The following is a 256,430-nucleotide window of genomic DNA, read 5'->3' on the forward strand; positions in this document are numbered from 1 at the left end:
AAGAAGATAGCCTATAGAAACAGTAGAAGAGGGCAACTCAAACTAGCTTGGGATCTCACTTTTTTTTTTCCTTCTTTTTTTTCCCTCCAGAGACAACAGTTGCGTCTAGGATCTGTTCATCTCCACCGTTGCTGAACTTCATCCTATGCTTACCTCTGGTTCTGATCCTTCTCCTGGCCCTTGCTGGCTTCTGCTGGTGCTTCATCTCCAGGAAAAGAAAAAAGGGCACCAAAAGAGGAAATGAGCTGATGGAACTGCAAGGGGCTGGGGGGATCAAGCAAACTTAGCTGGCCCGTAATGGGAGGTGTAATTTGAAGAAGAGGAACTGGATGTCTGAGAGGACCAAGTACTTGAAGAGGGGTGGCTTGTTGTTTTGCTTTTGCAGTGAATGCTTGAAAATGTGTGTTTACTTTCAGTGAAACAAAACAGCTCTGAATTATTGAGCAAATGAGGTTTTCAAAAAGGATGTTCCTCTCTCTTAGATTTGGAACCCACCAATATGTTCACTGCTGCGGCTGCTTGTGGTGTTTGAGGTGCTTGTGGTATGCATGCCCACCGCTGCTGTGTGGAAGTGGTATTCTCTTCAGATGTAAGGGGAAAAATCAGCAGGTTTTGCCCTGGAATACAAAAGTATCAAACTGCTGCTCATTTTAAGGCAATTTAACAAAATCTGTGCAGTGCACAGCTAAAAATCCTTGGCAGCACTGGAAATGGAGTGCTGGCATCTCTTTTAAGGCACTGCACTTGCCTTTCCCATCCCTTGCTGGAGGAGAACTCAGACACTGTTGTCCTCTGGTTCTGGGAGATCCTGTGCCTATAGAGCATCTCCAAAAGGAAATGGGTTTTTATCACAAAACCTACTGTAGGAGGTTGAGAACTGAGCAAGGCTGGCCATAGAATCACAGAATCATTTGAGCTGGAAGGGACCCTTAAAGGCAGTCTAGTCCAGCTCTCAATGAACAGGGACACCTATAACTAGGTCAGGTTGCTCAGAGTTCCATCCAGGGTGAGGGGTCAGGGCTGAAGAAAGTCCATAGACTACTTGGGAGGCTCTTGCTTCTCTGTTCAGCCACTTCAATCTTTTCCTGCAGGTGGTATTTTTTTTCTCAACCTCTTACAACTTCTCTGCTGTTTGTCTGAGTCATATCTTGATAATGTTTCACCAGTATCATGCTCTTTCTCAGTATTTTCCTTCAGATTGTTTCCATAGCTTGCTCATAAGAGTATCTTGGGAACGTATTTCAGAGGCCTTGCTAAAGTCAGGAACGTGTGCTGCCTGCTGCTTACCCTTATAGAGAGCAATAATGTCTCCCCTGAGCCTTCTCTTCTCCTTCATACTGAACAATTGGGTTCCCTCAGCCACTCCTCATAAGACTTGTGCTCCAGGCCCCTCACAACTCCGTTGCCTTTCTCTGGACACGCTCCATGTCTTTCTTATAGTGAGGGGCCCAGAACCAAACAAATGATCTGTCCTTGTTTAAACAACAACAAAAAACATTTCTGTTTTTTGAATTCTTCTAGGTGCCCCTGAGTGGGGTTTTTTTGCCTTCTCATGCCTCAGAGGACCGCAGTTAGGAAGATGTGGGTTTCGTTTTCTGCTTTGTATTTTCTTGTTGCTCAGTGTCTCACACCACCCCAGGTGTTACTGCAGCAAGCCACAACCATGCGGTTTGACAGCCTGTTCTTTACATGTCTTAGTGTGAACCTGATCAAGATGAGCCTTCTGCTGAAAAATCTACCTTGTTTGGATCGTTATCGCTGGAATGGTGTCATAGAGGAACCCCCGTGTTGCTGCTGTGGCTGAATGTGGGTTGGTCTGTGTAAGCTGTGTGAGTCCTTGGGGTGGCTGTGCTGGACTTGGTGTCTGCTGAGTCCGTGCTGCCCCTGGCTTGGCCACCACATTGTTCTATGGAAGTGACTGCTGGCATCTAACCGCTGTGTAAGGAGCTGCAAACTCAGCTGTAACGTGAGATTGTGCATCTGGTGGAGTGAGGGAAGAAGGTGGGCAGGGAGGGGGAGATTTCTCCAGCCATAGGACACTCCTTTCTTTTTCTGCACCCCCCCCCTTTTTTTTTTTTTTCTCTCAGCCAGAGGCCAAAGTAGTAGTTTTCCATTCATGCAGGTTGAGAGGTTTTAACGTAGCTTTGAGAAATGTGCCTGGAGCCCCGGTGAAAGGGTCTGCAAGAAGAATGCATGTGTGTGTTTGCGGTGGTGGGTTTTTCTTTTTTTTTTTTTTTCCTTCTGGTTTTGCTGGGTTGCTGCCAAGCCTTTTGGCTATATTTTTTAAGACGTATATTTTTCCACAAGTGGCCTTAGAGTTGTAACTTATCCCAGTTAAAGCTGCAGAACGATCCTGTTTTCAGAGAGAACATTTCATTTGGCTGAGGCAAATGGAGGAGAGGGAGAGAAAGGAGCATGGGGTGGGTCAGGAGTACGGTAGTGTGTGGTAGAAAAGTCTGTGGTCCTTCAGGTCTTGTATGTATCTTGACAGGGCGACAAGGCAGCAAAGAGCTGGGCCCAAGAGGAATGAATTAGCTGTGAAACACTTGTGAGGGGTTACAGAAACACAGAGCTGCACTGTACTGGAAGCTTTGAGGGGACTGAAGTTGCTCTCCGTGTGCCATCAGAAATCAATCCCAGGCTGCTTCAGCACTGTTCTCCAACAGGGTTAGGAAGGTCTCGTGCAGCTCTGCTGCTTGGCAGACCTTCCTCTGCAGAAGATGGATGGTGTGAGGGGTTAGGTGGGAACACGTGCACTGCGTTGCCTTCCTGGAATTCTTTTCTGGCTCTGCCTTTGGGGAGGAAGGAGCGAGGCCAATGCTTGATGACCACACAGGGAGTTTGTGCCACTGCATACTGCACAAAGGGTTGCCCGACTGACTCTCTTCTGAAGATTGGTCTCCTGAGGGCCTTTTGCTGCAAGACTGTGAGGAGGGAGGCTGTGGTGAGGTGGGTGCTGTGCAAGTGGCAAATGGCTTGCAGGCAAGGAGATGCTTTGCATCCTCTTGCAGGTTATGGCTCAGAATTTCCTGTAGTGCTCCAGTCTCTGTTAGAAGAGAACAATGGGGCAATGTGCTGCCCTGGTGTTTCCAGGGCAAGGCTGTTGAGGAAGTTTTCCCAACTTTCCAGAAGTACTTCCAGGCAAACAACTTCCAATTCTTTTGGGACGCCCGCTCTGAAGCAGTGTGCCTTCATTCCTTCCTGTTAACTCTGAGTTGCTTTAGAAATTTGACATTGTTTTCTTCCTGTGATAAAGTATTTTAAAATTGGAAATAAAAGATGCTTTAGCCTCACTTTATGCCATTCTGCATTCAAACTGCTCTTTGCAGCCCCTGCCTGTTTCACACATCTTTCAGCCCTGGCCTTTGGCATCCAGCGCAGAGCAGAATCACTCCTGGGGCTCTAAACCTTCCTTAACTGCTGAGAAATCACTGTGCCGCATCTGCCTGCTGCCAGCGTTCAGCCCTTTGCCTCTGCTTCCCCGCCTCCTCCTTCTCTTCTTCCAGCAGATAGTGGGATGACAGTCCTGTTGCACAGGGTAGGAAAAGGCAATCATTGCTCTCCAGCAATGCTTTCTAAGGCAGAAGTGCAAAGAGTGGGGCTTGAGTAGGATGTGGGAGAGGCAGTGCAGCAGCCAGGAGGAACTGGCCTCATGCCTCTTCAGGCAAAAAGGGGCTGCTTGTGGTGCTGTGGGGTGAGTGATATTGATGTCCCCCACCTGTTTTTTAAGAATATGTACATAGTTTAAAACAAACGCAAGACTATTTCCCCAGCAGGTTGTATTGAGAAATGCAAACAGGAAAGCAGAGTCTAGATTACTTCTGCAACCCAGACAGGAAACAATACTGCAAGCAGCAATTTTGAGCATATTTTTTGGAGGTTTCTTGCTTTTCATTACATCTTTTCCTGTAGGTTTCTAAATGTTGCTGTGTGCTTATAAATGATGCTGAGCCTGGATTGTTGGTAAAGGGAGAGGAGGAGCTGCTCCTCACCATCCCTGGAGCCAGTACTCTCGTGGCTGCCCCAGACCCTTCCTTGGAGAACACTGTGACGATGAAGCACTGTGGGGTGGCTGTGAAGCAGGAGGTGAGCTGGTGTTCAGCCTCATGCCTGCTGTCCCTCCTCATTGTAGGGCTGGGAGAGCACTCATTGCTTGGACTTACAACCAAGTGTGAAAATTCACAGGTCAGGGGGTGGAAATAAGGCTGCTATTAGTGTTATTTTAAGCACGAGGGAATGAATTGGTGAGTGCTGGGAGCAATATGGAAAAGCAAGAGAGGCAGTGCCTCCTTGCAGCCCCTTCATGGGGTGGTGATGCTGAGGAGAGGATCACTGCCCGATTTGAAAGAGAATAGGGCCATGACCAATCGCTGTGAAATGTGGCAATAATGCCTTGCGCAGTGGCCGTGGGATAAAAGGCAGGGACAGCCTGAACTGTAAAGATGTTTCATTTCCCTGGTAATGAGGGAGACACACTGTGGCAATGGAACGAGAGAGAGAGAGAGGCCGTGAGATGCTAATTTCTGCTCCTGCTGCTGCTGCCGCTTTGATCTGAAGCAAATGCCCGTTTTAAATTGCAAACGGATGCAAGTCAGATATCATCCAGCCACTGGCTTACAGGCTTAATGAAGTGGGACGTACGCCTTGGCCTGATAATGCTCCAAGAGGCAGGCGACTCAGAGAGGAATTACTGAGGGTCTGAGGAGATGGGAGGAAGGCTGGGGATGTCATGGGGGAAATCACCACCAGGGGCACAAAGCCTCCTGCTTGGTGTTCTTGGCAAGTTGTGGCTGAGCCCATCATCCTCTGTGCCAACAGAAAAGATATGAATGTGCTGCCCTGCTGTTATGTGTCCTACGTTTAAAGGCATCTTGAACAGGCTACTGAGGTTATGGTGCTCTTTGGTCTCAGAGTGGACATCAATTTGATGCTCACCAGGTAAGCACCAAACTTATGACAGAGTAACTAGCTCATTTTGTGCCATCATTTGGGCACGTAATCTGACTTTAGAAAGACAATGTTGAGACTCTGTTGATAAGGCTGCTCTGGGGCAGACCCAGAGGCCCTGGGGAACAAGTTCACCATGTGATCTGGGAGCATGGTAGCTCGCACTGGACAACTCCATCTTGAGTCTCGTGCAAAGATCTATATGTTTTGAAGAATTAATGTTGAAAGGGATAGAATCATAAAATTATTAAAGTTAGAAAAGACTGCTCAGATCACCCAGTCCAACCACCAACCCACCCCCACCATGCCCACTATCCATGTCCCTCAGTGCCACGTCCACACGGTTCTTGAACATCTCCAGGGACAGTGACTCCACCACCTCCCTGGACAGCCTGTGCCAGTGCACTGCCACTCTTTCTGAGAATAAATGTTTCCTGATATCCAACCTGGTGTAACATGAGGCCATTCCCTCTCGTCCATTCCCTCTCATCCTATCACTGGTTAGATATTTATTACACTCTTCATTAAGGCAAGGCAGTTGGGTCCTACTGTCAAGTCAGAGTTTGTTGTGTACCTGGAGTACCTCCCTGCACAAGAGCAATGGGATACAGAAGAAGCTAACTGGAGGTAGATAGTCTCATCACCCAGGCACTTTTATATTCTTATTCTACATTTTCTACATTTACGTTGCAGCTTTGCAAATTACTGCAGAAGATGGAAAAAGAAGCATGTGCCTCCTCACACCCTCTCTTCCTCTCCTACTACCTCACAACGCTTTTGTTTCTGAAAATTTTTTCAGATGACTTCCCCTTTGGTACAGTAAATCACTTTAATCTGAAGAATGCTAGGCAAGATGAAGTTTTTAGATTATGCTTTATTTTTCTATGACATTTTTTCATTTACGGACATCACGCCATCACAATGCATAGTTAAGAATTTTCTCTGCTTGACAAACGAGGGAACTTTGGTGCAGCAGTTTGCTATGAAACAGTGAGGAGAGAAAAAATAAATCAGAAATCTCCTTTAGAGAAGGAGACAGGAAGAAAAGCTGACTCCAATACTGAGAATTAAAGGGAAAAATCTCTGCTGGACCCAAAATAAGTCTCCATAGAAACAGCTTTTTCTGAAAATGAATTACTGCAGTATGAAATGAAGATTGTGAATCTAGTTCTGCAAAAATATTTAAGCGTGTTCTTTGCTTATCCCTATTCAGCTTGGGATGCAAGCATGTGATTTCCATGGGTGCTTATGTGCTTTATTTGATGGAGGTAGGAATACAAACAAGCATTGTTGAATGGAGATCTGGGCTTTCTTGTGCTTCCTTGTGACTGACCAATTTACAACTTGTTTTTTAATGCCAACACATGTTGCTTGGCTGCTAAAATTACAGACAGCAGCACATAGACCACAGTGCCTCATTTTTGGAGTTCAGCACAAGGTTCCAGTAGATTCTTCTCATTAACAGGGAATGGAGTCAACAGAGTGTTTACATTGCTGGGTACTTTACTGTTCTGTTAATTAACTCTTGTTGCATTTGCATGCAGATTTAAATTTATATGGGATATTTATTCTGTAAATTAACAACATGGTGATTATCTGATAATTAACTTGAGAGTCAATGGCATGAGAGGTTGAGATTTATTCCTAATCTATCTTTTGTGCACCTCTATTTATGGTTTAAGGACATTTTTAAGACAGGATAGGTTCTTAATATCTTGCATGCTAATTTACTTTTATTGTGAATGTGTGCTAGCAAACAATTGTTTTTAGTTTAATCTATTTGAGACTGCTTTGTGCATCTTTTTTTTTCCTTCTGTTGTGACTTTATGTTCAGCCAAATTAATAGGATAAATAAGGTCTGACTCAAAGCTTTATTCTTGTTTACTATACTTGGTGTAGGTGAAGTTTTTGCATAGCTAAGCTGTGGCTGCTCATCTTCATGGAAACTTTCCATCTTCTTACTGCTTTTTGTTTCTCACCAACTTCTGACTTATTTATTTGGAGAGGTATCCATTTGTAGATGCCCCATATAAGCATTTCCCAGTATCACTATAGAGCCCTGCATAGTGAATTTAAGGTCACTAGTGATGGCGCTTTGGGACTGCCTTCAGAAGAATGAGTAATCGAAATATGCCTAGATTGCGTCCCTTTCTCTGATCATCTCTGCCAATCCCAGCCAAAACAAGCTCTCAAGTCATTTCAACGACCCATCTTAACATAATGTTCAGCATAGAAACTGTTGACCTACTGTTGAGCAAAATGAATGGTCTCCCTCCTATGTGACCCTTCAGTCCTTCAAAGCTGTCCCTGCATTGAGCTTTACATGCACCAAGCTGGAGGTGGTCACTATATCAAGGCTCCTGCTGGAGCCCACGTTTTCAGCAGGGGCATAATTTCCAGCTGAAACTGTCCCTTGGCCCTGTTGGACTTCAGTTTTCTCCTAGAGGTTCAGCTGTTTCTTGGTACTTCCTGAAATCTACTCTCATTTCGCGGTCTTTTTCCCCTCCTCCATGCTGTGGGACAGATATTTTTTATTTGCCCACACCTGCTATTCTGTCATCATCTGGACTGCACGCCAGAGCTGGCAGCAGTTATAGCTCATTTTGCAGTGGTTCTCAACTCCAAGCCTTTCAGGGGCTGTGAAAAAGATGCTGTCAAAGTGAGTCATGTCCCTCCACAAGCCCAGCCAGGAGAAATGCAGGTGTCTCATGGACATTCTTTCCTCTCAGATGCTTTCAGATCCTGAGGAGGCCCGTGACCTGTGCAGAGTACAAAGTGATGGATAGATTTGCATAAAAAGAGCAATGGTTTTTGTCCTTTTGCTGCCTCCTCAGATCCCAAGGATCTCCATTTCCACGTCGCACTGACAGATGATCAAAGAAGTGCTGTCTGAATACAGGGTGTTCAGTGAGGGCCTAGTCCTCTCTGGCTGGAGCCTATGAGGGCAGGTCCTTCTCCCCCAGGCCCCAGGGGGTCGGGCTGACTCCCTGGAGGTTGAAGCAGAGAGGAGAGTTGTGCTTCCACGTGCCATTGGCGATGGCTTACCAGTGCAGAAGTCAGCTCTGCTTGGCCTCTGTTGGGCTTGCCTAGGTCCCCCCAGAAGTGCCTTGTGTCCATGAATCCTACCATGGTGCCAGGCACATCCTCATCCCCATGTACGGCTCCATTGGGCCATGCACATGGCCCACTGCTGCTGACTCCTCAGTTGGGCACGTTTCCCTTCTCAGCCTGCAAAGCCTGCTGTTGGTGTGCCAAACTGAAGTCATGGAAATAAATAGAAATTTATTTTTAACCCAGTGTGAGATCTCTCATTCTTAGCTTCTTAGCTTTTTTTTTTTTTTCCTTTTTTTTTTTTTTTCCTCTTTTTTCCCCTCATAATTGGTTCTGTTTTTACTAACGATTTGGAATTTAGTATCTATTCCTGCCTGAGAGTGTTACTTTGATAACTGGTATTAGAGAAGGAGATTAAGGCTGTTGTTAGCAGTGGAGGCTGCAGGACATATGGGTAATGCAGACCTGCTAGCGACAAAGTTGTTTTGAGGCAGTGGGACAGATTGCCCGGCTTAGCAGCAATGAAATGGTGATGAGGTAAGTAGTGCTGGGAAAATCCTATTAGGGAAGGAGAACAGCGCACTGGAACCAAGTGATCATAAGGTGCATGGTGCCAAATGTGTTGTTTCTCTAAGAAATCAAATTCACGTTAGTTGCCCAGTGGGGACTCATCTCTCTCCAAACTGCATTTGCTTTGTGAGCAGGCTCACAGGCCGCTCTGAACATCCCAGCATTTAGTAATAGATGAAGACCAAAAGATGATGATTCTAGCCCTTCCAGATAGTCAGTTCTGATTTAAGTCAGATGTTTCGGCCTCCATCCCATCGACAGACATGGAGCAGGATGAAGGACAGAGAGATCTAGAACAGCATCCTGGATCTGATCCCTGTTGCTGCGATGGAGGTTAAAGCAGACGTTCTTTGCTGAGCAGGAGGGCAGAGATTTCCTTAATGCATACAGGGCAGCAGAAATGCATATGTACTTAAAAGTTTGGCTAACTACCACTAGCTCTCAAAGGCTTCAATCTATTTTCCCCTATAGGGAGTGTTCTGCAGCACTGTTCCTAAAGCATTTCCAGGGCTCTGTTTGGCCAGCAGGTGTTTTTCTGTGGGTTTGGTTTTGTGTTTTCTTTTTGCCTGTTGCTCTACAATAACTAGATTAGCCACGATTTATTTCAGACAGGACTGCAGCTGGTGATTTGTGTGCTGTTGTGGGTGTAGGAGCTGTATGATCTTATGATGAAAGGTGATTGCTGTGCAGCATGAGAAGACAGCTTAGGATAAATGACATGGAGGAGTCTGGGTCCATCAGTGGGCTGCAGGCCTGCCAGTTGATGGGGGATGCAGGTGGGATGATCTGCACTTCTAAACATAGCCTCTCCCTGCACCCTCATGATTAAGGGCAGCACTGTGGCAGACACGTTTCTATTTTTATTCTGTTTTTATTTTTTTTTCAGGACAAGATGGGGGACAAACAAAGGAACCAATCCTCTTGCAGAAGAAAGGAAGCACTGAGGAACTGGCCAGCAGAGGCAGCACTTCTGCCACCAAGGGCAAGGGCTGCTTGGGTATCACAGAATCACCAAGGTTAGAAAAGACCACTAAGATCATGTAGTCCAACCCTTGACCCAGCATGGGATGGCGTTGTCATGATTCTCCTGGTAAGAGGAAGGGGACTCTAGGAGGGACAGCTGGAGCCAGCACACCTGGGTAACATAGGGACTGTCCCAGAAGGGACCCTAGGAGGAATATCTGCTGTGTCTCCTACTACTGCAGGGAAATGCAGCAAAGACCAAGCACGAACTGCAAAGACCTGGAGGAAGGCTGGAGTCTGGAGTTGGGTCAGGTCTCCTTGAGTATCCCCTGTGCAGCCAAAACCAGGTGAGCCCCAGGGAGAAAGGATAGTGTCTGCAGGACTGGTGTATAGTCAAAGGGTGCAGAGCCATCCACCCTTGGAATCCAGGAACAAGATGCTGTTTGTATGCTGAGGATGGACAAAGCCATCGTGACACTGGTCAGGAAGTTTCATGCAAGAGGAACCTTGAGATACACAACTTCCCTCATCCCCTTCATGCACCAGCTTCTCTTTTCTCATGGGAAGTGCTGGGGCCAGGGGAGACCATGTGAACTGATTCTCCTGCCCTATGAGTGTTTTGCCAGCTGCAAAAGCTGCATGTATGCATGCTCCACATGAGGCTCTGTCCAGCTGAGGGTTTGGAGTGTTTTCCTGATTCTCATGTAGATACTGATTACACCTATTTCTGTAGAATGCCACTTTTCAAAATCCCCATCCTCCACCTGTTTGAGTTGCAGAACTGAACCTCAGCATCCTGAGTCTTCGTACGAAGCCATTGCTCCCCTGCCTGTCTATTTCTTAGCTCCCCATGCATCACAGCAGGGAGTCAAACAAGAGCCTTCCCTTTCTTGCTGCAACTCAGCACTTCTTCAGCCACAGTAAAACTGCAAGCTCTTTGCTCTTCTTGGCAAAAGCTTTGAGTTCCTATGGCCCCAGCACTGCTTGTGGCCTGCTTATCAGTAAGGAACCACCCAAGGCATCAAGGGCACTTGTGGAGCTGCTGGCTCCTACGCTTTTCCATATAACCTTCAACCTCTCACCCACAGACATGTGCTGCTGGGGGCTGCTGCTCCCAGGGCTGAGCACTGGCAGCCTCGTACGCTGCAAGGCGAAGCACGGCACAGCTAACCACTTCCATGTGGGGCAGCCACAGCCACCCAGCTGCTCTTGCTGGTGACGTGACTTCCTGACGCTGCTCAGTGCTGTTGTTGTTTCCCCAGCCTGTTGCCAGGTGCTGCAGCAACACATCACTGCATTTAGTCACGTTTTGGAAGCATTTTGGGGTGCTGGCGGCCTGTGGTTTGCTGTGCCATAAGCACCACTATCATGAGAGACCTTGAGGACTCCTTGCACTGGGAGTGGGACTTGGGGCCAAAAAGGCTGCCAGAGCATGTCTTATTTCCCAGCAGACCTTGGCTGAACTCAGTCAGGCCAGGGATTTTCACCCCATTGTCTTGTGTTGGATCTGAATAATTGTGCCATGAAGAGGACACCAAGAAGGAGGGCCTCCAGCCCTTCACTTGGCGTGCACTACAGCAGCCAACCTTCTGCAGCTAACAGCACACCTTATTTCCCAGCAGACCTCATCTGGCTCTAGTTTTCAGCCACTGACTCTTCTTTTACCTTTGTCCACTGATATGTTGAAGAGTCTTCTGAAGGTTCTTGCTTGAAGCATCTGGACAATGTCCTCAGACACAGGGTCTGTTTTTTGAGTGGTCCATTGAGGAGCCAGGAGTTGGAATTGATGATCCCTGTGAGTCTCTTCCAGCTTGAGATATTCAGTGAGGTTTGTTGGGGCAATATAGGCTCAGTTCTCCATGCCCTTCTCTGAACATGATTTTTTACAATCCTGGAAGATCAAAATCGGCTTAAACAGGCAAAAGCCTAGAGGTATAAAAACATTAATTTCTCAAGTAACCCATGCTGAGAGGTCTGCTTAAATATTTGAGAATGGTTTGAATCACCTGTACGTAACAAGGAACGATTAAGGAAACTAAAGATATTTTTGAATATTTCCTTCACGTTCATTTTCACTACAAAGTGGCTCTGGAGGTGCCTGCTCAGATCTTCCTCCTGTCTTGACAAAGATAAGATAGCGTCAGAGATTGAGGAGTTGGAAGAACACTTACAGATCATGTAACTGTCGGTAAGCTGCCACGTCAACACGGCATTCAGTCAAGGGGTCACAGGGATGGAAGTGCTGCCTCTCCAAAAGAACTAGTCCTCTCTCCTTCAAAAAAAGAAAAGGAGAAAGGAGGGGAGGGGAAGGGGAAACAAAGCAAGAAGAGAGAGAAAAAAAATTAGTATTTGTTAAAGATGGTGTGTGTTGTGCTTGCAATTTTAAAGGCTCTTGGAATGACCTGGAGAATTACAGGCCTGTTTGACACACATGTAAATGAATGCCATACCTACCAAAGTAGGAGAATCAGCTGTGACACTTACTGCTGCTAAGGCTGCTCGAAGGTGCAACCTGCAGAGATTCTGCAAAAGGAAACCATGTTTGCTGAACTCTTGCAAGTCTTTGAACAGACCAGTGAATTAGCTGAAGGACAAGACCTGTCTGACACCATTTATTTAGCTTTTGGAAGGCTTTTTGCAAAGGCATGTTCATGAGAGGACTGTTTCTACAGCTGGCAGTGTGGGAAGCAGCTTATTGCTCTGCCTTGTGCCTGCTGGGAGGTTGGGTGAGGTGCTGGGCGGTGGTGGCACAGGGGATGAGCACCCATGAGGAGACCTCATGGGAGAAGACAGAGGAGGAGAGAGGATCCCTTGGTGACAGCTGTTCAGCCACTAACTTCCAGGAGGACTGAACTCTTGCTGAGCCACCAAAGCACATCTGATCAATAACTCAGCGTCCCAACTTGCACATTAGCAGAGTCAATTATCAGCTCTGCTCTCTGCTTCCTTGATTATTATTTCAGTATGTAGCAGCTGCTTCACAAACGTTATGGTCCATCACACTCTGAAGGGACTGAGTTAAATGCAGATTATTGACCGGTGAGGCCATAAGAAGGTACTGTAAAATATACAGTCGTGTTCTCCCATAAATCCCCAGCGAGAGTGCTTTTCAAACAAATTTCTCTTGCGGTGGGAGTGCTTTCTGTCATCATCAAGGCCCTGAAAAATGCTTTTTCCACCTGATTTGCGCCACCTCCTCTGCAACATCATTGTCTCTTTTGGCACTGCATCTTCACATAAACGTGCAGTCCTCCCTCTCTCAAGGTATTTGTCAGGACTCCCAGGCTTCAGTAGGGATGCTTGACTTACGGCTTGTTCTGTACACGGGCAGGGTGATCTATATTTAATCTCTGTTCTGGCCCCAGGCTTTCTGCTGGCCCTGAGTTTCTCAAGTTCCTGTTGCTTCAGGTTCCCTAATTCTGGCTGACTGTGGGCTTTTTGTTGAGGCAGCCCATGTTATGTAGGGCATGACTGGACACCATTGTGAGCACTTTGAACATCCAGAGAAGACTTCTTTCCTTCCTCTGCCTGCCTGACGTATGGCTGGCTGTCACCCCTGTAGAAGGTGATGCTTTTACATGCTGGGGGCAAGCACATCTATGATGGGTTTACAGAGACACTTCAGAGGGTATTTTTGCTGTCTGGTGCTTCCTCAGCTTGCTTCCCATCTCAAATCTTTCTACCAGCAATCCAAGTATACACTGAGCCTAAGCGGATATAGTGGTGTTATCTGCAACCTCCTGAAGCCTACTCTGCGTCTCTCTGGCTGGGGAGAGAAAAAACACGTGGACAGGACTGGGACAAGGGAGGCATCAAACATTTGAGTCAGAACTCTTGGATTTATCATGGATCCTTTTGCAGGTCTCCCCAGCAAATCCACTGGAAGGTTTGCTGGCATTGTTTGGGTGGGGGTGGCATCTTCCACTGCATTTTTTCATAGATAAGGCTAGCCAAAGTGAGAGAAACGTCTCATGACTCTTATCAGCTCTCACTGAGGTTACCCCTGGGTGGCTGACATTTTGTCCTAGAAGTCTGTGGGGCTGTTGGTGGGAGGACCCATTGCACGTGGCCAGGAGGATGACACAGTCATGCTGCGTGCTCGTGTCTCAACCCAGGAGCTTTTGAGGAGTGTGCAGGAAAGGGTCAACTTGAAGCAACCTTTGTCCCTTTGAAGGCCTGAGCTATGTATAAAAGCCAGTGAGCTACCCTTTTTTTTTTTCTTGCTTGCCACCATTGTAGAAGTCTAGCCACCTTCGAGATTCATAACTGAAACTGCAACTCATCTGGAGATCCAGGTAGTATCTCCAGCACTTGTTATATATGCACTGGTGCTCAGCCTTCACTTTTCCTAGAAATGTCAGGCTATGCACAGTGGCAGTTCCGTGGTCTGATATCTACACAAGCTGCAAGCAACACAAGCCACACTATACCAACATAAGCTGTTCATGTGATGCTTCCGTCCTGCAGCTGCTTTCAGAATGGCTTGCTTTCTCTTAGAGCCTTGTTCATCTTTACATCTCCCTACAGTCACGCACTTCTCGTGGGACAACCTATGGCTTATGTCCCCCAGTTAAAGCTGATGAGTGTATCCCAGTTCAACACCACTTTATATGCTGGCCTTTGGGTTTGGTTCCAGAATGTGTCTCACTACTCTCCTCGTACATGCCCTTGCCTTCTGCCTGGGACAACAACCTGAACGTCAAGGCAGTGCGCAGTTAGATGTGATTACGCTGGCTCTTTGAGGGATATGGGCTATGCTCCCACAGCCCAAACGGTGTCCTTTGATGTCTGAGGGATGTGAGAAGCCTTCAGCTCTTGGAGAGGAGGAGGCTGACACAGAATACAAACAAGGTTTGCTCAAACGTGGAGTTGTTTGCCCAGCCCTGCAGTGCAGCAGCAGTGCGATGCTCACTGCAACTCCTACGTGTGCTGGAGAAAAGCTGCCAGGGGAAGCACATCTTCATGCAGCTTGTCCTCAGCACCCTGCCCTCACTGTTCCAGGGGTGAGAGAGGCTGCTGCCCTATAGCTGGTAGTGCAAAGGGAGCACTGCCCCTGCCCATTGGTGCAGAGGAGATCTTCTTGCTAGCTTAGCTGTCATCTGCTTTGAAACTTTCCCTCCTGTGGTGCTCCTCTGCTGAAATTCGACATGGAAATGATCCTGATTTATTCTGGAATAATAGGATGAAATGGTGCAAAGGAAAATTTCAGAGTGAGGAGTGAGATAAACAGTCAGTCAGGAGAGAAAGAAGAGGGGGACCTCCATTGCTCTGCTCCCTGTGGGAACAGACATCACGCTGGAAAGTTTGGTGCTGGGAGTGATGTGCTGCTGGATGGAATAGGATGAGAGAGAATGGCCTATGTTACACTAGGGGAGGTTCAGTTTGAAGATCAGGAACAAATGTCTTCCCAGAAGAGCAATGAGGCATTGGCACAGGCTGCCCAAGGAGGTGGTGCAGTCACTGTCCCTGGAGGTGCTCAAGAACTGTGTGGACGTGACATGGTTAGTGGGCATGGTGGAGATGGGTCAGTGATCTGATGGGTGATCTTAAAGGTCTTTTCCTTCCTTAAATGATCCTATGACTACAAAAAGGGTGGCGGTGCTGGCTGCGGCTCCCGGAGGGTTTCCAGCCTTCTGGCACCATCTGCTGGGGCTGCAGGGATACAGCTGCGGGGAGCAGCCCCGCTTCCCCAATATTCCCTTCCTCGGGGGTCGTGGTCGCTCCTGCCCGAAGCCTTCCAGCAGGCACTGGAGAGCATCCTGGCCTCGCTCGGGGCTCCGGTAGAGAAGGGAGAGAGAGAGAGAGACGGAGAACGGCAGAGCTCTGCCTCCAGCAAGGCAGTCTGCACAAATGGACTGGCTTATAAATGAATTTATAAGTGGAAATTGGCCTATAATGAGCGAGTTACTGAGCAAAAAGGACTGCACACTGCAACCCACTTAGGAATCTGAGAGCTCAGTGCATGACGCAAAGCCGGAGGGGAAATGCTGTGTCCCACAAGTGGAGGCATCTGTGCTGTGCTCCAGCTGTGCTCAGCCCTGCTATGCTGCACACCCCTCTGTCCTTTGTGGGCCATGGGCTCCTGCCTCCGACAGCACTCCCCTCCTCTGCTGAAACTGCCACAGCAGTGGGCTCTTGAAAGTGCCACTAAACGCCATCATTAAAAAGAGTTTTATTTCAAGGCAGCTTTTGCTAGTAACAGTTCTGGAGTTCATTCTCTGGAGAAATATAGGGCAATTTTGAGGTTTTTCTTGCTAAAAATAAAGCAGTCTCCCAAGCCCACTGCTGTGTTTGGGCTGTGCATTACAGGCTTCTGTCGACAGCTTGCTTAATGAGTGGGGATGTGAGGGAAGAGAGCTTCTCAAGGAGGAGGCCGCTTGCTTCCCAAGGCTGGAACTGTAAACAAGACGTAAGCGGTGACTGGAATATAGTGTGTTCCTCTCAGTGCTCCAGACACACAGAACTGATTTCACCCTTTCAGTTCCTGGAAACAAAGAAAGTAGCCTATGGATAGCTGTCTGGAAAAGCACACATGCCACTGATTTCACCTCTGCCCACACCTTAGATGTGCCCACCCCTGGGGTGAGGGATGGAGCCCAATCAGGCTCCCCTAGGAGATCTGTGTTTCTCTGGTGTTCCTTTGCTGCCCCATTCCACAACAAACCTACCCTTCCTCTGTGGGAAAGCCCTGATTCTCCATCAGGAAAGGTCATGGAGCAGTTCGTCTTGAGTGTAATCACTCAGCACACATTGGACAAAGAGGGAATCCAGCCTAGCCAGGATGATGATCTGGATGAGGGAATTGAGTGTATGTTTAGTAAGTCTGCAAATGAGACCAAGTTGTGTTGATCAAATCCTTGCAGAGGGACTGACAGACCGGACTGATGGTCTGAGGCCAACTGTATGAGCTTTAACAAAAGCAAGTGCAGGGTCCTGTGCTTTGGTCACAACAACCCCGTGCGAGACTACGGCCTTGGGGCAGAGTGGCCGGAAAGCTGTGTGGAGGAAAAGGATCTGAGTGTGTTGGCTAATTCTCAGCTGAACATGAGCCAGCAGTGTACCCAGATGGCCAAAAAGGCCAATAGCATCCTGGGTTATATCAGAATTTGTGTAGCCAGCAGGAGCAGGGAGGTGATTGTCTCCCTGTACCCAGCTCTGAAGAGGCCCACACCTCAAGTACTGTGTTCAGTTTTGGGTCCCTCACTACAAGAAAGATATCATAGAATCATAGAATCCTTAGAGTTGGAAGGGACCTTTGAAGGCCATCTAGTCCAAATCCCCTGCAATGAACAGGGAAATCACAGCTAGATCAGGTTGTCCAGGGCCTTATCTAGCCTCACCTTGAAAAAATCAGCTCCCTTGACCTGCTGGTCGTGCATCTTTTGTTGTAGCTCAGGATACGGTTGGCTTTGTGGGCTGTAGGGGCACATTCCTGGCTCATGTCCAGCTTCCCATCCATTATTTTCCTCAGGTCTGTTTTGTCAGGGCTGCACACAATCCTTTCATCCCCCAGCTTGTATTGGTAATTGGTAATGGGAGGCATTAGTAAAGTGCAAGACCTTGCACTTGAATTTGTTGAAGCTAATGAGGTTCACCTGGGTCAACTTCTCGAGCCTGTCTAGGTCCCTCTGGCTGCCATTCCACCCCTCTGGTGTGTCAACCACACCCCACAGCTTGTTGTCATCACTGAACTTGCTAAGAGTGCACTCAACCCCACTGTTGATGTCACTGATGAAGGTATTAAAGAGTATCAGCCCTAGCACCAATCTCTGGGGGACACCACTCATCACCAATCTCCATCCAGACATTGAGCCATTGACCACCACTCTCTGGACTCAATCCTGCAGCCAGTTCTTTGTCCATCGAATAGTCCAGCCATCAAATCCATATCTTTCCAAATTGGAGAGAAGAATGTTGCGGGGTACCATGTCAAAGGCCTTACTGAAGTCTAGATAGCTGGCATGAGTGGCTCTTCCCTTGTCCTTTGGATGCAGCGACCTATCAAGGCCCTGGAACATGTTCAGAGAAGGGCAATGAAGCTGTGAGGAGTCTGGAACACAAGTCTTATGAGGAGTGGCTGAGGGATTTGAGATTGTATGATCTGGAGAAGGGGAAGTTTGCGGGAGACCTTATTGCTTTCTACAACTGTCTGAAAGGAGTTTGTGGTGAGGTGGGGGTCAGCCTCTTCACCTGTGAAACTAACAATAGAATGAGAGAGAATGGCCTCAAATTGTGTCGAGGAGGTTCAGGTTGTGTAAAGAAGAGTGGTGAAGGCAGTGGCACAGGCTGCCCAGGGGGGTGGTGGAGTCACTGTTCCTGGAAGTGTTCAAGAACTATGCAGATGTGGCACTGAGGGACACAGTGGGCATAGTGGGGATAAGCTGGTGGCTGGATTGGGCAATCTTAGAGGTTTTTTTTCCCAACCTTTATGATTCTATGCTATGCTCTTCTGGAAATACTTTGCACGCCTGCCCCTTGCCAGCCTGGCATACCATGTCTTATGGCTTGCTTCCCTTGCATGTGAGCAGCTACTCTCTGCTGGGTACTGCCTTAGGGCATCTGGTACTTCTCTTTCTGTGCTGGGAGAGTATTCAAGTGTTTCCTCTGTATGCTGTCATACACAGCTATGAAATATGCTCTTGCACAACTAGCCTGAGTGCTTCCAGAGACTGCTAATTGAGAGAGAAAAACAGGCTCTATATAAAGGCAACCAGCCTCAGTGAGCAGCTAGCATTGCTCAGAGCTGGAAGGCTCACAAACCTCCCTCCATAATAGGAAAGAAGAACTGTGGGCAAGGGGAAGAGATAGTGGGAGAGAAGTAGGAGCCAAGAGGCACTGCTGCAGCGTCTTTGCAAGTGAATCTGCAAGCAGCCCACGCAGCCCTAGAGTGCAGAGCATGAGCATTCCCAGCTCCTGGCTCCCTGCTCGTGGGGCAGCAGGAAACCTCCTGGGGTGTCTGGGCCTATTTGCCTGGGAGGGGGCTGAGGAAGGAGATCCGCTCTCTGGAGTTGCTTTTCAACGAGTTCTCCTATCAGCAACGGTTCTTGGGCTCATTACAGGATAAAAGGGGACCTGGAGCACGTTGGTGTGCATTGACCCAAAAATACAGATGAAAGAAAGAGTGTTTGCTATCAGCCAGCAATCCAACAGATACATCTTTGCAGACACCAATCTCCTGTGGATGGATGCGAGCAACCCCATTTCTCTGGCTATTAACTCTCTTGGGAGTACCCAAGCTAACACTGAGGCACGGTTTTTCTTTTTCCTGGAGGTGCCGCACATCTGTGTTGTCTGCTGAGGTCAATTACAGCTGTAGGAGAGCAGAGGCTGATGAAAGATGAGTGCCTTGCTGTTGCCTTTTCCCCTGAGGCAGCGATTCCCTCATTTCTGTGTTACAGCCAGGCATGTGCTCAGGAGCTGCGTGAAGGGTTCCTACCAGCCCCCACCTCTCCCTGGGGCGAGGTGCTACCTGGGGTGCACCATCCCCCTCCCTTAGCCCCAGCATTGCCTTATCCAACCGGGCTACCTCTGCACTGTGCCCCCAGGGAGCTGTGACAACCCCTGCGCCGTGCTGAGCCCTGCCAGGGCAGGGGAAGGCTGTCCTGCAGTGATGCTCGCCCATGGGGACCGGCATTGAGACGCGGTGCTTTGGGACCTATTACCACACCCCACCAAACAGCCTTTGGTTGGTGATCGTTTTCACTCGCCGCAGCTTTGTGTTTGGAGAATTAATTGCTTTAATAAGGAGCTTAATTGGAAGAGCAAAAGTAGGATAAACAGCAGAAACACTGGATGCAGAGAGGTAGATACCTCCTGATCAGCCGGGGGAGGAGGGGAAACAAAGCAAACACATCTTGATTTTTCAGGACAACTGCACTCGCTTGCGAATGCACGTCAGGTTTGACAAATGGTTTTAGCACAAATAACGGAGGGTGGCTTTTTTGTTTCTTTGTTAGTTTTTTTAAAATATTTTTTTCCTCCGGTTTACATGTTTTATTCCTTCTAGTTTCTAAACAAAACCTTTCCCTCTTTCATTTTGAAATCAGATTTAGAAAAAAGCGTCGAGCGAATCTTAAAGATGCTGCCCTCGGGGTTCCTTCTCCGCCCGCTGCCGCTCTCCGGGCCCGGAAGCGCTGCGCCGAGCGCGGCCACCGGGAGAGGGCGGTGAGGCACCGGCGTGGCCGGGCGCTCCGATCCCGGCCGGCCGCTCCGGGTCCCGGCCGGCCCCGCTGCCTCCCGCCGGGCCGGGCGCCCATCAGCCCCCCCGGTTCGGTCAGTGCGCTCCTCAGTGTGGCCCCGTACGGCTCTCCGCTCCCTGGGATGGATGGCAGCGTTTGTGGAGATGTATATACTATTGAAGGTGAAGCCGGGGTCAGTACGTGTCTTGGAGGAGAATTTCCGTCGAAGCATGAAATGCGCTTCGTGTTGATTTATGGAATCTTTGTCTTTTCTCTGAGAGAGAGGTTGGGTTTTAAAGTGAGCATGCAGAAACAGGGTGTGAGGCTTTGCATCTGGGAAAGATAATGGCTGGGGTTCCAGCACTGCTTTGTCCTGTGTCCCCCGAGGAACTGTGGTGGTTCCCAGGCTGTGCTCTCCCCTTTGGTAAGAGGTGATAGTGATTCCACCACAGCGCTGGGTGCTGGAAACAAAGGGTGAAGCAGGCAGACTTATCGCAGTGCTGTTGTAAGTGCCAGGGAAAGGACATCAAGGTGGGAAAATTGAACTAGACTTGTCCTTAGAACCATAGAATCACAGAATGTCTTGCTTTGGAGGGGACCTTAAAGCCTACCCAGCCCCAACCCCCTGCCGTGGGCAGGGCTGCTCCCCATCAGCTCAGGCTGCCCAGCGCCCATCCAACCTGGCCTTGGGTGCCTCCAGAGATGGGGCACCACAGCTTCTCTGGGCAGCTGTGTCAGTGCCTCCAAGCGAAGTATTGTCTAACCTAAACCTCCCCTCTTTTAGTCTGTAACTGGTTTGTAGATGCATTTTGACCCATGTCAATGGGCACATGCCCATGGTGATGTGACAGCTCCTCTCTTTGAGGGGAAGCACCTATATGTGTGTTTCCCTGCTGAAAACTCACTGCTCCTGTTTCCGGCCTATGCTTTGCACTTACGAGGTTCAAGTTGCCTAGGGGATTGAATGGGGGAAATGTGAGCAAGAGCAGAACCATGAGGAAGGAGTCAAACACCAAGGCAGCTGTATTTCTTGCAGGGAAAATGGATGGAGACTGTGGAAAGCAATCACTGTTAGGAGCAAGAGAGTTATGGCTTCCAATCAGCAAACAAGGGAAGAGCACATTTCAGAGCAGAAGCTTGTGTTCGCTTCCTGTTAGCCGTAATAACAACTATATCCCGGAGTAATCTTGGAGTTCATTTAGAGCAAGATACAATTATTGCGCTGTGTGCAACAAGCACCCTGCATTTGCTGTGCACTGCTGAGCCTGCAGCCAGCTCCCTCCCGGCGGTGCTCTCCTGCAGACGCCTGCTAACTGCTCTGCTCTTGCACGCCATTGCTCACTGCATGCTAACACACATCTGTATCCCCCCCCCAAAATCTTTGCTGCTAAATGTCAGGAAAATTCTGTCTGTTAGCAGCCTGGCAGTTCCCACTGTGGAACCAGGATACTCCAGGCTCGGGGAGAAGGATACTAAGAGAGGGAGCTGCTCCCTGCTCCCTGGTTTGCAACTGGGACCACTGGACTCTTGCATGCACGTTCCAAGGAACCATGCACATGCCAAGGAGACATGGAAAGCATGCAGCTATGGAAATGCTCCCATCTTCTCCCACAGTCCCAGTGTTGGGTTCTGTGAAGCGCAGCAGAAGGCATTGAGAGCAATAAGGCTGACACACCCCTAGCTTAAATTTGGACAAGCTTTTTAATACCCTCCAGAAGAGATTACTGGAATGACCTACTTGTTTACATGTGGTGAAGCCATTAAATGAGCAGAGGGCTTTGCTCATTAGAGGAAGAGGGATACAGGGTGGTGCCAGCCCCACTGGCACCAGTGCTGCAAGCAGTGCCTCCAAGGAGCTGGGCTTCTGCCCATGGGTGGAAATTCCCCACCCTGTTCATAGTACTCATCATGATAGAATCATAGAATCATTGAATTGAAAGAAACCCTTAATGGCCATCCAGTCTAACTCCCTTGCAATGAATAGGGATGCCTACAGCTCGATCAGGCTGCTCAGAGCCCTGTTCAGCTTGACCATCATAGGCAGGATGCTTTGTGCTGCGGGGCAGGGGTGGCTAACCCAGGCTTCCAAAGGCACTGGTGGTTTGCAAAGAGCTGGAGCTCCTCAGCAAAGCTAGTGCTATCCTGCACAATGGGCTTAAAATATACAGGGTGCTCCAGTTGCAGGATACTGGAATTTGGGATGCCTGAATGCCTGCCTGTTTCATGGGTCCTTGGGATAGAGCAGCATACAGTCTGGTGCAAAGGGTTCCTTTGTATCTTGAGAGAAGAGTTTGTCCCATTGTTGGAATGGTAACTACTGAAGGAGTCAGAATGCGTCTTGTAACTTCACTAAGAGTATAACTTAGGTTTTCTATGTGGTGATTGATATCTCTCATTTCACAGCATTCCAGGCTGGAAGGTCCTGGTAAAGAGGTTCCTTCAACTTGTCGTAGGAAAGGTACTCCTACCCTCTGATCATCTTTATTGCCCTCCTCTCAACTCACTCCAATAGCTCTATCTCTTTCTTATGCTGGGGATCCCAGACCTGGACACAGAACTCCAGATGGGGCCTCACAAGGGTAGAGCAGGGGAGACAATCACCTCCCTCTCCCTTCTGGCCACCCCTCTTTTGTTGCAGCCCAGGGTACAGTCTGGGCTGCAAGCACACACAGCTGGTTCGTGTCAGCTTTTTGGCTATCAGGACTCTTCAGTCCTTCTCAGCAGGGCTGCTCTCAATGAGTTCTTCTCCCAGTCTGTACATTATCTGAGATTGCCCTAGCCCAGGTGTAACACGTTTCTCTTGGCCTTGTTGAACATCATTATGTTCATATGGGCCCAATTTTCAAGCCTGTCAAGGTCTCTCTGGTTGACATCCCTTCCTTCTATGGCGTCAACTGCACAACTCAGCTTGGTGTCGTCAGCAAACTTGTTGAGAGTGCACTTGATCCCACTGTCTATGTCACTGATAAAGGAGCTGAAGAGCACCTGTCCCAAGAGGAACACCACTTGTCACCAGCCTCCACGTGGACGTGCAGCCATTGACCACTGTACTGTCCTCATTTGGGGCAGCCTCACCAGAAATTCCTCTGTGCCTGGTGTCCACCAAAGGAAGGACTCCAGGCTGTCCCATCACTGTCACCACTGGCAGCAGGCAGTGCAGGTCACAGCACAGCGCTGCAGCCACAAGTCCTTGGGCCAGAAACAAGGAGAAGAAGTGTGTTGTTATAAATCGACAGCCCTGCCTTAATAGCTGCAGGCTATAGGTGTGTAGATTAAATTTCAGCCCTATATTTCACCGGAGTCAGATGGTGGCATGTCAAGGCACTGTAGGCGTGCAGCCCTTGGACAGCGTGCGGCAGGTCGAATGGGCTAACAGAGCAATGAAATAAAGTGCAATAAAATGTAGGCTGAAGAACAGAAGAATTTCCTCACGGTGAGATCTAGGCTGTAAAACAGCATCTTGGGGAACGGATGGAAGCTTCTCCGTGATTGGGTTATTTAAAAAAAAAATGATTTGACGAATGTTAGATGGTGTATATTAGCCTAGTGGTGTGAAAATAGTGGCAATTTTGTCAGAAAAATGATGACAGAGGAAGCATGCTGCTCCATTTTCAGCAACTTCACCCTGAGCGCTGTTTCATTTGCTCTGAAGGGTGAGGAGTGGAAGGGGAGCAGGGCTGTCTCTGGGACCCTGGCAAAAGGGAGAAGGGTGTAAAATGAGGAGCTGGTAATAAATATTCAGCTTGTTTAGAACTGCAAATGCCAGGGAAGGGAGAGCAGTAAACCAAAGGGGTTGCAATCAGCTCCTGGCTAGCAGTCAGGAACTCAGAGCTGAGCTGGGTCAGAAGGAATGGAGGGGTAAGCCAGACCAGATGCAGGGCTGAGAAGGCAAAAACTCGAGAGGAAGCTGCTTAAGAGAGGCTCTTCTTAATGAGAGACAAGTACACTAGAAAATATTGCCTGCTAACAGTATTCATAAGCTGCTCCCAAGATGTTTTGATTAAACTGCTGTTGTCTTTCTAGTGTACTAATGGTTTTTAATCTCTCTTGATGCCTTGGGGCAAAGGGGTCTACTGATTCACAGCAGCTTGGTGAGCTGAAACTGGTCCCCAGTGAATGCATCTCTCTTGCCACAGTCAGGGCTTTTAATTTTTAAAAATGTGAGTTTTTAGCGCAGGGAGATCCCTTCGCACACGAATAGGGGGTAAGCACTGTGCCACTGCGTGCTGAATGCTGAGGGAGCTCCTCTGGGACAGACACCCACTTCTTCCCCATCTGGAGGGAACTCTGCCATGCAGTGCTGTCGTGTGACTGTTCTACTGCTGGATGGAGTGAAGACTTGGGCTCCTGTTGCTTTTCCACTGGGTTGCTGGACCCTGGGGCTGAATGGTGCTGAGAATGCAACCCCTTAAAGCCATGCTCTGGGGCAACACTACATCTGAAGCACGCCAATGCATGAACCAGTAGGTGCTGTCTTCCCAGCCACGGGTGCCCAGCACACAACATAGGCTCTCCTCCGATGTCCTGGTGGGTCTGGGCACCAGGGAGCATCCCTGATAAGAGCAGACAGTTCCTTAGTCCTCTGGGTATAGTGGCTGCTTGTTGCTCGCGGAGAATGAAAACATATTAAAGTCAGAAACCGCTGCACCAGTCATTTTCCAATTCCCCGCTCAGAAAACTGGCTTCCCTGGAAAATAGGTCACTTACATAAAAAGCACCTTATTATCACACCAGAGCAGTGAAGGAAAGAGATGGCTCAAGAGACACTTTCATTTCGAGCCCCCGTTCCTGGGTACTTAGATATTTCTGGAAAATTGACCCTTTGGGCTGCAATTTCTCATGCTCATTTCCAGCCCATAAGGTGAATTTCAGGACCTCGTTTTCTCCACCGAGTTAGATGAGGCTAGGAAAGAAAATGTGTTGTTTCTTAACCCTTGGAGGATGGGGACCACGGGGACTGAGGTGAGCCATATCCCTGGGTGAAGGCTCCCATAGACAAGCAACTTTGTGTTCCCCACCTCTTCCAGTCCTCCTCAGAATGTGCTTTATTCCTCTAACTCATATTTGCTTATCTCTCCCCTGCATGGGAAATAGTGAAGGGAAATGGAGAGGAAGGATCAGGAGGGCTTATGATGAGCCGGGGGCACTTGAGATGTGGAAGGGGGTAATGGGACCATTGGAACATGTCACAGTTCCAATGTTGTGAGGACAGAAGAAGGTATCCATATTTTTTGTAAAGGAAACGGAACTAAGAGGAGGGTGGATGGAGTGAAAGAAGAGACTCATTGAGTTGAGCCTTTTCGAGAGGAAAAGGGAAGATCTGTGATGAATAATGCTGATTTGATTCAGCAAGAACAGTGACATTAGCAAAATGCTCAGTTCTCTTCTGAAAGAAAGCAGTTCTGGTTCTGGAGGACAGGACCACCTCCTTGGTCCTGGGCTGGGTGCTGTGTTCTTTAACTGTCTTCCCTTGTCCTTGGAGGCATCCCCCATCCTTGGAAGCATCCAAGGCCAGGCTGGATGGGGTCCTCAGCAGCAGCAGATGGAACTAATTGGGCTTTAAGGTCCCTTCCAACACAAACCGTTCTGTGATTCTATTATTTCAGCCCTGGCCAGCAGGTGGAAAAGGGAGCCCAGAGAAGAAGAGGATGAAGAGAGGAAAAGAGAAGAAGTGTCACGGCAGAGACTGGGAAGGAGAGGATGAAATAAGATGGGCAGATGGGATGGGAGGACTGAGGAAAACTGTATGGCAAGGAGCCTGTGGAGAGGCTGGGGAGGACAGATGGAGTAGGGACAACCAAAGAGGCTGAGTTTGTGTCAGAGCAGGTCTCCTCCTGCACTCTTACCAGTGTGGCTGCCCCATCCTAAGGAGGAGCACACTGCTCAGCACAGCTCTTACACCTTGGGATATCTCTGCCACTGTGGGAGGTGGGCAGAAGGGTCTGGCACCTCAGCCTGGAGGAGAGGCTTCCAAAAAATATCAGCAATTAGCTTCGCAGCAGCGGCAGCCAGCAAGCAGTAGTAATTTACATAGCAGGAGCTGGGAGACAGATAGCTTTTTAAACCAGATCTGTCATTCCCAGCTCTCTCCCCGTCTCTGACGCTTTGATGTTCCTCTTTGAAGAACTCTCCTCGCTCGCTATTCCTCGCTCCCTTGGTGCCGCTCCAGCTCTCCAAATGCCTTTCTCTGTCTTTCTGCCTGTGCATCACTGCTGTCGTGCTGGTATGCCCGCGTCTCAGCAGGAAGGGATCAGAGCATGCGGCAGCTGACACCCTGACATCAGCACTGGAGGGGCTGCTGTGAGGGAAAGAGGCCGCTGGCAGCACTGGGACATCTACTGCTCCATCACAGAGAGTGGTGTGAAACAACATGGCCACAGCGCCAGGCTGCTATCCGACACTGGGCTGGCACCTGAGGGGGAGCTGGGATCTTGACGTTTCTTGAAAAATCCCTTCACAATCTGGTGTGAAGGCGTTTAAGGGATAAAAGCTGAAAGAGGTCATAGTAGCTCTTTGGTTTCACCAAGCACTTCTATTGGTAAAGGGGTAAGGTGCCTCAGCTCAAATCTTCTCATAGAGGCAAGAGATGTGTTGCATGTGAATGGTATAACAGCACGTTGTAGCCCAGTGGTGTGCTGCTTCATCACGTTTCAGGGAGACTTGGAGAGCAAACAGCCATCACACAGACCAATGTCTTGCTGCTGGATATCTCACCTGCAAGATACTTTGGATTGATGCTGTGCTTTTGAATTTAAACTTATTTCAGTTTACCTGCAGAAGTTCTGGTTCTGCTTACTCCTTCCGTCTGAAGTCCGCAGGGCATGTGAGAATGCACTTGAATTTGGGCCAAGAGATGTGAACCAGCTGGCTCCACTGCCAGGACCGAGCAAGAACTGCTGTTCCCGTGCCTAAATGTCTCTGCTTGGCTGAGCCCAAGCCAAGGGAGTCTGGGCACTGGGCTTCCAGGAGAGCTGGAGGACAGTGCTGAACCATCCCAAATACTCACCATAGAGACTTAGCTACTTCTCAAGTCCCACCATGGTCTGGGGAGGTCAGGCAGGAAAACAGCACTACTCATCAGCAGGCTTTGAGCTCTTTGAGATACCTTTTCTTATTCTCATTAGGGGCTGCTGCAAGAAGAGGGCTGGCTGTTGTTGGAATGCATGGCTGTCATCACTGGCACACAAACCTGTCATGCTCAGAGGCTGCTTTAATCAAAAAACGTGTCAGGTTTCAGATTAGGGACCCTCTATCTGTTGCCAGCACTGTAAATTAACTCCAGCCTGGTACCCAGTGGTACCTGCCCTCTAGCTGTACAGGTATCCACATGGCAGAGCAGCCAGGAGCAGGGCAAGTGATCCGTTTTATCTCACACAAGCTGGTAGCCCTGGAGGCTTGATTTTCTCTACTGCAGGTAAGGGGAATGATGAGGATAGAGTCTGGCCTCGAGATTTCACCCAGGAGAACAAAGGCAAGCTGCAACACGGCTAATGCAGCAGCTCGCATTTGTACCGTGGTGCCCCTGGGCCCTACCACATCACCTGGGTGCAGGGTTATGTTAGCAGCAGAGCTTCAGGGGAAGCTGAGAGCCCCCTCCTGTCGTGTGCCCAATGCTGTGTGCGCCCACAGGCACCTGAGTGGAAGTGAGGGATGCAAGATGGCTCTCTGTAACCAGGTTGGTGGCAGAAAAAGATCATCCTTTCTCTTGTGAGAATGAATGAATGAACAGGCTATGAGCACTGCCAAGTGAATCTACAGTCTTTAGGAAAAGGAGCAGTTGGACACTGTCACCTCCCTTTAATCTCCACTTGATTATTTTCTCCTCGGCCATCGCAGGCTGTGTGACCAGCAGTAAGCACACCCTACTCTACTGTTTCTGTTAATGATGTAAAGCTGTATTAAGCCTGAGCTGCCTAGATCATCTTGTTCAAAGCATCCCTCAAATGCCACAAAACAAATTTCTTTGCTACAAGCTGTTAGTCAGTGGGCTCATGCCTGCTTTGTCTTGCCATTTTTTTTCCTGAAAAGCATTTTTGTGAGCTGAACACTGCAGCGGTGTTTGTGTCGCAGGAATACAAAATGCCTGAGACACACACTGACCTTCACTATACTGAGTGTTTTCACAAAGCTCACCAAGCCTTCAGAGGTCATCCTATGCATTCGGGAAGGACAGAGGGCCAGGACCCCACCGGCAGAAATCAATGCACGCTGCCTGCGGAGCACCGTGTTCCTCAGCTGGGAATTCAGTGAATGGTTTTTGATAGAGGGCTGTGCAATCAGAAGCACAGAGAGAAGGCAAGCAAGGAGTATCTCTTCCCTAACTCCTACCCTACAAGAATAAGGGGGATCAGCTGCAGCTAGCCTGGCCAAGGCAAACTCTTCCCAGATGAGGACAGTAAGGGGGAACAAGGCATTAGCCTCCTGGGATCTTGCTCTCCTCCTGAACAGGGTGCTGAGAAATCCAGGCACCCAGTGGACCCAAAAGCAGCAGCCTGAAGTTGAGTCCAAGACAGGCTCTGCGCATTGTCACCCTGTCATGAACTATCCAGAAGTGAAGCTCCTTCTGGGGCAACAGACAGGTGAGAAAGCAGAGGTGTTGTCTCCTCCAGAGCAAGTCTGACCACCATATGGTGCTGACAATTACTGTCACCATAATTAATTCCTTCCTGACAGATGTCCTTATGGCCTACAGGAGCGAGGCTGTCTTCCTAGCAGCTGCAAGGAAGCGGGGTAAGAAATAAGTGGCAAGGGAGTTTCCTTCTGTTCTGCAGGCGAGATGAGCTGCATGAGAAAGAAGCAAAAGAGGCTCTCCAGCCCCTGGCCACGCAGGCTTTGGGAGGGGAAAGGGCTCCTTTTCCCCATGGTGACACCTCCAGATTACACCAGGATTGCTGAACCTGACGCTTCGTGTGCAGCAATTTGCACATTGCAATGAGGAAATTAAGCCAAAGCAGTGCACCTACCTCATGCAAACGTGACCTCTGTGCCCAGCAGCCATTTGACACTCTCCATTAAACAACTCTACCTGCAATTAAAATCATCCAAAGCAAGACTTTGAACTACTGGGCCTTAGGATTACAGCTCCAGAGGGACCAGTAAACGCAAGACACGCATGTTTCTCCCCTTCTGCTTTCTTCTGTGTCTCTCCTCCTCCAAAGAGTTCTGAATGAGTCTGAAGGAAGGAACAAGAGCCTGGAGTTGGGTATAGAATGACAGAATCATAGGTGCTGTAAATATATTCTACATGGTCGTCCTCAGGCAGTAATGGCTTCTCCTCATACTGGGGCTAGCTCTTGTTCTCTCTGCTTTTGCTGGTAGGTGCACCTATCTGGTACAGCTCCAGCACCTTCTGACACACAGGAGATGTCAAGGGATGCTACTGGGCTCGAAGTACATCCAAAGTGATACTGCTCATGTTCCTGTATGTTGCTCACAGCAAACCCTTGCCTTGGCTGAACTACAGTCATACAGGACTTTTTAAGGAATGATAGATGGGACAGATTGCTGATGCTTCTTAAAAATGGCCAGTTTTACATACAGGTCCAGCTTTCTGCCTTTTATGGATAGCATTTCACTTTTATGAATTGAATTAGGGATTTTATTTTGCCTTCCCTTCACGTAATTCCTGTTTATTATACAACCTCTCCTTATTGATGCAGTATCTTTAACAATAAATGATGCATGAGCAATCTGAACAGTTACTGGAAAATGTCCCTGGGTGAGTTCTCGGGAGGACTGCTTGCCTCACTAATGGAGGAAAACTCTAACTACTTCCTAAATCAATTAACCCAAAAGGCTAGGAGACATGTCCCAGCTGCTCCCATACGTGCCCATTCACATACGGGAGGCTCTTATCTATAGGTAAAAGCATGGTACCCACAGACACACTCATTGCTACTGGTGTGGTCCCAGACAGGTAGATGGCAGCTGGGTGACATTTCTCACTCAGCCACTGACACCCATGCCAGGTTGGGACAGAGGTGCTGGACTGCAGAGGAGCACAATTAGCATGCCATGAGGGAATCCAACATGAGTACAGCACAATGCCACTGAGGTGGCAAAATGAAGCCATGACAGTAATGTGCTCATTCAGAAGGGAAGAGGCAAGCAGGGATTTCTGATGAGCTGGACAGTGCGATTTCTTCCAGGAGAGTGTCAACGCTGCCTCTAAGGCTGGAAAACCCAGAGGCGGGAAGAGAGGCAGCAAAGTGTTGGTGGCACTGGAAATTCTCCATTAAGGAGGAGAAACACTGATTGGAAAGAAAGAGAAAAAAAAGAACGGAGCATGTTTGAGACTGTGGTAGAGGGGGTGCTTGGCAGATATTTGTTCCATATAGCATGCCATGTTCATGGGGAGGAACAGTGGTGAGCTGGGTATGCAGACAAGCTGGGGATGGCAGTGTACATGGAGCAGAGGAAGAGATATGAAAGGTCTGTACAGCAGGAGGAAGTGAGAATAGGAAATACAGGACTTCGGGTCTTGTGGCATGAAAGCCGAAAAGAATGAGGACCAGGTCAGGGTGAAGAGCGAGAATTGTCAGAGGGCAGCCGCAGGCATCAGGAGGACAAGAAAAACACTTCCTCATAACTTGGCAGCTCTGTTTCTGCACCATGAAGAAAGAAAGGTGGGCTGTAACCTGTGTGTAACCTCCAGAAGGGTATGTGTGCAGGAGGCATACCTCTGAGCTACAAGCTTGCCCATGGTGGGGCCCAGGGGGCTTTCTGGAAGGGAGGTGTAGGCATCGACCTTGGCAGAGCCCCAGCACAGCCAGTGTTTGAGCTTCAAAGGGCAGGGAGAACTGGGATCTCAGCAGGCACATCCATAGCACATCCCAAGCTCTTCAGCTCCGACACTCACCAGCAAATCCTCATGCGTGCGCACAGCAGAGAACAACACCATCAGAACTCAGTGCGCTGTGCCCTGTGGCCAAGGCAAGGACATTCAGCCCAACTCCAGCAGTGCTGGGAAGCTGCCTTCATTGTGTCCTGTGCCAGGAGGAATGCCCTCAGCCCCACCACAGCAGTGAGCTGAGAGAGTGCTGCAAAGCAGGCTGAGAGAACCGGTGAGCCCTATTTGCAGGGCTGCGCCGCTGACTCTTGGCAGACATGAAAGGGAGCTGAATCACTGTATTATAATTTCAAGCTCCATTAAAGAAACATGGGGATGGGGACAGCAGAGGGAAGGAAAGGGCAGGGAGGGATGAAGAGAAAATTGAACAGAGCAGAGTAGCACTTGAAGGGGAAAGAAATGTTGCTCATAGGCTCTGAAGGGGGAATTGCAAACAGAGATGAGATTAAAGGGGAACCCATGAGACCGTCTCTTTAAATACAGCAAGATTCACTTATTCCTTGCTGAGCCAGGCTTGCTGAATGCTGGAGGCACGCGCTCCACTGAGATTTGCCAGCCCATCAAGCAGTGGAAACCCATCTCTCCCCACACGCCAACAAGCTACCCTCTTCCACCCATGTTGCCAAGGAGGTCCTATTGCTAATAAATTTACTGCAGAATGAGTCTTAGAATGCAGAATGAGTCTTAGCTTTTTCTTGGCAAGACAACAGCACTAAAAATTATAAAGATTCTTTATCCAAGGGCATCATCCTGGGTGTCATGTGTTGGGGTGTAGCCCATAGATGGAGGGCAGAGCTACAGATAGAAGAAGAAAGGAAAGAGTCTGAGAACACCATCCATGGAGGAAATTAGCTGCTCTCTGAGCCAGTGAATGGAGATCACGGGACTTGTAACAAGGTGCCTGACCCCACGAGCTGGACCCTGATCACTTTGCTCTGCTGCAGAGCAGAGGGGGACCTGCTGGATATTGGCCTGACTGTGGCCTGGAACCCTGTGGCCTGGAACAGTCTGGAAAGTCTTCACCTGGTTCAGCCCTGTATCTCTCATAGCTATGACTTCTGTAGATTTTTAGTGCCTCATGAGGGTTGGCCAGGCCCAGCATTTGGGGAGAGGCAGACATTGTTCCATGCACTCCAGAGTTGTTCTATAGAAGCTACAGGCTCCTTTCCTCTGTTCTATGCCTAGCTGAGGTCTGGTCCACCATGAGGAGTAGTGGTGCTGCTGACTAAACAAAGGCTGTAGCGGTGTACAGGTGAAGTAATGACAACCTGAATAAGAACTGGTCAGCAGAGACTCTCTTGTTGATATTTGAAGCACAGTAGTGCTTAGCCTGATGCCCTGGTCAAATTTAATGTATGCAATGACATTAAAGTTACACCAGATCCCCTCACCCCTTCAATTACAATTTCAACTCATCTCCACATCCCACACCTTGAATTTTTATGACCATGCCTGATTGAAAGAGACTGAATTCCTTGGGACAGTGACCAGTTTCCATTTGCTCTGAAACACTAGTGGGGCTGAATAAATAGCAAAAAGTAGTCGTGATAGAACAGGGCAATCATTACTGCATTTCTTAAGCTGTTGCCTGGCACTACTAAATGCCATTAGATATCTGCCACATTATGCCTTAGGAACTCCTGGGTTTTGCCATGTTTGCTTTGTGGAAATGAGAACAATTGCAGACCTCCTGGCTTGGGTTTTGTCCGAACAACTTTCCGGCAGCAGCCAAGGCAAACTGTGCTTTCTGCAGGCTGTTCTGCTTCCCAGTGGTCATGCTGAGAGCGAGGAGGGCTGGCAATAGCCCATGGGCTGACCTGCAGAGGAGCAGCAACCCAAGACTGTGCCCACTGCCCCTCTGCTGCATCAGGTGAGCGCAACCCTTCTTTGGAGCTGCAGGTCCTAGCAGTTTTCACATGGTGTTTCCTAGGTTTCTGGACTGCTTTTTGATCCTAGGGGTTCTGAGGGATTGACAGGACCCTCTGTTGATCAGAAACAAAAGCATTCCTGCTCAGCCACAAATTCTTTCTGAAGGCTGGTAAATACAAGGAGGTGCCACGTTCAGAAGGTGGAATGCAAAGGCAGCAGGAGAGATTGAGACTCATGGGCTAGAGACTCCTTTGTATGCACAGCAGCACCCTTCCGAGAGAGGCTAAACATACACCTTGTACCCAGCCACACTTCTCCAGTTGAATATTCCTGGGCCTGAGACCATAGCATGCTAATTCAAACAGAGTCTGCAGAGCACAATGGCAGTGCAAATAAGAATAAATAACAGTAATATTAAAGCACCACCAGCTATCGCCAGCTCCCTAGTGATCCCTCGTCAGCCATTGCAGTTTCCATGCTGGGAGAACCCCGTGGTGCTGCGGTGAAGTCTGGCGCCAGCAGGCAGCCTGGCACAGGAGCCCTGGGTGCAGTGACCCACGGCTGCAGCCTGCTGTTGGAGCTTGAGGCGAGCTCAGCCCTCTTTTGCCTGTTCAGCCAAGCAGCAGAGCACCGCAGAAGGGAGCAGATGGGTGTAGGCAATTATTAATAACTAGGCTTCTCAGTGTTGCTTGCCGTTTATTACAGCCCCACTTAAAAGAACATGCAAATGGGCATACTGGGACCCACTAACCCAGTATCTTGTGCTAGCTGCACTGTACTGCCAGTGACTAATAGCCTGTTCAGAAAGGCGCATGTGAAGAGGGCATCAGCAGACTGTTGCATCCTCAGGCTGTACTGTTAAGTATGATGGCTGGCAGCCTCAGCATAGCACAAGCCTATGGTTTATGGAGTACTTTGTGGTCCACAAGAAGAGGGGTGGCCAGCAGGGACAGGGAGGTGATTGTCCCTCTCTACTCTGCTCTTGTGAGGCCCCATCTGGAGTACTGTGTCCAGGTCTGGAGCCCCCAGTACAAAAAAGACAGGGAGCTGTTGGAGAGGGTCCAGAGGAGAGCCACAAAGATGATCAGGGGACTGGAGCACCTCCCCTAGGAAGACAGGCTGAGGGAGCTGGGCTTGTTCAGCCTGGAGAAAAGAAGGCTGCAGGGTGACCTCATTGCAGCCTTTCAGTACCTAAAGGGAGTCTACAAACAGGAGGAGAGTCAACTCTTTGAAAGGGTAGATAACAGCAGGACAAGGGGAAATGGTTTTAAGCTGAGGGAGGGAAGATTTAGGTTCGATGTCAAGGAGAAGTTCTTTACTATGAGAGTGGTGAGGTGCTGGAACACCCAGCACCAGCACTCAGCATGCCCAGAGAGGCTGTGGATGCCCCATCCCTGGAGGTGTTCAAGGCCAGATTGAATGGGGCCCTGGGCAGCCTGGTCTAGTATTAAATGTGGAGGTTAGTGGCCCTGCACGAGGCAGGGGGGTTGGAAATTCATGATCCTTGATGTCTCTTCCAACCCTGGCCATTTTGCGATTCTGTGATTCTGTGGTCCTCAGGTGTGCTATAGCAGGGATTTAAAGAAGGAGGTAGTTTTTCAGGAAGTCTTCTCCAGTGTGAAGGACAACAAGGCTGACAACACCAATGAAAGTGTCTGAAAACAAAACACAAGAGCCAGTGGAGGCGGGATTTGGCAGATGAAAGAGATGAGGAGTGGGAGCAGAGGAGATGTGGACTCCCTCTTATCTCAGATTCCTGGAGGGAGAAGTTTTTGCAGACTTCATGTATTCATCATTCTACTCTGGAAAAGAACTGAGTGTTTTGGGGAGTGGGTAGGAGAGTATTAGAAAATCAAGAGGCACATACTTCCAACCATCTACCAACAGCCAAAAAACCACACTGAGGTCTCCCAGAAAGGAGAAGCAGGCTACGGCTGTACTTCATTGTGCATAATGAAACAGGACTCCATAAATCTTGATCTGAAATCAGAATGATGTGTGAAACTCATTTAAATAAGTGGCAAAGGAGGCATCACAAACATGGGCCTGAACATGGTGGTAGAGCAGGGGCGAGTTAAGTCTGAGTGTCCAGGAAGGCAGGGGATGTATGGGAGCTGCGATGGCCTTGCTGGGCTCTGGCTGACATCCATCACCTGGTGCCATCAAAGTGGCTTCTCTAGGTCATGTGGAGCTGCTTGGCTGTGGCCCCTCTTTAGTGGCCCTCTCTTGCTTACAGACCTGCCCCTGAGTACCATCAGCAACTGTGTAAATGGAGAAAAGAGACAAATTAAAAACAAACTATATATATAGCGCTGCTATATATAGCAGACATATATAGACAAGACATATGGGAACAAAGTCCCCTCTGTGTGTACCCAGTTATCAAGTGTAGTGGTGGTGATGGGAAGGGCTAAGCCTATTAGAGGCAACAGAGCAAACGCTTTTAAGTCTCCTCTTTGACTGTTTCCTCCCTGAGGGCAGTTCCATCTAGCACAGATCAAGGCATGGCTGGGCGCCTTTTGGTAAAGGTTAGAGATGAGTATCAGCCATTCGGATGGGTAAGAGTGGTTGCTTTGGGCTGCCTGGGTGTGTGCAGCAGAAACCTTGGGCTGCTTCGATTCCTGTTTCCTAACACTGCTATCCCATTTTTCCCAGAGGCTCAAGTCCCTGCACTTATTAGGTCAGCCTTACAAGGAATGTAGCTACTCAAAATACACGCTTTGTAACATCAATCCTAGGGGTTCTGTTCTCTCATTTGCCATGGCCAAGCAACTCACACTCCAACAAAGAGTCTCTCAGATCTATGCACCATCTCCAGTTCTATCCAAGCATTACTGGTCCCACTGGCTCAGTGAGATTGGAGGAGACCTCATGGGTTCAGGCATAGCTCTATGGCATCTGTGAGAGGAGAGGAGAGGAGAGGAGAGGAGAGGAGAGGAGAGAAGAGGAGAGGAGAGGAGAGGAGAGGAGAGGAGAGGAGAGGAGAGGAGAGGAGAGGAGAGGAGAGGAGAGGAGAGGAGAGGAGAGGAGAGGAGAGGAGAGGAGAGGAGAGGAGAGGAGAGGAGAGGAGAGGAGAGGAGAGGAGAGGAGAGGAGAGGAGGAGGAGAGCTCCTGTCACTTGCTGAAGTTAAAATGCCTGGAAGGACAACTTAGCTTTAGCTACTCTTTATTCTTTTTTAGTGTTTTTCTTTCTTTTCCTTCACCACACTTCAAATAATTTGATGCTGAATATTTAAGACTGTTGTGTTGTCTTCGGTTCACCCCATCTGACCTCCTGCTCTTCAGGATGGCACCAGATGATGAGGATGATGATAATATTCTGCTGTTTTTCAGCTTTGCTGTCTGAAGCTCCACGAGCCCTTCGGCAGCAGCTGCTTGTTAAGGCCTGCAAGCCACCCAAAGTAGGTTAATTTATTCCTCCCGCTCTGCGTATAGCAAGAAGCAGTGACTGGCTGGAGCAAGCTGGATGGGGAAGCAGCCCTATGGGCTTGGGGCTGTCTCCCTTGGGCAGCACACGGCAGATGCTGAGGGCAGAAGGATGGAGATTCATATTTCACCCTAGACATAGGAAAAGAGGCAATGTGGGTTAGGGTTAGCAAAAAGTAGCAACAAAGCTGCTTCTTGCTCAGGTGTGGAGCAATGTGTTTCTGCTCAGCTGCCAGCACCATGGCCAAACACACTTGCCACGGGGCCATGAAGGGTTGTATACTTGTTTTTCTTCTCAGTTACATTACATAATGTGAAGTAGGAAATGTTTGTACAGTAGCCGTATTGGTCCTTGGGGCAAAGAGGGAGAGGAAGGAGGCAGTGGGTAATTTGAGGCTCTTTATTAGACCAATAAATCATTTGTAATATACCAGCTTGCAGGTCGCTCCCTTATTGCCTGTGTCAGCCACAGTGGCAAGACAAGACAATGGAGCACATGGATTTCCCCTAAATTAGAGGGCCGCCAGCTGCTAAGGCTGGAGGCAGGACTGGGGGCTCACCATCCACTGGGGAAGAGGACGGGACTCCTTCTCCTCATGGACTGCAATAGCCTGACCAAGTCCCCCGGGGTGAAGGTGACACAGCAGAAGCTGTCATCTTTGTAGATTGTGCGTTTGGGCAAAGCCTGGTCTGTGTTTGTCAGGGAAATGTCCCTTTGGTCTTCTGGCTGCTTTGGGTGCCTTGAGGAGGCAAGAAGGATTGTGCAGTCATGTAGTAACAGGTGATTTTAAGGCAATTTTTGGGGTGGAAATTCTTTGCCACATTTCACGGTTGTGTCTGCTTTGACTTGAAATCATCAGGTTCTCCAAAATAGCCTACTTGTGTTTCCAAGTGCTTCACAGCACATCACCTGGCCTAATGTTTTGACAAACAATACCTATACGGATCCCCCTCCTCCTCCTCTCCCTCCCCCCAGCAAAGAAACAGCTTTTGATGGCTTATCTTGGGAGCTATGCAAACACAGCAGAGGAGATAAACTCTCCTTCCAGGTGAGTTCACACAGGAGTGGGCTCCCAGGGCATCTGAACAAACACACTCCTGCGTTAAGCAAGCAAATGCTCTTGGAAAGCTGGTGAGGGAGTGCTGAATTGGGCGAGCACGTAATGCTGCCAGTGTGCTTGGATTTGAAACAACCAGAAAAAAGCCAACAGAAAAAAGCTGAGCAACTTCAAAAGAACCTAATGGGGAGAGATAAATGTAAAAATGGTTAAAAATACCATTCCCTGTTATGAAATACGCATTTGAGGTGGGAGGAAATTGCACAGCACGCCTGCTTCTGTGGGATCTGATTCAGCTGTAAACCTGTTAGTATGTTCTTTGCATTCTCATGGATTGTTTGATGGAAGCAGCAGCTAAAAGCAAATCGCAGGGTGAGAGGGTGAGACTTGCTCACAAGAATTAGCAGTGTCAGGAGAGAAATATCACACACCTACCTGATTGAATTATGCATTATGCTGCAAAGTCCCCGATGTCAATACACAAAATGCTATTCCCATTGTTTTGCCTGTGATGAATGATAGCAAAAAAATTCAAATCACATCCTCACAGCAATTGTCCTAGTGTAATAACTAAGTCTCTCCTATCCACGTGGGTACGCTCGTGCTGGCAAAATATATGCAGGATGCCAGGTGTTCTAGGAATAAGCTACAAAGGAATACGGGAAACATTTATTATGTTCAGCAATACAAAACATTGTCTGATAGTACATACTCACACACATATTTCTCATGAACACTAAGAGTAATAAGTTGGATGTTACTCCAGAGCTTGGATCTTGAGAGAAACAGGAAAGAAGCCCATACCTGAGAATGAAAGTGATTTGAGAGACAAATTTCCAGAGAGACTTCTCTTCCCAAACAAGATAAGAGAACAGGAAGCAAAGCCAAAAAAATGTCATCCTCAGTACAAAGGAACATCAGTTGTGTACACTCTCTGTGTGACAGAACCAAGAGGATTGTGAAATCACATGTAAAAAAAAAAAGGTTATTATTGTAAGGAATACAAGATTATGAAAATTCCCTGCTATTAGACTTTGCTAGTCTGCATGCAGGATAGCAGATAACAAAGCTAGCAAATAGAATCTGCTAGCAACATAGTCGCCTTCGCCCTGTAACCAGAGTACATCAATCAGTTGTTAACTGCATTCTCAGTCTGAACTGCAGTGAGTATTCAGATATGTGATCAGCCCTGGTTGCCTGTAGGATAGATTACATGTAGGTGAGTGCATGAGTTGCACAGATCTGTCTTGCTCCCATTAATGCCTTATCTGTGTGAAAAAACAACTTTATTCTTTGGTTTGGTGACCAAATAAAACATTTGGACTGAAGAAAAGTGGACTTGATCTGAGATTTAAAAGAATGTTTTGTTTGCATTCTTTGGATGTCTCCTTCTCTCCCTCAGAACAGATCTTCATCATGAAACAACAACACTTCAAGATGTTTGGGAAACAACTAAACAAATCAGAAGATGTTTTACCAGTGGCTTGCTGAACTGGAATAATTGCTGCAAAAGTACTTTTTTTTTTCCCCTCTCCTACAGGCAGAATAGATGGTCTATCTAAGACATGTAGCTTGGCCTGTGTTATGAGCTGCTTAAGGGATTGTGCTACTGAAAACAAAACATAGATTCGATTAGGGACTGAGAAGTCAGAGCTGGCTCAAAGCATCTCACAAGGAAGGCAAAAGTGAGTTGTGCTGTCCTAGAGATGGAGACAGCACTGGGGCATCCCTTAGAAGGACAAGAGAGGAGATGGAGTGGGAGAATGCTCCACAGACAGGGGTTGTGGCTGCTACTGCAGACTGAGAAGTCAGAAACCCAGGAAAGCAGAAGGAAAGGGGCTGTGCTGCTACTGGAAAAAATCCCATGTTTCCATTCATTTCCCCTCCCCGTGCCCCATCCCTGCAGCCTGTGTGCTGCCCATTTTATCACCATGAACACTGCGGCAGCCTAGTATCCTTGCTCAAGGCACATGAGCTCTTCCACTGCTCCCAGACAGAGCTGCCTCTTTTCATTTGGCTGTTTCACTGTCTGCCAGGTGCCCTGAAGACGTGGAAGATATCAGGATAACCCAAGTCTGGGGATATCCTGAGGTCATGTTGTACAGTAGGGCTTACAAATGGACAGTGAAGAGTTGAGGGCACTTGCCACATCCCCTTTCTGTGGAGCATTCTCCCACTTCATCTCCTCTCTTATCCTTCTCAGAGATGCTCCAGTTCTGTCTCCATCTCCAGGGTGCACAACTCAGTGTTGCCTGCCCTGCAAGATGCTTTTAGCCAATGAAGCCCTAAACACTATTGTTCCAGGGCAAAGCAACTTTGGTGGTCATGCTGGCTTCTTCCAAAAACACCAGTGTTGCAGAAGTGCCGCCACAGCCTTCTCAACTCATTTTTCGGTCCTTGAGTTGGACTCTACCCTCACCTTCTGCAAGGCAGTTTTTGAGTCTGTAGACAGCTTGATCTTATTGTAAGGATTTGTGTGAGGAGCCCTGTGGCTTTAATAGGGCTGCAAAATGACTGACTGCATTTATCCAGTCTATTTCAGGATCTGATTTATGCTGTTGAAAGCTGAGATGTTACATGGACATCCACCTGTCAGAGCCCAGGCTTTTCTCAGTGTCTGGATTGACCTTCCCACACCTTGCAGACACAGTTTTAAATAAAAAAAGTCTCCACTGGGAAAAACTCAGAAAACAGCTCCAAGCACAGGCAAACCTACAGGTCTAACCTGGCAGTCTGTCTGCCTTGCGCAGACGTAGGAAGGTACAATCTCTTTCTATTTCCCCAGATGTGACATTTGTGACTTTGATTCCAACCCTCTCCACCATGGGCAGGGCTGCCACCCACCAGCTCAGGCTGCCCAGGGCCCCATCCAATCCAGGCTTGAACACCTCCAGGGATGGGACAGCCACAGCTTCTCTAGGCAGCTGTGCCAGCACCTCTCTGCTCTGACTGAAAAATTTCCTTCTAATGTCTAACCTAGATCTCCTTCCTTTTTGTTTAAAGCCATTCTGTCTTGTCCTATCCTGATCAGACAGTGTAAAAAGTCGGTCTCCATCTTGTTTGTAAGCAAGGTTATCAAGTACCGGAAGGCTTCAATAAAGGTCTTCCTGAAGCCTTCTCATCTCCAGAAGGAAGAAGCCCACTTCTCTCAGCCTTATTTTGTCAAAGAGGTGCTCCAATTTCTGGAGTTTTCACACTAACAGAAGATATCTGGCATTTGCCCATGTGCAGGCTCCTAAATAATGCTGCAGACAGAATACATCAATACCATGGGGCAAATAAATAGCCCACAGGCCTGGGTCTAGCCTTATTTTTCACTCTGTCCCTTTGCTACAAGTGAGTTTGTTGTCCCTAATGATAGTGATACCACTCCAGAAATATGGGTAATGTAGGTGAGGCAGGGCACAGTAAAGAATTCGGAAAGAACTGGACAGGCCAGAACTGTGGACAAATCTGGGATACTTTGATCCAGGTGATCAGTGGAACAGCCTCAGGGGCCATCATGCAAAAAACAGCACAGGGCACAGATGCACATAGAGAGTCTTTGCCAGCAATCTCCTTGTGGAAAGGCTAAAACCACAAAATACTTCCCTGCAACTGTGATCTTGCAGCAAGGATTTGCTCTACACAACTTCCCTTTTGCAATGTGCTTTTTTTGTCTTCACAAAAGGATTCCTTGGCAAGAGGCAGCTGCCAGCTGGCCAGATCTGGCCAAGGGGCTAACGAAAGTGTTCAGCTCTACACAGTAGAATTGTCTATTCAAAGAAAAGTCACAGTTCTGACTTTAGTTTTTCATCAGGGATTATTATTCTAGGATCATTGCCAATATAATTTTCCTAGCTAAAAAGGAAATAAAATCCTATCATGCTCAAGTCATACACTTGAAAAGCATCACTTGTCCTGGCTGGTACTGCTGTTCGCTCCCCTCCCTTCATTCTTTTTGGTCCATGCCATTGCTGTCTTCTCAGCATTGCTTTCCTGCTCTTGTCCCAGAAGTGAACAGAAATGGTGACTTAACCATTTCATTGAGTGTTTTGATTTTATTTTATTTTTTAAAGGAAAAGACATTTTAACTCCCAATATCTTTAACACCACCCTTTCCACCCCTCCTCTTTCCTTTCTTAAACCACCTCTAAACCTTAGGTATGGATCTGGCTGACAGGATTCTTTTAATTATCCTCCCTCTGAATGCTCATCTCTTCCACATTGCTTTCAAGGAACACCACCACAAAGATGCTGTGTACACAAGCAGCATGTCCAAATTGAAGCCAGCAATGAAAACAAAATGTCAAAAAATCCACCATTAAAGAAATTAATAACAAATACACCAGGCGCATCTCGTACGCCCCATTAGTCGGTAGTGTTCAGATACCATGGTGATGAGCATCCTTTAAATATTTCCACAGCAGCAAAACTGCCTTAAAGAAACCACACAGCAGCTGATGTGCACCTAAACAGAGCACTGCATGGAAGCGCTTCTCACCCTGCCCAGGTCCTCTGGCTGACACCTGAGCCCCAGTCACAGGGAGGAAGCCAGCACCATCTGTTTTTCTTTTCCCTACCACAAGCAACGAGAGCGATGCTGCCCTGGCATTGTTCCCATAATTTTACAATCTGACCCAAACACGTTCCTGAACACAATGGTAGTCTGCACTTGGCTGTTCAGGGGTCTCTCAAAACCATGGAGCCAGGTGAACACTCTACCCTTTGGCAGCACATTCTTAGCACCACGCACCCTTTGCACATTGCAGCCATTGCAGAGCTGTTTGGAGATGTGGCTCACAAGGAGCCCAACGTATGCTTGTTTATCCTCCCAGAGGCGAGTGTTTGTGGAGCAGAACAGCACCTGATCTGGTTGTTACGTACTTGGGAGCTCACAGGTCCTCCGGAGCACAAACAAGCCAAGCAAGATAGAGGAAGGAAGGGAAAAAACAACACATTCAGATGTTTAGGCTGTGGCAGCCAACTTCTGCCCACGCAGGAGAGTTTTGTTTGTCCTGCCCTTGATGTAACCACCACCAGAAGTTTGCTTTCACAAACCCTTCTTGTCTTGAAAGCTACAACTCACACACCAGAAACTCATCTGAGAAGAAATGCCTAACCCTGTTATTAACCTGTGGGCAGCATCACCTGGAGGGTGATTCTTCACACACCTGCTGCTATTCAGAAATAGATTGAAAACTTCATATTGCAAAATAATTTTCAAAGAACAGCAGCTCCAATGAAAAATGGAGCATAAAAATACAGAGAAATGATCCCGTGGAAAAAAAAAGCTGACCTAGCCTTGATGCTGAGAGCCCAGCTCAAAGTTGCTTTTGGTGCTGGTGCAAAGGAGCCAGAAATTACTTGGAGCTGCCTCCTTACAGATTTTCCAAGTAGAAAGGAAAATAACAACAATAAGTTATTTCTTGCATTTTCCTTAGTGCATCCCTTGTACCAGGAATTGGAAAGGAGTGTGATTTCTACTTGACTGGCTCTGTATCCCTCCTCAGGCAGCTGTAGAGAAGGGAAGAGGCAGAGAGGAGGGTACGTATGCCTTGGTAGTTATGCTAGTTTTTGGTACAGGGATAGAGTTAGTTGCAAGGGAGCATTTGGGGATCAAACTTTCCTGAAGAAAGCATGGTGCTAGCTGGCTCTAGGATGGGTGGAGATGAAGAAAGCTACGGTCCTGACCAAGGGACTGCTGCCCTGTTGCTACAGGCAAGTCTTCTCCAGCTCCTCCTGTCTACCCTACAACACCTTGCATATTTTCTAGTCTGAATTTGAAGGAATAGTTCTGGGTGTGTCCCAAGTTTATTTTGTTTTCTTTAATTATGCTTTCTGTTACTTCTGTTACTGTTTCTAGTCAGAAAGACTAGAGCAGTGAAAAGACAATACAGGAGTTGAATGGAATGGCAAAAGGACAAACAGGAAAAGAATGCTCCTGTCTCCAAGGATCTGAGCTCACAGGGAAAAACTCCACAAGGGAGGGATCTCCAACCAAACATCCTTCCTCAGTGGCAGTCAGCCCTTAAATGGGGTCTAAGAGAGGTGCCTTCACCTGTGCTCCAAGGGCTGAGCCGGTCCTTTCTCCATGTGATCAATCAGTGGTTCAGGCCGTGACCAACAGTTCCCATACACTTTCTAAATGTTATCTTGAGGTCCTAGGTGAGTGGTGACTAAGTGCACAAGCAGTATAGAAGCACAGTGCTACACCTCACGTGTTGGGAAATGATGGCAGGTAACTTTTCTATTTACATAGAGGCTAATCAGCTCTCAGTGGAATTTCTTTTTTGTTTTCTTGGCCTATCTCAAGGGAAGCACAACACCAGGTGACAAAACGTGTATTTTTGCTTTCAGAAACTATTATGCTTCACAACTGTCACCCAGACCTTGAGCTTTTTGGTTGCCAGGGAAACCTTGCCGGAGATAACCTGAGCACAGCTGCAATCCAGGTCCCTTCTCTTCTGAAGCCCAGCTGGCACCTCCAGAAATGCCAATGCTTGATTGTAAGTATCTCATCTCAGGAAAGGGGAACCTTGGACAATAAGGCTATTTGCAGACCAAAAGACGTTTCCTTCTGAAGCAAGACTATCTGGGAGGTATTTCTCTTTGAGGCAGAAGAGAATAGCATATCCACTGTTATCCTGGACCTCTCCAACATCTCTTCTGTTGTGTGCATCTCATTGGTCAGCTATGCCATCAATAGTGAGGGATGAGCATTTGCCTGGTGAGTGGACACTAACTACCAGTGGGGCACAGGGGAGGAGGGAAGAGGATGATGTCCAGAGCCCCATGGAGATGGCAAGAAAGCAGCTGGAGATCTGCCTGGTCTTGACTGTGACCAGCAATTGCCAATACACTATCTTGCTGGTCAAGGACAAAGAGCAGAGTTGATGCTGCTGCTGTAGGATATAGCAGGATCACGAAGCCTGAGCACACACTCTCCTTATGCTCAGCCCCAGGTCAGTTGGCCAGTTCCTGGCTCTGCTCTCTCCACAGTGGGGAAGGCAAAGACTCCCAGAGCCCTAAGCTGCCCATTCTGCTGGGTTGGACTGGGGCTCTGCAGGGGGTGTTCATTTTTTTGTCTGGCTCCTCCTGTGGTACCATGCGCTCTGTCAGCTACTCCAGTTCAGCTTTGGCCCTAAACTGATCTTAGTACTGCATGGGTTTTCCACTTCTTCCTTTTTGTTTTTCAGTATTACCTGGCCCACTAAATACTTTGCTACACAGAAGGGTTTGGGTATTAGGCTTTCTGAGGTCTTTTGTTTCAAGTTGACTGATATAGTTGACACGGCAGAAGGAAAGAATGCCATCCAGAGAGACGTGGACAGGCTTGAAAAGTGGGCCCAAAAGTTCAACAAAGCCAAGTACAAGGTGTTGCTCTTGGGTCAGGACAATGCCAGGTTTGGGAGAAGAACTCACTGAGAGCAGCCCTGCTGAGAAGGACTTGGGGGTCCTGATGGATGAGAAGCTAGACATGAGGCAGCAGTGTGTGCTTGCAGCCCAGATGTTCAACTGTACCCTGGGCTCTGCCAAAAGAGGGGTGGCCAGCAGGGAGAGGGAGGGGATTGTCCCCCTCTGCTCAGCCCTTGTGAGGCCCCATCTGGTGTACCACATCCAGGCCTCCAGGAGTACTCCATACAGTAAGGGTTCACAGCTGTTGGAGAGGGTCCAGAGGAGACCACAAAGATTATGAGTTCTGGAGTACCCTTCCTATGAAGACAAGCTGAGGGAGCTGGACTTCTTCTGTCTAGAGAAGAGAAGGCTCCAGGAAGAAACTCACTGTGACTTCAAGTATTTAAAGGGAAATTACAAACAGGAGGGAAATCAACTGTTTACATGGGTAGGTAGTGGTAGATCACTGGGAAATGGTTTTAAACTGAATCTTTAGATTAGATGTCAGAGGAGTTTTTCCCCAAGACGGTAGTAAGGTGTTGGCACAGGCTGTTCAGAGAAGTTGTGGATGCCCCATTCCTGGAGATGTTCAAGGCAAGGTTAGTTGGGGCCCTGGGCAGGCTGATCTAGTGCTTGATTTAGCAGTCAGCAAACCTGCCCACAGTAGAGGCTTGGAACTAGATGATCTTTAAGGTTTCTTCCAACCCATGCCATTCTATTAAGAGTACCAAAAAACCCTTGCTTGTATCTCCAGCCCCTGAATATGACTGGTAGTGATTCCAGTGAGGTCTGAGCACACAGAACTGGGCAGGTCATGGGACACAGGCTGTGGGCTGTGGCCTCGTGTGCAGCAGTGGTTGTCTGGATGGGGAAGAATGGGTGTGTTGCACATGGCCCCCAGGAAGCCAGATGTGTGTGTGATTTCCCATCTCTGGTGTGACAGGATGGTGCTTTAAGGATGTGAGCTGCTCCTCTTTTCCCTGATGCTAAAACAACAGGCTGACAAGCTGCTGTCAGGGAAATGCTGCCTAACTCCCTTTTCCCAATAATTTCCCTGGTAAAACTGCAGTGCAGTGGAATCAAATAGAGACAGAAACCAAGGGGGAATAGATATGTTTTTGCTTTTTTTTTCTTTTCCTTTCTTCCAAATATGCCTCTGTATTGGGAGCCATGTGCATACCAGTAAATCTCACCAGTTCAAAGAAATGTTTTTAGCATTCTCATTCAACCTTTACTCCTTTCCTCTCTGCTTAAGAAACAACAAAGCCTTGAAGATGCTCCCAGCTTGCATAGTATTAAAAAGACATCTTGGCTGAAGTGGAAAACAGCGTCTCATGTTTTCCTTTGGGTTACATGTGAAGAAAACCACTTTGCTGCTCTTTTATGTGGGGCTGTAAGAAGTCCTTTCTGCTGAGGAGAGGTGAGCTGTAGGTGGAGGACAGGAAGAAGGAGGGAGAAGAGGGACAGGATTATTATACCCTCTCTGCTTTTCCTCTAAAATTCATGTTTGCCATCCTAACTTCTGACAGACTTCAACAAGCATCCCAATTTTAGAGTTTTTAGAGGGGCATTTCCCCTCTTCTCAGTCTTTAATCTGACTGTGCACAGGCACAAATCTATTTCATAGTTATTGTCTTTAATATTAATTTCTCCCTTTCCTGAGCCTTGGTAATGCCTGTGCCCTTGCATTGTTCGTAATCCCAGAGCGCTCAATCATGTGTTTGGAAGTAAATCCTATCCTACCTTCTTCCTCTGGCCTCGTGCATCCTGCAGCAGATGGGGAACTGCTCTGCTGTCCCCAAGCACTGTCTGCTGACCTGTCAGCCTAGTGTTGGCAGGGGTACAGTGGTTGCACTCTACAAATCCAGTGTGAAAGAAGGGCTAAGCTAAACCACTTCTCAGGGAGAGCCTGAAAGGAGTCTGAAGGCAGTTCCTTACTGGTCTGCAAAGTAGGTTTTAATCAGAGACCCCCAGTTTGGACTGTCTAGGACAACCCAAAATTTTGCCAGATTAAAAAGGGGCCATCCTTTCTCCAATGGGATTGGAGAATTTGGTGTATGGAAAAACAAAGTCAGGCAAGTGTGCTGATGGCAGATGTTGGGCTGCCTGGAACAGTCTATGGCTCTCGTTTAGCAGACCTGACCAGTGTTGTTGAAGACGGTCCCTCTATTCACAGAGGGGACATTGTGGTGTCTCTCCCAAAAGTGCATACAGGCATGGAAAGTGATCACGCCCAGCAGGGCAGGGGAGGAATTACTAGCATCTCCCAGTTCTGTAGTCATGACAGGCTGTCTAGCCCTTGGTTAAAATGCAAAGCAGAGCATCTTGCTATTAGGATGGACACAAATTGCTTTAAGACAAATCTTCAGGATTTTGTTTTGCTTTCCAAAATGTAACAGCTGCTCAGGCTAAGTTTACTCAAGAGCTGGAAATCCTGCAAGGGTTTTGCCCACGAGTTCTGGTGTGGGTCATTAGGATTAATCTAAGCACTTCCCTTGCCTGCTCCTCCAAAGGGCTAAGGTCCATTTCACTCAGAGATGAATTTTGCCCCTGAATACAGGTCTGTGTGGCTTTATTTTGTTTCGAGTTTTTTTTGGACTGCTCATCCTCAAGAAAAGATTTGATGTCCTGTAGTAGAAGGGCACCTGGCTTTCTGCACACAGGAAGCAAAGGCAAGGTGACTTAAAATACATGAAATGCTTCATTTTGTTTTTTGAAATAGGCACAGAAAGTATGCTATCTCTCAGTCCTCAGGAATTGCCTTGCACAGTGGAAGAATTGATTGCATAAATGCCAGCTGTAACTCTCTTATTTTTGGTAACAAGGCATTACTAAAGGCAGATTAATTCAGGGCCACGCTCCAATGAAACCAGTGTCCTTTTGCCAGGGACTGGCTGAGGAATCTTCTTCCACCTAGGTTTTGTGTTCAGTTGTATCGGGAGCACAGCAATTGTTCAGAATGCAGCACAAAGTCACAAAAGGTGTGCACATGTAGGTTAATTGTCAAGGGACACAGCCTTCAAGCACAGTCAGACTGTTTTCAGATGTAATCGTGACACCTAAGAGGATGATCTTTGAGAGATCAGAGGGAGGAAATTATTCTCTTGCTTTGCACATCTGAGTGCAGTTTGGCTACAGTCAAATTAGCTGTTTCAGCCCGCACTGTCAGTTTGCTCTCATCTCTCTTTCCTCTTGTTGTATTATTAATAATAATAATACAAAGCTGAAGACATTGGTAAAGACAGATCTGCATGGGGCAGGGCTGAAGCCAACGTCTGTCTACAAGTCATTGACGGTGGTGCCCAAGTGTCCCTCACGGGGGCATGGCCGGCTCTGGGGACAGCACGGAGCTCTGCCACACTGCCTGCAGCCGTGTGAAAGGCAGGGCTGCTAGATCCCAGCTTGTTCTTCCACTTCGTGCTCCCTGCCTGCCTCCCTCTTTGCCCTTACACAGCTGCACTTAGTAATGAGGCTGGCAGCATCAGAAAGACACCAGAAGTAGCTCAGCTGCCTCCGTTGGTTCACAGGGAGAATGACTTTGTAGCTGCTCTCAGTCAGTCCATTAATTGCACATAATAAGGTATTTAGTGACAGAAGGATGGTTGATGAGCCTTAGCTGAAATAACAAGGGCCTGCCAAGAACTGCACTGCCTTTGTCAGGGAGGAGAGATGAAGGTCCTAGCACTGGTGCTCAGAGCTATGTGCAGTGGGAACCTGCTGGTCCCTGACTTGCATGGCACTTGGTCGGCCCTGCAGAGAGCAAGAAACATCCCTTCAACCCCTTGAAGCTTAGAGTTGGGGCATCAGCAGGCTGGAAAGCCTAGGCTGCTGTCTGTGCAGCCAACTGAATGGCTGGCACATCCCTTACCTGCCAGGAGATCTGTGCGAGTTGGCAGGCAGCGCTTCTTTGTCTGCATGAGCACCTGGGAATGCTAACATTTCTCCAGGCTAGCTTACTGTTCTCCTTAGCAGTGGTTATTTTTTAATGTTTCAGTCCTGAGCAGTGCTACTTCTTCTGGAGGGCCCGGATATCTCACAGAGGGATATAAATATTACCCCTGCGTGGAAGAAGGGAGGCAAGGCACAAGTGGCTGGCATATGAGCACAGAAAAGCTGCTGCTGGAGCTCAGGTCCTCCAGCCTCAGACTTATTCCATCATGCAAGGTAACAATTCTCAACCTACAGTTCCTACTTGCTCTTGTCTTGTGCCCACTCCTGTATCCCCTGGAGGGTGCTGGTTCAGGGAGGACACGGCAGTGAAGGAAATGGGCAAGGGCTATGGATATGCAGTAGGAGTGATGTCCTGAGCAGCATCCTTCCTGCTGCTTGTCATTTCACTCTGCTTGTCTGAGCCCAGTAGCAGGAGCTGGGAAGCTCTCTCACTCTTTCTCCCTAGAGGCTCCAGCCTTTTTCTACTCACCTATTCTGGACAGCCTTGCTGTTTTAGGATTTTTGAGGTTTTGCTGTAAACTCTTCAAAACCTGGAGTCCTGAGGTGAACACCACTTACAAGAGGAAGAAACTCTGTAGTTGAACCCTGTGAGCATTTCTTTCCTGCAGGGAAACAAGTCTACAAACCACCAGCAGCTGAAATGCTGAGCAGACCCTAGTGAATCTCTGCTGGGTTGCACTGAAAAGTGCAACTTCAACTGGCAAATAATTTTGGTTTCTCTCAAAACAAAAGGAAGTGAGAGGAAATGTTGAATGTTGGTGGCTGGATTTTTGGGAGGAATTGAAAGAGGAGCCAGCAAAATGGCTCATCGGAGTGATAAAGTCAGATGAAGTTTGCCTTTGCTGCAGAGTGCAACAGGACTGAACTGGCTCCAGGCAGGTGTGTGACCATGAGCCAGAGGAGGGATGCTGGAGGCACTGTCAGTGACTAGGGTAAAAATCTCGGTCTGTTTGACACAGAGATATGGACCAGGTTTTCCTGTCTGTGTGCTCACCTAGCTGTGGGCACCTCTGGGTAGAGATATCTGTTGTGGAGGCTTTGGTTTGGGCAGCACCAATCCTACTGGGTGCCTGGGCATTTACTTTCGCAAAAGAGGGATGATACATAAGCATGAATCACAGCCATCAGGGTGAAAAAGAAGAAAAACAGCATTCTGCCTTTAAAACAACTCATAAAGGAGTCTGCCATTCCTCCCCACCAGTGACCCAGGTTGCTGAGCAAATAGCTGCCCACAGGTATGCACTGCACCCTCCTGGCTTTCCCCCACCACTGCCCCTCCTATGTGCCATGCGCAGGATATGCTGGATATGAACACTGCTCCCTGAAGCTTCACCCAGTATCTTTGCCCATGGTATGCTCGGATAGGGTGCTCTCATCTGCTGCTCTGCACTGCTGTGAAACTGGAGTTTAAAGGTAAGTCCAGCTAGAACAGCTCCTAATACCTGTGTCTGGAGCACAGAGCTTCCAGCTGTAAGGCTGCTCCCCACCTGACAGGTCCATTATGGAGAGAACAGTGATGACCTAAGAAGTGGCTCTTACATCACAGTGAATGCTGGACCTCTATTGCTTACTGCTCTGGACCCAGCCAGGCTGCTGGAAATGTCGTTACAGAAAGAGAAGGCAGCAGCAAAGAGATGACAGCTACGGTTTCAGCCAGGGGTCACGAAGATGTGCATAAGCTTCTGGCTTCTGGTGACTGTCTGGCCCTGATGGCACCAAGCCTCTCTTCTGGGTGGGCCTTGAGGTGCCCCTGTTAAAGTGGGAGCCAGACCCTGATAACCAGAGCCTTCCTTGGATTGCTTGTAGCATTGCCAGATTCAGCAAGAATCTGCAGCTGAGAATTTCCATGCCAAATGTCTGCCCAAGGCTAGGAGGTTTTTTTCGTCCCTTTAAACAGAAGCTTCAGCTAAAATAGTTCATTTGTTCATAGGATCATAGAATGGCCTGGGTTGAAAAGGACCACAGTGATCACCTAGTTTCAACTCCCCTGCTATGTGCAGGTTTGCCAACCACTAGACCAGTCTGCCCAGAGCCACAGAATCACAAAATGGCCACGGTTGGAAGGGACCTCGAGGATCATGAATTTCCAACCCCCCTACCACATGGAGGGCCACCAACCTCCCCATTTAACGCTAGACCAGGCTGCCCAGGGCCCCATCCAGTCTGGCTTTGAACACCTCCAGGGATGGGGCATCCACAACCTCTCTGGGCAGCCTGTTCCAGAACCTCACCACTCTCATTGTAAACAACTTCCCCTTGACATCCAACCTAAATCTTCCCTCCCTCAACTTAAAACTATTTCTCCTTGTCCTGCCATTATCTACCCTTTCAAAGAGTTGATTCCCCTCCTGTTTGTAGGAGCCTTGAATGCCTTCAGGGATGGGGCATCCACAACCTCCTTGGGCAACCTGTTCAGTGTGTCACTACCCTCTTTGCGAAAAACTTCCTCCTAATATCTAACCTAAACCTCCCCCATCTCAGTTTAATACCATTCCCCCTTGTCCTATCACTATCCACCCTCGTAAACAGCCATTCCCCCTCCTGTTTATAAGCTCCCTTCAAATATTAGAAGGCCACAATGAGGTCTCCCCAGAGCCTTCTCCAAGCTAAACGAGCCCAGTTTCCTCAACCTTTCCTCATAGGAGAGGTGCTCCAGTCCTCTGATCATCTTAGTGGCCCTCCTCTGGACCCACTTCAAGAGTTCCATGTCCTTCCTGTACTGGTGGCCCCAGACCTGGACGCAGTACTCCAGATGGGGCCTCACAAGAGCTGAGTAGAGGGGGACAGTCACCTCCCTCTCCCTGCTGGCCACCCCTTTTTTAATGCAACCCAGAACACAGTTGGCCTTCCAGCCTGCAAGCTCACACTGCTGGTTCACGTCCAGCTTCTCGTTCACTGAGATACCCAAATCCTTCTCCACAGGGCTGCTCTGAAAGGGTTCTTTGCCCAGTCTGTATAAACACCTGGGATTGCCCTAGCCCAAGTGCAACACCTTGCACTTGGCCTCGTTGAACCTCGTTAGGTTCTCATGGGCCCACTTCTCCAACCTGTCCAGGTCTCTCTGGATGACTTCCCTTCCCTCCAGTGTATCAAATGCAATGCTGATTTGTTCTTCGGAGAAAGACTAAGGGAAAACATGTTAACAAAAACTATTGCTATGTTTGAGAACCACAGGCATCTCCATCCCCAGTGGGGACCCGCTGCCTGCCCTGCATCTATTTCCAACACAGAATGATGGGGCAATGCCCAGCCAGCCATCTCTGCTGCTCTTCTTTTGTTTTGGATGCTGCAGTCTCCTTAGGAAGTGGATGGAGTTGTTTGAGTGTATCAAGTACTAAATAACAAACCTCACTATCTGCTTCAGTCGCAGCCCCATTTCCTCTCTGCTTTATTTTACATGGCTGCAATGAAAATCAGATCATTAGTATCTGATGTAAACCCCCATGCTGTAAACATGAACTTGAGAGAACAGTCCCTTAAGAGATTATTGACCCTTTCTTCAGGGAGACTGCTGGTCAGAGTGCAAAAGACAAGAGATACTTGGTTTCTGGATATTAAGGTTAAAATGATACTATATGTGGGCTTATCAGTGAGACCCATCCAGTCCAGGCACTATATTGTGGGAAACCAGCAGGGAAAAGGTCTGCTTAACAAACTCGAGTCTTTCTTTCCTCTCCAATATCCTCTACTTAGTACTAAGAATTCTAACTATTTGTTCCTGGCTGTCAGACCCTCACTTCTGGGCTGTCGTCTGTTGTTTGTTTTTGGTTGCCAGGTTCCTAAAAGTGACCTATTCCCTCTTGTGTGTTATGGTATTCTACTGTATAGGCAATGCTCTCCCCTCTGTCTCCAAAAAAATTGCATCTGCACACCCCTGTATGTCTGTGTTAGGGCTGTTTACCAAATCCTTTCTATCCAGTTACCCCCATGTGCACTAATTCTCAGCTTTGTTGGCCTAACTGTTAATTCTCCACTAGAAAATGCTTCTGTGAAGTCCAGATTGATGAGATGTACTGTCTTGCCTCTGTCTAAAAAAGCACTTCACTAGGCAATTACATGGGCACACAGCATGACTTCCCTGCTGGAAAGCACAACTCGTGTCTGAATTTTACTTATCTTTCTCCTCTTTACAGGCTTTCCCTTAACATGAGGTATGCAATGTTTTAGTGCTTCCATGCTGCCTGGGTGCTTATTACAGACTGTTTTCTAGCCATCTAGTGCTACACCTCCTCCTCCTCTCCTTCTTGTGTGGTCCCTGAGGACACCCTGCTGCCAGCCCCTGTCTCCTTCTGACAGCTCTCTGGGTGTTGGTGTGCAGCCTGCCTTCAAGTCCCTTCACCCAGCTGAGCTCAGCAGCCTTTCAGACCCACCTGGGAGCTGAAAGGTCCCTTACAAATCCTTGTTCCTATCACCCTTTCTTCTCGTGTGCATCATCCTCACTGTGAACTCAAGACAGCATTTCCTTCCTTAGAGTAGAGAAGTCATCTCTGAGTTCTTCTTGATAAACAAAAACACGGAGTGCTTTGCGGTCTGCCATAGCAATGTGGGTTTTTTCCCCCTTGAGCACTGACATCATCTGGCTCCCCTTTACACCCTGATCTTTCAGCAGGCTTTGCAGGGTGTTGCCACAGCTGTAGAGGCAGTGAGCTGGGAGGGATTTGTCTTGCTCACTTGCATCAAAGGTGTATATGACACTCTTACTCATTATTCCCAGAGCATATGTCCCAGAATTGCATTATTGCTCCCTCGCCGCAGCTTTCTGCTGTTAGTTCATATTGAATAGCCAGTTTGTCACAATCTCCAAAATTCCTCCCAGAGGCTCTGCTTTCCAGATATGGCACCCTAGGAGGTCTGCCTGGCATTCCTTATTCCAGGAATAACTTTCTGCAGTAAAATGACGTTTGTTTAAACAGGCTTTGCTCGCTAAGCAGTAGAGTGCTTTGCGTGGTTGCCCTGTGCTCCTCGTTATTCATCACTTTGAATCTTTTTGTCATTTATGCACTGCACAAGCCCTGAGATTTGCATTTGCTTCTCTGTAATGAAAACGCTGGGGCCTGCTCCCTAAAGAGCCCTGCTAGAAATACTGCCATTTGAAGATGATTCACCACTGGCAAATACTTGTTGAGAACTGTCAGCCTGTGCTTAATCTGGTTAACGTGCAGTTTATTGATATTATGTAGTGCTAATTTTTTAATCAGTATTGTACAGTCTGATGTCAAGTACCTTACAACAGTCCTCCCTGAAGCTGGCTTAGAGTCAACCTTAGAGTCAGGAGGTAGGTGTGACACCTGCCGTGGAGATGTATCATCCTACTGCAGAGATCCAACAAAACTAACAGAGCCAGTTGTTAAATATACTCCTGTCCTATGATGTGCTACCATTTGAGACCCACTATGGAACTCTCAGGAACTTCGTTTCTGTCTTGCTGAGCCCACTGCAGCCTCATTCAGTGTGTACAGAAGATGGCAGGCAATGTTCTGGGGGCTGTCCCTTCCTCTCTGCAGCACATTGGCCTCGTCACAATGATTCACTCGGTGTAAGTCAGCTGGTAATCACACCCAATGATAAATAGTGAGAGACAGGAGTTCGGCACAAATAAATGAGCCTCAACTAACCTCATTTACTTCTTTTGACAGAATAACAAGCTTAGAGGATAAATTCTCCCCTGCCAGAATTTGTTTCTCTGCTGCCAGACACCTCAGCAATTAGCACAGCCCTATCCTTTCCCTGTGAACTTTCAGGATGCTTCCTGCAGAGGCAGGTTCAGACCACCCTCTCTGAGTTTTGACTTTTTCTGTGAGCTGGTGTAATCACTCCATACACTTTCACTGTGTTCTCTGTTAGAACAAGGTGTGGATGCTGACCCGGGGGGCCACACTCAGGAGGGGAGAGAGCTGCCTGAACTTCACCGCAGACAGGCTGCAGCACAGGAAGAGGCCAGGCATATGTGCTCCTCCCAGAGTGGCAATTAGCTTTTGTCTCCTTACGGCCCCTTGGTGTTGCCTGTCCAAGGATGCTCTATCCCGCATCTCTGGCCATAGCTTTTAGTTCCTCATTCCTGCAGTGGTTCATCCAGGGAAGCAGGTCCCTATAACCCTCTCTAGGGGCAGTGTCACCAGGCAAGCTTAGAACCAAAATAGCTGAGCTCAGATCTCACCAGCTTACCAGTGGTGTAATTCTGTAGTTGTGGCCAGCCAGATGGTCAGAGCTGTAGCCAAGGTGGGTTTTGGCAGGGCAGGATGAGGCAGCTGTGTGTTGTACAGACACAGGTCTGTGTTTCTGCTCCTGGAGCTGCTGCAGAGAACAAGCATGGGAAAGTCCTTTGTGGCCAGCTAAAATGGCAAAATGCTGTCCCAGCAAGGGAAGCATCTTGGGTTTCAGTGGGAAGTCCAGGAGGGATCTGAGGTGGTGCAGGGCCTGAACAGCATAGAGTTTGTATCTGTCCCAAACCCTACAGCAGACCTGGTGCCTGCTGAGCCATCGGGCACTGCTAAAAGGAGGCTTCTACTTCTGAAGCCTTGCATGATATGTGAAGCACTACTCCTGGGAGCCCTGCAGCCCTGTGAGTAAGCTAGTAAGACAATGTTGTTGCTTGAGATCTTCACCCCACTCTCAGAATAGCCTCTTTTCACAGAACCTTTGTTCAAACCTGCATCTTCTGTCTTCTCTTAAGTGAAAACACCATGTAAGAAGGTTTATTTCAATAATTTAAGTGCTTTTCTTCACACATTGTCGTTGTGTAGCATTCTCCCTGAACACAGTTGTGCGCAGCATTAAATTATGCCCTTTCTCAATTTCTTCCAGTTGGACAAAAGGATTTGAAAGTTGAAAACAGCATTTATGAGAAAGCAAAGCTCTGCCAGCATTAGGTTTTAGTACCAGGTTGGATTTACCCATTGTCTGTTCTGAGGCTTTATTAGGGGGCAGGACTGAAACTTCCTGCACTGCAAAGGCTTTCTGGGGCTCCTGGGGAAGCAGTAGTCCCTGTGTGCAAAGAAAATAGCTTGTCATTTTGATATGAGCTGACCGACTGCCTGCCTTGCGCTGTCTGCTTTTCTTTTTCCAGAAGTGCTGAACATGTACAATTCTCACTGACTCCTTTGTGAGCAAGCTGTGGTTTTGACGGGTTACTTGCACAGTTTGGGGGATTTTTATCACATTTAATGTCATCTGAAAAATGGCAGAATAAAATATAGTTCAGCCTTGGCTCTGCCTGTGTATTGGCATTTTTACCATGATACCAGTGTGCTAGATGAATGGTGTCACAGTGTCTTTCCTTGGAAGAAAGAACTCATTGGGTGTAACTCTGATGAAAAACTAGATCGATCTGCCCCTTTAGTTTGTGTTTGCTCTGAAGTTTTTGACTTGTCCTGAATACAGGATTCAGAACAAAGCTTGACAGACTGAAAACCTGTGTGGACTGTGAATAGGCTTGTGTGAGCCCTGCCGAGTGATAAGGCAGCTCCCCCTGGCTCTAAGAACTGAACTTTCCTCCCCAGCGATATTCGGATGTGATGGGAAGGTGCTGCTTCTGTGAAGATGCTCAGTCCTGCAGCTCCTTGTTCAGTGGAGGATCTCAGAAAGCTGTGTTTTTCTTTTCCCTGGTGGGATGGGAGGCGAGGCAACTCAACAACTTGCTCAAGAAAATATTGCCATTCATCACGTCACTTATCAAATGTTTAAGTAAAAGATGTCAGGTCCACTGCTGGATAGCAGGTATCAGGATTTCCCATATCTCAGCTTGCATTCTGGCTCTACAAACAAACTGGTTTCCCAAAGCTTCTTCTTGCTGTGTATTTGCCTCAGGCTTAGATGGGTCACCAGGGCTTTGGATTGCAAAAATCAGATCGGATGCTCCTATCTTTGTTTTCAATAACAGAGACAAACTTTGCCCTTTGCTATGCCTGCAGGGCAGCAAGTAATGAATGTTTATGGCAATATTGGTTAGCTCTGATAGCAACCTGCCTGACCTTGCTGGAGAGAATCCCTTCTGCCCTTGCCTGACAGAAGTAAGTCTCCATCTCCATGGCTGCAAGTCACCTGCTTTCAAGGCCTTCTGCAGCAGAGGTGGTGCAGAGGTGAAACACTTCCCTGCTTCCTGCATCAAGGCAGGGAAACACAGCTCTGGAAGGCTTGTTAGCTGCTCACATGGTGTTAGGAGAATATGTCTGGCAGCCTACAGATCATCAGCCATGCAAAACTACCTTAAGTCAGGTAAATTTCCCCATACAGTTGAAAAGATGTTAGGCTCTATGCCACTGTAACTGTGCTGCTAGCCAAGCTGCCTGCTTACAGATGTGCTCCTAGTTGCTGCCTGTCTTGTTGCTTCATGTGTTGCTCACTTTAATGCTGCCTATCTCCTGGCTTCTGCCATAGAATCATAGAATGGCCTGGGTTGGAAGGGACTTAAAGCCCACCCAGTTCAAATCCGTCTGCCGTGGGCAGGGTTGCCAACAACTAGATCACACTGCTTCACTAATTGTTACAGAAACACAGACTCACAGAATCACAAAATGGCCCATGTTGGAAGGGACCTCAAGGATCATGAATCTCCAACTCCCCTACCACATGCAGAGCCACCAACCTCCCCATTTAACGCTAGACCAGGCTGCCCAGGGCCCCATCCAGTCTGGCTTTGAACACCTCCAGGGATGGGGCATCCACAACCTCTCTGGGCAGCCTGTTCCAGCACCTCACCACTCTCATTGTAAACAACTTCCCCTTGACATCCAACCTAAATCTCCCCTCCCTCAACTTAAAACCATTTCCCCTTGTCCTGCAGTTATCTAACCTTTCAAAGAGTTGATTCACCTCCTGTTTGTAGGCTCCTTTTAGGTATTGAAATTCTCTTCTCATCCCTTCAAGCAGGGATCTCAAGGCTTCTGGGCACAGGTCCTCATCCTTGGGTCTGAGGGTCTGGGGAGAGCCCAGCTTCTACCTCTATATCCACACCTAGGGCTTATTCTGCAGGGGGAACAGGCAAAGCCATAGCTGATTGGCATGAGAAAGAGCATAGCATTTGCTGGGAGGAGAGGAATCTACTGTTCATCTCCTGTTAATCTCTCAAAGTAGAGCTGCCAACCCGTTCCTTTTGCTACCTCTTCACATCTACCATTTTCTGCACTGAATGATGTGTTTGTGTTCACAGCATGGTTCCTTCAAAGAACCTCCATGTCTTCAGAGGCTCTCTGGATGGAGAGGGAATAGTGCCTGAAGCTGAGTTTCTTGTTTTGAGCTACTCAAGGTCTCCCGTCAGCAGAAATGATAGTGATGGTTTCACAGGCTCTGAGTGTTCATTTTCCACTAGATCCCAAGATTTAGTTGTAGCATTCCTTTAATGTGCACTGCTTTCCCTGGACAGGGATAAAGTCACATTGCACCTGCAGACATGGCAAGATCTGTGGCAACAGGCAGCAGAGCTGGTGACCTCTCCTATGGAGTCCCAAATACTGGGCTATTGCAAAAGTTAATCAGATAATCCGAGCTGACATACGAACAAAATATTACCCTCCAAAAATCCTTTCCTTGTCATTTCCCTGCACATCTCAGTGCGGCACTGCCTGTGTGCAGCAGCCTCTGTAGCTGAGTACACTTCTGGTGTGTTTTGTCCTCCTCTGTTCTTCACATGTAGCCCTCCCTTATTGAATCTGATTGACTCTGAGGCCATTGATTATAAATAAGATCTTGGGGGCAGGTCTGACAGGCTTGCACTGTTTTTCCGCAGCAGGCTTTGAGTTCTGGTTGGGAGCAATTGAGCATTACTGTTATATTAAATGATGGTCAGCGATAGGAATGCAGTGACCACTTAATATCCCAAATTGCTGCTTGTAAGTGGGCAGGGTTTGGCTTTTGGCCAGATCTCTGTTCTCCTGCAAGATGATTCATTACCTTGCTCTGGCAAATGTATTTTCATCTGTTAGTTTAAATCTGAGTACTAGTACTCTGTGTGTTTCTCACAGCTGAGGAATTTCCTGCCCTTTATCCGCCTGTTTTCTTCCAATCTAGGCTAAAATCAATACACTTAAATAAATAAAACCACTGGGCTTGTGAGTTCCTCCTGCTGTGTCAGCGACAGAAGTTAAGCTGAGTGACCAAAGATTAGTTAAGCCATTTTCTTCTCCTTTAAGTAAATTTACTGTCACTGAGGCATGCCAGGCTTGCCTGGGAGATGGCATTTCTCTGCCTGACCACAGCAGAGAGTTTGCCATTCCTCTGGAGGGAAGGGTCCCTGTCCACTCTATTTGCACCCCCTAGCCTTACGGGTTTGGTTTGGGCATGTCTGGGACCACTGCTCTGCAATGACTTTGCCAGTGGTACAAGCAGGGTTGGGAAGGGTGGCCAAGAGATGGACAGTCTGCATCTTGTTAGACTTCTCCCATCCCTATGACCTCTGCCTCCCCCAGCTTGAGGCATTTAGTGTCCTTCATGAAATCACTCTGGGAGAAAGGAGTTGCTACAGTTTTTCTGGGAGTAGGAAAACCTGAGTTTCTGCTTTCCAGTTACTTGTAAAAGTGAAGAATTTCTGTGCCAACTTTCCCTTCCCTTAACAGGATGCCACAGCTCAGCTGAAACTAAGCTTGTCAGCAGAATATCGCTGTCATAGAGTTCAAGAAGATGGAGGCCATGGGGTGCAGTCCTGTCCTTAAAACAGGGCCTAGAAGTCCTTAGGCACTACTTTTGCTTCTATTCTTCCCAATAGGCATGCTTCTTGGGTCTGCTCCTTTTGAGAGGGTTATACTGTGTATGACGGAGTCTCCTTCCACAGTTGCTGTCCATGCTGCAGAGCAGGAGGAGGGCAGGAGCATCTCCTGATAGGATTCATGCACAGTCACTTCTTCTGGGACAGAGGAAGAGGTGCGAGTGGTGTGCCCTTAAGGTTTTTTCCTTTCTCCCATGTGCCAGGAGATACCTCCTTCTATGTTGCACTTCGCTCTAGAAGGAAAAAATGAGAGGGATTTGCTCCTTAGTTTTGTAAGGGACAAACTGTTTCATGACAACATATTCCCTTTTTCCTTTCCTTGTTCTGCTTGCAGGTCTGGCTGCACGTTGTTCAGCAGGATCAAGTAGGATGCATTACAAGCCAATAGTGCAGTACCAGCAGCAGCATGAAAGTGCAATGTCTTGTCTCCTACCTTGCCAACAATGGCAGGGTTCTAGTGTTGGAAGCAGTGTGGTGTGCAGTGTTAGGCTCTTGGTACAGATGTGAGATGGATGCCTCGTGGCAGCTGTGATCCTGCAACATCACACTGGGAGGTGGCCATGATCTCTAGAGCTGCTGTGCCTCTGGGCTGGGCTGGGATGTCCTCAGGTACCCACAGTGGTGATGGCCTTGACATCATCCAGGGATCCCCACAGTTTTTGGCGGGCCTGCCCCAGGACCTCTTCTGAAGGTGATTAAGGATATCACAAGCTGTGCCCCAAGCTGAGGATGCAACCGAGTGGAAAGGAAACCGGCTCTGTTTACACACAGATACCTGTGCAGCCAGCAGCGTTAGCGAGAGAAAACAGAAAAGGACATGACAGTTACAGTGGGTTTTCATTAAATATTAAATGGAGTGAAGTTTTTCCAGTGTGTGCCTGGGCTGCTTTCAATTGTCTATCTGACGGCAACAAGGAGAAGTCAAGTGGGTGAACCCAGGCCTGGAGGACAGGGCTCCCTGCTCAAGAGCTGTAGCCATAGGGATCATTTCATACTGTGCTGCTCACAGCTCCAGCATACCCTGTGCAGAGCAGAGGCTGCAGGACAGCAAGGTGAGGGCGGGAGCTGCTATCTCCATCAGCAGTGGCAGGCTGCACAGCAGCGTGCTCCTGGTCCTCTCCTGTCATACCGCTGCCCCCCACCACCCAGCCCCGTGTCTCCTTGTGCGGGAGCTTAGAGGGGCAGTAAGAGGAGTCTTCAAATGCAGCTTGGGTTAATAAGTTAAAATACAGAGCCTTAATCCCCACTGCTAAATCAGAATGTAATTCAGCTTATAACCGCGGCCCAATCCATGTGAATTACAATCACTTTAAATACAGCCAGGGCCAACCGGGGTTTAGCATTCTCCTGAGGGATCCTAAAAGTGGAAAGTGGGGCGAATGCTATGCGGGTACCCTGCCATCTCAGGGAGCTGCAGCAGCATGGGTAGGGTGTTCTAGGCACCCTGGGAAGGACGCCCCTCGGTGACAGCCTGGGCAAAGGGATGTGTGACACAAGCTTATCTGCCCAGGAGGGGGGGCAGAGGCTGCCAGCAAGCCCACAATGCTTCTATCTTTAATTTAGGATGTTTATCTCAAGAGATTCTTCAAGCTTTAAAACAAACGTAAGGAGATCTGTGTTTGGCGGCATCTGGCCTCTGAAAGCAGGCATGCATGGCTGGTAGTGAGGGCTCCTGCTCTGTGTCTTTCCTTTCCGTTTAACCTACTTGGAAATGAACCTTGCTCTTCCTGTCTGCCCCAAGGAGCCAGTAGGGTTTTGTCCCAGCTTCAACCAAAGGTGGGCACCTCAGGTGGTCCAATGGTGCTCAGGACGATCTCTTACTGCACTGTTACAATATTCATTCTTGGCTTTTGCAGCTTTGTTGCTGAGCCCCTGAGGAGAAGGAACAACAGCTCGTTGTTTTCTTGTGCCGCCCCAGCCTGGGAAAGCAGGGCTCTGGGAGCCTGCATAGAGCAGCCAAGGTCTGCAGCCACCACTGAGCCACAGGCCTTCCCTTCCCTTGGGCAATGTGTGCAAGCATGTCGATTCAAAGGTTCTGCAGAAATTTAGGGTCTTGATGGATGCTTTTCCAAGCACTGAGCTGGAAAGTCCCTGTGGGATCAAAGCTTTACTTTTGTGGGCTGCCAGGCACGGATATGAAGTTCAAAGAGTCTGCGCTACTAGACTGGTAGGGAGAAGTTAGAAAACAAGACCTTCTTCCCGGAATTGTGACTATATTTGGACCTTTTCAGGGAGTTTCTGTCATTTTTTCATGTCACTCTTTTTAGTGGTTTCCTTATATTTCATCTTCCTATAGTAAATGGCTAGTGTTGTGTGCATACTGAGCCAAAAAGAGAAATCATGGTAATTTTTCAAAGCCTGGCATCTAAAGTGCCTGGTGTATGGGGCTGGAGAGCTCATGAGATTTTTGTGGGTGTTAGGAGGTAATGGAAATGATCTGGGTTCTTGGGTGCTTTCCCAACCTCTGCTAGCCAGTTTTCTATGTTTAGATATGGTTTACTTGGCAGCACTGGCAGAGTTTAGATGATGGCAGAGGGTTTTCAGGCAGTGGCAGAGCACAACAAGCATATCATATCCTGGATACAACAGCAGAAGCTGCAGAAGCATAAAGATATGACGGGCACATGAACACCAGAGAGAGAAGTGGTGGACATCTGGATAGTGGAGACACGTAGCAGTGGGAGAAGGACCAAAGCACAGCAGCACAGAGCAGGGCTGCATTGTCCACACTTTGGAAAGCTTGGGAGTGGGAGATGTCCTCAGCCACCTACCTGACTGTACCTGTTAGCACAGACGCACCTAGGGAAACAAGGATCCAAGATAAGCTTCCTCCCAGGCACTGAGATTTTGGAATCTTGGACCAACCACGCTTGCTGGAGCAACTCTAACCATAGGGTAGAAGAAGCCCAACTTCCCAGCTCCCCGGACAAGCTGAGTGCATGGCCTGGGACTGCACTGCCCTCAGCTCTTGCAGAAACCAGATGATGATCTCTTTCCAGGCAGCTGGACTGGCGTGGCCTCACAGCTGTTTTATAACACCCTCCCTGCATCCTCTGAAATTCCCACGTGCGTCACAACCCTGTCCCCTCTCAGCAACAGAACAGGCGTTAACCAGACCTATACCTACACCCAGCTAAAGTCATTACAATATTTGGAATTTTTATGTGGATTTACAAGCACATATTTGGTTTCCCTAGTGGTCACAGGGAGTGCTGTCAACAGTGCTCCTCCCTTCTTCTGCTGGTCTGACTGCTCCAGTGTGCCACGCAAGCAATAGTGTCTACATGACAGAGATGCTTATGCAGATGGTGCTGCCTTAATTCCCAGTGTGAGGGGTGTCACACTATGTGCCATTATGGCTGCTCATTCCTTGCACACCACAAGCCTGCAAGAAAGGTCTCACCTCTTTGAGGCTGAGCCAGCAAACTTGCTTTGAAACAGGGCTGGGTGCAGGACCTCATACTGCATGAAGAAGCCGAGCCACCTTTGAAACTACACATTTCTTGGCTTTGTCTCACAATGTTCCTGTTCTTGCACTGGTCCTACAAGCAGGCACCTGTCTGTGGCAGGCAGGACAGCAGGTAGGACACAACCCAGACGGTAGCTGATCTGTGCAGCCATCTGCCATGCTGCTGTCTGCAGGGACCAGTGATAGCTTAGGGCGGAGGGATGCCACTTCTGTGCTGGTTCCATGGCATGCACTGGGTAATTTGGACTGAGCATGCACGCATCCCACAGCATGAGCCAGCTGCTCTGCAGGGGTCCATGATAATTAGGTGTGTTTTGTTTGTTTGTTTGTTTTAATAGGTTGCTTTGCTACATTGCTTGCTCTAAAGTCTCTCCTTCCTTGCAGGTTTCCTCTCTGGGAAAATGTTGAAGGGCAGTCTTCACCAGGAGGCTGCCCAACCCGACCACTCGCAAGGCTTGCAGGTGGGCATCGGGCAGACTAGTGTTAGAGAGCACATGGTACAGCATCCCTGCTGTAATATGGGGAATTATCCCTTATCCTGTGTGCTGCAGTACACAAGTGGGTAATGACAAAATAAGGCTTTCAAGTGATTCTATCAGGGAATTGCAACATCTGTTCCATCCTTCATGCAGGCTGCAATATGGGGAGGACTGAGCAATTCCATGTGAATTGCTGGCCCCAGCTGCAGTTTCTCATGTGCTGGTGGAACTACCAAAGCCACCATGAAGGTTCCAGGGAGGACATCCTTAGAAGGATTAGGTCAGAGCCAGCAGGACCACTGCTTTCTTTCCAACAGTGTCTCAGTTTCAGCAGGAACTGAATTGTTTTCTTCAGTGTCTGGTATGATGCTTTGTTATGGTTCTAGGAGAAAAACAATGTTGTTAACACACCAGTGTTTATAGCTGCTGCTAAGCAGCATTGTACAGAGCCAAGGCCATTTGCAGTGAAGAGCCCTAGGAGCTGGGAGGGAACAGAATTAGGATAGCTGGCTTAAACTGGCCAAAGGGATATTCCATACCATATGATATCATATGGAAGGAGTTTTACAAAGGAGTGGGAGTTCATCTCACTCTCCTCCGTTGCTGGGCATCGGTTGGTGGGGTAGTGGGCAATTGCTTGTACATCGCTTATTATTTACATTGATATATACAGATAGATAGAGTTTATAACTACTATCCTTTTCCTTTTCTATATCTTAGTAAATAGTTTTATCTCAACCCACGAGTTCTACCCTTTTTTCCTGATTCTCTCCCCCATTCCACTAGAAGTGCCTGCAGCGAAGGACTGTGTGGAGCTCAGCCACCTGCTGGGTTAAACCATAACAAGTGGAGAGACTGGAGCAAAGCACAGAGCCAAGGCAGGCTGAATTCCTCAGGACCAGAGTGCTCTCATCATCCAACGCACTGCTCCCCGCTGATGCCAAGACATAGGTAGCTCCAGGGCTGGCACAGAGCTGGCTTTGCTCTCTTCTGCTCAGGATGAACCTCTCCTAGCTCAGTCACTTCTTAGCACTGAGATACCTTTTGAGAATAACAAATAACCAAAATGCTTTGTCAGCATGGAAGCCCATCATGTCAGTGGAGGCTGTGTTTGAACTACAGAAGCAGTGCCGTTTTTGCTGAGGAACTCCCCCAGAGACAAGCAGCTCCTGCATTATTAACAACGGTGCTGATGAATCCCCGCTAATGAGACGTGCTCTCTCAGCCAGCCAGCAAAGTGGCCATGGCCCCACTGCTCACAGCCCACATTGCAGAGTTGTGTTTGAGAGCAAGAGACAACTGCTCTGGGGAGCAATTGGCAATGCTCTGCTGTATGACTTGGCTGCTTTCCCTAACATTTGATAACGTCCTGCCAGGCTTGAGCTAGGTAGGCATGGAAATCCCGCTTTTGTTCTCTGCTGGCTGTGAAAAGGGAAATAAAGGGCTGCCTTCCCAATGACACAGACTTGTGACTAAAGAAAAGACCTGTTCCTTGGCAGGTACTCTGCTCTGCTCCAGAGAGCAATATGGGCTGCGCCCTCTAGTCTGCTTCTTAATGGCTCGACAGATTTCACTGTTAGGAAAATCTTTGTCCAATTTCTTTAACTCAATTTCATCTCGCTCCATTTATCAATTCTGCTTTTGGTTTCTGGATGCAATTACTTTCCCACTGTGGCCATTATACCTCCTGGAATACTTGTAGAATAGGATCTTATGCACTCTTAGCTGACATTTGGCTGGGAAAGACATCTTAAACTCTTTCAGTTTTTGCTAAGTCAAATCTCCTCTGAGCTTTCCTAGCAGGATAATGCTTTTCTGACAACATAGTGCATAGAATGGGACTTAGCAGCCTCTGTGGATGCAGAAAGACTGCTCTTCTTCCAGTGCATCATATGATGTCTCTGTGGTCCAACACATCATCACCCATTGTGCTAATGCATTTTCAAGAAGCATAATTTTCCCAGTTGTTCTACGAAGCTAATTTGCTCTGCGTTGCAGACACTGATGCTTTGCAGATGTCACAGATGATGTCAGCCTTCTGATGCTGTTGCTGTATGCAGAATGATTCTGTTAACCTCAGATTTGCTCATGCTCCAGCTTTCTGACTGTCATGGGGTTTCCCTGGTATGAACAGCACTGACCTCCAGGGTTCTCCTGTGCAAGCAGAGGACAAAGCAAACCCTGCGGGAGCTGAGAGAGCAGGTTATCACTACTTAGGAATAATTGGAGTAGCTTTTTTTAAAGCAGGACTTCTTGCAGATCTTATGAGTAATCTGCATAGTAAGCATACAGTTGGGACAGTGAAGTGAGAGGGCACAAAAATTCCTGATAACTTATCCCTGGAAAAAATGACTGACAAAATGAAAAGGCTGAAGTTACCTTTCCTGTACTTTCCATTTTTAGCTATATGACAAGAGAAATTTAGGATGGTAAGACTGCTGATGCAATCAGAGCCCAAAGGCTGAATTTTGCAGATGTCTCTCTGAGCTCACATAAAAGACCAAGAAGCCCTGACAAGCCATTGGAGCAGATCCTGGAGATGCCTGCAGCACTGGGGATCAAACCCTGTGGTGCTTAGGACTGAAACAGTGGGAGATGAGAGGTTTTGCTTTGGCATCAAGGAAGGCAGAGATGAATCTTCAGAAAGGATTACACAAGAAAAGTAATAGCTGAGTGGGATATCTTCCACCTTAGAGGCAAAAGTCTTATCTGCATGTGAAGTGGTGCAGCCTCAGGTAAAATGTTCTAAGTGTAGGACTCGAATAGATCAGAAGTGTAATAACTTAATGCAGAGATTGAGTTATTAGTGCTGAGAGTGCAAGAACGCTCGATCCCATCATGCTGAGCACCTCCTGCCTGTGTAGGTCTCCAGAGCACCCCAAGTTAGGCAGAGATGAGGTCCTGTGCGCTGTGGGCACAGCAACTCATGTATGATGTGCTGAGGAGATAGGAAGTATCTGGGTATGGGCAGTGAGGGTGGGAGAGTGTTGCCCCCTGAGCCAAGAGCAAATCTCCTTGCTTGCAGACGTCATGCCTGCAACACCAGCCTGCACTTCCAGCTAAGAATCCTCTGCAGAACAGAAATAGCCTCACTAACTGGTGGCAACAGGTTACACTACCTAAATTTTGCAAAGCCTACTGATTATGCATTAATCATCCTGAAAAAGAAATAGGTTAAAGTAGGATGAGACCTACTGCTGAACCCTGTAGCATCCCACCAGACACCTCTGCTGGTACCTTTGTTCTATAATCACTCTTCCCCACGTGCTGTGGCCACCCTACTAGGTTTCTGTGGAAAGCCCCACTAAATTCTTCTTAAAAAGAGACTTTCATCATGGGGACAGGAGATATGGGATCTGTTCTCAGCTCAGCTGCTCACCACTGAGCAAACCTGAGCCATAGCTTTCACCCAAGGTCACTGCCTGCCCAGGGTACCTGTCCTTCTGCCCTCTCCTCTTGTTTTGGATGCCCAGGAGTGGTGTATGGGTGAAAGAGCCCCAGCCATGCCTGCAGCCAGCGCTGTCCGGCCCGCTGCAGCAGGACCAAGTGAAAGAGTTGAGCTCCTGTTTTCAATTAATGTTACTATTTCTGAAGGGAATATCTGCTGCACAGGGAGGTAACCCATGGCAACCATCTGCTAAACTGCGATTCACACTGCCTGGGTTTATCAGGGAGGTGGAGTGCAGGCGAGACGGGGGCGATGCGGGGAGAGCCACACAAGAACTGGGAAAATGGCTTCTCCTCCAACCTCGTCCCTCTCCATCTACGGCAGCACAGTGCCCGCTCACCCCTCAGCATTGCGTGCTGCTGGATAATTGATGGGCAGCAGCTCACTTTGCTTGTTGTTGTCACTTTGTTTGCTGTTGCCTCTAAATACAGCATGGTTTGAGGATACGGGTGAGTATCCACCCGGCTGTCGGCCTGCGGCTCCAGCTGGCCAGGAAGGAGTCTGTCCTGCATGGAGCAGGAGGACAAACGGACAGTAGGGAACATACAGGCATTCACATCATAAAAATGTGCTCCTGTCCTACCCTCCTGCTGCAAGTAGGTGATCTCAGGCCAGCCATAATTTTGGTTGGGGCCAATACATTGGGTGGAACTGAACTTGAGGGCTGATGAGAAAGACAAGGCCTGAAGTGCTGACGAGGCATTACAGTAAGTGGCGAGCAGAAATAAGAAGCTACTTATATTTTAAATATAACATTAAATAATAAAAAAAAAAAGTGCACTGTGTTACTAAAAGCCCTCAGATAGCGAGGAGAAAAATCTCTTTCTCTTATAATTCAGGAGCTGCTGGAGCGTGGTTCCCCAGCCCCAAATGATGGAAGCCCTATGTAAAATGGGGCATGAGACCCCTCTGCAGTCGCACAGAGACCAGCCCTCCCCTGCAGCAAGAGGAGAAAGAGCTCTCAGAAAATAGATAACACGAGGATAAAAGGAAAAGGTCATCTTCAGACCACACTGCTCCATCACATCAACATTAATTCATGTTAGTCCGTTACTTAGGATGTAACTGAATGCCATGAAAAATGATTCTGAGATTCCCCGGCCCAACCTGGCAGTCCACTTCAGCAAAGCTATCTAATAGGTTTATTATAGTTTATTGAGCAGCAGTTCACACAGAGTATATCAGAACAACTGCCCAAATGCTAAATGGCCTTAGGAGTGATGGCATTTGTGAAAGAATTATTGTGGCAGGATGGGTAACTCGGTGTCTAGGGCCCTATGCTACCTCCATCCCTGTCAGAAGAAATAATGACCAAATTTCCTTCTGAGCCTCATGGCCCATTGGGCTAATGTGCAGGAGACTGTTTGGCACAGACGGTACCTTCAGCTCCCCCCGCATGGATGAATTCTTGCAGTCACTTTTTATGAGCAAGTTGTTCTCAGCATCACAAGCTGTCCTCTCACCTCTCCTGCTGCACCCCAAAGAAAATTCCTTTCTCCTGGGCATCAGCCCTTGCAGAGAGATACAAAACTTGTGTCCTGACTAACAGCAATACCACAGTTAGCTCCAGCTCGGAGAGGCTTGGAAAAAATCTAGTTCCACCTGAAGAAACATCTCTGCTCCTTGTAACAAAACACAAAAAACAGAAAACAAAAAACAAACAAACAAAAACAAAAACCAAAAAAAAGAGATTTGCAAATGAGCTTTACATCTTATTACCAGACAGAATTAATAGCAAGGTGAGTTTACTATAACACCTTTCCCCCAAAAGTTAAGCATCTGACTGCAATATTTGGAAACAAGGTTAAGGAAAGAGAAAGCGGCAGAAAGCTTCAACAACAGCCTTAAAGCTTAACTCCGTTCTGCCTGCTAGATCCAGCTTTTTTCTAATCAACCCACAAACCAAGGGTTTATTCTAGCAAATGCTCTCCTTGACAGAGTGAGGTTTCAAGTAGCTGCCTCTCCTTTCCTTCCAGTTCATTATTTATGTTCCTAACTTTTCAGGAGAGTTGTAGAGTGAAGGATATCGCTGGGGATTTTAGAAGTACTCGTTTATTTTATGCTAATTTAGGGCTCTCTTTATAGAGTGGATTTGCTTTCAGCCACACAGCATTTGCAAGACAACTCGTGGAGTACTTTCAAGCTTACTTGAAAACAGGCACCTCAGATGGGAAGGGAAGCAGTGCAACCTTTGCTTCCATACCTCTTCAGAATCAGTCATGTGAATGGCACTCAAAGCTTCCATTGCAGCATATTCCACATTACTCAGTATGTGAGTTCTTCAGCATTCTACAGTCATTTCTCTGTTGGATCTCCTCTTCCAAATGACTTAAAATGTGCTCTTTCACCTGATTCCATGCATAAAAATCCCATACTTCTTTTTCATTACAGCCCCTCCCCTATAATTTATGCACCATATTCTGACATCCGTTAACTTGAGTTACCCTATGGTGCTCCCCAAAGGCTGCACAGGACATACTAATGATGCCTTCTGCTGACTCAGTCTGTGGCATAGGACCATCTCTGTATTTTGTCAGGTAATAAGAAATGGAGGTTTCCCTCACCTTGCTTTGATGGACCAACATCATCCTAGAGTGGGCTTTAAACTCATGGCCCATCTCTGTAGGCTGCCTCCACAGAAGCTCTTACTTGCATTGTCCCACTCTTCCTTCCCCTCTCCCATCTACCTTCCAGTTTTTTCCACTATTCACAGCCCATGCACCACAGCTCTCAGGTACCCTACATTGCCTCCTGTGTATATCTATCCGTACACCACATATACACCACAATGTCAAATAGGACCACGTAACACTCACCTTCAACTAGAGAACAGCATGTGTCAGTTCAGAGGAAGGATACCATGTTGGCACAGCACTGACCTGGATTTTTCAGCAGCTGAATGCCTTGCAATTGGGAAATTGCTCCCTGTCTCACCGTACAGGGACACGGTGTGCACGTGCTACTCAGGAGGCTCCTTCCTTGCCTCAAGGATTTTCCACTTGAAATACACCAAGATGTATGCCATGACAAATGCAGAACGTACAGAGCTGTGTATAAACCCCAGGTAATGAACCAGCAGCACCAACTCAAATGAGATTTGTGCTCAGCAACTCTTCTAGGGTATTCTGCTTCTGCTCTTTGCAAAACTGGAGGTGCTGAAGAGAGATGGAACAGAAGTAGAAATCGCTGCTTGGTGTGCTCAGTCCTCATGAGTTATTTCAGGGAAGCTAGGGAAGGGGAAGGAAGCCAGAAAAAATCAAACGTGACCATATTCTTTCCTTATATGAGTATAATCATTAGTGCCATTTGAGTGATTTGTCGATATCTCAGAGCCCGATCACTTCAGGGGCAACTCAGCAATAACAACTACATTCAATATCTTCCAGCCTTGTCTCTTAACACTCACTCTCACAGCAAACAGTCTCCTTCCCTTATTCCAATATTTTTCCTCTTGGTAAGCAGAGGAATCCCATTTTCACCCTGTTTTAATTACAGCAGCCACATGACTCTTCCTGGAGCAGCTGTCATACGACCGGAATACGCACGCCAGGCCAGAGGGCTCACAGAAAACGTGTAAGTAGGTTACACGGGGGTGGGGGAAAGACCATAAAACACAACAGGACCCACTTAGCTGAGTACCTGTTAGAAGAGCAGAAAGTGGTGGGAGAGGGGCACAGAGAAAAAGGACAGGGCGGCTCTCCTCCCTCTAGCGAGTCCCAGCTAGACTCAAGCTGAGTGGGGATGAGGGCTGAGAGAGGAGCAGAGGGAGCTGATGTGTGCTGAGGCTGGTGTTGCTAATGACTGCTTCCCAAACAAATACATCAGAGATCTTCTGCAGCCATAGCTCTGGGCTGGTGGCTGGAGGGCTCACAAAGCTAATGCCTTCTATGCTGCTGGTGGAAAGCCTTCAGTCTGCTCCAGGGGAGCACAGAGCAGCTCGCCTCTGGATCCATCCCTTCTGCCTGCAGAGGAGTGCTGAGCCTGGCCAGCTCTCACGAGGGAATGGTGAGGGAAGACCCCTGCCTGCACACCCTGCTCCTGCAGTAAGGGATGAATGATGCATTGGTTTGGGACCTCCTCTCCTTTCTGAAGGCTTTCAGGGCATGCAGGTCAAGTCTTTCTTCCCAAAACACATTCAAAACCTAAGTTATTAAGGATGTTGTTTTGACGTGGCCCTAGATAAATTAAGGACTATCAAGACCCTCTGGACAACATCTCTGGCATTTGACTAGCCAGGTAATGATTTCTTGCCTTAATTAGGGGTAAAACTGCATTTGGTTACATTTCAGCATGAAGGCTTTCCATCAACACTTGCATTTATATAATCTTTCTGCTGAAAAATACACCCAAGTCAAACATCTAAATAGGATTAAAGTAGGCAGCTTATTATTGGCTCTTGAGAAGGACCGGGAATTATGGTAATCAGTCATAACAGTGAAGTTGGGGTGTCTGACCCCTACAACTTATCTTTGAAAAATACTATACAAATAGCTTCTGAATCAGTAAAGCGTCATTTCATATTCACTGACTAATAGAGAAAAGCACAAACCAAAATAGCTAGATTTGAATATCAGAACGTATTTTGGGTTCTTTCTTGGTGAGAGGAGGACGAACATAATCACAAGAGAAATAAGTGCCAGGCCATATTTAACCCTCTCAGCACTTCATCGAGACCAAACATAACTGGTTTAAACACAAATAATTACAAAAATAAGACACAGTCCTGTCAAAGTAAGCAATATGTGCTGTTCAGTTTCAGGTCCACCTCTCTTTTTGCAAGAGAAATACTCAGTGATGTTTTCTGACCTTTGATGGGATTTAGCTGTAAGGCCCAGTGAGCTGAGTTCAAAAGTTGCCCATACAGCTCCTGATTCCTACTGAGGAAAGTGAAGTGCTGCATGCTTCAGGTCTGGATCATGGCCAAATATGACGGTCCTGTACAGTTTTGTTCTGGGCAATGCAGTGCACAAGGGTAATAAGTATACATTTTTACTCTCCAGCTGGCTAATTTAAATGAATCCTATGGAGCTAGTGACTAAAAATGCAGTCTTTACCTCCTGGTGGTTACCAATAGCAGTCTGTTTGAAAAGTGGTGATGACTCCCAGTGGTGTTCCTGATGGGCAATGTCTTCATCTTTTAAAATCATCCTTACAGACAGGTGATTATTTTCCTTACTGGCACTTTCACCTGTGGAAATAAGACCTGAATGGGCTGGAAGATCATTTTGCACAGTAATTTATGCATCTAGTCCAATATAGCTCATATTGCGGATCTATTCCTCCTCTATAACTGGGGCAAATTCCATATCCAGATGCTCTTCTTCCAAGAGAGGGTGAATTACCTAAGCCATCACCTGTCTAACACCATTCAGCTGCTATTTATTTCTGACATGTTCATGTCAGAAGAAGGCTTTCCAACCACACAGAGATGCTGGGAGGTTTCATTTATACAATACTGTAAGATTGTCTGATCAAAGGCATACAAGTGGAAATCATTACTGTTATTTTCAGGCGTGTCTTTAATCACAGACTCTCCCTATTCATTGCAATCATTGCAATTGTAACTCGGAAGTAGGTTTCCTCACCACCTGGCCACTTGGTACTCTTCTAATCTCTGAATCTCGCCTGTGCAGTGAGATTCCTCCTGCATCCTCCCTCTACCTCTGCAATGCAAACATGTTCACTAAATTTGCTATGATAGCTCCACTTTACATGGATTTGTTTCTGCACGCAGGCGTGATATTGAACTTTCTGCGTTCTGAATCTCTCCCACTAGGAAATGAGGATAATACTTGGTGCTGTCAATGCAGGGACCTTTCATGGTGCCTGACAATCTTGCTGAAATGTCTTAATTACATTCCTATCAGCAGAGAGTATGAAATGAGTTACAGGGTTTTTTTTAATAAAAGGAAAGGGAGGATTTTGCACATCTTCCTACGGGAAGAAATGAGATTGTTAATGCCCCATCTTCTTGACAATTTACATCTTTTTTTGTCTAATCAGGCACCAAGCCCCAGTGCTGTGGTAGCCTCGGGCCAAAAGAATTAGGTGTCTGCTTTCTGTTGTTTCTATGGGACTTGGGCACCTGACATTGTGATAAAGCTGGTCTATTGCATCTCCCAAAACCAATGCATGCGCGCTCCCTTTTCCACTCTTCTCTCTTATCTGTATAGATTTTGCAAAGTGTGGTGGATGAGGGTGGAGCACCTCCAGAAAGGACTACGTGATGGAGGACCATTAGTATGCTCTGTGAAATCTCTTCTGGGGTCCTAAGTACAGTAGGGCCAATGAAGTTCATCTTCTGCGCTCCTGGATTTTGTTTACAAGCAGAATGGGGGAGTTTTGAACTGAGGTCAATCTGGATTGAAAATAGCAGTGAAAATCTGTTTTGGGTTTTGACCATACTGATTTACAGTGCTGGAAACTATGAGAGTGCCAACAAAATGCTAATGTTGCCAATTGCCTGGAGTGACAAGAAACCTTATACACTCTGTCCAAGTGTCTTCATTCCAGCAGCTGCAGGTTTCACTATTTCCATGTCTTTGCTCCTTTTCTCTTAAGCTTCCTGTGTTTTTGCTGTTGCTGCTTTTATAAAGGCTGAGGTGTTTCCCAGTTCACACTGCAGGGGATAAATGGTGCTGGAGGATGGGAATGGGTTGTGGAGCCTTCCCATTCTAAATCACAAATTCTAGTCTGGCCCCAGGTCATCTGAAAGTTGTCATCACTTAGAATTTCAATCTACTTATATTTACCCTGCATGATTAAATATTCATGCCAGTATATTCTGCCATGCATGATGAGAATATGCAATATAACCTCGCTGAGAAGGACTGTGTTGCAGGTGTAGTCAATGTGCTGCTGCTTTCTGAAATGAATTCATTTGTCAGTCCTCCAGCTTCCCCAAGGTGGACTTCGCTCTAGTCTCAGATCATCCCATGTGATCATCCCATTCCAGAGACTGATTTTTATTTTTATTTTTACATATACAAACACAGAAATTTTTCCTAATCTTGCCCAACAAGGCCAAGAGTGTAACAGACTATGGTAAATAGCCTTTTCACTCTTAGAGATGGATGAGCACCAAGAGATGGCTGGGCACCAACCCTTTGAAACAGGTCATAGTAGAGCAGCTTCCATTGCAACTAGCTGATGGCTAATTTCCTTGGGGCTGGCAGCCTGGTGCTTTGAACAGCCTGAACTTCACTTAAAAAAAAATTATAGTGATTAAGTAAACACAGCTATAATGGAAATCTTTTCTCTGCATATTACAAACCAAAATGGCCATGAAGGGAGCAATTATGAAATCTCAGGACTGTGGTGAGGGGAGGAATCATTTGAGCTGTGCTGTTGTTTGTTTTTGTTCATCATTTATTTCCCCTGGGAAGCTCAAATCTGAAGCAATCTCTGCAGCATTGAAAGATCTTTACATTTTTGTTAATTCGTTTTCCATCCAGTCTTGAGCAAGATGGGAGGAAAGATAAGAGTTTTAGACAAAGTCACAAGACATGATGGACTACTACCTTGGGGAAGGATTCCTAGATCTAGTTTCCAGTTCCTGTTATAAGCCAGCAACACAAGTTGAGCATTGATTGCTCTCTCTCTCTCTGTTAGTCTTAATGACAGAACTGATTTTACAAAGACTTGAGAGTGGTGAAGTTAATGCAGGAGTGGCAATGCTAAAACCAACGGGAGCTGTAATGACATTTCAGAGACAGTGGACTTCTTCACTTTCTGGGGATATATGATCGGTTCTAGGGGATCTTCAGGACTTGTTTGATTCAGGAAAATGATAGTGTAAAACTGCATCAGACTTTCAGCTATTTTTGCTGGTGTTTGTTCAAGACATGAGGGAAATTAGCTGGTAGACTGGCTCTTAGGAGAAAATTGACTGAGAAATGGAGAATGCAGCTGAGAAACAGTTGGTGAATGATGAGATGAATGGTAATTTCTAGGTACTTATAGCAAAAAGATTGATGCAGTCCAAAACTAACATACTTTCTAACTGTGTATAATAATGCAAGTTCAGGAGCTGCTTTGAGGGCAAGAGCCAACTTGGAGGTCTTTTCTTTAATTGAACAGGATTAATTGAAGAAAAATGGTCTAGGATTTCTTTTCGAGCCCTACTAAAGCTACAGATCTATCTGCAGAGGAGCTCATTGACGAAACCAAGTGATGTGCAGACATCATAGCAAAGCAAAGCAACTGTCCACCAAATAATGATTGTTCAAGTTCTTCAGATGAGGACAAGCATTTCTGCTGCTGCTTAGCTTGTTTCAGGAATGGAGAGTAGTCCAGAGTGACTTGAAAGAAGAGAGCAGAAACAGTTCCCATCACATGGCTGTGAAGTAGATAAGGAAGAAAATTGTTCTGGTAATATTCCAAACATTCCACCAGCACTGTGGTGAGCATGTCCCAGAGAAGTGCTGTGTAAAAGAGAGGGGAAACTTTCTCCTCCTCTTGTGAAACACGTTCAGTTCAGGTACAAATTCTCAGGGCTGAGCTACTGTCTGCCAAGGTGGTCTGCAACAGCAGCAGAGCAGGTGGTGTATGCAGAGGAGGAGACTGAGTCTGAAGGAAGAGAGACTGAGGGCTGAAAGAAGGGACTGAGTATGGCAGGGATTTGAAAGCATGCTGCTGCTATTGCTGGGGCAAACCAAACGGAAGCAGGGGACCCTGAGCACATCCACACAAAGGGATCTGTTATTCCATTTATTCCAGAGTATAATCACACACATACCCGCAGGATTGTCTGAAGCCACCTCCCTTGTTCATCTTCGCTTCTTCCAGAAGCCAATTAAGTCTTTCCCGAAGAGATGCTACATCAGAGAAACAGAGATTTTTCTGAGATTGGTAGTGGTTGTCACCCCAGCACTAATCATAATGAATCACACTTGAGCTCCTATTGAGCTCATATTTTCAAAGAGATGTTGGTTCTTGATCCATTCATTAATATTAATTAGCATAAAGTCACGTTTCGTTTCCCACTTACATGCCCAAGCTGCATCATCCTTGTGTACCTAGCCTGTGCTAAAGAACCAGATGCCATTTATGCATGGCACAAAATAATTAGCTAATAGTTAAGAAATACGTATTTCAAGTTAGTTAAATATTTATGCCAGACTTTTTCCATTTTGGCTCCCAGCCCTCATCTGGGGGTTGCAGTGCAATTTACGGAAGATATGAGAAAGTTTTCACAGTTGTATGCAGCAAGCCTTAATTATACATTCTCCATATGGATGCAAATGTTTGATGTTATACAGATGTTGGCAAGGAATTGACCACCAGGTACCAGAGTAGAAATAGCAGACTTCAGCAAGCATATCAAAATCTAATTCCCTTGTTGTCACTGGATGCTGCATAATGCATCAGTCACTCTTTCGCTTCTGATACAGCCTCTTTTGCTCAGAGATCTCTGCTGCAAAATACTTCCAGGCAAATGAATAAAAAAATGGCCAGGGCTGGAGAGAGGGCACACGTGTCTTGGGAGTGACTGGAAGTCACATCCTGCATCTTCTGTAGAGCTGATTTCAGGTAGTGGGAGAGGTGTCTGCCTTTGTGAATGCTCAGCTTCTGCTTGTATCTGCCACGCAGGGCCTTCCATTCTTAACCGTGCTGAAAGGGTTTGCTTTTGCAGAAGCTCCAATTATCAAACACCCAAATTATCTGCAATGTCTTGAGCAGATAATTACATTGAGCTAATTACCATGATACCTGGGAGCTTTCACCTTCCTGTGCTCTCTGTCAGGTGCAGACTCAGATCCAGCCTCAGTGGGGATGCAGTTCTGCCTTTGTTTTCTGGAGCAGATCTGGGCAGGGAAACTGCGGTAAGAGTGGGGAGAAGGGGTAGTGTTGGCTAATATCTATCTGTTAGAAATAATACCAGGTGAAATAGAGCTTGTGACCAGCTCTCACAAGGGTAAAATGCCATCTAATCTGGTAAGATAAGAATATGTCTTGCGAGCCGCATCTGGGACAGGAGAAGGAGCAGCGGCCCACACCTTTTCTCACTCACCTGCAAGCCGTGTGCTCTTGCCTTTGAGCTAGCCTGGTTTCACAAGTAAGCAGAAACAAGCTTACTCACTTGGGAGATGGAAAGACTTCTAAGAAGTACGTGGGTGCTATAGTAGATAGTGCTGTGCTTCACTAAACAGAGCCCTTCCCTTTGAGTCAGCCTGCGCTTTGGTGACCCAGTCTTTACAGGCAGTGTTTTTTCTCGTTTGGACTAAATTATGAAAACCGTGAAGGATTTCTCAAGGTTCCAGTTAAATTGCAGCTTTTGCCATTCCAATCTGCTGTTCCATCTCTACAGACAAAAACAACTGCATTTTCCCTGCCACCCCTTCTGTGCTGTGAAATAGCTGTCATGCTCTACCCCAGAGTTAGCTGCATTGTTGCGGGGGAAGAAATGTTTTTTCTGTCCATGCATGAAAGTGAATAGATAAATCTCTTGAGATGAAGAGGTATTTATTTTGTCCTAGAGTGGGAAGTGGATGGAGGAAACAGAAGGACTGTACAGTGAGCTACAGCTCAAGAATCAGTGCATGATATTTATTCCTCGGAGAGGCAAAGGAGTGCAGTGCCGCCACTGTTTTTCTCTTAGGTCAGGAGCACAGGAGCGACACCAGAGAACTCAGTTCTGCCCTCCTGAGAGACAGCAGTAACAGCAGCAGTTTTAACTTATTGCATTTAATAAAGAGGGGAGAGACGATAAAGCAGCAAAATGAAACTTCAGCCCACAGCATAACAGAAAGGGGAAAGAGGTCAGACAGAAGTCCAAATGCCACGTTATATTAGGGTTACATTAGGGTTCGAGCTTTCCCTCCCCTGCCAAGAAGTGTCATATCCTTTCTTTGTTAGAAGAAGGGTCAAAAAAGGAGGTGATCAAGCAGCTCTGCAGGAGAAGTTCCTAAGTAAAGGAAAAACCTCTCTTGCAGTCTGGTGAGAATAACACTCGGTGCTCCAGTTACTGGGGGCACGGGTGAAGGGAGCTAGTGAGGATGCCAGAAAAAGAGTGCAGCAGGCGTCATTGCATGGTGGTGATCTACTTTTAAGTGATACCAGAAAAACCTATTAAATATATAACCTCAGCGCCCAGAAAAATGTGTTAAGAGGTTTATTCGTGTAGGAAAAGCTTCATCTTATAAATATAGATAAGGGCTTCTTTTTTCCCTTCTTTTGGATTTCCTATAGAGAAAATGCACTTGGACTGTAATTTCCCTTCTGGGAAGCTCTACCTAGTTATGCTGCTTGCTGTTTGGCAGGACTGCTGGGCTGTACTGCAAATGGGATAGCTGGGCACAGTGAGTCCTTCTTAATACTGATCCCTCTATATCCTGCTCTAAGCCCCACCCTGCAAAACTTCATGTGCTGCTCTCAGGGGGGGCTGATGGCTTCCCTGTAGGACCCCTGTGTGCTGATTGTGCAGCATTGCTGCTGTTCACTTAATGCCATGCCTCCTGCAGGGCTGCTGATGGCTGACCTGCGAGGGAGGGGAAGATGCAAAAGACACAGAGGGGGATCCTGCTCTTCTTATTTTTCCTTCTCTCTCTCAATGCAGACACTTTCATTTCAGGCAGTGACAAGCACCTGAAGTGGAAATGCTTCCATACAGATTAAACCCACCTTGCTTTAAGTTGCCAGCTTCCTGGCTCTGAGAGGGCAGAACAGGTCCTGTCTCTTCTCCCCAGCCTCACCTACCAACAGAATTCCAACCACTGTCTTAGAGCTGACCACAAATCATCCTGCTGCTCTTCTTTGCATCCATCTTCTCCAGTCCGAGCTAAAACGTAATTCTGTTCGTTGTTTCTTTAGGGATGGCTGTCAAAAGCTCAAGCTCAGCAATGTTAAGCCCAGCCCATTCTTGCTCCCAGTCCTCCCCAGCAATACCTTGCATGGCATCCCTGCCCCACAGCACATGACCTGCACTCGAGCCACTGCACAACAAACAGCTCTGGGTTGTACCTGTGTGACAAGTGAGGAGACATTTGTGGACATCCATAGCACTCTGTTCTCAACCCTTTTCACATCCCTCCTGAGTTCTTGTCATGCATGGCCACTAAAAAGTAAACAAAGTTACTGCAGACATAGACACATCAGTAACTTAATCACAATGATTAATGTTGCCTCATGGCTTCTTTATGCTCCTCTATCTGCATGCATCTGCTGCGGCTTTGCTTACTGATCAACAACTGTGAATCAGGGCATTTTCTTTTCCCTTCTCTCCCCACGTGCACAGGGGCTCCACTCCATGACTGCTGATCCTAACAACTATGACAGTTTCCAAGATCACCCCTTTGCCCAGCAAGAGGATGACTTATGTCCTGCTGGTATGGGGAAGATCCCGTGATGAGTGTGAAGGACCATCCCATCTCTGTGAGTTGTGAAATAGCATGATGATGCTGTGTTTGCATTATAACGCTGCTGTATTTGACTGCTGAGGTGGAAGTGGAGCTTAGCTTCTTATCACATTGCAACACTTCTGCCTTGTTCCTTCTTGGGCTCTGTTGCTGGTCTGTTCAACACATACATAGTATCACCAAGGTTGGAAAAGAACTCTAAGATCATCTAGTCCAATCTGTGATGTATTTGCAAACATCTCATTTTGGTGTATTTCTGCCAGAGTGCTTTGTGTATGTTTTCCTGATTGCTTTCTGCCTTGGAAGAAGGTTAGGATCAGACGTGACCTCTGTCTCTGCACCAACACAGATTAGTCCAAGTGCTACCACGTTGACTGGCAGCTCTTCCTCTGCTGCAGGGGCACTTGCCAGAAAGTGCATGAGATGCTGCAGTGAGTGCTACTTTTTCATCTTGGGGTGGAAACCAAAGCAGACAAGGATGCGTTAGTGACCTTATTATCCTAAAACAAGTCTGCAGGAAAGACGTTTGCTGAGGACAGCAAATCTGCCTGGCAGTGAGCATCCCGCAGACCTGTTGCCTCCTCTCCCGATTCAAAAGGGTGGGAGATGACAGTAAAGAGAAATGGGAGAGGTGTCCCTGGCTCCATTTGGTTCTGGAGATGTAGGTTGCTTTTTCACCTGCAGGCCTACCCTCTTGGTTGTTGTAAGGGCAGAGTGGGTCCGAGTTGGGCAAGTTGCTGCCAACATCTCAATGCAAGGAGCAGGACAGTGTTTGCTCTGCCAGTGCACTAATTTAAAATAGCTGGCTACAGCACTAATGCACAGAACTTGTTGCCTCCCTTGGAGACTCCAGGAGCTGAGGAGTCGGAGGTGATGAGTCACAGGCAGAGTGGTGCAGAAGCTGTATGCTGCAGGTAGGTGCCCCGCTGCCCATGTTCTGAGCTTGCAGTTGGGGTTGGAATTGAGTGAACAAAGCTTTTCGTGTTTGGAGAGGGCTGCCTTGCAAGGCTGTGCTCCTAGGATGGAGGATGAAATGCTGAAGGGGAAGGATTGAACCACAAAGCCTTGTAACCCTAGGGTGAGCTAGGACGAAAGCTAAAGCAGGGTTCCCGACTACCTGAGACCTAAACCAATCACTGAGTTGTGAGCCTTCATTGTTCCTGTTTGCTCTCCATAACCACTACAATCAGAGTAGGCTGCCCAGCACCATGACCTCCAAGGAGGAGATCCCACAACTACTCTGGTCAACCTGTGCCAGTGCTCTGTCACTTGCACAGTACAGAAGTGCTTCCTGATGTTCAGAGTGAACCTCCTGTGCTCTAGTTTGTGCCCATTGCCTCTCACCCTGCCACTGGGCAATGCTGGCAAGAGCCTAGATCTGTCCTCTTTGTATCATCCTTGCAGGTATTCATAAACATTGCTAAGATCCATTTCGAGTCCTCTTCAGGCTGAGCTGCTGAGTCACCCCAGCTCTCAGTCTCTCCTCATAGGAGAGATGCTCCAGTTCCTTTGTTATCTTCATGGTCTTTTACTGGAGTCTCTCCAGTATGTCCAGATCTCTCTTGTACTGGGGGGCCAGGACTGAACCCACCAGTGCTGAACAGAGGACAAGGATCTCCTCCTTCTACCTGCTGGCAACACTTCCCCTAATACAGCCATTTGAGCCATGGTGCCATTCGAGCTTCCTTTGCAGCAAGGGCGAGTTGTGGTTCTTGTTCATCTTGCTGTCTGCCAGGTCCCCCAGGACTTTTCCTTTTAAAAAAGAACAATTTGGTGGAGAGGACGAACAAGAGGATCAAGTCTTAAAATTTCACATTCAGGCATCCAGGCAGAAGGTGAGACTCCTGGCCTTTCGTTCCTGCTCTCATAAATATTTCAAGTTGTATGTGGTGATTCCCAAATGTAAAATGCAAAACAATCCTGGAAGACAAGGAAGGGCATCCTGGACTTCTCCCTCCTAGATGATTCCCAAATCACCTGGTTATTGCATAAAGGTGACCAACGCCCACAGCAAAATGCAAGCAGGTTGCTGCTATCTTCCAAAATCTGCTGTCAGGCCAATATTGAGAGAAGTATGAATTATGAATTGGCTTCAATCACGGAAATGAAGGCGTGGACTCTGAAGCCTAATGATTACATACTTCTTTCAGAGTAACAATCAAAGAGCTTATCATAGCTAACTGGATGAAAGAAATGTTTCACGATAGATGACAGCAGCAGAGAAACAGCTTTTTTTTTTTTGTACAGTTGCCCAGGACTGTTTAGAAAGAATTCAGCCACACCCAGAGAGTCCCACAGTATTAGATGTAGCCAGGCAATTTTCTTTCTTCAAAACGATTCTGTGGACAAATGCGAAGTATGACCAGGAGCTCCAAGTCCTGTGGAATGGGAGGCTAAAAGTCACTTTGGCAAAGGAGTTCTTTTCTTTTTTTTTTCTTTTTGCTAATGAAGCATCCATTATTTTTCTGGTTGCCCTTAAGAAACGTTGATGATGGGAATGTTTATTTGCCCATTTCTCTATGGCACTTTTCTTCCCACTGAAAATAAGAAAACAAAGACAAACTGCTGCTCTGCCAATAACCACGAGGCTGGAATCCAGTTCTTTACTCACCTGCCTCACTCTGGCGCACACACACAAATCACAGGGAAATCTTTATCAACCTACAGAACGTCACAAACCTGGGACCTGGGCTTGCTTTTGGCAGGTAGAATTAGAAAGCAGCTGAGCAGCCGCCTCACCTCTGGACTTTTTCATTTCCAGCAAACACTCTGAGCTCGGCACATGTTGGGGGTCGCTGCACATCGCTCAGCGAGACGTTTCCCTAGCAGCATTCCCAAGCTGGTAGTAATACGCTTGCCTCACAGACAGATCATAACCCCAGGCAGAGAGCCACTTCAGACGTGGGGACGTTTATGAAATAATTGGTGTACTCTTCTGTCAAGCAACAGTTAAAGAAAATCTGCAAAGGGATTAGCTGCCATACACTCTGGTGCTTGCTGACAGATGTCCTGGAAATCTGGAATCGTGTAGATCTATCTATGCATAGGGTTTTGTGCTTTTCCCTCCTTCTGTCTCTCTTCATCCCTCTGTCCAGAGTACAAATGGGAACTCTCTTCACCAGCAGCCAGGTGCCACACACACACCACGTCCTGGTTCAGGGGTGCAGCCTGAGCTGTGCTGCACCCAAACATCGATGCCAGCCGTCCTGCAATGGCAGCACCGTGCTGCGTGCCCGGGCAGTTAGCGTTTTATCTCTGTTCCAACTGCAGCCTCTCAGATCATTTTAAAGCAGTTTAAATGCTGGCCATTAAATATAAATATCTTCTTTTTCCTCTGGGTGAAAGCGATGTTGAAAACTTTGCAGCGTAAATAAGATCTGGAGAAAATGTTTTCAGCAACACTTCAGTCCAGCTAAATCATAGAATCACAGAATCAACAAGGTTGGACAGACCACTAAGATCTTCCAGTCTCACCACCACCCCACATCCACCATGCTCACTAACCACGTCCCTCAGTGCCACATCCACACAGTTCTTGAGCACCTCCAGAAGTAGTGATTTCACCACTTCCCTGCTGTGGCCATCCCTCCCCTCTGTAGCCCTGAGCTCTGGGTATGCCTCCTGTCTCTCCTTCAGCAATATGGCAGGGGAGATTGGACCGGATCATGACCTCTCTCATGCATGTCCTCAAGCCTGAAGATCCCAACTGCTGTGGATCTTCTTTTATGGTCTTGAGACAAATCACGTAGTCACAGGCCTGGCATGGGCTGAGATTGCATTTTGCCATGCTCTGCTGCCATTACCTGGGTGAGCAGAGCACACGGACTTGGGGCAATGATGTCACTTTGCTTTCCAGGGCAAAGGATGCAGTTCCTCACTGCAAATACTATTGCAGCATCCTCCTGCCAAAGAGCATGCACATGGCCTGACCTAAACAGTCTGGCTGCCACGGGTAAGGCACTTCTCAATGGCACGATTGTCCTGGGAAGCTTCCTCATGGTCATCATGTGCTGCACATGCCTGTCTGAGAGGCGGCCATCCTGTTCATCCTCCTCCAGGCATGGGAATGGAGCCCAGAGTGGATGGGCATCTGCAGGACATGGAAGCCCCACCAGCAGCTAGAAACAGCCAGCTGAGCCCCAGTGGTGGCTCAGTTCCCCACAGACACAGGGTAGGGGATGGGGTTTTCCTCCGAGGATCAGGGAGAGATTGCAGAGCCCTCTGAAGTGCTTGGGTGTACACTAACATCTTTTTTGTTATTGGGGTCAAGCGGAAGAACAAGTACAAAGGTGAGGAAAATTTGGAAACACAGGTTCCCATTAATCGACTTTAGCAAATGCAGTTCTTATTGTAATCTAATTCGACTGGAATTGGATTAATCTTATAATGCTATAATGTCATTTCCATGCTCTTTTTACATTTTTATTGTTCCCATGCATTAATGCAATACCCTGCCAGAGCTCTGAGAAGGGGATGTGGATGTTCAGTGTGTCTGTGATAACATTTTCGCGGGGCATTTTTCTGCTCACACATGTGCTCACACATGTGCTGTAAATAGCAAGAACGCACCTAAATTCCTCTTGAATTCCCTTGCAACAGGCTCTGCTGGTGAGGGATGTGCATTCAGCACTAGGAAAGCAGCACACTGCTCCTGGCCTTGCCCTGCCTGCTTGGGCAGCTCGCCTGAATCGTACCTCTGTTTCCATCCTGAGATGGACATAATCTGTCCCCTGTGTGACGTTTCAGCCCTACTATCTCCTAAGAGAGAAGGCAAACACAGCAGCACTTTCCACCCGCTCTTATCAACACCCCTGTTCCTTTTCCAACTCTCACTCGAAGGCACTGTAGATGTAATTAAAGCTCAAGGGCCAAAGCGTGAGCTTCATTTCCAGTGCAAAGACACTGCTAACCCTTTCTCTTCCGCACCTCTCCCATCGTTCTGCTCCTCCGCTCCGAGCTCATGACAGAGCTGCAAATTAAACCTCCCACTCGGAAAATGTCACAGCTTAACGCTATTAGCCCGCAGGAACAGAATCTGCTGGGTCACTGAGTGCTGGCTGCCGCTGGATCTGCGATCTGCTACCACCGCCACGCAGGGGATAGCAGTGCACCCATATGGCAACCTAGGCAGCTCCTGCCTCCTGCCGCACAGCTCCTCAGGGCAGCAGGAGGTCGGGGCTGTGCCCTGTCTTGGTGTGGCGCAGACAGCCTGGCTCCTTGCACGCACAGCACCAGGGCCTCATCCAGCGCTGTGTGCGCAGGCAGGGAGGGTCTGTGCGGGACCCCAGCTTCCTATCTCTCGCTACCTCTCCCTGTCTCTAATCCAACTTTCTTGAGCCAGCGAGCAGCTGGGGAACTCGTTTGCAGGAACGGTCGAACATCTGCACTTTTGAGAAGGGCTTTCTCGTTCATTTTAAAAACCACACAAACCCCAGTGCCCAGCACAGCCGTACTCGAGCGTTTCGCAGCCTCCTGGATGCGGTTTCGACGCTGCCCCGGCGCAGGGACAGGGCAGCACCCCTTAGGCACCGCGGCGGCCCCGGGACAGCGGGACGGGCTCGGTCCAAACTCGGCCCTCCCCGCTGGCTCCGCACAGAACAAAGGGAGCGTTTAGGACGTTCCCCAGCAAGCCGGCTTCCGACGAGCCCCCGAAGGTTGCTTTTAGCCCGTGAACACAAAGAGACCCGACTTATCCCCGCGCTCTACCCCCGCCTCAGCTCCCCCCGCCCTGCCGCCGGCACCCCGCGCCGCAACCGTCGCTCTCCGCTGGGCGGGGCGCCCGGGGCGGGCCGGGGGCGGAGTTTGGCGGCGCGGAGGAAGCGCCGGGCACCCCGCGGCGGCGGCGACAGAGCCGGGCGGGCAGGTGAGGGCGGCGGGCCGGCTGGGCGCTCGCTCTGCGTTGATTTCTGCAACTTTTCGGCGTGAGAGCTTCCGGCCGCCGTTCCGCCTCCTCCCGAGCCGCCCGGAGGATTTTCGCTCTCCTCCCGCCTCTTCCCCAGAGAGCCGAGCGGGGCGGCGGGCAGGGAGGGAAGGAGGGGAGGCGCGGCGGCCGCCCCGCTGCGGGGGCGATGCCCCCGCCCGCCTTGGCGCCTCCCCGTGCCGGCCCCGCCGCCTTCCCTTTGTGCCGCCGGGCCCGGCGCGACGCCCGCCCCGGCTGCCGGCGGCCCGCGGCGCCCCGCGGCGGGAGGTAAGGGCGGCCGCCCCCGCGCCCCGCAGCCATGCGGACCCCGCGGCCGCTGCTGGTCTCGCTGCTGCTTCTCCTCCTCGTCCTCCTCCTCGGTAAGTGGCGGCGGCGGCAGCGGGGCGGGAGGGACGGGAGGGACGGGACCCCCGGGAGCGGCCGGCCCGCGGGGTGTCGCGGTCCTTCGGGCGGGGGAAGGAGGGGAGCACCTTCGTGTGCGTGCGGGTAGAACCCGGGCTGCGCCTCCACCGCCGGCATCGCCGCCGCGGGAAGGGGTCCCGCGTGGCAGTGGGCGGGTGGGCACTCGAGGGGAGATGCCCCGGGAGGGACTGACAGATCTGTGCGGGCGGACGAGGGCCCTCCGCTCCGTTCTGGCGGAGGGGATGAACGGGGAGGGAGGCCGGGCGGCCCCCGCTCCGGCGGAACGCGGTTGGAGTGCTTTGTGCCGTCTCCGCGAACTCCTCCGGCAGTTCCCTCTCCCCGTCCCGCCGCCGTTTGTGCCTTGTACCGTCCCACGTGTTACGCGTCCTTTTCGGTCCCGCTGTCGGAGGTTCTCTCCCAACGGGTTTGGGAACGGCAGAGCGCGAGGCGATCAGAACGCCTTTCTTTGCGGCAGGCTGTCAGCCTGGCTCGGTGCCCATGAGTCAATGGGAACGTTTGCGGAAAGCACCCTCATGCTGGGGCAGCCCGCGTGTGTGGAGTCACCTCGGAGCTGTTCTGATTTGCCTCTTTGTCGGGGGGATTTCCTCCTCGCATCGATGCTGCTGGAGCAGGAGCAGGGCTGGCAGCTTCCCCTGCCCAGGAAGCTGTCACGTACCTGCCCTGCCAATTTGAAAACGACAGCTTCACTTGAATTGCAGCCGTGCTTCCACATCTGTAATTTGTGCTTGTGCACGCCTGCATGTGGTTTCTCATGCTGCTGCCTTTCCTCAGGGAAGTGTGTGTGAGAGAGAGAAGGCTCTTTGAGATGGTTTTGGAGAGGGCTCAAACTTCCCTAACAGAAGCTCCCCCAGATACCAACCGTCTCGCAGCTAAGTTTAGCCTGGTGCCCACCCAGCCCATGGAACGGGTGTAGCTGGGCAGCAGATACTCACTGCTTTGCCTCTGCACACCAGAGCTCTCTCTGGCTGAAGAACAATAACAGTGTGCTGGATTAAGCACTCCTAATATGGAGTGAGCGGTTGGGTGTCCCAGCACACCCAGCAGATGCGGTGGTGTAGCAGCAGAGGGCATTGCTCGTCCCGAGGCTTCCTCAGGGTGGGAGCGGGGGGCACCCCGTGGCCATGTCGAGTTGCATTTAGGTGCTTTCACCTGGGTCTCAATAGGCAGCCAGTGTGCATTCACCAAGCTGACAGTCTCAACAAGAGTGGGGCCGCACAACTCAGAGCCTTGTGCTGCACGCAGTGCTTTGGGTGCTGTGCGTACAACTGAGGCGTAATGGATTGGCTGGGGGAGAGGGAAAAGCCTCGTTTCGTAACATAGAGCTCCAGCTGGATGTAAAGAGGTTGCAGTTTTCCAACCAAGTAACGTTACCGCTAGGCTGCCTGGATAAGGTGCCGTGGGCTGAGCGTACAAGAAACACAACTCGATTTTTCTGCCCCCTTTTGCAAGCTCATCAAAATCACTAAGGGAGGAGTGGCGGTTATGAAGGAGTCAGCGGACGGTTTAATGGAATGCATTGAGCGTTAACGAGCTAACGGGACCTGTGTAGCTGTCAACCCAGGGCTTGGCAACCCACATCTGGTGCGTGGGCATAGAGTGGGTAGGTTGCTGTGCTTCTTCCCCTCTGGCTGCGATGTTTGTTACAGGAGGCTCTAAACAAGTGGCACTTCATCACAGCGAGCACAAAATGGGAACATAGAGCAAGTGCTGTAAATAACCCTCATGCAGCGAGGAGACCATTAATACTTGTGCCAGCCAGTGCTAATCCTGCATGTAGCCACAAGATTTACCTTCTTTTTTGTTGCAGGGATGTAAAGTCTGATGCTACTCATATTTATGGTGTAATATATAGGAAACACAATAGGCTTCTGGGGAACGCTGAATCCATTCATGTTGGTGACTGGTTTATGAATAGTTCAGTCTGTGAGGCTCCAGCAGTATCCAGAATGCCACCTGTGAATGCAATTTACAGCTCTTTGTGTTCAAACATTGCATATGTATATATGTACATAGACTCATTACCCTCTTCCTCTCTCTATTCATGCATAGTAATTGGTGATTTATTTGTGATTCCTGGAGGGGAGTACAGCCTGCGGAAGGTCTTGAAACTGCAGATCACTTGTAAATGGCATGTTGGAGGGAATAATGATGCAGGGGTGACTCCAGAAAAGACAAGGGATGAGCTGAAGGGCTGTCTGCTACCGGAGCTCGCTGTCTGGGGAGCAGCAGAGCGCTGCCGGAGCACACTGCTGCTGCTTCCCCTGCTTTGCTGCTGCTGGCAAAGAAGGCAGCAGAGTGGGTGTTTGCCCATGCAAGCTTTGGGGCTGTTTGTATGTACCAAAGCTGGCAGCTTCGGAGCATCAGTGGGACCTCATCTGCTCCCAGATGCATTATTAGCTTTGGTGGCCAAGATCATGCTTGCTCCATCTGTGTGTGCTCTAAGTGCTCTGCTTGGAGCTTCCTTTTGCAAGCAGACTATGCTGCCATTGCATTGTGTTCTCTTGCCTTCAGGTATGTACTGCAGGACTCAAGGCAGGATGTGGCTGTGCTGCCTTTGCAAAGCGCCCTGAGACTCCAAACCCAGTCTGGCTGAAGCTGTATGCCTAGTAGAGGCTGTATGCCTACCTCAGCCACCAGTACTGGGCTGGCAGGCTCCACTCTTGTGTCATTCCTGCCATCCCCAAATGGGGCTCCTCGTGGGGAGGCTCCCTCCCTTCTGCCTTGGCCAGGCTGCATGATCTCCTGAGGCTCCAGCAAATCCTGTTTATTTACACAGGAGGTTTTGTTTTAAAACAAATTGTTGTCTTCTAGTTGACCTTCCGTCAAGTTAGATTTCTTTATTAAAGCAGTTTTTATTGTAAATCGAATGCATACTTGGAAGGTTTGTACCAGACCCATTAACTAAAGTGAAAGACAGAATAAAGAGACACATGGTCATTGCGGGGGAGAGGGCCACAGGGAGTTTGGGAAGGAGAGTTCTTCAGCGTTGGGGGACTTGAGGAATTTATAGGACCAGATATGTGTTTTGTTTCTTGTGGTTTGTTCCTTCCTTCCTCCCTTCCTCCCTTCCTCCCTTCCTCCCTTCCTCCCTTCCTCCCTTCCTCCCTTCCTCCCTTCCTCCCTTCCTCCCTTCCTCCCTTCCTCCCTTCCTCCCTTCCTCCCTTCCTCCCTTCCTCCCTTCCTCCCTTCCTCCCTTCCTCCCTTCCTCCCTTCCTCCCTTCCTCCCTTCCTCCCTTCCTCCCTTCCTCCCTTCCTCCCTTCCTCCCTTCCTCCTTCCTCCCTTCCTCCCTTCCTCCCTTCCTCCTTCCTCCCTTCCTCCCTTCCTCCCTTCCTCCCCCTGTCTTGACCTTCTTTGGTACCCCTACACAATCAATCCTGGTCCAGCCATTATCCTGAAGGTTATACAGGCTGGTATGGAGCCAGAGGTGTCTTGGCTAGTTGAACTCAGATGTACTGGAGAGTGCTGTAGCCTGGAAGTGTGTTCCTCGCTGTGTGATTGGATAGCTATCTGCAGACCCTGCCCCCAAACTTACCGCACTGGGAAAACTGCCTAAAAGAAAGAGGAACGCTTTTCAAGGACAACTGGGTGTTGTTCTTGTTGCTAGGGCTCTTCAGCTCGCAATATGACTTGTCTGCTCATACCATGGATGTTCAGCCCTCCAGCCAGCGTCTGGAAAACTACAGTATTATGACTTGCCTCTAGCTTTCGGGTTACTAAATACCCCATAATGATAACTTGCTAAATTTGTTTCGACACCGTTTTTATATTGCCATCTCTTTTCATATAGCATACTCTTAAGGAGTAGTTCTCTGGCTAAATGTCTGGTGACATTCAGCATCTGTTTCCTATCAGCTCTGCAGAGGCTCAGGCTGATTCCTCTCTAGATAAAGTGAGGCTTGAGCAAATCACAAAGCAAAGAGTCTGCAGCTGTCTGCTGTGAGTCCTGTGTGGCTGCATGCCTGTGTGTCATTGCCAGCTCGAACCTGTTGCTCACCGTGCTTCCATCAGTGTGCTGAGAGTGTGTTCCAGTGAGGTGTGTTAGTAAACCACCTAATGACAAAAAGCTTAAGTAGGAAATGGCAAGGAGACAAAAGAAAATCTTGCCTTTCTAGCTGCTGTAAAGTTGCATTTCAATAACCAGAGAGTAATTGAATGATATCACAAAACCAAACAATCTCAATAGAAGGATGGGAAGCTTTTCTCGAAAAGGGAAAGGCTTTGCCACTCTGTATGTCTCTGCCTCACTTGCACAAGTGCTTAAAAGCAGCGCTGCTTCTATGGCTGCTCCTTTCCAATGTCACTCCATCACCATTGTCTCCTTGGTGTTTGCAGGCATGTCTCCTCCAGGCCCAGAGGGAAGGAAGAGGCAAGCCATGGTGACGTGGAGGAGTGAGCAGAGATGGGAGATACTCTGAGCTAGAGCAGTAAGGGGAGGAGTGAGGTGTAGCTGTGAGCAACGCTAGTGCTACTGTAAAGCTTGGTCAGCTTGGCCTTCTGGGTTTGGTTCTTGCAGCCCTGCAAACAGCTCATCAGGGGCTGACGTGACTGGAGGTGATTTTAATGCTTAGCTGTTGTGGTGTCGCCAAGTGGTGTCTTTTGTGGTTTGGTTTTACTTCTAGTTCAAAATTGACCGTATGCGGATTGCTTTGCTTTCCAGCAAATAAATTCCCTTCTGGAGCCATTGTGATTACAGGGGAAGAGTGGAAATGGGAGCGTGTCTAGGTTTTCTGGGGACTTTGTTTCCTTGGCAATTGGTTCACCCCCGGCTGCGTCCCTGATGTCCCTGCCTGCGGCACACTGTCACTTTTATGGCTTTTGGCCTTTGTATGGAGGCCGATAAACTTGTTAGAGGCAGCTGGGAACAGGGTGAGGTAGATGCATTGCTCTGTGGACTCTGCAGATGTAAATGTGAGAGGAACTTGGCACTGAGCCAGGCTGCTGAGCTAAACGGGAGTTTTCTGAGGTCTTCAGAGTAATGGAGACCTGAGGGTGAGGCACTGAGTTTCCATAAAACAAAAAGTTTTTTGTTTGCCTCACAAGGAAAGAAGGGCTCAAGAGGGCATGGGGATGGGGACTTGACTGCTTGGGTAAATTGAGGTTTTACTCCATGGACAACTGCTGCCTCCGTTCTGCCACATCCGCAAGAACCTGCCCAGGTCTCTCTGCATCTCTGCAGGTGGAGCAAGGGTAGGGTGAGAGCCAAGGGAGAAGGCTGGAGGCTGTTGTCGGAAGTAGTCCGGGAGCTCTGTGCTCCAGAAAGCCCTGCTGCTGGAGTCTGGCACTTATTAACTCTGGTTACCAGTACTTGGATCTAGCCGACGGGCTGTGGCTGGCTGCCAGCCCAAAATTACCAGCCCAGGTGTCAAGCCTCATTGGTTCTTTTTTGCAAGCTTGAAATAGGAGCTCCCAACAAGCATGTGTGCCAGCCCTTCTTCTAGTCATGTTTCTTCATACAGCTTTGTAAAGTGTTCGTGGTAATTATAGTACTTACTAATATTTATTCCCTTCTAAGCAATTATCTGAATGCGTTTATCTCCGGTGTGCTTTCAGACTGCTCTCCTCCTCTTACCCTATCGTTTCATCTCTCTGGCTCAGCACGTGCTGCTCCCTTCCTCCTCCACACAGAGCACTTGCTCCTTGGCTGCTCCATCTCCCCTGTGTTCTTTGCCTTGCTTTCTGCCAGCCGGCCTTCTGCTGCCTAATCCTGCTGGGTTGCTGCTGAGCTGCCTGGCCGGGTGTTAAGGCGCTTTGCAATGGAGGGCACGGACACCATGAGGTGTTGGCTGGCTTTGTGCTGCCACTCAGCTTTCTGCTGGCTGCCCCTGGCCTGTAGAGTGTCCTGGCAGCTCCTGCTGCAGGGTGTCACCCTCCTGCTGCCTGCCCAGTGGGACCGCAGCGTGCAAATTCCAGTGTGTGGGGGGAAAAGCATGGTGCTGAGGCCACGGGTTTGCCTCCTGGTATTAACCAAGCAGGCCACTCTTACACACCTTGGGAGTGTAGCATGGTAGAGATTGCTGTGCCCTGATTGATTTCACAGTCGGTGTTAGGAGCAGAGGAGATGAATTTTTGCTTGGAGCTGTGCGGCATGCTTTACCCATGCGTGGTTGATCTGTGGGTCGCCGGCACATGGAGAGCTGTTCTGTCTAATCAGTCCCATGCCACGAGCTAGTCAGCAGTTAAATCTAATCCAGATCACATAACTGCCAAACGCTGTAAGTTGCCAAGCCCTTGCTCCGTACTGTAAAGAAGGCAGACCTAAGTGAGCTGAGCTGCTGCATGCTGCCCAAGAGCTGCTGTACCCACAGCAGGAAGGGCAGCACTTAGTGAAGGAATTACTCAGATTTGTGCTTGGCTGAAAGTGGAGGTGTTGGGAGGGAGGTTGCTTTCCCCCTGGGCAAAGTTGATGTGTGGCTGTGCCACCTGAGGCTGACTTGAGCTGGGGTAGCGCTGCCTTGGAGAGGCTCTCCTGGCTCCTATCTGGATGGAAATCTGGGTGCTTCAAGTGTCAGGCTGTCATCATCTTTTGGATGGCTTGTTTTGGAGGAGGATATAGATAAGAGAGGGGGTAAGCACGAGGAGTTTTACTGTGTATCCAACACCTAATAGCTGCGCTAGCAGACCCACTGGAATATGCTGCTAAAAGCATCCTAATGATCTGAATGTAATGGCTTGGAGCCTTGGAAATGTGCTTCCTAGGAAGGGCAGCCCAGATTTGATATGCACGCAGCTCCTGGAGGAGGAGGGCTGGGCTACTTGCTGCTTTTCAGCACACCAGGAGGTACATACCCACTGGGAGACACAGTAGGAGCATGTCCTGGCTCTATTGCTCATGCTTTCTTCAACTAAGGCTCTTCCTCAGGTGGTAACATCTGATCTTCTCCAGGCACTGGCTTGGAAAGGAAAAAAGGTGTACCACTTCTTGATGTTAGGAATGCTGGAAGTGAGGCTTGCCTGAGAGAAGAGGTTGTCAGTTCTGGAAGCCACCCACAGAGCCACTAAAGCCAGTGAGATTCGTAGAATTGATGAGGAGAAGGTAGGAGTGAAGCTGGAAGACAGCGGGACTCCAGTTTTCCAATGGATGGTCTCGCATAGAGGGAACGTGCGTGTAAGTGATAGAAGCTAGAAATGCCACGTTAAGGATGCTCTGTGGTGATGAGCACCAGTTTTTGCATCGTTCTCAATACATGCCTGAGAGTGTTGAGTATGGATAGGGCGCAGAGAGGCTTCTTGGGAAGTACAATAGCGCATTCAACGTATGAGGCCAAAAATAAATTATCAAAAGAAAGAATTGGGAAATTAACAAAGCTAAATGGATGTCTGCAGCTCCTAGAAAAGGGTGTCGTATTTGAAAGCATATTTTTGAAAATCCATTTGCTTAGTAGTCATCTTACAGATAACTTTGCTATTTTTACTTTCTTTGCTTTGATGACACTTCAATGTCTATATAATGTATTTAGCATCTGCATTCTTTTCTCGTGTAGAGGCAAAATGTATTTGCTAATTTTGAGTTGGCTTTATACAATTGCCGTGCCTCTTGGCTGTAAGTTAAGTGAAATAATTTTCTTAAAGCTATTACAAAGGAGCATAGCTGGCACTATCTCCCTTCTAACCTTTTTTTTTTTTTTTTTAACCTCTCTCTTATATCTGCAACCAAATTTGAATACAGAATATATTCCTGTGCCATATTAAGTATAATAAAGACTGTGCTCTCAACTCCCACAGACCAAGATGTAGGGATGTTTGGGTTAAGCACAGTAATCTACTGGGGAATGAATGCAAGATCAAGGGCATTTGAGATATTTCTGTGTTCGCAGGGGCTGTGGTATTGCTAGCAGGTTGCTCACAAATGGTGGCTTAGATTACTTCTCTAGCAGGCATCAGTGTTTGCATCTTGCCATTCCTATTTGATCTATGAGCAGTGATGAGAGCTGTATACTTGAATTCTGATTTTCTGAGAAGCAGTCGGCAGTCATTAGGGCAGTGCTTAGACCCTAGAGGCTTTTGCTGTGTTTTCATCCTGTTTCTGTAACCGTGTCTCTTGTTATCTTGTTCCTGAATATTTTCTCTTGCGAGAGGAGACTGTTTGTTGCAGCTGTTAAACCTCAAATGTCTTGAATTTCCCTTAGGGAAGAGGAGGAAGAGTTCCTGAGGTTTCCGAATAAGAAGGCTGCAGGAACACCTACGTGTGTTTCCCAAGTACGCAGCCAGGAGGGAGGTATTATTGGTGCTGCGCTAACCAACGGATGGATTCTGACTAGCTCAGCCTGCGATTCCTCTTGCTGTGTAGAAGTGGCTTAGCGAGATAGTTGAAGTTTCTTTTCTCTTTGGCACGTAGTAACACTGGATGCCTCTAGTTGCTTTTGTCAGAGCAGCGTAGCTAGGAGGTGTCAAATGAAATTATGGATGTTTGTTTGGTCTCCTGGCTGGATGTAATAATGCATGTTTTAGTGAAATGTGCATTGAATAAACATTGGGTAAATCTCCTAGGACAAGCGCTGCTGGTGCCTGGAACCATGATTGTCTCCATGGCAGGATTTTAAGAAAAATCTTCACCTAAGAAGAACTTTGCACTGTGTGCTTAGTTTACACTGGTTTGGTGATTTGTAATGTTACTTTTTATGTTTCTTCTAAAAACGACCAACCTTAGGAGAAGGTTATCTGGGTAAAAATCTTGTGTGCGTGTATTGCTGTCAGTGTTGGTTCTTTCTCCCTCTTCCATGGTGCTGGTGGTTGATCTGGATGGGTTTATCTGACCCACTAATTTGCTATTGTGCTAGCATTGTCCTGGTGGCCTGATGGAGCCTGTCAGCCCTGTGTTGCCTTTGTGGCTTGGAGGTGGTTTGGGACATGTTTACACTCCTTTACCTGGTGGAAGCCTGGGATCAGGTCCTTTCCTTGCACAGTGGATCATCAGTGCTAGAGCAGGTGGGAAATCGCCATGTATTTGGTCTCCGCTTTGTGCAGCTGCATTTTTTGAATTGCTTGCAGTCTCACTTGCCTTTTCCATGCTTCCCTTCATGCTCAGATGTGCTTGGTAGTGCTGTATAACCAGTAGCATTGTCCTTGCTTCACCATGTGGCTGTGTCCAGCTTCCTTCCTGCTTGCTCTAGTGGCTTCTGGAAGTGGTATGGTAAAAGTTAGTGAACAAAAACTCCCAAACACCATAAGCTCAGCCCCTAGCTTCATGATATTGGGGGTTTCTGTGGTCCTGTCTTCTCCCCAGCTTTGTGCTGGTCTCCACCGGGTTCATCAGTCCCTGGCTGCTCTGGTGGATGTACCATTTTGGTGTGGTCCTTGTATATGTTCAGCTGGTATCAGTCAGTTGCTGCTAAGGCTCATAATCAGGGCAGAATCTCAAGGGTATAGCTATTTACAGGCAGGCAGGGGGAACCATTCCTGACTTGCATCAAATAAGAGTTTTATTTCCATTAATTGAATTCTTCTAGACTCTGATAACATGAGCACATTGAAATCAGATAAATGAAAAGCCTCTCTCCCTGGTAGCTGTGTAAGCTTTCCCTTAACTTCCTGATCAGAAGCCACCAGGCTCTGCTAAATACGTAGCTGGAGATCAAAACTTGTGCGTGCATCTGCTTGTCAGGGAGCTAAGCCAGCAGGACGATCAGTGCTGCATATCGGCAGAGGGGGAGTTTGTCTCCTGCTCACCACCCTTACTGCAGTTGATTGGAAAAGATTTTGTGCTTAAAGTGACACACGCTGCTCAGCTGCCCTGAGATGTGTGTTCTATACCCAGAAGCTGGGGCTGTGTTTTCTTCCAAGCCTTTGGGTAAGCCCGCAGCTGTAGGAAGGACCGAGCCTGCTCTCATTGCAATGGCAAATGCTGTGTTTGGAGCATATTTCAGCCATGCAGACCTCATGCCACATGGATGCTGAGAAGTGCTGCAGCAGGAGGACCTCTGGACTTGTGCCTCCCAAGCTGTGGTGTGGCTGAGCTGATGTTGTCACTCTGAAAAAATCCAGCCTGCAGCTTTCTCTGGACTCCCTCTATCCATCAAGAGCCTATAGTGGCTGTGGTTATGGAGGGCATGCCCCTTTCTTCATCTCATTTCCAACACCAGCTCTTGGGGTGGTGCTGGAGGCTGGGGTCCTTCTGGTGCATCAGAGGCTATTGGTTAATCTGGGGTCCTTCCCCCCTGCACCCAGCTCCCACTTGCAGCAGCCAGGTGCCTGGCTTGTCAGTGCTCAGCTGGGCTTAAGCTCGTCTTGGTTTTCAGCCAACACTACTCTAGCCCTTAGGTACCCTTGGGTCATTCTGCTTTTCCCTTCCCTGTCACGACCATCATTCATGCACGCTGGATTAATTTTTTGTTGTTGTTTTTTCCCCCTTATCTTCCATCGGTATGTATCCCTTAGCTGTTCACACCATTGAGGCAGTGGCACCTGCCCCCACCCCCAGAATACTTCCCACCCTCTCTCCTGTCCTTGCCATCTGCTGCTTCTGCTCCTGCTGTCACACAGTGACATGGTGCTGGTGTATGTCTCCTGGGCACACTGACCTCACCATCACAGAGAATATTCAGCTCCTGCTCTCTGCAGTGTTCTTCATAGATGCTTTTACTTTTCCTGCTTTGCTGGGTGACGCTAATGATGGTTGTCCTGGGCAGCCCCTTTTCCACCTTCAGCTTTGTTCCTCAAATGGTACCAACTGGTACCAAGAGGTCTGGTTTGCAAATCAAAGCCTGCCTTGACCTGGTTGTTCAACCTCTGCGCCTCTCCTCCATGCCTTTGCCAAATGTAGACTTTTCTAACCTTTTTGTTTTCCTTAAGGCTTCCTGCTCATTTTCCTGTGTCTGCCATTGCTTCGCTACTCAGAGCCTCCCTCTCTCAGTGCAAAGCTGCTTTATCCCCTCCTCCTTCAACAGCTGTTCTGTTTCTGCAAGCCCCATGGGGTGCTCTGTCTGGAGCTCTACCTCCCAGCCCAGATCTTTGTCAGTTTACTCTGTCTCCATGATTTACACTGCAAGGGTTTTCTTGATGGCCCCTGTTGCTGTGTATCTCAGTGGTGCTCCAACACTATCTTCCTTAGCAATAGTCCATGCAATAACCATATCTATTCTTTCTGGAGCAATTTTCTCCATGCCCTGTTTTATCTGCTTTCTTCAGCCTCTCCAGGAGAGCCTTTCTCACGTCCTTGTGAGTATTCTTTACTCATTCTCAGAACTGTTTGTGACTGTTTTTTTCAGGCTTTAAGGGGCTCTCTACGTGACCCTGCCCACCTCTTCCTGGAGTCTCTGTCTCAGGGTAATGTTACCCAGTAATGAAGTTGCCTCTGAAATTTGTTCACCTCTTTGTGCTTTCTGCTCATTCCTGTGAACTCTTAAATTAGTTCCTCCCCCTCTGCCCTGCCAGTTGAAAGATGCTTCTCTTTCAAAGCCCTTCTCATTCTGCCTTGTCTTTAGCAGTGCTGAAGCCTTAGCTCTCTCTGTTGTGTGATTCCCACCTTCTAGTTTGGTTTCCTCAGGGCGGTTTCTCAGAGAATCATGGCTTATCTGATCGTGTTGCCTCCCTTTCCTGGATAATCTGGGAGCCCTTTGGCCAATTTCAGGCAAATACAACAGAAGTAGAGAGCTTGGAGATAAACGAGTTCCTACAGGTTTTGTGAAGAGGAAGTGCCTGAGTGCAAGGGGATGATGGGACTGAAGGAGACCCTTTTCTTCACGGGCTCTAGCTGTGCCTCCAAATTACTGTGCCAGTGCGACAAAAGCCTCAGCTGAAACTTCCAGTTGCATCATTAGTCTTAGAGACAGCCTCCCTCCTGTCGGCAGAGGAAGCTAGGCTTCATTAAGTCCCTTGCTCTTCGGGCTGTTTGCTGAAAGCAGTGGCTCAGTGCCCTTTTATTTTCTGCACTGTGCCTGGGAGCGGCCTGCAGCAAGCAGCTTCAGAGCGCTGCTTCATCTGGTGCAGTGCCACAGGGCCTATGTAGATTGCCAGCATGGCCTGCCCCGGTCTCCTGGCCTGCCTGAAGGTGCTGCTCCACGGCAGGGCTTGAGAGGTTCTGCAGCTGCTGATGTAATTCAGCCAGCAGTGAACGCGATCCCATCTGAGTGTCCATCACAGCATGGCTGAGACTGGAAGGGACCTCTGTGTCCATCTGGTCCTACTCCTCTTCCAGCAGGGGGACACCCAAAGGAGGCTGCCCAGTACCCTGGAGACAGCCTTGGAGGATCTTCGAGGAGGAGACCCCATAACCTCTCTGGGCAGCCTGTGCTAGTGCTCCATCACTAACACAGCACAGAAGTGCTTTCTGATGTTCAGAGTGAACCTCTTGTGCTCTAATTTGTGCCCAGTGCTTCTTGTTCTGGCACTGGGCACCAATGGAAAGAACCTAGCTTCATCCTCTTTGCAGGTATTTATGCACATTGGTAAAATCTCTCTTGAGTCACCTGTTCTTCAGGCTGAGCTACCCCGGCTCTCTCAGCCTCCTTGTAGGAGAGATGCTGCGGTCCCTTTGTGATCTTTGTGACCCTTCTTTGGATGCTCTCCAGTTTGTTTGTGTGTAGTGGGAGATTCAGAAATACATCCAGCACTGCAGACAGCCTCACCAGCGCTGACCAGAGAGGAAGCATTACCTCCCTCCACCTGCTGTCTAATGCTGCCCAGAATACCGGGATACCTTTGCAGCAAGGGCACGTTGCTGGGTCATGTTCAACCTGGTGTCTGCAAGTCCCCCAGGGCTGTTTCTGCAAAGCTGCTTTCCAGATGGGTGGCTCCAGTGTGTCATGGTGCAGGGAGTGGTTCCTCCCCAGAGTGGGGAATTGCATCTGGTACTCTTTCCTATTCCTCGATTATAGCATCGTATTATGAATGGGTGCAGGGGGAAGGACTGTGCCCTTCTCTCAGACTGAAAGCAATAGTAATGTAAATACTTCTGCATTCCCTTCCCTCCCCCCCCCCCCTTTTTTTTTTTTTTAATTCCCAAATAACAGAAAGCACCTGTCCTCCCTTTTGAAATGGGAACCTTGGTAATTTGGTGACAACTGCTGGAAGTCTCTGTAGCATGTCAAACTAATAAATTATAGTGTAAGGAGCTGAAGAGTTCTGACATCTTAATTAGCAGTATGAGGCAGTGAGTAGCTGAAGAATCTCCTCCGATCTGTATCTGTCTTTTAGGGAGGGTCTGTAACCAAATCACAGAAATTTCAAGAAGCAGCATCCTGACGCCCTGCTGACAAATAGAGCATAAAGTGGAACCCAGGAGAATTTAGGGGGAAAAAAAATGGAAACTGTCTGCTGTTGTGTAGCCACATTTTGCATTCTTGTGATCCTTTATGGTGGGATGGGAAAATCTATTTAAAGAATTGAATGCTTTTAGGCAGTACACTTGACTTTGGGGATAACTTAATTTACTGTTTACCTGAAAGCTGTTTCTGCTGAAGAAGAGGTACAAGGTGTCAGCATTGCCTTGCAAATTGGATATTCTCTCATGCTAATGGCTGTGGCTGAGGGGCACAAATGTTTCTTCTGCGCACCAGGAGGAAGCAGGAGAGATTGCTCTTGGCTGCATTTTTTTCTAGATATCACACTTCATAACTTCTTGCTGTGCTACTTCTACAGTGCTAAAAAGGGAGGGAGGGCCAAACATAGAGCCCATGCCAAAGGACCCCACCAAAGTGCTGGAGGAGCAGTGTGCTACTGGGGGCAGTGGGACAGGTGGAGAAGAGAGTGCATCAGTGGAATTTGTCATTGGGGTTTTCAATTTTTTTTGTATCTAAGATATTATTGTTAAGTCTCTCTTGTTAGTAAGGAAATGATTTGGGGATGGACAGCTGAAGGAACTGGATCACAGTGTGAAAAGGAGATGCTCTTGCCCCATCCCAGAAGAAACATGCAAGGTTCTAGAGTGCTGAACTCCTAAATGTCATCCTTAGCGAAATTAGTGAAAACCTAGGGTCAGAAGTAGAAGGGGATAGGAACCAAATAAGTCCATGACCGTGTAAAGATGGACCAAAACAGTGAAGTTTCTTTTGGAAGGTAAAAGGAGGATCTGGAGTGGGGGATGGAGCATGTGCTTGCTTCACATGAAGACAGCAAGAAGTTTTCTTTCCTTTGGGGGAAAAAGGAAGTTCAAAAAAAGATAAGGAACCAAGTTCTCTGTGGATCAGAAGCATTTTGGAAGACTTCCTCATGAAAGACAGGGGATTCCTTTAAAGAAAGGCTAGGTAGTAAAAAGCATTTCCTTCTGGCAAGGATGTTGTGAAGGTGAGACTTGGGACTCAACTCTTCTCTCCTAGGAGAACGTTTAAAGCGTGGGATGTTATGAAGTGAATTACAGCAATAATAAGGGCATTCTGTTGCTGGGAGGGACTGCAGAGCATGCAGGAAAATGCAAAAAGAAGCGACACTAAAATGTTATTGACTGTGAAACTAAACGAAGTTTCTTATTGTCTGAGTGATTTCTCAGGGAATAGTGTTTGGCAATCCCAGAACTGACCCTGGCTGTTGAACATGCAGGACCTGAAGACTAAAGAAGGATAATAAAAAGAAATTCAGAGGCTGCAGGGCATAATGAACTATGTCAGAAATTTCCTGCCTGGCTTTGTTGCTAGCTTTGTTGCTCTAACATATCGTATTTTGCCCCCCTCTGGATAGGTTGAGAGCACAGACCATCTTACAGCCCAGCGGCCTGAGGCGTGTGTTGATGCTGTGCATCTCTGGTACTGACACGACAATACTGAATCTATTAGAAGTCTGAGAGCACTACAAGAGGTGCTGGAATAAATGGTGTGCCCTTACACATGTTTTGAGAGCCTGAAAGAACAGAAGAAAAAACACACCTATCAATCTTGGGAGACTTCTCTTTTTTGTGTGGGTCTACTCTTAATCTTAACGTGAGCACCTGTGGTTATGGCTTCAAAGCTCAGGCTGGGAAGGCAGTAATGGAACTGCAGCTGCCTTTCTTTGCAAAATATGAAAGTAGGTGATACCTTGGATATTCTGGCCAGGCCTCTGCAAGTGCTGCTGTCAGTATAGTAGTGTTTAACCAGACCTTGAACAAGTAGCAGTAAAAGTCACCAGGGCATGTATTCAGTGTGCTGGAGTTAAAAACACTTCTAAGGATAAAATTTGCATGGCTTCTTGTGTCTTAAGTAATGCGTGGGCAAATCAACACTTCCTGCCTTCATGTTCCCAATATAAATATAATCTGCTAGAGAGCTTCTGCTTGCGTATTTTTCCCATTGTGATAAAGGTAATGATGGAACGGTGTATGGAGAACATGCTGATCCAAGAGCTGGGGAAGTCCTGTTCTGACCTTGGAAGAAAAGAAATGCTTGATTAAGTAGGCCCACTGCTTAGGGTGGAACCTGTGCTGCAAGCCACGCCTGTAGTGCTACTTGAATGCTCGGCCATCTTCTAGGATTAGTCAAAACTGATGTGTTCTTCGGGAAATACAAGGATTTCAGAATAGAAGGAAGTCTTCTCAGCAACTTCACAGGGAAACAGTTAAACTATAAAGAAGTGAGTGTGCTGCAGAGATATTGGAGACCTCAGCAATTGTGTTGACCAATAAGACAGTCAGCTCAGTCTTTCCCTCATACCTCATCATGTAATGTTATCCATCTTTTTATCAGGTACAACTTCCTCAAAGGCCATGTCAAGTTAGGAGGCTGATCGTCACAGGCCCATTGAGCTCAGGAATCTATGTGCAGAGTGGATGCCCTGCCATCCTCCTTTGTTTTTGCTCAAGTGGGGTTTCAGTGTGGTTGGCTGGCTTCTGTATGCTTGGTTCCTTGACATTTCAAGTGAAGCTATATTAGATTAAAGAACAGTTTCAGAATTAGTGCAGTCAAGTAGGTTTAGATGAGTTTTCTGATGGACTGATTAAGAACGATGGAAGTATAAGAGCGGGAGTTCTTGTCCTGTACATCTCCCATGGCAGGCTGATCTCCACCTAGGGTATTCCTGAAGAAGATGAATGTCTTTTAGAGGAAGTTAAAGTGTGAGAGACTTCATAATCTCACAAAGCAGTCTCTGGTGCCACACTTTTCTGGCTTCTGGGAAGTCAGAAATATACCTAGCCCCATGTCCAACCTGAATCTCTCTTATTCACACCTAAGTCTGTTGCTTCTTGTATTCTCCCCATCCAATACTGTGAGTGATTTCTTTCTTCCTTCCAGCACTTACAGAAATGTGCAAGTTGTAGCAATAGAGATAATATGTCGTTCAAGAATATGCCATTCTAAGACAGTGTTTAAAACTGGTGCATCTTAACATCTCTAATTGTAGGCGCAGAGAAGGAGCAGTTAGAGGAGTGTGAGATTCATATAATATGAGGTTTGCTTAAAAAATCCCAAGGGCAGATCACATTTAACATTGCAGCTGCAGAATACCAATTCTGTACTGTGGAAAGGAAGGGAGTCGTCTGTCAATATAAGGACCAGATCTGAGAGGAACTAAAGGATGAAAAATGGCTCTGATCTTGGTGAGGGGCTTGGATGTTTGACTGGCTGCATAATTATAACAGAGGTACAAGACCTCTTTTGCAGTCAGAACTTGGAAAGCTAGTCACAGGCCAGAACAATCTGTGGTGATTAAAAGAAATGTCACCTCTTTCATATTTATTGAAAACATTTTTCTTTAAAGACAGTAAACATCTGCTGTGGAACTGAGTGGATGTGAAAGGGAGCAGCGTGCAGAGATGAGTGAAAGCAGTTGTGTTGGAAGAACAAAGGGCTTCGTTGGCTGCTCCTGTCTCGTTTCCCTGCGCTTTGATATTTCCCTACTGATTGTGATATTTCCATACCAATTATTGTATAAATTGTTCCTGGCTGACCTCGCCACTTAGCCATCCTTAGTTGGCTCAGCAGTGGGAGGAATTTGAACAAGGAATGATTAGCTTCTGGGGACGGTTCATGAGGGACAGTCCGAGTGGTAAGATGGTGGCAAGAGCGAAGGAGGATGAGACAGGATCAGGTCCCCTTGATACCACGATTTAAACCTCAAAACAAGAGGGTAGAGATGGGGTTGTACTGTAGGTGGTTCCATCCAATCCATTGGTATAGAGAACCGTCCTGTCATGAGAAGAAATGCATCGAGCAAAATACTGTTTTCCCAGAATGAGGCTTCATAGTAATAATGGTGTTGGGGGGAGGGAACAAAGGAGTATGCTGCATGTTTTCTTCTGATAGCATTGTTTTTTCCATCTGGCAGCAGGTTGCAGCGTAGAGATTCTCCCTGCTGTGACTCATTTATGCAAAAATTAAGCTCAAACCTAATTTTATTTGTGCATGTTAACAGGAGACTTCACGGAATAGCAGGTGTGCATTGCTAGACGATTGGCCCTGTTTTGGTGTTGCCTGTTGTACTGGGGTCACCCGTAGAGATTACATTAGTCCTCAGTCAATGAAAATGAAGATGGCCACTTGGGGAAGTGCTGTCAATGGCCAGACAACTGTGAGCTTGGAAGAGCCTTTGTGAAAGGAAACAGGGTTTTGTCGATGTCTGATTATTCCATTGGCTCTGCAGCAGAAGTAAGCCAGGTTGCTGCAGAGCATGGTGCTCCTGTGCTGGGGTGGGGGAATAGCGACCGGGATGAGGAATGGGTTGCTGGGATGCCCAGTTTGCTTGGCTGCAGCCAACAGTGTGGTATGAGCGTGGCCAACACACATGCTGCTGCAGCTCAAGGAAGCTTCCACCTGCCCTACTGCTCCACATGGTGCTCTGTCCATGATGGCATGGCATCTCCCATGTGGTCAGCGCTGTGCATGGTGTGCTTGGCATCTGCTCATGGGTGCTGCTTGCATGGAGCCTCACTCAGGCTAGGAAGTAGATGTTTTTAGCAGAACTGCTCTTTAGCACTTGTGCATTTATTGTCTTCATTACTGGAAACATCCTGTCAACTCCTGTGGTCTCATACAGAAGTTCTCTTGTCATAGTGATATGGAGTTTATGTGCACTCCCCTTTCCTGCCTTGCACATAGGTGATGCTTCCTGATTTAGTATGGAGGATGTCTGGGGAGGAACCAGTTCAGTTTGCCATGTTCAGAACTGAGGTGGCTGTGCTGTTAGGGAAAAAGCAGTAATGGTGCCTTTTTTTTTTTTTTTTTTTTTAAAGCTCCTGTTGTAGTAGAGCCTGCAGATCAGATGTGGCTGTATGACTGAAGGGTGCGCCCGCAATTACACAGATGATAAAGGGACATGAAAACAGCTCTAATACGGAGTTGTAGCTCATCTTGGGAGCCTCCCAAACCTGATGGGATCTACTACCTACCTGGTAGTCCTTTTTCAAGTAATTCCCATCCCAGTATGAACCTTTTCCTATTCACAGTATTCCTCAACAAGGAAGTCCCGAGTTCAGCTATGTACAGTTGCAAGAATTGCCTCCTTTGTTGTGAAACTGGACCTGATCGATCTTGGTTGACATCCCTAGGTTTTTAAACAGGAAGAGATGATAAATGGTCACTTCTTGACCATTTATTGACCATTGACCATCCTCTCCATGACGCATGCAGTTGTACAGACCTCTATCAGATCTCCTCAGAGGTTATCATTTTCCAAGGCCTTGCCTGCCCCGTCATTTCTTACATAGAGACTGTTCTCTACCGTTTATTGTCCTCCGTGCTCTCTTCTGAAACTCTTCCTGTAAAACCCATAAATTGAACAAACAATAGGAGCAACAAAAGAAACCACAAATGTGCTCTGTGTATTTGTGCAGGCAAGAGTGAGAGGAGGAAGAGGGATCTCTTCGGAAATGTTTACTGTCTGCTAACTAGTCAATAGCACAAAGTAATTTTTTAAGGAGAATTTAGGATTATTAGCATGCAGTTCAGTTATTGACAAATAGTTCTGTAGAGCCTCCAAGAGAAGGAAGACTGCTGTAAAGCTGCAGGAGTAGAAAAAGCACCTCAAGCTGCGTAATCCATTCAGTGTTCAGAGCTGTCAGCCCTACATTTCTGGAAGATATAGAAAATATGAAGATTTTTTTAATTGCTCTCTAGTGAGTAGAAGCCCAGGATAATACTCCTGAGTTTCTCTTTTAGATTAAAGTTATGCTGGCAATGACTATTGCTTTCTAATATACCTCGATGCAGCTTGCTGTGTTGCCTTTGGGTGCGGTGCAGATGTGACCCACGCTTTCAACAGCGGGAGGAGTGTTTGTGCAGGAAGCTTCTGATAACTCATTGTAGATGTGGCACTGAGGGATATGGCTTAGTGGACATGATGGTAGTAGATTGATGATTGGACTAGATGACCTTAGTGGTCCTTTCCAACCTTCATGAATCTGTGATTCTTCCCTAATTTTTATGGGTGTGTTGATGCTGTGGTAGTTTCTTTCTTACATCATAGCAACTTACTCCTTGTGATAAGCCTTGTGTCAGCGTTTCCAGTTTGTACGCCGATTTGTCTAAAACAAAACTGAAGGTCCACCTCCTTCCCAGAGAATGAGTGTTTGGCCCTTTCTGAAAGGTGGCATCATCGTAATGTTTCAGATCACGCACCTGATGGGACCACTTGTGTTTGAACACCTGAGCTCTGCATGTCTCTGTGTGGAAAGGCTAGCTCTGGCTGTAGCCAGTTGACACTACTGGGAGGGTGCTGATTCTGAAAAGACTGAACTACAGCTCTTCTGGGTTGAAATGTCTAGCTAACAGGGATACTCAACACTCCTTTCTGGCCTGTTGATTGAACAGAGAAGGCATTGAAGTCTAGGCTGTGAGACACTGCATTTCTCCCCTGCTGTGCTGCTGAAGCTATCCCTCTTCACTTGCCTTTCCAAGCTGCTCAGCATGAAACTGCAGCCCGTGGAGCCTGCTGAGTGTATGGGAGGTGCTGGGAATGAGCATCTGCCCGTTCCCTTGCAGAGTGACCAGAGCTTTATTGTTGTGTCGCATGAGACCTCCTCTCCCTGTGCACCTTCCTTCCTCCAAAGTGGGGTCGGGGAGAGAGAAATGCCAGCAGAAGTGTGAGGGGCTTGCCCAGCTGTTGCTTCGCTTGCTCTTAGCTCAAAAGGCCCATGACTCAGCCCTTATCTGGAAGGGATAAGGATCAGGGAGTGCTTCCTCTAAAGCATGCTGTATTTGCTGACTTCTTTTGGGGGGAGGAAGGGGTGGGGAAGCAGATGCATGAACGTATCACTTCTTATTAATTTTAAAGTTGCTCTTGGCTCTCTACCTCCTCCGTATCAGCCCTTGCATTGTCAGTAAATTATATTGGATTTGCAATTAAAAGCCAGCTGTGCCAGTGAAGTACCAGCCAAATGCCAACCTTAATCGTCTCCTAGGCTTCCAAGGAGAGGTGTGGAGCACAGAACTCTTCCTGCAGTGAGCTCTTCTCTCGCTTCAAGAGGACAAGATAAGAGTTTAAAATGGGATCTTCGGCATATTATTTTTGCTAATCAAAATGCTTGCTCACTAAGAAATGCTATTTGATACTGTGCGTGCCTGGATACAGCAATTCCCAGAGCTTGAAAACTGCCAAGCATACTTCACTACACAAGAAGTTAACCATTTGGGGAGAGCCCTTATAGTGGTGGATGCCTGTGTCAAACTGGTTGTTTTTCTCCTCCCCTTTCTCAGTTACATTATTCATTTGAGAAGTGCTTTCTGTTAGTTCCCAAAAGCCACTGGCAAGGGAAGGAAGAAGCCCTTCCCTTCTTAGTGCTTGCCATGCAGCTCAGGGGATCCTATCTGCACACACTGGGACATGGAGATCCACACTGTGTATGCCTGAGGTTGTTATTTTGCATGTGAGCAAGGGTCAGTCCCTGATGGAACATCGTTTTGCAGTGGGTTGGTTGGAGAACTCCTCAAAGCGTTCCTAGATAAAACCAACTGTACAGCAGTCATCTACTTAGAAACTCAGAAACAACCAAATGAGTGTTGGTTTTGCAACTGTTAGTTCCTGCCACTGCATGTTTGCATGGTGGTGCAATTTTAATTGTTCTTGCAAGCAGGGTGTCTGAATGCTACAATAAGGCTAAGATGTGGCTCCCAAATGTGTATTCCAAGCTACCTTTGTATGCAATAAAGATCTTGCCTTTCCTGCTTTAAAAACAGTTCTTCACTTCAAAGGCAGTAGTGTTTGCTTTGTCTTTTGGTCTTTGCAGGGAAAGAGGAGGGTCTGGTTGCACCATAGATGTTAGTTGTCTCTGGTGGCATCTGTCTTCGGGATGAAGAGATTGGATGGAGAGCAAAGTGGGGAGAGTGCTTGCCTTGTCAATTCCTCTTGCTATTTTTTCAAATGTGCTAGATTTCCCCATCCATCTATTTCTTGAAATCACATTATTTCACAAAGAGTAAAAAAAAAAAAAAAGTGCTTCTGAGCAGCAGTTAGCTGAGCCCAATTTAATAGTTTGAATTGCGCTCCATCTGTTCAGCTGCATGGCTTGATGGACATACTGAACCCATTTTTCACCATTTGCTTTAAGCTGGTAAGAAACGTCTCCCTTGGCTCCCATCCAAGGTGTCTGTCAAGAAAAACTTGTCTGGACACTGACGGCCAGAGGGTGAGATGGAGCCAGTAATCCTCTGATGCTTTTGCTTGCAAGTTTTTGAAGGATGAAATTCTTCTGTGGTCTTGAACATTGTTGTCAAAAATTAGAGAGAAAACAAAAATATCACCATGTGTGTGCAAAAACAAGGGGAGGATGAAATTTGCAAACGTGATTATGCAGGACCTGCTTTGAATCACCTTTTTGCTGTTTTATGATGGCAAGCAAGCAGTCACAGAAGCCAGGGTGATTGGCCTCACCATGTGCACATGCTGCTGGTAACTCAATAACCGATGAACACCCACCGTGGTCTCCAGACCTCCAGCCTTTGATGTAGCAACAAACAAGATAGATTGCTGTAATTTATCTGGCCCCTGGAGGACTCTGCTGGTAATGTGCCATGAGCCCAAGGGCCAGCCATCCATAATCTGTGTAAAAATACAGCAAATTGCTGCCCTGTCTTTGTTCAGAGCTGTATGACTTTGCATGTGTACAGCGTGCAATACCGGGTCTTGATTTCCAGCAGCCATGGCTGGTAAGCCTTAGAATGTAATGTGCCCACTTCCTCCATTAACTTTAATTGTTTTTGTTATGTACCAAATATACTCCTTTTGAATAGACTTGGAATGGCAGTGCTAGGAATGTGGTGTATCCTGGTACACCTTCATGAGTGTGACTGAGAGGCTGGTGAATGAATGCGAGCTGGATATGAGGGAAAAACAATGGGATTTTGCACCAGCTGGAGCAACTGCAAGGCTTACTGAGGGAGGAGGGGGCTTGTGGCCTGAAACCAGAGAAGGGTCAGAGCATGGTGAAACAAAACGGTGGCTGTGTGGTGGAGGGAGCAGAGCGGTGCTGAGAACACTCAGCCTTGCTCAGAGCAGAGCCCCCCACAAAGCCCCATGCTGCAGGCATGTGATGGAGCTGCCGTCTTCTTGCTGAGCCTTTACACATCTCTCCTGTGTCCCACCAGTTGGCTGGTGTCGCCTCAGTGGTGCCAAGCAAGTGCCTCACCAGCCACAGTGGCCCTGTGTAGGGTGTGGAAGTCTGCTGGTGGAGTTTCCACCGACTGTGGCCATGATGCGTTTGGCGGGGGGGAGGCACACGGACAGCCTGCTGGGTAGTAATACTGCTCTGCTCTGCTCTCCTCCCACAGGCATGGCCTTCGCTCAGCGGCACGTGGCGGTGCAGGAGGGGCCTCTCTACCGCACAGAGGGCTCACATGTGACGCTTTGGTGCAAGGTGAGCGGCTACCAGGGCCCAGCAGAGCAGACCTTCCAGTGGTCCATCTACCTGCCCTCAGCCTCAGAGCGGGAGGTGCAGATCGTCAGCACCGCCGACCCCTCCTTCCCCTACGCCATCTACACCCAGCGGGTGCGCGCCCAGGAGATCTATGTGGAGCGGGTGCAGGGGGACGCGGTGCTGCTGCACATCACGGAGCTGCAGGACCGAGATGCTGGGGAGTACGAGTGCCACACGCCCAACACCGACGAGAGGTACTTTGGGAGCTACAGCGCCAAGACAAACCTGACAGGTGGGTCTCAAAGGACGGCTTGCTCTGTGGGGCCTGGCTGATTTTTCACTTTCTTACTGGTAGCGTCAAGGTGATGGTAAAGCTACCAGGGAGGATGTGCTGTTCTGTACACAGTGGCACGAGGGTGTGTATGGGTCTCAAGGCTGTACATATGCAGATAGGTTTCCCACTGGAGATGGGGAGATGCTCTCATCTGCAGGTCTGCGGCACGTAGTCTGCTGTCCCATAGCCCAGCAGCCACTGTTTCACATCCCAGCACTTACAAGAGAAGGAGTTCTCAGGCTCTGAGCATTACCTGTTGGTGTCTTCTCACGTCAGGGGATGGGACTTGAATCCACTGGGTACTGATGATGATAGAGAATCAGCAAGGTGGAAAAGTAAAAAAAAAAAAAAAAAAAAAAAAAAAAAAAAAAAAAAAAATACAACTCTAAGCCCTTTAACCTGGTATCGTGCCAGCGGCAAAACCACTCTCCCACCTGCTGTCTCAAGGTAAAGAAGCCACAAGGGCTGCAGTTCAGATGGTTATTTTGGTGGCTGCCTTCCCATTTACTATCAATGTATGGCTTCTTGAGTGGGGAGGTCCACACCTAAACACTCCTTTACTGTAATTAGGTGGCTTGCTTCAGGTAACTGGATTTGTGGTTCCTCATTCAAACAAATCTGAATGAGGCCTGGCACAGCACAGCACTTGGGGTAGTGAAACCCATTAGAAAACAAAAAGTGCTTGGGGACAGAGAGAGGTAGTGGCCGTGGGATTTGTACTGGGCTAATCTCTCAGGAAACTATACCACAAGGAGTCAGCATCTGAGCCACAGTCATTGGAGGGAAGCAGAGAGGAAGGGAAGAGGACTGGTGTTAGCCATGGACATAGAATGCAGTGGGGAGGGGATGTGAGTGAGCATAGCCAATGTGTCTGATGCTATCTTTGTGTCCCTAGGGCTCAGGAACTGGTGCCTTCCAAGTTTTAATTGTTGCTCGGCAGCTTCCTTGGTGGCCAGCCCTGGGCTTTCTGGGTGAGATGGTTGTGCTCTGTCCCACCCTTGTAGCTGGTACACAGGGCACATGGGACTTGGGTCTCAGCACCGAAGGCATCCGTGGTTTGTGCTTTGAGAACATCAGCTTCAGGGCTTACGTGTGTCAGGGATAGTCAAGGAAATTGATCTAAAGTAACTTCTAGTGGATTAGTTAAATCGCCTTATGCCCTTTTGTGGATGCTCACGCTCAGAATGTGTGGCCCTAATTTGCTTTAGCTTAATTCATTTCCAAAAATCCACTTCAGAAGTGACTTCGGGTCACTTGCATTTTGAGTGTGTATCTACGTAGGTGTTTGCTGGGGTTTAACAAAACTCTGACAGAAACTGAATTCTTTTGTGCCCTCGTGTGATGCTTTGTGAAGGACAAGCCCTCATAGAGGGAAGGGCAGTAGAAGCACCTTCAGCCTGTGCTGCTACCCTCCGCCCTTCTCCCACTGGCACCTTTTGCAGCTGTGTAGGTACAGCTGTGTCTCCACTGTGCTCCAGGACCATGTGTGCTCCCTGTCTCTTACATGCCTGAAAGCAGTGCTGGGAGCCATTGTGATGTGTCCATGTGAAGCCCTGTTTTCTGGCAGTGAGTCTACGTGAGAGGACCTGCACACAAGGGTCAGCAGCTACAGGTGGTGGGCTTTCAAGCTGGCTTCATTGCTACAGACCCTAGTCAAGAAGAGCTACACGAATGCTACATAAGAGAGTTATTGTTCTCATTTTCTCAGAAACAGAACCAAACTTTTTTTTTCTTTCATCCAGTTATGAATTTTTAATTGATTCATTAGATTGAGTGGCTCTTTTTTGGCAGCAAAAAAGCCTGGAGGGAGATAGGTTTGTTAGCATCTCTATTCTCTCTGTTTATGTGTGAAATGGATGGTTTTAGGCTCGCTGCACTGGGATCTTTGAGTTGCTTTTTCCTGTGGCTTGAAGGAAGAGCTGAGGGAAGAGTCTTCCCCCTTTTCACCAAGGCACACAGCCCTGTGATGGGGTAGCTTGCTGGGGCTAGATGAGACAGTAGTACAGGCTCAAACATGGGCTGCTTTCAGTACCAGCACATCTCGGCTTGCAGCAGTGACTAGGATGTGTCTTTGCTCTTGCCTTCTGAGCAGTATCAGGGGCTTCTGAGATTGCTAAAAAAGATAGTTGGTAGCTAGTTGGGCTTCAAAATACAGCTTAGTGCACCTTATGGTCAGCAAATATGTCTGGTTGTCCTTCTCCCATTTTTGGTGTCTCATCATCAGGTTCCTTTATTCACTGGGGATCTTGGCTAGAATCTAGCACTGCTTTTCTGATATGACATCGGAAGAGGGTAGGTGTGGCACTGAGGGACATGGTGTAGCAGGCATGGCCATGATGGGTTGATGGTTGGACTAGAGGATCTTAGTGCCCTTTTCCAGCCTTAATGATTCTGTGATGGCCTGGAGTAAACAGTGTTCCCCAGGCACTTTTAGGGACTGTAATCTCCACTGATCTGAATTTAGGCATGCATCACAAGCACTGATCTCACCTATGCTAGAAATTAGGCCAGTAATGTAGTTCAAGGGCCTTCTGCTATAGGGGATTGTATACCAAGGCTTAATGTTTTTAATCAGCCTTCAGTTCACTTCATTTGCTTCAAAAACAAGTCTCTCTCTGTATCTTGTTGCCTCTCTTCTACTCCTGAACAGCATCATTGTGAAGAAGAGGTTATGCCCAGGCTGGGAGATGTCCTGCATTCTTCCTCCCAACACATCTTAGATGAATTGCAGGTGCTGAGTGAGGCAGCAAAAACAAACAAACAAAAAAAAAAGCAGGTGCAACTCTGCAGGATGTTATGGAATCATGGCCTTGTGATTGACTTATGAGAAAGGATTAAGCCCATGTACAAAGTCTGCAGCTCTATTGTTTGCCTTCTGAGTAGAGCTGATAGAGTTCAGTTCTCCAAAGCCAATATGAAATTGCTGAAGCTATTTGTCGGGGATGGGGAAGGTTTGTTTTTTTTTTTTTTTTTACAGAAGTGTTGTCCCACTCATCTAATGCCATGTATGTTGTCTCAGCTAGGTGCTGAGGCAGTGTCTGCAGTCAGAGGACAGAGAGACAAACCTGGAGAGCAACCCATCTTTGTTTAGGTTATGGTATCTTTCTCTAGGTTGACTGAAGAGAGAGCCTTAACGTGGCATTTAGCGTCGAGTTCTTCCCATAGTGGCTGGTGAGGTGTTTCTGTGCAGTAATTTGGGTGAAGCAGCAGCAGTGCTGTGCAGTCTGAGATTCTGGCCTGTGCTTCTCATCTTATGTTGATGGGTAAATAAACTTGTGTGTTGCTGACGGGTGGAAGTGAGCACATGGCAGTTACTTCAGAGTGAGTGAGTCACTGCAAATTTGTACTCCACTCTGTATCTGCAGTGGGTTGTTTGTGTGCCTGTATGCTTACTTAGATTACAGCCAAGAGGCCCAGGTCTAACCTCTTCAGAAGTTTCAGACTTTTATCTCAGTGGGTTTTTCATCTGTGCTCCAAAAAACATTGAGTTCTTCTTCAGAAAGTAACTGATTTGAGGGAAGAAATCAAGCTTTGAGGTTTTTCTTTAACAGGTAGCGACAGTGTGGGAGAAAGCCTTTCAAAGCACTTGAGGAGGTGGCAGCTCTTGAACTCTGTATTTTTGGGGAAGCAGCTGTGCGGCATCAATCCTTAACAAGTTAAAGCAAAAAAAAAAAAACAAAAAAAAAAATGAAAGGGTTCAGGACAGGGAGATGCGTAGCAACCTCCTAGGTACTTTAGAACGAGGAGGAGCGATTGGTGCAGACTTGAGAGCCAAGCAGCACTTGGTCTCAGCAGTGAGCAAGAGCAGGCTGGTGCCTGCAGAGATGGATACCGTCCTTCCTGTCCTCCCAGGGTTGGATGAGAGAAGGGCATTAGCATGAGCTGGGCACTGGAGAGGCTTTCACAGAATTCCAGCGTGGTTGGGATGTAAAGGTACCTCTGGAGGTCACCTGCTCTAGTGCCAGCTCAAGCAGGGGTCACCCAGAGCAGGCTGTCCAGGACCACATCCAGTCCGCTTTGGAAGATCGCAAGGAGGGAGATCTCGCAACCTATGTAGGCAGCCTGTGCCAGAGCTCTGTCCCTGCACAGCGTAGCACTTCCTGATGTTCAGTTAGTACCTCCTGTGTCCCAAGTTTGGGCCTATTGCCTCTTGTCATGGCATTCAGCATCACAAGCTTTGGTGGTGCTGGAGGTAGAGGAAAGATTTATACGGGCCAAACGCTCAGTGTTGGAAGGGAAGGAGCCAAGTGCATCTCAGACAGGTTTTTGAGGGAAGAGGGTTGTTCTCTTTGGTTAAACTTGCAACCAAAAATCTTGAGAACTGTCTGTGGAGAGCTGAAGGGGACGTAAAAGGCAAAAAGAATGAAGTGAACTTTTATTGCCTGTAACAGCTGCTGCTGCTTGTTGCCAGTAGCTTCTCCTCTTTGTCAACTGCTGCCATACATGATCTGTCTGCACGCAGAGCTGAGGGAGTATGCCTTCACCCAGCTTTGCTGTGCTGGGGAGAGCAGCAGCTGCCCTGGGGGCCTGGGGTCACTCACCATGAGAGAAATCACTTCTGCTTATATGGGTCTCATGGACTTCACTGACTGTGCATGATTCCAGTTGTTAACTAGGCTGAAGGTGGCTTCCCCAAAGGGAGGTGTCAAAGAGAAAGACAACAGTCATACAGACAACGATCTACTGGTTTGAGTAAGTACTTTTTTCTGTGCTGCCTTTGCTTAGTTCTCCCCCTGAGGACAGGGGGAAGCGTCGTACATGCCAGCAGGTTGTATCCTGGGGAAGACAGAGACCAGACCCTTAACAGCTATGCATAGTGGAAGAATGAGCCTGGAGACAAAAATCAAAACAAGATGTTCAGACTGCCTGGTGAGGTGGTACACTACCACCTCTCTAGGAGTTTTCAGCACCTGACAAGGATCAAGTGAGCAACTGGATCTGACCTTAGAGCTGACACTGCTTGGGGAGGTTGGACTGCAGACCTCAAAGGTCCCTTCCACCCTGCACTGTGCTATGGTGCATCACTGGGCTGTGGGGCAGTAGAAAGCAGTATTAGGCACCAGGTGGTACGGAAGGGTGTTTTTTTTCTGGTGTATTTCTTGTATTTCACATGTTCATATTTCTTTTGAGAATTTGCAGGAGTTTATCTCTTGCTTACTTTGTATGAAGGTGAAATCTGGATATCCTAATCTCAGAGAGGCTGGGAAATCTGAGGCCATCTGATTGGCTTTGCTACCTCTGTGAAGCATGTGTATGTTTTATTTGGCCAAGCAGTCAATTAACCGACGTAAGTTCTAGGGTTGGTTATTGTTGAAATTCCTGCTCTGTGAGTTATATTCATCTTTGCTTGTTCGGGCTGTGCTTGTTGCACTAATTAGTTCCCCAGAGGAGTAAAATGTCCTTCGCTTTCAAATTCCCCTTTAGCTGGCATAAAAAATAAAATAAAAATTCAAATATCTTCTACTAGGTGGTCCTCTGCAGCTAGACACAGGGTATTTTGTTCTTACCGTCCTCCTTCACATTACTACATTTCCCTGTAGTAGTCTTGGGAAAAAAAAAAAAAAAAAAAAAAAAAAAACACATTTGACCTACACTGCTCTGCTTTTTCTCTCTATTCCTATGTATGGAGAAGGAGTGCTTGATATCAAGGGAGTGAGGAGCACAGGTAAGCATATTTACCTCCAACCATTCCTATGGATGCAGCCTGGGCAGTGGCAGCAGCAAAGCACAGCACCCAGTTTCTGGAGCAGTGTGGGGCTGGGAGACTGTGGCCATCAGGTCCTCCCTTGCACCAAGCCACCAGCTTGCTGCCTCTCCCAGGGTGCAGCCCGCCCCTATCTCCCTCCCTGCTTTCCAGCTGGTGAAATTAGGGATAATAGCGTACAAGCCGTACAAGCCTTTCACAAAGTCTAAGCTAAATAATTGTAAAGTGCTTTGAGCTCTTCAGATAACGGGAGTTAGGAACAAAGGCTTATATTTCTGTTCTGCCTGGTAATGATCCTGAATGGGATTCGTTTCCAGCTCTGCGTCCTGGAAGCAGTGCCACTCCAGCTCTGCACCGGCTTTGCCCTGGGGAAGTGGTGCAGATAGCTGGAGCTGCTGGGCTGGGGCACCGGGCCCTGCCAGCTGTGACCCTGCTGCAGGAGGAAGGCACTAAGACCTGCTCACAGAGCCAGTCTCCCTCCCTCCCTCTCTTTTTTTTTATTTTTAATCTTGGCTTTAGCTGTAGACAATCTGGCAATGAATTGCACGGGCTAGTTCTTCTGTGTGCTTTTTACAATACCTTTTTGTGGGTGCCATTCTGGTTGTAACTGAAAGCTTGTAACAGAAATCTCTCCAAGCATCCTTGCGTTGCTGGAGAAGGTTCACTTGTTATTGTGTGCATCTTTATCTTGTTCTCTGCTGTTATTTTTTCCTGCTAAATGCTTCCAATTACTCCTGTTTTGTTGCAACAAGCAATCTCTTTTCATATTGGAATTGCTTGCCTGAGTTTTATTTTTTTTGTTATTGTGTTACGTATCTCTGCTTCTGTATGTGCAGGTGAAACAGAATAAATTTTAGCTAGATTGTACCTGAGCAAATGCATAACCCATTATATCTACTCTCTCCCTTCTTTGTGTCGTGGCATTTTTCCCCTTCCTCATCATCCTGCCCCATTACTCTCAGCTGCAGGCAGCCCAGTTGCATGGCACCTTTGGGCTTTCAACTGTGGAATGAATCCTTTCTTGTTTCCCACCCACATACCCCTTTGTGGGAAACCTGGAGTGAGACACATTGGGGTCACATCACTGTGTTCCATATGTTTTGCCTACACTGACCCTTTTCAGGTCAGGGTACTTCTTAAAATTGAGATGGCACGTGGAACAGGTTTGAGGTGGGAATGTGTGCCGTTTTTTCTGTGTGTCTGTATGCTTATGCATAGGCACTGTAGGAAAGAAATGTATTTTAAAATGCATTTCTAAAAATGGAAATGAATACAGACTCGGGTGATTGCACAGCGCTCTGCTCTCAGCTCCAGCCTTTAGGCCTTTAAAATGCACCCTCTCCCTCCTAGACTTATGATGCCTTTTACCTGTCATAAAGGGAAGTGCAGAAGCCCAAATGCAAATGTGCCTTCAACCGGTGAAGAATCACAGCATTTGGCTTGAGTAGGTTTCTGTGCGGTGTTCAACCTGAATAGTAAAGGGACCAGCCAGCCAAAATGATCTTGGAAAGGAGAAGAGACTGTAGCAGCCTGGTTCCAGGAGGCTCAGGGCTGCAACCTCCAGCCTGGTCTCTTGGTGGTTTGGGACACACTTGGCTCTGCTCGGCATCACCTAATGGGGCCAGGGTGCTCACCTGGGTGCAGTGCAAGGCTTGCCATCCTCTGCTGCTAGAGCCATGCACAACAGCCTGTGTGCCCATATCACTTATTATCCTGCCAGCACTTCCCCCCGTGTGCTTTGCCAGTTCCCAATAAAATGAGGCATTTGGTAGTCCTAAATGTCCTATTTATAAATAGGATGTCTTTCAGTCTGTTGCTTTGAGAAGAGCAATGGGCGGTGTACAGGCTGTTTACATAGATGCCATCATGTCTGGGTGCTCAGTGTCAATAAGAGGTAAAGGATGCAAAGGTTTTTAAGGTGAGATAGAAAAATCTTTAGCCTGGGCATCTGGGTTGTCCCGGACTCTTTTCTCTAAATGGAGGCACTGGAGGCTCTCACCCTTCCCTAGCTGAACCAGCTGAGTGGATGAGGGCGGCCATGGGGCACAATCTCTTTGTCGTGCATCCCTGCATGTGACAGGTAGCAGTCAGTCTGGCGGCTCTGCCCCAGGGACCACGCCGTGCCTGCTGATATACCCCACTGGCATTTCTGGCAGCTCTGCCAGGCTGATGGGCTGTGGGGTGCTCTTCTCCTCCACCTCCTGACAGCCTCTCGGCGTTAACGTGGAGTGCAGCTGGCAGCATATGGCAGTCGTCCCTGCTCTCAGCAATTGCTCGGTGAACTCTGAAAGCGAAGGACGATCCCTGCAGCTCCTGCCAGCTGTGGTGCTGAGAAATCCCACGATGGAGCTGGCCGTTTTTCTGTTAACAGCAAAATTTTGCACTCCGCACTGCCCGGTTTTTCCCTGCTACCTCTTTGGGGATGTCTTGCTCTGCTTGCTCCTTTTTCCTTCTCCTTTTATCTTCACTTTCCCTTGAGAATTGCTTTATTTGTCCTCTGGTGCCAACCTGGGTTGGATTGCTCTGCATTCCTGTTGATCTGCTGCCCAGAATGGTGAGGGCAGCTGCTCCTGCAGCTGATCATAGAATGGCTTGGGTTGGAGAGGACCTTGAAGATCATCTGGGTCCGACCCTCCTGCCGCTGACTGCAGCACTTCAGTTGTGACCATCAGATGAACTCTTTACCCACTGAACAGTCCACCCTTCAAATCCATGTCTCTACAATTTGGAGATCAGGATATGGTGTGGGACCATGTCAAAGGCCTTGCACAAGTCCAGGGAGACAACATCAGTTGCCCTTCCTTCATCCATCCATACCGTCACTCCATCATAGAAGGCCGCCATGTTGGTCAGGCACAGTCTGCCCATGGTGAAGCCATGCTGCCTGTGTCAGATCATTTCCACATCTCACATGTGCCTTAACATCTCTTCCAAGAGGATCTGCTCCATGATCTTCCCAGGATGCCAATGCTTTCCTTGTGGGGAAAGCAGGGCTGGTGGTGAATGACAGAGCCCCGTGCAGCAGAGGGGAAGGGCAGTGCCCACTGCTGAACAGCCTGCAGTCCTGTCCCAAACTCTGGCAGTTTCCCCACTGCCTCCTGCCCTGCGGCACAGGCCAGTGCAGGAGGACTTCTGATGTGCTGGGATGGGAGCCAAAGCTGAGATGGGGGCAAAGAAAGCTGGTGGGGGAGAAATTTTTCCATCTTGACTCTGTGGCTGCCCTGTCAGTTTAGCCCTATAACAGTTTTACAATCTTTATCTGATATAGGTTTAAGAGGATTTCCCTGGGCGCAGTGGGATTATTATAAGTCAGAGAGCAGTCTCCAGCTGATATTCCTTCAGCAAGTATTTATTTTAAGTGGGTTTAACTGTATTTAATTTTTTTTTTTTTTTTGCATGGGTTACAAGTAAATTGTTTACATTATTAGAAAAGTAGATCCTGGATAAAATGAAGGAATGCACTACTGCTTTCCAGCTTGGGGGTGGTGGAAGGAAAGCAGCAGCTGGAGGTGGGGAAGAAAGAAGATAGCACAGCAGAGCTGGGGAAAATGTAACGTTATTCCATGCGGCACTGATTGGTAATGCTGCCAGACAGCTGTTTGCAAGTGGATGTAATGTGGAGCGGAGCAGCAAGAACCGTGAGAGTGCTGCTCGGTCCCTTGGGGAGGGGCTTGCATCTCCCCCTTCCCACCCAGCCCCTGAGCCAGCTAGCTGACCTCACAGCATGGTTACACTAATGCCTTCCCCCAGTTCTGGATTTCTGTGCCACCTTCAGATGGGAAGAGAACCACCATCACGCCTTTCAATGTCTGCACTCTGGCTCCCTGAGTCCTGTAGGGCTTTATTCATGCTGCTTAAAATGTCAGCACAGAGCTCTGCAAAGAGGTGGTGGTGTAGGGATGACTGCTCTGGGGACATCCTTCAGACTCAGGCATGGTGTCTGCTCAGATCTTCTCAGACCTTGTTCTTCAGATCTTCCATCCTCTTCTTTGAGAGCGAGGTATTTATGGAACCATCCCTTACCAAATGAGTGTTGTGATTGTAACTTGTAGTACTGGATTTCTTCTTGCTGAGGGTGAAAAGGTGCAAAGTCCACCTGCTGATTTGTGCTGCAGGGTGGAAACTGAAAGCAGGTTCCAAAGCAGCAGGTAACCATGATTTAGAGGTTTAATTAAGAGGGTTAATGTAAGGCTGTCATTAAATTAGAGGGTTAACATGAGACATGTTATCCAGTATTGTGTCAGAGTACCGCAGATGACCACCAGCCCTCTGGCACTGCATTGTCACCTTCTGAGCTCCCAGGTGTACAGAGGCCACCTGTCCACTTGTACACCCCCTGCAAAATGACAGGTGATGGCTATGTGCTCGGGTGACCCACCTGGCAGTGCTGAGCTTGGACGCAGGAAAAAGGCTGGAGAGGAGGTGAGATTGTCAGTCATCCAAAAAGCCTCATTTGGCAGCTGAACCCACACAAGTGTGTGAATGCATCCAGAGGATGTGGCACTGGTACAGATGGTCCTTTGTATGAAGAGCTTCTGCCTCTTCTTTCTGGGGTGCACAGCGAGCCAAGGCAGAGCTGGAACTCTCGGACAGGGTGAATGGAGGAGCTTCTGTTCATGATGGGATGGGGAAGTTGGTGGTTATCAGAGTGCTGTTCTGGGAGTTGGAATCTAGTAAAAGGCAGGGAGAAAAAGGAATGGGAAGGCAAGAGGAGGAAGAGGGAGAGTGGAAGTGGCAGGTGGGAAGAAGACTTATGTAGGTGGTGAAGAACAGTGGGATGTGTAAGAGAGTGGCATCCAGGAGGTGCTGGAGCAAGGGAGGGCTGTGTGTAGGAATGGACGATCAAAGGGCCATGGCTAGATGGGGTGGAGGGAATATGCTCACTCCCTCCTGCAGTGGGAGGAGGCCCACCAGAAATATGGCACCACCACCTCTGGCTGGTCTCCTGCTGTGGGCCTTGTAGGGGCTCTTTGCTACCCTTTTCATGTGTCCTTCAGCAATACTCTAGGTACTGTTTTGTGCTCCTGACCCTGGAATAGGAGAGTAGGATGTAAGTACTGCCTTCCACCAGGACCATCGGGATGCAGTAATTACTGTTGCACTGTCTCCCACCCTTTCTTCCTCTCCCCTTGCAACAGGGAAGTAGGAGGCAGCACGGCACGCTTTGAGGAGCTCCTTTTGAAGTGACTTTATGAGTAACGGACTGGCGAGCTGTAGGAAATGAGATGCTGGCACTCTTTGCTCTCAGATCATTTCTACTCCCTTATGTCTGCGGCCAGAGCAGCAGTCTGCTGTCTGCCTATCCTCAGAGACCTGGAGCTCGTCAGATCTCATCAGCTTCAAGAGGCTCCTGCCAAGGGTCTGATGTCAATGGAGAGAAGGGGAGAGGAAGAATCGGGAGGCTATTGGTGTGGTGTGGGATAGGTAGCAGCACCATGGCTTGGACTCACATCTGTGAGGTCCAGCATGGCGAGAGCATTGTCCAATCCCTTGTCATCTTTGAGGTAACATCGTCGAGACAGAAATACCAGTCCTCCTGGTGACAGGCAGGATGCAGGACTGCTGTTGGGATGTGTGCCTGGAGTAGTGGGACAGCCTCTTTGTGCTACCAGGAACCCAACCTGGTTAAGCTTATGAGACATGACAGCATCACAGCCCAAGGTGGTATTGCTGCAGGCAGCCGTACTCTGCGACAGCAGCACTGGCATTGGGGACATGTCACTTGAAGCCTGTCATGACACACATCTGGCCGTTGAAGAGGCAGTGTATAAATGTGTCTCCTGGTCACCAGCCTGCTGGCAGCGTGCAAAGAGAGTCTCTTTGCCAGAGCAGCCTCTCATGTTGCTCGTGGTGAGCTACTATTGCATTGCTGGGCCAACAAAGTTGTTCATGCTGCTTGTTGTGCAGCCATGTAAAATCAGGAGTCTGTGTTTGGCAGCTGTCAGTGCTGCTCGTGCAGGCGCTGCCCTCATCCCTGCTCATCATGTTGGTGCTCCTCTGGGGGGAGCAGCAGCAGCTTCTTCAGCAGATTTTGCTGTTGTTTCCTTTGGGTTAATCTCCTTCTTGGCACCTGATTATTTGCTTCTCTGGGGAATGCACACGGCTCTGCCCATTGCATGTTTGGAATTCCCATCTCCCTGGCTTTAATCCCCATCTGGGAACGATGGCTGGTGCCGGAGGCCCAGGCCCGAGCCTTGTGCTCCTGGTGTCTGTGCCCAGGTGGGCAGCTCTTGGGTATCACAGGGAAGTGATGCACTGAGTGGAGGCCAGCTTCCCCAAATGGTTCCTAATGATTCCCACAGAACAGATAAGCGTCAGCGTTGCTGCTTTGCTGCCATCCCCATCACATTGCTGTTGATGTCCCTCGTCCCCCCTGCTGTAAGCAGGGCATAGGGTGTCCTCTTGGCACCCCTTCTCCCAGCTCTGTGAAAGCAAGTCTAGGCTCCACACTCCCATCGCTGCTCCTCCATCTGCCCTTTGGGGTGCTGAGTTTCCTGCCTTCCTCATTCCCCTTTCAGCATGCTTCTGTCGGTGTGTCATTAGCTGCAGCGAAGCATCACTCCCAGGAGTGCTCTCTGGCTGACATTAGTGGCAGACAGTGACTAAAACAAAGAGACAGCTCGGTGTGCACAGCATGTTCGCTTTGTGCATCTCGTGCTCCTTGCTGCTGGTGGGAGCTCAGGAGGGATCGCAGATGTGGAATAAAGAGGAGAGCTTTGAACAAGTGGCACCGTAATCCCTCCCTGCCCCCTCCCTTCCATCCCCCCTTTTGCAGACATTAGTTTGATTAAAATTGCATGAGCCCGCACGCGGGCATGTTTTATTTCATTTATTTATTTCCTCCTGGCAGAAGACCGTTTTGAGGTGCCAGCAAGCAGCTCTGTCCTGTGGGAAAGCATCTGGAAAGCACTGGGAGCAGGATAAGGGGCTTAGGGGTGCTTTCCAGGATTTGTCCTGTGCAGTGTTCATGGCCTGCTGCTGTGGGGCTTGTTGTGCTGGTGGGACCTGCTTTTTCTGTGGGATGCTAAACAGCAACATGTGCTCCCCTACAGAGGGAAGAGAGGAGCTGCATCTCTTGGCAGGAGCCTGTCCTGTGTGTCTGGGGATGGAGGGGCTTCCCCTAGAATAAAGAAACAGGGAAGTTATCAAAACACTGAAAAAAAACCCAAATGCATCATCTTTGGTTTCTTTTTCCAGCCAGCTTTGAGCACTTTGGTTGTCAAGGAGTGAAGTCATCGCTTCCATAGCAAGGACGTGCCCTGAAAGAGGCTGTGCTGAGCTGCCTCCTGTGCATCTGCAGCTTGGGTGACGAGGGTCCCTGGGTTGGGTGAGAGCATGGCTGCTCTACCGTGCGTGGAAGGGAACTGTGGGCCATTCGGGAGAGGTCAGCATCGCAAAGCAGCAGGTGAGAGGGAGGCATTGAATTTCAATCAAGTAGCAGTGGGGAATGAAATCTCCTTGCTTATAATTCAAGCTCCCAGCTCGGGCATCCCTCTCTTTTACCTTGGAGCAAATCTCCTGTAATGCATAAGAAACAGCTCAGCAACTGCAGTCCTGCCTGCCATTGAGGCAGAAGCTGACGTTTATTAAAGACATGCAGAGCTCTATAAAAAAATATTTATGATCTTCTTGAACTTAATCATTACAAGTCAAATATTTGAATAGGTAGGGGCAAGCATTTGATGATCCCTTTCATATTTCTGCTTGGTTACGCTTGCTCCGTGTGTATCTGGATGCTTGGCCGGGGGCAAGAGGGAGATGAGGGATGAAAGGGACTTAGTACAGAAGGGGAAAACAGGAACAGAGTGGAGAAAAAAGCAAATGAAACTACTGAAGGTGAAAATAATAATAACGGTTAGACTGGGGGGGACTGAGAGGAGGCAGAAGAATAAAACTGGGCCTTTGAAGAGAAAGGGGATAGACAGTGAAGCCTTTTATTAAAAATTAAATGGTTGAGTCTGAAGGTAAATGAGGAACCTGCAAAGAAGCAATAAATAAATAAATAAAAGAGGAAGACAGGAAGGAGAGAAATACTTAAAAGGGAAATGAGAGGTTTTCGCAGGTGTGTGCTGTTGAGCATGTCAGCAGAGAAGCTCCATAATCACCTCTAATATGTGACAGGTACTGGAGGCTTTGTGAAAACAAACAAAGCTCAAACCTTGCAATTATTTGCCCCATCCTTGGAGATGCTTCAGGCTAGGTTGGATGGGCCCTGGGCAGCCTAAGCTGGTGGGGGGCAGCCATGCCCATGGCTGGAAGTTGGGTCTGGGTGGGCTTTGAGGTCCCTTCCAACCCAAACAGTTCTGTGTTTCTATGATTATCAACCTCTTAAGTTCTACAAATTCTTTTCACGCTGGTTTGTGTCACTCTTGGAGGTTGAGTTGGCGTTGGCAACTTGGACGTTGATTTTTTTCTCACACTGTATGAGGCAGTTCTTTTTGGATTTGACCTGTGTCTCTTTAAGACAGATTTGACCAGTCTCTTTAAGACCCCCTCCTCCATGTGGACATCCTTCGATTATCAAAATAAACTGCATGGATTGACGTATGCAGTAAAACTATTTTAACATGCAAGTATAAGAGGCTGCATTAGTTTAACTGAAATCACTTTGCATGGATTTTTCTGGCGTAAACCAGTCATTAATAGATCCAGGATGTCTGGGGATGATCGAGTAGTCAAATAAACTTGCAGTGAATTTTAAGGGAAAATGGCTTTGTCTCTTTTATGCTGTTTTTTTTTTCTCAGTGATGGTTAGAAGAATGAAGGTTTTTCTTAAACAAGGGGTGTTTTTGCCTTTTTTGATCACTTCCATGCTTGTTTATGTTAGGGGAAGCAGGGTGCAGAAATGCTGTGCAATTCATTTCACTGTAGAATGATGACATCTAGAAGCAACAGCCTGGTGGAACTGTCTAGAACCTCAAGTGTCAGCCCTTTTCCCATCTTTGCAAATGGTCCACAGACATCATGTCTTCCTCAAAGAAGTTTTCTCCCAGGTGTTTTGTTAATAGAAATAAGCCAGGACTTAAGAGCTCTCAGAGTCTGACAGAAACTCTCTTCCTTCATTGATTTCCCCACTCTTCCTTCTGTGCTGCCATGAGTTCTTCCGTCACCCTTGAGTCTGCCAGGCACAGGAGACCAGAATACCTAATATGTTCAGGCAAGGCTTTTGGAAAAAGTACAGAATAATTAAGAAAAATAAATCTTTCTTGTCATTTTAATGTAGCAGAAAAGGGAACAGCCAAAAGCTCTTTTCTTCTTCCTTTCCGAAGGTTATGTTTACAGGAACTTAGATACAATTTGAAATATGATAGCCTTTATAACTGGCCCACTTTGTAGGTCTAGGTTTTGGGGAACAAGACTTTGATAGGCAAGGTGGGAGTATGTGTCCTAGCTGCACCACGAACAGTGCTCCTGAATCTACCTTTGGTGGTTTTATTTTGTTTGAGTGGATGAATGGGTCCCCACTGGTGCTGATACCAGGGCTGAGTTTTGTTAAGAGTTCTTTTACGAAAGAAAGAGGGGAAAATGTGAGTAGAGGGACTAGTAAAGCTTGATTTCCTGTGGTTTTTGCTTCGTGGTTGAATTCCTGGGTATCTAATAACATGTAATCATTGTTTTTCCTTGATTTGGATATTCCCATGGTTGTCTTCAGGGTTACTTCTTTGGTGTTTGAGGTTTGAACAAACATTACACTATTTTCCAGAGAAATAGTTCTGTGCGGTGGGTATCTCCTCTTCTTCCTCAGCTGTTTCATGAAACCAGTGAGAATTTGTTCTGAGACCACTATCCATCTCTCCGTGTTCATATCCAGTTCTGCTTGCTTGTGTAAGAAAAAAAAAAAAAAAAAAAAAGCCATTTGGATCAGGTAGTTAAGAGAAGTTGTCTCCCCAGGACACAGGTGATAAAAGATCATGTATCTTATCGGGCTCCCAGTATGTTCTTTATTTGCATACCATAGCTCCTCTGCATGAAGAATCTTGAGCCTTCAGCCTTTATAGGTGCTTGTGAGACAAGCTGTTATCTTGGTTGGTGGTGGAGAGAACAAACAGACGCTGAGCAAGCTGAGCTTCAGGTGAGGAGCAGGCAGAGCTGGTGGCATTTCTGGATGGGAAACACTGGATGTTTCCATTGTGCTGTGCCTTTCCCAGCCCCTGAGCATTAGCAGCCAGCAGAGCATCTGTGCTTTGCCTGGGCTGATTTCTCAGCCTGCCTCCACTGAGGGCACGCACTCGAGCAGCAAAGCAAGCGGAAAGCTTTGTGCTGGTCATTTTGCCATTTACCTACAGGGCGGTGAACGGCAGCTGGGAAGCTGACAGCTTTCAGCACCTTTTGCACTTTGATGCAGTAGCAAAACAGGCACTGACTGGTAAAAAATGAGCTGTCTGGAGACCTGGGAACAGCAGCGTGTCAGCTGTGCTTGGCTCTCGCTCAGAGGTTTCACCAGTAGAAGGCTGGAAGCACTATAAATAAAATCCTGGATTTTGCAGGAGTCGGTGATATTGATCCTGCACTGGAGGCATCGTAGAAACTTCCTATTTACTAGTTTATTCTTGACATTTTCTTTGCTTTTTTTGTTTGTTTATTTGTTTGCTTTAATGCACTATTTTGATACAGTGTGTTCCTTTGGATTAATGATAGCAGCACCAAGAACATCTTGATTTAATGGACAATTTATTTCCTGAATACTTAAAATTTAAAAGTGTCTCCTTGTTCAGCACTACAAAGTGTGTGGGATAGCCTGGAAAACCTGGACCTGACCTCTAGAAGACCTACAAATATATTGCAAGACTCAGACCTACCAGCCCGTGCCTCACGTTGGGAGGCAGAATTCACTAAGGGCAGAATTCAGGACCTTTGGTCTTTGTGAGATGTATTACTGACAAGCCATAAAAATAGTTAGAATATGTCATTTGTGCCAGCAGGCACTACTGAATGAGTAATTTCTGCCTGCCTGCTTGGCATCGGAGCGGCTGTCCTGGAGGCAGTGAGCAAAAGGATTTCTTTGCATACCTTACCAGAGCAGTGTAGAACTTCGTGACAGAGGCATCATCATTTCCATCAAATGGTCCTCATTTGCAACTTTCCCACCACCTCAAGAAGCCCTCTTCCCTTCTTCACCTCCTTCAAACATATCACAGTTGGTAGGCAAAGCGGTGTCCCCTTCTGTAGCTGTTGGAAGGGTGCTGCTCAAATCCTGTAGGCAGTGCTCTGCAGGAAGAGCAACTTGATGGTGGCCATCTGTTGGTGGGGTGACAACCAGGGAGGTCAGCTGGAGTCTGAGAGAAGGGAAAGGCACTGGGCGTTTGGAGATGCCCAGACCAATGGGTTATAAAGAAAAATACTTTTATTAAAAGGTTTCAGGATAAAGATGCCCAACAGAAACACACAGAAAATGTGTGAGCCAGCCTAGCTTTTGTGGAGGAGTTGATTGCTATGCTGAAGCAGGAGAACAGCTGTTAACAGAGTCTCCAGAGCACTACCAAGCACAGCACTTTGGCTCCTCTCTTCCTGTCATTATCCCCTGTGTCCTAAATCACTGCCACCTGAGCTAAAAGAAGCTTGGAGCATGAAGAGCTTAAAGAGAAGAGATGGCTGTTGTGTGTGTAGGAGGCAAGATGATAGAAGTACAGTGGAAAGAAACTCATTGGGAAAATGGATTTGCAATAGTGGATATTATTTGGACTTATCTGTGCAACCTTTCTGTGATTGCAGAAGTCTGTCAGCTACTTGGCTGAATTTGCTTGTCTTAATTCTGCTTTGTGCTGTCTTCAGTGCAGGAAGAGAGCAGGTGTTGTTTGTGGTTGGAGAACTTGGCCTCCATCCTGCAAGGGATGGACTGTGCCTTTCATTCATCATGGGGGTGTTAGCTTCAAAGTAACAGCTCTGAGCTGCCAAGGCCTTATTGGAAGAAGGTGGCTTGGAAATGTCCAGAAGGGGCAATGTCCTTTGTTCCAGCTCCAGAAATAACTCCAACTCATGCTGACTTCGCGGCTTGGTAGACAGCTTACTGTCTAGTGAAGATGTGTATATTTATATATTATGTTATAAACAATTTCCATGCTTTGAATGGGACTGCTAGAGAAAAAAAAATCCAATTGTAGTCTCTATGGGATCTTTTTGTTCTTTGATTTCAGAGCTTTCTGTGTTCTGCTTATACAATCGTTTGAGATGGAAGGGACTCATAAAGCCCAACTCTGCAGTGGACAGGGACACCTACAGTTCCATCAGGTGCTCAGAGCCCTGTCCAGCCTGACCTTGGATGTCTGCAAGGATGGGGCTTTATCTGCTACCCCGTGGCTGTCAACAGTCTGCTTAGAAACAAACATGAAGATGTGATTCTGGTCTCTCCTTGCCTCTCTGTGCAGCAGAAAGCCAGCACTTTTATTTTATCTTCCCTTGGGAACTTAAGACGTAGACAAGGGCTGAATAGAAATTAGGCCTGTAATGTAAATTAAACCTAATTCTGTCCTTCCTTTGGTGCTTTGCTTGTGGGGACTGAAGCGCTCTATTCTTGCGTGATCAGTAGGAAGGAGGGTTTTGGAGGGGATGGACAAATCAGGGTAGGAGATTCAGGGCCAGTTTTTTGGAGGCATGCATGCACTGCTTGCCCACCTCTGTTGCTGACAAATGCCTGCTGAGCCCAGACGGGCAGACGCTGGTCTCTGGCACAGTCAGTTCCCACATCTCTGCTCGTAGGCTCTCAAGTGTTGTTAAGTAAAACACATCGGCTTAACCCAGTGTGAAAGAGGTGTGTACTCTGCCCTTGTATTTGCAATGGCTTAGGCTTGCATTAAGCTGCAGTGGCTTGCTGGTGGCTGCCCAGCTCAGGATCAGAGGGAGCGCTAAACCCTCAGCGAGGTGAGTTCTGGAAAAAGGATTTGGGAGCTGAGTCACCTCGACTCGCTGCAGGAGGTCGTTGCCTCCGCTCCTGCAGCGCTGCAGCCATGGAGCAGGACTGCAAAAAAAGCATGCATGTTTGGAGGTTTCTCTCCCTACTCTCTGTCTCTGCCACATGCTTGGGCTCTTTGGAAGCTTCTGCGTCCTGAGCATCCCTGTCCTCAAGGCTGGCTCCAGCTTTGCTCTGGTTCATTTTTGCTTAATGTAGAAATGATGAATTTCCCTGCTGGGTGCCACCTCCCCCTTTCACATGTCACTCCTTTCTGGCTTCCCTGTTCTGTTTTCTTTTAATGAATTCATTTGAGATTTTCACCTCAGTTATCTGTCCTAATAACCAGATGCTCCTCAGGATGCTTTGGGACTGGATGTGTGGGAAGAGCTGGCTGCCAGAAGCCTGCCTCTTGCTGCTTTGGCTGAGAGCACTTCTGCAGAACAGGGGCACCACCCCTGCATCAGGAGTAGGCAAAGGAAAGGGCACCAGCAACTCGGAGGAGCACTGGTCCTCACCAATTCACTTGGGGCTCAGCATGCTGCAGCTGAATGCTTCCCCAGGATAAGCTGGTGTATCCTAATGTGTGGCACATGGAGTGTGCTGGCAGGGAATGTGCTGCTGCCAGGGTATGGGTGCAGCAGGACCAGGAGGAGCGCGAGTAATGGGTAGCATGGGGCAGAGTGGGTGTGACTAACAGGCCCCATAGCACCAAGGGAGAAGTTCAGGCCCTGAGTCAGAAAGCCGAGCTCATTTGCAGTTCACATGTCCTCCATCTGATTCTTCTCTTCCCTTTCTTCTACTTTCTTGTCTTCCGTGCCCTTTCCCACTGTCTGTCTGAACTTGTCTGGCTTTGAGAAAAGCATTTCTGTCGCTGTAATCACTCCAGCCAGTCATTAATGTACAAACAAGGCTACTATTGTAATCTGGGGATTTATTGCTGGTGCTGTGAAACAACTGCAGTGCCATCTCACTTACTTAACTCTTCAGTTCCCCATTCGCCTCTGCTTGCGGCTGGGTTGGTAGCAAGCTGCTCTTTTAGGGAGCTGTGAGTGTGCTGGTTTGTTGCTTTCCTGCTTTCTTTGCTGAATACTGCAGTAGTATAATTGCAGACAGTTGCAGTGTTTCACCATGGATTTTTTGGTTGTGGAGCAAGTAAAAGTGACTCTGGTTGGGCTTCTCATCCGAAGCAAGTCATAAACGTTCACATTGGGATTACAAACATGTTCTGACCACTTTTCTTTGTATCCCAGCACAAATGCTGCCTTCCTTGTCAGGATCCTGAAGGGAATCACCAATTTTAACAAGTACATTGCTTCTTTTTAAAAGGTGTTTTAAAAATCAGTATTTTTTCAGTTCCTTTTATTTCAAAGCTGCCTTTACTTATCCCCACTTTTCAGACAAGACAGTGCAGGTTGGGCTTTGCTGGAGAAAAGTAATCTCCACCCCGAGCAGGCTGTTGACCTTTGTGAATTTCCCCTGTGACACCAGGAACCCATCACTACATGCTGCTAGATGAGGTAAAGGACAAGTTTTGTGTGGAGACCGTTTCTCATGCTCCCCTTGCTCTCTGCTGAAGGTGCCAGGGATTTCTAGGAGGGATTTGAGAATAAGGTGAGCGGAAGGTATTGTCAGTGCACTATCTGCTTGGTTTTGTCCACATGCAGAGGTGACATTTGGGGGTCTTCATTCTTTTTGCAGATATAGCAGCATGTTTTCTTCCTCTGAAGGCATTCCAGGTAGGAAGTGCCTGGTGTGCTGCAGCAGGTATGGATCGGCAGCATGAGCAGCTAATTGCCAGGAATGAGGGCTGGAGAGGATTACACCACTAATCTAGGTATCTGTTCAGCCTTATTGCTACCCCTCCCTGTGCTGCACACACGTGCAGATATTTGGTTCCCATAAGGAATGGAAATCAGGGTGTCTTCTGCTGCCTCAGGGAAGCTTGGGTGGTGGGCTCCTGTCCTTTCTGAATTGTATTACGATAGAATCACACAGTCATTTGAGGTGGAAGGGACCCTTACAGGCCATCCAGTCCAACTCCCCTGCAGTGAACATGGACACCTACAGCTCCATCAGGTGCTCAAAGTCCTGTCTAGCCTGATCTTGGGTGTCTCTGGGGCATCCACCATCTCTCTGGGCAGCCTTTCCTGTGTCTCACTCCCCTTATTGTAAAAAACGTCTTTCTTATATCCAGTCTAAATCTTCCCCATGTTAATTAGAAACCATTTCCCCTTGTCGTATCACCACAGACCCTGCTGAAGAGTCTGTCTCGTTCTTTCTTACAGCCCCCCCTTAGATACTGAAAGGCCACTCTCGGGTCTCCCCAGAGCCTTCTCTTCTCCAGGCTGAACAGCCCCAGATTGATGGTGCTAGCACCATGCTTTGTCTTGAGCAGCTTTTCTTGCAAACACAACCGGAGGGATGGGAAGGGGGTTGGTGGCACTGAGCTGGGATCCCTGTGGGGCAGCAAGATGTCACAGGGCAGATGGAGACATAACTCTTGCACTAATTCCTGTTAAAATCCAGAGCGGTATTTCTCAGCCAAAAGCAGCTCCCTGGGAGTAGGGAGTGCACATATTTGTTCTTCCTAAGTAGTTCACACTTGACGCTTGGCAAGCTTAGCTCTGTCCAGAAGGTTGGAACTGGGCAGTTGGGGACACAAAGTAGCACCATGCAGTGCCTCCAAAGTGTCTTGGAGGGTAAAAGCAAGAATGAAACCCAAGGGAGGAAGAGGCTGGTGGGTCTTTGCTTGGCCTTCAAGATAGCCCTGCTGTGCTGGCTGCCCTCTTTAAGTAGCTTTACTCCTGAGGAGCCTGCAGTATAATGCTGCCATAGAAATGAGTGATTGTTACCAGCCCGAGCCACTGGCTCCCAGCCTGTTGCTCCTCGTTCATCGCTTAACAAGGAAATGGCATCCCAGCCAGGTTCACTGCTTTGCCTGGGAGCACATGAGATGTTAGTAGCTCCCTGATTTGTGGCTGGCACAGAACAGCTTTGCAGCCTACTCCTTGTGGATGACTGAGGTTTGGATAGCCAAGAACAAACCAGAACAAACCTGGGGAAAGGGGAGACACCTGGGTTTTCTTTGTCCTTTTGAGGTAAAGTTCAGGAACTGGGGCTGGTTTTGGGGTTTGGAGGAAAGTGTGTTGGAGAGCTTGAGGTGTGTAGGGAGTCCAGAGTAGGGAACTCCGGTATGTACTCCTGGAGACTGTAAGCCAGTTCTTTAACCTGAAGCAAACACCTTCATTCCTAATCTGCCTATACTTCTGCTTTCTTCTTGGGTGCTCCTCACTTGTGCCTTGTTGAAGTGTGTGTTTGAATTGGGTTTGTCTGCAGTTTGTGCGTGCAGCAGAGGGATGCTCATGGGTATTCCTGGGAAGAGGGGACTGGGGAGCACAGCTGGGCTCCTTCCTCCTCTTCCTCTTGGCAGCATGGCTCTGGGCCTGTCCCTGGCTGGGTCCCTGACACCCTCTAGTGGCAATATTGACATCTAATATTTCAGCAACTCCTCAAACTTGGGGGTTGTGATCACCCCCTCTGCAGCAACTGGTGGCTCAGGGCTAATAGGAGATGCTATATTTCTTATCCTGCTGACTCGTGACATCAGTGAGGGGTGGGCTAAGGGCCAGACTGTGCGCTGGGAGAAGCACGGTGCAGGAGAGAGGGGAGCAGAGAGACAGAGCTACACACTGGGTTTTCCACCAGAAATGCATTTTGCAGTAGCTATGGTGTGTAAGGTGCTAATCCTCCCACCAGGTTATGTCCTGGAAATATGGAATCCAGTTGGCACAACAGTGCCTGTGTCAGCCTGTAAATAACTTGGAGAGTGGGATGGCGAGCAAGACCTGGCTATAGTCCTCCACTTTCCCCTTCCCACCATGGGAGCCGTGGGCAGCTGCTGCCATGGGCTTTACATGGGGAAAAGGCTTCCTCTCGCATTTGCAGGGCTTTCAAATCAAAGGAAGGAGGATGGGCAGAGCACTCCTTTCACCCATCATTGTAGGGTGGCAGGTATAGGAGAGAGCTCTGTCTGTGAAGCAGCCCAGTGGGAAAGTGACTCCAGAGAGATGACAGTGATCCGATTTAATTTATTTAAACAATCTAAGAAAAGTTATAAGAGTCCATAGCCGGAGGGCTAAAAGAAAGGAGCTGTGCTGCACTGGAAATTATTCAGAAAGGTTCAGAATGAGAAATTGAAGTCTTCCGTGCAGGCACAGTGAGCTGGTGAGTTTGGCTGCCAGCTGCCAGCCCTGCACTGCTGGGGCAGTAAATTCCTTGGGAAATGGACACTTGGTCAAAGCAAATGAGCTGGGCAGGGCAAGTAAAGATTTCCCTCTTGTTTACTCCATCTTGTGGCTTTTTTCTTCCCTCTCTTTGATTTTGCTGCCATAAATAACGCCAGCAGTTGTCTTCATGGCAACTGATTGCTTTCTCTAGCAGTGCCTGAATGAAGCAGATGCAGCTTTTGGCAACGTAACCAATTTTGTCAGATCTTCCAGTGTTGTCAATGAAACTGAGCTGAGATGTGTTAATGATATTTCCCTGGTGCGTGGTGGAACCGTGGGCACTGACAGGTTCACTAGTGCTGCCTTGTCTGCAGACTTTAGGGGAAGGCTTGCATTGCTCCTTCTGTGTGATGTTTCCTGAGACAGCGAGGAAATACTTCCTTCTAAGAAAGCCTGTTTGCTGAGAATGTGTCCCCTTCTCTCCATGTGTCACTGCCTGCATCCAGAGGGCAGCCATGCAGGCACAGCAAAGTGACACAGCTGGGATGGGATACCTCCTGGCCTCAGCTTGCACTGATATGCCCCCCTCTGAAACTGCCATAGAGAAGACATGACAGGGCTTTCTGTCCCATACCACGTCCCTGTTAGTGCTTTGTGCCCTGTCCTGCTGGTTGTGTGACCCACTGACTTTGCAGCAACAGTAGTTCACCTTGTGCCCAGGCTCCTCACAGGCTGGGCTCCTGGCATTTTCTCCCTTTTCTCCTGATAATCGAAGTGAAGCTTGGCTGGCAGTTTTGTTAGTCAGTGCCTGGCTGTATCTCTGTCCCAGCAATTGAGTTGCTGCCCTCACTGGAGCCAGTTTTCTCTGAATGCAGGATTCAGTTCCCTCCAAATGCAGAAAGCCTTCTGCTTGGCCTGAGGGGGTCATTAAGATGTGAAAGGATATAAACAAAGGAGAGGTGGATTGCATCTTCTGACTTCTTTATGAGGGAAGATTAAAGGAGCTAAATACATTTAGTTTGGCCAAACAGTGACTAAGGGGAGAATGGCAAATGGGGGCATTGGAGTGGCTGAAAGATGTGGGCAGGAGGGGGTTGGGAAGGACGGGCTTTTCTTATGATTAATTACAAGCAAAAAAAGAAACCTTTCCTTTAATGCATCCAGGTTGTAGTCCTTTCCCTGGGTCAGCGTTTCAGCATCCCTCACGCTAATGCTCTGCTCCTTCCCTGCAGTGATCCCTGACTCGCTACGAGTGACCGCGGTCCCTCAGACGCTGCACAGAGTGGAGCGCGACTCCCTGGAGCTGAAGTGTGAGGTGTCCAAGAGCACGGCCCAGCACAGCCACGTCTCCATCTCCTGGTACCGGCAGCGAGGCGGCGAGGCACCCGTGGAGATCATCTCCCTCAGCCGCGACTTCGTCCTGCGGGCCGGGGGCACCTACGCCCAACGGCACGCCACGGGGGACGTGCGCTTGGACAAGGTGGGGGAAACCACCTCGAAGCTCACAATCTACAACCTCCACCCCTCAGACCAAGGCGAGTTTTACTGTGAAGCAGCTGAGTGGATCCAGGACCCAGACAAGTCTTGGTATGCCATGACCCGCAAGCGTTCTCAGGGCACCATCGTCAACGTGCAAGCAACTGGTCAGTGTCTCCTTTCTCTTTTCTTGCTTGGCTGGGTGGTGGGAAAGAGCAGAGGTGGAAAGCAGCGCCGTGTGTTGTTAGGTTCCCTTTCAGCTTGCTGTTACTGGCAAAACAAATGAGTCTGCAAGGCCAGCTGCAGAGTTCCCCTTGGTCTGAGTCACACTTAACAGTGGAGGTGGAGCAAGCCCTGCAAATCCATGCATGGTCTGGGATTTCACTGCCTCAGACTGTGGTTCTCTGTTGAGTGTATGTGGGATTTGTGGTCTCCTAAGATAAGCCCAGCAGCTACTAGGGTGCACTCATGGGCGGCAGCTGCTCCTGGAGGGGTTGCTGAGGTCCCTCACTGTTGGTAACCCAAGTAGGACCAGGGTAGGCCCACTTTTCTCAGCACCGAGACCTGGACCTGTGGCATCTTCTACCACAGTCTCCGCTTTTTTCCTGCCACTCCTGGTGCAGGGCAGCACAAAGCCATGTTTTGGAGTGAGGAGAGGGGTCTCTTTCTGCCTGGTCATCTGACAGGTCCTCTGCATGGCCTTTGGAGGTGTCTGTGGCTGCCTCAGCCCAGGCTCCTCCTCTGCTACATGACCTTGCTTGAGAGGAGCTGGCAGGCTGAAGGGCAGGGAAGATGCCAGCAAATAGCAAGCAGGGAAGAATGAGGCAGGAAGGAAGCTTGATGGGAGACCCTACTGCCTTATGCAGTCAGTGATCTGGATTGAAACGGGAGCTGAAGCATATACCTTGGGCTCTTGGTGCTAGTATAGGCAATGAGAATTTTGGGAAGTGAGGAGATAGGAGTGACAGAGCAGAAAATAAAATGTTTCTGTATTCCCTGAAGTCCATTTGCAAGTCAAAATCCTTCCACAGTCAGCAGCACAGGTTCCTGCTGAGGATCTAAAAACCTGAATGAGTGTTTTTTCCTCTCTGATATCCCCCCAAAGTCTTTTGGCCCTAGCTGAGCTGATGAGCAGGGTACAAGTAGAACCAGGCTCCAGAGCACATCCCTCTGTGCCGCTGGATCCTGGCCTGACAGCAGAGCTGCTCCCAGGAGGAAGGGCTGGGAAAAAGGCACTTTGGCTGAGGAGGCCTTGCAAATTTTGGCTGCTGAGCAGCAAGCTGCCTCTCATAGCTGAAGCAAACCTCTTGGCCTTCCATATTGTGGGTGCATGCATGTGTTGCAGGAATGCAGTAAGTTGCAGCCACCTAACATGAGGTGCGCTGGTTCCCTGGGTTGGCTTTGCCAAGCTGACTTGAGCTGCTCTGTCTCTCCCCAGATAAGGAGTTCAGCGTCAGGCTGGAGACAGAGAAGCGGATGTACATTGTGGGTGAGCCGGTGGAGTTTCGGTGCATCCTGGAGGCACAGAACATCCCTGACCGCTACTTCTCCATCTCCTGGGCCTTCAACAGCTCTCTCATCGCCAGTCTGGGGCCAAACGCTGTGCCGGTGCTTAACAACGAATTTGCTCAGCGTGAGGCTCTGGGCCAGCTCAAGGTAGCCAAAGAAAGCGACAATGTTTTCGTACTGAAGATCTACCGCCTCCGCCTTGAGGACAGTGGCAAGTACAACTGCCGAGTGACTGAGCGGGAGAAGACTGTGACAGGGGACTTCATTGACAAGGAGAGCAAACGGCCAAAGAACATCCCCATCACCGTCCTGCCTCTCAGTAAGTAGGGACCTTACCGCCCTCTCCCAGGACGCTGCCAAGAGCCCTGCTCTGCTGGGCAGCCAGCTAGTGAGACTGTGGTGTGTCCAGCCCAACAGTGCGGGAAGGGGAAGAGTAAAAGTTTGCATGTTGTGCAAACTTGAAATCCCAATTGGTAAGGCATTTTTCTAAGGAAGGGTAAAGCAAGAAGGATGTGTGCTGTTCAGGTTCATAGGTGAGGAAAATGCTCCCCACCTCTGTAATCACCCCAGCCTGGCAGTTTCGACCATGAGCTGAAAGTGTGTGTAACTTGCTCCTTGCACCTCTGCCCTCACATTGCCTTGTGGAGAGCCAGCTGCTCTGAAACATTCAGCAGGTGTAACAGCAGGCTCGTTCCTGGTTTATCCAAATTGGTGCTGAGCTTCTGCAGACTGTTCAGTGGCTGTTGTTTGGTTGTTGTACGGGGCACTGGGCTTTTGCCCTGCAATGGGAAAAACTAGGATTCACTTCCTCCTCAAGCTCTGCTTTGCTCTTCAGAATAGAGCCCTGTCGTGGTCGCTGTGTATCTGCTAACCTTGGTGAAAATAGCCATGCCAGAGGCTCACCTGTGTGCCTTTTGTCTTTATCAGGCAGATGTGATGAGTAAGGTATATAGCAGAGTAAGAAAAGAGGGTCAACTGACTTGATTTGGTCTCTATAATGCAGGTAGCCTTGGCATGGCAAACTAGGCAAGTGTTGCCCCAGTTACCCTGACAAGAGAGTTGACCAAACAGACTGAAGGAGTCTGGGAGAAAGTTTACTGCAATGTTTGTCTCTTTTCACTTAGGCTTATAGGGAAGTGCAGCCCTTTCCTCTAGCTTTTTTTCTCCTCACTTCTCAAAAATAAATTCTCATTATTTTCTCTCTTACCAATATTTGGTCTCATTTGTTTGGCATTGAAAATTACTCCAATTAGAAATCTCACACTGGACAATTGTCTAAAATACAGTACTTCCAGCAAAGCCAAGCATGTATAATTACTGAGATTTCTTACAACACCAGCTCTAGGAACAAATGTGATTTTTCAAGGGTGCTAAGTGTCCATAATTCTAATGGAAGACAGCAGGAGTAACCGGCACTCACTATCTCTGAAAAACTAACCATAGAGCCTCACATCTCTGGGAAGCTCAGAATGTCAGTGTTTTTGATGTAACTAAACATTGATAGCTACCTCTAGCATTGGTAGCAATGCGAGCTTGCGACAGCTTCGCCCAAAAGGTGTTGCAGAAATGGACGTGGCAAGATGCTGATCAGATTGACACCAACTGAAAAGCCCAGAGAGTTGGAAGCTTTTCTTTTTTGCAAAGCCAGTTGCATGCCCTGCATGTTATAGCAACACAAATTCCCTCAAGCTTTGCTGAGACCCCAGCCTGGACCTGCGACCAGAAAACGTGGCTATGTCTCCTGAGCCATAGGCAGAGATTTTCCCCAGCTTTGGCAAACACCTCCTTTGAATGTGCAAGTCACCAGGAGCAGCTCGCTGCCCACAGGCTGGTTTTGGATGTGGTCACGCTTGAGCTTAAGACGTGCCTGGACCCAAATGCGTGGGCAGTTTCCTGCACCTGGTAGAATACCTCTCTGGCCGGCAGCGTCCTTCTTGCAGACTGAGAAGTGGCAAGTGTGTGTCATCTCCCCTGTGTGTATGCATTTCTCTCCTTAGAGACCAGCATCTCCTTGGAGATTATCAACAATGCCAGCAGTGTCTTGGAAGGGGAAAGCCTGCGCTTTGGCTGCAATGTGCGTTCAAATGTGGGACCCCAAAGCCGCCTCTCCGTTGCCTGGCAGCTGGTGGACAAGCAGAACCGGCGAAGTGAAATTGTGCGCCTGGATCGAGATGGCACCCTGCAGCCCGGCCCGTTATACGCTGAGCGCAGTAGCTATGGCGGCATCCAGATGGAGCAGGTCCGGCCTGGCTCCTTCACCCTGGAGATCTTCAACAGTGTCAGGGCAGACGAGGGCCACTACGAGTGCCGGGTGGCCGAGTGGATGCGGACACTGGATGGGGAGTGGCAGATAGCTGGGGAGCGACACGCTGGCACGCCAGTGACCATCACTGCTCTTGGTGAGTACTCAAGGTGTGGGGGCAGAGGGGCTGTGCCCCCTTGGAGCCTGGCCCACCCCCATTGCCGGTGGAATGGAGGCACTGGCTGACCACCTGCAGCTTCTGGATAGATTGGTGCAATACTTCTGCGTGTCCTGTGGTGTTTGAGGGCAAAATCTGAGGGGTAGCTGTGGCAGGGGCAAAGTAGAGGGTGGCTGAGGAAGGCAGAAAGTGGCTGTTGTCCTTCCAGTGAAACAAACTGGCCGTACCGTGATTTGCACTGACAATGGTGCCCTGCGTTCCACCAGCAAGGGAGCTGAGCTGTGGGAAGTGAGGTGGTGGTTCTCCATCTGTGACCCATGTGCATCAAAACCTCCTTGCGTGCCCTGGGCAAACCTCAGCTCAGCTCCCTAGACCAGGAGAAGGAAACACCAGGTATCTGTTGGCCCACCCACCAGAAATCATGAACATCTCCAGCAGCATCAGAAGCCCACAGGAGCCACGTACTGGGACCGGTCCTCATTGCCTCTGCTGGGAGGCCCTGAGCAGCTGGTCCAGAACTGCACCATTGCTTGAAGCCAAGCCAGATTAGAAGCCGTAGTCGTTGAGTCTGGAACTCTGCTCTGCCAAAGAGCTCATCTATTTCAAACATGAACGACATCAGTGTAAGGAAGGGGTAGGTAGGACGTTAGGGGTTTTGCACAGACTGTATTACTTGGGTCCTGCTCAGGTCTTGCTATATCAAGTCCTGGATCGGTTCCCAAAAAGTTCTGCAGGAGGCTGAAGAACTGATGACTGTTCCTGCAAGGCCACTGATTTACAGAATGCCAGAGCTATAAACAATTGGGGTGTACTGTTGAAAAGTCAAGATATAATTTTAATTTTTTTTTTTATTCTCTACAGTATTAATCTTAAGTTTTGGCATGATGTGTGAGAGACCAGACTTTAAAGTCATATAATACTCTGATTAAAATCTTGCTTTTTTCCTCCTTTCCTCCCCTTTGCTTTTGACCTTCTTTCAGAGGCTGTTCTGTTTAGAGCTAGAAAGCATTGCTGTAAAGCATCCAAAAGCAGTTAAGGACCTTACTTTGTGAAGAACTAAAGGCAGGCTCTCAGCTGGCAGTGTCTTTGTCTTGGGATCAGTGGCATTTGGCCTGCTGTATGTCCGTGTGTCGGCCATTCTCTTTATTCTGCAACTTCGGAAGGTTTATGAGGGTGAAATAATGAGTAGATGAAGTTGAGATTTTAAAACATATTACTTTTAGTCATGCTAAAATTTAAGATGCTGGAAATTGCCCAGCAGTTCCAAAAGGTGGGATTGGAAGGAGGTTGTCCCTCTACCTCCATTCCTTGTTCCAGAGAAATTTCTGACTGTTGAGCACGTCCTGCCAAGTTCTAAGAAGGTCTTCATTCTATAACTAACAAAGCTGAAGTAGCTCAGTAAGATTTAGTGACGAAAATACCAAATACTATTTTGCTACTGCCGAATCTGAGATTTTTTTTTCAGATTAATGCTTTTGAAATGTCTTCAGAAACTCAAATGGAAGGTGCTAAGAAAGAATAAGAGAGTTTTATTGCTACCAAAAAATACTAGTAAAAAAAAATGCAGTAGGTTTAGTGACACTCACATTTCAAGTTAAGATCTAATGGCTTGCTAGTCTGCCAGGGTAAAAAACTCTTTAGCTGAACCAGCACAGATGATATTTAAATCCATAAATCTAGATACTCTGTGGTTCTGAAGCAACAGCCAGAAGAGGGATGTGCTTTCAGGTGAGACTACATGTGCTTGGACTTCAGAGGCTCCCAAGCGCATAGGAAGGGATTTCAGTCCTCAGCTGATGGAAAGGAGAGGGCAAGCAAGGTGAGAGATGGAGGGAATACCAAAGCCTGCCTGGACACCCAGCAGAGCCCTCCAGGAAGAGAACGCTTCTTGGAGAAGCTGCTGGCAGGGAACAAGGTCCCTCCTATATCTACAAGCTGTGCTGAAGTATCAGAACAGAAAGTATTTTCTCTCTCCAGCTCAGAACAAATGAGCAATGGAAATTCCCTGACCCAAAATGTAAGGCAGTCAATTGGGAATATGTGATCTTTGCTATTTTCAATTTATTAATAGGCTGCTGGTTTGAAACTCCTCTTAACCAACAAAGTACTGGGGGTAGACAAGTAAAAATGTGTTGACTGGCTTGTGGAGATGGACATGTGTGAGGATAACTATATATATCATAGAACCATAGAGCTATAAGGCTGTGATCTGGAAGAGAATGGAAAACGTGCTATGTGGAGAAGTAACCAGCTTCTCTCACTCAAATTGCTGCCATCCTGGGATTCCATAACCTCTGCCAGGTTATAACTTCTCCAAAATGTGGAAGAAAGCTGTTTCTTCTCACTTTCCCCCACCTTTTCTCACCCAGTTGGGGACCTGGAGTGGGGAAGAAGGGGGGAGGGTCCCTTGGCAAGAGATGGCTGTGAATCATGGCATCTACAAGTGCTCATGCTTGTTCCTCATGCAACATCGAGCCTTGTGTTTCAAGGCCCTTTTCTCCCTCTTTTTGCAGAGGCTGGTTTTGCTGTCACAGCTATTTCCCGCACCCCCGGGGTAACCTACAACGAGTCCTTTGACCTTCAGTGCATCATCAAACCACACTACCCATCCTGGGTGCCGGTGTCAGTGACGTGGCGCTTCCAGCCAGCAGGCAGCAGCGAGTTTCACGACCTGGTCACCTTCACACGTGATGGTGGGGTCCAGTGGGGTGACAGGTACTTGGGCTTCCGGACACGTACTGCCATCGAGAAAGCTGAGTCTAGCAACAACGTGCGCCTCAGCATCAGCCGGGCAAGCGACACGGAGGCTGGCAAGTACCAGTGTGTGGCTGAGCTCTGGAGGAAGAACTACAACAGCAGCTGGACTCGGCTGGCAGACAGGACCTCCAACCTGCTGGAGATCAGGGTCCTACGGCCAGGTAAGTGCTGAGAATACACAGGGCGGCAGATGGGAGGTGCGTCATGGGATGAGTACATGCCAGTGGATGTCTGTCCAAAGGATGGACAGACCCTCTTGTGGCTGCAACTGATGTCAGACCGTTGGGAAAGACTTGGGTGGGACTTTTTGGTGCTGGATACATTGGAATCTCTCTCTCCACCTTTGGGAACTGTGTACTTTCTTTGCTCCTCATGTGCTGTTCTCAAGGTTTGCTTCTGGGAGGTAAGGTGGGTGAGGCTTCATCAAGTCTCTGGGCTGTTCCTGCGAAACGAAGATGGCTTTCAGAATGCCTCCTCCATTCATCAGAGTGGACTCTCATAGAAGAGGGACAGGATCAAAGAAGAGTGATGCTTGCACCAGAACCTGTATGTGCACACCTATCACAGGGGGTGTGCTGCAGCTCTTAGTAACTGGCTGTATCTCTTGCACTGTTGGTGACATCTTCAAAAGCAGCTAGTGTTTAAAGAGCCTGACTTTCTTCTCTGCTAGAAATTGAGCTCTGTCCAGCTGGAAGTCACCAAGTCCTTGGTGCGCACCACTAGGCGACAAGGATCTGGCTTGGCAGGGGCAGTCAGAAAACCTGAGAAAACCTGTGCAGACAGTAGTGTTAGGCACCTTTTGCAGGCTTTTTTGCTGACTTCTTGGTGGGTGGTGCCCCTTGTTCTCCTTGAAGGCTGCCAAGACATGAGGTCGGGGTAACTGTGGAACCCTGCTGAGCAGAATGATTTACTGCTGCCTCGGCCTTAGGGCTGGAGTTCTTGTTTGAAGTGAGGCTTTTTGCACCTTCAGACTCTTGGATTAGGTCTTTGTAATACTGTCAGTCCTGCCCTCGTGTTCCTGTGCAGAGGAATGCCTCCCTAGGGTTTGTCTTCTGGCTTGAGGGTTGTTTTTCTCCCCTCAGTGGCTTTTTTTGTACTCTTCCACCTTGCATGTCTTTGCAAAAGTCAGGAGATGCTGCATGCTCTCTCATGAGTTCTCTACCTTCTTTCTTCCCTCCCTCCTTTTCTCCCTCCCCTCCCGCCTCCCTCCCTCCCTTCCTCTTCCCTTGCTCTCATCTCCAGGTTAATCTTCTCCATTTGTCTTGATTATCCTGCCTTGTGAGACGTTTTGCTGCTCTCAAGGTCATGTTTCTGATGTTCATCATTTTTGCATATTTCCCTATGAAACAGCAGTGACTGGAGATGGTCCCTGGAGTAATACGCTTCTTTATGGCATGTCTCTGTGCATGCGTATGTGTGTGAGACAGGGAGGAAGAGAACCTCTGTATTACAGCTCAGTGTGGCCAGGAGGACGTTTAAACTATGCTCTGGCAGCCAGTTCCCCTACTACTGGTGTGGTAACCATCAAGTGGTCAACAGAACAAGTGACTTAGGTCTCCGTGGTTCTTAGCACCTCTCGCTGTCTCTTCTTCAGAAGGGGTCGTTTGGGACCCTGTACAGAGTTGAGTGTCTGAGAATGCTGTCACAGTCCAAGCCTGTGGCCCCAGAAATCCCATCCCCTTAATCTGATATAACTTTTGTCCCAGTCTCCTTTCCTTTGCCACTAGCCCTAAGCCCCTGCCTTGACCCATATATCAGCGAGTTTAGGGTGAGCAATCTCCACTACAGATCTCTTAGGGGATATGCAATGAAGAGGGCATCTCTGGAGATCTTTTAGCAAATTGAGCTAGCATTTCTTTCCAGATTGCAAGTTAATGTTGGGATTTTGGTTTTCTCCTAAAACCTCAGCTCCCTGTTTGTCAGAGTGACCTTTCTGTTTGACAGGTTCGAGGTGCAGAAGTGGCAGTCGATATATGTCTGCCTTTGAAGTGTGTTATGGTGAGAAAGGTAAAACAGTGGCTGCCCGATTGCTTCATTAATCTCTCCGCTTTGTGAAGTCCCACATCCTCAAGGGTTTAGATGCTGGAGCTTCTCTTGGTGTGCTGGTTTGCTGTTTCAGCACTTTGGCCATCTCTTCCTGGCAGTCTTGCGGTGGCGTTTGCAACTGCAGGAGTTGCAGCTCCTGTTCTGAATTGGCATATGTTAACATGGCTGCAACATAATTTCACCTGCTGCTGTATCAGGTAGCCAACAGGAACACTGAAGAAATGCAGCTTAAAACATTTGTGTACTTTCTTCTTCCCTGGAAGAAACAAAATGTGTAGCTCAGAAGGAGGAAGGGAATAAGGCAGGTAATGGCAGTGAGAGCCCAGCTCTGAACTGAAGGTCTGTAGGTGGAATGGCAGAAGTGTCCTGCGTGACATTTGGAGCTAGAGTTGACCTTCAGGTGTGGTGTTCCCAGTCCTTGGGGAATGAAGCTATTACATGGACTTGCAGCATGGAGAAAAGCCCTGTAGAGGTTGTGATCTGTATGTGTCAGAGCTTGTAGAAAAACAAGGTATTGAGAGGGCATGGTGTTTGTCGCTTGATGTTGGATATGTTGGTGGATGGAGGCCCACCAGCAGCAACAGTAACACCCGAAGCTCCAGTATTTCTCTTTCATGGCTGACTTCCATGGTGTCAGGCTAAGAGGCACACTGCCAGAGGCAGCTTCTGTGTGTTTTCAATGGAGAGCAAGTTGCACTGCCGTAGAGTGAGTGCTAGGTTGTAACTTCTACGGGCTGGTTCTGGGGGTCTGGGAAGGATTTTTGGCCAGGGGGGTGACTGGCTAGATTGCCTGTAGCTGTTTCATGTCCTTCCAAGGCAGTGCTCTCCTTCCAGCCTGTTGTTTCTTTCTCGGTGAGCTCATTTTGCAGCAAATGGGGAGGAACAACATAAGTCGGTTCAGTTCATGCCAGCTGCTTCCCCAAAGCCAAAGCTGGCAGGAGATCATGCAGAGGAGTGTGGGCTGAGCTTGGAGCAAGCCCCAAGTGCAGGGGTGAAGATCTCTTCCCACCTGCAATCTTTTGAGAGGCTTCCATTTTCCTGCTCTGTAAACCCTGGGTCTTTCAGCCCCTGAAGTTGGGGCTTCCTCTGAGGGTTCCTGGCATCCCTTTCCTTGGAGGGGTCAGACATGGGAGCTCCCCCTGATGCTGTGGTGTTAGAGGAAGATGCGGTGCAAGTGGTTCCTTTTGAATCCAGGTGCAAGTGTTTGCATTTATCAGTTCCTCACGCATTGCTGGGAGAACACATGCCCTGTGATGCCTTATGAGCTCAGGAGGGATGCGGGAGGTGTAGGGGGACAGGGAGGACCTGAGAGCTTGACAGGCTTGCTTAGTTTGTGGCTCTTTTGCAGATCTTGGTTCTCCCTGCCAAGTTTACAGAGGTGGAGCAGCTGAGACTGGGCAGGCTACTTGCAAGCAGTGTGAGTCTGTGCAGTCTGTGGAACGCAGACAAGGGCAGCAGACAGTCCCTGGCAGCACAATAGGTGGTGGGGGCTGTGCTGTGATCTGAGCAGGCTAGGACATCTGGGTATGATTCTTTTGGCAAGAAGGCTGTAGCAGATTTGTACTGGTGTATTAAATTGCTATTGTCCTTGTGTGCATTCCCTGACTTATCTTTCCCCTGCAGTGAGTGTGGGGTGATTTGGCAGATCTCTGGGGGTCTGATCACAGCTCCTTCACAGGAGCTGGCTCTGGGGAGGTGGGCTGGCTTCACTCTTTCCCCATCCCCATGTACAGCTCAACACAGCTCTTCTTGGCCCCACACTGCAAGCTGCATGCAGACAGTTAGCCTCTGATAAATGCACGGCACCTTGTGCCCACAAGTTGATTTCTTTATCCTATCTTCTGCCCTTTCCATTCCTCCCTCCTGGCGCCATCTCTCCACTGGCCCTTTCATGACTAATCCTGAGGCTGGCACACAGGGAGAAGCTGCAATCACCTCTATAAATCTGTCCTCTTGCTACTGTTTTTTTTGACAGTAATGAACGTGGGAGGAGGGATGGGGAGGAGTGAAGGGAGATGAGAACTGCGTAGACACTGGGGTGCTGGGCTCCTTGCTGCTTTTTCGCAAGCTGGGCTATGACAGATTGATTGACCTGGGAGCCATCAAGCAAACAAGACGTCAGGCTCTTCATTAGAACGTTAATTAGCTTCCAGGGTCTCTCCAGGGGCTGCTCCATAAAGTTTGGTTTACGAGAAGCTGTCTGGTTGAAACTTAACATGGAGGGGGAGGGAGAAGGCTCCTCAGCTGGCCTTGGAGTGGGGGGGAACAGTTATGCCTTCACTTTCTTTGGGATCAGCATGAAACAGGGCTTTGTTGCCCCAGCTGTCCTGTGCCTGGAGGGGTGCAGAGCTGTTGTTCTAAAGGTGATCCCTGGCAGCAGCCTCGCTGAGTTTGGGTGGCTGGAGAAACCTGAGGAGAGAGAAGAGGACCCTTACCTTGTGGTCTAAGCTGTCCCAGGCGGTTGCAGAAGGGCAGATCAGAATCCTACTCATCCTTCTCTCTAAAGACATGGTCAGCAGCCAAGCAGGTGGTGACCATACAGACTGGGGATGCTGGAAGGACAAGAACTGGAAAAATAAACTGTCTTATGGCATTTTTAACACTGGGAGAGGGATTTGGGATTTTTCAAACAGTTGCCAAGACACTTGCAGAGGTCTGTGAGACTTTCTCTAATTGATGAAAATTGAGTACTACTACCTTTCTTCCTTCTGATTTCTTAATGTCTATGTCCAAGGATTCCTCCTGTGTTTGGATGTGGAAGAGGCTTTTTCTACACTGATGGCCAGTGGTGTACTGACCACTTCCAGACTCTTCAGTGGAGGCTCTAATGAGTGTGGACCAAAAGATGCATGCTATAAAACCCAATGCTTTTGGCTGCTGGCAGAATCCAACAATAAAGTTCAACAACGAAAGTTAATGAGGTGGAAACTTCCCTGCACAAGTGGAGTCTGGAAACTTATCTCAAGTTTGCTGCTTGCTTGATCTCAGAGTGGTTTTGCTGTGTAGAATAGCACTGCTTCCCTGCTTTAAAGCCTTCTGCTCCATCTGGCAAATAGCTGTGCTCTTGCATGACTGATGGAGGAGTTCAAGAGGCACTCAGCAGGGACAGGAGGCTGCTCATCTGCAGTCGTGATTGTGGTGCAGAGCAGCCTCCTGTCCCCCATGTGCTCAGAGCTTCACTCCTTCCCCCTTGCAGGTGAGACCTGCTGTCCTGCTTCAGTGCTGCTGCTCCTCCCTGCCAGCTTTCAGCACGCTGAGCAAGCGGGAGGAGGGGGCTCAGTTGTGCATGATTCAGGGCTGTGCCTTCGTGCAGACTTGCATTAACAGCCCAGCTGGAGCCCTTTTTCTCCTCCAGTTGGCACAGGTGGATTTGCTTCCTCCACCTCTTTTCCCTTGGGCTCGTATTCATGGCAGCCTCTTAGCCTTGCACATTTGCCCTGGGTTGGGTGTCCTGGGGCAGCTGGACTTGCTGCTGCCTGTTTGGCACAGTTATTCATCTCAGACAGGTACCCTGGTGTGCTTTTTCTCCACATCTGCTCCCAACACCCTCATCTCTCTGTATTGTCATTGTCATATGCCCAGTCTTCTCACTGCTATTATGGTGTGTAGCATACCCTCTGATATCAGAGAATCATGGAATTGTTTGAGTTGGAAGAGACCTTTAAAGGTCATCTAGCCTAACTCTGCTGTGATGAACAGCTAGGTTGGGTGCTCAGAGCCCTGTCCAGCCTCACGTTGAATGTCTCCAGGGCATTGCTTTGTAAATACAGATTTGAGGTGCAGTTTTGCCCATGGACACATCTGCATGAGGAAAACAAAAAGACTGCCATGTCCACATGAGCCCACTTGTGAGCAGGGGGAATGAGTTTGTACCGAATGTGCTGCGACATTCCTGGTTCCGTGGCACGGGTGCTGATGTTGGCCTTGTGGGATCAGAGCTGGGTTTCACCTGCCCTTGCCTTTGGTTTCTCATTGCTGATGTGGGAATGTACTTGGCTCCTCTGCAGATTTGCTTGTGAACTGTTGCTGTAAGCCTGATGATCACATTGCTGACTGCAGTCAGTTAAAAATCAGGACTTCCCTTGGGGCTTCAGCCTGCAAAATGCACCCAAGAGCATAGCCCGAGAAGCTGGATTTTAAATGTGTGAAGCACCTCAGGCGAATTTGAGGAAGTTGAGGAGCGGAATGCATCCTTGCACCTAGCAGGACCCTAACTCTGCTCAACCTGCTTCATGTGTGCCCATTGATCTTACTGCAGGATGTCTCGCTTCCTAACCCCCAGACAAAACTGATGACATCAGGAGATGTGAGCTGTGTGCAGAATACGCTGCTCTTTCAAATTAGTGCTCTTCCCAGTTACTTCTTGCACTTCAAATTTTTCACTTCCATTTTAGAGCATTCTGTGTTGCTCTCTGCTACCTCATGAGTGGCCTTCCACTGCCACTTGGAGTGTGCTTATACAGAAGCGGAATATCAGCCTGTTGGCAGACTGCACCCATAAAACTTCTTTGATGTTATCTTGAATGTCTTCTCCCCACTCTCCTCAGCTTCTCATTGATTTCCTGCTTGCTCTCCTTGAACTAAAATATTCTGCAGTGAGCAGTCCTTCAGCATTTCCTCAATCTAAAGCTTTGCGTATTCCTCGTGTCTTTGAAGCTCTCAAAAGCAGCCACCGGGCTGGCTCTGGGACTGCCAGCCTTTTGGGCAGAGGGCACTGGTTTCCCTCTTCTCTTTTCCCCAGTCCGTAGAGCTGAAGGCCTTCTGCTGGGCTCCATGAGATGAGTAAACCAGTCCCAATTATTGTGAATCCCCTGCTCTTGGCCTCCACGACTGATGGGCTGGGGTGCCTTCTACTGCAGGTGATGGCTTCTCAGCAACTTTGCTCTTCAGCACAACAGTCACCCACGTAGTCAGGTGGTTTAGCAATGCCCATGTAAAGGAAATAATTTCAGTAAAACAAACCTAGCCATTTTTTCCAGCAGCAGTTTTACCTGTGAAGCTAATGGCCCTATGTCAGCAGAACATATAAGGGCAATTTCTATAGGAATGTTTTTCAAGAACTTTGGTTCTTAAGGGAGTATTTATTTTTGGTTTTCTGCCTGTCCTGTTATTGGTCGAAGACTTAAATGCTGGGTTCATTGAAGCTGCAGCCTGCTTACCTCAAAATGGGAGACTATGGACATGCTAAATCTATGGCTTAGCGTGTTTTATGTTAACATGTATACATAACAGTTGTCTCTCAGGGCCACTGTACCTGCTTAAATAGGAATTTGGGATGCTATCAAAGAAAATTCCTACAGTTTTCCCTGTCCTGTATAATAGAGAAGCATAGAGTCCAGAGAATGATGGATTCATAGTCTATCCCGCTGTAATACTTTCTCTGTCCTTAAGAAGTTTAAGAGGACAATGTGTTGAGAAATGTCAGATGGCTCATTTCTTTCAGTTGTTCTTCCACACAGTAGATGGATTCATCAATTAGTTTATGGAGGCAGCAGTATCATGAACTCATGAATCACGAGTTTAGGTTTCACAAGGCAAGTGGAGCTGATCTAGCACTTGATTGTGCAGAGGGAAATGATCCTTAGCTCTGGCACTTAAGCTGGTTACATGGTCCTGTTTCATTCCTTATGCCACCATTGATCCCACTGCAGCAAATTAACCTGGTGAAAAGAAATAATTAACGATGAGTGGAGTGAGTGAGTTCTTGTATGGATTTGGTTGTGTCTTCCCAAGTATCTGTGCACTGACAGCTGGAGCTGGCAGAGCTGGTGCAGGTAGTACAAAAAGCCTCACAATTCTATATGAGGTCTGTCTGGGGGTCTTGCTGTCTGAATGGCAAGAAAATGGCATTTCATGTCACTCTTAGCATCTCATCTCACTGTATGTAGCAGCCAGCTGTTCAGTGGGAGCCTCTGAAACAGCTCAAGTCAAACATAGTGAGCAGGAAGAAGACAAATTGCACTCACAGTTAGGTGCATCCTAGCATAGAGCTGCTCTCCTCCTCGAACTTTTCAGGTATCTTTCTGACGCTCAGTGAGGAATTATGGCCATTAATGGCCAGGCTCCAGAATGACATGGGAGTTTGTGCGTGGTGCTGCCATATGTGTTGTAACTTGCCCTTTGGCTATGTTTAATGACTTTTTTCCTAATTGACGTAGCACTCTTTTGTTCGAATTCTTTCTGATGAAGGGCTGATTAAATATCTGTGTGTTTTTGGTTTTTTTTTCCTTTCTTTATCCTTGGCGGCTGTAGCTTGGTACTGAATTTATCTTCTGGTGATCCTATCTCCATACTTTAATTTACAAGTGATCAGTGAGCCGTACGTTGTTCTCTGACAGCAGGCACAACTCATGCTGGGAGCCGTTTATTCTCTCCCCTCCCCTCTCCTGCACAACTTACACATTTATTTCAGGGTTTGACAGGAAGGTTTCTAATTTTAGAGCTGTGGGGCATTTTGATTTGGGTTATATCTGTGTTTGTTTTTATTCCTCCAAGGTAAATTGTCCTCGAGTCCTTGCTGTCCTGCAGGGAGACATGGTTTCTCAGGGGGGCTGTGAGGCCTGTCTCTAGGCTTAGCTGCAGGTCCTGGACCCAAGAGCCACTGGCTTCCCAGCTTCCTCCATCCCACACAGCATTCTCCAGCTATGCCTGAAGATGCTCCTGGGTTTTAAGGAGAGTTTCTAGGTCACAAATGCATGCTTCCCCAAGGCCTGGCCCACCTGAGGAGAGGCAACAACTCCTCCAGAAAGGGTTAACGTTTCCTCTCCTTTCCGTGGAGCTGCTCTCACAGTAATTCAATCATGTCAGCCTGTTTGCAGGCAATAATTCATTGTTATAGGAACACTACAGTAAAGTGACAAGTTAATAACGGCAGTAATAATGGCAGGCAAAGTCTAATGCTATTTCCCTTTCTCCTACTGCTGTTGCACCAGCAGAGGCCCATGTTGGCTAATGCAATTTGCAAACTTACTAATCCAGTTTCAGTAGGGATTGTGTTCTATTAAAAGAGAATAACAGCAGTCGGTAGCTGTGCTGCCATGTTCCTGGCCCCTCTGGGAGACTGTGCTGGCACTGGAAGTCTTTGTCTTTGTGGTGATTTCTGTGCAACACTTAAGCCTATTGAGCAAGCTCCTCATAGGACCCGTTCCTCTTTCTCCTTAGAGTGAACACCTTTCCTCTGGCTCCTCTCTTCTGTGAAAGGGCCACTTCTTGCAGCTCCTGCATCTTCTCCTTTGTGCATTAACTTGCTTTCAGCTAGCCTAGTGAGCACAGGGCACCCATCCCTTGTCATGTGGTCATTGTGCTGACGTGTGTTTGCTTGCTCCCATTGCCACTGTTCCCCATGGTCATCAGCGTGTGCCCTTGCGAACACATGAGAAGGCAGAGGAAGCTCTTCATCTGTGTTTTATGGAAGAGGTGGCAGAGGTGCCAAGTGTTAAAACATGTCTCAGCCTGTGGCAGAGCGGTCATCTGCATACAAGTCTCTTGGAGCCAGGCAAGTAGGATTTAGAGCACAGAGTGCTCCTGGGGAAATGATGAGGCACTTCTGGGTACGTGGCCACTGTCAGCTGTGCTGAAGTGTGACTGGTGCCCCTCGGGTCCTATGCGTGAACATCATCTTGGGGCTTCTGGAAATAGGTCTCTCCTGGCTGACCTTATAGACACCATCCCTGTTGTCAAACCCTGTGTGATCTCAGGCTGGCTTGTCCCCATTTCTTCTCTCCCTATAGCCCTCACCTCCAAGCAGTGAGATCCCAGTAGAGGCTTTTAGAAGTAGGGCAGTACCCAGGGAAACTGTGCAGTACTTCACCAGTTCTCTCCAGAAAAGTACATCATCTGGAGGAGCGCTCCCTAGAGGGTCACGGTCTCCAAAGTGGGACACAGCAGTCCTTGCTGCCTCCCTGTAGCCCACAGCAGGCTCCCTGAGGACTCTGTGGGTTGCTGATGGCTGTCTCCATGCCCACTCCTTCTACCCAGTGGCAGCTGCCCGGAGGCATGCAGAGCTCAGTTGCCCCTTAGCTGGCAGCCCCCTTCTCCTTTGCAAGGGGAGCACGTTGGGTTTTGTATGTGGTATTTTGTGTGATGGGGGGAGGGCACCTTCAGCTATAGTTAAATACTGTCATTGCCATAACGGTGATAGTGGTCCCCACGTGGAAAGCAAACTTTTAGCAGAGGGCTGCTGTTGTATTTTCTTGACAGCTATGAGGAAAGGTAATGTGAAGAGTCTTGAGACAGAGCATCTTTGTATCAGAGCATTTTTAGTTACAGATTGCAACGTGCTTTAATAAAAGTAAGTGTTGTAACCTCTGCCCGATGATTAGGAAATCGAGGCAAGAAAGCCACCCACCTTAACAACTGCGAGGAGCAGCAGCAGAACTGTACATCATGTCTTCCTTCTCTGATGACTGGTTTCCCTTCCCCCGAATGTCTGCATATGTGTGCTTGCCTAATGCTTGGCCTGAGGAGACTGCTTGCCTTGTGGTGTTCAGAAAACCCACAAAATACGTATTAGATTGCAGAGTACCTAACCACGCTGTCACCTGCTGTGGCTGTAGGGTGGGCCAGGCTTGGACCCCAGCCCACAGGTGCAAGGTTCCAGGACCTCATAGAATCATTGAATATCTCAAGTTAGAAGGGACCCACAAGGACCATCGAGTCCAGCTCCTGGCTCGGTGCAGGAACACCCAAAATTCAAGCCTTATATCTGAGAGTGATGTCTGAATGCTCCTTGAACTCTGGCAGCTTGGGGCTGTGACCACAGCCTGTTCCAGGGCCTGATCCTTAGTCTGGGAAGTAATGTAAAGGGCCTGTAATGCTGGAGAGCACTGTGTGAGGTGAGATGGCCAGAGAGTGTACAGACTTTCTGTGGACACGTAGAATCCTTGCCAACCTTGCCACCCAAGCAGGGATACAGCATCCTCATGTCCTGGCCAGGCTCCAGCTCCAGTCATCACCCATTTAGCCTCCCGCTGTCCTCCAGCAGATGTGATGGGATGCCCACACTGGTGCAGGACAGCATTTCTTTGTGTCAGTAGGCAGCTGATATCTGCAGTCTTGTTGTGCTGGCCTGAGGGCCCCAGCACTGTTGAAGAACTTACTCAGTTTTGTGTGGCTGATTTATGAAAAATATGAGGGTTGCAACCGTGACTTGTTGCCAGTGTAAATTGAGAGCCTCAAAAGCATATGCAGAGCCAATTACAGCATGTCAAAGTATGATAGCCTCTTTACCGGCACCCTCTAGGGAGCTGGGAGATATTGTAGCAACGGGATTATGGCTTGTCGATAATATGCAGAGTAGTTTCACCTAGACACATGCACCTGTTTCTCTCCCTAAGCAGATGTTCAGGAGGCTGCTAAGAGAACATCAGTCTCCTGACAGCACAGCAGCAGCCGCCTGTAACCCTGCCAGCTGACACAGCTGCACCCACCACCTGGGTGCTCTGAGCATAGAATCACAGGATGATTTGGGTTGGAAGGGACCTTAGAGATCATCTAGTGCCAAGCCCTCTGCTATAGGCAGGTATACTCCCCTCTAGACCGGGTTGCTCAAAGCCCTATCCAGCCTGGCCTTGAATGGCTCCTGAGAGGGGGCACCCACAAATTCACTGGGTGCTCAGTGGAGCATGCTGCGCCCTGGAGCAGCCTGTATCAGTTCAGCAGGTGGAGGCTGAGCCCCTTCCTGGCCCTCTGCCCAGACACATCCCTAGGCCAGGAAAGGGAGTTTCCCAGTATCAGAGTGCAAGGTTTGGCTGGCTGAGTGCCTGTGATGTCACATTCAGCAACTACAGCAATTTCCATGTCATGTGGTAACTTAAACATGACCTGGCAAATTGCACGGGGCACGATGAGAATCTCTTTGCATTGAAGCAATCTTAACTAGCAGGATGGCAGGGCTGTGGCTCCCTGTGGGGCCTTCTGTTCCAGGGGGAGCACTGCAGAAGTCATCGTCCCATCGCTGCAGGCCTGGGCACTGGGGTAGCACCAATTCCAACGCACATCTTGGTGCTGAGCAACCCTACCACACACAGCATGTGTGTATATGCTGCATTTTAATAGATATAAAGCTACTGACTTAACATACACAGTTGCTATAGTAACAGAGGTTTCCTTAGTAACGGTTGCAGAAAATAATCCAGCACCAATTAAAAATAAACTGTTTGGAAAGGGGGCTGGGGGAGAAAGGAAGCTGCCGAGCATCACCTTCCACGTTATTGGCTCCTCTCTCGGGGACTCAGAAGATTGATTAATGCCTGAAATAACCTTCCTTAAGAGCCCAGAAGGTGGAATGGGCGGATGGCTGAGGCTGCTGTCCTGAGCTGAAACAAAGGGGATGGATGAATGGTGTGTGTCGGGTGGCGGGGGTGCCATGGAAATACAGTGATGTGATGCTAAATCTCTCTATTAAGTTGAAGTCTTTAAAGAGCAAGAACAAGGGGCTGCTTTCCCTCCTTCTCTCCCTCCACTGTCTGCGTGCCATGGCCCGTAACACAGCCATCCAGACTTTATTAGCATACTTATTAATGCCATGGGCAGGGCGGGCTCCAGGGGAATGAGTTACCGGGATGCCTATCTCTGATATTGTACTGAAGCACAAAGTGTCACTGTAGCAGGCGTTTCTCCTTTCTGTTTGATGTTGTTTGTGTGTACCCTCTGTCCCCCTGGACTCGTCACTCATCACTTGTGCCGGCAGGCATCTGAGACCCTGGGGTCCAGGGGAAGCTGGAAGGAAGGCGGAACTTGAAGTGAGAGAGGAGGCAGCGTGTCTTCCTCGCAAACACGGGATGCATGGGCCAGGTTTCCAGGGCATGGATCTGCACAGCTCCCCTGGCAGATTTCAGTCTTCTGTGCCTGTAGCGCTGCGCTTCATGTCGTGCCTCTGGTACCCAGTGGGTTTCATTAAGAGATTTGCAAATTGTGCATAGGGACTGTTCACTCGGCAGCTGCCTGTTCAAGGGGTGCAGCCATGAGAGGTGGTGGTGGAGCTGGGAGAGGTCCGGATAGGCTGGCTGGAACAGCACAGTGCTATGGCCTCTGCATGTCAGCTATCGGAAACCATTATAGGGTGTTATTGGGATACCCTTCATCAGTTATGCCTGAATGTCAGCACTCAGGCAAAGGTGGTGGCACAAGCTGCATGCCTCTTCTGCCCTTTAGCTTGTGAGCTTTACTCCAGGGCATAACCAGTGCAAGTGTCACATGAGGGCGCCTTGTATCCTCTGCAAGCAGGCAACGCCTCTGGTCCACACTCACTGCAGCTGCTTGAACACGTGCAGGGGAAGGCTCTGTCTGCTCCTACAGGGAGGGGGAAATTGGAAACCAGCGTCACTCTCTCCCCTACATGGACAAGACCTAACGTTGTCCTTGATGCTGTGACCGCTCAGCTAGCAGGATGGGAACTGCCGTCACGCTTGGGAACCAAGAGCAGTGGCGTGTCTGCAGCTTCTGTCAGGTTACACAATGCATGGTGGACCTGACCACTTCCCTGGCTGTAGCTTGTCTGTGGGTTACTTGTCCCACCAGCATGACAGCAGTAGTGGCTTGTTTAATTCATTCTTCCCGGAAATGGTTTTCTGTGAAACTACTCAACAGCTCATTGGTATAAGCTATAAGTTGTGTGATTTCAACATTAAAAAACTCACCCTTGTGTCTAGAGAACCGCTGTAGAGACAGGGAAGTTGAGTTTGGGTGTAGCCTTCTTGCTACGTTTGGTGCCTTAGACCACAGTGAGTTGAAAGGAAAGACTTTATGGGAGAAACTGTGAAAAAAGTAAGTCTCTTACTGAAAGGACCTGGTGGGAGGATGCAGGAATAGAAGGAAAGCAAAAAAAAAGGGCTTTGGTGAGAGAACGTCTAAATGCTTTTGTTCTGAAAGTCCAGTGCAAGTGAGACCCAGGCAACGACATGTGCAACTAGGAGAGAGCTCTTGGTCCTCCCCAAACAGGTGAGTTTCTCTTCCGTGTTCATGCCCCACCTTTTCTCACCTTCCTTTGTCTCCCCTGGCAGTGACCAAGCTGCAGGTGAGCAAATCGAAGCGGAGCATCACTCTGGTGGAGAACCGCCCCATCCCGCTCAACTGCTCGGTGAAATCCCAGACCAGCCCCGACTCGCACTTTGCCGTGCTGTGGTACGTGCACAAACCCTCCGACGCCGACGGCAAGCTCATCCTGAAGACCACCCACAGCTCAGCCTTTGAGTACGGCACCTACGCCGAGGAGGAGGGGCTGCGGGGCAGGCTGCAGTTCGAACGCTCGGCATCAGGAGGGCTCTTCAGCCTGACGGTCCAGCGGGCTGAGGTCCGTGACAGCGGCAGCTACTACTGCCATGTGGAGGAGTGGCTGCTCAGCCCCAACCACGCCTGGTACAAGCTGGCAGAGGAGGTGTCAGGACGGACCGAGGTCACCGTCAAGCAGCCAGGTACTGCACGGCGCGCTGGTGGGGTCCTCTCCGGTTGATTGAGCGCTTGCTCTCGTGCACATCTCATGCTGAGCAGCTGGGGTCCCCCGCTCTACTTGCCTCTCAGCTTTGTCACCCACTCTTTGTATCCTCATGCCTGCACATCCCTGCACAAAGGGACGTTCCCCCTTTCACCTAGGCTAGGTTGATGTACATTCCAGCATCCCACGTGAAGGATGTCAGCCCCCCTCTATCAGAAGAGCTGCTGTAACCAACCTGGTTTCTTTATCCGCAAGAGCATCATGTAGCAAGAGTGTCAGCTAGCGACCTAATGAGAGAGAACTGCTGTGTGCCTGCCTAGGAAAGCATTGTCATGTTTTGTTGCGCAGTCTGTATCTTGGCAGGCATAGAGAGTCTTATCTCTTTTCCCTCTGCACTGTATGCATGAGATGTGAATAATGAGCTTAATGAGGTGGGGGAGCTGGCTGCCAGGAGGGGAGAAATCTGCTCTGGTGGTGGTTTCTGTGGTAAAGGTCGTTTCTGGTACAGACAGACCAGCATAAGCTGGGGACAGAGCCCTGATTTCATGCAAAGAGGGAAGGCAGAGGGGCAAAGACTATCTCTGAGATCAGTCTGCACCCCATGCATGCTGAGGCAGAGCGTCATTACTTCACAAAGAAGCCTGCTGTGATCCTGCTTGCCCCAGATGCCTATTTCTGAAAAAGAAAATCTTTCAGGTAGGGAAGAAACAGCTGGATAGCAGGACCAGAGTAAGATGCTAAGTGAATTTTCTCTTGTCTGGGTTTGGCTAGCTCAGTGTAGACTCTATCTGAAAGGATGTGGGAAGGGTATCGGGTATGGTCCACAGCCAGTGCCCAAAGTGTTTTTTCTCCTGGTTGTGCAGGGAGCACAGCGTGCCAGAGCACACTGTTCATTGCTGGTCCCAGCTGCTCGTTTCCATCTGCAAGTTCCCAAGATGGCTGTGCAGCAGTCAGGGAGGGGAAAGCTGTGATCTGCCCACTTCTCTTCATCACCCTCCTCTCACTGTGCAGTGCCAATTGCTTACTGCAGCAGCTGTACCAGGAAAGTCCAAGCTGTGCCCCTTCATCGAGGTTGTGAAGGAATTAGGAGTGTACCACACAGTCATTTTGCATAAAAGAGCTGATTGCAATCACTCCTGCTGTATCAATGAAGTTATGGAGCAAAAACCAGGGGCATTCCCAATGCAGTGAAACGCTGTGACTTTGCCCTTGTGCCACTTCTTGTTTTGCAGTGGTGTTTCCCTATAATCAGCTGTCCCTCCTCTGCTTTTTTTTCCCTTTTCCCAAAGCAGGAGAGCTTACTGGTTGGGGTGTGACCAGGCTCGTGCCTTGCACTACAGGAAAATGTGAGAAGATTGAGGTGTGACCTCTCTTCACGAGATTTCACGCACCCGGGACCCCCCAGGTCCTAGTAGGAGATGTGGGGTTTCCCACTTCTCCATACCAAATGGTCAGAAGGCCCTGAACGCCAGTCTCATTTTCTTTTCCTTCTCTCTTCTTTTTTTTTCCTCCTTTTCCTCTTTTTCTTCATCACACTGTAGGATTGTAGACCTGAGGGAAGGGCATGTGGGGAGACAAAGGACCCTTGCAGCCTTCGGTCACCTTGCATTTGAGGGAAATGGTTAACAGACATGGTGGTGGTGAGTTGACAGCTGGACTAAATGATCATAACCTTAATGGTTCTTTGTTTTCTTGTGGTCCTTTCCTGCAGATAACCGCCTGCACGTGAACCAAACCCACAGGAACATCACAGTGCTGGAGAACCAGTGGGTGATGTTGGAGTGCCAGGTCAGCAGCCGGACCAGCCCTTCCTCACAGCTCCAGGTGGAATGGTACGTCTGGAGGCCAGGCCACCCAGAGAAGGAAGCCGTGGCCCGGCTGAGCCGTCAGAACACCCTGCGCTACGGGGACCTGGCAACACTGGGGAATCTACGGGGCCGGCTCCACCTGGAGAGCCCATCACCGGGCCTCTACCTCCTCTCCATCCAGAACGCCACTGTGCGGGATAGCGGGGCCTATGACTGCCGTGTGGAGGAGTGGCTGCTTGACCCCAGCGACCGCTGGTATAAGCGGGCAGAAGATCTCTCCGGACTCACCACCCTCATCGTGAAGCAGCCAGGTGAGGAGGGTCTCATGCCACTGGCTATTAGCAGTTCTCTGCCCTCTTGGATCAATGCAGCAGGGCACCATCTGTGTGTCACTGGTGATGGGTCTGGGCAGAGGGTGGGACCACTGTGCTATGGGCCATGACAACACTTTCTTGACTGTCTTCATTACCTCCTTATTTTTCTGAAAGGAGCATGCTGCAAGCCCTGCAGACATAGCTTAGATAGATCTGGGATTTTGTCACCACTGCACCTATATTTTTCTTTTTTAACAGCACATTTGTCAAATTCAGTAGAATAAACTTCAGATGTTATTCACATTTGGATTGAAAGTGAGACAACAGAAGCAGTCTGTGCTTCCCAGACATTTGCCCATGGTGCAGGGTCCGTGCATAAGTAGAAAGCAGCAGTGGAGTCAAGGCATTCACTGATGTGCAGGCAGTTTGGTATGATGCTGCTCCCTGTTCCACAGGTAAAGAAGCACATGTAGGGCATGCAGCTCCATGGCTTTGTGGGTTGGGACCAGGCAACTGGTTACTGGCTAGGAAGAGCCAGCCAGTATGAGCAAGTGGATACTTGTAGGCCAGCAGGCATGAGAGGCCGCCCCCTCAGCCATAATAGTGGTTCACGTGGCCTCTGTTCCATAACACTGTTTTGGCCATGTCCAGACACAAGGAGGCAGGGATCAGGATGTTTTTCATACTTTCCTTTGTCTTTGGGGGAAAAAGTGCTGAAGAACTTCAAAGCAGGGAGAAAATTCCAGTTCTGTCAGTTTTAATAATAGATAACAAGAGGCAAGGACAATTTGCCTTGGGAAATACGGATTCTCTAGCTTTGAGGCAAGTGACTCCATATTAAATGCCTGTTTGAAAGGAAGGCTGTAGGTCCAACAAAAGTTGTAGTCCTGACTCGCTGGGTACCTTCCAGCTTTTAAGAAAAAAACATGCTTTGCAAGTATCTTTTGGTGCTGTATGCTTGCACGTTTCAGCACGGTGTCAACCATGTAGCTCTGCTACAGAGCTGGCAAAAGAGTACAGTTCTGGGAAGGTTTTTGCTATAGTTCCTTGCAGAGAAGATTTATGCTGCAGTGCAGGAGTTGTCTCAGGGGACAGCCCAGCTTTTGTTCACGAAGTCCTTGCTCTCAAAGCTTCTCTGTGTGAGATGGCTTCAGCAGAGGGTCCCCAGAGCCCCTGGGCAGTCCCTGTACCTTGTGTGCCTGCACAGTGTGAGTGGAGCTCCTCAGTCAGGCTAAATATAGCCAGACTTAGTGGACGAGGGACTGAGTATGGGGGGAAATCCTTTAGACTCTTTCTGAATTGTGGGAAGATGTGGAGTGGGAAGAAGATGATGCGTTGGGGGTGCACTAATTCAAGATATATAGATATGTATAAAGTGTTTTGTTGTTGTTTGTTTTTCCTTCATGGCAGGCGATACCTAAAAAATGACTGAATTTAAAAATAGATAGCTTGTGACTCACGTCTCATTAGTGAGGATCTCTATACTCATTTTCCAGTACCATAGTTGTGAGCAAAGAGAAAAAAAAAAGCCTCTCGGCATCTTCAGAGTGCAATTCTCTTTCTGTTTAACTTGCTGAGATGGGGGAGGCTGTTTGTTTTGACAAGCCATTTCCTTCCCTTCTTCCTTTTTACCTCAGAAGTCCAAGAAATCTCAAGGCTTACCTCATTCCTGTAGGAATCTCCTGAGGAAGACGGGAGCTGAAAACGCTCATGCTGCCTACAGCCTTAACAGCTCTGGCCTTAATGACAATTTTCCACAGGGAAAACTTACAGAACAGATGCCATTGTGCAAAGCCCATTCTCCTTCTCCTTGGGGATGGCACCCACAGCCTGCAGACCTCACTCTGGAGCACAGCAGTACCTGGTGCCCTCTCCCACAGGGTCCTCTCCCTCCCAGCTACCTGCAAGAGTAGCCTTGCTGTCAGTGCTAGAGGAGAAATGGGCCTCTCCTCAGCAAGCTGCTGCCTTGCCCTTTGTGCTGAACTCGTGCATTAGAAAGGGCTTTTAATCTTTAAATGAAAGCTTAGATCTGGGCTGATTGTGATCCCCGGAGTATGTGTTCCCTGGCAGGATGACTAAATCAGATGTTAATTGCTCCTGAAGTCAGCCTTTAATCAACTCATCTTAGTTCTGGCCACTGTATCTCAGTTAGCTAAGAACATCTCTTTAGCCTTGCAGCAAGAAAAAAAACCAGAAACGTTTGGAAGCGTCCTTGCTGTTTTTGTTCTGCGGTCATTTCTGCAGGGAGGCCTGTTAACTAATTAACTTCCCAACTCAGTGGAAAAAAAAAATCTGTCCTCACGCACATTAGACATACTGATTTTTCAAGTCCTTTCAGCAATTTCGGGCATGCTAAGAGTGGAGTGAAATACACTTTGCTCTGGCAGCTGAGCAGTTGTGATTACTCCTCAGTGCCCGCTGGTACCTCCCGGCACATCCTTTAGTGTGTCTGTGTGAGCTGCAGCAACACAGGGCTGTCAGTCAGGTAGCTCCAGTTTGGCTGTGGGCCAGGCAGAGCACAGCGAGGTGAGGATGCTGCTTCTGTGGGGTTGGCTGCACGGGTGCTTGTGGGACTTGGCAAATGTTGTCAAGCTTTTGGGGTTTTGCCTGAGTTGCACCGGCACTGCAACTGGTGGTTTTCAAGAGAAGGGTAGATGTGGCACTGAGGGACATGGTTTGTGGGCATGGTGGGAATGGGCTGATGGTTGGCCTGGGTGATCTTAGTGGTCGTTTCTGACCTTAATGATTCTGTGATTCTGACCTTGATTACGTGTTTGTGCTGAGAAAGGATGGCTTTGCAGACAGCGTTTTGCTCCACGCTCACCTTTCCTCTTTCATTATCTCAGAGCCCACCTTGCAGGTGGATACAGCCACTGCCAACCTCACAGTGCAGGAGAAGGAGTCCTTCCAGCTGGACTGCAGCATTCTATCCCGCTCCAGCCCCGAGTCTCACTTTGCAGTGACGTGGTACAACCTCCGAGCCAAAGACGTGGGTGGCCGTGCTGAAGAGGAAGAGAAGGAAGAAGAGGAGGAGAAGGACGTGGTGCTGAGCGTGGGCCTTGACACCATCTTCAGCTCCGGGACAGGTCGCTGGCAGGACCGCCTGTGCTTCCAGCGGCTCTCAGCAGTGCTCTTCCGCCTGACGGTGCTGCAGGCCAGTGGTACTGACACGGGCAACTACTCGTGCCGTGTGGAGGAGTGGCTGGCAGACCCCAGCGGCGTGTGGTACCGGCTGGCTGAGGAGGAGTCAGGCACAGTTGCTGTTCACGTGCAGGATGCAGGTGAGAAGAGCAGATGTCCCCAAGCATCCCATACTTTCTCTAGGGAGTTCTCTAGCACTCATGAAACTCTTAGCAGGAGATAAACCTGAAACATGGCCTTTCTTCTGGTGCTCCGTTTTCCAGTACTGATGTCTTTCTCATAGCACAATCTCCTGAATTGATATAGATTAATAAGCGTTTGGTTTTATGTTTCTGAAAGTTTGTAGGGTATTGCATTGCAGAGAAAGTGTAAAATGTGACATTCTTCATCTTTTCAGGTTCCACCCTGCAGTCTGTCATCTGCTCCAATGACGCCCTCTTCTACTTTGTCTTCTTCTACCCATTCCCCATCTTCGGCATCTTGATCATCACCATCCTCCTGGTGCGGTTCAAGAGTCGGAACTCCAGCAAGAATTCGGAGGGCAAAAACGGGGTTCCCTTGCTGTGGATCAAAGAGCCGCACCTCAACTACTCACCCACTTGCCTAGAGCCACCGGTGCTCAGCATCCACCCAGGAACCATAGACTAAAGGGGCAGAGGCTCTCAGGGGGACATGCAGAGAGAGAGGCAGAGGCACACCAGGAACCCTGAGGAAGAGTGGTTCTTGTTGTTCTTGTTTCAGTTGTTTCAGCATCTGTGCTCCGATGCAGCAGCTGAGCTCTGTGGAGTGCACAGCCAGAGTGGATGGGAAGGTCTAAGGCTTCTTCCAGCACATGTGGGAATGCACCCAGCCACTGAGACAGACCAGAGGTCTGTACGTTTGCTGTACATAGTGGATATTCCTCTTGTTAATTTTTGATGCCATCAGTTGTTGTCCTTTGGGACGTTACTTTTTTGTCGTTGTTTCTGTTTAGTCTCCCAAAGAACTGTAGGCTTTCCCTCTCTCCACGGAGCAAGGAGTTCCCAGGGTGCTTTTGGTCCTGGGACCATCTCTATGGAGGTTAATGTGTCTGTTTACCAAAACAGACCTTGTTTTTCCTCCTGATAGTCTGTGCCATGGTGAAGAAGGTCTTTTTGCCAAGGTGTGCTGAGCCAGTTACTCCCTCTTTGACGTCAGATAAAGCCAGGACCACGTCCTGATGGGCAGGTTGGGGTATTAGAAAATCCATCTCAAAACTGGCTTTGTCCTCATCATCTTTGTGCCTCCACATTACTGTTCCAGAGAAGGCAATACTGTTCTAGGAGGCAGCAGTTCACCTTTTGGGAGCATTTCCTGGTATTGGAGAACCTGAATGCTCAGTGCACTCACAATCGGAACAAAAGCAGTTTTGTTTATATCCAGGAACTGAATGAGGGGATGGAAGGAAGATACCTGAAAGCTCTGACTTTGTTGGTTGCCAAGGGAGTCCTCTTACGGTCCAGCATACCAGAGATTGGCTTCTCCGTGTCTCCATGCTGCCACCTCTGACAAGACAGCTCCCCTCTGTGCCCTGCTTGCCTGGGATGGGTGGCTGGATCCAGTCTCTGAAGGCTTCAACTTGACCAAAGTAGTGATGACTAAAGAAAGGGGGAAAGAGAAAGTACAAGAAGTTGGATTCCCAGTCCCTGGGTGGCTCAGCCAAAGAACCCAGTCGCAGCCACACAGCGAGGACATGCAGGTAACCTCGTGTCACCAGGATTTCCTGCACCTTGCACTTCTTCCCAGTGTGAGTTTGGATTGAATAAGGGGCCTGCGGCACATCTGTGCCCCCATGTCCCTCTGGGTTGAGAGAAATCTCCCATGTGTGTGTCTGTGTATGCCATCTCCAGGACTTCAGGAGGAGAAACCATTTCACCATAAGCCCTCTCTCCTGGCAAAGTCATCTGCTTTTGTTGTGCACAACCTCTGTGACAGGAAATGCTGTTCTTTCTGTGAAAGATATGGCTCTCACAAAGCAAACCGGGGCTCTCTCCACATGGGGCACCTGTGTTCGAGTACCCCATATTGCCAAGTACCCCTGCTGTGTCCTGTGGAGGAAACCGCCTCCTCCCCGATACACCCTAAGCATTTTGTCTGGCGGAAGAAAGTGTTTGCCAAAAATGGCCTTTTGTTGTCTTCCTTGATGTCTTCCTGGCAAATCCAGCCATTTCTTTTTTGCAGCATGGCTGAAACCAACTGGGGCAGATGGGTGCAACGACAAGACCCCCTGCCTCGTCTGAGAGAGGTGCCATGCCTACAGCTGCTGTCCTCTTCAGGAGAGTCAGACAGCTCTTCGAGAAGAGAAAGGAACTTCAGGAGATGCTCTGTAGCAGTCATGGGTTGATCCCCGATGCCTTGATATTTTGGATGTGGTGGAGCCTCGGGTGGGAGATCTGCACAGCATATTCTCTAGAAGATGAGCTACAAGAGGAGCTTGCATCTTCCCGCATGGATGCAGACAGTCCCATTCCAGTGATGGGGGAGCCCGCCAGACCTTTGATGTCGACCACCTCTACTCCTTCTCAAGAATGGTATTTGGTTCTTCTGCTGAGAAGCCCAAATTTCACTCATCCCTCTGCAAAGTCTCTCTCCTTGAGACATAATTGCTTACTGGCCCCATATGCATAATTATGCATAATATCACAGTTCTATATATATATACATATATATATATATATATATATACATACCACGCACCCACGCACTTGTCTTCCCTTTCTGGATAAGAAGTCTGCAAAGAGAGGAGTGGGATGAAAAGCAAATGGAACTGAAGAACCACGACACGAACAACAGCAGCTGCAGCCCATGGGTATTGTTTCATAAATGTAGTGTCTCTTGTACATACTGCTTCAGGGCAGGAACTGCAATTCATTTCAGCTTTAAAGGAAAAAGAGAAAGTCATCAGGAGCTCTTCTTCCAGCGCATGCGCTGCATCTGAACCGAGCTTCTCCGCCCAGCCTGCTGCCCCAACAGCACTGCCCAGACAGGGCTCTGGTGGAGGGCTTTCCCCTGCCCCCTCCCCACGGCCAAAACTGGTCCCTCCCCAGTCCAGCAGCTCTTGCACAGAGCCCAGGCTTTGCCAGGAAGCAGCGCCTGTGATGGTCCAGAAAGTACCTTGCCTATGACGTTTCTTCATTGTTCTGGCAGTGTGTTGCCCAGTCTCAGACATCTCTGTTTTTATAGGCGAACTCTAATGAGTTTCAACATTAAGCTTTTCAGACCACTCTCTCTGCTGTAACTTTCTGTTATGAAGCCAAGATGAAAGAGAGATAGCTTATCCATGCATGATGTCGGAAAAATGTTTGGGATTTTTTTTTTAAAGAACAAAAAAACCTTTGTACTATGTTGCACTAAAACATGTTTTATACAACACACCCGAGAACTGTAGTAAACTGTGTTGAAATTGTGATTCATACTGCTGCTGGTGTTTGTCTGATCTGGGCTTTCATTGCACCTTTATGCACAGTCTCTGCATAACGGTGTGCTGAATTCCGGAGCCAACTCCCCCTGTTGGGCAGCCTTTCCCTCCAGCCTTGTTCTCCACTGCAATAACTCCATCCTCCCCAGCAGTGCTTCACTACTCATCCAGGTGGAGCCTGTGGGCAGCGTGCCCCCTCTGGCTCTCCCAGCATACTCCCCCTTCCCATCCCCTCCTTCATCCCATCGTGGAAAATAGCATTTAACAGAACATTCCAGGGCGATGTATTGAATGGATCACGGTGTTTTTGAAATTGCTCTTGAAATAATAAGTATTTTACTGTGCAATAGTCTGGATTTGAAGAAACATTTTTTAATGGAATAATACATGATAAGTGGTAAGCAAATCACCATTAACACAGATAATCATCTCTGTACGCAGATAAGTATAATTGACTACAGAAGCTACTGAAGTTAATGTAAAATGTTCTCCTTATACCCACCCTTATCTTCCATACAGGTGTGGTCAGTAGGGCTTACGTCCCCTGTTAACTGAACTGAGTGTGATACATTCCTACACATAGAGCTAAAGTGCCATGAAGCTGCACAGTGCACTTGAGATGCAGCAGCAGAGTTTCTGTTTCTTTCTACACTCATACAAAACAAACAAAAAAAAATGCAATCTGCTGAAATAATCACGTAAAAAAGCTTTCTTGTTCCTGAGGCAACTGGCTGTTTGCTCCTTCCCCTAGCGGGCTGAGGCAATATTTGTTGTGATCACTATGGAGAGGAGGAGAGCTTTTAGAGCTGGTGACAGTTCTCACTGGCAGTACACTACAAGGTAATGAGCTTGTATTAGCCATTGCTGGTTTACTGCAAAGCATCTCTGCCAGCCCTATAGTCAGGCATGAGAATTCCTGATACTCTCCAGCATGCTTAGAGTGGCAGGACCCTGTTTTGGGGCAGCTTGTGTGCATTTTGCTGCCTGTCCAGCTGCTGGAGCATTGCTGGCAGCGCTGCAGTGGGTGCTCCTCCTCTGCTTGAGACTCAACCACTGTGCAGAGGAGGAGGGAATTCTCAGCTCAGCTGCTTGCAGGTTGGGTACACTGCTGCATGCTCCCATCAACCCCCCACCAAGCCCTCACATGGTCTCCCTGCTGAAGCGAACACACTGACAGAAAATGCAAGCCTCATCCAGGCCTGCCCTCAAGTACATTAAGCCTGGGAAATATGGTATAACTCCTCGGCCACCTGCTCCAGGCGCTCCCTGTACTCCAGGTCAGCATACAGGGAGGAGGCGATACCACGGAAGCCGTGCATGGCCCCCCACCAGCAAGCTGCAATGGCAGCGGTGGAGTCACTGTCTCCCCCATGGAAGAAAGCACGGTAAGCCAGCTCTGTCCAGGAGTCCCCTGCACCCAGCAGTGCATCGTAGGCAATCATGGGGGCATCGTGCCCACTGCTGCCCCCCCAGCCACTGTAGCTGAGGGAGGTGTAAAAAGAATCCCTCTCTTCCACACCGTACTTGGAGGGGAAGGTGGGTGCCGAGACCCCGTCCAAGATGCCTCTCTCTTTCAGGTACGCTTTCCATTGCTCTTCAAAGTAAGACCTAGAATCACAGAATCATTACAGTTGGGAAAGATCACTGAAATCGCCCAGTCCAACCACCAGACCATCCCCACCATGCCCACTAGCCATGTCCCTCAGTGCCATAACGGTTCTTGAACACCTCCAGGGACTGTGAGTCTCCCACCTCCCTGGGCAACCTGTGCCACTGCCTCTTTCTGAGATGTTTCCTAATTTCCAACCTGAACCTACAGTAAGAGGAGTCCTGCTGCCAAATCATACAGCCTGGCTGCCTGAAAACATGCTACCAAAAGAGCCTGGAGCGGCAGCTCAGCATCATGGCAGGCATCACCCGTTGTTGGAAAGGACAGGATTTACAGTAAGAGGCACTGAGATTTCCCCTCTCTTCAGCCACATGGGTGAAGGCAGCCTAGCACCTGCCGCTGTCACCTCAAAGGATTCAAAGGCTCAGACCGAGAACTGAGTCATCCATAAGATTCAGAGTGCCTCTGTGCAGAGCTACACTGGGTGCACGTCCCCATTTGGTTACCACTTTCAGACTGAGCTCAGCCCCATGCCTGGTTCTGTTCCCCAGCCCTGCTTCTCATCTTTCATCAGATCATGGCTGAGATGAAAAGCCTGGCTGCCTTATATTGGGTCCAAAAAACGCTATGTGACACTAAACCTGCCATTTGTATGCTAGATGTATTTTTCCCAAGCCCATCGGATCCCATGGCAGGGATGCGCTGCTCTAAGAGTCCACCATGACATGACTCCTCAAGCTTAGGTACGAACGGAGCTCGCCCTCCTGTGCTCTAGGTTCACTTTGGTCCCCATGGAACCCATCCCTGCAACTCACCAGTGCTTCATGTTCTCCTCCACGAAGGAACCAGCGCCGTGCACGTAGGCCTTGGCACTCGGCAGCACATCCAGCAGCTGCTTCCCCCAGGCCAGGGGCGGCACGCCATTCACCGCCAGTGCAGTGAACAGAGCGGAGGCCAGAGAGCCCAGGTAGCCGGTGGGGTTGTGGTGAGTCATCCGGCCGCTCTCAATACTGACTTTCACCAACGTGTCCAGCTCAGCAGCACGGTGGAAACGCAGCCCGATGCACATGGAGCGCATGGCAGCACCGCAGCCACCCCCCTTGAGGCTGAAGGGAGCCTTCCAAGTGTCTGGTCTCCTCGGGTCCAGTTTCAGTGCGTTGTCCATACATGTTTCACCTGGGCAGGAAGAGAGAGCCAGTGCCGGTAACATGTCCCTCTGCACTGGAGCACAGTGCTTGCTGGTGCTGCATGCAAGGCGGTCTCCCAGGGACCATAATTTGGTGTAAGGGATTCAGGCTTCCCTGAGAAAACAGCTGCTGTCTCCTGCCGGAAATTGCCAGCACACCCTTGGTATTCATTCCCAGGGAGAGCCAATCGTTCTGGTTTGTGAAAATAATTAAAAAGCTCAGGGAGGTAAAAAACAATCCCCTGCTGATTTATGTGTGTAACTGTTACTGTTAATATTTGTATTTCATGTTTCTTGATAGCATCTATAAAGCACACGTACTGTCTATGCTAAGTATCTTACGCACACACAGATCTAGACACCTAGATGGACATTAACAGAAAGGAAATTTGGAGGGCCATCAATCAGATCACATCGATCCCAACTCACTGCAAGAATGAGTACCTCTCCTTTTTTCCTGATAGCTGTTCAACTCTTACACAGGAGCCGTTAATAACAGAGGGAGCCACCAGGCTGCCCAGGAATCCTTCCCAGTGCCTCGGCCACTAGGAAACGTTCTCTGCAAGAAATCCTGATCTCCCTCAGTGCATTTTTGCTTTGTCAGAAAGTGATAAATTAAGTACTTGCCTCATGGCAACGGCTTTGCCGTTTTTCTCCTAAATTAGCTGAAGACCAACTGCAGTTGCTCTCTGAGCAGAGCCACTAGCAGCTAACTGTGCGGAGACTGCAAAAGGTGCGGTGAGCGCAGCCCAGCAGCACTGCCCAGCAGGCAGAGGATTCTGCACGGGTGAGCGCTCAGACCCAAAGGGCCACACGTACCATACATATCCCCATAGACCTGCCCACCCTGAACTGTTCTCCCCAGCTTGAGTCCATGAGTGCTTTCGGGCTTCTTTAACATCCTACGGTAATCAGAGCTACAGTTTTGTTATGCAAAGTATTTCACAGAATTGTAGGTGTTGGAAGTGATCTCTGGAGATCATCTAAGCCAGCCGCCATTTAATAGTTTTCTTAAATTCCCTTCTAATTTTTAGATTATAGAAGTGGTGACTGTCCATTCTCCACTCTATTCAAGCCTGTGAACACTTTGTCCCTGCTCCTCAGCTCTCTCCTGCTCCAGGCAGACCCTCTGGCCCAACCGCAGCCCAGCTCTGCATCTCCTCTGGTGGGATGGCACACGCTGACTTCTCTCTGCCCACCCTCATCCCTTTTCTATTTCTGCTATTCACTTTTCAAAGCAATGGCTCTGCTGCTTCCTGCTGCAGCTTTGGTAGCACGTTAGTTAGCCCAACACATCGATAGGTAAAGCCACCTGTGCAAACATGTCCAAATTTTAGTATGCATGCTTCAGCCAGGAAATAAGATGGGAGTGCTAAGCATTCGGCTTGCATGCATGGAAAGGCAAACAGGTTTCAAATATCACGTTATTTTTTATTCTCTTTTGCCTTGCCCTTTTTACTTAGTTTTCTCTTCTGGACAGCTCTAAAATATTTCTCCTCCAGCAGATAATAAAGTCGTGAGCAGATTTCGGGTACTTTCATTTAACTTTTTTAGTATGTCAGACAACAGCAAAGCTGGATTTGAAAGGCTGGGGTTCTCCCATCATTTTGTTCCTCGTGCTCACTTAGAAAGCTGAACTAAGTGGGAGAGAGCACGAAGAAGCTTGCTCAAGAAACTTCACGTTACGGGAGGCATTTCTGCTATCTCTGGTGCAGTTTGACCTCCGTGGCCTGGGACCTTGCTAGTCACAGTGAGACACTGCACTACATACTCTGCAGAAAAGTTTGCTTCTTTACTTGCACACATAAGCTTGGCAGTAGGACTTGGTATATGGCAGTCTATTTTACAGCTCCCTTGTAATCAAAATACGTCCAAATCCAAGCACAGTTCTAAGATTGCCTCCCAGCCATGTGCTAGCAATAAATCACAGTTGGCTGCTGTCAGGAATAAGGTCACATGGATGATTTCACGGTCCTGATCTGAGTGTCTGTAGCATCCTTCTTTTTTCTGACAGAGCCGCTGCATTATAGGCATATTAGATCGGTGTGGGATGCAGCTCTCTGTGCTTGCTCACTCTGAATGGTTGTTTCAAACTGAAAATGTAGCTTCACCCTGTTGCTTTCAGACTGTTCATCCAGCCAGCCTATCAGTTGAAATGAACTTTGAGAATGGGAACAGCCTATGCAAGGGTTCCCCATAGAAAAAAAAACAGGTTGCCGATCAGCGCAGCCCACGCTGTCAGGCTACTTTCATTCTCATGAATTCCCCACAGCATGACCCAGGCACAAACCGGTGCTGCAATTTCACCAGCCTCAGCCCTAGTGTGCCTACATGCCAGCCTCTGGCGTGATGCTTGTGTCACACACTGCCCAGTAAATGAGCCCTGCTGCTTTTGCTCAGCCCAGCCCCAAAACCTGGCTCTGCCCAGATGTTCTTGATGCATCCTTCAAGGCTGGCTTGGATGTGGCCTTGGGCATCTGATCCACTGGGTAATATCCCTGCCCATGGCAGGGAGTTGGAGCTGAGTGAGCTTTAAGGTCTCTTCCAACCCAAACCATTCTGTGATTCTGTGACTCGGCCTGCAGGAGATTTACAGAGGGAAAACTGCAGGGCCACACTTCTTGGTTGGAGGAAGTAGTGGGCATGGTGGGACTGGGTTCTGGCAAAACTGATCTAACTGAACAGTTACGAGGTTCCTTCTACGATGTCTCAAAGTAGGCATACATTCAAGCCTCTAAATAAGCTTTCTATGGAAGGGATTAGTTCAGTGCTGGCTGCTCCGCATCAAAACTGTTAAGAGTGATAGCAGTATAATTTCCAACTTCATTAGGATTAACTAAAAATTGAAGCATTTTTAAAATCTATATATACTATGTTTATACACGTATAAGAAGACCTCAGAAGATTGCATTGGACAAAACCACTATTTTTAAAAAAGCTGTGCCAATCATCCTATCTATGTGTCCTTAGTTAGATGGACCTCTTGGTGAGGAGAGAGCGCAAAGGAACCAGGGCAGCTTAAAATCAAGATCTGCCCAACAACAGGAAAAAGAACTTCGCAATCCTGTTGAAACTGCAAGGAAAACATTTTGTCAGAGCATGTTTTGGCAGGTTGAGAGCAGGCAACAAAACAGTGCAGAGAAGAAGCGAGACTGTTCTTTCATTAGCTGCAACGAAAGGAAAATGAGGAAGATGACAAGGCTTAAGCTGTTTTGCAATAACAAGCAAACAGTTACTTGCACAATATACATATTACTTTAGGACATCACCACTAATATCCTGCAAACGAAAAAAGTAGAAGAAAGCAATGTACAACAGCTAGGGCTCCCGAGATTTAAGTAGAACTGTAAATTACTGTGCTTTTAAACAGTTAACATGTTAAATCATTGGAAAAGTGATGATGGGAGACTGAGCTGAAATCATGTTCTTGGACCTTCTGAAAACCAGATTTTGGAGGAACTGCTGTGAGAGTCTCTGAAACCAGAAACTCTGGAAGCCTACTAAATTCTGGTTAGGAATTCCTTTCACTAACAGTGAGAACCGAAAAGCGACCTGAGGAGGGAACTGTTCCAAGGGAAGAAGAAATAGAAGCAAAAAGTCTGTGAAGAAAGCTGGACTGAGAAAGTTGCATGTACAACTAGATGGTATTTCTGGAATAGAATAATATCATAGAATCACAGAATCATAGAATGCCCTAGGTTGAAAAGGACCATAATGATCTAGGGTCGCCAACCACTAGACCAGCTGCCCAGAGCCACAATAGGCTTTCGTTCCATTTATCTAGACTCTTACATGAGGACAGACGGTAACGGTTGTTTAGGAATTGTCAGTACATACAACAAAGGTGGGTTGAAACAACCGTGTAGCCATAGGTAGGAGACTTAGAAACAGAGTGAAAGGTAACAGTTTTGAAGAAGAAGGTTTACTGGAGAGCTGTGCAGGCCGTGTAGTTATATCATGAAAAAAGAAATATGATTGGGGCTGTGGCACGTCACAAAAAGCCATAATGGATGTAGGGATTAACTTGGCATTGAATTAAGACAATGAGATAGACGACCTTTGTCTCTGCTGTGACTGGCTGATGACTAATAAAGTTGTGGGAATCCCTTTATTATCATAGGTTTTGGTTTTCAGATCTGGATTCCCTTGCGTAGGTGAGCAATGTGACTTTCCCCCACCATTCTGGGGGAATCTCCTCTCTATTGGGTGAAAATTGCAACAGCAAATTTCCATTCTCAACCTTAAAAGCTGCAATTCCCCAGTGAGCATTCAATTTGTCCAGAAAAGCATCATCTCAGGTTATACTCTCAGTTACAATCTATTCTGAATTGCCGTAAGAAGTTACTGACAGGCAACTTCTATTGTTAGGACTTATCATTATGTCATGGAGACCCTGAACTGCAGACAGCTTTTCAGGATACGAATTAGGCATTCCCTTTAGTAGTATGTTAGTGAGCATTAAACAGCTTGGTGTTAGATTTCAGCTTTCAGAGGCCAAGACCAGCCCAATCCTTCCCTGCAGTTGCAGCAGGAGCACTCCTGAATGCTTTTGCAAGAGCATTTTCAACAGACTTCCATTTTTTCCATAGTTTCCTTCCACTCCAAAATGCTTTGATGTCAGTGTCCATGGACACAGTTCCCACTAACTAAACTGCACATCTTTATTTAGCCAGCCAACCCGGTCTTTCCTTCTTACTCCAATTAGTTGCCATAGCTAATTTATTTTGAAATCTTTCATTTTCATATGAGAACAGCTCATGGGCGCAGATACCCACCTAAGGACTGCAGCAGGCATGCTGTAAACCTTAGCCATTAATTACTAACATTTCAGTTTTAGACTCTTTGCAGCTCGGGTTCTCGTCACCAAACTTAGATAGCAGAGACAGAATTAGCTTCCGGTAGTTGTCTCACTGCCAGCTGTGGTTGCTCCATCTTGGCAGACCCCATCAGCTAGGGGACCTACAAGACGTTCGTTTGCCAAAACAGCAGTGATTCTGTTGAAATTTTAACCTGCTGATGGCTGCTATCCTGGCAAGCATCATTACCCCCTCTTAAATATTTTATTTGTTAAGCTGCTCTGACAACAGAGATTATCCATCTTCAGAATGCTGATATTTGCATCCTTTATGAGAGGGTTGGAGGTGGCCATGGAAAGGTATGCAGAATAAATTCCTGCTTGAATTTCTTATCTGGCTTACCATAGAAATGCACAGCTCTGTCACTCTAGGCTCAGTGACCCTAAAAGAATAACGCAGGGTATTTTCCCAGGAAATCTTTAATGTCAAGCTAGAACATTCATAATATATTTAGGCCTTTCCAAATAGGCAAGTCTGAAACCTATTTCTTTTCACTGTATAAACTCTGCATTACATCACAGCATTTGAGTGTTTGCTAGGCAGTTTGTGCTGCCTGAAGTAGCCAAAACTAGCCCAGCTTCAATTGCTCATATTTCATTCAAGTATCTGGATTAAGCTGGGCCATCTGCACAGAAAAAGATAGGGTTGGTCAGCAGGCCTGGGTGAACCAGGAATGACAGGAATATATTGCATGCAGCTTGGCCCCTGCAGTCTGTCCACTTATCTTTCCCCAAGCTGTCGGACCCTGCCCATCTCTGCTGCTTGTGGGCTGAACTTGGAACACCGCGTTTACATTCTGTTTCTGCAGAAACAGAGCCTGGAGCTACGTGGCTCAGAAAAGATAATTGTGACCTGACTGTTCAGCTGCAGAAAGTGGACATGCATAGCTAGCCAAAAGTGGGCTTTAGGCTTAATAAACTTAATTATTCCAAGCAAGGATTTCTGCACTTTTAAATATATTTTATGTGCAATTTATAGCATTTATTACCAGAAATTCTATATTAACTCTCTGTTAAACATGTGCTGCCTTAAGATGGCTCATTCTACATGGCTGAAATCATGCTTTTCCTTCAAGAATGTAGGAAAAGACATATTCCCAGTGCAAAACCTATCATTCCTCCCCTGAGCTCAAGACGAGGCCTGAAACACCTGTAAGAATGTCTTATAGATGTGGGCAAAATGTTGTCTTTCATCTAGTTCTGAGAAGCCCAAGCCACTTCAGCCTGCCTTTTTTCTATTCCCTCAGTTCCTCCTGAATCTGGTAGCGTAGAAAACTTTTGGTTGTGCGTGAAATACAACCAATGCAATCAATAGACAAAAGCAGAACCTTAAAGTGAGAAGCATGACCAGCCTTGACTCCAAGCTGCAGAAAAGTGAGAGATGTTAGCCACAAGGAGAGAGAAAGCAGAGGGCAGACCCGCCAAGGCAACACAATGGAGAGATAACCTGGAGCTCTGTTGTCCATGTCATTCATGCACTCCCTGTAGTTCTTTGCAATCAGGGAATAGAGATGTGTTAAATCTGGATTCTTTCCAGCAGCTACCAGGGCTTCGGCCGTGGCCAGGTGCATCACTGTGTCGTCGCTGACCCTCCAGCCTTTGATGCTGAAGTTGCCAAGTCCCCCCATGGCAGCCAGCTCCCTGTGGATGGCCGGGCCACTTTTCAGGAACTCCCATTTTGCGTTGTAATAGCCCAGCGTGTCCCCCAGTGCGCTCAGCACCATTGAAGCCACATAGTTTTCCATCGATATAGGACACAGTTTTTGCCCCGGGACTGCTTCAATGTAGAAAGCACTACAAAGAAAAGGAAGAAAAAAAAAAAAAAAAAGAGAGGAAGATAATGAAAAATAAAATTCTTTCTCATTTTAGTACAACTACTAAACATCTAACATTCAGCAACCTGGACACCTGGCCCAGCACCTAAAGGAGTATATGCCTTCAAAGCACACTGTGGATATTGGCAGGCACGTGCAATGTGCAGGCATGTGTTGGTAAGCCTGTGTGGGGCCAGCAGGGAGAAGGAGGGGATTGTCTCCCTCTATTCTGCCCTTCTAAGGCCCCATTTGGAGTACCGAGTCCAAAACTAGAGCCCTTGTGCAGGAAGGATGTGGAGCTGTTGAAGTGGATGACCACAAGGATGATCAGAGGACTGGAGTACCTCTCCTATGAAGGCTAAGGGAGCTGGACTTGTTTAACTTGGAGAAGGCTTCCCAGAGACTTCATTGCAGCCTTCCAGTACTTGAAGGGAGCTTACAAGCGGGAAGGAGGCTGACTTTTTACATCATTTGATAGTGATGGGACAAGGGGGACTGGCTTCAAACTAAAAGAAAGGTTAGATGTTAGGAAGAAGTTCTTTACTCAGAGGCATTGACACAGGCTGCAAAGAGAAGCTGTGGATGCCCCATACCTGGAGGTTCTTAAGGCCAGGTTGGATGGGGCCCTGGGCAGCCTGAGCTGGTGGGGGGCAGCCCTGCCCATGGCAGGGGTTGGGGCTGGGTGATCTTTAATGTCCCCTCCAACCTAAGGCATTCTATGATTCTATGAACATGTGGATAATAAATGCACCTCCTTTTAATGTTTTGCCAAAAGTAGCTCGCAGGAGTCAGGAGATCAGAACAGGCTCCCAATGACTTTCATACCACAAAGATAACTTGAGAGTGAGCCCCACATTTACATAAGAGTGAGTCTGTCTACCCTTCAGCAACATGGGGCAGGGCAAAATGGGCAGAGAGGGGCTCTGACTAACACTAAGCACATACCCAGAGGCTGGCTATGGAAGTGTGCATTGATATTGGCAGTCAGGCACCTGAGTGGGTATTGTAAACAACATTTCCCTTCCAGCCAAAACACTTTAAGCCTGCTGCTTTTTACTTCTGCCTTCATTATGGCTAAAGAACCCATTAGTCTCCCTTCATCACTTGACTCAGGAAAAACGCCGAAAGAAAAACCACAAACGCAGCAAATATCTGAATTATTAATCATCATTTGAGACTTGCTGGGAGAGAGCTGGCTACTTCCTGCCAACCAGCTTTGCTGCTACTCATCAACACTACTTACAGGACCAGGATGGTGACTACAGGATGCCGGTACTTTGCACTGCCTCGCTCAATCATTGACAGGGTACCAGCTGATGTTACCAGCCCCTTCCCCGGGCCAGTGCAGATCTCCCGGCAGCTGACAAAGTCTCAAGAATGGCAGCGGAGGTGGAGGCGGCGAGAGCATGCGTCACTGCGCTGCGACAGCCCAGCCCAAAAAGAGGGGGAGGAGGGCCGGAGGCCTGCGCTGGCAGCACGGAGCTGGAGCTCTCAGCCCCCACAGCCGCCCTTGAGTGAAAGAAATCATAGCGGCCATGGCCCCAAAGCACAGAGAAAGGTGGAGTCTGCCCCAGCAGCAAGGTGGTAGCCGAAGGGAACACCTATCCTCTCTGACTCCACCGACCCCACCACGCTTCACACCCATGGCCCCCCCAGCCACACTGCTCCACTGCTTACATGCTACAGCCTGGCTACTCCTGTGTTGGCCACTGCTTCCTCTTCTGGGCCTCTCTCTCCTTTCATTTTCAGGATTCTTTCCTAGCTCAGCACCTTCCGGACCCAAACGGTCGATTGGGAAATGAAGTCACCATGTGGAAATGAATTGTTTTACAAAAACACCTTCAGCATCCTCCCTATGCTTCTCCTGAAGCTGTGCACTGGTTTCCTGAGTGCGCACACACACACACACACACCCTTCTAGCCTGAGCCACAGCCTCCTCCTGGCTATGAGCACACTTCAGCCTTCAGGCCCTTTGAGCCTCCAACAGCTGCCTAGAGCTGCAGCAGGCAGCTTGGCCCCTTGCTGAGCCAGGCCTCCTCTGGGCTCATCCCTGCCTTGGCTTCTGGCAGCAGTCCTGTTGCCTTGAAGCGTCTGGATACCACTGCCTCCTGCAAGTTCTACACTTCATTTTTTGTCCTGGTGGCAGCTATGTGGCCAAATGTGCACGTGCACGCATTCCTGAATGCAAGGAAGGAAAAGAAGCAAGAAGCAGGAGCAAGAAATGGGAATGAGCATGGCTTAGACCCCACGTGCAGAGCCTGAACTTTCTCACCAGTGGTTGATCCTTCACATGTGCTGTGTACCACAACTTCAGAGCCCTGATTCATGCAAGGAGGTACCAGCGGCTCATAGACGTGGAAAAAAAAAATCCCCAATGCCTATGAGAGAAAGCATTGGTAGTTTTTGAGCTGCAGACTTGGGGGATTTCAGTGCAATTAAGAGTGCAGCGCTGGGCGAGAGCAGAGTCCCTGGGGAATTTGGGGGCAAGTAAGAGTGCTGGCTGGAGCTGGACCTGGGGGATTTCAGGTGGCTGAGAGCACTGAGCTGCACTGAGCATCCAACCCGGTAACTTCATACTTAGTGTCCATTCAGACCTCTGCTGCTCCTCTGCACCCTGCTGCAAACATGAAGATCTAGAAGCCTCTGCTACAGAAAATAGTAACAGAAAAGGAAGTGGGGAAAGGATTTGCCAGTATCTCAGCAGAGCCAATGGTGCCTTCTGACCTTTTCTGATTCAGACTGCTGTATACAGAGCAGCTTAGAATTTATTCGGGTTGCTGTGACACTTAAAAGCAGAGGTTTGTCTCCTATGGTTTAGGCCTATGAGAGGGAAAACTCCTGCTTTTGGCAGGCTCTCTGTGAGGAAGGGCTCCTGCTGCAGCAGTAACAGCAGAGTCATAGGGACAGGGAAATGGGAGAACTCCTCTGCATTAGCCCAAAATGCCCATGATATCAAAATCATTGGATTTTGCCATTGTTTCCTGGTACTTCATTTCCTTTAGCCACCTAGAAACTGAAACCAAAGTATGCCTTGGAGTTAAGGATGCTTAAGATATGTCACCAAAATGCAGTGAGTGCTATTTCCTGAGCAGCTGCCAACCGAAGCCATCATCAGGAGCCTGAGAGCGTGCGGTGGGGAGATGGGCAATTCTCAAGCTTGAATGCTTGCGTTGATCCCAGAGGAGTCCCATGGGACACCATGAGGAAAGCTCTCCATCACGCACACACAAGTCTGGGACAGTGTGGGGCAGCATTGCCCTAACTGACCCAACAGCATGGGGAGATGGGCACCAGTGCACCCATTTGGCAAAGGCAACCTTCTGGTTTGGGGTCATGCAAAGAGTCATCATATTGCACCTTTCTGGGTTGTTGGGTGGTTTTTTTTGCTGTTGCAGTATTTTTTTTTTTAATGAAAATTTAGGCTGTGGTGAACCAATGGCCAGGATATGCCTTCTGGAAAGTACCACCTTGGAGCAGTTCACCGTGCCACGTGTTGGACACTGTGGTTAGTACTCACTTAGACTCAGAATTTTCCTTCATGTTCATCTGGAAGAAAAAAGGGTAATTCTCTCTGACTAAGAAAAAATGTGCCTTTCTAGATGAGCCCAGGATCAAGAGCCCACTGCAGGGGGCTGTGAAGGCCATGCTGCAGGAAGGATGCCAGCTGAGACCCTGTGGGACATTTCTGCACAACACCTTCAGGCCAAGAGCTGGAAGAAGGTGCAAATTAAAAGCACACGGTGGCAGCTCCAATTTGCTGAAATTTGCAGAATCTTTTCTTTCCCCCGTAGGATTCATAGGTAACTTTCCACAGTGTCTTTTGGGCTCTAATACATGTTCGTTTTGGAGTGGGGCCAATCTCTAGCAGCCCATCATTCTTTTAACAGCTCTATTTTCCTAAAATTTTCCTCCTGGGCTTACCCTAATTCTCAGTCACCTAATTCTCAGGTGTGTGCTTTTGTCACTGACCAGTAAATAACAACACACAGTAACAAACTGTGACCAGCAGTCAAAACAGCAGCTGGCAGCACCACATGACAGCTGGGAACCAGGAGGGCTTGCTGCAGCCACAGGAATAAATGATGAGGCAGCAGTGCATCACCCCAAGCGTACTGTGCGCTCACTGGGTAGCTAGTGTCAGTGCGTGTTTCTGGCCCTGAACTTCCTTCACCCAAAGCATGGCAATGCACTTCCTGCCTTGGTTTCTCCATCTGGTGAGGCAATGACCCTTGCTTGCTGCTTGTCTGTGGTCACGTCAGCGAGCGGCTCTCACCTCCCTGTGCTGTCCAAGGGAGCATGGCTGAGAAAGAAGGTGAGTGCCTCAACTCCAAATGCAGCCTGTGTGTGAGGAGAAGCCAGCAGAAAGGCTCTTTTCCCAGAAGTGGGATCATGGATGGGCATTTTTGTAAAGTGGCAAGAAAGATTTGGCTGAAACAGCTTTTGGAGATGGCAGCAGAGGTTGTGCCTTTGCATCATAGAATCATAGAAGCTGAAAGGGACCTCTGGAGATCAAGTCGACCCCCTCCTGCTAAAAGCAGGTTCCCTACCAGATCCAGAAAGCAGCAGATGACCGACTTGGTTTCAGGTTTCAGCCTTAGTTTCAGCCTCTTACTCAGGAGACCAGGACACCAGACCAGAAGCATCTGCCTCCTTCTTTTCAAGATCCTTTTTTTCCAAGATACTTACACAAACTGTCTAAATGAGAATCTGGCTAAAAAGGAAACCGAATGACTAGTGTGATCTGTGCATTGTGGCACCTGCCATTCTCCTCAGTGTGCTTCTAAAATCCCACCTTAACATGCTTTTAAGAAATTAAAATAATTTAAAATATAAAAAAATCTATTTCAAGCAACTGCAATTCTGCAGGGAAGAACATAAGACAAGCAGGGAATAAGTTCAGTGGTTTCATGAGAGTGAGGCATTGCAATGCCCATCCGGAACAGTCAGTAATGTTCTCTGTATGAGCTGAGGGCAGCAATCACATCTGGTAAAAGAAACTGCAAATTCATTTTTTTTACTCCCCCTCCACTAGGTTTGTAGATGACTTATCGGTAAATTGGAATGTCTGGGGACAGATACGTCCCCAGCAGAATGTATGCCCTGCCTGGAGAAGTCAATGAAGCAATTGTGGTCAGCTGCTGTAGACACAGGGTTTGGCTCAAGCAGTGGATATGAGGAACAACTAGCTGGCAGGCTTGTTGCTCCTTGATGTAAATAAAGTGACATTTTCACTTTCAGCTGTGTGCCAGTGTTGGCACTGTGCTCCCCACCTGCAGTGTGACAGTGCTTGCAGTCTGCTTTCTTTCCAGTCTGCTGGCAGCTGTGTCTGTGTCCTTTCTGTACATGTGCTGGCCAGGTAGCATACTTGGAGGGGTGTCACGCCTGTGAGCATCAGCTTGTCTAATGACCAACTCAACTCCCAGTCACTGGCAGGTTAATTTGAAGGTCCTAGCTGAGGGTCACCCACCTGCAATAAAGTGAATCATTAATTCCCTCCAAGGCAGAGAGGACTTACAGATAGATGATGACAAACTGGAGGATTGGACAATCACCAACCGCCTGGAGCTCAACAAGAGCAAACTCTGGATTTAGCACCTGAGACAGGGCAACCCTGGCTCTATGTACAGACAGGGGGATGAGGGGTTGGAGAGCAGCCCTGCAGAAGGGGATCCAGGGGCTCTGGCTGACAGCAAGTTTTATCTGAGTCAGCAACGTGCCTTGACAGCCCAAAGGGCCAACCATACCCTGGGGAGCATCAGGCCCAGCACTGCCACTGGGTGGGGGAGGGGTTGTCCCGCTCTGCTCTAAAGGATGACTTTCCTCAGCTTGAATGACTTAAATTGAGACCAGGCAAAATCCTAGATATGATAGGTTAGGAAAAGCCCTGTGGTGGCTTTGAGTTATTTGATTGGATGATTGTTTTCCACCACAGGGATTTCTCTTATGCCGAGTTGTGACCTGAGCCCCTTCTCTTGTCTTTTTCTTCTGGCTGTTTCTTCACCAGCTCCCTCCCTCCAGGAACATTGCTGTTCCTGGGAATGACTCCTATTTTAACCGTATACCAAGGTGCATAGAATTAGTGGGAAAGTGCTTAGCAAAATGGCCAACAATGCACAACATGTTAAAGTTTACTTCTGCATTTGATTCTTCATGAATTAGATTTCAGAGAATCGGGAAGTGCTGATGTATGACAGAAGAGGAACGCGTGAACAAGACCACTGAATACTCTGTTTTATCCATTAGTGTGACAAGGCTTAAAAATATCTGCTTCCTTTCTGTACTTACGCACTTTGCGTGATGCAATTCAGTGGTGATACCGCCTTGGTGCATGAAGTTCTGCTGGAAGGAGGAGCAGGGAGGTGGTATAAACTGGCTGACAGTGTTGACTGCTGGCCTTCCCTCTTTGGCTTCACCCTCACCCTGTGCATGCACCCACACTCACAGGAGAGCGTAGCCTTTGGAGGAAGCCACAAAAAGCATGGCTGTCCCCACCATGGCCCTACTCTGGCAGAAAGGATGGATGAGCTCGTGACAGCAATCACCAGGCAGAGGAAGCTGCTAACTATGAAACGTCTTCTTTTTAAAACTGAAAGCTTGTGGGATCAGGGAGGAGATGACCTGTCACTGATATGCCAAGTAGATGGGTGCGCAAAGCTGCAAGATAATGCAAGAGGATCCAGCTCGGGGAGAAAAACAAACATTTGATTGATGGTGCATGTCAGACCAGAGATTGTCAGAAGTCAGTTGAAAGTTAAGAATATTGCAGCCCCAACAGACACGGGGAGGTGTGGGAATAAGGATGCTTTGTAGGCCCCGTATTCCTGGGGTTCATACATCAAAACTACAGTGGCTCTGCTGAAAAATTACTTCAGCACGGAATAGAGGGGAGAAAATATTCTATATGGAAGTCCCTTTCCTCGTAATCCAGCCCAAGGCCTCAGCAGTGGGAGCAGCAAGCAACTTCTCATTTGACATGGATGTGACAAGAGCATGAGCTCAGGGATCAGGCTTTGTGTCAGAGCAGACATTTGCTGAATGTAGGAAACACGTTGTCTCTGCTCTGTCAAAGCAGCCACAGTGCTGGAGGAGCTTGGGGGCTGCCAGAGACAGAGGCGGGTGAGATCTTTTTGTATGCTGTTCAGTCATCTGTCTGACCTGGGACCGTTGCGCTGGAAATGAAGTGTTGCTTATCCCATCCTCAGTCTCCAGAGCCTTCTCAGTTTTTCCTCTGAATATCCCTGACATGCCAGCTGCTTTGATGTAACCTAGCCATGCATGCCTTAAGTTGTCTTGGTTGCAGAAGTGAAACCATGGAGGCTGCTCTTGGGCTGACACAAATGCATTCAGCCATAAATGAGGCTGGTACGAGGAACCTGTAGGTGCATTGGCAAGGAGGCAGCCAACAAAAGAGGTGATAGCACACCACCTTGAAAGAGAACGGTTGTATTTGTAGGTGATGGTAGGGAGAAAGGAGGGGCAACATAATCCCCAACTTCAGGAACTGGCATGTGAAAACATACATAGTCCTGCAGTAAGAATTTCTGATACTGGGAGGGGCATAGCAAAGGTCATTCCTATCATTAACCAATCAAGACTGGAGAAGTATGTGACCTGAGACCTCCAAACAGCCAACTAGCTTGACCTCAGTAGAAGGAAAAAGAGATAAAAGTGCAAAATGAATTTACCATGGCTATCTCACGCAAGCCTATTCTAGCAGTAGTTGTTGACTACGTAGATAGAAGACTTCAGAAAGGCAGTCCTTACAGTGCTAGAGGCAAACCCACTAAGCTGGAGATACAGAGGATTAATGTGAGCATTGTATTTACTTAGAAAAAGGATGTCAGGAGGTTGTGTCTCAAGGGAAGCAAGCAGGGTGGAAAGAGGTTATTAATGAGGCTCCTCAGAGAGCTGATCTTGTTTACCCAGAAGAAAAACAGGCTTTAAACAGATTTAGGCTGATCTGAAGGGCTGGTCACTGCAAAGATCATTCAGGCTGCAGCACAAGGAAAGCTGATGGTACCAAGGGCTGGAATAAGAACAACAGGATGAAAGTCGGCAGCAAAAGGCCACACCTTGTGCATGCAGAGACTAGCTGCAGGATGCCTTGCTCCCAGCTATTCCCTGCCATTTGGAAATTAGAAGGGAAGGGGAGCTGTAATTGACCATAAAATGAGGAGACCTCACTATGATGCCACCAAGAAAAAGAATGTAACCAGAAATGAGATCTTCCCAGCTGGTTCAAGACACTTTTGGATGGTTATGGAGATGCAGGTACCCCTCGGAAGGCATGGCAGTGGACAGGAAAGAAAGGACCAGACTGGAAGGAGAGCAGAACAGCATAGCTTGCTCAACCCAGTGCCCAGAGGTGTAAAGGGATGTGGACATTGGGTTGGAGAAGTGCAGTGCTGAGTGAGACAGACTGCCTAGCGTGATGCTCACCATACCCCAGGATAGAACTTTCCCATAGCAGCCAGGAACAGGATTTAGCTGGGTTTTTCCAAGCCTATCTGCTTATTTCCAAAGGTTATCCCAGGGTTGTCAGTGATACCTGCTAGTACTTCTATAAACAAGGACTCAGCTGTGCAATGACAAAGAGAGAATCTGCAGCTCTATCTATGCATTTGCGTGCCTATTGAATGGGCCAAGCACAGCACCTGTGCCATGAGATTGCCTTCTCTCCTCTCGCGGATTTTCATGAGCATAGTTAGGTGTCAGTCCTCCCCTCAGCCTGAGCTCTCTCCCAGTGCCACACATAGAAGACAAGATATATTGGCGAAGGAGCTGTAAAAGGGGGAAGTCTCATGGCTTGCACTTACAGAAAATTGCTCTTTTTTAGGTTTGAAGGGAAAAGAAACAAACCAATGTGGACACCACGTTTAGGTTTGAGGTTCAAATATTTTCAGGTTTGGTTCTTGTTTTAGGTTGTGGGGGCTTTTGGATTTATTTGTTTTCTCCTGAACTCCCCCTCCTACCTTCAAATGTCAACCTGGAAGGTTTCTGGAATTGAGTCCTTTTGAACTTTGCTTCCTGAAAACCTTGAGTTTGCACTTTCTGTGTTGAATCTGATTTGTGTGCACAATAGCACAATCTGTGTCTGCGGATGTACCAGTAAGGATGGATACATAGATGGATACATTTACTTGTCTCTGAACAAGTCAATCTGCCAAAAATGCTGCATTTGGCAAGAAAACTACTCCAATGTGACTACTAGCCATTCTGCAGGAGGCCAGCATGATCTTGCTGCAGATGGACATTTTGGAGGCTTTTAAGTAATAGTCCCTCTACCGAGCACGTACAATTCTGCTCTTTGGGCCTCACTCCTACTGAAATCAGTGTTGCACGATGTATACAAATCCATGTTAGAACAGTACTCGCACTGTTGCACAGATCAGTTAGAGCTGATTTGATGCCCTGCTTTTGCCGATTGGGAGCCATCTTTCGTCTCTAGCCTCAAGTCACCAAATCCTGCTGCCAATACTGGTTCTAGGGTTCATCTCATATTCCATCAAGTTGATGCATCTCACAAAGATGGCAAAAAAAAAGCAAGTCTTGTTTATTCTGTTCTTCACTGTGTTAGCATGTTGAACTGGATTCCAAGGGAGTACTGAAGTGCCAGGGTTCAAAGCAGGAAGAAGTTTGTTCCCCTCTCTGATTGACCGCATGAAAATAATCCTCAGGATTTTTTGTAAGCCTGAGGCATAGAAAGCAAGCACAATGCAAATTAACTGTGGATTACTAAAATCAAAGCAGGATTCTGGGGAACAAAACCGACTTGCGGGCTGTCTGCCCTTAGTCATATTGAGCAATTCCCCAAGTTGGCAGGACAAACACACAGCAGATCTCAGGCAGGAGGCAGACCCAAAGAGCTACTTCTTAAACATGCTATCTTATATCTTAATTCATTCATTTCACACATCCATTTTCATACCTGAGCATCACCAAGATGACACAAATCCTTAAAGGATAACTTGCTTACGTTTATACCGCTGTAGTTTCTCACTGTCACTGTGGTTTTGTGATTAGAACAGCTTGAACTTCTGTGGAACTCTGCAAAATGAAGTCCTCAGTCCTGGCTGAATCAGAGCCTTACACTTTTTTGTCAAGCGAGCGTAAGAAATGTCTCAGTTCTCCAGGTAGCACAGAGCAATACTGTCCTGTTGGGATAAGAACCAGATGGAAAATGACCTTCCCCGTGACACAATCACTTGTGCCAAATAGCAGAATGCCTGATTAGGCAGGATCTACAGGGTCCTGGCTGTCCTGAGCTGCACTCTGGCACTGCTCATGCCCATAGCAAGAAGTGCAGGGCTCCAGCAGCTCCCTGAGGTCAGGTAGGTCCCTTCTTATGCCTGTAAACATTAAAGAAAAATTCAGCCCGTGTTGTCCTCACAGCCTGCTGCTGCCAGGGCAGCAGCTCCTGACAGGCAGTGTTGGTGTGGTCATTGCAGGCAGTGCAGCCTACTCTATGGAGAACCAGGGTGTTTGCTGCACTGCCTTCACTCACTGGCATGGAAACCACAGGAAACTGAGATCTCCTTTACAAGGGAAGAGCCAGATCTCCTTTACAAGGGAAGAGCCAGTAGGAGCTAGATATGGGGTGGTGAGGGTGGCTGTGGGTGGATTCTGAGGGGCAGAGACCTGCTCTCTTTTTCCTGCATGAACGTGTACGTTGGGCTCTCCTGAGCAACGGCTGCATGGATAGTGGTGCATCGAAACAGGAGATCACAGAGACCGAGTTCACTGTGAAGGTAACCAAAGAAGGTTAATCCCAGATTATTAAAACACCTTAGTTTTTGTCTAGAAGCCTTGGGGCTTTCTGAGCAATAAGCATCATACTATCAAGCCATTATCAGGACCCAAGTTACACGTTGCTGAATAGTGTGGGCGCATTTTGCATTTGCTTAGTTTTAATTAATTTCCCTGTTTCTGAGTCATAAAATTCTGCTTTAAATTTAAATTTAAACACAACTGTATTTTCTGTAAACAAGACCATACTTAGACTCTAATCTCTGCTGAGCTGAAGCTTCTTCAACTCTTGCCAGCTTTGTAGTCTGAAGGTTGGGGACGGCTAGGGGGAAGAACAGGACAAGAAATCTCTTGAGCTGTGTGGGGGGTTTTTGTTATTCTTGTTTTCCTTTGTAAGTGATTTTCTGTAACCTGAAACTGCTGGATTTTCCTCTTTCCTCACAAAGTGTTTTCCTTTGTTATTGTCATTGTGAGGGGACAGCCTACATTTGTCTGAGCAGCTTAATATCTCAAGGCATTTGGACTTCTTTAATAAAGCTGCCTTCTGCCTTTCTCTTGTGGGATAAAAAAGTGTCATTTACTTCCACTGATGAGCAGAAAAATGTTACCAGCTGAGTTCATTCATTACTCTATATACCTCTTATACCATGTGCGAATATTGGAGCCAACAAATACTGGGGGGGGTGGGGTGGGGAAGGGAGGAAACAACAAACTTCCTAAAAACGTTAATCTGATTTGCAAAGGGGGTTATTTCTCAGAAGATGATGTTTTTAGATCACTTGCACAACGATATTTTGTCGACATACTTCCCTATAAACAGTTTGGATACTTTCCATTCAGCCTGGATGTGTCTGTATGAAAAGCACTCAGATGTGCTTATAATCTGGATGAATACAGGTGGGGATGTCTGTTCACATTAACACCAACCGAATGGATCCCAGTGCTGTAAGAGGGTGTGTGGTTACGAATTCTCCTTGGAGAGTGGGTGCTATGTGCTGTTTTCCTGTATTTACTCACTTCTGCGCTTTCTAACATATTTCTGCTGTGAGGTGGTGGCAGAAGTAGGAGGAGGTGGTGGCTTGGTTGTTTTCGCTAATCACTACATGTTGAAAATAGCAAAAGTTTGCTTGTTTGTAGGCACATTCCTGCAGCAGTAGTTCTGCTATTTGAGAAAAGCAGGTGACGGCAGTGGGTCAGCGGAAGAAATCTAGCTGTGATATAGCTGGACAGTTTTCCATTGCCAAGGCTTTCTAACACAAGTGCTGATTAGCAAAGTTAATTTCCTCTACATAGCACATACGCTGCAAAATTTCACTTGCCTTTTCTGCTTTTTTTTCCCTAACTGTTTTGTGTGAAAGCAAAGGAAAAATGTGGTACATGTGATGCTCTCACATCTTCCTCTTTTCCATAGTAATTATTTTTAGCAGTATTTTAAGGCCCTTTCTTATTAAACAAGAGCTTCCCTTTTCAAGCTACAGTGCTTCTTCCACCTGAATAAAATTGACCCTAGAGCACGTATAGTTAAAATGCTGGAAGCTTATTAAAGTGCACAAGAAAGCTTATTCCTATGGGGATATCCCTGTGAATTACTGAGTTTATAATACCCGCTATCGTGCTCTTATCAAGGAGCCTCTTTTGAACAGGGGCTTCAATACGAGTCCTTCAACTTTGTTAGCACTCCTGACTAAGGACTCACAATACTTCTTCCCTTGAAGAGCTGGCTTCCAAGAATCAAGGATGTGTGCTCAGGGAAGCTCTAAGTGATGGGCAGATTATGACTTCTGCCTCTGATCAAAGCAGAACAAAGCACTTGACTGCTGTGTTCTTTCTGTTATTGTAATCTTGCAATCGGGGAGCTCTTTGTATGTACTACAAGATACCAGCAGCCATGATACTTAAGAAAAGAGAAGGAGCTCTGGCCGAGAATGACATCTATGAGTTCAGCTCTCTGTAGCAAATCTAGGGAGCCATAATGAGGCGATGAACTGCTCCAGGTTACTCTGCAGATAAGGAGGGGCAGGGTGCTTCACGTTGGTGGCTGATGGGAAGCCAGCACAAAGGCAGGGAGGCCAGGAGCAGGGCCTCTCAGGGATGGGGAGCTCTGCTGCTTTTCCTGCTTGCTTAAGATCTGGGTTAAACCTTGAGCAAGAAATTTAGATGCAGATGTAAAAAGCTGGGTTTTCCTTCTAGCTGTAATATACTAATAGCAAATAAATATATATATATTAGATTTGAAACTTGAATTTAGAAATGAAAGTGAGATGGTAAACTGCACAGCTCTAACAGGCTTGCCTGTAACTGTATAATGAAGTAGCATAGAGGCTTGCTCCCTCTTTGCCTAAAATGCTGCACAGCCGCATTGGAGGTGTGGGGAGGAGAGCTGGGGCTGTTACTGAAAGAAACAGAAAGGAGCAGCATGGCATGTTCATGGCTGGTTTTGGGGTTTTTTTTGTTCCTCAAGTATCATGAAAACACTTGTCTGTAAGTGTTCCTATGATCCTATTGTTCCCACTATTCTTAAACTGTGCTGATGCATGGGTAGAGGACAAATATACAGGATTGAATTCAGACCCCGGATCACAAAACACAGGAGACCACGTGGATAGGCACAGAGCCCCACTCTGAGTCAGCAGCATGCTCTTTCATGTATAATATTTATTTCTCTGCAAAAAAAGAAAAAAAAAAAAAAAAGGTGCAACCTGTTCTTGCTCTGGTATTTGATTTCTCTGTAAAAGTGCCATCTGCTTGGTTATGTATATATAGGAGTGTTCAGAAACTGGAGTTGAGCCATAACGTATGTCAAGAACTTCGTTAAAGCCATCAAATCACCTCTCCATCCCTCACAGATAAGTCGGGCAGAAAGAGGAAAGATTTATCGAAAACGTACTTTGCATCTGAATGTGAGAGAAGGAGTGCTGTCACGAGATGTCTGACCACTCTGCTCTGCTCGGGATGGCTCTGCACTGCAAGGCCGTGCAGCTAGCCACCCTCCCCAATGCACCAAGGGGAGCCCAGCCATGGCCCCACACCTAATGCTGCAGGTGAGAAGCTGGAGCCATGAGCCTGCCTTGAGCGGGCCCCGCAGCAAGAGGGAGAGAGCCAAGGCCATGGCCTTGGGGGTGCTTCCTGCTGGCACTCAGCCGTGGTAGGAAAGGTGCTTTCCTGTAATGCTCTTAATGAAAGCAAGCTGGATGACTGCTTGCCTGATTACACACAGCTCAACTTGAAATTATTTTTCTTATTTATTCCAGTTTTAATTTTATAGGATTATTCCCTGTGTAACATCAGACGTCTAACTTTAACCTAGCCTTCAAAGCCCATGCCACCTGACCGCTACACCCAACACCTGCAGGAGCCCTTCCTTCCCTCCAAGCCCTACACCCTCTGGCCCCTATGTTTAGAGGACTGGGTGGCTTCCACACCCTGGGCAGCCCTGCGGGGCTGTGGCCAGGGGCGCCCGCCCTCGCGCATGCCCCACGAGGAAGTTGCGGGTGGGCGTGAGTCAGCTTATCAGCATCAGCACCCGCGCCCTGCCCGGCCTTCCTCCAGCGCCTGCTGAGGAGTGAAAGTCCCACGGCTCAGCAGAGGCAGCCGGGAGAGTTCGGCGGTGACCAGTGGCTGAGTGCTGAGCCCCTGCCTCCTTCCCAGCACAGAGGTGGTGGCATCGCTCGCTTGGTGAAGCCCAAGGGGTCAGAGAGGGAAGCAGACTCGGCGAGGCCTGTGCCGGTGGGTTCTTGAGGAGGAAGCAGGTGGCAGAAGGTTGCGGGTGCTCCGGTTGCTGGCCCAGCACTGCAAGAAGATGGGGTGCCTGCCGGTGCCGGCCAGCTGGCCCCTGAAGAGATGGCTCGGGCTCGGGCTTATCGTGCTCTATTGCATTACTTTGGGTAAGTGAAGCATCCGCATCGTGGTGCGCCCTGTGAGGGAGGCGTGCTGGCTTGGTCAGGGCCAGCTTGTGTTTCTTGAGTTCCTCTGTCATGGCAGAGATGGCCGAGGCGTTCCTACAGCCTCTCCTTGGCTGACACAGATGTTCCTGGCTGCTGAACTTCTGCTGTTGAGGTGGGAGGATGAAGGATGCTTGTGGCACAAGCTTGCTCCATGGGGAAGAAATGATGTGCTGGGTGTGGGGGGAGAAGCAAGCTGCTGGCTCCTGGGCTCCTGTGGTCGAGCAGTTTCTGGAGTTTTTTGGGTAGCTGAAAGTGAATCTGTGGTGGGGAGACAGGACAGGGTGAGATCCCTCAAGCAGCACAGCTCTGTGTCAGAGGACAGTGACGGCTGTCCCCAGTATGGGCCACAACATTAATGAAAGCCCACAGATCACCCAGACCTCAAGGGGCTTGGGTTGATTCTTCTGAGATGCGTGAAATGCTAACCTTGTAAGCACACAAAGCTCTCTCCTGAGTTGGGATTTGTGCTCACAGCCTGTGCTTACCGGCAGTCCTGGTGTTTCACTGCAGATAATGAAACTCTGGAGCAAACCGGGGCTGAACTAGGGCTTTGATTAAAAATCAACTGCTGCAAAATAAGGAGGTTTTCATGGTGGTGTTGTGAAACTGCAAGATATTTGATACTCTCCGCTGGGTTTCATTTTGACTTTCAGTCTCAGAATCTTAAAACAAAACTCAGAGAATTTAGCAGGGATGAAATCGCAGAGCCAGCTGGTGAAAAGGCAGCCTCTGGACCCCCCTGTGAGCCCTCTGTTCTCACGTCTGCCCCACACTCCTTCCCTGGCCTCTCTGCTTGCAAAGCACACGTCAGGCATGGGCATATTTTGCCCATACTGCAATCAGCAAATAATTCATCCTGGGCAGAACTGTTTCTCCATCTGTAATTTAGGAGTTTCTGGGTTTGTGTTATGCTATTCATGTAGTAATGTGTGCGCATTAATCATCAGTCCTGTAGGATTACTAAAAAAGATGCTGATTCCAAGTCCAAAAACGAGTAATACTTAGATATACAGCCTGATGCTAATCATCAGTGCTAGAAATATGAGTTTGGTAATATCAGCAAACTAGCAGTACTAGTGGTTAGTGTACTTTTTCAACATGTTTTACTAAAAGAATGCTCATTCATCCTGCTGGCCATCTCTTCAACTGTTTCTTAGACCCCTGCTCGTAACTTTTGAACTCCCTGCACAGTTTCCACCACTGCTGACAGGAAGGCAGAACTGGCAGGGCTATAGCAGGGATGCTGTGGGCCCCTCGTGCCCAGCCAACAGCATCTGGAAGGGGCTGTACCAGCACAGCAGCACTGAGGGGATGGGAATCAGATGGTAGGTGTGGGGAGAGGGCTGGGAGACACAAAGCAAAACTGCATTGACTTTGGTCACCCCGTTGCTGAGAAGAGTTACTCTTCTAAACCTGACTGATTACAAAATGCAGGGTTTGATTTGGGAATGGGCAAAAAGCTGTTTTGGAAGCATTATGTCAGCTTTCGGGTGCAGTTGTTAGATCCTTCCCACACAGTGAGTTTGTGGAATTCCTGGTGCTGGCTGATAAGGACAGCACAGCCAATGTGCTTTCTTTCTCCCTTTGTATGCATACATACAAACCCCGCACCCTTCTCTCCCAGAAGGGGTATTCCTTCACTGGTGATCCTTAAAACACCATGGTACGCTATCACACATGAGCTTTTTCAGGACTTGGAGGTGCTGCCTCCCCTAGGCCTCCCACAGGGATGGCAAAGACCAGCTTCTGACCTTCTCATGGCAGAGCAGTGCAGCCCTAGGAGCTGCCATGGCCCTGCCAGAGACTTCCCGGCAGCACTAAGCAGGGCACAAGGGCCAGCAACTTCAGAACTAATCTCACCTGATGGTATATGTATGTAAATATCTGTCTGTCTATCTATCTATCTATCTATCTATCTATCTATCTATCTATAAAAAGATATAGATAGATATACATATAACTATGTATACCTATCTATCTATATTTATATAAACTGAATTTTTCTGCTCTGAGGTTCACCTGAGGTGACCTGCTGAAATACCACTGTAATGTGCTCCTGAAATGTCATCTGCTGCTGGAGATGCTGATGCACACGAATGCCCTGCTGTCTCAGAGCAGTGGAAAAGCAGCAGAACAGCCTCAATTACAGCCTTGATTACAGCGCAAAGTTATTTATTTATGGTCTATTGCTGGTATCCCTGTGGGCTTGTTTTTTGCCTGACATTGCACCTTCACATCTACCTACTGCCTGAAGGATGGCTAAGTCCTCCTTCTCTGTATGTGGTTGTTATACTGGGAAAACATCCCTCAAAGTAGCCCAGAAAGACCTGTCCCTGCCCAGTGTGCCAAGCTGGCAACGGTGCTGATGGCAGGGACCAGCCACCCCATGTCTGGTCCATGGAGTATTTCTTTTTGGCTTCCCTGGAATCTTTTCAGCTACCAGAGACTGTCCAGTTTTTGCTTCTTCCCGGTTCTAAAATCTTTGGGAAGTTTTGGGGGAAATTCCTGATGCTTGTCAGAGTTATTGTAGAGCTGGGGAAGGGAGGGGGGAATATTCACTTTCCTCAGCATGGCAAAGGAATGTTTGCTCACATGTAACTCACTCTGGAAATCCCCTTCACATCTTACCACAAGTAAGAAGCTCAGAGAGGACCTGGACTTTAGAAAGGAGTTCTGAGGGTAAGGAAGATTATCTGTTTCATGGCCTCCCTTGAATATTGGCAGGCTGGTAATGAGCACAAGGTGCTTTGTGCCTAATTGCAGTGCTAGCTCCAGCATGGGCTGTGCTGAGGGCAAATTGCATGGTGGAGATGCCAGAAATTTTTCTTTGCGTATGTGATTTGCCCACTTCACCAGTGGATGCAAATGGAGTTTCTGTCTTGTTGCTCTTGCTGTCCTCGGCTTTTTTTGTCTTTCTTTTTTTTGGATGAGTGTCTGTCTCCTCCGGCTCCAGATACACAGAAAAGTCTTTGGTTTAAAAGCAACAGCAGCAGAACTGAGGAACTCCTGTTTCTGTCCGCCTGTCTATCCAGAACGAAACTTGCTGTAAAGCCTGCCTGAAGAAACAGAAACCCAGCCAAGGGCTGCTGTTCTTCTTTACAGATCCCGTTGTGCTATTTCTGGATTTTTTGAATGAAACAGTTCTTTGGGGTAGAAAAAAATATTGAACAGACAAGCAAAATTCTTACACAGTCAAATTTTAGTTACACACATGCATGGAGTTTGGAGGTCCAACATTTTAACCACATTGTGTCCTTTTCCCAATTAGATCAGAGTGAACCCAATTAACTCTGGTCATCACTCTGAGGCCAATAACTTTTTCCTTTTCTTGGAGCACCGAAGAATTTTCGTCTCTTTGTGATGTGAATGTCAGACATTCCCGCATTTAAACATGCAAAGTTTGGGGCTGAAATTTTTACAACCTGAGGCTGCCCCGCACGCCCTCACACCGCTCCAGCTCACTGCTGCCTTGAGCTGAGCTGCAGCGTGGTCAGGATGGCATAGGTGTCCTGACACAAATCCTGCTCCCGTCCCCTCGCTGATGCTGTCTCTGGACCTTCTCTGACCATGGGGTGAACTCATCCAGCTCCCGCCTGCCAGAAAGTCTCTTTTTTTTCCACTTGTTTCATGCCAACAAGGCACACTGACCCAGCCTCTAGGGAGCCCTTAAGAGAAAGCCACGCAAACACACAGGGCTGGAAGGGAAGGGGGATCAAGGTCTCCTTTTTCTGTGTGAGAAGGCTGTGAGACTGGAGCAAGTTTGTCATCCAGTTGCAGCTGGAGGCCAGGCAGGAGTAGAACTCCCATGCTCAGGGAGCTCCTTCTTCCTTTCTTATTGTGTTTCCTACCTTCATGCCTTTAACATAGTGTTCTTCATGATGATGCGGCAAGGCAAACACATTAGACTCACTTAAGCTTGGTGAAAAGAAGTCTGCTTTCTTTTTGTGGATATGAACTCTATGTTTGATTGCGGCCATTCTGTCCCCTTGGAGGGGCACCGCTCTCAGGAGTCTCGGTAGGTCGTCTGAGAGTATGTAAATCTTTCCCAACACAGAAATGCCACGAGCTTTGCTTCTGCTTTTTCACTTTATGCTTTTAAAACATCATTAGTCCCAGGGGACTGCCTGGCTAAAAATAAAAGTGCTGAGTGCTGGGTGGCACCTCCAGCTACGCTGTGCTCTAAAGATGCCCGTGCCTCGGTGAGCCCCAGATGCTACGTGTGGTATAAGGGGCACCTGCACACTGCTGCTCTGTCTGTGGCAGGGACCCTGTGGTGTAGCTGTATGTGCCCAACAGACAGGGCACACCTGCATGGGTAAATGGTGCTGTGGCTGTGGACTTCAGAAAAAATAAAAAATCATTTCTAATTCTGAGCAGGATTACGTGAAAGGTATACTGCTTGCTTTTTGTGGTTGCTGGGCACTTTCACCTCCTGTTATTCTCAAGAGGGGCTGGCTACGTGGGGAGCGTGTGAGGCAGTGAGGTTTAGTGAGCACTGAAGGAACCAGGGCCTTCGGCAGTGGGGAAACCTCAGCTTCCAAAGCTTTACTGTGAAGACTGCAGTATTTATAGTGGCAGCATGGGAAGGGTCTATAGAATGATCTGAGGGCATCTCCAGCTGGGGGATAAATACAGAGGAATACAAAGTGGTACAGTCAGCGAGGGACACGGTCTCAGGAAAAAAAATTAGCAAGTTTATTTTTGTCTTCGTGTGCTACAATCCCCCCAAAGGCCTGTCTTACACAACTGCCACATCTAGTTTCTGCTGGAACTTGGGAATCATAAGAGTGCTCAGCCAGTTGCAGGAATTTGATCTCAGAAGGAACCAAAACATGCAAATCTTCTGCGGGCATCAGTGTTTCCCCTGCCTTTTCCTCTGGCTGGGTCACCCACTCCCAGTGCTGGGAATGGAGAAGGGGAAGGCTCAGACAGACTTCCCTCTGCTCCTTTCCTCAAGTCAGAAATGTCCTTCCGTCCCCACCGCCAGTGTCCCTCCCAGTGCACGCCAACAACACATGAGCGTGCCCTCCACCCTTTCCTCCCCATGAAACGCCCATGTGGAGGACTCTGCAACAAAGAGGGAGATGTCAAGAAACTATTCAGTCAACACCATCATCTCCCAAGTGCTTTTGCAGCCCCTCGCTCACAGATGGCCTGGCTAGTGCGGAGGTTAGACGTGTGCCAACTACGTTGCAGTGAGAGGAGTTGTGGTCTTACTCATCTTATAAGCAAAGCAGAGACTGGACATACCCAAGCGGTGGGCTTGTCCCAGCTCAGGGCCTACGTGACTCAGAGAGCGGCAGATTTTTATCTCAAGGAGTTCCCAGACAGGGCTGGGGAGAGCAGGGACAAAGGGAAAAGGACTGGTTGGCTGTCGTGGCCCTCGTGCTGCTCTGAGCCCCTTCAACAAAGCATTTCAGATTCTCCTTCTCCTTCTCAGTCACTAATTACAGATCATGGAAGTTTCTGTGATCGGCGGAGTTTCTTTCTCATTAAAGCCAGGTTTATGACAGAGCAGTGACTCAGTTACAGCATGAGCTCCTGTGCCAATCTGGATGCTTTCATGGCATGGAAGGAGGGTATGAGATGTCCATAGATGCAGGAAGGTCTCTGGTTTTCACAGATTTCACTTGATTTCAAGGATTTATTCTTTAAGAGCAGTTACTGCTCTATTAGCAGGAGTATGGCTGTGAAGACGGAGGCACACAGAGGTGGGGAGCACAGCTCACCCTGCTGTTACACTGCAAAAGAAAGCAGAGCCAAACATTTAGGAAACCTCTTCCAACCCTCTCCCTGTCTCAGGCCCGCCATGACATCAATGTAAACTAGGAATAATCCTCTCCTCTCACAGCTGTCGCACACTGACAAGTGCGAGTGTGTAGGAGGAAATGAGACTGAATGGAGCTGCAGCCAAATGAAGTGGTAGGCAGGTTTTCTTCAGAATACAAAGGAATTCTCTGCTCTCCCGCCACATCTGGGATGAGTAACTGAACGTGTCCTGTTAGGAGGTCACTGTGACAGGAGCTAACCGAACACAGACAAGATGCGTTGCTTTGCCGGAGCAGTGCAAAGTGGCTGATTTAGCTTAAAGTATTCCTTCCACTATTCATGCTTTGCACGGGACATTTGCTATGGAAATCTTTGAAAGATTCAGATCCCTCACCAGTAAAATCAACTGGGGTAAAGACAAATGGGGAGTGTTTAGCCCCTTAGAGATTCAGTTTTTCGAAATTTTTGAATGTTCAAGTTAATATAAATGCCTGACAGTTTGCCTGAGAGCTTTCTGCAGAAGTGACAGCTGAATAAGTGCGCAGATGCACTGTCTGATGTGCTGCCTCCAGAGGGGCAAAGGTTTCTGGGCCCACCAGGCAGGGTCTTTCCCTCTATGTGGGTTTGTTGAAGATTTTGTGAAAGACTAAAGATGTTGGTTAAAGACCCAATGACCAATGACCAATGCTTTCTGATTCTCAGAGCGTACAAAACCAATGCCTTTCCTCTAAGCTCACCTTTCTGTTCCAATTAGCCTTACTTTGGGGGCAGTTGCGGCACAGCAGCAGTTTGAATGGAGCATCTTCTCTGCCTGGGGAAAAGGGTCAGCATCAGCCACACACTGCAGGCTGCCAGCAAGGGAGCAACACAAGCACACAGTGAGGGAGTGGGTGGGCTTCACCAAGGGCAGGAGGGCGGCTCATTTCTTTTTCTAGAAAAGTAATTAAAAATTATTTCCATGGCGGATGCCTCCCTCACAGCCTGGCTACGGAGGGTATTCAACACAGAAATGGGACAGAACTGAGTTTTCATTTTTGCTTTGCAGTTCACCTTTAAAGTGAAAGGGGACTTTTGTGGGGCTGAATGGCTCTTCATGGACTTTGATTCCTGCAGGCCCTCAGCACTCAGGTTGCAGTTTCAAGGCTGCAGCGCCTTGTAAGGGTAGATGTGACATCAGCAGGAGTTTCCAGCCCTTGTATATGTACTGTCACAGAGGTTTTTGTTCTCCTTTTGGCAGCAAAGGAGACTCTTAGGGGCAAGGCACAGAGAACCTCATGCAACCCATGATGTGCCGTCACACTGACATTTTCTGTACGCCTACTCTTCCCCTGTTGCTGCAAAAGGAAATAGAAAATAAATACATACTCAACTGCATTGTCATTTTCAGGATCCACGATCCCAAAGATTTGCTGGCTGCTCTTGGAGGTCTTGCCAGCACAAGAGCTGAACTGTGCGAAAAAGCGAAGATGTGGTCGAGGAAAAAGACAAGCAGACCCACACGCAATGCATGCAGACACACAGTGGGAGGAACTTTAAGAATCACAGCCCAGAATGGGTCACCTGAAAGGCAAATGGAAACAAGTGCTTTTTCACACAGTATGAAATCAAACCATGCAACTCACCACCATGGGATGCTAAGGAAGCCAAAGACATGTGTGCATTCCCAAAGGGCAGGGACTGCTCACAAAAGATAGCTACATCAGTAGTGACTAAGCTGCTGATGTCAAGAAGTCTGTCAACTTGTGACTGCCAAAGCTTAGTTGGGTGTGTCACACCTTGGCCTGAGCAAGAATGGCTTTTTCTACCATTTTCTGCCAGTGACTGGCTGCCATAGACCAGTGGGCTGAGTGGGCCGACATAGGTCAGTGAGCAGACACAGATCAGTGGGCTGAAACACGTCAGTGGGATGAGTGGGCTCCTGGTCTGCCTCTGCCTGGTGGCTTTGGTCTGCGCTCTTCATAAGAGGAAGTACAGGTAGTGGGGAAAATTGTGTCTGTATCTGTCAGACCCTTCCCTTTGGAAGATCGATGAGGTGGCTGAGTGGGGGAGGGAAGCAGCTCAATGAGAATTTATTTATTTAGCTTCATGTTCAACTTTTTGTAGTGGATATTAAAACATGCTATTCCATTTCCGACAGGTCTGATGAAAAGCATGCAGGCAGGACAGGGTGAAAGCTCATTTCAGGTTCTGGTCTTGGGACTGCTAAACATCAGCATGCAACCCACAGTGCTAACTGTAGCAGAATTGCTAAGTCATGGCTTGAAACAGTGACTGAGCCCCTGGTGGGAAGGCAGGGCCTACCCAGGGGAGCTCAGGTGCAAGCAATGCAGCTGCCTGACTGGAGGGCATGGAGCCAGGATCCACCCCTTCTCAGACCTTATTTAAGAGTTGGCAGTGGAGGTAAGGGTATCTCACTTGAGGATCCCTGTCTACTTGGGGCTTTCTGTGGGTGAGCAACCCTTTTTCCTTTGTTTTTATGTCCCTTGCTGCTGCATTTGGGCTTCTCCTTGCTTGCTGCAGCCACCCCAGTGTTAATGTTGTGCTTTCCATTCCGCTGTAGTGTTACACTACCCAAAATTAGGATGTGCTGGGGCACTGCCTGTCTCTCCCCAACACCTGGAGGCTTTCAGAGCACCTCCTCAGGCCCACCAGGCATAAGTCAGCATGCCACGTAGCTGCTGGTTGCTTGTCGGTATCCCTGGGATCTGGGAGTTATCTCTGACTCCTGGAGGTACGTGCTAACAGCATGAGGCTAAGGCAAGCAGGACAAATATGAAACAACCCGATCTTCTGTACTGGGGTGTGTAGAGGGTGAGCATCATCCCAGAAGTTGCACAGAGCCAGGAAAAAGCAGATACGTCTGCCCTGGCCTTGCTGCAGCGCAGGGAAGCATATCAGTGCTGTGTTGGCAGAAGCTCCTGGCTGAGCTGCACCCTTGTACTTATGGTCCTGGCACTGGTGAGTACCCACCCACTGGAAAGAGAAAGGGAAGTGGGAAAGCAGTAATGCAAAATGGAGGATTACAGCTAAGCAGGTCAAAGTTGTCGTAACTTCCCCCTTGCAAGGGTCTCAGATTGTTATCATAAGCACACGCCTGTGTGCTGAGATATGACACACAGGCATGGGCAGTTTAGGAATGTCTGTCCTGGTTTGCATGTAATTCAAAAGGAGGCTGAAAGGGGGGGCCCACAGGCCTTCATAAATACAAGTTTTGTTTTAGCAAAGCTGTGCAAAATTGGTCATTTGTGAATGCTGTGCTAGTACAGTGATGAAAATATGGCTCTTTCTGCTATTTATTACTGCAGGGCTGTTTCTGGGATCTTAAAATGGTTGGTTTTCTCTGTTTTGTTTTACAATAAAAAATAAAAATGCAAATCAAAACCTACAATCTATTTATCTACTGTGCCCCTGTCTGGAAGCAGGGAATGCAAGAGAGTTAGGATACGGACTTGCTAAACACTGAGCAGAGGAGATAGCAGATGGGCAGTGTGGTGTTTTCAGTTGTGGGTTTTTCTTTTTTTCTTTTTTCTTTTTTTTTTTTTTCCTTCTTATGGGTGTCATGGCAGCTCTTTACTCTGGAGTGTCATTTTCAAGGTGCCACCACAACTTCTGTCCAGGAAGGGAAATCTCCTGCTTTTATCTTCAGTAATTAACATTGAAACAGTTGTGTGCCCTAAGTTTTAAGAAGGACTGGAGCATCACATGAAAAGCATTTGCAAGACAGTCCTCCCCTCAGTGTAGAGCGGAAGATGTAGAATGCTCAACAGATGGAGGGCTGAGGTATGTTAATGGGTGCAGACTGAGCTGAAATAGGTGAGCTCTACGCAGCAGACCTTGACTTAAGGCCATACCACTGTCTCAGTGCCTTTTGTTTGCTCCTCAACAGGCTGTGCACAGGAGAAGAAAGTGGCCAAAAGCAAAGTAGGGGAAAAAGTCGGCCTGCCTTGTTGTTACAAAATTCCCAGCTCAGAGAGCCTGCAAAACTACCGGGTGTATTGGCAGATGAACGTTACCGATGTGGTGCTGGCCTACTCAGGGGGAGAAAAGATCCTTGAGAACCCACGCTATGTCAACCGGACAAAGTTGGACTTTGAGAACCTCACCCTGTGGATCTCTGGTGTGGAAATCCTGGACAGTGGCCCTTACCAGTGTATTGTTCAGAGTCTCCAGTCTTCACCGGACAAACCTGGATCTCATCTTTTGTGTGGAGAGCCCGTGACCCTCTTTGTTACTGGTAGGTGGGTTGCCTCCCCACGTGTGAGGCTTTCTAGTGCCAACCTCTAGGGAGAAGGGATATTCCTTGAAGCTTTCAGCATAGTGTAGCAAAGACTTTCACCATGATGCCTGAAAGGGAGCCAGAGTGTGCATTAAGCCTGCTGTAAGGCTCCTCTGTGCCACAGAAGCACTTCCAAGGGGCTGGCCTGCACATGGGCTGCACAGCAGCTCCACAACCCAAGGCAGAGCTTAGCTGAAGATTTGAGGCTTTTTACCTCAAAGAAACCACTCAAGTTCCTCATCCAAGTTGCTCAAAATGAATCTGAATCTTTTCTTGGAGGCTACAAAAAGTTCCATTGACATGATTTTCCATTTGCACCACTGTTTTTTGTGGTGGTTGGTTTCAACCAAAAGCAGAGATATTGGTAAGATACACATATATATTTATATATACATTTGAATACCTTTAGCAGCAGAGAGTTCCAGAAATCCTCCAAACAAGTTGGTGAAGGAGCATTCTTCCCACCTTGAATGAAATTCCTCAGCAAAAATATTCCCAAGCTCCTGAGATCTGGCCACTGCTTGCTGACCCAAGTGAATGAGTGATGGACATCTCTGCAAGGAGTCACATTCAGTTGTCTTTATGGGAGCCAAAAATAAAATAGGGAACTGGATTGTTAGAACCCTCTCTCCCCATGGAGGGGAGTATTGCTGAGGGCTGAGAAGATAGCTACATGAAAAATGCGTAGCAATGAATCTCTTCCTCACCACAACTACTCTAATTTCATGCCTTCCAGAAAACCTCCATTCTGTTTTATCAGAAATAAATAAGTGATTGACTATAGTCTATAGAAAAAGATGCCAGGGCTGGAGGGAGAATGCAATACATAAAGGTCAAAAAGCTTATGATAGTCAAGGGACATCTCATAGGAGGTTATTTGCTTTGACCATGGATTACTAAATGTTTTCTAAATCTTTCTTTCTTCAGCTGACTTCAGCAAGCCGAATGTAGAAAGAGAAGTAACTGCTAGTTCATGTGAATCGACAGAAATGGTGGTAAGATGTTCTTCTCATGGAGGTTTCCCCAAACCCAAAATCTATGGAGTCCTCAACAACGTGTCTGTGGTGTTGAATACCACCTGGGAGTCCGAGTCCAGCCTCAGCCCGTACAACGTCACTGGTACACTGTGGCTCAACGTGTCCAAAGATATCAACTTCACTTGCTTCGTTGAATATGATGGCTTACTCAGGTCCACCAGCTTGCTTCTAGGTAGGTTTTCATACTATGTAGGTTGCTCCAAAAATAATACCTCCTCTATTTCTTTCTGTGGAAGCTACAACAGATACAAAGAGCACAGTAACACTAATCAATAGCTGAGAATTTGCTTTACGAAACACTACTTTTTAGCATAGTCATCGCTATTAGTTATGCATTCTTGCCAGTGATGAACAAGAACCTGCATGCCATGCCCATAAAAATCTGCACCAACAGGAGTGACCCTCTGTTTCACAGCTGCTATGACCAGCGTAATTGCTGAAGTGCACCACCCACCACCTCTTTGTGTTTGTGTATGGTTTGGCCTCCATAAATGTTCAGCAAGCATTGACATTAATCAATGGCTGCAACTTTTTCTACATGGAGGAATTACATGACACACCTCTGCTTCAAATGCCCCTCCATGTCAGATGCCATTGTCTCAGACTGCTTCTCTGCTGCCATCTGTTGCATGGCAACAACATGTAATGGAATATTGGTGGGGAAGTTTCAGCCTCTACTGCCATGATGTTGTGGGCCAACATCCAAAAGTAGGAGGTATTACTTTTGGAACAGCCCTTGTAGTTTGTATTACAGAACTACTTTGAACCTGCTGAGTTGCCTCTTTGAGGAAGTGTTAGATCACTGTATATTTCCTCATATGAGGATGACCCAGTGATTCCACGAGCAGCCCACCAAGATAGTTCAGTTGGCTCTTAAGTTGAAGGGGGGAGAGTGGAAAGGTGGAGAGATGAGTTACATCACTGACTGATGAATGATCAGATGGCTCAGGCTTCCCATTGTTCTGTGGTGAATCACAGCTGGGTTGACAGGGCACTTGGATCCTGCTGTGATCAGGTGGTGTCAGCACCAGTGGCTCTCACAGCTTGGGGCTGCCACCACTCAGTGTTCTTCTGTACCAGCATGGTCTCACTGCTAGTAGTGTGACGCAGACCTTATGTTTGAATGGAGGGACTTGAGAAATGTATGTGCCTCAAAGGTGGCGATTACAAAGAATTTCCTTACTTCATAAGCATGTTTGTTCCTGCTTCAGTGATAGAAGTAGTTAGCTGGAGGACTAGACAAAATACTGCTTTCATACACATTTAATATAGAGTTAACTCAGATAAAATTCCATCACTGTGTTTGGCCTAGAAGTGATAATGTAATAGCTAAGTCTGTCCCTTGAAAAGCTTGAGGGACAAGTGGGAACAGCATGAGGCAAGGAAGCACACTATAGTCTACGTGTTTTGCAGCAGAAAGGGATTTGCAAAAAAATTATTAAAAAAAAAAAAAAATCCTTTTGGCTCTATTATTGCCAAAGAAAAAGTATTTTAAAATATGTCTCTAGGTCTGAAGTTTTCACTGTAGAGATGCAGACATCTTGAAGGGAAGTTAGAAAAGTGCTGTGTTTCCCAGGAATTGTACCTTATTCATCAAGGTACTTTATTTATCAGTCTTTCTAAAATCAAAGGGGGTTATGAGGAGAAGTGTCATTCAGCTTCAGGACAAATGCTGGAAGTCAGTGCTTCATGAATATTGGTTATCAATGGGCACAGTGTGTAATCTCCCTAGAGATGATGATAGAAAAAGAAGGTTATGAATATCATACAGAGAAAATGAGAGTGACAAAATAGAAGTAATAGTAACATGTTGTCACACCTTCTCAGAGAAAGGTGCAATCAACAATGAGGACATAATCACAAAGCCCTTGCCTTTTGACTTTTAAGAAGTGCAACCACTCCCACTTTGGCACAGTGATAATAGTCCTCCAAACAAGTCTTTTGTGCATGTGTACTTCTGAACAGAACAGAGCTTCTGGTAAACACAGGAGACTAACTCTGCATTGGGGGACATAGGAGGCCAGATAGTACAGCAGGTCAAAGTAGCATCTTAGAAGAAGGTGGATGGTGCTTCATTGTGCTAAATGTAGACGATGAAAATCTGAAGACATATGAACAGATACCCAGTGTGTCCTTTCTCTTAAATTAGGATTGTCCTGAACCATATACATGGTCTCTTATCTACTCATATTTCCAAATGGTTGAATTGTTATCTGCAGTGGTGAAAAGCCAAAAGATACAGACCCACTGATGCTGAACTGTCTGCTAAGATCCTTTTCCTTCTGTGTTGAGAATGACACCTCCAGTCTATTAAATACATAGAATCATAGAGTTACCAAGGTTGGAAAAGGCCTCCAGATCATCCAGTCCAAACTGTCCACCTACCACCACTATTTCCCACTAAACTATGTCCCTCAGTACAACATCTAAATGTTTCTTGACCACCTACAGGGACAGTGACTACACTATTTCCCTGAGCAGCCCATTCCAGCACCTGACCATTTTTTTTGGAGGAAAAAAAAAAAGACATCTTGAAAAGATGAAATGAAAAAACATGTTGTTTTCCATCACCCGTGAATCCAGAGAGGGGAAAAAATAAGCATAAATCTGGATAAAACAGTAAGAAAAACTGTGGAATATATTTGAGAATAGAAATTTTCTGGATAAGTCTTTTCCACCAAGACTAACCAGTTGCTTTAAGAAATACTTAGAAGTCTGTCCAGCATTTTGGATTCTGTGGATGTGACAAAATTTTCAGTATACAACAGATGGAGGGGAAATAAAGGGCTTCTATTGATTAAGTGCCAGCATTATCTGTTTGCTTACTGAACAGGTGTATTTTTCAGACTGAATATCCCAGTTAGAATTTTGCCTGAACCACCATAATTGACATACCTGCTATTGCATGAAAACGACAAAATGTTGCTGGGCTCTATACTTACGCTTTATTTCTTCTGTCTCAGCAAAAGCAAATGACTGCATTGTTTCTACTGCACTTCCATCCTATAATGTCATTACTGCTTCAAGTATCATCATTATCACCTTCCTTTTGGCTGTCAGCCTAGCAGCAAAATACCTCCCAAGGCATGGTAAGTAAAGCTCCTTTTTTCAGAAACAGTTCCTTACTGGATTAACTATGTAAAATATACCTTTATAGAAACTATACTAATATACTAAGTATTTTTGTACCTTCTCATTTCCTTTTTTTATTTTTCATGCAGCATCTACTGTCACAAAATCTAAGCCTGGCTCAGGACTTTCCTGTATTTTGTGTGCACACAGCACTAGGGTTCCAGGTTGAGACTCTGACTGTCTTGGGAGTTTTGAAAGAAGGTCAGATGATTTCCAAAGAATGAAGTTGTATTCAGAAAGGTTGAGAGGTCCATTTTTATGCATTAGGATGCTTGAAGATGTCAGGAATCTTTGTGAGCATCATCAACACAGCTGAGCACTAACAGTTTCAAAATGAATCTGTCTATACACCCTACTTGAACAATCTCTCAGAAAAGTCGCAGAGCTAATATTACAAGAATGTATAGTGCTAGGGCTACAGAACAGACTTGAGCACTGCAATTTTTTAGAAAAAAAAAAAAAAACAGTCATCAGGATACTTATATTTGTGTTCTTTGGTCCTAAAAGAGCAAAGGTGAGGTGCCGTGTCCAACGCTATGAAGTCTTCAGTAATCCAGACATGTCAGCAAGTTTTGTGATTGCAAAGAGGACCTCAGGTTAGGTGGCAACTCACTAGATCTCATCAGGTAGCTGCTGCTCCTAGTCATGTCTAAGCTGGCCAATGAGAAAGCAACTGAAGATGTGGGCATCTAAATCTAACGGATTTACAAAGGCTGGTAGGCATCCAGCCCGTACTGAAAGTCAACAGCAATATATGTCCTTTCTGCACCTTGTTGGTAGCTTGGGAAAGCAGTACTACAGAAAGAGAACAGGCCTTGCAACATGTTATAAATATCACCCAATCAAGGTCTGTCAGGTGAGAAGTGAAGGCTGAAGACAAATGGAGAGTGTTCAGCACACTTAGACCAAAAGCCACCAGGCTGAGCATATTAGCTCATCATGGTCATGGTGGTATCCCCTGTTGGAAACAGGTTCATTCGTTAGGCAGCAGGGACGTGGCTCACTCAAGAACACTTGTGAGTTCACCATCCTCATCTCCTGATACTTCTATTCCAGTTCTGAGCAAGGTCACTTGCAAGTCAGAATAAGGAGGCAGCATTACTGTGCTTCTTCCCCTCCTAACCAACCACAGCCTTTCAAAAAACTACGTGACCATTGCATTAGGCTGGGCTGATTACCCCTCTGTGCTTTATCACCAAGAAAGGAAGCTCCTGGGGAAGGCAGAGACTCTTAGCAGCACCTGTGCATTTCCTCATTTTCCACTCATGTGCCTCTGTGACACCAGTGCTGGCTATTCCCTGTTGTGCCTTGGAGCTGTGTTGATGGGAGAGCAGTAACCTGTTTGAAAGTACGAATGTCACGACCAAGCAGCCTGTGCTGTTAGCTGCATGGGTAATGAGCTTCTAATTATGGGAAAAAGACAAGTGTAACTCAAAGATCTTTCTCTAAACAAATACAGGCTTGGAAATTAAAAGGTCCCTAGCATACTCAGATACCATTTCTATTGATACCAGATTGCTCTTAAGATGTCAAAAGCATACCAGTGTGGTAGAATGGGATCACCTGCAACAGCCATGGGCTGTTTCCCTTTTAGTCCCATTTTCCTAATATGCACATGGAGCGGATCTGCTGAGTCAGGTGGTGCTGCTTTGTGCAGTCACTTTGCAGTCACTCTGTAAGCTGTAAGGAACCGAAGCTGGCATTTCAAACCAACTTCCCAGTTTGTACACTTTGGTGCTGCTGTGCGTTACCACCTGCCTGGGAAGGGAAACGTCTGTGTTTCACGTGCTTCCTGCTGGTGTTACTGCAGATCACCACTCAAGAGATACTGTGGGAGCTCAGAATACATCTGAAAGTATTTCTGTTGCTCTCACGTAGGGAAAGCTGGACCAAGAGCTCAGTCATTTCTGAGCTCAAAAAGCCATGCTTCAAGTAGCTGAAGTGTGGGAGGGAATAGAGAAGATAGAGCAAAACGGAAATAAGGGTTCTCAGATGTGTGATTGTTGTGGTGACCAAAACATGTAGGTGCTTTGTTGAGGTTCACATCTCCTAATTTGAGGAGCTCACAGCTTGTCTTCGTAGTAATTTAAGAATAAAAATTCTCTGGGCATTTTTTTCATCCTTCCAATTAATTTAACCAAAAACACAGTGCTTAATTGTCTGTGCAATTACAATTTACCGAAGTAGGACAGGGATCCAGCTTGAATTATAAAAACAAAAGCCAATCTGAGATGCTGAGGCACAAATGTTTCTCAGAGACCTCAGAGGGTTGGTTTGTTGGTTCCTTATGCTAACACTGCTGTTCTCTCACTCAGTTGGTAAGCTGCATGTAGTGACATGTAACTTTTCCCATTATTTCCCTGCTGACTTTATCTCAGCGTGTGGTTGGTCGCTTGTCTTTGTGTCAGGAGTTCTAACTCCCTGCTAATGAGTACAGTTTTATCCATATGACACTACACAGATAACATCTGTGTAAGATGGACCAGGTCAGACTATGGCTATGGGCTAGTTATGTTCAGATATACTACAGGGATGAGTCCCACCAAGGAAAAATAGAAATAACTATTTTCTTTACTGTCTGAGATTTTCTTCTTTCTACTCTTCTTACTCTCAGTTATGATTTACTTTGTTGAAGAAGGCATTCAGATCAAGCACTTTCAGATATTGTGGAGTTCCAAGTACTAATGAGGGATCTTCTTTTTCAGCTTGTTCCCACTGTTCTAAGAATCAAGCTTCAGCAGAAGATGTGAAAGAAATTATGAACTCACCCCACAGCTGTAAAGTGACATGTGAAATGTCATCCCTATGACCAGATCACTTTTGCAGGTACTTTATTGCACCACACCTCTCTTGGCAAAATAGCCTCTCAGCTCAGATTCTAGTGCAATGCTAGCTCTCAAAACAACGTATGGCTTCTGATAGGAGTATGCACCATCCCTTAGCACAGAAGCAGTAGGGCCCTACTGCCAACTGTAGAGGAAATGCTGAGCCTGAAGCAGTGACTGAGCACCTGGTGGGAAGGCAGGGCCAACCCAGGAGAGCTCAGGTGCAAACAGTGCACCTGAATGACTGGAAGGGGTGGAGCCAGGATGCATTCTTTCCCAGAACCTCATTTAAAGGTTTAAGAGGTGAGGGTATCTCATCTGGAGATCCCTGAGGCCTTCCAAGGGGAATCAGTTGTTTTTTTTTTTTTTTCCTTTGCTTATGTACCCACTGCTCCTGCACAGAGCATATTCTCACTACTTGCTGCAGGCTGCAGTCTAGGATTTTGCTATTCCACTATCATTGCTGCACTTTCCATCACATAATAGCATTACTCCAATTCAGGCCTGTGACATCTCCCAGGCATGGGATGAGCTTTGTATTGCTTGTGGGGCATTGCTTTCTTAAGGTTATTTCAAATTTCTAGAAATTAATCCAGTGAAATATGTTACAGGACCTAATTTCCTAGGCTTCTATGGCCTTTTCTCCCTTGAATGGACCCTGCGCAGATTGTACACAAGTTTTTATGGCATTTACTTTTGTAATTAAGTCGTTTCTAGTGACCAGGTGGGAGTGAAGTGGGGGAGAAGAAAGGAAACGAACATTTAACAGATTTGATTGTTAGCGTCTCCTCTGAAACTGTATAACGACACAGGCTAATATCTGAAGGGTGGTCTGGACATCCAGCAAGGTCATGCATCTTCTGGGATCTGCAGTGACATCCCCTGCCACTGGGAGAGCCCCACATTTTACAGGCCTTCCAGCTAAGAACTTGGCATTCATTTAGTTTCTGTCCTACTGGACTCATTTGCAAGAAGCTCATCACCAGCTAGTGTCACATGTGGCCTCATCCCCTAGAGGCTGCTTCTGACTGATGGCCTGCAAGCCACGTGCCTCATCTGATGCATAAACATGGGAACAGTTGCAATCAGATAAATGAAGAATTGACCCAGTCAGTGGTAAATAAGTGAACCAAATGGTAACAACTCTGGCTTTCCCAACAAGATTACCAATACCAGCCTGCTTCTGACCTGTCTCCATTCCCTTCAGCACCTGGAGGAATGGGTAGAAAGAAAAATTTCTTCTTTAAGTCCTGTGCAGGAAACACCTGCATTTTAGAAGGAGTTACTTTTGATATGAGGTGTTGTAAAGGATGGTGTAGGAATGGCTGGGAAAGAGTCTGGCTTGCCAAAGGTTTATGACTTTGAAGCATCATATGCGGCTTAGCTTGAAAGCTGAAACGTTCGGAGCTGTGTCCTCCAAAGACGTTTTCCAAGTCAGGAAAGATTAACAGCTAACAGTTATTTCTTGTCTCATTATCCATCCAGGTGTCTGTATTTTCCTGGTCTTACCAGAGCATGCTGAATTGCTAGCGTGATAGCACAGAATAGGTTACATAGTCCTAAAAGTCATGACATTTTTTCAAGCTGTGTTGCAGTAATCTGAAGGCTTAAAATTTTTGAGGCGGAAAGAAGGGGAAACTATCATTCAGGCCACTTTTCTCATTTCCATACTTGACCACCCACTCATATTTTCCTCTGGGGAAGGCCCTATCTGGAACAGATACTAAAACCTTGGTTAGCATGAATTCCGGGGGCTTTTGTGAGTACTGTTCACTGATGGGAGTTCACCTACTGGATAAATCCATTCCTCTTTTTTTATTAAAGTTTTCCAGGCTTTTTTTTTTTTTTTTTTTTTTTTTGTAAGCAGCTGGTATTTCCAAACTCCATTGCCTGGAACAGCTGCTGTCTGTGCATAGGGCTGGAAGCTGTACATTAGGACAATGTACTGCTTGCTTAGTGGCAGTCTGTGATCTTGTTACTTTATGATGCACTGAGCCGTGTCCTATTGCTGCTTAAATAAGGCAGTACATTTACATTCATTAGTAATCCTCTCTTCACAGGGAGATGGCACCTCTGTAAGGTCCAAAGGTTTTCACACTAAGCAAGTGCTGAGCCAGTAGCTCACTGCAGCGTGTGCCTTGAACTGCCTCTGCACAGCCATTTTTACCATAATAGGAGCCCTCTTGTGGACTATAGCAGGTGATCCGTGTTTGTCTCGGATCTGCCACATTCTGACTTAGATTTAGATTTCAGAAGAGGAAAAAAAATCAGTAAAGTCTCTTCTTCTGTCTCCCTCAGGTTTCCTATCCTGTGTATTCTGCACTGCAGTCCCCATTGTTCTCTACAGCAATGCTTATTGGCGTTGACCCTTAGGCTCTCTGAAAGGGGATGAGAGCAGTAGAAAAATCTTCTCAAGAAGACTGACAACATGATCTTGTGTGAATGAATACGAATACCCACCTATGCCACAGAAGCTAAGAGGTGGTCTTGTTACAAAGGGTTCGCTGGAATTCCAACTGGGAGGACCCTCTGTGTTCCTACAGCAAGTTAGAAGAACATCTTCAGCGTTGTGCTCCTCCAGCATGCCAGCTCGAGTGCTCGGGATACTCTGATGCTGCCTCTACGGGAATCAGGGGCCCTGCAGAGCCCTGGCAGGTAGCCCATGTCCACCCACCCCTCTAGCAACGCACAACTGCCCCCAGACCCCAACATACGTGGAGGCCATGCCTCCATGGTGCAATTCAAAGCAGCTGAAACTACTTTTACATTCAGCCTCACGCCGGTATCTGCCAGTGCTGTTCAGTGTGGGCCAAGTTTGGACTTAGGCTTGATGGTTACAGATAGGTGATGTGATATCTCTTCTCCTCTAAAGAGGCAATAATGCACACACTTTGGGAAAAAGTGCCTCGAGGTGGGAATAATACACACCTCCTGCTTGTTTTCACTGAGACTTTGTAGGGAATGACACATACTGACAGCGTACCCAACAGCAAATACTGCTTACGTACAGCAGTGGCAGAAGTTCTCATAACCTTTTCTCTCTTGAAAGGATGGCCTTGCCAACCCAGCTCCTCCATTGCACCGCTCAGACACAGGGGCATACCTCACACAGACCACCCCGCTAATTGTGGTGCTTGTGATCACGTGGGTGTGTGTGCATGCATGTGCACGCACATACACAAGCTTTATATGTGTTTCTTCCTACTCACACTTGTCATAAAGCCCCATTTAAACTTCTGTAACCAACAGTAATGAAATTTAAGTCAGGGCCTTGCTTCCTAAATCTGCTTTTGCTTGTATACGTTTGCCTAGGAATACTTGTTAGAGTAAGTTCTCCATTTTTGGGGGGAGTTCTCATGGTGACACAGGGATTTACTTTGCTTTGAATGCTGCTGCCTTCTGTCAGCATTCTCTCTTCTCAGCCAGGATGCTAGCACTGGATAAGACTCATCTAACTTAGGTGATATTTTTGCCTACTGTGTAGGAAAATGCGGTTTCTCGTTTTGAGGGGAAAAGAGTGGAAAAAAATCCCAAGCACCAGCAAGTTTCCTAAGCAGCTATGCATACCGACTTAACCCTGCCCTGAATATAGTGGGCTTGTTTTGTTTTTCCTTTTTGTTCTGTCCTACTGCAAGCTGTAACCGTTACCTTCTTGCTTCATGCACGTATATAGTCAGCAGGGTAGGCCAAAGTCTGAAAGTATCACACTGCCATTTTTGTGGGGTATTTTGTTGCTTGAGCTGTTTATCTTGCTAGGACACAACACAGAAATGTTTTCTAGTAGGTGTGTATTGGAAGAAAAAATGCTGGAGGGAACAGAAGCGCTAAAAGCAGTTTACAGAGCATCGAGCAATGAGAGTCTAAGGGATTAGAGCAAGTCACTAGTGAAAAATAAGACACTGCTCTCTTTCTACTTCTGCAGAAACCTGCTGCCCCATCAGCATTTTTACCACTATCCCTTTTTATGAGACAAAATGGGAACTTTAGAACATTCCTACTGAGGGGTAAAAAACAGAGAAAAGGAGACAAAACTTGCCACCGAGCCCTCAGTGGGTGACAAGGAGCCAAAGTTATCTGCACATGTGCATTCTGGTTGCAAGTGGGACAGAGGTGGCATAGGAAGCAGTACTACTAAAAGGCAACCTGACCTTGTCACAGGAAGGGCTGCCAGTGAAATGCGGTCTCATAGCATTCATGTTTCCTTTCCCTTCAGTCTGCATGTGCTTATTCTGGAACTAGCAGCTTCTTGCAGGCTGAACACCCCCCTTTTTCACCGGAATCATTTTCTATGTTTTCACTTTGCCAACCACACTGCAGCTCTGGCAGCTGCACCTGAACAGAGGCTTCCCTCTGAATACCCCATGCTCTACTTCTGCTCCCAACTGATGACTGATTGCACAGCACTCTGCAGAAGGGTTTGTCTTTTGCACAGTGCCAAACCTTTCTGTGTCACACCAGACTCCCACAACACTTTAAGTATCTCCTTAAAAAGGAAACCAAAACCTCCACTGACAAATATGCCTAGCATTGGTTTGCTTTTATACTCAACAGGCAGGCTGCTTGGTTTATTTTCTTTCTTAAGCACTTATATTATGAATCATGTTTTCAATTGCTTTATGCTGTATTTGGTGAATTGCACACAAATGGTTTCCATGAGACCTTTTCAGCTTAATATCTGGGTCTTTCTACCAGGTGAGCTGCTGTTTATCGCAGGTATTTTGTATATAACATGTGCTGGGGTTTCTCCTTTAATTGTATTAAAAGTTATATTGTACAATCCGTTTAGTTTCCTCAGAAATAAAAGATGTCTTGTACGTACTGGGAAGCACAGGAATGAGGAACTAACTTCAGCAAGAAACAGAGTGAAAAATGGCTGCTAATCTTGAGTTGAATGTAGATGGAAGTTTGTGCTTCCCCTTGCTAAGGTGCTACATAAGGGCATCGAGTACTCCTTCCTTCCTTACATGGAGAAGAAAAAGAATACAGGTCTGCTATATCTTAGCTCTGCCTACTTTCCCAAGGAGCAACATCCCTGCATCAGTGGTCATACACACAAGAAAACCGGTGTTCTTCCGACACCTCATCAAATACCCACTGAAAGAGGCAGAGAGAAGAGCTGAGTAATGACACACCTAAGTGTCATGCACACAAGCACACACAAAAAATATAAAACATTCTCGTATAACTGCAGTGGCAAAAATGTGACGTGGAAAGGCCTTCTGTCTTCTGAGGGGCAGAGGTTAATCACACCAGTGCCACCAATGTACGCTGTTTAAACACAGAAGGGGGAGCGACCTATCCATAGTTCTTCACTTCACATAGAGGGAAATCAAAGCTGAGTGATGAAAACCCTGAAATACAGGCATTCCTTCCATGGATAGATGAACTACACTGAGGTGTTTGAAAAATAAAACGTTCGTTTCAGAAGTTATAAAACACAACACCTTCTTGGAAGCAAGCTGTGCCAAAAAATTTTCTTTGGGTGGGTGGAATATGCTCTGTGCAATGAGCTGCTCATATTTCATTCAACACTAATTAGCCATAGCAGAGGAAAGCACTCACGCAGAATAAACTGCCTACTCTTTTCCTATGGGACCTTAACCCCCTGCCTGGATACAATTCTTTTTAATAAGACAAAAACCCCAGTAAAGAAAAGGGGCCATTAGTCTGACTTTCTGCTCTGAGGGAAATGGCAACAGGCCACCACCTGCCCTCAGGTACAGGCCATTATTAAATTATCCTCAGCCCTATCCATAGGTAGCAGCTACAACTGAACGGTTGACCTCTGCTAGAAAATAATCATCAGAGGTTCCTGTTACTGTCTGGGAAGAAGTCTGACACTGCCACCAGACTTCATGCTTCCTGGGGGGGATCTTGGGTAGAACTCTTCTCATGGGACACTGCTCAAGTATGTTTCCCTAATGCAAGCACCGTACTAGTTAAGCATAAAGAGATTATGGACACAATCACCGCTGCCAGATGGCTTTATTGAATGTCATGAACTGCATTTCCCCTGCCGAGGTAATCCTCTAATTTTCAACCTTCGTGTGAAATTTGAGCATTTTTTATTGCTGTTATTATCTGTCCACTGAGCCAATACTTCCACCATTACCATCAGAAAAGGTCATCCTTTCCGTGGACCCCTCCGCCACTCTTCTACTGAAGAACCCAAAACATGTCTTCTACAGGGTATTTCCATGCCACTCCAATCTCCTCCACCCTTCCTCAAAACTGATTGTGAAATACCCTAAGCACTGTAAGAGACAAATGTGTTTTTCTGCAAAAAGCATGAATAAACCACCATCAGAAAAACCAAACCGGTCCCAGCCAGGCAAAGTCAAGGTGTGGGAGAGGGGTGGCAAGAGGAGGAACACTCGCACTGGTGCAGCCTATATTGTGCTTCAACAGCAGGGGCTTCAGGCACTGTCTGAAGAGCAGCTTTCACCAGAATAAAATTAGCTTTCAGAATCAGGCTCCCTTCAGCAATAGCAGGCTCCTCCACTTTTGATATTTCTACATCACCAACAGCTTGGACATTTCCAGCAGCAAATGGTTTCTAGCAGAGGCTCTGTGGCTGCCCTCATCCTCAGCCAAACCTAGCTGACACATGCTACCCATCCACCTTCTGAAGTGGCACAAATTTGGCCCTTCCAAGCCATTGAGAAGTGATATGCATCCACAAAAAAACATTTTCAGCAAACTGTTTTTTCAGAAGTACAGAGGATACAACTGCATTCACAGAAGACTTCCAGTATGTCTTTGGACAAAGACAGAATAGAATCAAAATACTTTGTAGCTGCTTACGACAGAGATCTGAGGAAGACTCAGCAGCTCCTAGATTCCCCTGCTATTTTCTGTCTGTGATTGTTCCCGGGCATTGCTGTCCATTTTGCCCAAGTCTTCAGTCACACTAAGCCTGGATTGCCTAAAGAGGGAAAGGAGAGTGCAAAGAAACTTTGTCAGTGTATTTCTTACAAAGACATCACGGCAAGAATTTCAACTCTTAAAAAGTTTCTCCTAGAACAGGCACTCCTTGTGAGTTTCAGTAAGTCACGCAGCCAGCCTCACAGCCCTCTATCCCAGAAGATCAGCAGTTTGTAGATAGATATGTGGAACACACCAAAAACATGGTATGGCATGGCTTTTCTAAACGTTTGAGCCATAGAGACCTGGACACACTTCTAGTCAAAGACTTGAATAGGCAGCTCTGTCTCTTACCACTCTGCTAATTTCTGTTCATACTGCTCCCTGCGCTCACGATTTCGCTTCTCCTGCAAAGTCTCACCAGCAAGTTTCTGTGCAATCATTATGAGGCCCCCTGCAGGGATCCTAGAAAAAAGTAGAAGAGAAGTCACAAGTTACCCAGAGGACATTCAGTAGTAATAACTTACTGGCAACAGTGAAAGGAGCATGCGGGGGCCAGCCACCAGATCACTGGAGCACAACATTGCCCAGTACTGAAATGATACCACAGACTAAGGCACTCTCGTGCTAATGTCAATCATCAGCTGTGACTCACTGAAGCCCCTTGAAAATGTATTTGGAAGTTATTCATGAGCAGGCACACGTAAATCAATGGGGTGACAGGCCTTAATGTGCACTAACAACCCTTAATGTGCCAGCTCAGCCTGAAAAACCTGCATTCTCTTAATTTCTGCCCCAGTTAAGAGGTCACTGCCTAAATGGCCAGAATCCGAAAGAACTATGGGTCCCCTCCACCCTCAGGGAGCTTGGGTGCCCTCCCAAGACTCAGGGAGATGCAAGGTATCCACAGCAACGTGACATCTTACAGCTTTGGATTGTGCAGCCCTACCACACAGTCTCTTCCTCAGCATTTCTTAATTGCTGCCACTCCACATCTTGGCTTTGATGGAACCTGTTTTGTAAAGGTCTCATTTTGACCCATCCAACAGCCATTGTGCATTCAGCTCTGGGTTCTGAGCTGCTGGAGGAGGAGCCCTAAAGCTTTATTTCCTACAATCCTGTCTTTAACCCCAAACACCACAGTTACTTAAAGAGACATTAAACTGTTCTGTGCACAACCAATGGACTTATTAATGGCCGTACCAACAAGACATGTCTGTGACCCACCCTCATGGTTTCCTATTTAATAGCAGTTAGTGCCTCCTCTGCTATGCAAACAGCGTTAAGACGCTCTGTTGAGAGCACTGAGCTGTTATCACAGAGGAAAGAGCAAAATATAAATCAAGAAAAGAAAAAGAAAAAACAGTTAAAAGCCTGGAAGAAAAATTATCATCACAAGGTCCCAAGAAAAATAAAGAAAATCCCTCAAGGCAAGAGAGAAAGGAAAACATCTGCAGTCCCACCTATGACTCAGGGCTTAGTGTGGGGGGCCACCATCTAACACAGACCATCAAAAAGTAACTGTGACTCAGTCTCTGGTTGCCACCAGTCACAACTTACCCAAAAGCTGTTCCGAACAGGAAGCCGCCTGCCAGCCCAGGCAGGCCCAAGTGCATTCTGAAGAGAGCTCCTGTGAAGGCTGAAAAACACAAACTGGCTGAAACCACGATCAGCCCCTCATCAGCCATCGCAGGCCTGCCAAGGGAGCTGCTCTGCCACGTTTCTCCTCTCTGTTAACTGACTTTTGTTTTTAACAGAGCAGAAACCAAGCGCTGTGGCCAGCAGGCGCAGTCCCACCATGCAGTCGCAGCAGCCTGATTTACTGTGGCAATGCTTTCCCCTGCTTTCGTCCACAGGCTCTCTGCACTAAAACATAGCACAAAGCTCATTCTTCTTGAGAACAGCTCCCTGAGAAATGCTACAATGCAAATATAACTATAAAAGTGGAACTCAGTTCTCTCCAGACTGGAGCACGATCACAGAATCACAGAACCATAGGGGCTGGAAGGGACCTCTGGAGATCATCCAGTCCAACCCCCTGCTACAGCAGTTCCCTACAACAGCTAAGTTCCAGACAGTCCTGAATATCTCCAGAGAAGGACACTCCACAGTGTCTCTGGGCAGCGTGCTCCAGGGCTCCATCACCCTTTCTCTCCCCTCCCCCCACTTTTTTTTCCCTTCTATTCAACAGCAGCTAATTATAGCTGCTGCCATGTAAGGCAGAAAAGAACAGTAAAGCACATACACAGCTGTATGGGCAACAAAGCCTCTAAAACCCAATGACCATATTTACCAGGAGCTCTATTGCCAAAAGTGGACATGCAAAACTTGCCACAAAAACAGTACTTTATAAACATTTATAAACATTGAACTGTTGTGATGAGCAGAAATAAGAGATGATCCCCTGCTGAGGAGGTGGTTATGAGGGCTGGTCATGCACTAAATGTTGCATTTATGCCACACAAGCAATTTTCACACAAAAACTCCAACAAGTATTTTGAGAACGGACTAATAACCACAAAATTCCCCATTGGTTTCAGATAATGCATTGATTATGTATTACAAATAAAGGCAGATAGCAACTATACCATGGAACAAAGTTCCAAAGACAGCCAGTGTAACAGGCAGCAAAACCCGGGTGCAATGATGCTACAGGTCTGCTCATATTCAAGAGATATGGATTTTTGCTTATGATTTTCTATTTATGACCTCTGCTTACTGACACTGAAAAAGTAAAAAAAAAGTACACAGATAAAAAATTACTCAGTCTTACCTCCTGCTGAAGCAAAATTACTGATGGTGGTTTTATCGCGGTACACAGACAGACTGGTGCTCACCACGCTGCAAGGGTGAGGCAGAAAGACAGCAGTTACACATGAAAAAGACACTGCTTGAAAAGAAGCAGGATTTCATTAAGCCCACCCGCAGGGTGCTGCTGTACCCTGCTACCAGCCTGGCCGGAGCACACACATGCCAACCAAAAGTGCTTTATTTCTGCAAATTTACCTCATGCAGCTGGACAGCCAGAGGTCAGGGAGTACCACTTTTGGACAGCCTTTTTTTCCTTTTTGTAAATCAAAGACTTCATTTTTTTTTTTAAATCCATCCAACATTCAAGAATAAAAGGGATTGAGCAGTGCAATGGTCCCGTCAGTCGTACAGCTACCACTAGAGCTGAACCATACTCAAGGTGTCATCAGGGCCACTAGCTCCATGAAGCAGTGTCCCCTGCTGGATTAGGAACACCACCTCCTCCATCACTCTCTCTACCAATGTAATGTCAACCTTTCCAAAATATGGAACTAACAACCTGTTTTTAAACCACAAAACTTGACACGTATGCAACTGCAGGTCAAAACCATCAACTTAGAATTTAGGGCAGTGGACATGGCACAGGTTGCCCAGGACAGTGGGCACAGCCCCAAGTGCTGGAGTTCAGGGAGTGTTTGGACACCACTCTCAGACATAGGGTTTGGGATGGTCACATGTGGAGCCTGGAGCTAGACTCAATTATTCTTGTGGAGCCCTTCCAGCATGGAACATTTTATGATTCCACACAGAAACAAGTAACATCGAGCACTCCCTTCAAAGCCTTTCACAAAGGAGCAGTGAAAAAGGATGATGGGAGACATCTGGTGGATGGCAACGACGTTGCACAACTAGTCCTGAAAAATCTAATGCATTAAAAGTTCTGAAAGAGAAAGCAAACAGCACGCTAATTAAACTCGAGAAAAGATACTGTGGCAAAAGGAGCCGAAACATGAGAGAAAACATGGATGAAATAGAGAAAGGAACAAAAATATCAAGAAGAAAAGCCGAAACATAAAAGCAGCTGACTGGAAGTTAGTGCTAGTCAATAGTGCTGCTATCTTAAAAGCAGAAGGGGAACACAATGCACCCACAGGTGTAGTCACTGCAGGTCTAGAACTATATACCACTCTTCAAATCAGGCATGGTGATGTTCCTAGTTGTAAAGGGTGATATTTGGAATAGCATGCCTAGTCTGACGCTGTACTGTGAGAAACACACGGGCACTTCAGGGGGGGAAAACTGAAGAAGTGAAATGCTGTGTGTGCATTGCTTGTGCAGGGACACACAAAGGAGTCACCTGCAAGAACCTGAAGACAAGGACGGAGAATTGTGAGTTGTGAGTAATGCCACTGTACACAAAGTGGGGGTGATAAGACGTAACAAAAAGGAGAAAAATTAAGCGTGGGATAGAAAGCTGTTCCAGAACAGCCAGTGCACTGTAATGCTCTCTCAGTGAAAAATGCACAATGCATCAAAATAAGAAAAAACAGAAATAAGCTGTTAAGTGGTGGGAAGAACACAATTTAGCCCCAAAACAGAATGGACCAGCTGTTGTGAGCTGAGCTTTTCCAGTTTTCATATTTGTGTTGGCTCATGAGAAGATTTAGCGCTGGGCTAATTTAAGAAGGTGACATCCTCTTCATGTTTCCTCCTCATCGGTCAGACTGCCTGGGTCCAAGCACGACCCTCTGTTCTCCCACTCCTACCACGAAGAGCACACTTACTTGAATATGGTCACAAAGGTGGCCACCCTCCAGCTCCAGCGCCAGCCGTAGCGGATGAAGCTCCTGAGCCCAGCACGGTGTGCAGATTGCTGGGGGAAGGAGGAGAAGGGTTACAGAGTGCAGAGCCGCTCCCTTCAGCGCCATCCTACTGTGCTGCGGGGTTCTGCCGAGTGGCACCGACCCCACTCAAGGTGCTGGGAATGGCACCCCCAAGGGTAAAGCCGATCCCTTCCTGAGGAATGAGAGTCGATGTTTACACCAGAACAGGCACCCCAAGAATTAACTGCCATTTGTAGTGCTGTTCTGCAGAGCCAAACCAACCGGGACCATGCCACCTGATTTGGGCTTCTGCCTGCACACAGAATCATGGAACAGCCTGGGTTGAAAAGGACCACAATGATCATCTAGTTTCAACCTCCCTGCTATGTGCAGGGTCGCCAACCACCAGACCAGGCAGCCCAGAGCCACATCCAGCCTGGCCTTGAATGTCTCCAAGGCTGGGGCACCCACAGCCTCCTTGGGCAACCTGTTCCAGTGCGTCACCACCCTCCGTGCGAAACCGTCCCATCCACCACCCCCGCTCAGCACCGAGGTTCCGAAGGCAGCTCTCCCCGCGGTTCGCCCCCCGGCGCCGTACCACCGCATCGACGCGGTTCTGGAACACCTCTCCCTGGCTGCCCTCGATGAAGGCCCTCCGCGCCTGGCGGAAGGCGGGCAGGCCGCCGTACAGCCAGCCGACCAGGCCCCCGGTGAACGCCGACTTGATGATGTTCACCGTCTCCTCCGGGTACCGCTGCAGCTCGCTGCAAGGAAACGCCGTGGCTCAGCGCGGAGCCACGCGGCCCGGAAAGGCCTCGGCTCCCGGCTCCGAGGGACGGCAGCGCCGGGCTCCGCACCCGGAACGCACGCCCGCAGCCCTCAGCCCGCCGCCCCGGCCCGCCGCCCCGGCCCGGCCCTCACTCTCGCCGCCACAGCTCGCTGAGTCGCTCCCAGCCCGTCTGCGGCGGCGGCGTGGGGCGGCTGAAGGTCCGCCCTGCTCCCAGCCCCTCCGCCATGGCCCTCCCGGCGGCGGCGCTGAGCGAGCACCGCAGCGCCCCCAGCTCCACGGCGGGGCGAGCCGGCAGCGCGAGGGCTCGGGAGCCCCTAGCCCGGTGAGCGAGCTTCTCTGCGTGTGGAAGGGAGGGGAAGCGCCCCTCGGCCTTTGTTCCCTTGTTGGCTTCCGATTGCCTATCACACGGCGCAGTGCCTGTGGCCCCCCGCCTCTGGAGGGGCTCGGGGTTGGATGGGCCCTGGGCAGCCTGAGTTGATGGGGGGCAGCCCTGCCCGTGGCAGGAGGTTGGGGTGAGGCGCGAGGTCCCTACCGACCCAAACCATCCTGTGGTGCCATGAGCACGACCCACCACCCAGGCCTTCAGTTGTGCTTCCCAGTTGCAGATGTGGCCGAGACCTCGGCCGGCTTTTGGTTTTACCCTTTTGTTTCTTATGGTTGTAACCAGTTGGGAGGTCACAGATTCCTGGTTTTGTGCGGGTCTCCAGCATTGTGGCAGTACATCTTACATGTGCATACAAGCGCTGTGCTGAACGTCCTTCACATCCCAACCTTCATCTAAACTGCAGTCCTGAGGGAGTTCCCATCACCTTTAGGAGCGACCTCCCTGCCACTTCGGGCTCCATCCTGTTGGGGAGGAGTGGGGGCAGTTACTCATGGCTGTTCTAGGAAAGTGACAAAGGAAGCAGAGGAGTCACCAGTTAACGCAGCCCATCACTCAGGAAAAGTTTTCAGTCACCGTCACACATGACTTGGCAACTTGGATGGGCATATTTCTCAGATTCCACAGAGACGCCCTAAAGATACTGTCAAAGAGGAAAAAAAACAACACAGAAAGACAAACTTCCCCTTCTCATTGAGACAGCTGGGGATTATCCAGATCTTTTCTTGCAATTCTGAGAAATAATGCACCCAGCAACAGTTCATTTTTTGTTTGTTTTAATCCAAAAGCACATCACTAAAAATGGTTTAAAAATACTATACAGTGTTGTTTCCATTTCTCAGGTTGCTGAGCTTCATTGGCTAAAAATACAAAACCAGAAAACCCTTTCCACTTGTACTCAATCCTTTTCCTCTAAAACCAAACTATTTTAACACCCTAATTTGTTTTCTGTGCCCACAGTGGCACATAGTTGCATATTGCTCTAGGAGCTTCACTGGTACCACTGATAGTTACATCCCTGCTCCTGGAATGGGCAGTGCTGCTGAGGTCTCTGAGTGCATATGTGTTGTGAGTGTACTTGGAACTTCTTGACAGTGTTTTCTTCTCTGATCCAAAATGACTACAGAGCAAACTACGAGCCGTTGTTATTGTTCCCTTCCATTAATGTGTTGTTTCCTAAGACATGACTGAGGCCACTTTGTAAGCGAGGGATCTCATCAGAGATGCAGAGGCCGCCCCTGAATCCCATGCTGCTGCCACCACTGCTGTTTCAGCCAGAGGGAGCAGTCTGCTTCTCTGCACTCCAGCAGGCTTAGGCATCCAGATGGCAGGAAGGCCAAGACCTGCGTTCTGCTGACAGACGGCCACTGACACCCAAAGGATACATCTGGGACAGTGGCTGCCCTGCTCAGGCAGACATTCTGCAGCACAGAAGGAGCAGTGTTCCCAAAGCAAGTGACTCACAACTGCAGAGGACCAGAGAGGTTAGGAAGCAGCACAGCGTAGCTCTGTGCTACTCAAAAACTTGTTTTAATGCAAGGCTTTGACACTACAGTAAGTAGGAGAAACGAAGCCTGTCTGGATGCCAGAGAACACACTGCTTCCTCCCAGATCTCTCTCAGCTCATAAAAGATAGAGAGTTTTGGAAATTGTATTTCTTCCTGCAGTTGGCATAAAAACACTTAGCACAAACAACCTATGACTGAACTTAAAATAAACAACGTGAGGAGTAGCTGCCTCTGTGTGACTTGAAGGCATTCCCTCAACCAGACTGAGAGAATGGGAGCCTAACAGCTGGGTGTAAGAAAAGGGAATGCTGAACTGAGCAGAGGTGTCACCAGCCTTAAAATGAAAAGCCTTAGAAAGATTACAGAAGAGAATTAGAGCAGAAAATCTACGAATATGTAGAAAAAAAAAGAACAGCTCAATCTACCTCTGTGTAATATTTTCTCCAGGTTCTTAAGGGTCCCAGGAAGTCTGGCCAGCAGACTGCTGAGACCTTGATAACACAGCCTCAGTTTTGTGTGGCCGTGCATGGATCCAGCTCATTGCCCCACAGTGAAGGCAGTTTTATCTCAGCTGCTTGACTGTCTGCTACTCAGGCCAAGCACTGCAGCAGTGCTATCATCACCAGCCATTCCCTCGTGAGGTAGGTAATTTACCTGTGCAAGGATAATTTGTCCTTTTAATGTCCCATCAAAGTCTGCCATCGACCTTAAAAACTTGACCTAAACATCACAAACCTAAGCTCTAAGCTATCTAAAAAGGTTACCTCAAATCCCAGTACCTGCTCCTGTCAGTGAACACCTAATATCCCAAGTGCTATCACACAGATGAGAAAACACTGACCACTGCCAAAAATGGACATGTATCTCCCAGCTGAGCATAGCAAACACTACCTTGCCATGAGTACAGAGGACTTGCCAAAAGGTCCAGTAAAACGAACAACAAGGCATCTCATTGACTGAATGGGATTTAGGATCATTCTGTGACAAGGAAGTAACAAAATCCCAAATGACTGTGGCTCTGGGCAGCCTGTTCTGGTGGTTGGTGACCCTGCACATAGCAGGGGGGTTAAAACTAGATGATCATTGTGGTCCTTTTCAACCCAGGCCATTCTATGATTCTGCAACAACACTTGTCCAGGCACAAGCATAACGAGCCCAGCAAACAGCCATAGTCCAACCCTCAACTTACTGTCCTTATGGCAACAGTAGACCTGGGTCCCAGTGCATGGGAATAATTTTAAAGTTAGTCTATTGGTGCTCTCTGCAGTTTTAGTGTAAAGAATAATAAATCTGAGAGAACCAGAAAGAAGACACACCCATCTTCAGATTTCCAGAGAGATTAGTTTGAGCTGAAGAGAAAAGCAGAGAAGTCTCTACAGTTCTGTTTTTAACCATTCAGAAGTGATCTCACTGTAGTTCTTCCTCCTTTTCACTTTGTAAGTCAAGGTTTGGGAATATTCTGACAACAGATGCTCCCAGTAGCAAGAGACATCCTCCATCTGCAAGTGTTCAGTGATGAATCGGCGTCCCCTAGAGACACACAAGGCACAATCAGAACCAATTTCCAGTTCCTACAAGAGTCTTTGGTTTTGTTTCATATGCATATCAACTTTCACTCTTCTGTTGTTTTTGTTTTTGTTTTTTCCAAATGAGAAACAACGTGCATTGCTCCATAGCGTCTATTTCGATTTCACAATCTTCATTCACTCTTATGGCTCTGACACTTGCACTGCTTTTGTTATCCTCAAGATGGTATTTGTTATCTGGGATAATAAATATCAACTTTTACATATCAGATGCAGCCTAAGCGGCAGTGCTACGTGCTGCTTCAGAAGGCAGCCTCTGCTATCCTGGGTATATAATGGTTTTAATGCAGACACAGCTCCCAGGGGCCAACTCACTTCATACTGAGACAAAAGCTCCTAACATCTGATAGCTTTCAGTGGGGTTCCTGACACAGGGCACATGTGAACCGAAGACCTAAACACGTAGTCTCCAGGTCCCTCCGCTTGTTATAAGGTCTCGAAAACTCCCACTGTTATTGCAGAAGGAAAATATACTTAACCCTATTAATACTAGGCTGCCTTTGATAGGTAACCTCTTCAAAAGCTGCGTAAGAAAATGTTTTGGAAGAAGAATGCCTGACAAACAGAAAGGACACACAACTTACCTCTCCGCAATTTCTTGTGCTATGTTGTCATTTTCCTTTGCGAACTGCAACAGCTCCCTAAAATGCAGACAAAAAATGCTATGAAACAACTAGCTTAGTGGGGAACTACAACTCAACTTAGCTAAACTATTGCAGAGGATGAGATTAAGGATTTAGAGCTGAGCAAGGATTTCAGAGCACAGAAGAATCTCATCATTCATATTTGTTCTGTATCAGTCCTGGACAGCATGCTGAAATCCAGGAGCTAACACATTTCCAGCCCAGTAATATGTTCTTCTTCCTCTTATCTGTGTTTCTGTGCTCGCTTGCAGAGATATTTAAGCACCTAATGCCTGCTGATTTCAGTGAGGGTGAGAGACCTATGTACCCCAGTGAAACCACATTCTGTAAGAAATACAAGCAAATGGTTCTCTGGATAAGATAATAAAGCAAAAAAAACCGTGACCTCCAAGAGCCTTTGTCTGATGCATAGGAGCAGAGGCTCTTCTTGGTGTAAGCCACCTTCCCAAACAGAGCAGTGTTGCCTTGTGCCACGCACTGTCCCACTGAGCATAGCTAGGGTCACACACCTGACATCAGAGAGGTCTGATTTGACTGGGATGTAGTGGACCCAGGGCTTCAGCTGCTGATAGAAGAACTCCAACCACTCTTCTCCAACGTGAAAGACGAGTGAACCACACAGGAAGAGGTGTTTCAACCGGAAACTGGCGGCCACTCCCCGGAAATTAAACAGATACCTTTAAAAGGTGAAGCAAAGAGGTTACACCTGGCATTTTGTGAGGAAATATCCAAAGAAACCAGACTCTGAGTACTGATAAGGTTTTCTCACTGGTCCATAGCATGAGTAAACTGAAGTTGAAGATGCTCTAGGTGAGTTTCTGGTGCTGAACAAAATGTAGGGAGGAAATCTAGGAGAAAGACCTGCCTTTGGCAAACCAAAGGAGGCTTCACCAACCACTGCCTAAAAGGCATGGAATGTCACACCTTGGACGCTATTTCTGTGGCTCTACACTACTGACAAAAGAATCTGTTCCCATGAGGAGCTTTTCCCCGATTTTATTGTCTTGAAATGAGCTTTTTTGTCCATTGTTCTGCTTTTCCATATCTATTCAGCCTTTTCTTTTCTTTTCTTTTCTTTTCTTTTCTTTTCTTTCTTCTTTTCTTTTCTTTTCTTTTCTTTTCTTTTCTTTTCTTTTCTTTTCTTTTCCTTTCTTTTTTTTATCTTCTGCTTTAATCTGAAGCTAATTGTTTCGCATTAACTCGGGAATGCAACCCTAGGAGGTTAAACAGACTAGCAGAAAACAGATGGACTTTGCAGATAACAAAGAATCAACAATCTTGTTTGCAGTATTTTCTGCCAAGTTAGTAAAGTGGGCTTGACTGGGGGTGATTTCTCTTAGCAAAATGCATCTCAGAGACATGTTTGGTTGTTTGTTTCCTTGCTTTTTCAAACCCACATTTCTCCAATTATATGGAAAGCTGTTTTTCCTGTGGGTAAAACCCCTCAGTACATGGAACTAATCTTTGAAGTCAAACATTTTGGGCTGGGGGAAGGGAGCTCTTCCTTTAACATAGCTGTTTTGGGTGAGATGGGGATATAGCTAAACTTGGTTCAACAGTAAGTGAAAGGAATTAAATCTGAAATTAACTTGCACTCTTTGTATTATCTAGGAGCTCAAGGCAGGGATAAGGAGCATACTGTACTAGGAACTGAACAATCATATTAGAGACAGAACAAGAATAGTGGTCTAGAAGTAAGAAAATAACTCTGTCCAGCTTTAGCCACAGCTCCCACCATCCGTGACTGTAACAGAAATGCTAAATCATGTCTTGAAGCACTGATTGAGCACCTGGTGGGAAGGCAGGGCCAACCCAGGGGAGCTCAGGTGCAAGCAATGCAGCTGAGGAAGGGGTGGAGCCAGGATCCAGCTCTTTCCAGACTTCATTTAAGGGCTGGCAGTGAAGATCCCTACCTACTAGAGGTTTTAAGGTAAACAGTTTTTGTTTCTTTATTTCTGCGTCCATAATTTCTGTATGTGGACTTGTTCTCATTTGCTGCAGCCTGGAATGTGTAACTCTGCAATTACGACTGTACTTTCCATCACATTACAGTGACATCAGCTAATTCACCGAGGGCTGCTCTCGGACAGACCCATATAGCACCTACATGGAAAGAAGCAGGTGAGACATTCTTGTTGACCCTACTAGTCTCTGCCTCTCACAGCCCACAGCTAGAAGTGTGGCTTCAGAGTTAGGCAATCTGACTACAGTTCTTTTTGTAGCTGCGTTTTTCCACTGACAAACGGAAGTCAGTAACATCACAGGACTGCTTTGGGGTTAGTCATCCAGAACAGACTCTATGGAGTCTGTGTGCTTCTGCTGATAAAGACTATTGATAATTATTACTGGGGCTGAGACAAAACGGTGAGATGTCTTAGCTCATACTGTATGAAGGGCTTACAAACCATCAGGAGTTTGGGGAAGCCTATGTGTAACAGAAGGGAGAAATCTGGGCAACAGTTTAGTGAAAAATCAAATGAGACAAGTCAGTCACGTTTGCACAAAAACACACGTTCAGCCAAATGACTGAGTTCTTAAAAGAGCAGACTTGAGCTGGTAGATTTGCAACTATAGGATTTTAAACCAGAAGAAAAATCAAAACATCAAGCATAAAAGTAAATACAAACTAAGTCTGTATTTTTACACAGAAAGCCACATAAGTATTACACCAAAAATCCCTCCCTAAAATAGTTAAAACATAAAATCCTCTGTAAATCAAAACCACATTCTCCAAGACAACATAGAAAGTATGAATCAGTATTATATCTGCTCAATCACATTTCGGGTTCTCTCTTTTAATGTATACATCCAATGGCAACATTTGTCCCAGTATGCATATGAAGACACAGCTCCTTAGTTCTTCATGTCTTTAAAGATAGTAAAGCTATTACTGTAGCACACACGCATACATGCATGCACGCAACAATGGAATATACAGATTGGAAAAGAAATAGAAAGAAAAGCATCTGGTAAGCCCTACTGACTTAAAAACAAACAAAAAAGAAAAAATGCTCCTCTCCCCTCAAAAAAATAACCAAAAAACCATAAAAATAAATGCATTTTCTAACTGTGTGCTTATTGGCAGTCAAAGATCTTTCCTAAAAGCACTTTATTTCCCCTGATGTGATAGAGGAAAGCTGGCACTGACAAAGGCCATGCTATGCTCCCTAATTTTCAGCTCCTATATGCCTGTTCACGAGCTCCCTTGTCTGCATGGAGCTGGTTGCTGGATTAGATCTTAAAAAGAGACAATACACCGTGCAAGCAAGGAAAGAAATAACCCATAGCCCTTAAACAACTTTACTCTTCAGAAACTCTTACTTGTATTTGCAGTGATCAACCAGTGGTATTTCCTTTGCAGGAGGCTTCCCCAAGGTATCCTTTAAGAGAACATAAAAAAATCTGTAAGTTTTTTACATCGATTTCAAGTTCATTTTCCTTCTCAGTTACAGATAAAGCTGAAGTCACAAAACCCCCATCCATGCTGCTGAGGAAACTTTCCCCAGTGGGCTTTTAGAAGCATTATGAAGAACCAAGTCCCTTTCAAACAAGAAAAAAGTTACAGTAAATTGCCTGTAAACAAATGTCAAAGCAAACACATTAAATGATAAATTTTTAGTTGGCAGCCACAGAACTGAAAACAGCTTGGGACAATGGACTACGTGAAGCCAAGTGTAACTGGATTAGCCAAGACAGTCTGGAGAGAGCTGGACTGGGCACAAAGTATGGAACTAAAAAGTTACCAGCAACAGTTATCAGAATGTTATCAGCAGCAAGACAAAGAGATGGAGATGACAGAAAAAGGTTTAGAAAGACTGACAGCAATATGCAGGCAGCTTGAGGTTAGAAGGGGAAGAAGTTGGCTAATTTTTCAGGAATGGAAGAGGAGAGAACTGGCATTGATTCATTTTCTTATCTCTGTTGGCTTTCTTGAACAGAAAGCACAGATGGGGGAGAAAAGAAAAAAAAAAAAAAAAAAAGGTTGGCCTGATGGGCTCTAGAGACTGCCTCCTTTCATCCACCAGAGAGCTGTGGCTATCAGCAGATTTACAAGCCTCCCTCCTGCTACAGGATCACTCATAACTCCCCAACAAGATGCATCTCAATCATTCAAAGCCACCTTTGTCTTCCCTTCTGGTCCTCACACTCGGAAGACAGACAACACCCACACACCTTCTCAGATTTCCAAGCCTGGTTTTTGGTGTACTCCGCATCAACGAGTTCTGGGTTTTCTCGGGACAGCAGAATGAGGGGATCTCTTTCGGAGCTCGTCCTGCACAAGAAACGCCACCAGTTATTGCCAGAACATTTCACCCAACACAACTACCCAAATACGGGACTCAAGACACAGCCTCTTTTTCAGGTTGATCTCAGTATGCCCCCAGAAAGCATCATTAAGTGCCAACCATCTAGTACATGTCTGCCCGATGGTATATTAGTAGGAGAAAAGATGCGAGGCCTAATTTCTTTCTTTCACTTATAGTAAATAGTTAATATTTAATAGTATTATTTAAGCAGTTCCCAGGACAAATCGGTAGAGATGTTGTTTCCTTTGGGCTTTATACTGATGAGTGCCAAATACTTTAACTACTTTCTAAGTCAGAGAGCTAGGAGATGCTAGACATGTTCAGCCTTGCTCCATCTCACACCAGTTTAAGCCCTTGCTGATAAACAAGGTCAAGACATCTGTCTTAGTTTCAGTTGGGATGGAATTGTTTGGAGTGTCTGGTACGATGCTGTGTTTTAGTTTGAGGAGAAAAACGATGCTGATAACACACTAATGTTTATAGTTGTTGCTGAGCATTGTTATACAGAGCCTTGGCCATGCTGGTTTCTTAGCAAAGAGCTGGGAGAGGATAAAACAAGGACAGCTGACCTAAACTGGCCAAAGGAATATTCCATACCATATGACATCATGCAGAAGGAGAGTTTTGAAGGGGGTGGGAGTTCATCTTGCTCTCATCCACTCAGCTAGTGGGGGGGGCTAGCTGGGCATTTGTCAGTGGGTGATGAGCAATTGCTTGCGCATCACTTGTTATATACATTTGTACGCATATAAATAGTTGTAGCTATTATCCTTTTCTTCTTTTTGCTCATTAAGAAAGAAAGCAGCAAATCCATGACAACTTGAGAGCCGAAGAGGGACTTTTTATAAGGATATATAGTGCCAGGATGAGGGGAAATGGTTTTAAACTGGAAGAGGGTAGATTTAGACTAGATATTAGGAAGAAATTCTTTACTGTGAGGGTGGTGAGACACTGGAACAGGTTGCCCAGTAAGGTTGTGGATGCCCACACACTGAAGGCATGATAAGCTCACCTGGATCCTCGGAAATATCCTTTAGAGATTTTTTTCTTCCATGGCCATTTTTCTGCAGATCTGAAATATTATTTGTACATGGCAATAAATTATTTGATCGATCAATGAAACAGTGCTCTCATCAGTTTTCACAGCATGATCTTATTTTATTATTCTTCATTTTTGATGGAACTCACTTTCTTCATAACAGCAGAACAACCTCTCTGCTAGATCCAATGAAAGGTTTTCCAGTGAATACGGTAGTCAAGACAACATGATGTAGGCTACTTTTCAGAGCACCTTCCGGTGAAAGAAATAAATTATACACAGACACCCTTGTCAAACCTACACCTTTAAGGATATTAGCATTATCCTAAAGTTGTAATCCACTTTTTACATTCTTGCTTTATTTTTCTGTCCTTTATCGACTGCAGATAGTACAAAATGAATACTTTCTGGCCATTGTCATTTCCCAATTAAAAAAAACAAACAAACCTGATACTTTGGATATTTTACACAGGGGCTTATATATTTAACATGAAACTCACTTGGGGAAACAAACTGCGTTCTTCAAAATAACTATTCACATGCTTTATTTTTGCCAAAGCAATAGCCTACCTCTCCCTAGGGAACCCTTTGTTGAACATTTTTGTTGCACCTCAATCAATACGTGGGCATCCTGATCCCTGACATGACCTGTCCAGGTCAAGCTTTATATCTGCTTGTAATCCAGTGACATAAGTGGGGTTCACTGAGAAAGCAAGAATAAGTAAATACATCATTGGAGTGTATTAAATTATATTAGGCATCAGCTATGGACTAGTCCCTTCCTCTCAAAATCTTCAGATTTTGAGGAAGGAAACATTCAGCCTCACATTCTGACGCTAACTGATTGGCATCAAGCATGTTTTTTTTCCAGGTATGTTTCTATGCTCATTTGCTGTTAGATATTTTATTTGTCACTCTCCAGAGGAAATAGCCCCTTATTCTGCTAACAGTCAAAGATCTTGCCAGAAGAAAGACTCCTTGTCAGAAATATCTTCTGTCTTGCTGTCTTACCCTCGGCCAAGTAATTACTCTTGTTTTTTGGAATGATTCCACATTTCTCTACTGCATAATACTCATGTGAAAGTGGACCTAAAGAAGGCTTTCCTTTACCCTTCAAGGAGTTTATACAAACCTTCTAGATCATCCCTGCAGTAAAAACAAACAAACAAAACAAAACAAAACAAAAACAGTAGGTGGAAAAAAATAAAATTATTTCCATGCGTCAAGGAAAATTTCTACAGGCAAGAAGTAACTCCTGCTTTATTGACAAACCTTGTCCCACTGAAAATGATAGCAATGAGGTCCTGATAGCATGAAGAATGTGAACACTTTGTCCTCTGTATTTCTTACAAAAGTGCTGGAAACAGAGCAGTTAATTATAACTTCTATTTACATCATCCAAGGTTTCCATGGAGAATTCTTATACAGCAGTTAGGCTGTATGCATCCAGCTAACGACAAGCAGCAGGACAGATCACCAGCCAACACACCTATGGCTTAGGACTTCAGTGTTCTTCTCAGAGCTACGTGGCTTTTACTGTGGCTTTTGTTTTCCATTAAGCCTTCCCCCCTTCATTTCCAAAACGTACCTTCTGAGGTCTTCTCTCATGAGGTCCCAGCGCCCTAAACCTGTTGGGTAAATTGGCCAAACAGCCGGTCCTCCTTCCCAAAATGTCCAGGCAGGATACATTATATCATTGTATTCAGCTGTCTGAAGAAAAAGGAGAGTAATATAAGAATAATATTTACTTCAGTTTATTGATTGAGCTCATCAGCAATAATGGCCCTTTGGGGAATTCGGAATGCTTTCCCTGTTCTATAAGCACCTATGAGAACTTCACGGTCACCGTGGCATAGCTGGGGTTCATATGAACACAACTCAACAGAGAAAAGCCGGTGTGTTTCAACATACACACTTGCCAGAGCGGGCCACTGGACAAGCTGAAGACCCTCTCCAACAAAAAGATTTTGAAAAGGCTATGTCTTGCTGCATGCCAACATGAATTTCGTGTTAGAAAACAACAAAGATCCATGATATAGCTGATCAGTAAATAACACCTGAGCTCTGTTCAACTTTCTAAAGTCTTCTGTCTATGCATAGCTACAAATAAGTTCTACTGATCATAAGCTAAGAGGTATTATTTCCCCTGTGATACAAGCACTTATAAACTATTTGACATTTAAGTTTCCAGCAATTCAATTTATTCCAGCCTTCTCACCAACCACTTGACAATTCACCACAGCAAACATCCAGGTCATGTAAGAATTCCAGTTCCTCATTCCTATCTTAAGGCTTAAATCCTCATTTAATCAGAAGGAAAACCAGCACTTCAGTAAGACTAAATGCTTCCATGAACCCAGACTACAGGCTGCTTCTTTGCACTAATAATAAACTTTCTATCCAAATTATCCACCTGTCACCTGGAGATACTAGAGAGCCTCCAAGTCCACGAAGGTAGTCAGGAATCTGGCATACAAGACATATGAAAAGAAACTGAGGACTGGGTTTGTTCCTGTACAAGAAAAGGAGGCTTGGGGGAATCTAAATGCTGTCTTTTGTGACCTAATAGTAGCACCCAGAGAAGACAGAGGCAGACTCTTCAGAAGTGCACTGAGATAGACTAACTGGAAACAGATTATTATTACAAATAAAGAAATTCCAGTTTAATACTGGGAAGCATGTTTTTTCATTCTGATACAGAGCATGTGCCCAGAGGGACCGCTGACATCCAGTTCTTGAAAATGCTCACACAACAAACCAAGTGCTTGAATGTTAGTGCTTGCAATGCTGCACTGAAATTCTAGAGATAGTTTTAGGTTGCCTTTTAGGCAAAGGTTATGGATCATATTAGAGTTCAGACTATGTAAGCTGAAGACCTGGGTTTAGGGTAATTTAGCAGAAACAGAACAGGGTCTGACCAAGCAAGAAGAAATGATTTATTGCTTCTTTTTGCATCTTATGGTCTGTGGGCTTCAGCCAAGTATGAGGTCATGATCAGGACTGTAGAATTTGGGCATACTGGGAATACACTAAAACACAGCAAGATTTCCTGAAGTTAGAGTTGTAAGGATATTTCGTTGGCAAAGATAAGGCACTACCCTACAATCAGATTTAACAATGGAGAAGTGAGAAAACATACAGGAGGGCTTTCCAGTGTGGGAAAAGGGAATCAGAAAGCAAATGTCTGCATGTCTGTCTGGCTCCGTGTATGTGCATGTTTGGAAATGGAAAGAAGAATCCACAGGAAAGGGGTTCACAGGTGACAGCATTAATACAGAAAAAAAAGATAAGAAACACTTATCTGTAGTCCAAAAAGAGAACTGAAATATTCAGATCGACTTAGCTGGCTGATAATGAAAAATCCTTAACAGTGCTGACAAGCTATGGCTACAACTTTAACAGAGGCATTGTAGTAAATCACAGTGATGTTGGCACATATCCCGTCCAGCTGTGCATCATTCCACTGTGGTAGATGTACTTTTTTTGACCTGAAAGAGGAGCTAATGAGGAGAAAAGCTGTTCTATTAAATAAATCTGCAAGTCTGTCTACTAGAAAACTGGAAGCAGAAAGAAGCATAAAGAATAAAAAAGAACAATTTTGACACACAGGAAATCTGCGGGGAACCATCCTCAAAAATATGTTACCAAGAGAAAAGAGGACATGCATGTTTCAGAAATGCTGAGCTTTTAAAGGTGTGCATACCTTACTGAAGGAGAAGACTGGGATAATGGGTTTCATCCACTTGGGGACCTGGGGGTAGTCTCTCACATTAATCACCATTTCCATGTCAGGGAGGCGGTTGATGATCTCATGAATGAAATGCTCAACTCCACTGCATCTGTGGAGAAATGACACATCTCACAAAGAGCCATAAGGAGAAGGAAGAATCATTGAGTGTCTTGTGGGTATCTCTATGCACAGGAGCAGAAGAAACAGAAAGCCTGAGCCATACCACAGTGCAGGCTGGAACTGCCCATAGCAGCCTTCAAGCCCCAGTACAGTACAGACACCCGTGTAGCAACACATCCAGTTAAACCTGACTTGATCTGCATCTTTCTCTGGGATCCCACAATCAACTAGCGCTTGTATACAGAAGTGCAACAATGACACTTACTTCTTGCCTACATTCAGATATAATTTCCTAGGCTCCTGTCCTGATAAGGAATCCAGACCTTGAAATGACATACCATTATGCTCAGTGACTTCCAACTTGGCAGGGTTGGAAGTACTGGAAGTATTCTCATGTCCAAGGTATGGAGACAGGATCTTCTGCGTGGCTCTTACCTTGCAGGGAACATGCAGTCATGTTCACGGTACAGCTTGTTCTTAATGATTTGGTAGTGCGTCCCGAGCTTCCGGCTCACCACGTCTGATATTGTCTCTTTGGAAATGCCACTTCGAAAAGGAGCCAGGTCCTGTTTCCAGACACTGAAACAAAACAATTAGCTATCATTAGGTACATCAGGGGAATGCTGCACATTAAATTACTACAGCATACGTGAGAGGTTTCTAGATACAACAAGCTCTATGTGGCTTCCAGCTCTGCTACACGTGGCATAACAGGATTCGACTTAAGTCACTTGAAACAGCCACTACTCTGAGACTCCAAAGTCCCAGCTTTGCTCTATGATGATCTATGTGTTGTTTGCCTGAACAGAAAACCCAGCACCGGACTCTCAAACTAAATCAATGTGATTCACTGTAGTCATTCTTCCAAAAACCAAACAGGCCTCAAACACCCTGACAGGTTATGATAAAAGCTGAAAGCCTTTCAGTTCACTTAAACTTTAGAGTGCTGAAGTTTGTGTTCTGGATTTCCAACAATGATGGGTCACACCAAGGCCAAATTCCTCACTAAACATTATGCTATTCTAACATTAAAAAAAAAAGAAAGTAATAGTCTAGTCACAAGGATTACTGGGTAATGCTGCATACAGTGAAAGCTAGTCCAGAAGAACAAGCCTATGTAGAGTGTATTCTGTGGTATCTGCACGTCATTGGTGAGCTTCTAGAATGCACTATAAAAACATAAACCTAACCAATATGTCAAAATACAGACACAGAATGCAGTTTATATATAGTCTAAAGGCCCTCACATCCAACTGCTTGGAGCAGCTAACAATTCCTCTCAGACTGTACAGTCATGGAGAGTTCCCCTCTACTTTTTAGTAAGACACTGCATTAATGGCTTGGTTTAATGCAACACTGCACAGACCCATCTGAAGGGGCTGAATCAAACATGAGGGTGATCAAACACTGGCAAAGACTGCCCAGAGAGGTTATGGAGTCTCTGGTCTGATTAGACCGGTCTTGTTTGCTCCAGGTGGCCCTGCTTGAACAGGGAGGTTGGACTTCCTGATCTCAAAAGGTCCCCTCCTACTTCAATGCTTCTGTTATTCTGTATCAGACTGAAAAATGTAAACTACATAAAGAATTGTTACAGGCCAACAAAGTATATAAGCAGGGATGAAATGTAACAAGTTGGAGAACAGGAAGAAAGTTAAAGAGTTCTATAGCACATTCACATTGCTGTTTGCTGCCTTTTTATTGTCTCTAACAAGCTAGACTTGCAGTCCTTGGCCACCCAGACAGAGTAAATCTGACACAAGTAGAATCTGTTATCTAAGGAAAAGGATTGACTTTCACTGTTCTGCTGCACATTTGCATATCTCCAGATCAGCTATCAAAATGAACAGAATTTCTTAGTGTCATACAGTGTAGATACTGTATTATCTTTCTGGATTCTTTAGTAATGCCTGTCACTGTAGAATACAAGTGTTCCCTGGCAAGTACCACACAGCAGCATGCCAAATGAATCCGTGTTCTGTAATGATCCTTAAACTATTTTAAAATATTTTGCAAGTATTTATTTCCTTCAATTCTAAAAGTCCATCAGAAAAACTTGTTAGCAACAAACATTGTACAGAGAGAGAATGCAGAGTGGATTTCTAATACAGAAATATCATCAGCTGTGTATGGAATTATTGTGTAATTATGTATGAGATGCTGACTCAGTTATGTTGTTCAGTCAGAGAGGACAACAAGGAAGGTGGTCAATCTGCACGTGGACACAACTTGTGCTGGAACTATGGAAGTTTCACACAATGCTATTAATAAACTCCTTTTTGTATGGCTGCAGATGTGCTACTTTAGAGCCCAAATATTCTACAACTAACTCCTATCCTCCTGCAATTATGGCCATAGTCCTGTCCAGTAAAAAAGAAACCAATCTCTTACCTTTGGTGGCAGCTACAATTCTCCTTTACACATGGCTTATAGACTTCTACAGCTCTGATAATTTGATCAGTTATTGCTTTCCATTTGGCATCTGAAATACACAGAAAAGGCAAAGGAGTTAATTCATTAAACAACCAGAGCAACCAGCAGAAACTGAGCAGCACTTCTGCTCCAGCTGGTGGCAGGGCAATAGCAAGGCACCACGATCCTGGGGCACACTTCAGCCCACACAGCTGAACTAGAGTGTGCCTCACACCGACCGTGCCCCTGCTGATGGAATCCTGACCCTTCAGCCCACTGGCACTGCCTGCTGAGCAGTGACATCGGTTCCTTTAGCATAGGCTTGCTGCCTGCAGGCTCTGAAACCAAATTGGGCTCCCTGAGCACACATTAGAGAACCACAACTGTTGTGCTTGAGCTAGCTGCATCCCGCTACGTAACTACAAGGAACTACTGGACTTTCCCCTGATCTCTGAAATGACTTTCTTGCTACAGTAAAGTGATGAAGGCAGAGAGAAAGAACAAATTCCAGTTTTCCCCAGCTGACAGATGGGAGTCATTCACATCGCTACCTCTGTACGTGTGAGGGGATGCGCCGACAGTGAGCACAACTCAGGAGATGACATCCTTCAGCGGGGCACCCTGCCCACAGCCAACTGAGGGAAGGGGAAGGAAGGCCAGGGACCCAGCTGTGTCCACCGCCGGGCCACCAGGTGCAGGTTGAGGGGGCGCTGGATCTGGCAGCCCCTCCCTATAAAAGGCAACCGGGGAGAGCCAGCCTCTTCCCCGCCCTCAGGGCGCGTGGTGCTCCCTGCTGCCCGTACGCACCGGCGGCTGCATCCCCAGCCCGGCCGCCAGGCCACGACCCGCCTCCCTCGCTCACCTGCTGGCCCCCCCGCCGCCGCTCCCGAAGACCATACGGCAGCGGCGGCCACCAGCGTCCACAGCGCCAGCGCCGCCCGCCTCATGCCGCTGCCTGCGCTCCCCGCCGCCGGGGGGCGGTGACTCCCTAAGCAAAGATGGCGGCGGCGGCCGCCGGCCCCGCAAACATGGCGACGGGAAGCGAGGGCTGCGTGCTGCGGCGCGGCTTGATGGGAGCTGTAGTTCCCGCCGCACCTCTAAAAAAGTTGGGCGTAGGCAGACGCTGTCCTGCGTGATCATTTGATTGCTGCTTCTTCTCAAGGTAGAGTGTGGAAAAGCCTGTCTGCTTTTTGTGTGGTCTGTGTATAAAAATGTGATCTTTAAGCTGTCTTTCCTAGTCCAGATCTGCTTTTGCTGCTCTTGGATCTCAGGGAAAGGTGCTGTGGACTCATGGTCATTGGGAGGAGCCATTACATTTAGAGACATGGACCTGTTGGATTTTGTCCAGAGGAGAGACACAAAAAGGATCCCAGGGATGGAACTCCTCCCCTACAAGGACAGGCTGGGAGAGCTGGGGCTGTTCAACCCCAAGAAGAGAGGGCTCTGGGGAGACCTGAGAGCGGCCTTTCAACATCTAAAGGACGGCTGTAACAATGAAGTGGACAAACTCTTCAGCGGGGTCTGTGGTGATAGGACAAGGAGAAATGGTTTCAAACTGAAACAGGAGAGATTTAGACTAGATATAAGGAAGACATTTTTTACAATAATGATGGTGAGGCACTGTAACAGGTTGTCCAGAGAGCTGGTGGATGTCCCGTCCCTGGAGACATCCAAGGTCAGACTGGACAGGATTCTGAGCACCTGCTGGAGCTGTAGGTGTCCCTGTTCATTGCAGAGGAGTTGGACTGGATGACCTTTAAGGTCTGCTCCAACTCAAGCAATTACAGAATCACAGAATCACCAAGGTTGGAAAAGACCTTCAAGATAATCCAGTCCAACCATCCACCTATCACCAATAGTACTCACTGGACATGTCCCTCAACACAAAATCTAAACGTTCCTTGAACACCTCCAGAGTCAGTGACTCCACCACCTCCCTGGGCAGCACATTCCACTACCTGACCACTCTTTCAGAGAAGTAGTATCTCCTAATGTCCAGCCTGAATCTCCCCTGGTGCAGCTTGGAGCCATTCCCTCTAGTTCTACCACTAGTTACACAAGAGAAGAGGCTGACCCCCAGCTCACTACAACCTCCCTTCAGGTAGCTATAGAGAGCAATAAGGTCTCCCCTGAGCCTCCTCTTCTCCAAACTGAACAATCCCAGCTCCTTCAGCTGCTCCTCATAAGGCCTGTGCTCCAGACCCCTCACCAGTTTTGTCACCCTTCTCTGAACATGCTCCAGGGCCTCAATAATTGAATGATTATACATTCAATATTATGAATATTATACAATTAAATTGTATGATTGCATTTAAATTAAGCTGGTATCTATAGTGTAAAGGCTGAGTGATTAGCTACACGAACCAACACCTAAACTTATTATGAAGGCCTCATCTGCGTGAGACTGAAATGCTTGTAGGTATCTGTAGGTTAGACTGAAGAAGTAGTTACCTAACAGCAGGCCAATGATGAAAAGCATATGCTGAGGATATGCGTGAAGATTTCCTAAGGATTGATAAATCGTGGAGACTAGTAGTTCTGAATGTCATAGAGCTGATAAACTTGGGCACTATGTGCAGATTGAATCTGTGGAAGGCTAGAAGTAAATGCTAGTATCAGCAGCGAATTTCGTGACTGGAGGGCAGGGGTTTCTATGTACAAAGACAAAGGTTTATGTGTGCAACCCTTGAAATAAATTACTTTGAAGGGCTTTTTGAACACCTACTTTGAAGCTGCTAGGGTCAGCACAACCTTCTGAATGTACAGCTGAAGTTGTCCTCCAACTGAACTACAAGGGATTGAGTGAATGATGCATTATCTGCTACTGCTAGTAACAGCTTCCTAGAATGAAAAGCCTGAGTAGCTCTGCCTCATCCCAAGCTCATGTTGTGCGGGCAAAGAATTTTTGAGCAAATCAGGAAATTAATCACTTCTTTCCTGCTTCTGCCAGAGACCTTCTGTCTTCCTTTTTGTGTAGAATCTCTTTCCATTTTCTTCCACTAACCCTTATACAGCTGTGGTTGTCATACATCCATGCTAGAGGCTAGTTTGAAGATTCCCCAAAAAGTGTGAACAAAAAGGTAGCTTAAAGAAAAACTACTGATACTTATTTATATGCTTCCAATGGTCTCATTCAGTTTTAGACATTTCTACAAAAGCTAACTTGCCCATTTTTTTCCTAGCATTGCTTTCCATCTCCTTCAGGTTCCACACCAGATTTTCTTCCTTCTTTCCCAGCTTGCTCAATAGAGTCATTAGGGTTGTTCCAACCCTGTTTCTGGCTGTTTTTCACAGCCCCCTACTAGTCTGTTACACAGCTGGTAGAACTGTTCTAGTTTGCTCAGTAGCAAAGGTTATTTTGGGTGCTTTCTCTGAGGCAAAGAGTAGGAGTGGTAGTCAACATAAATGTTTAATAGGCCCTGAGAGCTAAGACTTCAAGATGAAGCTCCTTTTGAAGCTACATTTACAGTCTCTGCTCTCCCAGGCTTTGTGTAATGAAAGCACCTCAGGCCAATGTGGTGTGGTTTTGGCATGTGCTGTAGTTTCCCCCAAGCATCTTGAATGGTTGTAGGCCTTAGAACCCCTTGACTCTCACTTCAAACACACCCTTTGCCTCACCTTCTCTACCTTCTTAATTTCCTACAAGTCCAGAGCTTCATGAAGGAGCATCTGGCTCTGATCTTTGATACCTTCCCTCAATCACATTCCCTCCCTCAGTTTTTCTCTGCCAAATCAAGTGCAAACACCCACAAATTTACTTTCATCATGTTCCATGTGCCTGGAGTGGAAAACCACTTGGCTGTTAGTCTGGTGTCCTTGCTTTACATATTCAGCATAGGTTAAAAGAAGGGTGCTTGGGAAAGGAATAGTTCTCTAAGTTGGTTATAAGACTGATCTAAAGAAAATGCTTTCAAGATCTTGAATTTCTCTCAAATCTATAATCTGGCTCTTCTACTTGCTACTGTTTGCTTGTGTAAGGGAGGATTTTCTCCCTTAGTTCATTCTTTTATGCTAAATGGAAGTACTAGGTGTTGTGAATTCTTTGGATGTTGGTGAATTTTTCTTACTGGTCCTATTCCACTTGCTGTCTCTGTGCTTTTGAGGTGGCACAGTGCTACCAACGCTCATTATTTGAGCCAAATTCCATCACTGTCTCCTCTTAAAACTTGGAGTTGTTTTTTTTTTCTACCTTTCTCTTCTCCCACGTTATCAAAACGGTGTGCAGTAAGAGGAACATTGTGCCTCAGCATCTGGGCCTGGTACCTTTACAAGATTCATTCAGTAGCTGACTGGAATTGGCTGTCTTATATACCAGTTTATACTGCCTTGCAAGCAGTTAGCATGCAGCTATGGAACGGAGAGATTTTTTTTCTTTAGTGCTAGGACTCTACACAGAATAAAGACTAGGACAGTACTGTGAGTGAAGGCTGATCCTACCTACACTGAAGTTCTCTGGAAGAACTAGAGAAGATTTATATGCAGATTAAAAAAAGAAAAAAGGGTTCTAGTAAAAGGAGAAATATCCAGACATGAAGTTTTCAATAAGTGTGAGGTAGCTATTATGACTGTTCCTGTAGATTATACTTTTGGTCATCAGTGGGTCTAGTCAAGTAGAAGAGTGTTAGTCTCAGTGAAGGGAGGAAGAAAGCTCTACAGGTGGCTGAGGTTCAACACTTGTGGTTGACATTAATGAGACTTGTGGGTCTGGGCCCAGGCTTTCCCTTAGTGAGGAACATGGCTTTTAGGGAGCTACTCATGAAGCTTATTTTTGCTCTGGCTTTAAGCTATGTCCTCTAACATTGCACCCTGTGGAGGTGTTGGACTCTAACTGGTATTGATCAGGAAATCTGGTTGCATTCAGTACCTGGCTTGGGGATGTTTGCTATTGAATATTCTGTTGCTTTATGCAAAGGATGCTAATTACAGCAGTTGGAGCACTGCATGAGAAACATCATACCAGAATGAGAGCCAGTAAAGGCTGGAGACTTCAACCTAAGGCTGAAAAACACTCTTGTAGTTCTGCAGGGCATGTGGAGCTACTGAATTGGGCAAAGCAAGTGCAGGAGAACTCAGAGCTCAGTCCTGATGAAATCCTGAATCTGACAGAAAAGTGAGTCATTAACTCAGCCCTCAGCTAGCCAAGGGATTAAGTCACCCCTGCATGAACAAACAACAGGAAGGATGTACAGACCTGTGATGGTAAATCTGGTAGATTCAGCAGGTGCTGAGTCCCTTGCTTCATCGAGGGGACGCATTCAATATTGTACCGCTTGCCTTTGCAGTTGCATCCTATGGCACCAATATGAACTAGAATTGACTGTATTCCTGTGGAAAGAGCTTTGGCACTAGGCTGTGGCTGTAAAGGCTTTTTAAGACCTGTTAGAGAGGCCACGTTAACTAAAGCTGATCGTAAATCACTTTTTGCCATTGCCAGCGGGAATCTGGAAAACACCTTGCTGCAAACAGAATGCCTCTTTCTTTAGTTGGAGTTGTATAACTTGCAAATTGAATGCGAACCTCAGAGAGATTTAGTATTTGCAGGCATGCTCTCTAGAGCCTTTGACAAAAATGCTGTGGAACAAAGTCCCAAGCTAGATTATATATATGTCAGTTGAGGAAAACAAAACGAAACAAAAAAATCCCAGCCCTGTTAGTTCTCAAATGAAATGCAGACTTTTTTTTTCCTAGCAGTTTGCTGAGGACGAGACACTGCAGGATATAATTAAGGTTCTGGTAGAAAATGATTTGCACAGCCTATTCAGTCTCTGTTTCAGTTTAAAACGATTTAGATACCACTTCTTTGAGGCATGAAGAAAACCAATCCTATTGCAGGAGAATAATTTAAAGATATAGAAAGCTATTTAGAGCCTGAAGGTGGTGTGAGCCGTTTCAAAGTGTCACAGTCAGAAACGCAGGTGATGTTAAAGGGAGGAATGTATGCTAGTGGAAAGCATCACCCTCCAAAAGGAAGTTAACTGTGGCTTGCATCAGCTTGATATGGGAGTCCTCTGCAACCATTTTCATATCACTGGGCAGCCATTATTGGAAAGCACTATAGCATTATAAGGAGCAATACTCTAGTATCTTCTTACTAGAGGTTTTATATAAGTGTGTGTGTGTGTGTATGTCTCGATGAACAACAGTTTAGTGGGTAAGAACAGTTTAGTACAAACTTAAGTTTATTGCAGCTGGTTCCCAGTGCCTACATCTGCCTCACTGGTGAGAAGTAATGTCAAAATACCACCAGAAAGGGGGCAGTGTCCTTCTACTACGTGTCTGGCACTGCTCACTTGCAGTCAATTGTCACACCTGTGTTAGCAGAGACTGATAAAATCTATGTGGGTTTGGTGAGATAAGTAAACAAGGTTGAACAAAAACTTAATGTGGTTTTGCAGCCAGGGACCGGTAATGTTTCACAAATGGTGTATGTGCATAGTAACAGCAAGAAACAACAGAAAAGGCATGCGCTGGGAAGGCTTCATGATCACTCTAGATAGTTGTTGCAGGCACTGCTATAGAGAAAATAGATTCATGTTTTCCAAATTTCAGAGGGCAGTGGGAGGGTGTAAATTGCAAATACATGGTGATAGTTGTAGGTGGTAGTTGTATCAGAGTGGCTGCCAGAAGCAAGCTTTCTGCTAACTAACCACACTATAAGTTGTCCAGAGGATGCAGCCAACAGCACAGGACACCTGAGACAAAGCTGTTAATTAGGGAGTGCACTGCTTGCATGTACTTGACCCTGCCCATTAGCTTAGCGTGGCTGAATGCGGCTCCCCAAGGAAGCTTGGGGAACCTTTGCCTTTTGGAAGTTCTCCTGGGAGGTGCTGTGGTGCAGGGGTTTGTGCTGAACAACATGATGAGCTAGAAATCACATCACAATTCATAGGAAGCTCTTTAGGGTTCTTGGCTTGGAGTGACTGCTTAACAGCATGGAGTATGGAACTTCTTGCCTGCTAGTTCAACGGGCAACAAATGGCAAGTTCTTGCTCAAGGTGCTGCACTCAGAGGGCTTTAGCTCTTCCAAAGGTCTCAGCACTTGTCACTACCAGCACCGTTACTTTGGCTGCTTTGTTTCTCGAAAATTGCTGTCACTGGAGAATTCTTAGATGTTTAACTCCATACGTGTTAATTCATTCAAGTTATTAAATCACTGAAGCATTGAACTATAACTGAGTAGCTCTGCTCCAACCACTTTGTTTTTTTTTCAGAGCTGCAATATAGAAATAGTGCTTTTCTGTATCTTAACATTGAGTGTAATAGGATTTCCTTCTGTTAATAAACTGAAGCATTAAGTTTCTAATTTAGGGATGGGATAAAATGAGTTGCGCTGTGATTTCTAATCATGGCAGAACTCTTCTAATGTGCATGCATTTGGTGTTTGTCTTATAAAAATGGTCTCTTAACAATGCCCATTGCAGTTAATTTGTAACTACATAGTGTAAACATTGATTTCCATAGTTTTTTTAATAGATCCCCGTGCTACTTAATTATCACTAACTGACCCTTGTTTTTTTAACGGTAGTTTTGTTTCCTCAAGCTTTGTAAGAGATGAGTCTTAAATGGCAGTGTACAACCTCTTATTTTGTATCTAACAGGTCAGGAAGGTGCCCAAAGTATTACTGGATCATTTCTTCGCAGGAGAAGGATCTTCCCGGCTCACTGATGCTCTTCTTAGTTGAACATCTATAATGTTCTTTCTGGTTCATCCAAAAGTTGTATTAAAGTCAAGGAGAAGCAAATTCAAATCAGAATTTCTTCAGGGCTTAAAAAAACCCGTTGTCTCGCTAAAGCCTCTTGCTTATGGTAGGTTCTTTTGGAGGTCTGGCACCTTTTTGTCTATGAACCAGCTGGATTCTTCAGTAGCTGCCTACAGTAGTTGAGGGGAGAGAGCAGCATGCTTCCTGAGAAAAACTTGCCATGAGAAAGCTCTTTAGGCTAACTCAGTCCTTGCTACAGTTCCAATGAGTTCAACAGTGGTCAGAGACTAACTTCACTTTTGGAAATCAAGTCTTCCACTGCAGTTATGTGTCCCATTATGCTATTTAAATGGCTGCTGCTCAGGCTGTAAAATCAGAGCATGACATCTTACTCTGATGTTCTTATACAACAGATGGCTAGAGAGCAGCTCAGGGACTTGGCCACCTTGGATGAGCTATTGCCAGCAGGAATGGGGACAGTTGTAGAAAAAGTTGATCAGACTGTAAAAGTAAAAGGTGAGATGTGTCCAGGGGAGATTAGAAAATGATAATGTTAAAAGGTCATCAGGCACCAGAGATTCCAGAAGCTTTCAAGGCCATTGCAGACTGTAAGCTACATTCATTATTTTTGTTCTGCTGTAGATTAATCACTAATTTGTAGTTGGTGATACAAGCCCTTGGACTATCCACTATACTGCCTGTGCTGCAAAAAATAATAGGTGTATTTGATCTGTCAGAGGAAACCTGTATTTAATAAAGGGTAAATAATTAGCAGCTATTGATGATCTGAGGAACAGAAGATGTATGCATTCAGAAGAGATTTGAAACAGTTGGCATAGAGTTCAACAGATGGCTTGTATTCCTCTGCAGCAACCTGAAATAACTTCTTGTAACAGGACTAGACAGAATCTCCTTGGTCTGGGATCCAGGCCCCAAAACCATGTGCTGCAAGCAGCTGTGTTGTGTAGAGTAGCCACAAGACTAAGAAGCACTTGGCTTATTCAGTCCTCTTATGTGATGAATCCTGAGCTTGATAACACTGTTGGTTACTGAAATACAGGGACTGGAGAAGTTAGAAGTGGGGGAGTGGAAGGGGGAAGTACTAATTAAAGGAAAGGGCATAAAACAGACAAGTTAAAAACGGGTCTTGAGAAGGTGGAAAGTTTGAAAGAGCCTTTTACTGATCAGAGGTTCCTCTGGAACCTTCTAGAAGCAATAGTCATTTGTTGTCTTATTTCCTGTCATCTCAGAGTTAGATCTGTCTTAAAAGCGATACAGAGATAGTCTGTCAGCAATGATGAGGCGAGGCTCAGGTGCCCATCGGTCCAAAACAGGCAGTGAAACTTCTCTTCTTGTCCAATACACTATCACTGAAAACTCAGGACTGAAGGATCCACTAAGTTGCCTTTTAGTCCATCCCCCTATCCAAGAGTAGTGGTACTTGCTGTTCTTGACAAACATTTGCCCTGCTCTTAAAGAGCAGATGAGCCTCTTAGAGGCTGCTCGGGCTAGTAGGAAGCTGCCTCATTTTTGGCCTTGCTTCCATGGTGAGCTCAAATTCCTTTATTCCAATTGCTGGCACTGTAGCTCCTGTGTAGACAGTCCTACTCCATCTACATTTGAATAGCTGATTTTTCATAAGTAACTGTAGTATTTTGCATGTCTGTTTTTGAATAACATTTTTTTTTTCCCCCAGACCTTCACAGATAATCAAAGCTGTTTTGAATACTAATTCTGTTTTCCAGGGTATTTGCAGCCCATCCCAGCAAGGTGCCATCTAAAAATTTAATAAGCTCAGCCTCTATTCCTTCATTATTTTCTTTAATGAAATACTGAATAATACAAGTTCAGAGGGTACTCTCTACAAAAATCTAGCTCGACACATCTCTCTAGCTTGACGGAGAGCTTGCAGTAACTACGTTGGGTCTGAAATTTTCCGCTTACTGACTTAGTCAAGGACAGTTTGCTTTCAGAAAGAAAAGTATTCCAGCTTTGGGGTCTTTATGAAAAGTATCCAAAGGCTGGGGAATTGTGGGATACTCCTAAGAGCAAAGTCTACTCAGATTGTGGAAGATCCGTGTTCTAGCTGTAAAATCCTTCCCCATTTAGAGGGAGACAATCTGCTCAAGAAAATTCTTTATGGCACCTTGCCAACCAGCTACCAGGCCAAGATCCTTCTGGCTTTAAAGCTTGAGTGTTACAAAAATAGTCTCAGTAGATTGTTGAAAAACCTCTGTCAATTTAAGTCTTCTGGAACAGATATAGACACTATAGAAAGCTTGGCAATTCCTTGAAGGTTTTGTTTGTTTGGTGGAGAAAAAAACAAGTCTCATGATTTACTACTTTTTCCTCTTGAATCATATAGTGATCTCATACTGATGGTAGCTATGACTTTCAAATGAGCAAGAGGAGTACTTGAAATTTTCAAGTAATGATGCCATCGTACAATCAAGATTTAAGCCAACCTCTAAGTTTTTGGTACCAGGAAGAGCTCTCTGCAGAAAACAGATTTGAAATGGTTGTACTGCCATTGAAAGGAACCTCAACAGTCTGCAGAAATGGGCCAACAGGACTCTTGTGACGTTCAACAAAGGCAAATGCCAAGCTCTGTCCTTGGACATGAGTAACCTCAAGCTACCAGTATAGGCAAAGGACCAAGAGGCTGGAAAGCAGCTTTGCATACAAGAGTCTGGAGGTCTCAATGGACGCCAAGCTAAACACGTGAGCAAGCAATCATACGGATCTTATGAATGAGTATATATACTTGATGAGGGAGAAAAAAGAAGACAAAGCCAAACACTTGTGGTATGCAGTGAAAGGGTGAAAGACAACGAGCACAAGCTGAAATGCAGGAAATTCCTTCTTAACATAAGAAAACACTTTTATACTGTGTTGAACGTTGGAAGAGGGATGGAGTCTACATCTACAAAGATTAAAAAATCTGGCTGGATACAGCTCTGAGCAGCCTGTTCTTGTAGGCTCTGGCTGGAGTTGGGCTACACAGTTTTCAGAGGTTCTCTTCCACCTCCCATGATTTAGTGATCCTTGGGCACGCTATTGCATGTTCTTCAGAAGCATCCATGCGCACTATTAGAAACAGGGTACTGACTCCATTTCCTGCTTGTACAGAAGCATAAAGGAAGAATCCTTTTTGGTGCAAGGGAATGAGAGAAAGGTGCCTGTTCCCTCTGTCCCTTTCACTTAACAGAAACACCTTGGTATGCTAACTGGTGGCAAATTAGTATTTTACACACAGTTGAATCTGGAAGGGCCAAAGGATATGGGAAAGAAAGCCCCATGTGTTGTAAGCTTAGGTCTTTCTTTATGTACAGGCTTGGGTATATAATTAAGAATGCTCTCACTCAGATATGGACTTTATCCTGTCTGTACTGTTAATGTTTTCCTATTATCACCATCATCTCTTTTTAATTATGGGCATAGATGGATATGTAAATCATTCTTACTCTGACCTAATGAAGAAGCAATTGCTTTCTTTTTTTCCTATGCTGGCAGAGGATACAGATGAAGTAGGTGCCTCAAGCTGCAGGCCTGAGCACAGAGTAAGCCATTACTTTCAAATTATGTGTTTGGAACCGCAGTGGAGAGGAGCTGGTAAGCTGCTGCCAGGAAGGGTAGTGGGAAAAGCTGGGAATGTGGCCTTAAGGGGGGAAAAGAGTGCTTGCTGCAAAGCTGGACTTAGATACCTATATTGGGGAAATTGCCTGTGCCTTACTGCAGTGTTTATGGAAACAGAACTTGAAAGACATCTGTATATCAAGAAACACTTGTACTAATTTATTCTCCATGAAGAAGAAATACACTAGTAGTGTCTCAAAAGCTAGGCAATGAGGAAGCATCTTACTGGATCTTTCTTTTTTTCTTTATGTAAAGTCTAAGCAGTGTTTCCATACTGCTACTCTGTCACAAAGCTGTGGTGGTCCAATCTTTCTTGACCAATGTCCAGTAATTTTTGACTAAATGCGGGGACTGGCCTGTTTGGATATAAAGATGCAGTGTGAGGGGAAAGTGACAAAAGATAACACTTTATTACTGCATCTGGGTCCCTTCTAAAGTCTTTGACCTATGGTCAGGAGCTGGCATGTGAATCCAGATGACTTGAACTGGAGCTACAGTGTTCTGCCGTGATGCTGGTATCAACAAGTTCTGGCTGGGGAGGAGTCTGTCCCTGAAGTGCCACTGTCTGTGGAGCTTAACTGGTTTGTCACGAGGGCTTTGTCAGCAGAATCCAAGATGCTGTGACAAGTTATCTGCCGCAATGCCACATAGACAATATGGTGTACTGTTTGGCAGAGCTAGCTCCCAAGCTCTCTAACTCAGTTCTGTCATCCTCATAGAACCTCTGTGGTAGGGAAAAAAAAAAAAAAAGGCCTGCAGGTCAGGGTGAGGTTTCTGGATCTTCTCCTGTTATCCCAGATCTGAGACTCCAGGAAGAAGGAAGAATTTCTCCTTCCTGGAACAGTTTCTCATTAGCCCTAGTTTCAAGCAAACAGTCTTCAGATGAACTACTATCCTTCAGTGAGACAACGCTATCTTAAGTGTGCACCTCTTGAGGCAGTGTGCCTTGTACTCTAGTCCTTCCTGCCTTGAAGGAAAGAAGTGTGTATTTATGGGTTTATCTAGACAGTGTTGTATCCATGTGCAGTAGCATACACAGAAACTTTAAAATGTGCCAGACTGCCTGCCTCTTTTTCTTCAAGCCTTAGGGTGTTTCTGATTTGTTCTGCACTGCGCCCTCCTAGAAAGGAGAAGTATTGTGTTGCTTAAGTGGCAGCCTTGGGCAAGATGTGGTATGTGATTTCCCACCAGCTCCGGGGTTAAGTGCCAGCATCACGGTACTTTGCCTTCCTTTCCTCTCCTGTCTTCCTTTTCCTCTCAAGAGGCAGGAAGAAAATGTTGCCCCTGTTGTTAACCTGCATCCACTCAGGACAACTGGGGCTTTTGCCTCTGTCTCTAGGAGAAGTGGAAGCAGCCCCTGCTGCTGGAGTGTCTTCATCTGCAGCCCTGCTGAGGTGCCCCTCCTGCTGCTGAAGTGTAAATTCCAGTAGCTCTTTCAACCACCCTTCTCATACTACTTGGAAAATAACTTTCTGTTGTCATTAACGCTGATCTATAGCTGCATTAATGTGTGAAATCACTGGGTGTGAAAATAGTGTACTAACCACTACTTAATGTAATATTACCACAGTAATGTCTCTAAAAATATCTTGTCCACTTGATTGCTTTCATTGTGAGCTAGAGATAATGTACCACTTACAGCTGATGATTAAAATTCATAAAGCTGTGGTTCTTAATTACAGCAACTTGCAATCAAAGTGAAATGTCAGATCATGAATGCTGTTTATCTGTATACAAATTCACAAAAACAAGAAAATATAAGGACCGTCTACACAACAAAGCTGAGCTGCTTTGGCTTAAGGTTAAGTAAAATAAATACCCATCAGAGTATTTATTGAGACAGGTTGGTGAGCGTGAGATCTTTGACGTGGCGGAGCTCATCTCTTATGAAGTGTACATTTTTGCATTTAAATATTGAAATAAGAGAAGAAATTTGGAAAATATATTGGTAAAGATGGAAGTGTAAGCTTGATAGATAACTTTATGTGCATGGAAGTAACTAATTCATGTGCTAAGAATGGAGGTCTTGCAATTTGGGTTTAAGGTTAAACCTAAGAGGAGAGGCTCCATAGGAGGCAAGTGAAAGAGGTGGATTCCCACTACCTTGGGGAATTATGATAGTTGCTGGCAGGAGAGGGTAGTAGAATCCTTGGCTTCACATATTTACTATAATCACATGCTTGGCCACAAGTGACACCAAAGAAAAAATTATATTCTTCTACGTGCCCTTAGCTGCATATTTCCAGGGCTGTTGTATTGCAGTTTTTAAGTTAATGCCAAGCTCTGAGTGTTTACAGCATTTTTGGATGCATTTTACCTTAGATTTACTAACATACTCTCAGCTCTTTGTCAACAGTTTCACCCCCACCCCCCTGCTTTTTTTTTTTTTTTTCCTGGTATGTAAGAATGTAAGATCCACACATAACTGAGTGTGGAAACAACAGTTCTATTCCATTTATAGTCCTACAGGCTTTCTTCATTTGTCCTATCTGCCCCATGTCAGTCTTTAAAAATCCAACCCAAAGGGAGCCAATTTCTCAAAACATCAGTGAAACAAAATAACGTTAGAACAATAGGATCCCTTTTTTTATGAAATTAAATCTGACTAGCTCCGTTTCTTGCTTTTGATTAAATGTTACTTCAAAGGAGCTCTGGCCCATAGTTTGGAAAATTCCAGGATTTTTTTTTTTTTCTACAGGGTGTTCCCAGTGTCTACAAATCCATGTTTTCACATCTTTTTTGCCAATAGATTAAACAACAACAAAAAATATTAGCCATTGTATGAATGAGGAATCAAATCTTGACAATTAATTGTGTTCAGTTCCCTAGGCTTTTCATGCCACCTGTCCTTCCAATGTTACTCTTTCTGTTTTTTTTTCCTCTTTGCCATCACTGCAGAGATGACTGAAAGTGTTCATTTTAGAGTGGATCCAGTTACCCCAAGAGTTATTCCCTTGGCACTTCGTCTTGAAGATGTTTGCTATTTGTCTGCCTCTGTTCCATCTATACTAGTTAACATTTTTGAAAAAGGAAAACCATTTCCTATGCTGGGTGCACTGTGCAGCTCTCTTTCACTATTATCCTGGCATGGATTCTGTCTTGCTGTCTGTCAAGGCTTACGCTGATTTTGTAGCTCCCTGTTGGTGTTTATACTGCTTATGTACTGTGAATACTGGATGGCTGGTTTGCAGTGGGGAGGATTTCTATGGCTGTTTGATGTGGTGGATTCCTTGGTGCACATTCTCCTAATGTAAGCCTTCGCCATCAGCAGTTCCAAACAGCTTGGTACTTCTGGGATGTCCTGCTGTTATTGAAGCTCTCCTGACTGGAGATCTACTGCAGCAAAAGCAACTCCTCATGTAGAACATGATTTAAGTGGACAGAGCCTGTTCCTTATGGATTTCCATATCTGCTTTGTCTGTGATACAGAAGATATGTTCACTCACAAGTGGAAGAGAAACTTCTGCGCCATTCAGAGCAAACCAATTCACCTTCCTTCCTCACTTCTTCCCTCTTGTGACTTCAGGTGAAGCCTTTGCCTGAGGCGTGGTATGAGCTACTGGGATGTTAGCTTTGTAGCAGCTTGTCCTCAAAAAGTCTCTCACTGAATAGTGCTCTGACCTTACCTATGCTGAGTACCTGATCCTTCTTTCACAGTATGAGGTGTATGTGGCACAGTCTGGGCCATAAAGGAAGATGTTTCATGCTGGAAAATATGCTGTCATGTTCCTCCCCTGAACATCTCTACCAGAAAATTAGTAGGAAACTCAGTGCTAAGCTTCTGTTCATCTTTGTGTTGCAAACAACTTGGCCCGTCACATCTCAAGCAATGGTTTTGCAGTGTATTCCTGTAAAATCTCAGACCCATCCTTTTTAGTGTCAAATGCATCAAGTTTTATGTAAAGTGGCTTGCAGCTGTCTTACTGCATCTCTATGTGCCTCCTGGCCTGCTTCTAGAACCTGAATAAAGTAATTTACAGGTAGCTCAGGTATCTCTCTTTTCATAACAACATGCACTGTGGACATACCCATTTCTGCTTGCTTCTCAGTCCTGCTTGTGGGGCTACTGACTGTCTAAGACATTTCAGTTTTGGGAGTGTGAGGTTGTAAAAGGATGCATTTAGCTAAACTGTGTCTACACTGAGCATGGAGGTAGGGATGAATGCCTATCCTTTGTGGTGCAGTTGCAGTGGACAGAATCTGTCACTGCAATAAGATTTAGGTAGTTGGGAGCTGCCTGGGTTGGAAGAGGCATCCAAGGTTCCCTGAACAGCCGGAGCCCACTGAGGAATGTATCCTCAGAGGCTATGTCTGACAGCTATTCCCACTAGTGCAAAATACCCCATGTCAAGGAATTTAATGTGAGCACAGTGGGCCAAGTTTGCACTTTACCCGTTGCCTCTTTACGCTTCCAGAATGCTGCAAAAAGGCCCGAGTGTAAAAGGGAAGCCAGCCACTTGCAGTCTTGCTTTGTGCCACTGGAAATCCTGCAGGGTCTTGCTGCCATATGCTGCAGGTTGTTTGGGAATGCACTCCGTGCCTCTCCTGCTAGCCTTTTATTCTGTGTAACAGGTTCAGGGTTTGTGATGACAGCTTTGCACCTAGGGGTAAGATAGTTAATTCAGATTGGGCACCTGTTGTTCCCTCATCCTTTTCTGCTGAGGTTAGATCTCCTTTAAATACAGTACTTATTACCTACTCCGAGCAAGTAATCAGACTGTGCAAAGGAGGTGAGGAGGTACAACATTTAAAAAAACATGTCCTCCCACTCTCCCTTTTTTCTGCAGGATAGGCTGTGTTTGACTTCACACTTGAGGAAGCAGCTGAGAAATTCTTCAGATGTTTAAACATTTCAAACAGTTTTGGATATCCAAGTGTCCTAGATTAAAAAATAAATAAATTGCAGCAGTACTAGAGTAACAAAGTGGACCACAAAGTGTTTGTGGAAACATTCTCACCCTTCTGTTACCCTGCTATGCATTATGATGTCAGTAAGGGAGGTGAGGTGGCAATTTTACAGCAACTGAGAGAGAGATGGGTGATGTTTCCAAAGTAAATTTTTCATCCTTAAAGACTATACTTGCTGTTTTCACCTTCTCTTGTATCAAAGAATGCTTCGTTTCTCTGAAAATTTGCCCCTTCCTTTTAATAGCACTTATGTTTCAGATGATACTTTGTTTTGCAGGCTGTGTTTCAGGTGACCTGGGCTGGGGGCTGTGACAAATCTAAAAGGGAAAGCTTCCAATGCTGGTAAATGAGGATTTAGTAAGAGGAGAATATATATAATTCCAGAATGCATAGTACTGCTTCTCAGCTTCAGTTTCGCATTTGGCCACATGGCTGTGAGTGATTTTTCTTTGTGTGCAGCGAATATGGTGTCTGTGAAAGGTCCTGGTCTGACAGTCCTGGAAAATGAGCCCTGTGTAAGCCCTCAGAGAGGCAAAAGATGCAAACTGCAGGCTGTTCTTCTCATCCGGTTTCAATGATGGAAGAGGAAATAGAGTTTATACAAAACCTGCCCAGCCCCCAGAAACATCTTGCTTTGTTTATGTTTTAAGCTAAGCCTGCAACTCTTGCTGTTTGGAAGAGCTATTCAGGCATTTCACCATCTGACTGACTTTACATCTACTCCTTGATCTCATGGAGAAATTTGGCTTTTAGCTCCTGCTTGTGACGTTCCAATTTCCTCTCTCTCGCTCTGCTCTCCTGCGTTCGAAAGATCCATGTATAACGTGATTATGCAACCATGCAAATGTACACAGTTTTTTCCATTTACTGCAAACCACCCTTCAGGTCTCCCGGTACGAAAATAAAATTGTCATTGAGAGACACTGTGGAGTGTAGTGGGAAGGGTGTTTCACAGGGCTGGGCTCGAAGGTCTGAAGGCAGTATTAGAAATGGAAGCAAGCTACTTGCAGTAAACCCCTGTGCCCATATGTATGCACAGGAACCATCAGCTGTTAATAGGCTCAGACAGGTCAGCTCTGAATCCTCTCCCCCTAGGAGATGGCAGATACTTGCCTGCCTGGTAGTTTCTTCGGTTGGAGGTCTTTCCCCCACCCCAGACCTATAGGGACAATAGCAGAGTAGCTCTCCCTGGAGGCCAATTTGCACCCTCCTGTAAACACATGGTGGCTGCTTCGCTCTGTACCCATTCTGGCATGTAGTCAGCTTCAGGCCTGGTGTTTGGCACAAGCGTTCCAGCACCCAGCCCAGGGTGGTTCTTGCCCTCTGGGGATCAGCTGGCTTCTCAAGTTACTTGTGTTGTCTGGAGGAAGAGGAGGAAGTCTCATGGAATCCTTTGGGGGCTGCCTTTACTTATCCTAATCATAGGGTTAATGTGTAATACACTGTAATACACTGATGTATGATAAAAGGCTTTAAGGGGGGGGAGTTATAGCAGAATATAACATGTTCTTGCTTTTCTTCCACTCCATCCAGTTTCCCCTGCTTTCAGGGTTAAAAAAAAAAAAAAGAGAAAAAAAAAAAAAGGCACAAAGTTTCTACTGGCTGGTTGATTCAGGATAGCTTGGCCACCCCTTGTTATCCCTGTAGGTGAAGATGCTCCTCTCCACTGCTGCAGGACTCAGAGCTGTTCAAATGTTGTGGCCTCTGTCATGGCAGTGACCATGTCCTTTATCCATGGGACAAACCTATGGGTTGCCCTTGTTCTGCCTATGCTGAGAGCGGAGGTTCAGGGCAGATTCACATCTGCTGCTGCTGTTGGGCTGCAAGCTGGCATCCATCAGATAGTGACAGGACAAGGGGAAATGGTTTTAAACTAAAGGAGGGAGATTTAGATTGAGTGAAGAATGTTCTCTACATTCAGAGGGCTGTGAGGCATTGGCATCGGCTCCCTACAGAAGCTGTGGATGCCCCATCCCAGGAGCTGTTCAGTCTCAGAATACTCCATGCATTTGGGCAGCTATTTTCATCTACTGTCTCTTGAAAAAGTTCCAGCGGCGGAGGTTGGGCGGAAGAGATCCCGTCCTTGCTCTGAAGGAGCCAAGAGCAGCCGGTGAGGCAGCCCGGCGACAGGCCCCGCGCGGGGGCCCTCACCGCCCGCTCCCTCGGGGCAGGCCGCCATTAGCGCGGCGCGGCCTGGCAGCGGGCGGGGCGGGCGGCGCCGCTCAGCGCCACCGCACCCAGAGTGAGCCGCCAGGGGGCAGGCGCGGCACGGGCCGGGGGAGGCCGGGGTGGCTGCGATGCAGGGCTGCCGCTCGCCCCTGGCCTTTTCCTGCTCCACCTTCCCACACGCACGCTTCTTGAAGTCCCCCCTCTTATTTATTTGGGGGAGGAGGTTGAGCTCAGTGTCGCAGCGGCATCCTCTCTCCCTCTTGCGGCTGCCCCGTCTCCCTCCCTGCTTGCCTGCCCGCCGCCCTCCCCGCCCGCCTCCCCGCTCCTCCCGCTCTCCCTGTCAGCTCTGTGTAGCCTGGCGTGTTTCTCTGTTTCTCTCCCTGCCACGCAGCCCTCCCTCTGTGCAACTCTCTCCATGAAATGGAGCTGAACAATCGCACCGGAGAAGCGCTTTCAGTTGCAGCTGTATGCCAGTGTGCCGAGGCACCATTTCTCTTGCGGTGTTTTGAATGCTGGAAGCGCTAGGACAATAACAAAACTGTGCCTTTTTGGCTTGTAATGAGATTTGAAGTCGAGTGTGGATGAGACTTGGTGGATGGTTGTGCTGATGTTTTGAGCTGATTTAATTCACAGTCATCTGAGATGCCCAGGCGCGATGCTGACGGGAGGACCTTTCAGGAGGGAAGGAGAACACCCAGCTGAATGCTGCCCGTCACTCTGAGCACCAGAACTACACGCCCCATCACTGAACTGGCATCATCTTTTTTTTTTTTCTTTTTCTTTTTTTTCCTCCTCTTTTTAGTTTCTCTTGGAGATGGGCATGGCTCTGCAATCAAAGAAGCCCTATTCATTGCTTACACATGAAAAGCTGATGCCTGACTGCGTCTGCAGAGTAGCTGGAACTGCAGTAGCTGTGATCAGTGTAAACTACCCTGTTCGCTTAAACATGGTGTTAACTGAGGCTGCCTCTGCAGGAGAGGACTGCTCCTGTCCCCTGAAATTCCTGCTGGAGTGCCCTGCATGTCCATTGCTCCTCACACGTGGAGGGATGTGCACAGAATCACAGAATAGCCAGGGTTGGAAGAGACCTCAAGAATCATGAATCTCCAACCCCTCTGCCACATGCAGGGCTGCAGGGCCACCAATCTCCCCATTTAATACTAGACCAGGCTGCCCATGTGCAGCCTTGTGTCCTCTTTGTAAAAAGCAGCTTTGCGACCAAGAGCTGTGCTGCCCTGTAATTAATGTGTGCTTAGCCTCAAATGCGCAGTGACAACAACTTAAATGTCAATGTTCCTAGTTAATCCCTTGCTAACAAAACATGCCTGGAAAGAGAAGGCTCTGCTTAATCTCCAGTGAACAAGATCTTATTTTAGCAGTACTAGCACTTGGGAGATTTCCCCATCTGACCAATGAAACCATAAGATTGGCTTTGTTAATCAGGGCTGTAATGATGCGTTTGATCTCCTTAGAGAAGAACCCTCTTGCATGTGGCAGAGCACACAAGCTACTCTGACCAAGCCATCTTCCAGCACAGCAGTAGGTCGATCTTCCCGGTGTCATCTGTGTGACAAGGGAAGCGACTGCTGTCCCCCAGTGTTTGCTGCTCTCATCTCTGTTCAGCAAGATGTCCACGGATTCTTCCCAACTTGTTTTCCGACTAAGGCAGCGTTATAAAGAAAACTGTGATGGGAAGCAAGTTTTAACATCTTCTCAAGGGTACAGGAACAGGGACCTGTTACTCTGTGCCTGTACACTCTGCCTGCTCTCACTCATTTTGCTGCCATACTCCTATTCTCAGTACTTCATCCATATGCACATTCATTTCCAGCCCGGCTGTGGCTGAGGTTCAGAAGCTGTAACACCTCCGATCCTTCCCCAGTGAAATATTAGCCCTTTCGTTCCCTTTAGGGTTGCAATTGTTGCCACCACTCCTGTTCAGAGCTGCCTTCCTCTCCTGCACCTGCTCTTCCATTCTGAGGTAGGAGCCACTCTGTGGGCCCTGGGGGAATGGAAGTGACAAGGGCCTCCTTCAGCTCAAGTCGACGTGGAAGGATGTGACTTGGTAGGGTGGGCTCCGTCTCATTTGGGAATGAGTCAATAGTGTTCAATCTAAATAACTGCTAGAACTGCCTTTGTGTAGCCCTGAGCTGCCGCCTTATCATATTGCCATGCCAAAACAAGTATGCAGCATATGCAGGCTCTGCAGATAATTAGATATTTTTCGAAGCATTCATTCTCTTGCAGAACTTCTAGTGCTCCCATCTTTCTCTGCCCTTGCTTTATTCCTGACTCTCTTCACATTTACAGTGACTGTTTTCTATTTTTATTCTTGACAAAGGGTTGCGGGCTTAGGCTGCTCTTGTAGCTGTAGATGTAAAATGCCTGCTGTGTGGTGTTTGTAATGAAGGAACTACTCCTGGAAATTAACTAATTTTGAAACCTTATGAATTCATTTTGCAGCCATACAGAGTGATGGAGAAGTGTTGGAGTGGTGTTATGGCTGAGGACCCTGGGCTTGGGGAGAGGAGGAGGAAAATGGGGAGAGCTGTTCTGGGATCCCAGCTCTTCTTTTGGCCCCTGTTAACATGAACAAGTTATGTCCCTGCTCCCGATCTCCTCACTCTCTTCTTCACTTGAGTTGCTTAGGGAAGGAACTGTTTCTCATTATGCTATTGTGTCTTGTATGGGGAGGCCTTGACCTTGGTAGGGGCACCAATCATTACTATTACACAAACAAATGCCAGAGGAACAAAGAATTATGGAATCAGATAGTCATAGATATCAGTTTGTCCCTTTCTGGATTTTTATTCCTTTGTCTCCTCCTCTACAAGAATGGATTTGACACAGGGAAAGTTGATTCCTCTGTAGCACTGCCACATCGCTCCCTTTCTCCCCATCCAAGTCCTCCTTGAAGCAAGTGAAAAGATTCTCACCAAAATACACTGAAAATGGACTGGGCTCTTCAAAGGCAAGAAGCACAGTTTTGACATCGTTTAGAGTAAACTGGGAGCCCAGCAAGGTCACCCATTCTATTTCAAGGCTAGGTGTTTGACAGGGGAGGTTTCCCCCAATGCATGTGTCCACAGAGGCTCAATATGTCCATGCCACCCACTCTGGCTAGTGCAGGCTTATTCTTCCCCTCCTACATTTGCAGATGGGGTTTCCTGAGAGCCCTGCTGGGCTGTGGTGTCACAACTGCTAGCAGAGCATGGAAGGAGTGAGCTGTGGAGAGGCTGCCAGGAGCCTCCCAACCCATGGGAAAGTTGCTGCTTCCTTCTGCCCGGTGTATGCTGCCAAGCAGGCTGCTCGGTAGCTGCAGCTTGTCCTTGCTGGGATGTCAGTTAGGACTGGGTCTTGCTGAGCAATATGTGACCTGGATGTGTTTCTAAGGCTTGACGTTGGCTATAAGCACTCCCTTGGGGAAGGGGCAGGCAGAACATAAGAACTAGAAAAGCCCGGTTTTGTTGTGTCCCAGTGGGGCAGCATGGTGACAGCTGATACTTTTTGGGATCAGGGATCGTGCCTAGTGTCATGACTGCAGATGGCCCCAGCTGACATGCAGAGCTGAGCATTGCTGGGACCACATCCAGTGTATGGAGACAGAGCTAGTCAGGCTGGAGACCTAGGAGAAGAGGAAACAGAATAATTGCTGGATGAGGAGGAGATATATTCAGCTCCTTTATTTAAGCTTGTCTTCCTGCAGGAGTGCTAGGCTGTGATTGCTGAATGTGAGTTCTAGCCACCAGGGACAACGGAGTGGGAGCTTTTCTAGCAGTTGACGGAAACTCGAGGAGAAGGCTTAGAGTTAGTGAGTGCTCATGGAATGGACTCACAGAGATGACTGCCAAGCTGGGATTGTGTCAATGTGTGTGCTGAGGCATACCCTGCACTGGGGCAGGTGACATAGTGTACCTGAGGTCATTCAAGGGTGAGTTCTTTGGATTCCCTCATCAGAAATGAAATTCTTGATGTTGATCATTCCTCCTGCTCCCATTGCATATTGCAGGCGTCTTGATGATACCATGACACAGAGGGTAGTGCAAGGATAGGCATGCCAATGAAGACCCAAGCCACTATGCCTTTGTAGGCACTATGAAGCATTGCAGACTCCATAGCTCAGGTCTTGATCCCATGAAAGTCTTGCTTACTTTTGGATGCTGTGCACTAAGAAATAAAGGTTAGGTTCATTAGTACATAAGAAACACTGCTGAACTGAGAAAGCTGGATCCAAGATGGCTCACGTCATTTAAGTTCTCTGCTGCATAGGTGTCTGCATCACTGCAATGACAAACCCTGCAGGACCATACAGATTGGCTCTTCAGGACACTGGCTGACTTGCCAACTGGTGAGGTGTAGCTTTCGTAAGTTTAAAATCATTTCCCATTTTCTTATCGCTGCCAGATCGTGTAAAAAGTCAGTCTCTCACTTGTTTGTAAGCTCCCTTCAAATACTAAAAGGCTGTAATGAGGTCTTCCTGGAGTTTTTTCTTCTCCAGGCTGAACAATTCCAGATCCCTCAACCTTTCTTCATAGGAGAGCTGCTCTGGCCCCCTGATCATCCTCATGGCCTCCTTTCAACCCAACACCTCCCCATCTTTCCTGTGCTAGAGGACCAAGACCTGGATGCTGTACTCCAGATGGGGCTTTCTGAGAGCAGAGCAAAGGGGGACAATCCCCTCCCTTGCCCTGCTGGCCACCCCTCTTTTGATGCAGCCCAAGACACAGCCTTCCGGGTTGCTAGCAAAGACTGTTGGCTTTTGTTAAGCTTTTCATCCACCAGGACTCCCAAGTTCTTCTCAGCAGGGCTGCTCTCAGTGAGTTCTTCTCCCAGTCTGTACATATCCAGGATTGCCCCAACCTAAGTGCAGCACCTTGCACTTGACCTTGTTGAACTTCATTCAGTTCACAGGGGCTCACTTCTTAAGCTTGTCGAGGTCTCTCTGGATGTCATCCCTTCCTTCTGTTGTGTCAACTGCACTATTCAGCTTGGTGTCATTTACAAGCTTAGTGAGGGTATGCTTGATCCCACTGTCTGTGTCATTCATGAAGATGCTGAAGAGCACTGATCCCAAGTGCCTGACCCCTGGGGAACACCACTCATCACCTGCCTCCACCTAAACGGAGTCACTGACCTCAGCCCTCCGGCTACAACCATTCAACCAATTCCATATCCGCTAATTCCACAGATTCCTCTGCCTCACCCATGGTCTGTTCTGCAAACTGGTTGCTGATCACTTCCCCAGCTGGCATGCTTCTGAGCTTGTCTGTTAGCACCATACCATCTTAGGGACTCTTGTGCAAGTTGGGCTGGAGATTACTGGAGCTGGGAATTACCAGAGCTACTTTGGTGGAGTGCAGTGCAGGCAGTGATGTCAGTGCTGGTCACCCGCTGCAAGTGCTGGTCCTTCCCTGGGGAAGGTGGCTGCTGTCTCCACTGAGGCCTGTCAGCTCCAGCCCTTGCCTTGGGGAAGAGAGGCAGAGTGCAGCTGCAAGTTGGGCAAGAGATGTTAATGGAAAACAGAAACGATTCAGTATAAGGTGGTGGGGGAAATGCGAACAATGTTACATGCTGGGAGTCTGTAACAGTCTTGCTAGTGAAGTAACTGCCAGTGAAATCACTTGGAGTTTTTTAGTCCTCTTTCTTTCTTTCTTTCTTTCTCCTTCCTGCCTGCCCCCTCTCTCCCCCCCTTAACCCCTCCGCCGGTGGACACAGAAATTCTCCAGCTTTTTATGCTGAGGGCAGCAATATTCTTCAACATCAACAGTGTCTGGGGTAAGCCAACACTTTTTCTGCTAAGAGTTACCAGAGGAAGAAAAGCAATGGATACATTCCCTTCCTGCGCACTACGACAGCGGTGGTGGTCACTGGGAGTACTGCTGGCTGCTCTGCTCTATGGGTAAGCAGAGAGTGCATCGGTGTCCCAGCAGGGCAGCAGTAGCACTCAGGAATGTGTCGTTCCCCTTGCTAGCAGAAGTCCATACGATGAGAGGGTTGAGAACAAGACCCTTGAAGCTGGAAGGGCTGGAACCAGTCTTTTCTTTTCCTCTGGGAGGTGGCAGAGCACGTTCTGGATAATCATTTCATGCTGCTTGGGAGTGGTGCATAGCTTGTTTTTTTTTTTTTAGTAGTCTTAATTGTGTGTTAAGGTGCCTAGAGCCTTATACTGGCACCTTTATTTATTTAAATACAAATGAAGAAGGCATTAAATCAATTGTTCTTTTCTCTTTGCTCTCTCTTGTTTTATCATTTCTATCAAGTACTCTTAACTGTATAAGGCTTCTGCTTTTTCAGGTGAATCAGGTACACCAAGAAAGAATCCCAGCCTTGATTTCCTACAGACTAAGGGAAGGGAAGCTGCTCTGAGGGAGCACACCTTACACTGCTATTTGTCTTATGCTGCTGTTTCATTTATATTTCAGGGCACTTCCTAACCTTTGCTGAGCAAGGCTTCAGTCTTACCCCCTGCCTGCCCAACCTTCCTGCAATGCAAAAATAAACAAAGAAAAAAGCTGTGCCATATCCCATTAGTTGAGATCAAAATACAGTTCTCTTATCCCATCAGCTGCGCTGCCTTCCAGCTGGATGTGCCAAATCTATGTGACTTGCTTGCCTCATCTATTATATTAATCTCTAGGTCCTAAAGTTATAGG

The 256,430-nt window shown here is 47.3% G+C and overlaps 6 protein-coding genes across 15 annotated transcripts in view; 3 read left to right on the top strand and 3 right to left on the bottom strand.

Annotated features, from left to right (window-relative positions):
* The window catches only part of CD101 (CD101 molecule), a 39,504-nt gene extending 11,134 nt beyond the window's left edge, over positions 1 to 28,370 (top strand). For 2 of the 3 annotated variants that reach the window (XM_085240527.1, XM_010721575.3), the window contains exon 8: positions 91 to 28,370. In XM_085240527.1, coding sequence (XP_085096653.1) covers positions 91 to 287 — 197 coding nt within the window. In that variant the 3' untranslated portion in view covers positions 288 to 28,370. The remainder of the gene's footprint in view (positions 1 to 90) is intronic. The other variant, XR_014887507.1, reaches the window with a different exon arrangement.
* Positions 28,371 to 84,475: 56,105 nt separating this feature from the next.
* On the top strand, positions 84,476 to 162,208 carry IGSF3 (immunoglobulin superfamily member 3). 2 transcript variants are annotated; one of them, XM_085240539.1, is made up of 10 exons: positions 84,476 to 84,969; positions 107,639 to 108,016; positions 132,110 to 132,520; positions 133,792 to 134,181; positions 135,860 to 136,261; positions 138,796 to 139,200; positions 153,088 to 153,498; positions 155,230 to 155,637; positions 158,487 to 158,921; positions 159,179 to 162,208. In XM_085240539.1, exons 1-10 carry the CDS (start codon positions 84,909 to 84,911, stop codon positions 159,427 to 159,429), a joined length of 3,552 nt encoding a protein of 1,183 aa, XP_085096665.1. In that variant the 5' UTR covers positions 84,476 to 84,908; the 3' UTR covers positions 159,430 to 162,208. The 2 variants fall into 2 exon arrangements, with proteins under 2 accessions (XP_085096665.1, XP_085096674.1); XM_085240548.1 differs by lacking the exon at positions 135,860 to 136,261.
* Positions 162,209 to 162,569: 361 nt separating this feature from the next.
* ADPRH (ADP-ribosylarginine hydrolase) lies at positions 162,570 to 173,109 on the bottom strand. Its single transcript, XM_003202833.5, has 4 exons — positions 172,925 to 173,109; positions 171,315 to 171,661; positions 164,642 to 165,002; positions 162,570 to 163,825 (listed from the first exon to the last, which is right to left on the bottom strand). The coding sequence occupies exons 1-4, from the start codon at positions 172,978 to 172,980 to the stop codon at positions 163,432 to 163,434; spliced, it is 1,158 nt and encodes a 385-aa protein (XP_003202881.3). The 5' UTR covers positions 172,981 to 173,109; the 3' UTR covers positions 162,570 to 163,431.
* A 12,817-nt stretch (positions 173,110 to 185,926) lies between these two features.
* On the top strand, positions 185,927 to 208,236 carry LOC100540827 (T-lymphocyte activation antigen CD80). Its single transcript, XM_010721569.4, has 6 exons — positions 185,927 to 186,312; positions 196,028 to 196,375; positions 197,345 to 197,626; positions 200,418 to 200,543; positions 203,292 to 203,412; positions 205,710 to 208,236. Exons 1-5 carry the CDS (start codon positions 186,228 to 186,230, stop codon positions 203,393 to 203,395), a joined length of 945 nt encoding a protein of 314 aa, XP_010719871.2. The 5' UTR covers positions 185,927 to 186,227; the 3' UTR covers positions 203,396 to 203,412; positions 205,710 to 208,236.
* On the bottom strand, positions 191,046 to 215,931 carry TIMMDC1 (translocase of inner mitochondrial membrane domain containing 1). Of its 7 annotated transcripts, XR_014887523.1 has the most exons (10): positions 215,771 to 215,931; positions 215,448 to 215,613; positions 214,811 to 214,899; positions 213,049 to 213,116; positions 211,836 to 211,914; positions 210,630 to 210,740; positions 210,216 to 210,336; positions 193,507 to 197,690; positions 192,879 to 192,952; positions 191,046 to 192,113 (listed from the first exon to the last, which is right to left on the bottom strand). XR_014887523.1 is itself a non-coding variant. In XM_085240639.1 (8 exons), exons 1-7 carry the CDS (start codon positions 215,863 to 215,865, stop codon positions 210,246 to 210,248), a joined length of 699 nt encoding a protein of 232 aa, XP_085096765.1. In that variant the 5' UTR covers positions 215,866 to 215,931; the 3' UTR covers positions 209,378 to 209,665; positions 210,216 to 210,245. The 7 variants fall into 7 exon arrangements, 2 of the variants coding, with proteins under 2 accessions (XP_085096765.1, XP_085096759.1); XR_014887518.1 differs by having other exon boundaries at positions 191,046 to 193,701; positions 196,821 to 197,690; XR_014887522.1 differs by having other exon boundaries at positions 191,046 to 192,952.
* An 849-nt stretch (positions 215,932 to 216,780) lies between these two features.
* On the bottom strand, positions 216,781 to 232,391 carry POGLUT1 (protein O-glucosyltransferase 1). Its single transcript, XM_085240597.1, has 11 exons — positions 232,227 to 232,391; positions 231,344 to 231,434; positions 229,391 to 229,534; positions 228,809 to 228,944; positions 226,694 to 226,815; positions 225,079 to 225,138; positions 223,933 to 224,032; positions 223,081 to 223,139; positions 220,269 to 220,436; positions 219,700 to 219,756; positions 216,781 to 219,059 (listed from the first exon to the last, which is right to left on the bottom strand). Exons 1-11 carry the CDS (start codon positions 232,309 to 232,311, stop codon positions 218,903 to 218,905), a joined length of 1,179 nt encoding a protein of 392 aa, XP_085096723.1. The 5' UTR covers positions 232,312 to 232,391; the 3' UTR covers positions 216,781 to 218,902.
* Between the last annotated feature and the right edge of the window lie 24,039 nt (positions 232,392 to 256,430).

This window comes from Meleagris gallopavo, chromosome 1 (genome assembly GCF_905368555.1).
Source record: "Meleagris gallopavo chromosome 1, MGAL_WU_HG_1.1, whole genome shotgun sequence".
Lineage (NCBI taxonomy): Eukaryota > Metazoa > Chordata > Aves > Galliformes > Phasianidae > Meleagris > Meleagris gallopavo.

Coding starts and splice junctions, on each gene's coding strand:
- LOC100540827 (XM_010721569.4), top strand. CDS start 186,228: ATGGGGTGCCTGCCGGTGCCGGCCAGCTGGCCCCTGAAGAGATGGCTC. Junction 186,313..196,027: donor GCTCTATTGCATTACTTTGG/GTAAGTGAAGCA, acceptor GCTCCTCAACAG/GCTGTGCACAGGAGAAGAAA. Junction 197,627..200,417: donor GTCCACCAGCTTGCTTCTAG/GTAGGTTTTCAT, acceptor CTTCTGTCTCAG/CAAAAGCAAATGACTGCATT.
- ADPRH (XM_003202833.5), bottom strand. CDS start 172,980: ATGATTGAGCGAGGCAGTGCAAAGTACCGGCATCCTGTAGTCACCATC. Junction 171,662..172,924: donor GTAGTCACCATCCTGGTCCT/GTAAGTAGTGTT, acceptor TTTTCTTTGTAG/TGCTTTCTACATTGAAGCAG. Junction 163,826..164,641: donor GAGGAGAACATGAAGCACTG/GTGAGTTGCAGG, acceptor CTGTGATTCTAG/GTCTTACTTTGAAGAGCAAT.
- IGSF3 (XM_085240539.1), top strand. CDS start 84,909: ATGCGGACCCCGCGGCCGCTGCTGGTCTCGCTGCTGCTTCTCCTCCTC. Junction 84,970..107,638: donor CCTCCTCGTCCTCCTCCTCG/GTAAGTGGCGGC, acceptor CTCCTCCCACAG/GCATGGCCTTCGCTCAGCGG. Junction 134,182..135,859: donor CATCACCGTCCTGCCTCTCA/GTAAGTAGGGAC, acceptor TTCTCTCCTTAG/AGACCAGCATCTCCTTGGAG.
- TIMMDC1 (XM_085240639.1), bottom strand. CDS start 215,865: ATGGCGGAGGGGCTGGGAGCAGGGCGGACCTTCAGCCGCCCCACGCCG. Junction 215,614..215,770: donor AGCGAGCTGTGGCGGCGAGA/GTGAGGGCCGGG, acceptor GTTTCCTTGCAG/CGAGCTGCAGCGGTACCCGG. Junction 213,117..214,810: donor ACCTTTGTGACCATATTCAA/GTAAGTGTGCTC, acceptor TCACCCTTGCAG/CGTGGTGAGCACCAGTCTGT.
- POGLUT1 (XM_085240597.1), bottom strand. CDS start 232,311: ATGAGGCGGGCGGCGCTGGCGCTGTGGACGCTGGTGGCCGCCGCTGCC. Junction 226,816..228,808: donor CAGTCTTCTCCTTCAGTAAG/GTATGCACACCT, acceptor CTTTTTCTTCAG/ACAGCTGAATACAATGATAT. Junction 220,437..223,080: donor GTTGATCACTGCAAATACAA/GTAAGAGTTTCT, acceptor CACCTTTTAAAG/GTATCTGTTTAATTTCCGGG.